The sequence below is a fragment of the Manis javanica genome, chromosome 1 (genome assembly GCF_040802235.1).
Source record: "Manis javanica isolate MJ-LG chromosome 1, MJ_LKY, whole genome shotgun sequence".
In the NCBI taxonomy this organism is placed as follows: domain Eukaryota; kingdom Metazoa; phylum Chordata; class Mammalia; order Pholidota; family Manidae; genus Manis; species Manis javanica.
Window position 1 is genome coordinate 88,534,399 of NC_133156.1, and position 243,517 is coordinate 88,777,915.

The following is a 243,517-nucleotide window of genomic DNA, read 5'->3' on the forward strand; positions in this document are numbered from 1 at the left end:
AACTGGAATCTATGAATAGGTTACCTTACACGGCAAAAGGAACTTTGCAGGTGTGATTAAACTAAGGATCTCCAGATGGGAGGTTATTCTGGGTTACCTTAGTGGGCCCAGTATAATCACAAAGGTCCTCACAAGAGTGAGGCAAGAGGGTCAGAGACCAAAGGAAGCAGAGGGAAAGAAAGACATGTGACAAAGGAAGCAGAGTTGAGAGAGAGAGAGAGAGAGCAATTGAAATTTGAAGATGGATTAGGAGGCCATCAGCCAAGGACTATAGGTGGCGTTTAGCAACTGGACTAAAGGCAAGGAAATCAATTACCCCCTAAGGCCCCCAGAAGGCACTTAGCCCTGCCAATGCTTTAATTTTAGTCATCACGTAAAACCCAATGTGGACATCTGACTTCCAGAACTGTAAGAAAATTAATTTGTGATGTTTTAAGCCACTATCCCTATAATCTATGAATATGTTACCTTAGATGGTAATAATATAATGATAATTTATTGCAAGAAACAATAGGACACTAATGAAACAGGGGTGAAATTAGATTATCTACTTTAAAAAATTGTTTGGCCATACCTACAGAAGCTGAACATATGTATATATGCATGTGTTTTCCCTAGGAGTGCACCCAATGGAAATGTGTTTATTTGTTCACTGAAGACATCTACTATAATGTTTCTAGCAGCACTATTTGTAATGTCCCAACCCTGAGAATTACCCACATGTTTGTCAGTAGCAAAATGAATAAATTGAGGTACATTCACATGGTGGAATACTATACAGCAAAAAGAATGACAAACTATGACCATAGGTAGCATGCATCTTTTAAACATAGTATCAAGTGATAGAGCCAAACAACAGAGTATATGCTGATTCAATTGCCATAATTGCAAATACAAGCAAAAGTAATCTATGCTGGTTGAAGCCACCACCCTGTACAACTCCCTAAAGGGAAGACATGAGGAAGTCCTCTGGAGAGCTGATAATGTTCTATCTCTTGATCTTAGGATGCTTCAGTTTGTGCAAAATCATTGAACTTGTGAAATGTGCACCTTTTAATATGTACTATACAGTAATAAAAACTTTTTTTTTTAAATGGGAGAACAGAGACTTGTGCCTTCCTGCAGATTTGCCCAGTTCCTCTCTGGGAACTTCCAATTTCTCCAAACAAATGGGTGCGGGCACAGGGTAACCCAGATCCAGGATTCTGGCTCACTAGAGCCCAACTCTGGGTTAAAATGCCTTGTGATCTTGCTTTACGTATATTTACTAAAGGGCCCATCTCAGTGGGTTATTCTCCTAAAAAGGAAGCCTTCCTGGAGGTAAGTCATCTTTCTCCCTTTGAGAACTCAAAACTACAAACTAGTTTTGATTGACTTATATGCACAGCAAAAAAGAAAAAGGTCATGGTCTTTTCTCCACCGAGATGATCCCTGATAAACGAAAAGTTAAAACCATTGCTTCTTAATTTTAATCTCTCCTTATCCTGCAGTGAAGTTTAACACATAAAATATATATCGTGATATTTGTTCAACTGTTAAAATTTAATAATAGGGTAATAGTTATAAATTCATAAAACAAAAACAAGAATGGTTGCTCCCACCAACACCCCAAATTAAAGTGGGGCTCTGGTTTTGTCTAAAGTGGGTACCGGGACAGGAAGGGGGAAGAAGGACCCGTGGGGACAAACACACGGACCAGCAGCGTGGATATGAACTGAGGGGAGGGATGCAGATAGGAACTGGGGGAACCAGAGGCCATGAATACAAGGGTGGCTGTCTCCCCACAGTGGGGAAGACACTGCCTTTCCTGCTCCTGATCAGGTCGCCCGGGTCAAAAGGGGGTGGCCGGGTCAGGGAGTGTGTGTGTGTGTTGGAATGGAGGGGCGGGGGGAGAACTTCCAACAGAAAGCGGAGCTTCGGAGACTAGACTTTGGCCCCCCAGGTCCGAAGACACTTTGACCCTGCTGCCCCCCACATGCAGCGCAGTCCGGAGCGGGCGCGTCACTCCCAGCGGAAACGCCGCGCCGCCAGGGCGTCTCGCTAGGTGCGCGTCTTCGGGCCCCCGCTCCAACCTTCGCGGCTAGGAGCTCGCCGCCCGCCTCTCTCCTCCGAGCAGGGGCGGGGACAGGGCGGCACCTACCGGGATCTGCGACTACAGTCGCAGAGGAGCAGCCGAATACCATAACCCAGCCGGGACGGCACCCTGGGGTCACCAGCGCGGAGGGTCCGAGTCGACCCAGGAAGGTGGGGGACGCTGCCGCCGCCTCGACAGCTCATCCCAGGTCAGTGTGCGGCACCATCTCTGCAGGCTGCACTTGGAGAAACTTTGGTTTTCCATGTTAGCTGCCTGGAGCAGGGCATCGAGGGCGCAGCCCAGGGCCCCACGGCCTCCGTGCGCCCCGCCAGGAGCGCTCAGGCCCTGGGAGCCCGCATCTCCCGTGCCCTGACACTGCAGTGCCCCGAGCGGGGACCGAGACCCGGCACCAACCGTGGGCCGGCGGGTGCAGGCACCTGTCCAGAGACCATGTCCCGTCATATCGGGGCGCGCTCTTCGCGAGACTACTCTCGCGCCTCCCGAAATTCTTGCCGGTTCTCGGTTCGGGATTTGCTGCAGTTCCAGCTTGGACCCTAGCGGGATGCGGCTTTCACCTCCTCCTTGGCCTTGCAGCGCCGGGGAATAAATGCGGGAAGCCCGCGGCGGCGGGATGTCGGGGAGGATTCGGGCAGCAGCTCAGGGGCACCGGTCGCCGCTGCTGCGGAAACGGCGCGCGCTCGGCCTCAGGAGCGCGCGGGTCGGAGGGTCCGAACTGGGCGCGTCTCTGCAGGTGCCTCCTGTCGCCAGTCGGCTGAGGTGCGGGATGGGCGAGGAGGGGCTGGACAAATGGGAGCCACGCAGGGGTAAGCAGCCCGGTCCTTGGGCGCCTCTTGGGCCCACACAGCCCTGGCGCCAGGACCCCGGACCCTTTACCGGAGACCCGAGTCCTGAGGTGCGCCTGCCCCAGGATGGGGGCAATGGCTGCTCCCCGCGGGAGCGCCATTTCCCAAGGGAGGGCCGCGTCATCCGGGCAGGCTGTGTGGGGACCGCTCTGCAGCGGCTCTGGGCAAAACCCCTTCTCCTAGGTGTCGATCGCTTCAGTTCATCAGCTGCCTGTCTCTGCTCAGAGACGAGGTGACGAAAAGCGCACTCCACCCCCCACAGTGCCCCGGCACTGTCGCCCCAGTCACCTTCCTTTGCCCTTCTCCGACAGCACCTCGGGCTCACTCCCTCCAGCTCTCAGGAAAAACTGAAGAAGCGAGCTCGGTTCCTGGAGCCAGCGGGGTACAGTGGAGGCGCTGCGAGAATCCTCTACAGCCTGGAAATCCCATCACCTTGCTTCTGAGAGACTTGGACGTATAGGTGCGTGTCTGTATGTGTGTGTGCTGGGAGGGGGGTGGGTCTGCTGAGAGAGGTGGAGGTGTAGCTGCTCCAGGGGCCTGGGGACAGCTGAAGTAACTAAAAGACACCAGCTCTTTGGGGGGCGGGGAGTGGGTGGGGTTGGGGAACACCACCAGCTTTTTCTCTCTTTGGGCAGTTTCTAAAAATCTTTTACAAGCCGGTGCCAGAGGAAAGACACTTTTCCTGGTAAGTCGTTACATTTTCTAGGACAATCTCAGATGCACCTTTTGTTCTGGGGCTGCCCCTTTCCTTTCTGTGTGGAGGAGACACATATTTTTCTTGTGACAGTCAAGCTTGTCTTGGTCCAAGTGCCACTGGCCCCTGCATCCAGGCCTTGGGCTGCCCGCTGCAACTCTGGAGGTTTTCAAACCTGTCTGGGAAGGGCAGGACAGCAGACCTCCAGTCCCTAGCCCATTCTAGCTCAAGGCTGTACTCTTCTCTAGACCTGTGGGCTCCCTTTACCCCTCTCTAGGCCATGTTCCTGTGTCCCTCCTCTAATGGCTCAGTGCTTCAGTTATCTCTGCAGCAGGAGAGCTGAGCATCAGACCCTTGGAGATGATGAGGGACACAGCTTAGTGGGAGCCTGAGGCAGGGGCTGATAGCAAACAGAAATGAGAGCTTATTGCAGTTTCTCCAAGTGTGCACAGCAAGCACTCCCTATTGAATATCTGGGAGTGCAGCCTGAACTCTTATTTTTAACAGTCTCTCCATGGAACTCTTTGCCCACAGAAGGTGGAGGACCCACTGGTATAGGCACCCTGGTTGCCCATTGTCAGACCCTACCCTCCAGGGGATTCACATCTAGTGATGTATGATGTACGTTTAGAAACCAACATTTGTTGAATTCCTAAGTGGCAGGTGTATTAGAATCTTTTGAAAACCTCACATTTATCATCTATAAAGTACATATCCCCACTTTAGGTTAAGAGGAAACTGAGGCTCAGAAGAATAGCTTCCCAAGGGTTGGTAATTTGGGAAGAGACACAGCCTGCTGCCTCCTCTGAGCACATTCTGGTCCCCTTGTGGGGAGCACTAGATAGGGCAACCTGGGGCAACGGTGAAGGGTTGAATTTTGAGCTTGAAAGCATTTGCTAATTTCCACCCTGCGGTGCTTCCCTCCTGAACTGACAACTAACTTCATGGCAAGTACGATCCTGTTTAGAGGTGGGCTAAGAGGCTCACAAAAAATTAACATTTCTCTGAATAAAAGGAATACTGGGGGTGGCTTGGGGAGATAAAGCCACAGGAAAGGCCAAGCCTCACACCTACAAGATGTCTCTTAAAGCAGCTCAGCCCACATGGCACTGCTGTGTTAGATATAACACAAATCAGGTACTCAAAACAGAACCCTATTCTGTGGGAAGGTGTTATCCAAGAAGCAGTAACCAGAAGAGAAGGGACAAAGGAACATCTAATTAAGTCCTGGTGAGCAGGTAAGAGGAGTGACTTTGGGAGAGTTCGCCCCCATTTCCTTCTTCAGCCTCCGTGTTTGCACAGAGTAGGGGCTGGCCCAGGTAGTGCCATGGTCCTTCCAACCTCAGCATCCTTGCAGGATAAGCTGAGCCCTGCAGGTGTGCATGCACGCATGCGCACGTGCACACACACACGCACACACACACACACACACACACACACACATGATTACCATGCAGAGGATCCACACCAGACTCTTTTATAGACTCATAATCAGTGAAATATGATTAACCGAACAAACATATAATGTCTTAGCATGGAATTAAAGAACTCGTCTTTAACAAGATGATAAAATGGCATATTAGAGAGATGTGTAGAACAAATTATTAGTATTTATGTAACTGAATAGCTTTGATTTCCTTCAGTAGGAACTGACAGCTGGCTGACAAAAAAACTCATCCAGGGAGAGAAAAGACATAAGTGAAGTATGAAATTTTGAAAAACATTTTCAGGTAACTTTCTATTTCCATTTAGAGTGGGTGTCTGGAGAGGTGAATGTAGTTATGGTTTGAATTGCTTCATTTATCGACAGATATTCTTCATAATGCTTTAATTCTAAGGTCCAGTGCTTTTTCTTTTCCGGGCTTCCAGTCTGCTGGTAGAAGAGCAGACAGCTGGAAATCCCACCATTCAGCCTATAGACTCTCACTTTATCCCCTGTTTCCAGCATACTGCCTCAAGTTTGGGGCCAAGTTTGGGGCCTATTCTCTTCAGAGGATAAATCTTTGTTTTCTCTCCTGTAAGAGTGGTTGTCTACTCAGTTGGGGGTAAAGTACCTGTGATCCAGTTGTTCTATCCACAGACTCTGAATCATCCTCTCCCTTTCAGCCCTTTGCCTCACTGCCACTTTCTGTGTCACGTGGTACCTCTAAATCCCAAACTTCATGGATTCTGTGGGTAAGCTAGCTCCCTTCTCATCGGGTGACACCTCCCCAGGTGCTATGCTAAGGCAGTTTACCACACCACCATCTCCCTCTTTTTCCAAAGCTTGTTCAAAATTGTTCATCTGATGATATCACTCACCCTGTTTTTTGTTCTTCAGAATATACATTTTTAATTTTAAAAAATAAACTGTAATTTTACTGGGGTCTTAAGAATAGGGTCTTAAGGCACTAAAAGAGTATTAGTAACCATGCCATTATGAATTGCTAGTAATGTTAAAGATATTCTAATTTAAAAATAAAAAGCAATTCATCAAGCTGTTTAATATCTTATAATAATGCTGAAACTATTGTATTTGGAAACTATAAGGAATATGCACTTAAAGGATATCTCAACTATAATAGTAGGCTATGGAATGGTCTTCATCACAGGTAACACTTACCTCTATGAAGAGTAAGTGGGGAAGTCACACTTCAGGATCAGCATTTTTGATGTGCAAATGGATGAGGCAAAATAAAAGATCTGGAAGAAGGTGAAGGCATGAAGACAAGGGCATTATTCCAATAAGGTAGTGATTACAAAATGAGATACCAGGAAGTCAAACATGTATACATGTGGAGAATAAAATATCTGACCTCTTTTTTTGTCTGAAAAAATTAATGTTTAAATAATTTCAAATTTTCTCTACTGAATGGGAATAATTTTAAAAGTGGGTGATCCAATGGGCTTTAGAAGTCTTTATAACCAAGGGCAAGCCTTTGTTGTTTTTGCCAGAGAGTCCTCTAGTACTCAGGGGAAGGGGTCTGCTTATGTCCACATGGCAGATAGATTCGCTAGTTACTACTTTCCGAGGCCTGGAGCCCACAGCACTCTCCCTCTCCACAGGACCACAGTGGGACCACTGCCCACCTCAGGCTCCCCACCTCTTCTTCCAGAACCTCATGACGCCAACCTTGGTGAGAGGAGTTATGACAAAAAGTGGTCAGGTTTAGTGTTGTGGAGGAAGGCCTTTGCATGAGAATAGATGAAAAGGTTTAAATCATTCCAAAAGATTCTTATAAGACTCTTTTTTAAAACAAGATTGACCCAAATATTGTAAACTATAGGAGGGTATAATATTGACTGGTATCTGGCAATTTGTTCTCATTTGAATATCTGTTTCTCAAATGCCACTTTTGGTCAAAGGTGTTTTTACATGATTGATGCTGTATCTCTTCCTGAATTGCACTTACTAAGTGGTTTCTATATTTGGTATTATGTTCCAGCTCATTTGTCTAAATCTCTTTGCTTTATTAAGCCTGTTTGTATATGAAAAATGCTAAAAGACAGTTTCTTTTGTGATGATTTTCTCAGATGAGCTCTTTCCAAATGTTTTGCATTCAGAATAGACTTCTGAGTTGGAATCCAAGCTGTCAATCAATCCTAAATTACTAACTTCTTGAGTTGCAGGTATGTCTAGCTCTGGAATAGCTTTTAAAGAATGTTGAACAAGAGGCAAAAATCACACCATTCACTTTCATGTATTTATGTATGTATATTCTGAGTAGGTTCTTTGTAACATCATGAATGATACTAAACTGAGTAAGTACATTCTTTTGAATACTGTCTTTCAGGAGCTTACTGGTTGAAACTCCTTGAAATTCTAGGCACAAATACTATTGATGATACTACAAAAACTAAATTATGTTGTAAAATGTAAGAATATGGCTCTTTTAAATTTTAATTATGAAACATTTCTTAGATAAATGCTTCCTTTTCTGTGTATATGCTCTATTTTACAATAAATAGATGAATACTATCCTGCAGAAGAGTATGTGAAATATGTACTGTTTTAAGAATAAAATGGACACCCATACACACACCACCCAGATTAAGATACAGAACGTAATCTGAACCTTAAAAATCTGTGTTCATCCCAGATAGCATTGTTCTCCCTACCGCCACCAAGAAGTAACTTTATTGTGACTTTTGTATTAATCACTCCCTTTGCTTATTTTTCTTTTCTCTTTTCAAGTTTCCCACTTGTGTATGACTCTTAAGTAAATTAATTACTTATTTTTGGAAAACTGGGTAGCAAGCACAAAATTAGATGAATAAAGGTCAAAATTACTACTATGTAATGAAAGCTCTCAGGAGAAGATATATTGAAGTTTCTGGATTTTACTTTGGCTCAGTATCCCTGAACACATACAAGGGCCCCATCTGTGCAAGGTCATGAGTGAGTCCTGGGAAATATGGGCCTCACCATTACAGGGTTTCTGGCAGGGCTGCAGGGCAGACGAGGTGTGGAATATCCACAGGGAATGGGTGTTCAGTCTTTCTCATCCTACACTCACCACAATTTAACCCTAGGACTCAGAACAAAGCAAGTAGAGACAAGAAGTAAGGGAAGGTTCACCTACGCATTAGGTCTCCAGTTAAACAAGAAGATAAAATGGCAGATCTCAGAGATAATGTTCTGTTCATACCCTTTATCCTGGTCCTTCACCATCTTCCTGGGGATTTTTTATGCCTCTCCCCTATGGTGATCTCCAACCTCTGGTATCTGGTTTCTTCTTTCTTGTTCTAGCATTTCATCTTAGTGAATTACATTCTCCAGTTGATTCTTGAGTGTGTTTCTCAATTCTTGACTGATGGTTTGGCTAGATGTGGAATTCTAAGCCAGGAATTGTTTTTCCTTCAGATTTTTAAAGACATTCCTCCATTCTTCACTGTTGTTGATCTATCTGAATCCATTGTAATTCTTGATCCTTTAGCATGTGACTATTTACACCATTGTTTACCCCCTGCCCCCAAGCTTGTGGGATCTTCTCTTAGTGTTCTGGAGTTTACAAGTGCTTGCCGGTTTTGTTAATTTCAAGGTATGTTTTCATTATGCTATATTCTAATTCAACTCTTTCAATTTTGGAATTCATGTCCCTCAAGTCTAGAAAATTTTCTTGATCTCATTCATCCTTTCCTCTCCTGTTCACCTTTCCTCCCACCTCCCACTATTTTCTCTTGCCAGAATGTCTAGTAGTTAGATGTTAGATTTCCTGGTCTAGTCCTCTAATTTTATTATTTATTTCTCTTCTGTTCTTTTTGCTTGACCGTGTTAGAGATTTTAGCGTTATCATCCAACCCTCTATTAAGTTTTGCAGTTTGTGTCATGTTTTTGCCTTTTGAGAGTTTTCTTTTTATGATCTCTGAATATTCCTTTTCTCATTGGCTTTTATTCTTCTCTTACGGTCACAACATCTTCTTAATCTTCTTATCCCTTTGAGGACAATGAGCTTTTGAGTAATTTTCCTGAGTAAGATCTGTTTTCTCCAAGTTGCTTTTTTCTATTTGTTCTGATCTCCGTCTTTAATGTAAGAGGTTTTCTGTTGGTTTTTGTTGTGTTTTGACTGCCTGCTCATGATTAAAGGGCTTGGATTAAGAAGCTGATGGGAAGCTTCGAACACATGGGTGAGACTTGTTACCTTTAAGCTTTACTGTGGGATGATCTGTTGGCATGTTGGGGATTCTCCGTGGTCAGTACTCAGGTAGTTTCTCCTAGGCAGGGCAAATTCCTGAGAGAAAAGAATAGCAATTTTCTTCTGAGGACAAGGGTATTTCTACCAGCTGTCTTGGAGCTGAGTTGGGGAAGGAGGCTGTGAGTCCCTTTGTTCTGTGGTCAGTAAACATGCAATCACTTATTCCTCCACATTCTTGTCCTTTACATGGAAAGTCTCTCCCAGTCTAGAGACCCTCTGTTCCACCATTTCTGGAGCACAAACCTCTGGCCATCTGCTCAAGAGAGAGGTACAGTCTCCTGTGTATGAGTGGCCTGGAGTGAAGGAATGACCTGAGGCAGTCCCTCTCACACTTTAATGTGGGGATCTACTTAAAATGTAGGCTGTGATTTAGGAGGTCTAGGGTGCAGTCTAGGCTGCATTCTAACAGGCTTCACTTCCCGCTTCTGCTGGTCCCAGGTAGGTTCACACTTCCCGCAGCAAGGACCTGGGGATCTAACTGCTTCTCCAGCAGCTTTTCACCTAGTCCTCGTTGCTTTAGCTGTACTCTCCACCCCCAAGAGCTAGAGCTGCCTGCTGCTGCCTCTCTCGAAGTCTATACTGTACATGGGCTTAGTTCTCAGCTCTCCCACCAGTGACTCAAGGCACAGCCTTTGCAGGTTGGCCAAGTCAGTTACCACTGGCCCAGATGCTTTCTGCCTTCCAAAATGTCACTGCCATCTTCTCTCCTTTTCCTGTTATCTTTGTGAACTTATGTCTTATTAAAAATTATTTAGTTTTAGGGGGTTTCAGGAAGGGGCAAAATTAGATATTTGTGTTCTGCCATGTTCACCATAACTATAACCATCTGCTAAAATATTTTCCTAAAGTTTGGTATATTGGCATAAATAAAGCCTGATTTATGACAAATAATTTTGCTATTTAACTTTCTAGGTTTTTGCACAAGGAATGTCCTCTCCTCTCTTCCTTCTTTGTCTGCCTACCAAACTCTTAGGCAGTCTTCAAGACCCAGCTCAAATGACTGGCGTCTGAAGGCCCCCCTTCAGTCCCATGCCATTAAGCCTGGAGGTTCTCATGACTTTAACTCATAACCAGCTGCTTATGTAGTATCTCTTCTAAACAACTATGCAAGCTCCTCAGGGCTAGGGCTTGTATCTTTGTAGCTCAGTGTCCGGCACATTTTAGTTTATAGCTGTTTAACAATTGAATCAATTTCTGTGTGTGTGTCTATCTTGCCCCTTTTTCTTCACTTTCTTTCTGCTATCTTCTTCTGTTAAGAGATCATTATATGTATTATGTATTCTGTTATCCAACTGAAATTCATGTCCCATAGCCTTCATTTTAAAAATAAATGAGTATAATGAATAATACTTCTTAGTTTCTAAAAGCCACCTAATTAAACAGATGTAAATATTATATAAACATCATTTGTTTTTCTCCCTAGAGCTAAGGACTATTAAAAGAAATATTTCCTCAGTTCTAGGTAAATAAATTCAAAATTCTTATCAACTAATAGAATTATTTGTTGAAGGAGTTTGAATCTAAATTTAAAAAATAAACATATATAATTTTCAGTTTTAATGATAAAAAAATGAAATGTTTATGAAGTCTCCATGTCTTCATTCACTTTTCTAGCCTAGAAAACTTCTTTTTCAGAGAAAATGTACTGCTGTCAAAATTTAACCCAACAGTATGTTGCTAACCCCATAATCTAGTCAGTTTATGATTTAAATGATGGGATCAAGAAAAATACATAATCACACATTACCATTCCTACCTCAGTGTGAATTCCAGACATCTTGTCAGTAACTTTAATGTCTTATAATCCAAATACTTTTCATCCTTTAAAAGAAACAGAAATTCCCTATAAAATTGAAAATCTAAGTATTAGTTGCATTATTTAACTAGAGCATGTTTAAATAATTTAATACAAGAAGTTTTTGTATTAAACTACTGTAAACATGTTATATTTTAATTGACTCAGTTGCTGTTACACAAAATTCTGGCTTTTTTGCTTAAATTTGCATTTTAGTGTTATTTTAAAAATATTTTTCACAAGTAAAATTAAGTGGATCACTGCTTAATTAATATGGGATTTAGGGAAGTACTAGGTTGATGTTATATCATAAATACTCAGTGAACATTTTGAAAGTAAATGTAGTTTATAATTCCCTAAAGGTTGTTACTATCCTAAAATTTCTTTTTTGCAATTCACTATTTGTTGTGTATTTATTAATAACATAATCTCATTTGTGTCCTTCTGTACACACACTTTAAAAATTGAATAAAAACATGAATATAAATCAAACCATTGATTCTGGCTAATCTTTTGTTCTTCGTCTTCTTTGATAACCAGGTATTGATTCTAACTTTTGAAGATGGATGAAGGTGTAGAGATTTCAAGTGATGGAAATTCCCTCATCAAAGCAGTCCATCAGAGCCGGCTTCGCCTCACAAGACTCCTGCTAGAAGGTGGTGCCTACATTAATGAAAGCAATGACCGTGGGGAAACACCTTTAATGATCGCTTGTAAGACCAAACATGTTGATCACCAGAGTGTCAGTAAAGCCAAAATGGTTAAATACCTGTTAGAAAATAATGCTGATCCCAACATACAGGACAAATCTGGGAAAACTGCTTTGATGCACGCTTGCCTAGAAAAAGCTGGTCCTGAAGTTGTTTCTTTGCTCCTAAACAGTGGAGCTGACCTCAGTTTGCAAGACCATTCTAGTTACTCAGCCCTTGTGTATGCTATAAATTCAGAAGACAGAGAGACCCTCAAAGTTCTGCTTAGTGCTTGCAAGGCAAAAGGGAAAGAGGTCATTATAATAACAACAGCAAAATCACCCTCTGGTAGGCACACTACCAAACAGTACTTAAATATGCCTCCTGCAGATACAGGTGGGGGTCACTTCCCAGCTGCCTGTGCTACTCCTTCAGAAATAGACATAAAAACAGTCTCACTGCCACTTTCACATTCTTCTGAAACTGAAATGACACTTTTTGGCTTTAAAGATCTGGAGCTCTCAGGAAACAGTGATGATACAGGGGACCCAGGCTCCCCGGGGAGAAAGCCTGCTATGGCCCCTAATGGGCCCAAGATCCCCCAGGCTCCACCCTGGATCAAGAGTCCTCCCTCATTCATGCATCAGAACCGAGTGGCCTCCTTGCAAGAGGAGCTCCAGGATATTACTCCAGAGGAAGAATTATCCTACAAAACCAATGGGCTGGCACTTTCCAAGAGATTCATCACTAGGCACCAAAGTATTGATGTAAAAGACACTGCTCATTTGCTAAGAGCCTTTGATCAGGCCAGCTCAAGAAAGATGTCTTATGATGAAATAAATTATCAATCCTTTTTTTCAGAGGGAAGTCAGCAATGCATTGAAATCCCTGCTGACCAGGATCCAGACTCTAACCAGACAATATTTGCTTCTACCTTAAGAAGTATAGTTCAAAAAAGAAACTCTGGGGCAAATCACTACAGCTCTGACTCCCAGCTCTCAGCTGGTCTAATCCCTACAACTTTAGAAGATGGCAAAGCACTTACAGGAAAGAAAAAGATCCTCTCACCATCTCCTTCCTTGTTGTCGGGATCCAAAGAACTGTTGGAAAATATCCCCCTAGGTCCCCTGAGTAGGAGAAATCATGCACTTTTAGAAAGGCGTGGCTCAGGAGCTTTCCCTTTAGATCACGGTATTACACAAACCAGACCAGGATTTCTGCCCCCCTTAAATGTGAATCCTCACCCTCTCATCTCAGATATGAATGCCAACAAGATTTCCAGCCTTCTTCCTTGTGGTCAAAAAGTGTTTATGCCAACAGTTCCTATTTTCCCTAAAGAATTCAAAAGTAAAAAAATGTTGTTCAGGAGACAATCTTTGCAAACAGAACAAATCAAGCAATTAGTAAATTTTTAAGAGATGGCTAGAAAACACATTTTGTTCAAATATCTATATCAGAAAAACAACTTGAGAAGAAATCTCAAATCTTCATCCCTTTAAACCTTGTAACTGATTAGCCCATAAAAGTTAAGGAAATCAAAATGTACTGTGTATCATACTAGGTATTGTGGACACACAAATAATATAGTTTCCGTGAAGGGAATTCTAACAAAGTTATTTAGTAAAGTGATTTTTCTCAAAACCTCCAATATTTAAGAACTTCCATGTAGTCCAAGTTTTTAATTTCAATAAAAATCAGCAAAGAAAGGTCACAGATGTTAGAGTTAACTTTTTTTTTAATTTCAGACTTTCCAAATATTTTAGTAGGCAACATTGCACTCAAGTCAATAATTTTTTTAAAAATTTCAAGTCAATAAATAAAACTGTAATTTTGCATAATGCCAAAAGCTTAAATGAAAACTGACAGCCATAAAACGCTCTCTGATCAATAAACCTAAGCTACAAGAAATAATTAACTAATTCCTAAAACACCTTGACTCTAGGTAAGTGAAATCTAATTAAAATTTTAAAAGGTCAACCACTATAGTAGACTGGGCAGCTAATATTCACTGTGTCAGCTTAATCAGTGTCAAAACAGCAAGTCAGAGTTTTACAAGCTAATCATAATCTTTGCCGAGTATTCATGTGCTGTTTTTTGCTTTATTTGCTTTTTAAATGTTATCATATGGCATTCTTTTTTCTCCATATCTCTTAATTGCTGTTATTATTTTTTGAAGCCTATCCATAGTTTTCCACTGAATGATAATAGTGAATGATAATAGAAAAGTTAAAAATTCCTCTTCACTTATATCAAATTATTCTTGTTTTTCTAAGAACAAACAGATTACAAAGTTTGGGATTTATCACAAATAGAAACTAAATGCTTGCTTCATTTTAAAAAAGAAAACTTGATAATTAGATTATCTTAGGTTAGCTAAAATTAAGAAAGCCAGTAGAAACTTAATTACAAAATGTGCTAAATATTCAATCAGTATTAATATCTTTATTTCTGATATATAATTATTAGACATTTACTTAGTAAGTAAAGTAAGGGTAATTTCCTTAGTGCAATGTTCCAATCATCTAATATTTAGTATCTGTGAGTAACTTCTAACAAGATTAATGAATACCATGCTACCATAAAATATTATACAATGACTATATTACCTATATGATTTCAAAATACAGTATTTATACAAAAAATCCTTATTTCAATCTAGCAGCTTTACAACAAAGAATAAATTAAAGTACACAAAACCTGAGTATAAATTTGATGATTGTCTTATCAATGTTATTTCATTGCCCTCTATCAGTAGAGGAGATCCTAACTGACATGATGCTTTTCTTGGTAATTTGATATAAGCAAGTTGTAGTGTACATAGTTATTTAATTCCTTGTGGGTTTTATTTGAAAAAAATAATGGAGGTTTTCCATTTAATGTTTTGAAGCACATTAATATTAATTACATTAAAAAGATTTTTTGATTCAGAACCTAGAGTTGTACCTGATGTTTATATAACAATGCTTTTTGCAAACTTTAATATTGAGAAAAGGGCTTGGCTCTAAGTTATAAGGCAACAGTTTGGAAGAATATGTAAAATATTATAAGCAAAATGGTATCAATAAAGATTTTAAATGTCATGTTGATTATCACTGATTTTTATTTATTTCAGATTCTAATGATACATATTTCAACAAATCTCAAGAGAAATTATACCTCATATCTTACTTTATTGAATAAATAGAAACTAAAGAAGAATAACTTTTGTTGCTATGCTCATCCCAACTTGAAAAATATATTAATAGGATTAAAACTCTGCTGGCCATATTTGGGAGAGTTTTTAGTTCTATCAGTCCCAAGAACATTTTAGGGGCTGAAGTAGTCTGAGCCTAGTTGTAAAGCCATCCCATGGGACTTTTCACTCTACTAAGCAGAATGTACCTCTGGGATCCTAATGGTAAGTCACAGATGTTTGCAACAGGAATCAGATACAGATATATCTGTTGTATTTTAACTTAACAGAAAAGTATGATTTAACTTTAACTTAAAGGTATGATGACACTTAATTCATTAGTTTTACAAATATTCTTAGTTTTATGGCTAAGATTTCCAAAGAGTACAGCTAATAATGATAGATGGTAAGGGTAATTTTGTGGAGAATATAAGGCAACCCCAGTTACAAAGACTAATGCTGACAGCACCCATCCACGCAGAGCCCAGGGAAGATAAGATGGCAAACACCTACTTGGCACAGTCTTTGTTGAAGATGCACCCATCAGGTATCCATGGAACTTTAAAAATCTCAATGATAAATTAACTTCCCTTATTCTGATTAAATATTTATTATGTAGCCTATTAATTTGATTCCCATATAGCTTGTTTAAAGGAAAGAAAGAACGTGTCAGAGTGATGACAATTGTATTGACCATGGTTTTTATTTTTTGTGTTTTCTGATGCTTTGATATCTTGAAGAGTGCTGACACTAGAGGGTCTGCTCCTACAGGATGAGCTAATTCCTGGAGATAGAAAGCAAACTGCTCTAGCAGTACATCTTTCAGATGCAAACCAACGGATTCAGAGCCCATTCTCCAAACCCCTTCCATCAGGCTCCCACAGGGCTCTCACACCCAAGGCCACTGGTCCACACCCTCATCAACCCAGGGTCAGGTACTGACAACTAGAAATAGCTTCTTCACCCCAGGGCCCACTGAAATTATTAAAACAGCTAATCCTAAACCTGCTTACCCTACTGCCTCACCCATTCCTTTCCACAGAAACCATATTAAAGGCTCTTGACCATGTTTTCCCCTCACTCCCTCTGCCTCCAGACAGACCCTGGTGCTTCCCCATGTGGCCCTGCGTGAAGTGGTATGTCTGCCTCCTCTTAGGAACTGTAACAAACTATCTTTTCAATGACAATTGTTTCCTCAACTGTTGGCCTCACCATACCTGAATAATAAAACTGACATTTTAAAACAAGAAGGCACAGTCCACTTGGAAATCATAATTCTTAACACATCAATATTTGAGTTTATATAGCCTTGTCTAGTGCCAATATTCCTTAGATCACATTTCTAAGTCTCCAGACTAGAGGGCAAGATCATGGACAAACATTTTTTAACAGATCAGGTCAGGCTCTTTCCCATTTAGAGGTCTCTTGCTCATGTTCCTGTCTGAAAGGTCCTCTCTCACTAAGTCCACCTGGTGAATCTTACTCATCATTCACGACACAACTTTATTGTTTTCTCTCAATTAGAACAAACTGCTGTCTCTTACCACTATCTGGTGTATAGTTCCAACACGACAGTTATAGTAAATATCCCTCTTACTGTTTACAGGTCCCCCTTCCTATTACACTGCAAGATCCTTGAGGAAGGAATCATTTGCACAGCCTCAGCCAGACATTGATGCCTGCCCCCTTCCCTCCCCTCAGCTTTTCTATTGAGCCCTGAAATCCTGTCACATGTCTTCTTCTTAAAAGACACACCTTATAGGACACTCAACTACTTTCCTTGCAGTGATTCATGAATTTATGACTATAAGCAGATAGTAGGCACCTACTAGGTAGATTTACATCTTAAATTTCCAGGTGAGAGATATGGCATTTTTCTATATATTCACTAGGTAAATTTTCTTTAATTACAAGGAAAAAGTCCAAGACCCTAGCTCCAACAAACAAATAAACAACCTGTTCTGAATAACTTTTAACAATTTTCCACCAGATAAATGAGTGTATATCTGGCAATTACAACTGCTAATGAGCAGTTACATCACTCTTACAGGGCCATAAGCCACTGTACTTTTAAAAGCTCTGATTTTTTTAACAGTGGACTCTCATACCAAAGTTATGATATGAAGTTCTCTTTTCCAGGGCTAGGACTGTTCTTCCAGGCTTGGGAGATAGCCCTTGGATGCTATGGGCTCTCAACATCAATACATTAGACCCAAGAACCTAGAGGGGAAAAACAGGTTATACTTATTTCAGTGTCTGTGAACTTCTTTCCAACTATTTTCCTATGTATATAAATGAACATAAAACTATAACTTCACATAAATAGTATACCATACATACTGTTTTACAGCCTGAAATATCCTATAACATCTTTCCATTTTAATAAGTGTAGATTCTCAGTGTCCACATAGTATTGTATTGTATTCTTGCACATTCTTGTCTTTAAAAATATTAATTTGGTTATTAATGTTATTTAATAACCAAATTGAGAAGTGTCTATTCAAGCCTTCTGCTCATTTTTAACTGGGTTGTTTAGCTTCTTTCTAAAAATCAGATTTAAAAATCAGATTCTGAGTATGATCCCTTAGTCATGTGTTAACAGTGTCTTCTGATAAGTCTTCAATTTTGATAAGGCCCATTATTCAACTTTTTTCTTTTATGGTTTGTGTTATCAGATATAATTGCCTTGATGGGTAGAGGAAATAGGGAGGACTTGGAATTATCTTATAATTTTGTATGTCAATTATATTATACCTCAATAAAGCTAAAATTAAAAGAAATTGCTGCCTACTCCAAAGTCATAAAAATAGCCTCCTTTTTTCTCTTTTAAATGCTTTATGATTCTAAATGTTTTTCACATTTAGGCCTAAGATCCAACTCACATTATTATCTGTGTTACAGTGTGAAGTAGGGATCAAGGTAATTCTTTTCCATATGGATATCCATTAAAAACTTATTTTCTAACTCAACACCCCAAAAATAAATACCCAATTAAAAATGAGCAGAGGAGATGAACAGACCTTTTTCCAAAGATGACATACAGATTGTCAACAGGCACATGAAAAGATGTTCAACATCATTAATCATCAGGGAAATACAAATCAAAACCACAATGATGTCACCTCATATCAGTCAGAATGGACAAATGAATTTTATTTCAACTTCATTAAAATGCAATTCATTTATAAATTCAACTCTATAAAAATAAAGCACAGTCACTTCAGACAATTTATAAATTAAGCATTAATTTTTACTATGATTTTAAAGCTATTCTTTGTTGCAATTGTTAAAATTTTTTAGTTATGAAATTTCACCTTTTGATTTTGGCAATCAACCATAGAAAATGAAGTTTTAGGTGTTATTTGACTAATAGCACTGAATTCATTTAGAGGTAAAATTTAAACTAGAAATATAATTGTTTTCTTTGAGAATTTACATGCCTAGTGTTTCACGTTGTATCTCTTACTGCTATCTATCTATCTATCTATCTATCTATCTATCTATCTATCTATCTATCTATCTATCTATCTCCAATGGTTATGATCAAGTAAGGCTAAAAGAAGGGAACTAATTTTACTTTCTGAGTACCTGCTATGTGATGAGCACTGAGCTCAATGGCTCCATTTATAAAAATCTTGCTTAATCTTTATAACAACTCTACAAGACAATCTTCATTTGTTCCCCATTTTAGAAACAAGGAAACCAAGACTCAATAAGTTTAAATATTTCCCAAAATCTATGGCCAGTCAGGCTGGTAATGGAAGTCCATCTGAATTCAAAACCCAAGCTCTTTTCTCTACACAGAACCACTTAATTCTTTGGAGAAAATGGTTGATAAACAAAAGGCAAATTCTGTAACTTCCGACATTCATTGGTAAATTACTTTTCAATAAATCAAAGAAGCAACATGTTTTTCTGAATACCTCGTTCAGGACTATACCAGGCATCAAAAAGGACAGTTAAGAATGCTCCCTTTGGTGCCTAACTGGTTTTCTTGGCTTCACTGGAGATGGCTGGTAATTATAGATCTGCTTTGGTTATGTCACCGTATTCCTATTATGTTAATATGTGTGCGCAAGTTAGTTAGTAGTTTAAAACCTATACATGCTTAAGGTACTCTACAAGAAGATATGTCAAAGAAATAATCAATCCTCCCATGTTTTCTTCCATATGCTACCTCTATAGCTTTTCTTCTTCCTTCCTAATTACAACGCTTAAATAGAATTCGTGCCTCATGTCGAATTTACCGAGCATCATAATTCCTCCAGGTGGTAAAGATACCTCGAGACAAGTGCTGGACATAGAAGCCACAGGGCATAAATCTGCAAAGAAGTAAAAAGCTAACCTTTTCAAACAATATGGCTTCTCTCTCACTTACCAACTTTACATTTCCCTGTATGGCCCCGGAAGATGACTGGTTAGCCAGAGACGGGTAAGATTTCTCAAGGGAGGAACAACCTAAGACAGGCACAGTCGCAGGGGGGCCATCAGGTGAGAAATCGGGGAACAACAGTGGTGAAGCTTAGAACCTCACACACACACACCCCCCCCCGTTTTGAGAGAAAGCTTCTGCATCCGTGGATGTTCTATTGCCCTTGTCTAGCTTGGATTAGCACATAGTCTACAGGCACACACATGATCATCTACAATTGCTCTCTTACAACACTAAACTATGTTTTCTACCTTTATCTTGCATCTACCTACCACTTCAGCATTTTATTAAAAATAAAAATAATAATAAAGGGAGAAATGTGGGATCCACATATAAATCAAGTATAAAAATCAAACGAATATTCATATTTGACCTGATTGTTTATAGTTCATAATGCGTGATCAAAACCGAAAGTTTCTGTGATGACTGCCCTTGTACTGTTCACCATGTAAGAACTTGTTCGTTATGCTTCAGAAGATTGGAGATTAATGAGAATTAGGCTTGAGATGGATTAATGATTGTGCATTGAGCACTGACCCCCCTATACAGAATTTATTGTTGTTAACAACCATTTGATCAATAAATATAAGAGATGCCCTCTCAAAAAAAAAAAAGAATGCTCCCTTTGGTTCTCTAACATCTTTCTATGTTGACAGATAGTAACTGCAGTAATTGAGGTAAGGATTTAATAATGTAACTGTTGAATCACTGTTTTCTATACTTGAAACCAATACAATATTGTATATCAACTATACTTCAATTTAAAAAAAAGAATTCTCCCTTAGCATGAAGGACATCATAATCTAGCTGAGGAGACATGAGTAACATGTGTAACATATTTAGTGAAATATATTAAATAGTTAAAAGTAAGTGTCAAAGTAAGATCTAGAGACAAATGATGTTGTGGGAATTTTTAGATGAAGGACTCTAAGTCAACTCAGTGTCCTACAACAATGAGTTGACTTTTAGAGTGGGGTGACAGTATGAAGGCTCTTGAAAGAGTAAAATTCAAGAAAGTTGAATTTAAGAAGCCCCTGCAAGTTCTTGATTAGCATAAAGAAGGGTGTGTTTAAAGGTTTTCTTTAGCAAAAATACTCAGGGTATCTATAAAGAGAGTATGAGCAATGAAGTCATGAAGAACTAGTCCTTGAAATTCTAGTAGTAGAACGAGGGCCTGAACGAAGGTGGTTCTGGAAGAAACTTGCAAATCAAATGATGCATTACTAGAACTAAAATTATGCTCGCCAATAGTTACTGTCAGGTAAGATATTATAAGACACTATGATCCAAATGAATACAAAAACAAAAAACAAAACAAAAATACATAGCTGTCAGCAGGCCCCAACAATATGGAAATTCTAGATCCATCTAATTTAATCTATACTATTATCAGTAAATGGATATGATTTTGTTATGAGAAAGTTCCCCACCCCTGTGAAAGTTAAAATATTAAAAAAGCCCTCTTATTCTTTTGTAGTCTCTGAAATAACCAGTTCTCCAAGAAAAAGGAAAGAAGATGCCATATTTTTGTGGAATCTCTGCAAAGCAATTGTGAACAAATGTGATCTATACCTATGTTATGACACATGAATTCTCTCAATTACTTTGTTCCCCATTTTAGAAACAAGGAAACCAAGACTCAGTAAGTTTAAATATTTCCCAAAATCTATGGCCAGTAAGGCTGGTCAAAATTCTTTTTTATGAAGGGTCTTCAAGTATCATTTTCCTAAATTATTACTACACTAGCCCTACTTAAGTCACTTCTTTCCAAATCTTTCAGGTAAGTACAATGTTTTAAGGACATATGCCTGATAGAGTAAGCACTCAGTATTTTTTGATGGGATGAATTGGAGCATAAATCAATCATTATAATTTATATGGTAATTAATTCAGACCAAAGCAGATAAGGATTATGAAATCACAATGTGAAATAACTTAGAAGAATCTTCTTTTTAGAGATCAACATTGATTCCAATGGCCTGTTTAAATTCATGGTTTTGTGGTTCCAAGATGTCATAGAAAACTTGTTTTTTGTCAAAATGGTCTCTTATACAAAGTAAATCTTCAATGGAATAGTTATCATTTTTTCCAGTCCAAATAGTCAGGCTGTACCTGCATTAAAATAAGACAGAATTATATAGTTAAAAGTGAAAGATAAGAACTAATGATGAGGAATTCCACTGAGCTTAAATATAGTTACTCTCATTTATCTCTAACCCAAGTTCACACAGCTGAAAAAAATTAATTAGCAATACTGGAATTATACTTTCTTGTTTCATTCCTTCATCAAAATCAAAGGCAGAGGAAAAGAAATTCACATTGCTGTTGTCTAAATTAGGTAACTGCTGTATCTGAATTACAGGAATGTTAAATGACTTTGGAAACCCAGACTGGTAGCACTGGAAATGGGCCAGATTCTGGATGAAAGAACGGAGGAGACTGTTACTGATCAAGGAAATCTGTCCTCTACACAAAAACCAGAGCTCTAACTTGGATTGTCTTCAGTAGCTTGGTTAGAGTAAAAAACATGACTGGAAGGGATTGTGAAGAGATACAAATGTCACTCACATCCCCAACATTCGTATTCACTTATAAGTAGTCCCACTATCTCTTTCTGGGGTTTTTTGCATGAGATACAAGAATGCCAAGAGATTTCACTAAGAATGCCAAACAGAATAAATTTAGATAGATTTTGGAGTTTAAAAATTATAATATATGCAAATTTATTATGGATGTAAGAATATGATCAGAATTTTAATGTTACTTATATTTTAATTTCTCCCAGTGACATTACTCCTATTGCATTAAAATCTAGGAAAATGCAAAGCTGGTAAGTAGCTTCATATTTATTTTCCCCATAAACATATCAGAATCCAGGGAAGAGTCTCCACAGCTCTCCACCTTCTAGGGAAGAATCTCCAAAGCTCCAAAAGTCTCATATCTTCTACTTTATGATTTGAAATCATAAACCAATATTCGTGCTATATTGATACATTCCTGTCCCTTAAGACAGTGACATCATTTTGGAAATGTAACAAAGGAAAGTACTTTGGATTTTGTGCTACATGTTATTACATGACAAACCAAAAAGAATTTTTAAACTTCAGCTGAGAATACAAAAAAGAAAAAATGATAATTACTTTAAAAAGCTATATTTTTGCAAATTACTAGGACTAATTGAAGGAGATTGAATCAGTAATAAAAATTTTCCCAAAGAAGGAAAACCCAAGCAAGACCAGGTAATTTTACCAAACATTTAAAGAAGAATTAACACCAATTCTTCTCAAATGCTTCCAAAAATTTGAAGAGGAGGGAACACTCTCAAACCCATTTATGAGACCAGCATTACCCTGACACCAAAAGAAACTTACAGGCCAATATCCCTGAATGATTGGATGCAAAAAACCTCAATAAAATGCTAGCAAACCAAATTCAGCAGCATATTAAAAGGATAATTATTCACCATGATCAAGTGGGATTTATCCCCTGGGATGCAAGGATGGTTCAATATACACATATTAATCAATGTGATACAGCACATTAATAGAATGAAAGAAAAGAATCATATCATCATCTAAACAGATGCAAAAAATGTACTTGACAAAATTCAACATCTATTCATGATAAAAACAACAAATTAGGCACAGAAGGAACATATCTTAACATAATAAAGGCCATGTATGACAAGCCTACAGCTATTACCATATTCAATGGTGAAAGTTGAAAGCTTTTCCTTCAAGATTAGGAATAACACAAGGGTACTCACTATCATCACTTTTATTCAACATAGTACTATAAGTCCTAGCTAGAGAAATCAGACAATAGAAAGAAAGAAAAGGTATCAGAATTGGGAAGGAAGAAGGAAAATTGTTTCTATTTGCAGATGACATGATTTTATATATAGAAAATCCTAAAGACTCAATCAAAAGACTTAGATCTAATCAATACAGTTAAGTTGTAGGATACAAAATTAACATACAGAAATCAGTAGTGTTTCCATAACACTCAATGAAATTTCTGGAAAATAAAGAAATTGATCCCATTTACAATAACATCAGAAACAATAAAATGCTTAGGAATAAATTTAACTAAGGAGGTAATGCTTAAACTATGCTGAAAACTACAAGGCACTGATATAAGAAATCAAAGAAGGCACATATAAATGGATAGATAGCCCACATTCATGGACTGGAAGAATTAATATTGTTAAAATGTCAATAGTACCAAAAGTCATCTGCAGATTTAATGCAATCCTGATCAAGATTCCAATAGCATTTTTTAGAGAAGTAGAACAAATACTCCTAAAATTTATATGAAGCCACAAAAGACCTAAATAGCCATATAAATCCTGGGGAAGAACAAAGGAGGAGGCATCACACTTCCTGATTTCAAGATATACCATAAAGCAATAAGCATGGCAACAGTATGTTACAGGCATAAAACAGACAAATGGAGCAATGGAACAGAACTGAGAGCCCAGAAATAAACCTAAGCATATAGAGTCAACTATTATTTGACAAGGGAGCCAACAACAGACAATGGAGAAGACAGTCTCTTCAAAAAATAGTGTTGGGATAATTGGATATTCATATGTAAAGAATGAAACTGGACCCATATCTTAAACCACTCACAAAAATTAACTCAAAGTGGATTAAAGACTTAAATTTAAGATCTGAAACCATAAATTCATAGAAGAAAACATAGGACTAAGCATCCTTGGCATGGGTCTCGACAATGATTTTTTGGATATGACACCTAAAGTACAAGCAACAAAATAAAAAATAAGTGGGACTACATCAGACTGAAAAGCTTCTGCACAGCAAAGGAAACCATCAACAAAATGAAAACCTATGCAATGGGAAAAAATATTTGCAAACAATTTATCTGATAAGGGATTAATATCCAAAATAAAGAATTCATACAACTCAATTGCAGAAAAACAAATAACCCAATTAAAAAATGGGCAAAGGACCTGAATACACATTTCTCTAAAAAAAAATATACAAAAGGCTTAACAAGGTAAGTGAAAAGATGCTCAAGATCTACAGTCATTAGGGAAATACAAATTAAAATCACAATGAGATATCATCTCTTGCCTGTCAGAATGGCCATCATCAAAAAGACAAGAGATGACAAATGCTGGCATTGATGCGGAGAAAAGGGAACCCCTGTACACTGTTGGTGGGACTGTAAATTAGTATAGCCACTATGGAAAACAGTAAGGAGGAACCTCAAAAAATTAAAAAATAGCACTACCATATAATCTAGCAACTTCACTTTTGGGAATATACCCAAAGAAAATGATAACTTGAAAAACTATCTGCATCCCCATGTTCACAGCAGCATTATTTACAATAACCAAGACATGGAAACAACCTAAGTGTCCACTGATGGATGAATGGATAAAGAAATTGTGGTAAATATAAAATGGAATATTATTCAGTCGTTAAAAAAGGAAATACTACCATTTGTGACAACTTAGATGGACCTTAAAAGCATTATGCTAAGTGAAATAAGTCAGAGAAACACAAATACTGTATGATCTCATTCATAAGTGGAATCTTAAAAAACAAAAAACAAATTAAAAATCCCCAAACTCACAGAAAAAGAGTCAGACTTATGGTTACCAGAAGTGGAGAGTGAGGGGAGGGAAAAATGGAGGAAAGTGGTCAAAAAGTATAAACTTCCAGTTATGAGATAAATTAGTAGAGATGTAATGTACTACATGATGACTATATCTGACACTGCTGTATGATATGTAGGAAAGTTGTTTAGAGAGTAAATCCTAAGAGTTCTCATCAGAAAATTTTTTTCTTCTTTTCTTTTTATTGTGTTTGTATGAGAAGATGGGTATCAGCCGAACCTATTGTGACAATCATCTCAAAATGATCATAAATGGTAATTATGGTGATCATGTAAGTGGTAAATCAAACCATCATGTTGTATGCCTTAAACAGCAATGCATGTCAACTATTTTTTAATAAAACTGGGGAAAAAAGGATACTAAAAAGAAAAACCTGTAGTTTTCCTACAATGGCATTTTTACTACTTTTGATTGCCATGGTGACAAACTTAATAATAAGACACAGATATAGATTTAGGTTAAAAGAAGTGCCTTCCAGTGTTGGTTTGCCTTTTTTAATCCTCCCTCTATTATATTTAAACTGAAATAGGAAAAATAAAGTTGCCTAAGGGTATCTTAAATTGTATTCATTCAAATGAATTCCCAGGTTTCATTTTTTTAAAGCTTTTCTTATTGTGTAATAACATACTTAGAAAAAATGTATAAAATATAAATGTGTATTTTAAGAAATTATTGTAAAATAAACTCCAGTGTAACCAAAATGCAAATTAAGAAATAAAAAATCACCAGCACCTTAAGAGGTGCCTGATGTCACTGCCTGATCACAACCTTCTCTGCCCTGGAGTCCTCATGACTCTGCTTTTGTGGTAGCCAACTTCTTGCTTTTTACTTAATTCCTATATATGCATTCCTAAACAACATAATTTAATTTTTGCCTGTTAATGACTTTTATATAAATGGAATCATAAGATATATAATTTCTTTTGGTCTTGCTTCTTTTGCTGAATATTGTTTGTGAAATTTATCCAAGTTGAAACGTAGTTGCAATTTATTCCTTTTCTTTGAAAAACAGTTTAGCATTATCTAAGAGTTGAAAATATGAATACCCCATGAGCTAGAAATTCTATTCCTAGAAATTCCCTTTCTATATAATCTTTGTAAATGCAGGCACATATGCACTTGTGTGTGTGTGTGTGTGTGTGTGTGTGTGTGTGTGTGTGTGTGTAAACATATGTATGTTCATAGCAACAGTCTTTGTAATAGCCAAAACCATGAAACAATCAAATGTCATTCAATAACAGAACAGATAAATTGTGACATACAAGTAATAGAATATATAGTTTTTTTAGAAATTCTGTATGAAAGCCCTTTTGAGTTACAAAAACCTTCCCCAACTCTGCCTAACCTGTTCACGTTCTTCATGGTATCTTTTGATGGAAAGAATTGCCGAATTTTAATATATTCAAGTTACTCAAACATATGTTTTATGGCTAGTAGTATTTTTGCTTCTTGTTTAAGGATTTCCTCCTATCCCCTATGGTATAAAGATATGTTCTAGTGATATATTCATTAAATATTTGTTATTTTAGCTTCCATATTTTAAGAAGACTCTGAAAGAGATGGATTTAAGAGAAACCCAAATTTAGGGATGGAGAAAAAGAAATCAATAAAAAGCAAACAAACAATAGAGAACAAAACAGAAGTAAAAGGACCCACTTTGAAATGCCATGGAGCCAAAAGACAAGGGAGTTTCAAACTGAAGGGGGTGACCTACAGTACTTATATGTTGCAGAGGTTAAGAATTTGGCTTAAACAAAGTGTGATCTTCAAAAGACAAATTTCAGGGGAGTAACTGACCCCATAAGAAGTGGAAGGTAAGGAAATTGAGGCAGTAGGTAATGAAAGAAATGGAATGATAGGAACTTCTTTCTTGGACATGGCAGCCTAAAGTCAGCACTGCTTCCTTTTCCTCTTAGGAATCACCCCAAAACAGCAAAAAGAACAAAAAAATGAAAATAGAAACACCACCTTCAATGAATTAAGAAAGAGCTGAAACTATAAATTACTAAACAGGTGAAAAGGTTTCCAACAGCAACAGGGAGTAAAGCCAGACAGGTATGTAAGGAGGTGGGAAGAAGTTACTCATGTCTGCAGATTACTGAAAAGCCTTTAAAGACCCTTCTAGATGACAGGTTTATTTCATCTAAATGCTTTGCAACAGTGAGAATCCCTAAGGTAAAAATGGGAGCTTTCTTAGATTAGGTCTTGACCCAAGAAGCAGAGGAGTCGAGGAAAGCATCAACATAGGACAGACTTTCTTTGGAAACCCAAAATTTAAAATTTAAGCCATAGATGAGAAATTTTAGTTGCAGATACTTCAACTGCCTACCTCCACTGACTGGAAGAAGTTTAAGGCTAAACAAACTCACATGTAAGATTCCCCGGGTCAGAAGGAACATAGTCTTGGTCCCTTTCCAATATGAACTTTGGGCAAGTAGCCTATCCTGAAAAAAATGACTTTCTTTACAGTAATCCAGATATAATTGGCAAAGGTTTTACATGAGTACAATATAAGAAAAAAATAGTGGATGGAGAAATAAAAACCTTTAAAAAACTAATTATCTTTAAAAAAGCTTTTTAAAGGTATCAGATAGCTGAAACAGATGTAAAACTGTGTATAAATGAATTTTAAAATCTGGATGAGTTAAATAATTTCTAGGAAAATATAATATATCAAAATTGGCTCCCAAAGAGATAGAAAAAGCAAAACAGACTCCTTACCATGTAAGAACTGAAAAGGTTATATGAGTTAAGCTTTCCCCAAAGCACCAAGTTTAGATGGTTTCAGTGTTAAGTTTACCAAAACTCAGGTACAGGCCATTTCAATGTTATTTTTAACATACCACAACACATCAAAAGAAGGAAAGGGCCCTAGTTTTTTTAATGAAATGCACATGACATTGATACCAAAAACTGAGAAAGAAAAAAAGCTACTGACCAATCTCACTTCCAAACACAGAAATCCTAACTGAAATATTTGGATAAAATTCAGCAGCATGTGAAAGGAATGATATATCATGGCAAGTGGGGTTTATTCTGGAAATGTAAGGATAGTTCAACATTTTGAAAATTGACATGATTCATTTCACTAATGGATTGAGGGAGAAAATATTATTTTTGTAAAAACTGAAAAAGCATTTAGTAAAAATTTAATATCTGCAGGAATAAGGATACTTTGAAGTACAAGTGTCTGCTTCCCTTATTCTCTACAATACTATAGTAAATTATCAAATTGAGTCTTTTTTTTTGGATGATTTGTAAAAATTCTTTACATCTGCCTGACATATGTATTGAGGATAGTTTTATGTATAATAATCATTCATTTGTGTGTATGAAAATATATCAAACATTCCTTTCACAACTTCTAGATTTTGTACTTTCCTAAGAAAGCCCTTCTCCATTTTGAAACTATATTTAAAAAATCACCATTTTTAAAAATGTATTTAATGTTTGATGTTCAAGTCTTTAATTCCTCTAGAATTTATTTTGGAGGAAGAATTAAGGAACTAGTTTTGCTTTTTCTACATAGTTGGCCTGCTGTCCCAACACCAGTTTCATCAGTTATTGAACTTTTGCTCCAATGATCTGAAATGCCAGATTTTTCTTATACTAAGTTCCATAGTATATTTGGGTTTATTTCTGGATTTTCCCTGTTGTTCTACTGACTAGTCTATTAAAAAGATAGTATCAAAATTGTTTCAATATCTGTACCTTTATTAATATATCTTAATACTTAATAGGTGGTTCAGCTAATTTTTATTACTTATTAAAATAATTTTTTTAATAGAAAGGACTTCTGATATTATGACAGAATTTAAAGAGAGATTATTTTATCCTCATAACTTTTTGTGAACCTATAACATAATAAAAAAAGATAAATGTTTACTGGGTATCTACTATGTGCAAAACCATTTGCTAAGAAATAGGGGTGAAAGACACAATGTTAAGTAAGTTAATGTTCATCAAGGAGCTTCATTCTATGGAGAGTCTGTGTGCTTACAGAACCAGTGTTCATTTCCTTCTGTCTCTCTCACACAGTTTTTACATAATCAGTTTTCAGCCTGTTTCTGCCTCTATACCTCACACGTATTCACATGCACACACTCTATTGTTAAACTTATACATACCTGTTTGATTTCTTTAACAGCCAAAGTAACTGAGAACAAGACTGCCTGACTAATGCTGCTCTGACAGGAAATGTTACTGGCTGACTTATTTCATTACATATATATTCCATTTCTTTCACCATTGCCCAACTGTATCCTGAAATGGAAAGAAAGAAATTTAACTTTCCTAATCAGAATCCTAAAATTTAATAAATTAAAAAACTAAATTACATATGAATAGGTAAAATCACAGGTAATTCATAAAATTTTCCACTTGGATTCAGAGTGAATTAAAATATCACTTAATGCCAGAAAATATTTTGAGTGGAAAATATATACAAAAAAATTAAATCTAAAGTAACTGCATTAGTGGAAGTGAGGATTTAATAATACAGGTAACTCGGGGGCTAAAGTAACTGCATTAGTGGAAGTGAGGATTTAATAATACAGGTAACTCCGGGGCGGAGCCAAGATGGCGGCATGAGTAGAGCAGCGGAAATCTCCCCCCAAAACCACATATATCTATGAAAATATAACAAAGACAACTCTTCCTAGAATAAAGACCAGAGGACACAGGATAACATCCAGACCACATCAACAACTGCGAGAACCCAGCGCCTCACAAAGGGGGTAAGATACAAACCCCGGCCCGGCGGGACCCGAGCACCCCTTCCCCCAGCTCCCGGTGGGAGGAGAGGAGTCAGCAGGGAGGGAGAGGGAGCCCAGGACTGCTGAACACCCAGCCCCAGCCATCCGGATCAGAGCACAGACACAGTGCATGCGCGGGGCCCTGGATACTAGGGAAACAGGGCAGCAAGAACGGTGAACAGGTACCGGAGGCCGGCGCCGGAGGACAAAAGAAAAGCAAGCGGCCATCTTTTTTGTTGTTGTTGTTGTTGTTGTTTTGTGGTGAGTGCTTCTTGGAAGTCTTAAAGGGACAGGGACCACAATACTAGGGAAACGGGGCAGCAAGACTGGCGAGCGGGTACCTGAGGCCGGCACCGGAGAACAAAAGAAAAGCAAGCGGCCAATTTTTTTTTGTTGTTGTTGTTGTTGTTCTTGCTGTTCTGTTTTGGCGAGAGCTTTTCAGAAGTCTTAAAGGAATACGGACCGCAATACTAGGGAAACAGGGCAGCAAAACTGGTGAGCAGGTGCCCGAGGCTGGCGCCGGAGAATAAAGAAAAATGAGCGGCCATTTTGTGTGTGTGTGTGTGTGTGTGTGTGGTCATTGTTTTGTTTTGGCGGGTGCTTTCTGGAAGTCTTAAAGGGGCAGGGCAGGACACTTAGTCCAGAGGCAGGGAATCCGGGGATCGCTGGGCACTCTAACCCCTTGGGCAGCAGAGAGCACAGAGGCCCCTTATGGAGATAAATAGCCTCCCAGCCGCTCCCCCTCCAATGCAACTCCACCAATTTGGAACAGCAGCCCGAGGCAGGCCACGCCCACAGCAACAGCAGAGATAAACTCCATAGCAGCCAGACAGGAAGCAGAAGCCCTGTCTGTACGCAGCTACCCAGCACAAGCCACTAAAGGTCGCTGTTCTCCCAGGAGAGGAAGGCCACAAACCAACAAAAAGGGAAGTTCTTCCAGCCGTCAGTAGTCCCAGCTCAGCAAACTATTCCTATCACCATGAAAAGACAAAATTACACACAAACCGAGATCACAGAGACACCAGAGGAGACAGACCTAACCAGTCTTCCTGACAAAGAATTCAAAATAAAAATCATAAACATGCAGACAGAGATGCAGAGAAATACACAAGAGATATGGGATGAAGTCCGGAGGGAGATCACAGATGCCAGAAAGGAGATTACAGAAATGAAACAAACTCTGGAAGGATTTATAAGTAGAATGGATAAGATGCAAGAGGCCATTGATGGAACTGAAACCAGAGAACAGGAACGCATAGAAGCTGACATAGCAAGAGATAAAAGGATCTCCAGGAATGAAACAATATTAAGAGAACTGCGTGACCAATCCAGAAGGAACAATATCCATATTATAGGGGTATCAGAAGAAGAAGAGAGAGGAAAAGGGAAGGAAAGTATCTTGGAAGAAATAATTGCTGAAAACTTCCCGAAACTTGGGGAGGAAATAATCGAACAGACCATGGAAATACACAGAACCCCCAACAGAAAGGATCCAAGGAGGACAACACCAAGACACATAATAATTAAAATGGCAAAGATCAAGGACAAGTAAAGAGTTTTAAAGGCAGCTAGAGAGAAAAAGGTCACCTATATAGGAAAACCCATCAGGCTAACATCAGAGTTCTCGACAGAAACCCTACAGGCCACAAGAGAATGGCATGATATATTTGATGCAATGAAAGAGAAGGGACTTGAACCAATGATACTGTATCCAGCATGACTATCATTTAAATATGATGGTGGGATTAAACAATTCCCAGACAAGAAAAGCTGAGGGAATACCCTTTCCACAAACGACCCCTACAGGGCATCTTACAGGGACTGCTCTAGATAGGAGCACTCCTAGAAAGAGCACAGAACAAAACACCCAACATATGAAAAATGGAGGAGGAGGAATAAGAAGGGAGAGAAGAAAAGAATCTCCAGACAGTGTATATAACAGCTCAATAAGTGAGCTAAGTTGGGCAATAAGATACTAAAGAGGCAAACCTTGAATCTTTGGTAACCATGAATTTAAAGCCTGCAATGGCAATAAGTACATATCTTTCAATAGTCACCCTAAATGTAAATGGACTGAATGTACCAATCAAAAGACACAGAGTAATAGAATGGATAAAAAGCAAGACCCATCTATATGCTGCTTACAAGAAACTCACCTCAAACCCAAAGACATGTACAGACTAAAAGTCATGAATTGGAAAAACATATTTCAGGCAAACAACAGCAAGAAGAAAGCAGGGGTTGCAGTACTAATATCAGACAAAATAGACTTCACAACAAAAAAAGTAACAAGAGATAAAGAAGGACACTATATAATGATAAAGGGCTCAGTCCAACAAGAGGATATAACCATTCTAAATATATATGCACCCAACACAGGAGCATCAGCATATGTGAAGCAAATACTAACAGAACTAAAGAGGGAAATAGACTGCAATGCATTCATTTTAGGAGACTTCAACACACCACTCACCCCAAAGGAGAGATCCACCAGGCAGAAATTAAGTAAGGACATGGAAGCACTGAACAACACAGTAGAGCAGATGGACCTAATAGACATCTATAGAACTCTACATCCAAAAGCAACAAGATATACATTCTTCTCAAGTGCACATGGAACATTCTCCAGAATAGACCACCTACAAGGCCACAAAAAGAGCCTCAGCAAAATCCAAAATATTGAAATTCTACCAACCAATTTTTCAGACCACAAAGGTATAAAACTTGAAATAAATTCTACAAAGAAAACAAAAATGCTCATAAACACATGGAAGCTTAACAACATGCTCCTAAATAATCGATGGATCAATGAACAAATTAAAATAGAGATCAAGGCATATATAGAAACAAATGACAACAAAACAAAGCCCCAACTTCTGTGGGACGCAGCGAAAGCAGTCCTAAGAGGAAAGTATATAGCGATTCAGGCACACTTGAAGAAGGAAGAACAATCCCAAATGAATAGTCTAACATCACAATTATCGAAACTGGAAAAAGAAGAACAAATGAGGCCTAAAGTCAGCACAAGGAGGGACATAATAAAGATCAGAAAAGAAATAAACAAAATTGAGAAGAATAAAACAATAGAAAAAATCAATGAAACCAAGAACTGGTTCTTTGAGAAAATAAACAAAATAGATAAGCCCATAGCCACACTTATTAAGAGAAAAAGAGAATCTACATAAATCAACAGAATCAGAAATGAGAACAGAAAAATCACAACAGACTCCACAGAAATACAAAGAATTATTAAAGACTACTATGAAAACCTATATGCCAACAAGCTGGAAAACCTAGAAGAAACGGACAACTTCCTAGAAAAATATAACCTTCCAAGACTGACCAAGGAAGAAACACAAAAGTTAAACCAACCAATTACGAGCAAAGAAATTGAAATGGAAATCAAAAAACTACCCAAGAACAAAGCACCCAGGCCGAAGAGATTTACCTCAGAATTTTATCAGACACACAGAGAAGACATAATACCCATTCTCCTTGAAGTTTTCCAAAAAATAGAAGAGGAGAGAATACTCCCAAACTCATTCTATGAAGCCAGCATCACCCTAATACCAAAACCAGGCGAAGACTCCACAAAAAAAGAAGATTACAGACCACTATCCCAGCTGAATGTAGATGCAAAAATACTTAATAAAATATTAGCGAACCGAATTCCAAAGTATATCAAAAGGATCATACACCATGACCAAGTGGGATTCATCTCAGGGATGCAAAGATGGTACAACATTCGAAAATCCATCAACATCATCCACCACATCAACAAAAAGAAAGACAAAAACCACATGATCATCTCCATACATGCTGAAAAAGCATTTGACAAAATTCAACATCTATTCATGATAAAAGCGCTCAGCAAAATAGGAACAGAGGGCAAGTACCTCAACATAATAAAGGCCATATATCATAAACCCACAGCCAACATTATACTGAACAGCAAGAAGCTCAAAGCTTTTCCTCTGAGATCGGGAACTAGACAGGGATGCCCACTCTCCCCACTGCTATTTAACATAGTACTGGAGGTCCTAGCCATGGCAATCAGACAAAACAAAGAAATACAAGGAATCAAGATTGGTAAAGAAGAAGTTAAACTGTCACTATTTGCAGATGACATGATATTATACATAAAAAACCCTAAAGACTCCACCCCAAACCTACTAGAACTGATATCGGAATACAGCAAAGTTGCAGGATACAAAATTAACACAGAAATCTGTAGCTTTCCTGTACACTAACAATGAACCAATAGAAAGAGAAATCAGGAAAACAATTCCATTCACAATTGCATCAAAAAAGAATAAAATACCTAGGAATAAATCTAACCAAAGAGGTGAATGACCTATACTCTGAAAACTACAAGTCACTCTTAAGAGAAATTAAAGGGGACACTAACAAATGGAAACTCATCCCATGCTCATGGCTAGGAAGAATCAATATCGTCAAAATGGCCATCCTGACCAAAGCAATATACAGATTTGATGCAATCCCTATCAAATTACCAGCAACATTCTTCAATGAACTGGAACAAATAATTCAAAAACTCATATGGAAACACCAAAGACCCCGAATAGCCAAAGCAATCCTGAGAAAGAAGAATAAAGTAGGGAGGATCTCACTCCCCAACTTCAAGCTCTACTATAAAGCCATAGTAATCAAGACAATTTGGTACTGGCACAAGAACAGAGCCACAGACCAATGGAACAGACTAGAGAATCCAGACATTAACCCAGACATATATGGTCTATTAATATTTGATAAAGGAGCCACAGACATACAATGGTGAAATAACAGTCTCTTCAACAGATGGTGCTGCCAAAACTGGACACCTACATGTAGGAGAATAAAACTGGACCATTGTCTAACCCCATATACAAAAGTAAATTCAAAATGGATCAAAGACCTGAATAAGTCATGAAACCATTAAACTCCTGGAAAAAAAACATAGGCAAAAATCTCATGGACATAAACATGAGTGACCTCTTCTTGGACATATCTCCCCGGGCAAGGAAAACAACAGCAAAAATGAACAAGTGGGACTATATTAAGCTGAAAAGCTTCTGTACAGCAAAAGACACCATCAATAGAACAAAAAGGAACCCTACAGTATGGGAGAATATGTTTGTAAATGACAGATCTGGTAAAGGCTTGACGTCCAAATATATAAAGAGCTCACACACCTCAACAAACAAAAATCAAATAATCCAATTAAAAAATGGACAGAGGAACTGAACAGACAGTTCTCCAAAAAAGAAATACACATGGCCAACAGACACATGAAAAAATGCTCCACATCACTAATTAGCAGAGAAATGCAAATTAAAACTACAATGCAAATTAAAACACACACCAGTAAGGATGGCTGCCATCCAAAAGACAAACAACAACAAATGTTGCTGAGGCTGTGGAGAAAGGGGAACCCTCCTCCACTGCTGGTGGGAATGTAAATTAGTTCAACCATTGTGGAAAGCAGTATGGAGGTTCATCAAAATGCTCAAAACAGACTTACCATTTGACCCAGAAATTCCACTCCTAGTAATTTACCCTAAGAATGCAGCAATCAAGTTATCAAGTTTGAGAAAGACAGATGCACCCCTATGTTTATCACAGCACTATTTACAATAGCCAAGAATTGGAAGCAACCTAAATGTCCATCAGTAGATGAATGGATAAAGAAGATGTGGTACATATACACAATGGAATACTACTCAGCTATAAGAAGAGGGCAAATCCTACCATTTGCAGCAACGTGGATGGACCTGGAGGGTATTATGCTCAGTGAAATAAGCCAAGTGGAGAAAGAGAAATACCAAATGATTTCACTCATCTATGGAGTATAAGAACAAAGGAAAAACTGAAAGAACAAAACAGCAGTGGAATCACAGAACCCAAGAATGGACTAACAGGTACCAAAGGGAAAGGGACTGGGGAGGATGGGTGTGTAGGGAGGGATAAGGAGGGGAGAAGAAGGGGGATATTAAGATTAGCATGCATGGGGAGGTGGGAGAAAGGGGAGGGCTGTACAAGACAGAGAAGACTAATAGTGATTCTACAACATTTTGCTATGCTGATGGACAGTGACTGGAAAGGGGTATTTACGGGGGACCTGGTATAGGGGAGAGCCTAGTAAACAAAATATTCGTCATGTAAGTGTAGATTAATGATAAAAAAAAAGCAGTTCCTCTGTGGTGACCTCCAATGAGTTCTACACAATGATATAAAGGGCATATAAAAGTGTAGGCATAGGGTCTGTTTGTGTTTATACAGAGGATCAAAGCCTAATTTGGCTACCCAGAAAATGAACTAAGATACGATATGAAGAAGAACTTCCAACATCAGCACTCTCTGGAAGAGTCATACCAGAAGATGATCATCAAAAAACCTCAACAAAGATCCAGGCGATGCTGCAGATGTAGCTGCATTCATTCCACCAGTTCCTGGACTTGCCATTGGAATGAAGAAGGAGATATCTAAGCTGGCCTGTGCATACAGTAAAACAACAAATTTGACTGGATCTATACTGTTGGAACTCAACAAAGAATTAGGAGAACTGCAAGTTGTAGCGCTCCAAAATCTTACAACTACAGACTATCTACTGTTAAAAGAACATATGAGATGTGAACAGTTCCCAGGAATGGGTTGTTTTAATTTGTCTGATTTCTCTCAGACTGTTTAAGTACAGTTGGACAATATCCATTATATCATAGACAAATTTTCACAAATGCCTAGGGTGCCTAACTGGTTTTCTTGGCTTCACTGGAGATGGCTGGTAATTATAGACCTGCTTTGGTTATGTAACTGTATTCCTATTATGTTAATGTGTATGCGCAATTTAATTAGTAGTTTAAAACCTATACATGCTTAAGTTACTCTACAAGAAGATATGTCAAAGAAATAATCAATCCTCCCATGTTTTCTTCTGTCTGCTACCTCTATAGCTTTTCTTCTTCCTTCCTAATTACAACCCTTAAATAGAATTCGTGCCTCATTTCGAATTCACCGAGTATCATAATTCCTCCAAGTGGTAAAGATACCTCAAGACAAATGCTGGGCATAGAAGCCACAGGGCATAAATCTGCAAAGAAGTAAAAAGCTAACCTTTTCAGACAATATGGCTTCTCTCTCACTTACCAACTTTACATTTCCCTGTATGGCCCCAGAAAATGACTGGTTAGCCAGAGACGGGTAAGATTCCTCAAGGGAGGAACAACCTAAGACAGGCACAGTCGCAGGGGGGCCATCAGGTGAGAAATTGGGGATCAACAGAGGTGAGGCTTAGAACCTCACCCCCCTGTTTTGAGAGAAGCCTTCTGCATCCATGGATGTTTTATTGCCCTTGTCTAGCTTGAATTAACACATAGTCTACAGGCACACACCTGATCATCTACATTTGCTCTCTTACAACACTAAACTATGTTTTCTTTTTTTTTTTTTTTAATGAAGTGTAGTTGACACACAGTATTACATTAGTTTCAGGTGTACAACACAGTGATTTAACATTTATATACATGATAATTCTAGGTACCAGCTATTACCATACCAAGTTGTTACAATATTTTGACTATATTCCTTATGCTATACATTACATCCCGGTTACTTTTTTATTTTACAATTGGAAGTGTGTACTTTTTTTTTTTAAGGGCATCTCTCATCTTTATTGATCAAATGGTTGTTAACCACAATAAAATTCTGTATAGGGGGGTCAATGCTCAATGCACAATCATTAATCCACCCCAAGTCTAATTTTCGTCAGTCTCCAATCTTCTGAAGCATAACGAACAAGTTCTTACATGGAGAACAAATTCTTACATAGTGAATAAGTTAATTGGTGAACATTACAAGGGCAGTCATCACAGAGGCTTTTGGTTTTGATCATGCATTATGAACTATAAATAGTCAGTTCAAATATGAATATTCATTTGATTTTTATACTTGATTTATATGTGGATACCACATTTCTCTCTTTATTATTATTATTTTTAATAAAATGCTGAAGTGGTAGGTAGATATTAGATAAAGGTAGAAAACATAGTTTAGTGTTGTAAGAGAGCAAATGTAGATGATCAGGTGTGTGCCTGTAGGCTATGTGTTAATCCAAGCTAGACAAGGGCGATAAAACATCCAGGTATGCAGAAGATTTCTCTCAGAACAGGTGGGGCGGAGATTCTAAGACTCACCTCTGTTAATCCCCATTTTCTCACCTGATAGCCCCCCTACGACTGTGCCTGTCTTAGGTTGTTCCTCCCTTGAGGAATCTTACCCGTCTCTGGCTAACCAGTCATCTTCTGGGGCCATACAGAGAAATGTTAAGTTGGTAAGTGAGAGAGAAGCCTTATTGTTTGAAAAGGTTAGCTTTTTACTTCTTTGCATATCTTATGCCCTGTGGCTTCTATGCCCAGCATTTGTCTTGAGGTATCTTTACCACTTGGAAGAATTATGATACTCGGTAAATTTGATATGAGGCACGAATTCTACTTAAGGGTTGTAATTAGGAAGGAAGAAGAAAAGCTATAGAAGTAGCAGGTGGAAGAAAACCTGGGAAGATTGATTATTTCTTTGACATGCCTTCTTGTAGAGTAACTTCAGCATGTATAGGTTTTAAACTACTAATTAAATTGCACACACACATTAACATAATAGGAGTACAGTTATGTAACCAAAGCATACCTGTAATTACCAGCCATCTCCAGTGAAACCAAGAAAACCAGTTAGGCACCTTAGGCATTTATGAAAACTTATCTATAATATGGTGAATATTGTCCAACTGAACTTGAACAGTCTGAGAGAAATCAGACAAATTAAAACAACCCATTCCTGGGGACTGTTCACATCCCATATGTTCTTTTAACAGTAAATAGTTTGTAGTTGTAAGATTTTGAGTGCTACAATTTGCACTTCTCCTAATTCTTGGTTGAGTTCCAACAGTTTAGATCCAGTCAAATTTGTTGTTTTGCTGTATGCACAGGCCAGTTTAGATATCTCCTTCTTCATTCCCATGGCAAGTCCAGGAACTGGTGGGATGAGTACATCTACACCTGTAGCAGTGCATGGACCTTTGTTGGGGTTTTTTGATGGTCATCTTCTGGCATGAGTCTTCCTGTGAGTGCTGATGTTGGAAGTTCTTTTTCATATCGTATCTTAGTTCATTTTCGGGGTAGCCAAATTAGGCTTTGATCCTCTGTATAAACACAAACAGACCCTATGCCTACACTTTTATATGCCCTTTATATCATTGTGTAGAACTCATTGGAGGTCACCACAGAGGAACTGCTTTTTTTTTTTATCATTAATCTACACTTACATGACGAATATTTTGTTTACTAGGCTCTCCCCTATACCAGGTCCCCCGTAAATACCCCTTTACAGTCACTGTCCATCAGCATAGCAAAATGTTGTAGAATCACTACTTGTCTTCTCTGTGTTGTACAGCCCTCCCCTTTCTCCCACCCCTCCATGCATACTAATCTTAATACCCCCCTTTTTCTCCCCCTCCCTACCCATCCTCCCCAGTCCCTTTCCCTTTGGTACCTGTTAGTCCATTTTTGGGTTCTGTAATTCTGCTCCTGTTTTGTTCCTTCAGTTTTTCCTTTGTTCTTATACTCCACAGATGAGTGAAATCATTTGGTATTTCTCTTTCTCTGCTTGGCTTATTTCACTGAGCATAATACCCTCCAGGTCCATCCATGTTGCTGCAAATGGTAGGATTTGCCCTCTTCTTATAGCTGAGTAGTATTCCATTGTGTATATGTACCACATCTTCTTTATCCATTCCTCTATCGATGGACATTTTGGTTGCTTCCAATTCTTGGCTATTGTAAATAGTGCTGCGATAAACATAGGGGTGCATTGGTCTTTCTCATACTTGATTGTTGCATTCTTAGGGTAAATTCCTAGGAGTGGTTATACCTGGGTCAAATGGTAAGTCTGTTTTGAGCATTTTGATGTACCTACATACTGCTTTCCACAATGGTTGAACTAATTTACATTCCCACCAGCAGTGTAGGAGGGTTCCCCTTTCTCCACAGCCTCGCCAACATTCATTGTTGTTTGTCTTTTGAATGGCAGCCATCCTTACTGGTGTGAGGTGATACCTCATTGTAGTTTTAATTTGCATTTCTCTGATAATTAGCAATGTGGGGCATCTTTTCATGTGACTGTTGGCCATCTGTATTTCTTTTTGGAGAACCGTCTGTTCAGTTCCTCTGCCCATTTTTTAATTGGGTTATTTGATTTTTGTTTGTTGAGGCATGTGAGCTCTTTATATATTCTGGACGTCAAGCCTTTATCGGATGTGTCATTTTCAAATATATTCTCCCATACTGTAGGGTTCCTTTTTGTTCTATTGATGGTGTCTTTTGCTGTACAGAAGCTTTTCAGCTTAATATAGTCCCACTTGTTCATTTTTGCTGTTGTTTTCCTTGCCCGGGGAGATATGTTCAAGAATAGGTCACTCATGTTTATGTCTAAGAGGTTTTTGCCTATGTTTTTTTCCAAGAGTTTAATGGTTTCATGACTTACATTCAGGTCTTTGATCCATTTTGAGTGTACTTTTGTATATGGGGTTAGACAATGGTCCAGTTTCATTCTCCTACACGTAGCTGTCCAGTTTTGCCAGCACCATCTGTTGAAGAGACTGTCATTTTGCCATTGTATGTCCATGGTCCTTTATCAAATATTAATTGACCATATATGTCTGGGTTAATGTCTGGATTCTCTAGTCTGTTCCATTGGTCTGTGGCTCTGTTCTTGTGCCAGTACCAAATTGTCTTGATTACTAAGGCTTTATAATACAGCTTGAAGTTGGGGAGTGAGATTCCCCCCTACTTTATTCTTCTTTCTCAGGATTGCTTTGGCTATTCGGGGTCTTTGGTGTTTCCATATGAATATTTGAATTATTTGTTCCAGTTCATTGAAGAATGTTGCTGGTAATTTGATAGGGATTGCGTCAAATCTGTATATTGCTTTGGGCAGGATGGCCATTTTGACGATATTGATTCTTCCTAGCCATGAGCATGGGATAAGTTTCCATTTGTTAGTGTCCCCTTTAATTTCTCTTAAGAGTGACTTGTAGTTTTCAGAGTATAGGTCATTCACCTCTTTGGTTAGATTTATTCCTAGGTATTTTATTCTTTTTGATGCAATTGTGAATGGAATTGTTTTCCTGATTTCTCTTTCTGTTGGTTCATTGTTAGTGTATAGGAAAGCCACAGATTTCTGTGTATTGATTTTGTATCCTGCAACTTTGCTGTATTCCGATATCAGTTCTAGTAGTTTTGGGGTGGAGTCTTTAGGGTTTTTTATGTATATTATCATGTCATCTGCAAATAGTGACAGTTTAACTTCTTCTTTACCAATCTGGATTCCTTGTATTTTTTTGTTTTGTCTGAATGCCATGGCTAGGACCTCCAGTACTATGTTAAATAACAGTGGGGAGAGTTGGGCCTCCCTGTCTAGTTCCCGATCTCAGAGGAAGAGCTTTCAGCTTCTCGCTGTTCAATAAAATGTTGGCTGTGGGTTTTTCATAGATGGCCTTTATTATGTTGAGGTACTTGCCCTCTATTCCCATTTTGCTGAGAGTTTTTATCATGAATGGATGTTTAATTTTGTCAAATTCTTTTTCAGCATCTATGGAGATGATCATGTGGTTTTTGTCTTTCTTTTTGTTGATGTGGTGGATGGTGTTGATGGACTTTCAAATGTTGTCCCATCCTTGCATCCCTGAGATGAATCCCACTTGGTCATAGTGTACAATCCTTTTGATGTATTTTTGAATTCGGTTTGCAAATATTTTGTTGAGTATTTTTGCATCTACGTTCATCAGGGATATTGGTCTGTAGTTTTCTTTTTTGATGGGGTCTTTGCCTGATTTTGGTTTTAGGGTGATGTTAGCTTCATAGAATGAGTTTGGGAGTATCCCCTCCTCTTCTATTTTTTGGAAAACTTTAAGGAGAATGTTTATTATGTCTTCCCTGTATGTCTGATAAAATTCTGAGGTAAATCCATCTGGCCCGGGGGTTTTGTTCTTTGGTAGTTTTTTGATTACCGCTTCCATTTCGTTGCTGGTAATTGATCTGTTTGGATTTTCTGTTTCTTTCTGGGTCAGTCTTGGAAGGTTGTATTTTTCTAGGAAGTTGTCCATTTCTCCTAGGTTTCCCAGCTTGTTAGCATATAGGTATTCTCTAATAATTCTTTGTATTTCTCTGGGGTCTGTCGTGATTTTTCCTTTCTCGTTTCTGATACTGTTGATTTGTGTTGACTCTCTTTTCCTCTTAATAAGTCTGGCTAGAGGCTTGTCTATTTTGTTTATTTTCTCAAAGAACCAGCTCTTGGTTTCATTGATTTTTACTATTGTTTTATTCTTCTCAATTTTATTTAATTCTTCTCTGATCTTTATTAAGTCCCTCCTTCTGCTGACCTTAGGCCTCATTTGTTCTTCTTTTTCCAATTTCGATAATTGTGACATTAGACCCTTTCATTTGGGATTGTTCTTCCTTTTTTAAATATGCTTGGATTGCTATATACTTTCCTCTTAAGACTGCTTTTGCTGTGTCCCACAGAAGTTGGGGCTTAGTGTTGTTGTTGTCGTTTGTTTCCATATGTTGCTGGATCTCCATTTTGATTTGGTCATTGATCCATTGATTATTTAAGAGCGTGTTGTTAAGCCTCTATGTGTTTGTGAGCCTTTTTGCTTTCTTTGTACAGTTTATTTCTAGTTTTATGCGTTTGTGGTCTGAAAAATTGGTTGGTAGGATTTCAATCTTTTGGAATTTACTAAAGCTCTTTTTGTGGCCTAGTATGTGGTCTATTCTGGAGAATGTTCCATGTGCACTTGAGAAGAATGTGTATCCTGTTGCTTTTTGATGTAGAGTTCTATAGATGTCTATTAGGTCCATCTGTTCTAGTGTGTTGTTCAGTGCCTCTGTGTCCTTACTTATTTTCTGTCTGGTGGATCTGTCCTTTGGAGTGAGTGGTGTGTTGAAGTCTCCTAGAATGAATGCATTGCATTCTATTTCCTCCTTTAGTTCTGTTAATATTTGTTTCAGGTATGTTGGTGCTCCTGTATTGTGTGCATATATATTTAGAATGGTTATATCCTCTTGTTGGACTGAGCCCTTTATCATTATGTAGTGTCCTTCTTTATCTCTTGTTACTTTCTTTGTTTTGAAGTCTATTTTGTCTGATATTAGTACTGCAACCCCTGCTTTCTTCTCACTGTTGTTTGCCTGAAATATGTTTTTCCATCCCTTGACTTTTAGTCTGTGCTTGTCTTTGGGTTTAAGGTGAGTTTCTTGTAAGCAGCATATAGATGGGTCTTGCTTTTTTATTCATTCTATTACTCTGTGTCTTTTGATTGGTGCATTTAGTCCATTTACATTTAGGGTGATTATTGAAAGGTATGTGAACTTATTGCCATTGCAGGCTTTAAGTCTGTGGTTACCAAAGGTTCAGGGTTCGCTTCTTTACTATCTTACTGTCTAACTTAACTCGCTTGTTGTGCTATTATATATGCGGTCTGATGATTCTTTACTTCTCTCCCTTCTTATTCCTCCTCCTCCCTTCTTCGTATGTTGGGTGTTTTGTTCTGTGCTCTTTTTAGGAGTGCTCCCATCTAGAGCAGTCCCTGTAAGATGCCCTGAAGAGGTGGTTTGTGGGAGGCAAATTCCCTCAACTTTTGCTTGTCTGGGAATTGTTTAATTCCTCCTTCAAATTTAAATGATATTCATGCTGGATACAGTAGTTTTGGTTCAAGGTCCTCTGTTTCATTGCATTAAGTATATCATACCATTCTCTTCTTGCCTGTAGGGTTTCTGTTGAGAAGTCTGATGATAGCCTGATGGGTTTTCCTTTGTAGGTAACCTTTTTTTTCTCTCTGGCTGCTTTTAATACTTTGTCCTTGTCTTTGACCTTTGCCATTTTAATTATTATGTGTCTTGGTGTTGCCCTCTTGGATCCCTTGTCATGGGAGTTCTGTGTACCTCTGTGGTCTGAGAGGCCATTTCTTCCCGTAGTTTGGGGAAGTTTTCGGCAATTATTTCTTGAAAGACACTTTCTATCCCTTTTTCTCTCTCTTCTTCTTCTGATATTCCTATAATGCGTATATGATTCCTTTTTGTTTGTTCACTCAGCTCTCTTAGAATTCTTTCATTCCTGGAGATCCTTTTATCTCTCTCTGCATCAGCTTCTCTGCATTCCTGTTCTCTGTTTTCTAGACCATTAATGGTCTCTTGCATTTCATCCATTCTGTTTTGAAGTCCTTCCAGAGCTTGTTTTATTTCTGTATTCTCCTTCCTTAGTTCTTGCATATTTCTCTGCAAGTCCATCAGCATGGTTATGACTTTTGTTTTGAATTCTTTTTCAGAAAGACTGGCTAAATCTATCTCCCCAGGTTCCTTCTCAGGGGAAGATGTAGCAGATGCCGAAGCTGTCTGGGTTAGTCTTGTCTGGATCATATTTTTTTGCCTTTTCATGTTGACAGGTGCTATTGACTGTCAACTGGGAGGGCCAAACTTTTCACTTGCTACTGGCCTTTCTTTACTGGGACAACTGCAACCCCTAGTGGCTTGTGTTGGGTAATTGCATGTAGGCTGGGTCTTTGTGTCTTGCCCGGCAGAAGTGTAGGAATTTTCCTTTCTGCCTTTCTGTGGGGGTGTTTTGCCTTAGGCTGTTTCTCTGTTTTCGCAGCGCCAGGAGGGGTAATGGACCTGGGGGAGGGGGGGCTGTTTGGCTGTTTACCTCTGTGAGGGGTCTCAGAGCTGTTGCCCAGGGGGTTAGTGCGCCCAGTTTTCCCTGTAATTTCCAGCCACTGGGCTGTGACCTGTGTTGTTTCCGTCTAGCTATTATATCCCTGTCCCTTTAAGACTTTCAAAGAGCAGTGGCTTTTCTTTGTCACAGGGGCAACAGCTTTGGCACCCGCTCAGAGGTCTTGCTGCCCTATTTCCCTAGTTTCCAGCCCTCCACACATGCACTGTGTCTGCGCTCTGGTGCGGGTGGCTGGGGCTGGGTGTTTAGCAGTCCTGAGCTCCCTCTCCCTTCCTCTGGGAGCTGGGGGGGTGTACTGGGGTCTCGCTGGCCGGGGCTTGTTTCTTACCCCTTTCACCAGGTGCTGGGCTCTCATACGTGTCGATGTAGTCAGGCTGTTGTCCTGTGTCTTCTGGTCTCTCTTTTAGGATTAGTTGTATTTGTTGTATTTTCAAAAATATGTATGTTTTTGGGAGGAGATTCCCACTGTCCTACTCACGCCGCCATGTTGGCTCCGCCTCCTAAACTATGTTTTCTACGTTTATCTTGCATCTACCTACCACTTCAGCATTTTATTAAAAAATAATAATAATAATAATAATAATAATAATAAAGGGAGAAATGTGGGATTCACATATAAATCAAGTATAAAAATCAAATGAATATTCATATTTGACCTGATTATTTATAGTTCATAATGAGTGATCAAAACCGAAAGTTTTTGTGATGACTGCCCTTGTACTGTTCACCATGTAAGAACTTATTCACTATGTAAGAATTTGTTCACCATGTAAGAACTTGTTCATTATGCTTCAGAAGATTGAAGGCTGACGAGAGTTAGGCTGGGGGTGGATTAATGATTGTTCATTGCATTGAGTCCCCTATACAGAATTTTATTGTTGTTAACAACCATTTGATCAATAAATATGAGAGATGCCCTCTCAAAAAAAAAAATAAATAAATAATAATAATACAGGTAACTGTTGAACCACTGTTACAAACTTTAACCAATATAAGATTGTATATCAATGATACTTTAACAAAAAAAAATTAAATTAAAAATCATGCCACAAGTAACTTAAAAAACAAATTTAACAAAAACTTAAAATATTAAGAAGATTTCACTAATCTTTCAAGACCAAAAAATGCAAATCTGACACTATATTTACTTCAAAGATTCTAAGGCTTTTCTCTTTTGAGGTATAACTGCTCTTATTAATATTTTCTATTTAGATTTTTCATTTGTGATAATTAAGTTTTCTTTTCTAAGAGAAAGATGGCTGTTAGGTATTTAATAGCTGTTTAAATAATAATTAACTTCAGTATTTTCTGGCGTTTTTTTCATGGTTTTTTTGGCTAGTCCAAATTATTAGTACATGTTTTCTGAAGAAGAAATAGTAGTAAAAATGACTTTTATATATGTGTCTTAACTCAACCTAAGACATTGTGGAAAACACACTGCCTCTTCATGAACAGCTTCAGAAAAAAAAAGATCCGTATTTCTAAAATAATGCAGAACTCTATCAAAAGCAGGTTGTAGAAAGCATTGATCAATAAAGCAATATTTTAGAGAAAGCCAATGTGAATAAGTTAGTTTAGCAGCTAAATTTCTCATGAAAGAAGGGAAACGTTCTGCTTTCCTTAAAATCTGGAAAATTATATCTTCTTAATCAGAAAAAGAGATTGTTAACACAAAAGCTATCCTTATATGACTATCAGTTTATAAACTCTCTTTTCTAAATTTGTGGCATTGCAAGTAAAGAATGATAAAGTGCATGTTGGTAATGACAAGAGGCCAGTGGAGCAAAAGCAGCCTGGAAACATTTAACACCATCATGACTGAAAGATCTAGATTACGGTCTAATTCAGTTCATGCCTGAGGTTAAAGCCACAGATACATTACACAATGACAAAGGAGTTTAGAAGCAATATAGAAGTTACTAGAGTGTTTCTAGTTTACCTTTTTGGATTATATGCTATAATCTTTAATGAAATGAATAAAGATTAAAATGATTAGAAAATTAGATTAGTTGAAACATATTATTTTTTGTCTCAATCACATCAATTGTTGGCCCAGGGGATTATAATCTAAATGTCCTTGCTTAGTAGGTAGCAGTTACTCTAATCTTATATTAGGTTTAAAAATTTAAGATCTAAAAACAAAATAGCATATAAGTAAAAAACTAATGCTCTGAACAAGTGATAAAGGCTAACATCTCCATAGGCTCTAAATAATGTCTTAGTTTATTTTTACCATGTGGCAGGTGTTCCAGGGCATCTGATTGCTTACTGACTGTTTACCCAGAAATCACTATCTAGGAATATATGAAGAAATAGAAATATGAATTCAAATACTGCAATTGGTTTGTTTCAACCAGAGAAAAAGTGGCTGAACATCAGGTTCGTCTTTAGGAATACATGAAGGGAAAAAAAGGACCCAGCCTAGAGGACAGTCTCCTGTCCAGCCAAAGAGAGCCTGAGGGCACTAATGTTCCAGCAGCCTATATTTGGAGACCCTTCCAATGTTTAGGGAGCAGAACTTGTGCTCTTCAACCACACTCCCCTACTTCTGGCCTCACATCACTTGAAAACTTTTATTATCACTTCTTTCTCCTTCATCTGACATAAGGAGTTTGTTTCAAGGTAAAAAGAAAAACAAAGATTAATGAATGTTTTATAAGTTCAAAGAGAAAAACTCAGGATTTGTTTAAAGCAAATAAAGAGGCAGCTTTGGTTATTCTATACCTTGCAAATAAATATTTCCTATGGAAGCCTGGTGACAGAATGTCACCAACAAATCTAATGTCTACCTGAAATAATAGAAAGTAGGGTCATACATATACCTTTAGGGCCAGACCTTGCCATTTGGCTCTTAGATTTTGTGGAATATGGTTTGGGTTTTGTATTTAAAGGAGTAATTTTATATTTGGAGTACATTTTAATTTGCCTAAGAAGAAACACATTTTAAAAATTATTACCTTCATTAACTTTCTCAGGATGCCATCCTGTTGTCCAACCCAAGGAAAATGTCACATCTGGAAAGAAAGATGTCACTATGTCTATAAAAGGTTTTGCATCCACTACTGTGCTATTTCCATTTGGACCAACAAGAATGTCAGCATTAATCCACACAGGACGCTGCAGATGCCTCTTCACATTTTCCAAGAGCCTCATGGATGGTTCCACAGCTGCCAAACTAAAAACAGTTTGTTGTCAGTAAGACATATTCCTAAAGTAAAAATAAAATAAAGTTCTTTTAGATAGTGGTTCTAATGTTCTCAAATTCAGAATAAAAGTATAATACAATAATGCTTGAATTAAATAAAACCAAAGATCACATATCACCAGAGGGGAAAGTTAATATAACGTCATATCTCAAAATGCTATCTTATACTTTTTATTCATGAAGGTACCTTAAAGGTTCTAGAATATATGGATAATGACAATACTTGTGGACAGAGAACTTCATTGGACTACAGTACTTATAATTCTGAATCTCTCCTGAACCTTTAATGACTGAGTTCTTTTCTAAGAAAATAAGCTTTTTATTTCCCTCCATCTCATAATATCCAGTCTTGGCCAGCATATTTTCCCCAAAGCTGAAATTCCACCAGCATATATTAGATGTCTATGACATACAAAGCTCTGTGCAGTTAGACATAAGGAGCTATGACACAGAACACAATAAAGTTAGAATTTAATACATGTATTCTGGTTTAAATGTAAATATTTTAATTACCACTATTATACACGATAGTGATGCTACTTTTTCTTACCAGAAACTTAAACAAGAAGATCATAAAACCTTACTAAGGAAAATCAAACTTTTTGTTGTAGTTTTTATTTTCTGGAACTTGAGAGTATAATTATAAAACTCTTCCAGAAGGGTGTATGTGGCGGGAAAGCCATAACATTTTTGGAAGAAAAAAAAAAAAAAGACAATGGGTGAACTCCTAGCCTGGAAGACTCAAGATTATAAATACTACAAAATGATGCATCCCTCCCAATTAATCCGTAAATTCCATGTAATTCTAATTTAAAATACCAGTGGCCAATATTCTCAATTCTTCCATGTATTACTATTAAATTGACATAAGGTTCACCAAGATCATCATTTGAAGACAGAAGTCCTGACTAATTTACCACCTAAAATTCCTCTTTCATAGTATTTACTTAAATTCCTAGGAAAGAATACAAACTTAGCTTTTATAGAATAGGTATTTTTTCATATAAAGTTACTTGTAAGTCAAATTTCTGAATATCATACCTATTGTTTTATTAACTTAGCTTAGAAATTGGGGGATGACAAAATAATAATCATACTTAAAATTACAATAAACCATGTAAAATTATATTCTAAGGGAAAACTCCAGATAAAATTTTCAAATTACTAAGCAAAATAACTTTGGGTCACAACAAAAATTGGTAAAATTTGATTAATACGTCATTCAGCTACTCTAACAAAGGTAGCACAGAATTCTGGTTCAGAGTGTGATCTCTCTAACCAGGCTGGCAGCTCTCCTACCAACTAATCAGATCACAAGCAGGCTACACTCCCCTTTCCACCTCTGTTTCCTCATCAAGAAAATGAGGATAATAGCAATAACCTACCCCTTAAGATTTTTATGATGTAATGAATTAACACTTTCAATGCTCTTAGAACAGTGTCTGACACACAATAAGAGTTCATATAACTGTTAGTTAAATTCATTTCACCTTCAAATATCTTATGAACTAAAAACCTGCAAAATCCTTAATGGCTCAGTCCTTTTGTGGTAGCTGCTACTAGCATTTATGAATGAATAAGTTGATCTATCTGGTGAGGATACAAAGAATATATTAAAAAGGACAATTCAATGGGCAACAGTAAACATAAAAACACTGAAAACATGAAAAGGCAAAACAATCTAATACGTTAAGTCACAAAGCATTAAGATCAAATGCTTTATGAGAACACATTAAGAGAACACTGAACTGGCCCCAGGGAACCTGGTATCTGGTCCTCCCTCAGCTCTCAAGCTTTGCTGTTGTCCTAAGGTAAATCACTTAACCTTTCTGGAACTGCCTTTGCCAATAGAATGAAATAGAACCATTCACCACTCTAAAAGTTTTAAGACCTTAAAATAGGTCTGCCATTCACCAATAGAATAATGAGGCTTACTGGTATATTTAGCCCCATAGTAAGTGATTATAGAGTTAGCTTAGTAAGCCCTTCATGGGGCTTATGGTGAGCTTTTGTGATGTTAAAGCATATTCTTCACTTTACCTGTAATTTTTATACTGCCAAAAGAGCTCAAAAGTGAAATTTCTAATGATAGCCATGGAAGGAAATGATACTTAATTTTATTCTTCATTATCAGTGCTTCCAAATATTATTTTTAAGGAACTCTTTGGTTATCAAAGAATTCTACATAACTTCCCATACACAAATAAATTGAATTATATTTATAATGCATTAAATACCCCAACTCCTTCTCTCTACTTTTTAATGAAAGTAGCATTTTAGATTTACCATTCTATTATCACAATAATTATGATAAATTCCTTTAGAAAATTAACTTAATTTTAACATCAAAGGGTTTTGAAGAAACCATTTTAGCAAACAATTCAGTGGGTCTTAGTGGGCCCATTCCTGAAACATACTAGTTTGCAATTCTATTTTCAGTCAGTATAAAGTTAGTCAGGTGCAGATATATGAAGCTGTTAATCTTTTTCCCATTGTTATTTTGTAACAACTAGAAGACCAAACATGTTTGTACTAATACCTCTTAAAATCTAGCTTGATGCCTTTATTGCTTTTCATAACTTCAGTCAGCCATTCCTGTAAAGTATTATCACTGGTTGTTTCAGGAGGATGGGCCATGATTGGCTGACTACATTCAGATCCATCACCTGGAAGAAGGACGTCGGCCTCTATCATGTGAGCAGTACCTGTCCAAACAAAAGAGCTTAAGTTAATACTAACAAACACATACTGCAGGGGATCCCATGTCCTTCCTGAGTAAGATAAAAAGAAGGAAAGAAAACTAATATTTACTGAATAACTATTAAGTACTATGCTAGGCTTTTACATGTTGTCCATACTTTTTACAGTTGAGCACAGAGGCGGTGAAGAGTTGAAGCCTTTCCCTAGGTCACACAGGTCTTTAGCTGTTGTCATATGTTTAATTTTTTTCCTGGTACATAGCAGAATGAGTATACAAAGGGAGGCTTACTAAGTATTTGTTGAAGTTTCTGAGAATAAAGACAGTATTTTTATCTTCTCAGTTCTCAAATTAGAAACAAAAGATATTTATCACATATGTTCGAAATCCTATGTTACAGATTCAGTTCTTTGACTTAAAGCTTAGCTACTGTTTAAAAGTACACATTCCTGAAACAGGTAGTAAGCTTCACCAGTTGTGTGGTGTGAATGTTGTTAGCAGGCTGTGGTCGACTGCCTGCAAAGATGGTTGACAATTCCTCCCATGCACACATACCTCTCTCCTCACCTCTTCCATCTCCCTTTGAGTCTGGGCTGGCTTTGTGGCTTGCTGTGACCAACAGAAGGTAGTGGAAGGAAAACTGTCAGTTCTAGGCCTGATCCTCAAAAGGTCTGGCAGCTTCTGCTTTCATCCTCTTGAAAGCCAGCTGTCATGTAAAGAAATTCAGGCAGGACTACTGAAGACCCAGAGACCTCAAGGACAGAGAGAAGCTGCAGAGGAGGAAAACTAAGACTTCCCACCTAACAGAGCGCATTAAGGCCTCTGACATGTGAGTGAGGCCATTTTTTAATTTCCAGGCCCAGCTGAGCTCCCAGCTGAATGCAGCAACATAAGTGTCCCCAGCCTGTACCACGTAGAACAGAATAACTGCCAGCTGACCCACAAAATTGTGAAAAATAATAAATCATTGTTATTTTAAGCCTAATATTTAAGCACTAAATTTTGAAGCTACTTAATTATACAGCAATAGAAAACAAACAGAAATAGTTACCTAGAAGTGGGACATTGCTGTAACAAAAACCTGAAACATGTGCCACGAATGTTGGGATCTGGTGGACTCTAGGAATTCAGGTAGTGCACAGTTAATGGAAGTTGGAAGAGCAGTGAGGAAATCCTTATTGGAAGCTTAAGAACAGACCACTTGTTTTATATAGGAGTGAAGCTTTAGGCAACACTGTCACTTGTAGAAATTGGTAGAAGATAGAGAGGGTGCCTAGTGAATTTGTGGATTTGGCTAATGAGGTTTCTAGGCAGAATGTTGAAAGTGCCAACTGGCTACTTTTAGCTGCCTATGATAAAACCTGGGAAGAAAGAGTTGAGTTAAATAATTAGCTATTTGGATTTTAATATGCAGAGGAAAATATTTCCAACTCATGACTTATGCTGAGTTAGAAAGTAAAACCCACCCTTTCCAGCTAGCAAGATTCTCAAAGTAAGAATCTTGGCCAAAAGTCAAATCCAGGATGCAGCTAGTAACTATGGCATCAGGGTCAAGATCAAATAAATGATTCTAGTGTGTGTGAATTATAGTGCAACTACAAGACCCTTTGTTAAGAACGCAGAAAGATGGCACATTGGGTACTCACACAGCTAGATAAAAGAAATTCTAGAATCTTAATGATATTGTCCCACAGCATCTTAACTAGCAGACCAAAGTAGAGAGAGGCCTACTTTCAAGAGATTTGGGAATGAGGTTTTGGAATAAAAGAATGTTTGTAATTTGATATATAGAAAGCTCACTTCATTTTCAATGGAGCTGTATCCACATGGATCCAAAGGCACAAAGATAGTTCAAAATTAAAAGAGGTCTATAGACTCAAATTTCTATTGGCAGGAAATAGACTGAAGAAGCAACTCAGCTACAAATATGGGCCATTTTCCAACAAATACACGAAGAGATGTTCAACATCATTAATCTTTAGGGAAATGCAAATCTAAGCCACAATGAGATATCAAGTCACACACACTAGGATGGTTACAATGAAAAAGAAGACAATAACAAGTGTTATCAAGGATGTGGTGAAATTGGAAACCTCCTTCATTCTGCCTGTGGGAATGTAAAGATGCAGCTGTTTTAGAAAGTTTGGCACTGCCTCAAAAAAGTTTAAAAGTTATCACGTGACCTAGCAATTCCACTTCTAGACAGATATACAAGAGAACTAAAAACATCTATTCACACAAAAACTTGTACACAAATGTTCATAACAGCATTATTTATAGCAGCCAAGACATGGAAACAACCCTAAATGTCTATCAATTAATGAATAAACAAAACATGGTATAACCATACAATAAAATATTTTTCAGCCACAAAAAGGAATGAAGTACTGATTTATGCTACAGTATAGATGAATCTTGAAAACCTACTAAGTGAAAGAAGTCTGTCATAAAAGGCCACATATGAAGGAAAAGTACAAGGTGCTACCCTGAATTTTGATTATGGGGTCAGGAAAAGCCTCCTTGAGGAAGTGGCAATTCAGCTGATACCAAAAGATGTGTAAGAGGTTAGCCAGCAAAGTGCGTACAAAAGAGCATTTTAGGAAAGCATATTTATGAAGCCTGAGAAGGAACAGAGATTAGCCATGTGAGGAAGTGTAAGGCCAGCAAAGTTGGACTGTAAGAACTGTGAGCAGTGAGATTGGAGAAATAGGCCAGTTTATGTAGGACTTTTCAGGTTATTGAGATGGTCTGTTGAGGGGTTTGAGTTTGTTATCTCTGGTTCTTGTCCCTGCTGCAACAAAAAACTGAAGGGCAGAGACACAATAGTGAAGCAGAATTAAAGTTTTATTCAAATACACTCCAAAGGAGGAGCAGGTGAGAGTAAAGGTAGAAAAAGGCAGGTTTATTTGATTACACTTCAAGGAAGGAGTGGGCTAGAACCAAGATAGACAAAGGTAGGTTTACTTGAATAAAGCAGAGAAGGAAAAACAGGGGGAGGAAAGGGAAGCTCATTGAACTGCTGCTTGTCATAGAGCACAATCCCTTACCAACTCCTAAAGCCAGTGTCACCTGGCATCCAGTGTCCACTTGATTCTGCAGAGCAGAAACTAAGTCCCTACTACCCCAGGAGTTGGGGGAACTGCAGAACACTGTATGGCATGAGATTATGTTCTGAGAACTTCCTAAAGGCAAAGAAAAGAAATTTTTCAGGCAGGCTACGAAGGAGCATAATCATATAGCTACAGTTCCACCTGGGTCACCCAGGTGATGAAAACTTGCAAACCCAAATAAGAGCTCTTAGTAGCCCCTCCCTACTTATCTGGAGGACAGAGAAAGTGACACACTCAAAGAATGCACGCGTGGGCAACCTCAGAAGAGGAGGCGTGGCCAAAAGCTGGGATTCTGTCTTTCAGTGAGTTTCAAGGATGGGATAAAGGTAAAAGGTAGGGGAGCATAGGCTTGTCAGGCAGTCTCATGATAGACTCCAGTGACAGGCAATATGTCATTGGCTATAGTTAGTCCTCAAGGTAATTTTGTGAGACAAACTTTTTGTTCCTCTCTGTCTTGCCAGTGAGTTTCAGCCCCTGGCAAGTTTGCTATGGATTCAGTGTGACCAAAGAAAATGACAGCAAAACGTTCTTGGGGTGAAAGGGTTATACCCAACTTTATTTCCAGGTGGCAGGTCAGTCACTAAAATCCCATTCACTCAGAGCAAGTCTGCATGCAGCAAGCCGCTCTCTGCCTCTGGGCCCCTCTGTCCACACAGCCATCCTCTGGGCCCCTCTGTCCGCACAGCCATTCTCTGGGTCCCTCTGTCCACACAACCATCCTGCAAAGCCGTCCTCTGGGCGTTTCTACACAGTCGTCCTGCACAGCCATTCTCTGGGCATCTCTGCACAGTCGTCCCGCACAGCCGTCCTCCAGGCCTCTCTGCACGGTCGTCCCACACAGCTGTCCTCTGGGACTCTGTCCTTTGCTCTGCTCTCCTGCAGTCTTGCAGCCCATGCCACTGTGTCATGCCCAGAGCCCAGAGTCAACAGGCATGTATTGCCCACAGGTGTGCAGTGAGCTAGTCAACCATGGCCAGGTGAGAATCCTGGCCACAGGAACTCTCATTTTATCCACACTCTCCAAGACAGGGGCCACTCCCAAGCACTGGGAACATCAGTTAACACTGCTTGCCCTGCCTTAGGCTAAGTCGTTGGCTGATTACGAAAGAATATGTTAGGAATCTAACCCCCGCAACTCTCTACGCTTAGCCTCAAGATAAGTCCTTCTGGTTCCCACTATGCTATTCACATCTCAGCATTTTTAGGAAAATTAATTATGATGCTTGTCTCATATCTCTGCCCTATCTCACCTACATTGGCTAGAGTAAGTCTCAAGGTCGGCCCAGATTCAGAGCATATGGAATGAGCTCACATTGCAAAGGGCATGCATCCTTTCTGGCTCTCTGGCTTAATCTTATTAACTCCCTGAGTTCTTAGTGGGATTCACCCTCTTTTAATTGGGCTCATATCTGCCTTTCTGCCTAACAGCTCCACCCAGTCAGAAAACACAAACCAAAAAACTCTCTTAACCTCTGTGAAAGCAATAAAGACTGAGTGAAGAGGCCAAGCGTTTAGACAAAAATATCTCTTCCTGGAAATCAGAGTGGTGGAACTAAATGACTTCCCATTCAACAGTTATATTTAAGGATTTTAAATGGAAAATAATTCGAGGGTTTTGACCAAAAGAAGCCTGATTTATGTTTTAAAATGTCACTTTGGATGCTGGGTGGAAAATGAACTTGACAAGAGCAACAGTGGAAGGAGGGGAAACATTTTGGAGTGACTCATATACCTACTGGATGCTTATGGCTTACAAGTTAAAAGACATTCAGATTCAAGCTAATGAATTTATTATCAAAATGTAAGTAGAGGTTTGGAGGTAGGTGGCCTCCAGGTGTGTTGTAATAAGCAGCATAATATTATCAGGGTTTTTATGTCTCTTTTCTTTACTGTCCTCTGTGTTGTCTTCATCTTAAGGCTAATTTCTATTATGATTGTAACACAGCTGCAAATACCACCTGGGCTACATGCTTTAATAGTCAAATATTTCAGTTTTATGATAGAAAGTGTGGGTAAAATTACAGTATTTCCAGAATCTCTCACCTGGCTTTAGTGCATCTCCATATCAATAGGTGTTTCCAAGGGATGGAGAGAAATAGTCCATATCCATATCAATAGGCAATTACAATGTAAGCCAGGGCATGTCTGGACAGGCGAGGTTGGGTGGGGGCCCTTTTTCTGCAGCCAGGTCACTAGAGACATGGGAGAGCAGAAGTGGATGACTGCTTGTGAGCAATAAATGGATTTCTCCCACTTTATTTCTCCCTTTGACTGATTTTGGCTTCAAAGGTATTTTGCCCCAGCATTTTCCCCCAGAGTTACATCTGGGGGTATTCAGCAGGACCTCTGAAACTGAAATCTGTATACATGGGTGTGACCCTTGGGTAGGCTGCCTCTAGAGATGGTGGGGAGATGCCCAGAACACCCACTGTGGATGGTGGGGGAGAACCTGGTGGCTGCAGTGGTAGAGGGTGCAGCTTCACTCGGGAGACCCTTATCTGTGAGGCTTCCAATTGCGGAGACCCTAGTGGGGAATTGGTCTAGGGTAAAGCACCTCTTAGAGGGGTGGGGCCTTCCCCAGAATTGGAGAAGTGTAGGGATACCGGAAGTTGTAGATAAGCCCTCCGTGAGACAGAAGACTGCTTAGACGTCCCAAGTGGCCATGTAGCAGCTGGGATTTTGGGATGCCTTCTCCTCAAGATAGTGGAGAGAGTTATGGAGGAGGGAGAGGGTTATCAAGGAGAGAAAGAGACTTTGGGAAGAGACACACTTCGGCATTGCTTGAAGGAGCTGGGCTATGACCTATGGGATTCCCTTAAGAAAGAGAGACAGTTACTGAGAAGACAGGTTGTGTTCCTGGAAGATACGTTAGCAGCAGCAAGTGGGGAGACATCAGGAGAATCCATATTGCAGGAGGCCGTGCAGGAGAGGGAGAAAAAAGCAGTGCCTTCAGCCCTGGAGATAGTAGAGGAGACATGGGGAGAGGATGGGGTGTGTGGCCAAGGGCCAATCTGTTGCTGAGGCCATGACCTGAGGCACCAGCCTCTACCAAATGAAAGGCCCACCCAATAGAAACACAACAACCGCGGGCTCCTGTGGGGGGAGCTGCCCCCTCCCAGGCTGTGGAGCACTCCATGCTCCATCCCTATACCCAGGATGAGCTGGCGGACATGGGCATTTGTTTTTGACAGAAGCTGTCAGAACCTCTGGACCTCTGCCTACATGGCTTTTGCATCTCTGGGATATGGGGGTGTAAAACATTGTTATGTCAGGTTCTGAAATGGGTAGACTGGCTTCCCAGACTACTCACCCTTCCCTCTGGCAGTGGTTCCAAAGTGCCCATCACCTCAGAATCGGCTGCTTCTGGAATGGCTGACAGCAGCCATCAGGGCAGTTTGGCCTAATCAGGGTGATTTATCTTACCCACCCACTTGGCCACATGGAAGAAACCACAAATGATGCAGCTGTATCACTACATTGATGATATTATGCTCACATCTGATTCACTAGCAGATTTAGAAGGGGTAGTTCCTAGACTGCTACATCTACAGGAGACAGGATGGGCTGTGAATAGCACCAAAGTTCACAGACATAGTTTATCAGTAAAGTTCTTGGGGTTGTCTGGTCGGGTAAAACTAAAGTTATTCCTGAAGCAGTCACAGGCAAGGTCCAGGTTTTCCCTACCCCTACCACTGTGGCAGTATTACAAGAGTTTTTAGGTCTCTTGGGCTACTGGAGAGTGTTTGTCCCACACTTGGCACAAATTCCGAAGTCCTTATACTGGTTGGTATGAAAGGACATCAGGTGGGACTGGGATGAAACATGTGCAGCTGCTTTTACTGCAGCTAAGCAAGCAGTCAAGGCTATGTAGGCCTTGATTGTAATGGACTCATCAAGGCCCTGTGACCTAGATGTTCATGTAACCAAAGATGCTTTATGGATGGGGTCTTTGGCAGCAGCTTGAATGGACACACCAACCTATTGGATTCTGTTCACAACTATGGAAAGGAGCAGAGGTCTGCTACACCTTGATAAAGAAGCAACTGGCTACTGTTTACCACGCCTTGCTGGCTATAGAGCCCATCACCGGAACAGCTCCAACCAAGGTAATAACCACCTACCCCTTCCCAGGGGGTGTGGGAGACTAGACCCAAAGGCCACAGAGTGGCATGGCACAGAACACCTACACTGGCAAAATGGGGCACATATTTACAGCAGCATAGTGCCCTCTCTACTAGTTCCTTAAGTGGAGAACTCCAATGCTTATTGGGGCCAGTGACCTAGACCACTAGAAAGCAGGAATAACTTGCTTCTGAGCCATTGGTAGCCAAGTGTCCTTATTAGGAGGGAAAAGCCCCTATACCTGAAGATGCTTGGTATACAGATGGATCAAGCTTCTAATTTTATAAGATCCAGCAAAAATGATTGAACAAGTAAAAGATCAAGCAAACAGTAAAACAGCTTTTAGCAAAATAGGCAGGCAATCCATTTCTCTATCAGTGCAGTCATAAAGGAGCACATAGGTCTTGGAATTACTTGCTTAAGAATACTAGTCTCCAATTATTAACTCCATTCATTTCCCATGAGTAGAAAAAAAAATCACTAAATGGCAGTTTCAAGGTCTCAGGACCATGTAATCTTCCTGGAGGTCTCTGTTAAGTCTATGAAGGGACGTTACAGAAGTAGAAGCAAGAGATCCTGGTGCTTGGACTAGGATGATGACAGCAGAGGAGGAAAGATGTGGGCTAATTCAAAATGTATTTGGAAATAGAATTATAATGTTTAGATAACAGATCAGATGCAAGAAAAAAAGAAAACAGAGAACAGATGACTCCTAGACTTCTGGCTTAAGCATCTAGGTGGATTACGAAGCCATTTACTGAGTTAGGAAGATAGTAGGAAGTACAGGTTAGTAGACATAATTAAAAATTTCATTTTGAATAAAATATTTGATATGTATGTAAGCTCTCTAAGTAAAAACACCAAATAAGCAGTTGGACAGAATAATACAAGAGAGAGGGAGGCCTGGCCTTGAAGACATAGAGCGGAGAGCTGGCCAGCCACTCTCTCTCATTCTCCCATGATTCACCCTTGAATAGAAAGCTTCTAGAGGTCTGCTTTGCTTCTACTTTGGGAGACTGCCTGGGCACCGCAGGGAGAACCAGAGGAGGAAGTCTGCATTTCCAGATATATGTTCCCCCAGGTGCAGGAGACCCAGCTTGTGACCACAGCCAGACAGTGCCTTGCTTCTGAGCAGAGCAAAACAACTTTCAGCATTCCCCAACCTGTGATATCAAAAGGACTTTTTCTCATTATTGATTTTCCCCCAAGAAAAAGAGCAAAAGAAACGGGATCTAACTACTATTGGTTCAGCTATAATATCAATCTACCCAAAGACTAAGCAAAACAGATTTACTATTTTTTCCCAAACACCTACAGAAGAAAATCCCATATAGTTGCTATTTACACTCCAAGTAAAACTCAAAGATGTATGCTATAGAAATGAAGTTAAACTTTCTATTTTGCCTATACTGTTTATATGCTTTAATGCAGCAATTTATTGTATTTTTATTAATGAATTTAGTTGATGACAATCACATTATTCTAAAGATGTGAACAAAGGCACTTTTTTTTTTACTGCACTGTCATTGATATACAATCATACATTGGTCTCAAATATACAACACAGTGGTTCAACAGTTACCCATATTATTAAATCTTCACCCATATTAGTGCAGTTACTATCTGTCAACATAGGAAGATGTCACAGAATTACTGGCTATATTCTCCATGCTATACTACCATCTCTGTAACCAATTTATATTGTGATTATGAATTTTTGTGGCCCTTTATCCCTCTTACCCTCCAGACCCACCCACCTAACCCCTCTCCCATGATAACCACCAGTCACTTCTCAGTGTCTTTGAGTCTACTGCTCTTTTGTTCATTTTGTTTTGCTTTGTTTTTAGATTCCACGAATAACTGAAATCATATGGTATTTGTCTTTCTCCACCTGGCATATTTCACTTAGCATAATACCCTCTAGATCCATCCATGTTATTGCAAATGGCAGGATTTCTTTTTTCTTATGACTGAATAATATCCCATTGCAAATCTGTATCACCTTTTCTTTATCCATTCAACTATTGTGGACACTTAGGTTGCTTCCATATCTTGGCTATTGTAAATCATGTGGTGATAAACACAGGGATGCACATATCTTTTCAAATCAGGGATTTTGTTTTCTTCCAGGTAAATTTCTAGAAGTAGAAATTTCTGAGCAAATTATTGGGTCTAATGGTATTTCTATTTTTAGTTTTTTGAGGAACCTCCATACTGCTTTCCACAGCAACTGCACCAAATGACATTCCCACCAACAGTGTAGGAGGGTTCCCATTTCTCCACATCCTCAATAATACTTGTTATTTCTTGTCCTGTGGATAGTGGCCATTCTAACTGGTATGAGGTGGTATCTCCTTATGGTTTGGATATTAGCATTATGGAGCATCTTTTCCTTGTTGGCCATCTGTATTTCTTCTTTGGGGAAATGTCTGTTCTAGTCCTCTAACCATTTTCTAATCAGTTTATTTGTTTTTTGGTGTGGAGGCATATGAGATTTTTATATATTTTGGATGTTAACCCCTTATTGGATAATCATTTCCAAATATATTCTCCCACACTGTAGGTTGACTTTTTGTTCTGCTGATGGTGTCCTTTGATGTACAGAAGCCTTTTAGGTTGATGTAGTCATTTTTTATTCTGTTTCCCTTGCCCAAGGAGATGTGTCCAGGAAAAAAAATGCTGATACTTACATTCAAGAGATTTGTTGCCTATGCTTTTTTCTAAGAGTTTTATGGTTTCATGTCTTACATTCAGGTCTTTATCCATTTCAAGTTTACTTTTTGTGTATGGAGTAAGATAGTAATCTAGTTTCATCTCTTGCATGTAGTTGTCCAGTTTTCCCAACACCAGTTGTTGAAAAGACTGTCTTTTCCCCATTGTATATTCACAGCTCCTTTATCATATATTAATTGACCGTATAAGCATGGGTTTATATCTGGGCTCTCTTTTCTGTTCCACTGATCTATGGGTCGGTTCTTGCACCAGTATCATACTATTTTGATTACCATAGCTTTGTAGTATAGCTTGAAGTCAGGGAGCATAATAACCCCAGCTTTGTTCTTTCTCAGGATTGCTCTGGCTATTCAGGGTCTTTTGTGGTTCCATATAAATATTACAATTATTTGCTCTAGTTCATTGAAATATGCCACTGGTATTTTGATAGGGATTGCATGGAATCTGTAAATTGCTTTGGGATAGATTTCCATTTATTTGTGTCTTTAATTTCTCTCATGAGTATCTTACAGTTTTCAGAGTACATGTCTTTCACCTCCTTGGTTAGGTTTATTCCTAGATATTTTATTCATTTTGATGCAATTGTAAATGGAATTGTTTTCCTGATTTCTCTTTCTGCTAGTTGTTAGTACATAGCAACACAACAGATTCCTGGGTATTAATTTTGTATCCTGCAACTTTGCTGAATCCAGTTATTAGTTCTAATATTTTTTGATGGAGTCTTTAGAGTTTTCTATGTATATTATCACATCATCTGCAAATAATGACAGTTTAACTTCTTCCTTACCAATCTGGATGCCTTTTATTTCTTTGTGTCATCTGACTGCCATGGCTACCAGTAATATGTCGAATAAAACTGGTGAGAGTGAACATCCTTGTCTTGTTCCTTATCTTAGAGGAAAAGCTTTCAGCTTTTCACCATTGCGTATGATATTAGCTATGTGTCTGTCATATATGGTTTTTATTATGTTGAGGTATGTACGCTCTATACCCATTTTGTTGAGAGCTTTTATCATGAATGGATGTTGAATTTTGTCAAATGCTTTCACAGCATCTACTGAAATGACCATGTGGTTTTTGTCCTTCTTTTTGTTAATGTATCAGGTTGATTGATTTACAAATATTATATCATCCTTGCATCCCTGGAATAAATCCTACTTGATCATGATGAATCATCCTTTTGATGTATTTTTGGATTTGGTTTGCTAATATTCTGTTGAGGATCTTTGTATCTATGTTTATCAGGGATATTGGTCTATAATTTTATTTTTTCATAGTGTCTTTGTCTGGTTTTAGTATTAGAGTGAAGCTGGCCTCATAGAACATGTCTGGAGGTATTCCCTCTTCTACTTGTGGAATACATTAAGAAGAATGCATATTAGCTCTTCTTTAAATATTTGGTAGAAGTCAGCTGTGAAGCCATCTGGACTTTTCTTTGTTGGAAGTTTTTTAATCACCATTTCGATTTCATTGCTGGTAATCTGTCTTTTCAGAGTTTCTGTTTCTTCCTGGGTCAATCTTGGAAGCCTGTATTTTTCTAGGAATTTGTCCATTCCTTTAGGTTGTCCAATATATTGGCATATAATTTTTCATAGAATTCTGTAATAATTCTTTGTATTTCTGTGGTATCTGTTGTGACTGTTTCTTTTCCATTTCTGATTTTATTTGTGTACTCTCTTTATTTCTTGGTAAATCTGGCTAGGACTGTCTATTTTGTTTATTTTCTCAAAGGACCAGCTCTTGGTTCCATTGATTTTTTTCTTTATACTTTTATTCTTCTCAATTTTATTTATTTCTGCTCTGATCTTTATTATGTCCCTCCTTCTACTGACTTTGGTCTTCATTTGTTCTTCTCTTTCTAGTTTCTTTAATTGTGAGTTTAGACTGTTTATTTGGGGTTTTTCTTGTTTCTAGAGGTAGGCCTGCATTGCTATGTACTTCCCTCTTAGAACAGCCTTAGCATCATCCCACAAATTTTGATTGTTGTATTTTTCATTTGTCTCTGTATTTTTGTTTTGATTTGGTCATTGATCCATTGATTATTTTAGAAGCATAGTGTTTAGCCTTAATGTGTTTGTATATTTTGTTCTCTTTGTGTATTTCTAGTTTTATACCATTGTGGTCTGAGAAGTTACTTGATATAATTTCAATCTTTTTAAATTTATTTAGGCTCTTTTTGTAGCCTATACTTGGATCTATTCTGCAGAGCATCCCATGTATACTTGAGAAAAATGTGTACCCTGCTGCTTTTGGGTGAAATGTTCTATAGATACCTGTTCAGTCCATCTGATCTAAATGTTGTTCAGTGCCTCTGTGTCCTTATTTATTTTCTATCTAGTTGATATATTGATGTGGACAGTGTATTAAAGTCTCCTAAAATGAATGAGTTGCAATCTATATCCCCCTTAATTCTGTTAGTATTTGTTATACATATTTAGGTGCTGCTTTATTGGGTACATGGACATTTACAATGGTTATATCCTCTTGCTGGACTGACCCCTTTAACATCATGTAATGTTCTTCTTTGTCTCTGTTACTTCCTTTGTTTTGAAGCCTATTTAGTCTAAGTACTGCTACTCCTATTTCCTGTTATTTGCATGAAATATCCTTTTCCATCCCTTCACTTTCAGTGTCTGCATGTCTTTGGGTCTGAAATGAGACTCATACAGGCAGCATATAGATGGGTCTTGTTTTTTTATCCATTCTGCTACCCTGTGTCCTTTAATTGGTGCATTAAGTCCAAGGTAATTACTGATAGGTATGTACTTATTGCCATTTTATTGTTTCCTGGTTGTTTTCATAGTTCCTCTCTGTTCCTTTCTTCCTCTCTTATACTTCGTTATTTGACGGATTTCTTTAGTGTTGTGATTGATTTCTCTTTTTAAATTTTTTGTGTATCTACTGTAAGATTTTGGTTTGTGGTTACCCTAAAGTTCATGGATAGTTTCCTAACTATATAACAGTCTATATTAAGTTGATGATTGCACTATTTCAAACACAATCTAAAAGTATTTTTTCTTCTTCTTCCTCCTCCACACTCCATATATTAGATGTCATAATCTGCATTTTTTATGTATCCCTTGACTGATTTTGTGTATAGTTGGTTTTACTACTTTTGTTTTAATTTCATACTTGCTTGGTAAGCAGTTGGTTTACTACCATTACTGTGGGTTTATTTCTACTAGTGAAAACTATTTAGCCTTAGGAACATTCCCATATATAGAAGTCCCTTTAGCATATCCTTTAATGCTGGTTTAGTGGTTATAAATTCCTTCAGGCTTCATTTATCTGTGAAATGTTTAATCTCTCTTTTATATCTGAATAATAATCTTTCTGGGTAGAGGATTCTTGGTTGAAGGTCTTTCTGTTTCAATACATTAAATATCTCATGCCACTCCCTTCTGGCCTTTAAAGTTTTTGCTGAGAAGTCTGCTGATAGCCTGATGGAGTTTCCCTTATAAGTAACCTTTTTTCTCTCTCTGGCTACTTTCAATACTCTCTCTTTATCCTTAATCTTTGTCATTTTAATTATTATGTCTTGGTGGTATTTTCCTGGGGTTCCTTTTATTAGGAGCTCTCTGTGCTTCCATGACTTAATGTCTTGTTCCCCAGACTGGGTAAGATTTCAATAGTTATTTCCTCAAGGAGATTTTCTATTGCTTTGTCTCTCTCTTCTCCTTCTGGTACCCCTATCATTTGAATATTGTTTTGTTTGGAGTTGTCACATAGCTCTCTTAGCATTCTTTAATTCCTAGAGATTCTTTTTTCTCTCTGTTCCTCCCTTTGGTTGTGTTCCTGTTCCCTAATTTCCACCTCATTGATTGTCTTCTCTACTTGCAGCAATCTACTATTCATTTCCTCCATTGTATACTTCACTTGTTACTATACTCTTCAGCTCTGAGTGGCTCTTTTTCAGCTCTTGTTTCTCTTTGTTGAAGTCCTTCCTGAAATTTTCAACAGTTTTCCACAAATCATAACAGTGAGCATATTTATGACTGTTCCTTTGAAATCTTTATCATGAAGACTGGGGATCTTCATTTCATTTAGCCCTGTTCTGGTTTCTTATCCTGTAGTCAATTTAGTCTGTATTCCTCTGCCTCCTTATTTTGTCAGGGTTTCTGTGTTTCTTCTTTGTAGTAGATGGATCTGCTATGCTTCCTTCCTGGTCTAGAGAGGAACAGCCTTATGAAAAAGGTGTCCTGTGGTGCCGAGAAACTCAAGACTTAACTCCCCAGTGCTTGGTTCTCCTTTGGGATGGAGGCCCAGTTGCTGTTGGTGGGCTATGGGTGGGGCCAGCTTCCTGCCTGTATACTGGAAGAGGTCTCTTAGTCTGCTGAAGATGGCAGTTTGCCTCATCTGGTCCTTTGTGAGCAAAGCAGCAGCGCTTCTGCTGGGATCTTCTGCTTATGGGAAGGGCCACCCTCTGCCCTCTCTACAGCAATGGCAGGTCTGGCTGGGTTCACGGGGTGGGCAGGGCAAGGGCACAGCAGCATGTTGAGCAGTTGCACAGTGGGGGTAAGTCACATGTAGGCACACACTGGTGGCAGTGAGGTGTACTGTACTGTACTGTACTGGGCTTGGCCACCAAGAGGAGAAAGGAGTGCTCAGAGCTGGCTCTTGCAGGCACCTCTCTTTTGGGCTGACGCAGGGCAGAGAAATCTGGGAAAGCCTCCCTCTTCCTAGGCTGCAAAGTCTGATGCTGCTGAGCTGAGTGGGCTGGCATGCTGGGGATGCACAGGGAAGTGCCTTGGGGCTGAGCCACTAAAGGGGAATGGAGCATCTGGAGCTCCCAAGAGTGCTTGGCCTGTTGGGCTGAGGGAGGGCTGGAGAGGCATGTCCACCTGCCCTTTCTCCTGCAGAGACAGATCCATCCAACCCTTGCCCCTCTGGCACCCCTCCTGCTGCTGGCAAACCTTTCAAACTGCCACCTCTGTTTTGGGTCTCAACAGGACCATCAGAGCATGCCTGTCCTCCATAAGCAGCTGGAGTCTCAGCCTTCCAGAGTGTTCCAACTCTCCCTGGTGTCCAGCTTGTTAATCACCAGAACCCAATGCAATGTGGACTTGTGTTTCCAGAACTCCAGGGCCAGTTCCTGAAAACACTGGGGAGTCTTAAAGATAAATGGGTGTTTTTTCATGTAAATGAGAGACTTCTGGATCACATCCAAGGGCAGGGACTAGAGGATGAATCAACCAATGACTAATAATTTAGTCAATCATGACTATGCAATGAAGCCCTCACAAAAAACCCTAAAAGCTTATCTTTCTCTTGGATCCTGCTCCTCTGTTAAAGAAAGCACTTCCAGAATGCCTCCACATGCCACCAGTCCAGGCCCTAAGCTCCAAGAGGATAGAAGCTCCTTTATTTGCCCTATGTATCTCTTCATCTGGCTATTAACTTGTATCCTTTACTAAAATGATCAATGTAAGTGTTTTCCTGAGTTCTATGAGCTGTTCTAGCAAATTAATCGAACCTAAGGCGGAGGTCATTGGAACCTCCAATCTGTAGCCAGTAGGTCAGAAGCACAGGTAACAGCCTAGGGCTTGCAACCTGCACCTGGAGTCGGGGGTGGAGGACAGTTTCTAGGACAGAGCCCTTAACCTGGGGAATCTGGTGCACTCTCCAGGAAGAGAGCATCAGAATTGAGTTGAGTTCTCAGACAACTTGCTGGTGTTCGAGAATCATTTGTTGTTATTTGTGGGATGACCTCCTCCCACACACTTATGCACAGTGGAAATGGGTACAGGAACTCCAGTGGAGTTATACTACTATTACTGCTATGTATAATACTATTATTGTTATTGTATATGAAAGAACACATAACAAAGATTAAAAGTATCCACATGTGATTATGTTATTTCTAGGCATGAAACTTTTGCATATACTATTACAAACTGAAATTTTTAGGATATTTTCCAACTTTTTAGTTACTGTTTCAGACAAATTAAATTTATTTTCTATTTTGACTTTGTATACTGAAATTTCCTAAATTTACCTATGACTACAATTACTTGCCTGTACAATCTTTTTGATTTTCTATACATACAACCATTTTGTCTGTAAATAAGTTTTGTTTCTTCCTTTTCCCTATTTTTAAAAATTGAGCTATAATTCACAAACTACAAAATTTTCCCTTTTGTAATGTATCGTTCAGTGCTTTTTAGGATATTCAGAAGGTTGTGCAGCCATCATCATTACCTAATTTCAGAAAAACTTCATCATCCCCCAAATGGATATACTATGCTGTACCCATTAGCATTCACTTATTCCCTACTCCCACCAGCTCCTGCAGTTGTTAATCAACTTTTTCTTAAAGCACTGCTTTTTCCTAGAATTCATTTTTAATCACTGTGTAGTTATTATGTACTAGGTACTATTTTAGGTATTAGGGATTCAATATGAAACAAGACAAAGTTCTCCCCTTTGAGGAGCAAAGAAAAGCAACTTAAAACAGTACCTTTACAATAAAATACTTATTCAGATATATTATCCAGATACATAATTGTGAGGGATGCAAATTTTTACAATAAAACATGGTACTTTGACAGAGAAGACAAGTAGTGACTCCAGCATCTTACTACACTGGTGGACAGTGACTTCAATGGGATATGGGGGGGACTTGATGATATAGGTGAATGCAGTAACATTGTTCTTCATGTGAAACCTTCATAAGAGTGTATATCAACGATACCTTAATAAAAAAAAAACATGATGCTTTGAAGAATTTTCCTTGTTGGACCACGTTATTTCAAGCTATGCTTCAGCACTCCGGTGACATGCTGTCCTACAAGTCACCCTTACTTACTGTTCAGTGCTTCATTCACTTGTGCCTTGTGGTTAGCTGCATGACACCAGATGATCTGGGCACCATCTTCTGTTGTGATCTGGCTATTTCTCAGAAAATATTCCAATATATTTTCACTCCAAGATCCTAAAATAACAGCATTTATATTTAGAAGAACTATTTTTTAAGGGTAAACATTTTTTAATACAAAATTTAAACTGAAAAAACAAGTCAACAAAGTTGTCTAATGGAACTACTTATGTTCATGTAAAAGATAACCTCCTATAGCCTCCTGGAGCAGAACTACCTGGCTTAAAACACTTCTAACTCTGCTGTCAAACAACAGAGGCACACAAATTAAGGGCTTGCAAAAGCTGTGTAATGAAAAGCTAAAATAAAAGCTGGCCCTTTGTCTGCATTTCCCACCCCCATCTAATTCCCAAAGAGGAATCAGACTGATCAAAACTACTTCCCATTTGATCCATTGAAATCATGGATCAGTTAAATGTCAACATTCCTTCATTTCAACCACGACCTCAAAGAGCAATATTCCTCCCCTGTCACTACTCCTTTCCAATATCATACTGGAAGTACTAGCTAATGCATTAAGACACAAAAAGATATTAGAAGTATATACAGATTGGGAAAAAAGAAATAAAACTGTCTGTGTTCATAGATGACATGTCTATGTAGAAAATTCTAAAAAATCAACACAAAAACTCCTGGAATTAATAATTATAGCAAGATTGAGGATATAAGATTAATATACCAAAGCTAATCAATTTCCTATTTACCAGCAATGAATAGCTGGAATTTGAAATGGAAAACACAATGCCATTTACATTAGCACCCAAAGAAACCAAAATACTTAGGTATAAACCTAACAAAATATGTATAACATCTATACAAGGAAAACTACAAAACTATGATTAATGAAATCAAAGAAGAACTTAAGTGGACAGGAAGACTCACTATTATCAAGACATCAGTTCTTCCCAAACAAACAACCTGATTAAAAAATGGTCAAAGACTGTCAGAGATACCTGACCAAAGAGGACAGATGGCAAGCATATGAAAAAGATGCTCTACATCATATGTCATCAGGAAAACACAAATTAAAACAACAGTGAGGTATACCACCTATTAAAATGGCCAAAATCCAGAACACTGATAACATCAAATACTGGGAGAATGTGCAGCAACAGGCACTCATTCACTGTTGATGGGAATGCGAATTGGTACAGCCACTTTAAAAGATAGTTTGGCATGTTCTTACAAAACTAAACATACCGTTAGCATATAATCCAGCAATCATGTTCTTTAATATTTAGCCAAAGCAGTTGAAAACTCATGTCCACACAAACACCTGCACACGGATGTTTACAGCAGCTTTATTTATAATTGCCCAAACTTGGAAGCCATCAAGATGTCCTTCAGTAGGCAAATGGATAAACTATGGTACAGCCAGACAAGGGAATATTATTCAGTGCTAAAACGAAATGAGCTATCAGGCCATGAAAAGACATCAAGGAAACTTAAATGCGTATTACTAAGTGAAAAGAAGCCAAATCTGAAAAGGCTACATACTGTGTGATTTCAAGTATATGACACTGGAAAAGGCAAAATTTTGGAGACCGTAAAATCAGTGGTTGTCAGGGATTGGAGTGGGGATGGGATATGAACTGGTGGAGCACAGAGGATTTCCCAGCAGTGAAATTACTCTGATGCCATAATGATGGACACATGTCATTAAGCATTTTTCCAAACTCACAGAACATACACCACCAAGAGTGAACCCTAAAATAAACTAGGGACTTTGGATTATGATGTGTCAGTGTAGGTTTATAATTTCAACAAGTGTACCTACCATTCTGGTGGGATAGGGGGTATATGGAGAATCTCTATCTTCTGCTCAATTTTCCTATGAACATAATACTGCTCTAAGAAATCCTTTTTTAAAAGGTGCAACATTCTTGCCATCCTTGGCCGCCCTAAACGCTTTTCTCTTAGCGCCCATGCCTGGAATCAAAGTTCTAGGTTGGTGCCCGCTGAGAATGCGAACCCAGAGGATCCCCAAAAGGGACAGGTGCTACCAGAGGAGTCTTTCAAAACGCCCGAAACTACCTGCACGAGGCCGAAGAAGTGCCCCACCACGAGCCAAACGTGCGGACAAGGTCCCCGAGCAGAGCCGGGGAAGGGCGCTTACCAGGGCCGCCAGCGGTCGCTGTCATGGTGACGGACGGCCGCAGCCCGCGCAGGCGCTGAGCGGTGGGCACCGCAGCTGATTCTTCACAGGTAGTGTAGAAACCCGGCTCAGAAGAAGACAGCAAGAGTGTAGACAAGTCTCGGGCCGCTGCGGGGCGGAGCTTCCGTCAAGCGGTGCGCACGCGCAGAGGCTGAGGCTCGGTTTCGCTCTTGCGCAGCGTCCGCCGGGCGCGTCTGCCCTCAGAACGTCGCGCGAATTGCTCTTCCGGGAATTAGTCAGAAAACTGGTAATTCTTGCGAAGAGCGCCGCGTCAGGGAAAACAGCAACGGATGAAACGCCAAGATTGAAAGCAGTTGCTGGTGTGGGGTACGGATTTTCCAAAATTGGATATATTTTCTTTTTAATTTAGTAACATTGTCAAATGACATGGAATCATTTCTGCACAGAAATGAGTGTTTCTGCATAACGATACTGAACTGATAACTTGGAAGTCTTCTGCCCACCTCTTTCTCTACCAGAGTTCATTCAGAAAATACTCCTGGCAGCTGAATTCTCCCACCCGTTGCTTTCTTTGCCCTCCTTAACTCCTTTCTGCAGCCAAGCTGGGGCTGGAAAGAAGCGCCAGTGGAGTCAGAATGATTTGAATGCGCAACATAGCACTACCTTTTTCGGCTTCTGTGACTCTAGTACGACTCAGACTGTCAATTGTAAAATTAGGATAACAGTACACCACTGGCACTTAATACAAATGGCAGCCTTTCTCGCCGGCCCCTTCAGACTTCAATATATTTGAGTCTTTACAGACTTGGGTTGTAGTTGTTTCAGCTTGTCTTCAGTCAGGCTTCCGTATTCTTCTGGCAGTTCTCTAGCTCAATCAAAAAGATTTGGAGACTTTCGGAAAACAAAATTTAATGACTGCCGTGGCCTTTAAAAAAGGTTTTTATTTGATTGACTTGCATTTGATTTCATTTCCTGAATGATAAAAAAAAGTTATACATTCCCTGTATTCATAGAGTTGTGCAACCAGCAGTACAATCAGCTTTGGAGTATTTTCATCACCCGAAAGCACTCACCATTTCCTTCCCAACCCTGCACAACCACCAACCTACTTGCTGTTTCTATAGATTTGCATATTCTCGACATTTCATCAAAATAAAATCATACAATATATAGTCTTTTATGACTATAGGCTTCTTATACTTGCATAGTGTTTTCAAGTACTTTATTTTTTATGGCGAAACAAAATTCCATTGTTTGCATATACATTTTATTTGTCCATTCATCAATTGATTGGTATTTGCATTGCATTTCTATTTACATTGTTCCCATTTTTTGAATAATGCTGCTATAAACATTCATGTAAAAATTCTGTGTGAAAGTATGTGGACTTATTTCTCATGGGTATACATGGGAGTGGAATTGCTGGTTCATATGGTAACTGTGTTTTAACAGTTTTAAAAAGCTGCTACGCCATTTTACATTCCCACCAGCATTGTATGAGGGTTCCAATTTCTGCACATCATCACCAACACGTTACCTGTTTATTTTTATTAAGCCATTTAAATGGGTATGAAGTAGTATCCCATTATGGCCTTGATTGCATTTCTCTAGAGACTAATCATATTGAGCAAATTTTCAAGTGCATATTGGTTATTTATATTTTTTCTTTGGTGAAATATCTATTCTAATAGTTTGCTTTTTTAATTGGATTATTTGTGGCTTTTTTGTGAGTTGTAAACATTTTTATGAAGTCTGACTACAAGTCACTTAACAGATTACATGATTTGAAATATTTTCTCCCATTTTGTAGGTTGTCTTCACTTTCTTGATGGTCTCATTTGCAGTTCAAAACTTTTTATGGCCTGCTGACTGGCAATGTCAGGTCAATATTTGCATATATTTTACAGTAATTGACTCAATTAAAATAACTCTTCACTATCTATTTTTTAGAGCTGCATACAAGTATATGTGGTATGAAATGATGACATCTGAGTGTGGGTAAAATTATAATATTTCCAGAATCTCCCACCTGGCTTTAGTGCAGTTCCATATCAACAGGTGTTTCCAAGGGGTGGAGAGAAGTAGTCCATCTCCATATCAGTGGGTAATTACGTGGGCAAGTGAGGGTTTATCTGGACCCAAGAGGTTGGGGCGAGTAAGCAATAAATGGGTTTTAAACTTTATTTCTCCCTTTGATTGATTTCAGCTTCAAAGGTATTTTGCCCTGGGATTTTCCCCCGTAGTTACAGAGATTTGCTTGAAAATAGTCCAGCAAAGAAATAAAGGGATACAGCAAAAGTGGAAAGTCTTAATTGTTGAATTTGAGGATTGTTGTAGGATGGACACATGGAGTTTCATCATACTATTCTACTTTTGTTTGGAAATTTTTATAGCAAGTATGTGTCTAATTTTTTTTTGACATGAAGGGTTTCTTATGTTAAGGATACATGGTGCATTGAGGAAAGAATAACATATACAGAGCCTTAAGAGATTAGAATGTGGAAAACTGGCATTGAACTGAAGAGTTTGGAGCTGCTTTGGATGGCATATATAAATAGGAATAAATAGTGTAATGTTAGTTCTGATTAATGCAATCTGGGTAGAGGTAGTGAGATTAGAAGAATGGAATAAAATGAGGCCACCTGGGAAGCATGACCTTTGATTCAGTATATGTAACTCATTTTTGAGTAATTGTATAGCCAGCCTTAGAATTATTTTTCACTTAAACATATATATATATATATAAACTCATTGTATATGTTAGTTTATATAATTAATGTATAGATATATATTTATAAATCATATTAAATATCTATCTTTTATCATTGTCTTGCCAATGGGTCTCAGCCCCGGGCAAGTTCAATGTGACCAAAGAAAATGACAGCAAAACATTCTTGGAATGAGGGTTATACCCAACTTTTTTTCCAGGTGGCAGGTTAGTCACTAAAATCTCGTTCACTCAGACCGAGTCTGTATTCAGCAAGCCAGTCTCTGCCTCTGGACCCCTCTGTCCGCACAGCTGTCCTCTGGGCCTCTGTCCTTGATGCTGCCACCACTCCAGCCTCTGCTCTGCTCTCCTGCAGCCTTGCAGCCCTGCCACCAGTCGTGCACAGAGCACTGGGCGGAGCTCTTTTATATAGAGTCAACAGCCATGTATTGCCCACACGTGTGCAGTGAGCTAGTCAACCAGGGCCAGGTGAGAATCCTGGCCACAGGAACTCTCATTTTATCCACAGTAATTTTCTGGTCTCTATTTTTTTGTTGACATATTTTCTACCAGACCAATCATTAATTTTCCTATCTATAAAACAGTCTGTTTTTGTAATCTGGTTGCCTCTAATTTCTTTTTAAATATGCCAACATTGATAACTTCTATATGTGTTGATACTTGTCTTGGGTTTATTCTGCATTTCAGCAGACATTTTCCTACCAAAAGATGCCTTGTTATTGTGAACACCTAGGGATCTCACTAATTATAAATTCCCTAAATTGTCATGAAAAAAATAATAATGTATTTCAATGAATTTTTAATGGCCTTCAAGGTTGAAGTTAGTCAACTTCATAGGGTTTTGAGAATTGCAATATTGTATTTCTTGGTTCCTATTAGCTGCTTAAAATTTTTTTGTCTTTAGCAAATCAGGCATTAATTATCACTACCCACCCGATTAGCTGTGTTTTCTTACAGTGTTGAGTGAATCAAAAAAAATCATAAAAATCCCAGATTCATGGGATTAAAAATGAACCTTAGACATGACCTAGCACATGAACATTGGGCATAAGTGAGAATGGCATCAATCAGAAGGTGACTAGCATTCTAGTTTTAGCTCTGTGATCCCCAGTTTAATAAGTAGTCACCCTGTCCTAGAATTAAGATTTCATTTTCATCATTAGCATAAGCAGGGACACTAGATGAGAAGATCTTTATACTTCCTTCTGGCTCTGAAATTACAAGCAGAGCCATCAAAATTCTGCATAAGTTAATACAGCTTACTTCTTTTTTTGGAGAGTTCTAAGTGCCAGAAAGGTTTTCCTTAAATTCTAATTCATTTAGTTTCACTATGTGTGGCATTAAACAAGTTACTCTTATTACCTAGTCTATCAAATTCACTAATAAGATGTGAGGAGGAGAAAGATGAAGGAATAGCCGATTAGTAGAGCAGTCAGAGCACACACACTTATCAGTTAAGTTTGCCATCTTGTATCAGTGCAGTTCGTGGCACCCTAAAACAATTACAATAGTAACTTCAAACATCACAGATCACAGATTACCATAACAAATAGAGTAATAATGAAAAGGTTTGAAATATTGTGAGAATTGCCAAAATGTGACACAGAGACATGAAGTGAGAAAATGCTATTGGAAAAATGGCACCAATAGACTTGTTCATCAGAGGGGTGCCACAAACCTGGAATTTGTAAAAAAAAAAAAAAAAAAAAAAAAACTCGGTATCTGTGTAGAACAATAAAATGGGGTATGCCTGTATCCAGATTTCAGACTGGCCACCATGTGGTGCATAATTGGAACAGACTAAAACAGTACTACAAAAGTGCTGAAAACTAAATCATCAATGGAACTAAGCCTGGATAACACATACCTGTTTACAACATAGTTTAGTGAATATTTTAAGCCCACTGTTGAGACCCTACTGCTTAGAAAAAAGATTCCTTTCACAATATTAGTACTCATGGAGAATGCATCTGGTCACCCACGAGCTCTGATGAAGATATACAATGGATTAATGTATTTATGCCTGCTAACACCACATCCATTTTGTAGTCCATGGATCAAGGAGTAATTTTGACTTAACTAATCAAGATTTAAATAGTCTTACTGTTTAAGAAATACATTTCCTAAGGCTTATAGCTGCCTTAGTGATTCCTCTGTTGGATCTGGGCAAAGTAAATTAAAAACCTTCTGGAAAGCATTCAGTGTTCTAAGTGCCATTGTGAACATTCACGATTCATGGGAAGAGGTCAATATATCAACATTATCAGGAGTTTGGAAGAAGTTGATTCCAACCCTCATGAAAGACTTTAAGAGGTTCAAGACTTAAGTCGAATAAATAACTGTAGATGTGGTCAAAATAGCAAGAGAACTGCAATGAGGAGTGGAGCCTGAAGATGTGACTGAATTGCAGCAATCTCATAAAACTTGAATGGATGAGGAGTTGCTCATGGATGAGCAAAAAAAGTTATTTCTTGAGATGGAATCTACTCCAGGTGAAGATGCTGCGAAGATTTTTGAAATTACAAAAAATTTAGATTATTCCATAAACTTGGTTAGTAAAGTAGCAACAGGGTTTGAGATGATTGACTCCAATTTTGGAAGAAGTTGTACTATGGGTAATATGGTACCAAACAACATCACATACTACTGAGCAATTATTCATGAAAGGAGAAGTCAATCATAGGAAACTTCATTATTATCTTATTTTAAGAAACTCCCACAGCCAACCTAACCTTCAGCAACTACTACCCTGACCAGTAAGAAGTCATTAACATTAAGGCAAGAGCCTCCATCAGCAGAAAAAAGTTGACTTGCTGAAAGCAGAGATGATGTTTAGCATTTTTTGTCAATAAAATATTTTAAATTAGGCTATGTCCTTTTTTTAGGCATAATGTTATTGCACACTTAATATACTAGTGTGTATTATAAACATAACTTTTACATGCACTGGGAGACCTAAAAATTCATTTGATTTACTTTAGGGTGATACTTGCTTTATCGTGGTGGTCTGGAACTAGACCCTCAGTATCTCCAAGGTATGCCTGTTGATGTGTCCTGCAGTTCAGTATCCGTTTTGCTGAGCTGCTTCTGGTCAGTTTCACACATACGCAGTTTGGGGGTGATCCCAGAATTTTATACATAAATTTGGAGGCTCCCTTTCTGCAGTTTCTCCCTACACTATTCCCCCACATTCTCTGATTCCAAGATCCCCCTTCTTGGTCTTCTGGCTATAAAGTTAGGGTGTTAGGCTTCCCACATCGTCAGTGTTCTACCCTGCAGTGTCTGCCACCATTGCACCAGTGGGGAGAGAGAGGGGTGCTGCCTTTTTGCTGTCTCTAGCTTGGCGTAGGGCAGGGAAAGTGCACAAGGCTCTGTCTCACAGGGGTCTACAACACATGGTGCGGAGGGACAAGTGGGGCTGCTTTTCTGCAGCCTCCCTTGAATAAGCAAGTACATTTAAAAGGGTTCTTTCTCACAGCCCCCAATGAGATTTCTGGTCCTCTGATGAGATAGCAAACTTTCCTTTGGACTCAGTGCCAGCTGGCAATTCGTGTTCCTGTTATGTGTCTATGGGTAGATTCCATTTACTTTATTCTGTTTGGGATTTGTCTGGCTTCTTTAATCTATGGAGTATGTCTTTCATCATTTTAGGAATGCTTACACTGTATCTATAAATATTTGCTGGATCTATTCTCCCTTTTCTCTAATTAAACATATATTAGGACATCTCACTATAATCCTCTGTATCTCGTTTTTTCCATCTTTTCGTCTCTCCATTCTGCACTCTGGATAATTATCCTGATTTATATTCCATTTTATAAATTCTCCCCATGGCTGTTCTGTTCTGCCATTTAAACCTATTTAATGAGTTTTAAGGTTTAGTTTTTATATATTCTTACGTTTGTATTGTTTTTGCCCAAATTAGCTCCATTACTTTTTAGTTTTCCATTCTCTAGTTACTCCCACCTATTTCTCTAAACACAGAAAATATAAATCTAATACCTAAGTCTACATGTTTGTTTCTGTACTTCTTGCCTCTGGAGTCTAGTTTCCTTATATGCCTTATTTCTTACTGTGTTAGTAAATGTGTATTTGAAAAGTTATTTGAGGCCCACAGTGAAGTTACTTTGCTACAGAAAATTTTGCATGTTAAATTGCTCTTAGCACCTGGAGGCATCACCAGTGTGGTACCACCTTAAAGCAAGTTAAATGCCCAAGATTCTCTTTGAGTAATATAGGCAAATCTAAACTTGGCTGCCATTTTATGTAATTTATATTTCTAATTCATCCAAAGACCAAAACGTATTGGTGGGTGGGGGTGGGCGGGATCTCAGCCTATAGCCTATTGTGGGGATGGTCTTGTGTTACCTTCATGATTCACCTTAGACTCAACTTGTGTGAGCCTTGAAATTTGATCTCTGTTGTCATCATCCCATAGGGCACCATACCCATGTAACTTCTCTTTTTCTCTTTACTTATAGTCTGGATATTCCTACTGTCTTAAAATATGCCTGATGTTTTAAGATGATATTTGTATTTAAATCCACTTTGGTTGCTTTCAGCAGGAGCATGGATCTAAATATCCTAGTATAGAATCTCCAAAAACAGGTTTCCCACACCCACAATTTCATCTTGTTCCTACATAACCAAATGCTACTCTTTCTCTTGGTATTCTCTGCACTTAGCACATACTACTTCTGTCATGGAATCCATAAATGTTGGTAAGAAAGATGCTTAATTATGTCAGAGCAATTAATCATTCTTTTAGTTTTTACTTACAGCTGCTTAAATATACAGGTATATTCTATTCGTTATCTAATAAAAGTTGCTGCATAACAAATCACCAGAAAACACAGAGCTTAAAAACGGTGTTTATTATCTGTTAAAACAGTTTCTGAGATTCAGAAATCTGAGAGTGGCTTAGTTTGGTGGTTCTCATGAGGTTGCTATCAAATTGTTGGCTGGGGCTGCAATTTGAAGGCTTCACTGGGCTTGGAAGAGCTACTTCCACTCATGTGGGTGTTGGCAGGAGGATTCAGTTCCCCAACAAATGGGCCTTGCCCCCATGGGCTGCCCACACCCAGCAGCTGACTTCCCCAAGAGAGAGTGATCTGATAGACAGACAGATAAAAAGGAGGGGTAAAGAAAGAGGGAAGAGAGGAAGAGAAAGAGTGGAGAGAAATGCAACAAAGATGGAAGCAACAGTCTTTCACAACATAGTCTTGGAAATAACACCCCATCCTTTCTGCTGCATTCTATTAGGAAGACCAAATATAGTACAATGTGGGAGGGGTCTACCCAAGGGTGTGAATATGAGGAGGTGTGGAGATCACTGTGGGCTGTATCTTGGAGGTTGGATAGTACAGTATTTTACTAAATGAAAAGAAAAAAAGGCCTTTGTTAAATTCAGAGGTTCATAATAAAGCACTTGAATTAGACCTACTTCTTAATTTGTAAAAAAGCATGCAAATATGGTTGTGAATTTATCAATGCAAATGCAGAGTGTAAGGTTGAAGGCACCAGAGGGAGGGGTGAGCATGTCGGACACTGATGAAGTGCCAAAGTCCCCAGCTGCTGCCCCCTCCCAACCTGAAAAATGTGCCATAAGCTAGCCAATCCTCGCGCCGCTGTAAATCTAAGCTCTGCCTCCCCCTACCTTCTTTAAAAACTCGCTGCCTGCCCTGCTGAGTGTGACTTCCCTGGCCTGTGATAGCCAGACCGGGAACATCACCCGGGAATTGCGCTCAAATAAACTGCCTGGCCCTTTGTTGCCTCTCGTCGCCTGCTTATTTCGGCTAGAATTTATCTTACACAGAGAATGTTTCCCCAAATGTGTTAAATTGTACATAATTACAAGCTAAATTCACAACACAAAATACAAAGAGAATATTTAAAACTACTAAAAATGTGATGTGAAAAAAAAAAAACCAATGTGTCAGTGGTAAAATATAAATTAGATGGCACAATTTAGTGTCTGGTAGGAAAAAAATTAAGATTTTAAATACAGGTTAAATAAAAAATAACCTTGCAAGTGTTTTGGTAATAAAAGTTTTGTTTGAAGAAAACTAGTTCTCCTACCATAACATATGGTCGTAATTCCAATAATGGATTTTGTTCTTGCCTTTCTGCAAGTAAGATACTTTTATCATTCATGAGTAAAAGCAATGAAACCTCTAAGATTCTAAATATGTATTTGTATTTGTTGCTACTGCACCTAAACCTGGGAAGACACACAAGAAACTAATAAAAATGATTATTTGTTGAGATTGGGGAATGAAAAAAACAAGGTAGATGCATACAAAGTGGAAAATAAAACATATTGATAAGTTTCTAATATTTTCTTCTGGTTTCTGAATGATGTATATGTATTACCTATATGAAACTTCTTAAATTATGAAAAAAAAAATTAAAACTTAGGATGATTTGAAGGTTTTTTGGTTCATTTTAAGACATTTCCATTTAAAATTTGAATCAAGTTATCTAAGTTACACTTGCTATTAATAAAAAGCTAAGTTTGGTTCTTATAAAACAGTATCTAAATTTAGGCTATACTTAGGCAACTACTTTCATGATTAAATGATAAGGTAAGATATTCACAAAGCACAGAAGACTAAAGTAAATTGCCTTAAACAGAGAGGTTGCTTTTTTTTTTTTTTTACATATTACATACTTTCCAGATTTTCAACTCTTGCCTAGACAAGTTTAATGTCTACTAGGACCCAGGAGGTTCACAGATTGCATTCTCATTTGGTATGGCTATCATCCTGGGTTGTTTTCCAACCACCTAGTCAAGATTCATTATCTATTATGAACAGTTACTTTTACTTTGTTATTTGCTACATGCATTCAGCTCCAAGAAAATAACTATTTTATATACCTTTCAACCAATGAAGCCTAATAAAGTGCTCTGCACATAGCAACAATATAGACACACAGTTTATTGTATGGCTGCATTAGACAAATCAAGTAGATTTTACTTCATATTTCAAAATTCAGAGAAAGAGGAGTACTAAAAGGCCTAAGACCAAACACTGACCATTGCACCCTGAGTATAAAGAATATTCTATTATTCAACTTAAAAAAAATTAAAATTTCAAATTAAGTACCAATGTGAAGAACATGACCAAGTAAGTAACAAATGCATTCAGAAACATACACATCTACAAAGAATACTTGAAAATGTGCCTCCAAAGGCACATAATTCCAACTTTTATTAACAAAGACTTTATGAAAACAAATCCAAAGCTATCCCATCATGGGAAGAGTCTTCCACCATTTGGTTATTTTAAAGTAAGTTCACAAAAATGAAAAAAAAAGTTCAGTATTCATACACTGTGAGCTACTTATATTACAAAATACATACTATATAAAGAAAACATAAGTTTGATATGCAGTTGTCTTTATCTTATACTATTTCAATAAATTTGACAGATTACATGTTGCCATTTTATTTGACATCTGCCAATTTTATGTTATTTATGAAGTAGCTACTTCCAGAAGACTGATATTCTCCTCCATACTGTGCCTTTGTCTAGTATTACTGGTGTAACTCAGTAGGACTATATGACCTAAATGACTAAAATTCTGAATCTCTCCTAGCCTGAGACCTCAGGTCCTGAGTTACAACCTAGCTTGGTCTTCAAGTTAATATGCCCCATAGTATTTTTCTTAAAATAGGGCTATTCAGTGTAGTTTCTTTTTCTGGAAATATACAGTGTTTCTTGATACAAAAACATATATAATCAACATAAGAATTTTTTAAATCATTAATTACATTTTATAAACTTAAATGCAGAACTAAAATATGCCCTTTTTTGTAACACAATGTACTTTTATTTTGCTGTTTGAAGAGGAATGTTCTGTAACAGTTTCAAATGCACAGAATTGAACTTACCTTAATAACCTGTTATAAAGAATAACTACCATATAAAGAATTTAAATATGCAAAAGTATTTAGTTCATTACAATTTATATTTAATACATTAGTGTCAATGAAAATATGCAGACATGCCAAGAAACTTCTAAGGTTTAAAGGAGAGGTAAAAAAAAAAAAACCTATGTCAGGCATCTTTTATTGCTACATAATGACTACTTCAAGGGTCATCTGGCCTGTTGTCAGTCACTCTTAGAAGTGGTAAATACAGTGGTATACTTCAGAAGGATAGGAGGAAAAATAATGCAGTGCAATACAAAAATATTACCTATTTATTAATTATTAAAGATTTATAAAACACATACCAAATCACATGTTCCTGCTATAAAAACAATATACTTATAGAAGCACAAATCCTGAAGCACCCACAATTATTTTAATAATAACTATTTAATCAAGAAAAAGATATATATATATATATATATATATATATATATATATAATAATTTGAGAAGAAAAAAGGCAAAATTCTTATTTTAATCCAAACAATGAGTTTATCTAATCATGGAGGTAGGTCTCCACTCCAATTATAGAAATAAGTTATCTGCCTTTTTCAAAGAATTATGTAGGTCTAAGATGTGGAAACTATACCACTGAAATACATTTTTTAACAGACTTATAAATCAATAATCTAACTGGCATATACACAAAACAGCTATTTCCCTCGTAAGGTTTCATCTGAAAAGGGCCTTCATTTAAATTGTTCTTGACATAAAGAGGTATCCCTAAGTGCAGATACTTTGGCATAGCATTTAAATAATATACAATAAATGCTACAAATTTCTTAAAGACAGAAGAAATCTTTGTCTTTTTAGTACTTGTATTAAGTGTAAAGCTTCAAAAACTGTAGATCTCTTAAATTTTTAGAGATTTAAATATTGTGCTAATGATTTAAAAAGATCATTCCTGCCTAAAAAGTAAAGCTTACATGTTTCAAGCATCAAACATATTTACTCTTAGTGTTTGTGGCATTTCACTTTTAGTGCTGGAGTTAGTTTTATCAAGTTAGTTTGCCAACATACAGTATGACTCACATCCTTTCACTACAAAAGATTTTCTATAATGAAAAATACTAATTCTATTTCAAATGGTAAACTAGTGGAGGTGGAGGTCCCACCATGGATCACAGGAATCAGAGCACTATCAAGATCATTTAGATAATGCTGAGGAAGAAGTTGGCCTTCAGATCCCGCCTGAAATTCAACCTGGAAATAAAAATCTTGGTAAGTCAACCCTAGAAAGTAAGCAGTCTTGTTTTTAGCTCAGCACATGAATATAAAATAAACTATTTAAAAATATAATTCACTTTAAGCATGTTAAGAAAATACTTGATATTTTATTCATAAAATGTTTTATATTCTATTTATTTTACTCATCTACTACATAAATTACACTTGTATCTCCCACAGATACAAAAACAAAAAAAACTGTCACTACTTAATACTTTAGGTTTCTCAGCAAACACACAAACACATTGGAAGACCAAGGTTTTGAATAATTGCCAACATGACTTAAAGTCATGACTTAAATATTATTGTTGCAATAATATTTAATATTTGAATTTAATGTCACTGGTGAAAATTACATTTTAATACATCTAACTAAAAAATTAACAGTACTTACTCAACAATTATCAGATGCTTCTCTGAAAAAGGAATTTTTAACAGTGAGATGAAAATACCAGTTCTTTCCAGTAAGAACTATGAGTAGAACACATCCTGGCTGAAGCAAACCTTCAGCATATGAACAAGTTCATGTTTAGATTAACCATTCTAAATCTGTTACATTGGATGCTGGAAATAAATATCCATTCGTCACCTATCAAACTGATGAAGTTCAAAAGTTTGATCACATACTGCTTTGGTAAGGATGTGGGGGAAAGAACTCACAAACTGTGATAGAAATATAAATTGGTATACCTCTATTTGAGATTGTATGGTAATATCTATTAAGCATATACTTATATCCTGGCAATTCTACCTCTAGGAAGGTTTCTTACATACTCATGTAAAAGCAAAATATTGTGGACAACCTAAATGTCAATCCATTTGCCAAACACAGATAAGAACTAGTTAAATAACTTATGATACATTCCTATAATCAATTACTAATGTAGCATATATACAACTAACACTTATGCAACTGTTAAAAATATGTAGTAATACAAAATATTTCTAAGATAATATGAAGTTAAAGAAGTAAGGTTTAAAAAACATAAAGGGGAGTCAAAAGGACACAGATACTTATTTGCTTGTACATGTAAAAAAAATCACAAATTGTGATTGCCTGACCAGGAAGGAAGGATGAGGGGGGGAGTATGCAGGTAGAGGTATGGAGATAAAGGTAAAGGTTTGGGAGTCAAGGGTAGGAAAAATAGGAAGATCTTTCTAGGGCTAGTACCTTACACAACTCTACTGGGAACCACTTACATTGTAGCCTGGAGTTAGTACCTCCAGGGACTACCAATCACACAGACTACAATATAAATGCTCCTCTCTGGAAATGTTCAGTGAAGTGGTCCTGTTACAGATGCACTTGTGAAATACAGAAAATATGTATCGGTCTCTTCCCCTGGTTTTTGGCACAGAACTCCTGAAACCCTTGAAATTTCCTAAGTAGTAAGAGTGCTAAGAATATCTCTTGTTCTACTCTTTGTCTCTGACCTGACCCAGGGCTCCTAAAACCCTTGTAAATTCCTATATGATAAGAGCACTAGGAACATCTTTTGTTCTACTGAGATGACTCTGGGTCAGCTCCTGGTTGGAGGCTAGTCACAAGGCCAAGCCATGATTAGAAGCTTCAAATTTTCAGCCCTGCTCGTTGTCCAGAGAGGGGAGAGGGGCTAGAAATGGTGTTAATAATTGGCCACGCCTATATGAGGAAGTCTCCATAAAATCCAATAGTAAAGGGCTCAGAGAGTTTTCAGGATGGTAAAAACATCCACACTGGGAGGCTGATTAACTCCAATTCCACAGGAGCAGAAGCTCCTGCATTCTGGAGTCCCTCAAACCTTGACTGATGTATCACTTCATCTGGTTGTCCATCTGTATATCCTTAATAAACTGATGAACATAAATAAGTGTTTAGCTAAGTTCTGAGAATCACTCTAGCAAATTATTCTAACCCATGGAGGGGGTAAATGGAAGTGCAGGAGATACCTAGGCATGCTATTGACATCTGAAATGGGAAGCAATCTTGTAGGACTGAACCCTTAACCTGTGGGATCTAATGTTATTTCTGGATAGACAGTGTCAGAATTGAGTTGAATTTTTGGATGCTCTGCTATTGTCTAAGAACTGCTTGTTGTTATGGGGGAAAACCTCCACACTATGGACACCAGGAAGTCAGAACTGAAGTGTTTTGTATGAGTAGTAAAGGAAACTCATAAGAAGAAAACAGGAAGAACAGGGATTTTCCCTACATAGGAAGGAAAAAAATGAAGCTTTTCCTTTTTTAACACTTTTAGAATTATGTAATTATAATCATGTGAATATAGAATCTAGTCAGAATAATACATTAAAAAACCTGCTTATCAAGCAGGATTGTTGTGGATCAGGAGTCAGCAAACTATGGCCTGTGGACCAATCTGGCCCACCAACTTTGTTTTTATAAACAAAGTTTCATTGTAACACAGCTGAGCCATAAGTGTACATACTGTCTGTCCATGGCTGCTTTTATGAAAGATATCATACAGCCCAGTTTCTAAAACATTTACTGTCTGGCCTTTTACCATAAAAAGTTTGCTGACCTCTGTCAAGGAAAGTAAAGGAGATAATGTACATGAAGTATGTAGCACACACTGATTTTCAACAAATTATGGTTCTCTTCATTCCTCCCAATATAAAAGGTTAAAGAAAAAACTTAGAATTATTTTAATATATGGTGCATTCATTAAAAAAATATAGCACAATAACATGCCTCACCATATCCGTGTCAATGGAAACCCTGAGGCCAATTTTATTCATCCCATTAGTCTTTAGAGTTTGCAGGTGAGGGCACAGTGCAGCACTACAAGCCATGGCTATTTCTTTTGCAAACTGATAACGAGTTGCTGAAATAGATAAATCCTGGTCCTTTAGAAAGTAGAACACCTGAAATGTAATTAGGAAACAAGTCATGATTAAGATAAGAAGTAGTTTTAAAAATGCAACAATACTAATTTCAACTAAACTTTCTAATAAAATTGCAATGTTAGTGCCAAGAAAATCACTAGTTAAGAGCAATGAGAATGACTTATTTTTGCCCAAAGTTAACCTGTAGCAAAAAAGCCTTGTTACAGAAAAAAAAAAGCCTCAGGTTACAGAAGGATACTCCTGAGTCCACCTTGTATGATCACCATTGTATATAGATATCTTAATGAAGTTAAGATGAAACACAAAAACAGTGTTCTTTAATTTTTACATCCTCTATAGTTTCTATTGTGTTCAATTCATATAATCACAAATAGATAAGACATGAATAACTGACTGCCTGAACCAGAAAGCAGAGGAGAGGGATATGGAGGTAGTTAAGGGGTTGGCAGTCTATAGTTTCATAATGTCTTATTTTTAAAAAGTTAGAACATACAAAAATAACTTTCATATGTGAATGCTGATTACAAACTGAAGTCTATGCAATTATTTTTTATAAAATTAGAAAAAATGAAAATAATATGGTTAAATAACACATTACTGTACAAAGATGGTGATAATGCCAAAACTTAACTGTGAGCTGTCAGGCAGCACCACTATACAGTAGCCTGATACAGTACTTTGGAAATCTAAATCAGGTGTATAAAGGCAATCTGGTGTGGAAATAATGTGTATGTGTGTCAAGGAATAATGTAAAAAATTTAATAAGATACACTGTGAAATCTCCAAGTTAAAAGAACAAAAAGCATATTCAGACAAAGCATGTAAAAGGAAGGAATCTTTTCTCAGTTACCTCAGTACACTTTACAATCTTCTCATCAGTTTCAAAATCTGCTTCCAGTTTCATTTTTTCACTTTGAATTCCTTGTAATGATATTCCATCCACTGAACTAGTAACACTATGGAAAAAAAAAATCACACAATAGAATTATTAGTAACAAAGTACTTTCTATGAAATGAATTATTAGATTTGAACAAATAGAATAAGGAAAAAAATTATGAGAGCTATAAATTTAAAGTAGCAGTAAGAAATCTCAATTACATACAAAATAATTAAAACTGTAGTTCATATTAATTTACCAAGATCTCTTGATTGTGTAGAAAATTGTATGTACTTTTTCATATGCCTAATTCACACCTGAGGTTTAAAGTATCTTAAATAGTCTCCTAACAGAAAAGCTATCTCATGAATTTCAAAAATTGAGGAATCCTCTATCATTAGCCTTCTTTTTCCTTCTTTACTACAGAACCCTTAGCTAATCTCAAAAAAAGTGAGAAAATGGATAATTGAATGTAAGGAATGGCAGTAACATTCTGTAAGGCCTCCAATGTACATATTATTTAATTCAGTTGTTGGTATTTAGAGGGAATCAAAATAATACAGAATGAACATCCAAAGGGAATCCTTTACTTACTTGACAAAAAGAGGTACCATAAAACAAAAAAATTACCTTGCCTTTCTCAGCCCAGGCATCAAGTCCACACAATGCACATTTTATCATTGGCCCCCTACCACACTGAAAATCTTTAATAGTTTACTGCATCCTGGCCAAGAAAACTACAAGAGGCTAGTCAGATTCACCTTTGAGGAAACAGACTACATTCATTAATTAGAGTATAAGCATTTAAATTAATGGTATAATTCAGTATTTATTCATAAAATGTTTAATTTTGTTAACAAAATGTCTTCAATCCTTCCTCCTCCATCAAATCAATTACATTTTAGAAACAAAAAATTCCTACCCTTGGTTTCCTTTTTCTTCAGAATCCACCCAGCAGATATCCACATATTCTCTTAGGTCTACAGCATCAACCTTTCCACATGTAATTTTAAAGTCTTTTTGTTCTCGTAGAGCTAGCCGCAAGCCATCCATAGTCTCTGGAGTTATTTGTACCATTAAGCCATCTAAAAATGAGAGTTATGTTTCACATTTCTTATACTAAGTATCAATTTATATGTCTAAGCCATAAAATCTGCTATCAAAACAGGTTCTGTACAAAGTAAGTTTTAAATCATCTGTTGAATCACCTTAATGGCTGTTGCCACTAGGAAATAAAAATATTTCACAAAGGATTTTTTTTCTAACTAATAAAGAAAGGGAAAATTTCTGCTTCTAGCTATGATGTAATAACTGATACCAAAATGCCCTTTCTGATGCCAACCAACCAACCATAAAACTAGACAAAATGTATGAGGCAACTGTTTTCAGGTACGGGACAACAAGAAGTGCAATACTGTGATCCCTAAAGGAAAACTCAGAAGGTGAGCCCACAATCGCCTAGGTTCTCTGCTTGGGGGACTTGTAAAACTCACAATGGATCTACTGGGCTCACAAGTCAAAGTTAAGAGTTTAGAAAAGTCTGGAATCTTTAAGACACTCAAGAAGGGGGCACCATAAAACTCTGTGTAAGGGTCCCTTTGAGTCCTTGTACTAGAACTGGGGACACACCACATTAATAGAATTGGACTTGATGAAGTCTAACAGAACAGTTGTCACAGGGTTGGGAACAGAACAGAGACAGTAGAAGTCGAGCAATGTTGGGGATATTGATAGTCTGGACCAACCAAAGTAGAGAGATCTTATTAGCACCTCATTAACTTGAACTGTAGCAAAGCCAAACAAAGCCCTTACAAAAACCTGTAGGCAAAACAGATTTGGAGAATGAACCCTGCAGTTTGTAAACACCTTTGGATTCCACAGACCTATCTGTTAACAAAGTGAAAAAGACTACATAAGCTCATTAGTCATGAAAATGCCTGCTTCTACATAAGTAAGCTTTCTTCTGCAAAAGCTAATAGATCTAAAGTTTCTACAGCATATCAACAATGACAAGTACATAATCAAAAATTACCAGGCAGAAACAGAAAAATGTGAGCTCCAATATAACTGAAACCACTCACAAGATGGCCAAGACACTGGATTAAACAAACACTTAAAAAAATATTCTAAAATATATTCGAAAACCTAAAGGAAAAAACATCTAAAGAATAAAAAGCAAATATGGGTTAAATGAATAAACAGATAAAAAGAATCTTAACAGAGAAATAGAAAATGGAAAGACCAAAAGGAAATTCTAGAACCAACAGGTGTAATCTAACTGAAAATTGAAACCTCAAAATCAATTACATTTTAGTAACAAAAATTCCTACCCTTGGTTTTCATTTTCTACTCAATCTACCCGGCAGATATAAGAATGTAAAAAGTAACTTTTTTAGAACTGTGGAAATGAGCTAAAAGCTTGCAGCAATCTGGGCAGTACTTATTCAAGAAAAATGGCTGGTCTTGATAGGAACATTAATAGTCGATTAAAGAGAGCAAAAGAAAGAATCAACATGAAGAAAAGTTAATAAAAATTATCCAGTTTGAAAACCAGAGGAAAAACCTGGGAAAAAAAAGAGCATCAAAGACCATAGGAGAGTATTAAACAGTCTATAAAAGATAAATAGCTATAGGTAGCTACCAGGAGAAAGACTGGCATGTCAAAAAAAAAAAAAAAGAGTGGTAAGAAATTCCCCAAATTTGATGAAAAATATTGATGCATAGCCAAGAAGCTCAATAAATGTCATCAGGATAAACACAAAGAAAACAATATTGAGGCACATTGCAGTAAAACTGGTAAAAATCAAAGATGAAGAGGGTATCTTGAAAACAGACTGAGGAAAAGGGTATGTTAAGTACAGGATAACAAAATTGTTACTGACTTTTCACTAGAAATAATGGAGACCAATGACAAATGAAATGATATCCTTAAAGAAAATAAGAATTTTCAAAGCAGAATGCTGTATCTAGCAAAAATATCCTTCAAATAAGAAAACAAAATAAAGACAGGTTTGGATAAATGAAAGCCAGCCAACTTGTATTACAAAAAATGCTAATGACTCCTGGTGTCTGCTCCAACATGTAAAGAGCATGTAAATTGTCACTCCCATCCTCAAAACAAGAAAGAAACTAAACTGAAAATGAATAACTCTTAGATCTATCAGAGAATTGAGATCACAGGGCAAACTGCTCCCCTGAAAAGTGGAGCAAAATCAAAACCTACCATAAAAGAAAACATTAAAAAACTTGAAGATACATGGTAAGAAATAAGAATAATTGAGTATCTCACATTCCATCATCAGAATAACAGATACACATAAGATTGAATTATAAAGCTCATTTATACTTAAAAGGTGTTACTGACAAACATCAGTCTAGACAAGAGCATTTACAAGCACTGCTTCCACTGGGAGTCCTCACCAATAAACAAGAAAAATAAATAAAAGGCATGATGACTATAAAGAAAGAAGCAAAATTACCATCCTTAGTGATAGTATACTTAGCTACATAGAAACTAAAAGAATCTATAGGTAAATTTTAAATAATAAGAGTTGGACCTGCTTAAAGATGACAATAAAGAAATCAATGGATTTCCATATGCCAGCAAAAAACAGATAAAAATTTTAATTAAGAATGATAGCGTTTACTTCGGAAATAAAATCTGTAAGGTACAGGAATAAATCAAGAAAAGAACACAAGACCTATACAAAAACTATAAAATTCTACTGAAAGACATTAAACATTACCCAAATAAATTTAAGGCAGCCCATTTACAATAAAACCTGACAAGCTGATTCTAAAATTAATACAGAAAATCAAAGGGCTTACACTGGCCAGGGCATATCTAGAGGTATAAGGCATATGTGTGGCAGCAGAGATAGAAGGATTTCCTATAAAGCTATGTAACTGAGATTAATACAGAGGATAACATTAGTGAAATGCAAAGAACCTCTGAAAATACTCTCCAGAAAAAGAACAAGGAAACTGATCAAAAATGTCAGAAGCAACTTTCTCACAACTCCAGAGATTAACCAAAGGCTTGCAGCAATCTACGAGCATTTATTCAAGAAAAATGGCTGGATCCTGAGAAGTACAGCAAGGTTTGTGTCATTTTAACCTCCCTATTCTCATACTCTCCTCTCCAGCTCAGTGGAGAGCCTTAAGAACCAACAGACTGCTATTATGGTAAAAACCAGCAACCTGGTAGCCACAGGAGAGGGTAAAAGGGGGCTAAGAGCTTCTTCAAAGCCTCATTACCAAGAATTGTCAGTTTTTGACTTGTCAGGTGGTTCCCCAGAAGAGACCACTTACAACGCTGTCTGTCTTTGAGTTGACTCTAAGCTTTCCCTTGTGCAGTCTTTTCTCAAGAGAGCACTTGTCAAAAACAATTAGCAGCCAGTGGTTAACACATCACAGCTGCCAATGCAGCAGTTAACAGTAGAAGCAAACAACAGACCAACCAAACACTTAAAAGAAAAGCTGGAGATGAGACGTCTACAGGGCTTTGAAAAGCTCCAACATATTTCTGGGAATTTAGAAGGCCATACATAAGTGCAATACATGTGTGAAGGAAAGACTTGAGAAAGCCCTAAACTGTCACCTCAGACTGACCTTTAGGCTCTGCACAAGCAGGAAGTGAAGGCTAATACCAAGCTGTCATGCTTGAGGTAGTCACAAATTTTGGTCATGTTCTAATTCTTACACTGGGTGATGATTTCACCTAAATTTGTGGTATTAAGCTTTGTAATTTACATGTTTTTTTTTTAAGTATCAGATATATTTTTAAAAGGAAATGGAAAATACCTTTATATTAACACAATCTTAAAGATGAAGTTCATACCTTCAACTATGCTGGATTTAGCAAGAAATCCTGAGGATGTTTTTAGAGCCCCATTAAATACCACAAAACTTGCACCAGTCACTGAATAAAAAAAGAAATAAAGTAAAATTGTTTATGTTGTAATCTTCCCTTTATGCTATATATTTGTTAAATGATAATGTGGAGTATAGCACATTTTTAAGTACTTGATAAATGCCATGCCTATACGACTTACCTTAGAAAGCTAACAAAAACAAACTAACCAAAATTAAGATAAAATACTGCATAAAGATTATTTAATGTTTGTATCTAATAACTGATGGCCATTGTACTATTTTACATGGTTTTGTCTATGTCAGTGAGGGTGTGGAAATCAAATTTCACTACTGATGAAAGTATAAATCAGAACAATCTCTTCATAGAGAAGAATAATTTCATTATTACCTATTAAAATTACATATACACTTATCCTTTGACACATCAATTCTATTTCTAGGAATAAATGGCACATACAAAAGTTATTCATAATACATTTTTATAAACAGCCAATGATTGGCAACAACTATGTTCATTAGTAAGAAACAGTTACATGATACACACATATAAAGTTGTAAGTTATGTGGAATGTGAGAGTTCACTCTATATTAACATAGAATAATCTCCAAGGTGTGTTAACAAAGAAAAAACAAGATGCAGAATGGAACAAATGCTATGACTTGTTTAAAAAAGTGGAAGGAAGATGTGTGTGTGTGTGGTTTGCTTTAATATACACATAAGCAAAAATGCTTCTCTTAGGATATATAAAAAACTGTTAACAGTGATTTGGTTGCCTGTTGGGAGGTGAAGAGAATAACTTAGGAGTCAAGGAGGGGAAGAGAGTAACTTAAGGGTCAGGAAGGAAAGGGGATTTACACTGTACATAATATTTATACCTTTTGAATTCTACAGCACATATATAACTAGGCCACAAATAAATATTAAATAGTTGCTAAATTTTAATAACAAAAAATGTCAATGACATTAAGTAAAAAAAGTACAATATAAAAATTATACAGCACAAAATCATCTATTTATCATATACTAATAAGAAAAAAATGTATTAAAATGACAACAATGGCCATTATCTTGACACTTTTATTCATTTCCTTTTTAAAACATATTTTTCAAACTTACTACAATGAGTTTAAACTATTTTTATAATTAGAGGAAATAATTTTATTAATAGCCAGCATGTCAGACTGTTTTAATTGTCATTATACTATTTTATAATAATGTATCAATTTTATGGATTACTTGCTTCCACTTAACTTACCTCTACTACAAGGATTTGGTAATCACAGCAGTCACTGAGGCCATTCAGCCAGAACTGAGAGAAATGTCACTCATATATGCTACCTACTCCACCATTTTCATCATTTCTATACCTCTAGCTATTTACAGTTTTACAAATCATTCTTTATCTTTATCCACCCTGTGCTCCCCAAACTAAGAGAAGTTGTAGCAGAGAGCAGAAAATGGTGAAAAACACCCCATTCCAAGGAAAAATTACTGAAAATAAGCCTCCTATCATATGGGATACAGCAACCCTGAAGATATCAAAACAAATATAGTATACCAAGTCTAAACCTACTGTAGCCCAAGAGAAAAACACAAATTGGAAGCAATTTTTTAATCTATTTGTCTAACTAAGATTTTAATGCATGCTGTTTTATTATAATCAATTCAGCTAGTAAATAAGTAAAATATACATATTTCCCCTTTGAAAGGAATTCTATTTATCGAGATACTTTTATGGGTCAACATTAGGAAACAATACTTACCTTTTCTAGGATGGCCCCTAGCACTGTTGGCTTGTGTTCGATAAACACCATCACTCTGTATACAGACTAAATGAGAATCTGCTTCTGTACTAAAACTAGCTCCAATACTAATAACATGCTCATTAGAAGAATTTATTACTTTCATTACCTGGAAAAAACCAAGATTTTTTAGAAACACTTTTAACATCATGCCTTTATTTGTTACAATAATTCAAACAGTTAAAATTCTGACCAAATAAAACAGTGAGAAAAAATGAACAAATAGAATTAAACAAATCCCTTGTTAGCAAACAAATCTAAAATATCAAAAGTAGTCTTTTTTGCCATTTTACGTTATAGTTCAATTCAAAACAAATTAAACACAAGCAAATCTAATGTTCAGTAATTATCTTCAAAATTCAAATAAGGTAATTTAACTTACATCACTGTATTTTTTCCGAGGTATTTTTATGCAGCTTTTCCCCATTTCCATATGAATCAGGAGCTGATCAATGTTATGCAAGGTATACTGGTAATTTCGAAGGTCCTACATAAAATAATGAGATCTCCATAAACTTTAAACCACTACCCAGAAGCATTTAACCATTCATTAAATCCTTTTTAAAGAGTATAACTATCAAAATGCCATCCAGAAAGCAGTACCAACTTAGTAAACGAACTAATACTTCCAACTAAAACTACTCCACAGTTTTAGTATCATTCTCAAGAAGAATTCTGTAGTATTTGGGGGTGATTTATTTCTAGTTACTGATCTTCCAAGACAGAATAGGTCTTTGAACTGAACATGTGCTAATAAAAGCAAGTCAGCTGAAATAATTTTTCTATGGTAAGAAGTAATCATAAAATTATAGAAATTAGAGGTGGAACGGAACCTAAGATGATCTAATCCAACCCTTCCTATTACAAATGAGGACCCTTAGGCCACAATTTGCTTAAAGTCACCAAACTGATATTACTAACACTTTTACTAGAGCTTCAACTGTGTAGACCTAACATTAACTAAATGTGTAAGCACTGCAGCAGAATGAATCAAAAGGCAATGAGAATCAGGTACACAAAATTAGATGTTTCTAAAAAGCAATTTATCCAATAAATCCCATTAATGCTAAATGAATTAGGATTTATTATAAATGAACTTTCATTATACCAACCAACTATGCCAAGTTAAAGCAAGAAAATATAATGTGTAAAAGATTTGCTAAATTTTTAAAGTAATAATAACACAATAAAATAGTTCAATTACTCACAACAAGTAAGTTCATAATAGTGTGTCCTATTTCTCCAAAAAGAGGTTTTCGGCCTCTTACACTTATTAGAGGAGCAGGATATGCTATAGATAAGAAAGGAAAACTGGTTACTGTCCACAAAAATTTAAAGAAGTCTTGAGTTTATTACCTTTATTTCTCCTTTTTCAAACATTATGGACAATACCACCTAAACAGTTCTTTGGGGAAAGTGAGGGACATCATTAATGCAGATTGTCTATCTACTAGATGCTACAATTATACTGGGAACTTTACATACATTATGTTAATTAAACCCTATAACAACCAAATAAGGCAAGTATATCTATCCCTACTTTACAAATGGGAAAGAAGAGACAAAGAGATCAATAACACACACCATACTTCCAAGTTCCTGTCTAAAGAGTCACAGGCACCAATTTGGTAAATTTGGTACCAGTATTTACCAAAGTTAGTAACTGGTAAAACAGATCTGAAACTAGCCTTGGCTGAGGCTGATTCCAAAGTATTTAATCTTTTCATTATACATGTTGTTTCCACAAAATTAAGATGTTTGGAAAATTATAATAATTGGCTAGACTATAAAGTTCTGAAAGTTTAAAGAGAAATGTGAAGAATTAATGATTTTAAGGCATTTATAGTTAATGTCCAATTGTGCTAATTTATAGATGAGAGTAATTTTTATAGTTCTTGGGTCAGCATGATAAAAGAAACATATAAAGTCAAAGAAGCCAATGCAGAGAAAGGACATGGAGTGTGTCACCAACTACTTTTGTCTTTCCTTTAGGGCACTATAAATGTTGCACACCAAAATGGAAAAGACACCTTGCTGGCAATACAGCAGGGCTTCTGGAAGGAGAGGAGGATGAAAAGAGGTAGGTAAGACTATTTCTATTATTATGGAAAGCAGATACATTTTTAACCTTCCGTTCTCAGCTTAGGTCATAAGGAAACAAACCTCTCTAATACATACCATACAAATAGATTTCCTTAAAATTCTAACAAGACAAACCTGACATCTATTTTAAAAACAAGTCAGAGTGACTCACATCTTTCCTATTACAAACATATTTTTTACCTTTAAAAAGAATAACTAAGTTATTTGGAGGACAGAGGGTGTAGACTGGAAACAAACATGAAACTGATAAATTATATGATCAAGGTAAATGCTAACTTTCTACTTCATTTTTATGAATGAGCGAGCATCTTCTGCAATTATAGAGGTAATTTGATTTAAAACTATTTTCAAAAGGTTAAAGCTTAAAATGTCAGAGTTACAAAGGGACCTCCTAAATCATCTAATCCAACATTTCATGATATTCTAAACAAAGGGTCTCAACAAATCAGCATAGATAATCTCCACTGAAAATTATTAATTTCAGACAGTTATTTTCAGTCTTTTTAATGGGCCTCTAAATTCTACCATTAACTTTTCCATGCATACATTATCACTATAACAAAATGAACACATATACACAAATACACACACCACACTTCCAAGTTCCTGTCTAAAGAGTCACATGCACCAATAATGTCAAGGCATCAGTCTATCTAAAATCCAGCAGAACATAACTCGGAAAACATCTGAGGCAAGTTAACTTCTATATACAGGTTTCCCCTGCTATCCAAAAGTTTGCTTCACATACACTTCATTTCTACAAAAGACCTACATTAGTACCTGTTTTTGGCAACCGAAAGAAATACAAACAGGACTTTTGCTTTTAAGAAATGGTAATTGTTTCTTTTCTTTATGCCATTTCAGCTTATAGAAGTTTTTTGGTTCACTCAATATAAAACCTGAAAGTTATGTTTTGTCACTTTTTACACAATTTAATAATAATGCATATTTAAATCTTAAATGGTAAGGACTTCCCCCAAGTCAGTTTGCTAAGTTTACGAGAGGGATTTAAATGTATATATCCTTCACACTGCATCTGTCCAGTTTGAAACAGTAACAGTAACTTTTATAACTTCCCTACATTTAATCTTCCCCTACAAAAATACCTATTCAATTATCTTAAATCAAATGCCCACAATTTCATTAGATGTTATATACTTCACATACAATACATAAATTATTTATTGAGAAAAGAGATAAAGGGTGAGGTTCAGAAGAGTTTCACACTAGAAATGATTTTGACTTAGAAATAACCATATAAATGAACCTAGACCATTATTTTAAAATCCCTTCTGTTCGGCTTTATGATGTACACAAACTGAGGGGGGAAATACCTTACTTTTACCTCTATCTTAATACAGAGGCAACATAACAAAATGAACTCCCTACAGTACATACTTTTAAGAAAACTTTTCAAGGTTTTCTATGTTTTGTTCTGAAATTTTTAAAAAAATGTTTTTAAGGTAAGCTAATAATTACGAACATCTAGAAACTTCATGACATACCAAGGTTGTCTAGACTAATTTGGTAGTAGAAGAGGGTTGTTTTTTAAGTCTAAAAGTACATGGAATTGAGGAGCAAAAGATGGTGGTGTGAGAAGTGAGGTAGAAACATCCTCCCAAAGCCACATATAACACAAAAATACAGCAAATATAAATAATCATGAAAGGGAGACCTAACGACTGCAGAACAGACTGCCTAAATCTGGGGGAAAGGGAAGACCTCACAAAAAAGGGTTAAGTAGCAAAGCTGTGAACCTCCAGGACCCAAGCCTTCTCCTCACCCCAGCTCACAGTAAGGAGGAAGATAAACAGAGCAGGGAGGCAGTAGAACACCAGACTGCTAAACACTCAGCCATGGAGATCTGCTCTGGGAGCACAAACCCACATTACATGTTGCTCTGGAGATTAGTGGGGTTGGAAAGCAAAGACAGGCAGAATACCCAAGAGACTGAGATACCAGCTGCTTGTGGAGAACAGGTACACACAACTGGCCTCTCTGAGAAAAAAGAAAGACAGGCCCTTTGAAAGACTTCCCAACAGTGAGAGAGGTGATAAAGGGGCAAGGATTATACAGAGCTTGCTGCTGAGGAGTAAGGAAAGGTGGACAAAGTAATCTGGGCACACTCAGCCCAGCAGGTTGGGAACTTTCAGGAGCTTAAGAAGCTCCATCCCCCTGGCTGGAACACAGCTCTGAGGCACCCCACCACTGTGATATGCAGCCTGTCACTCCTTCTTTCTGCCAGGCAGTAGTCTACACATCTCCTGCCCCCACCATTGAGCCAGACTAGTTGGAGGGTGGCCCCACCTATGGCAGCTACAGGGGCATAACACAGAGGCTACTTACTCCCTGAGTGCTCAACCCACTGGCGCTGCCAGTAGAGGCAGCCACTATAGTTAGGAAGCAGGAAACAGCTCCTGTTACCCCACCATGGCTCCAGGTGCTGGGAAGCTCCAGAGAACAGAGCTTCCAGGCACTAGAGGGTGTCACCCACACAAAGTTATTATTCCATATGAATCACTAGAAATATAAAATGGCAAAAAAATTTTGTACAAAAAATCACCAGACACCAGAAATAGGTCTAAGTGAAATTAAAATCACAAATCTTCTTGATAAAGATTTCAAAATAAAAATCATAAACATGCTAACAGAGCTACAGAAAAATATTCAAGATCTCAGCGAGGAGGTCAAGAAAGAGACAGAAACTTTGAAATATGCAGTACCTGCAATGAAATGTACAATGGAGGGAATTAAAAGTAGATTAGATGAGGTAAAGGAGACAGTAAATTAAATAGAAATTACAAAACAGGAAAACAAAGAAGCTGAGGCACAAAGAGAAAAAAAGATCTGTAGGAATGAAATAATAAGAGAACTGTGTAACCAATCCAAATGGAACAATATTCGCGGTTTTGGGGTACTAGAAGAAGAAGAGGCAAAGGGAAAGGAAGTCTCTTTGAGGAACTAAAGGCTGAAAATGTCCCCAATTTGGGGAAGGAAATAGTCCCTCAGGTCATGGAAGTGAAGAGATCTCCCAAAACAAAGGACCCTAGGAAGACAACACCAAGACATATAATAATTAAAATGGCAAAGATCAAGGATAAGAACAGACTATTAAAAGCAGCCAGAGAAAAAAGATCACATACAAAGGAAAGCCCACCAGGCTATCAACAGACTTCTCAGCAGAAACCTTACAAGCCAGAAGACAGTGGCATGATATATTTAACACAATGAAACAGAAGGGCCTCCAACCAAGAATACTCTACCTGGCAAGATTATCATTTAAATTTGAGGCAGGGATTTAAAAACTTCCATATAAGCAAAAGTGGAGGGAATTTATCTCCTACAAACCATCTCTACAGTGTATTTCAAAGGGACTGCTCTAAATGAAAGTGTTCCTAAGGCTAAATAGCTGTCACCAGAGGAAATAAAACCACACTAAAGGAAGTAGATCAATTAATTACTAAGTAAATGCAAAATTAAATCAACTACCCACAAAGTCAGTCAAGGGATAGACAAAGAGTACAGAATATGACACCTAATATATAAAGAGTGGAGGAGGAAGAAAAAGAAGTGAGAAAATAAAAACAAACCTTTAGACTGTGTTGGAAGTAGCATAATAAGTGACTTAATTTAGACTGTTAGATAGTAAAGAAGCTTCCCTTGAACATTTGGTAACCACAAATCTAAAGCATGCGATGGCAATAAGTACATATCTATAGATAATCACCCTAAATGTAAATGGACTGAATGCACCAATCAAAAGACAGTTACAGAATGGATAAAAAAAACAAGAATGATCTATATGCTGCCTACAAGAGACTCACTTCAAACCCAAACACATACACAGACTAAAAGTGAAGGGATGGAAAAAGATATTTCATGCAAATAATAGGGAGGAAAAAGCAGGAGTAGCAGTATGCATATCAGACAAAACAGATTTCAAAACAAAGAAAGTGACAAGAGACAAAGGACATTACATAATGATAAAGGGGGCAGTCCAACAAAAGGATATAACCATTATAAATATATATGCACCCAATATAGGAACACCTATGTAAAACAAATACTACAGAATTAATGGGGGAAATAGAATGCAATGCATTCATTTTAGGACACTTCAACAAACCACTCACTCCAAAAGACAGATAAAATAGACAGAAAATAAGCAAGGAGACAGAGACACTGAACAAGGCATTAGAACAGATGGACCTAACAGACATCTATAGAACACTCCACCCAAAAGCAGCAGAATGCATTCTTCTCAAGTGTATACGGAACGTTTTCCAGAATAGATTGCATACTAAGCCACAAAAAGAGCCTCAGTAAATACAAAAGGATTAAAATTGTACCAAACAGCTTCTCAGACCACAAAAGTATAAAACTAAATTATGCAAAGAAAAGAAAGCCCACAAACACAAGGAGGCTTAACAACATGCTCCTAAGTAATCACTGGATCAATGACCAAATAAAAGCAGAGATCAAGCAATATATGGAAACAAATGAAAACAATAACTGAACACCCCAAAAGCTGTGGGATGCAGTGAAGGCAGTTCTGAGAGAAAAGTATACTGCAATACAGCCTTACCTCAAGAAAGAACAATCCCAAATGAACAGTCTAAACTCACAATTAATGTAACTAGAAAAAGAACAAATGAGGCCAAAAGTCAGTAGAAGGAGGGACATTATAAAGAACAGAGCAGAAATAAATAAAGTCGAGAAGAATAAAACAATAGACTCAATGAAACCAGGAGCTGGTTCTTCAAGAAGACAAACTAAACAGATAAACCCCTAGCAAGACTTATCAAGAAAAAAGAGTGTACACACATAAACAGAATCAGAAATGAGAAAGAAAAAATCAGTACAGACATGATGGAAATACAAGGAATTATTAGAAAATTTTATGAAAAATTATATGCTAACAAATTGGATAACCTAGAAGAAATGGACAACTTTCTAGAAAAATACAATCTTCCAAGACCCACCCAGGGAAAAACAGAAAATCTGAAAAGATGAATTACCAGCAATGAAATTGAATTGGTAATCAGAAAACTACCTAACCATAAAATACCTGGACCAGATGGCTTCACTGCTGAATTTTACCAAACATTTAGTTTGGTACTGTACCAAACATACAGTAGGGAACCTCTACAACAACTGGTGTTGGCAAAACTGGACAGCTACATGCAAGAGAATGAAACTGGATTATTGTCTAACCCATATACAAAAGTAAACTGAAAATGGATCAAAGACCTGAATGTAAGTCATGAAACCATAAAACTCACAGAACACATAGGCAAAAATCTCTTGAATACAAACATGAACAACTTTTTCCTGAACACATTTCCTTGGGCAAAGGTAACAAAAGCAAAAATAACAAATGGGACTACATTAAACTAAAAAGCTTCTGTACAGCAATGGACACCAGCAGAAGAAAAAAAAGGCATCCTACAGTATGGGAGGATATATTCATAAATGACATAACCAATTAAGGGGTTAACATCTAAAATATATAAAGAGCTCACACATCTCAACACCCAAAAGACAACTAACCCAATTAAAAAAATGGGCAGAGGATTTGAACAGACAGTTCTCTAAAGAAGAAATTCAGAAGGCCAGTGGGCACATGAAAAGATGCTCCACATCGCTAATCATCAGGGAAATGCAAAGTAAAACCACAATGAGATATTACCTCACATCAGTTAGGACAGCCAACATCTGACAAGAAACAAGAGATGCTGGCTAGGATGCAGAGAAATGGGAACCCTCCTATACTGCTAGTGGTAATGTAAATTGGTTCAACCATTGTGGAAAGCAATATGGATGTTCCTCACAAAACTAAAAATAGAAATAGCATTTGACACAGGAATTTCACTCCTAGGAATTTACCCAAAGAAAACAAGATCCCAGATGCAAAAAGACATACGTACCCTTATGTTTATCACATCACTATTTACACAGCCAAGATATGGAAGCAACCTAAGTGTCCATCATCAGTAGATGAATGGATAAAAGATGTGGTACAAATACACAATGGGGTATTATTTGGCCGTAAAAAGAAAACAAATCCTACCATTTGCAACAACATGGATGGAGCTAGAGGGTATTATGCTCAGTGAAATAAGACAGGCAGAGAAAGACAAGTACCAAATGACTGTACTCATTTGTAGATTATAACAATAAAGCAAAACTAAAAAAACAAAACAGCAGCAGACTCACAGACTCCAAGAAGGGACTAGCAGTTACCAAAAGGAAGGGACTGGGGAGGATTAGTGGGGAGGGAGGGAGCGGGGATTAAGGGGCATTAGAATTAGCACACACAATCTAGGTAGGTCACGGGAAAGGCAGCACAGCTCGGAAAAGAGAAGTAATGACCCTGTAGCATCTTACAACACTGATGGACAGTGATTGCATTGGGGTCTGAGGTATTTGGTAATATGAGTGAATGTTGAAACCACAATGTTGCTCATGTGAAACCTTCGTAAGATTGTGTATTGATGATAACTTAATTTTTTTAAAAGTACATGCAATCAAAAGTAGTCCTATGAATCATTAAAAAAATTTTAGTAATATCCTTGAAATCCTTACTTTACATTCAGTATTATTTAAACCCATGTAATGTACCATTATTTTAAAACTTACCTTCATATTCTGCACCCAATCTCAACATTAAGCGCATAGGAAAAACCTTTGCCCAGGGAATCTCTAGTTTCTGGATAAGAATTCCACAAAGAAAAGGATTACTTGGTAATAGAAGATCATCAAGTTTTTGAAAAGTAGGTGTAATAAACAGAAATCCTCCATGATCCTTGCTATTGAGAAAACTCTCAGTAAAAGTAATATTGTCCAAGTTTTCGATGTATTTTCCTGGAAATAAAATCATTAACAGAAAGATTTTCAGTTATTTTGAAGAGACATTTTGAGTTTGAATGTCCCAGTATAAACTTTCTTAAATAAAGGCATTGTAGATTTTTTTTTTCTTATTTCCACTCTTGCAGAGGCTTTGAATACCTTGTATACACAAAGCTGAGTTATTCCTAGAAACTGGGCATTGAGAATAAAAATTTTTAGTATTTCTAGCCATTGGTGTTTTTAAATTTTTCTCCTTACTGTATGGTCATGTAAAAACTTATGCCCCCCCCAAAAGTACTGACATTAAGAAAAGTATATAGATATATAAAAAAATCAAGAAGGCAAATTCATTTCCACTTTTTTCAATAAAAAAAAATCTTTATAAAGATACCAATTACATAAAATGCTAGATTTAAGAAGACTGAAAATGATTAGATTATTTTAAGAAACTACCAATCTCTTCAGAAAATGAATCTTTGATACAGTTAGCATAGCCAAACACATAAATGTGTTTGAATTAACTTATTCATTCCCTCATCTGAACAGTTCAAAATAAAATGCTATACCTTTCAGAGCATCCTTATATATGGTGACAAATAGTCTGAAGATGTCCTTAGGAATACTATTTTCATTTGGCAAACATAACAACAGAATAATAATTTCTGCCTGTCCCAAGCCATGCAGTCCATTGGTTGAGAAGTACCAACATCTGTCTGAAGAATCTTAAGTGATAAAAGCATACAACTATGAATCTTCTATTAACCAAAAAATCTAAATATAAGTGTCCTTTGCTAGCACAATTTTTAAAATTGCTTATTTTCCCAACATTCTTCTCTCAAAAAATTCAAACTGAACTGTTTTCTTATTTTACATTAATAAGATTAAGGTAAAAAAAAAGAAAGGATGAAAGATTATCTTATAGAGTCAATTAATAAAACAAAAATAAAAGATGCACTAATATGCTTAAATGTAGTGGTTAAGAATCAAGTTAGTTTCAAAGAGATTGAAAAGCTATGAGATGCACTGTTAAGTATTAAGGATTATTTATTATTAAGGATTAATGCCCTCCTTTTAATTGGGTCATATGTCACTTAATTTTAAATTGTCTTGTTACTAAATCAGTGTTCTTGCTTACCCCAATTACCAAATCTAAAATATATTTCCTGTGTATCATGAGCATCAAAAACCAATTCATGGTGAGACCATGATCTCAATCTAGACTGATTGATGGTCTCTAGGAAACATCAATGCTTTTATTTCAAGTCCAACTAAATACTGAATTGCAAATTTTACTTATATTCCTATTTAGATAAAAAACCAATATCCAATGCTCTTTTTCAGTTGCCACTCAAAATTTAATGTGACAATGTTTATTAATTCAGAAATCCTACTTATTACCAACTAGGTAAGTAAAGAAAGATGAGTCACTACTTACAAAATACTAACTTGACATTTACAAGAAGATTAGCATTTAGGACAAATGTAACAGGACGAAAACCTTCATCTTCAAGAAGCAAAATGATCTGCTCATGAGATGGGTGTTCTTCTACTATAGGCACTAAGTCATGAAAACAACATATTAATTAGAATAAATATAACTTCCTGTTAAATATACTTGCCATGAAAAAAGAATTTATAAATCCAACAATGGCTTGATCAAATTCAAAAACAAAAGAAAGCACATATCATAAGCTCAATCAACAACCTGAACAATTGTTATATACTCATTTTTACTCTTATAGTTATGCAAAGATATTAAGACTGTAATACATATAAATCCTGAAACATATATAGTATATATGTAAATACGCTAATTAAACATGTTTATACAATTTTAGTACCTTTGATATTTTAAAACAAACACATAACATGGGTTCACTCAGCCAGCCACTTCAATTATAAATTCTGAAATTTGCAACCCTGTGACAGTAGTCTAGACCTAAGATATCCAAAAAAAAAAAAAAAAAAGACCTTGACAAACAATAGGAAAATATGCCTGGCATGCAAAGAACCAGGCTTAGGGTATTTCTGCTACTATAGCTAGGTTCATGAAATAGCTCCTACTAACAGAACAGATCCTAAACTTCATTCCCCTCTATTATTATGCACAGAACATAGTCATTTCATGTTGTTGGATGCAGCATAATGCCTGGGGTGACAAGGATGTTTCCTAGGGAACTACTCTGAAGTGGGAGTTAGCCACAGAATCTCCAACTTGGAAAGGACTTTAGCGATCATCTACATTCTTCTCTTTCATAAAGAAAATTGAGGCTCAAAGACATTAAATAACATGCCTCAAGTCATATATGTATTAAGGAGCAGAGGATGAATTAAAATTCCTAGTTTTGTCATCTAGTCCACTACTCTTTTCTCTAGGTACTATGTTCCTTTAAAAAACACAACATGCAGTCAAAACTCAAATATAATTGAAATATTTTCAGAACTAGAAGTCTATGAGCTTTCCTACTGTACTGGACTATTGCCTCATTCTGAATTAGGGACCCAGATGTAATAAATAAATCATATTCAATTCAACTCAGAACTTCAGATCTTTTTAGAATTTTTTTAGATAATAAGACTTTCTGTAAACTGAAGTTACCAGCCATATAGTACATATTTCAACCAAATTCCTAAGTTTAAAAAAAAACACATTTCCTACGTCACAGACAAAATTCATCAGTACATTCATTTAGAACAACCTTTTTTAAAATTTAAATAACTGCTACCCTACCTGATCCCTCTTCTCCAGATGCAACCAGAAGAGGGGGCAAACCATCTTCATCATTAGGTAGAAGACTCATCTTATTGCCAACTTTCTTTTCGATACCACACAGTAACCTACAATCTGAAGTATTAGCAACAGGTATATTGCTGTTAACTAAGGTATCAGTAGGAATAGATGGCTCTTCAATTTCTGCAAAAACATCATCTTCTAGGGTAAAAGAACCAGCAGTAGGAAACCTCTCAGTTCCTGTGTTTATAGGCAGTTTTTCCACAGATGGAACCTGAAAAATAGGACTCTGAATTATCTCACTTCTTACAGAATCTCCTATCTCATTGTTTGGTTTTTCCACTGTAGTAGAATGAACATGATCCACTGTATTTACCATCTGTAAAACATGGAATAAAAAAAAAACAAATCAGTGTATACTCTCTGTGAACTGGAAATACTGATCTCTATAGCCAAAAACATCTTTTTAATGAGAATAAATAAAACCAAAATGGGATCAGAAATTTTTCAGAAGCCACATTTCCCAGGAAATTTTACTTCCCAGGTAGCATTTTACTTCTTTAAATTTAGGAGCATGAGATTTAGCTGTACACAGGTAGGTAATGTGACCGTATCACAGTTTGCAAGCTTATTTCAACCCAATGCTCTCCTTCTCATGAGTCAAAAAAGCCTTGGGGGACAAGGGAAAGAGGGAAAGGTAGAGAGGGGAGTGGTTAGGAAGCAGAGTGGTAGATATATTCCACAATAGTAACCACTTGGCATAAACTACACCTCAAGTCAGCTTCAATAAGGCCCCTTTCTTTTAATACTGGCCAACCTGTGTCAGTAGTAAATGAGAACCATTTATGAACCCAAGTGGTACTTATTAGACTGTTTAGAACTTCCATTTTGTTAAATATTGATTTAGGGTAAGTGCTAGCTAAGAAACATACTTCTGGTAATCATGGCTATTTGTAAAATCTAGTTCATGAACTCTTCTTACTGATAAGTAGCATACATTTATATATGTGAACCTGAACAGAGCAGAATACATATTCATCTTGTCTGTACCCAGGATAAACCAGGTAATTGGTACAGAGTAGATGCTCAATAAGTATTTGCTTAATGAATAAAAATATTCCTACTTTATGTATTAATACTTGCTTCTATGAGTATTTCGCTACTTTAAAATGGGAGCTCTTAGTGGGCTGGGATTCTATATTATGTATCTTCTAACACCTAACATACTTTTGTAAAGGCAAACATAAATACCATCATCAGTTACTTTACTGAATGTTGAAAATCATGAAACAAATATTAGTCTCAGACTAATTAAATTACTAAATCTCAGTTCTATTACCCTACAATAAGTAGTTCTCAATATGTGATCTAGGTATCCCTGAGGTCCCCAAGACCCCTTCAGGGAGTCAGTGAGATCCTAAGATCTTTGTCATATCATTTAACCGAAACAATATATCACAACAGAATGAATGTAGAAGCAGGTGTGAAAATCTGTCTTCTATAAAGTCAGATATATAGAACTGAACAGTGAAAAAATTTGCAAATATGTAAAACAATGTTATTCCTCTGGCTGAACTTTTGATTTGAAAATTGTTTCATAAAAATATTACTATATATGTTAACATTTTAATTAGTTATATTTAATAATTATTTTTAATATTTAATAAACATAAAAATGATGTTTATTTTTAAACTGAGTTTTAAAAATTTTCTCCAATTTTTATACAGTAATATCAATAGGTATAATCTGCATAACCTAAAGCCCTTTGGAGTTCTCACCTTTAAGAGCATAAAGCAGTCCTGAGACCAAAAAGCCTGAGAATCATTGCCTTAAACTGACATTAGAAGGTAAAATTTTAAAGAAATTCACTACATCACATATTTCTCATTTTAGGAAGCTCACAGCATTAAAAAAAAAAAAGTATGCTAATAATCAATCACACAAGGCTTATCTACAAAATAAAATCTTATTAAATTAACAGGTCATTCTTTAGATTCCTTACCAATGACATATCAGGTAAGAGAGGACTAAAATCTTCAGAATGTCTTTTACTTGCTGATGTTAATTTTGTTGTATCTGCAACTTCACCATTGGGCAATATACCATCTGCAAACCATACTCTCTTATGTTCTTTGGAGCATAATCCTAGAATTCGTTTAAAAAGTAAAGCATTTTAATTTGGTAATAATGTAATGATTTAATAATAAACAGGCTGGGAAATGTTCTAAAAAACTTTTTGCCATCCACTGGCAAGCCCTTCATTCACAGGGCTGCAAAGGCCTTGAGAATTGGCCTTTTGGTGATTCATCTACCCCTTATTCTAATTCATAAAAAGGTAAGGTTGGCCTTGGGAATCACATACTCAGAAAAAGAGTGTACAGGGGAGGTTATACCCTAAAGGCACTGTGGGCAGATTTAAAGCCTATATTATGAAGGCTAAATTTGTGGATGTGGAGTGGGGACTGAATAAAATGTAGTCACCAAATCACAGAGGGGGTGGGAACTGGAGTAGAACGGAGCATGGTAGATAAGCATAGAAGAAAGCACATACAAAGAACAGAAAGAAGCATAAGGAGTCTAAAAAAGGAAACAGGATCACTGTGCATCAGAAGTCATTTCTTAATTTTAATTTACTTAAGAAATGCCTAACATTTTTTGATTTTATAATGTGGATATTGAACTTTATTAGTATTTTCCTCCCAAATGTAGAATAGCTAGATCAGCATAAATATTTGTTCTCTTTTGTTATAAAGCATCCATAGAGGCAGGTTATGAAAACTGCTGCTTGATGGTTTTAAAACAATATAAAAAACAAAAATGATCAACATCTACCTTCTTGAATGTAAATACAGACAACACTAAAAAAACTGGAATCACAAATATGTGCAATATGGGTGGACATACTAATAAGGTATTGTGTTCTTGTATTTGCAACACTTTTATAATTTAATTATTTAGGATATCGATATAAGAGAATATGTAAATATTTTAAAGCAAATTTATTTATCTTGAGAGCTATATTACATGCTGAATCTCCTTATTTAAGTTATGATAAACAGAAAATGGTTATTAAAGAGTAAGAGAGAAACTGAAATCCAAAATAATAGGAGTATCTGAATTTGCCTTTAACTGACAGAGTTATTTTTCAGCCTGTTACAGACTAATAGTTAATGTTTAAAAATGTATAGGCTTCACTCAAGATCCTAAACTGTAACACGTTGTAAAAAAGAACAGAAAGCACAAAAATTTTTAAATAGATTTTTAATACTTTTAAATAAAATTGTACTAAAATATATATTTAAAAACAAATTTTTAAGGAAAAGGAGGTATGCCAGTTTTTTTACCTATTGTCTCTCAACCCCAAGCCCACCCTACATGGTGCTCTTTGATGCCAGGCTAGAAGTGTGCAAAGTGTAACTCCCAGACCTCCTTGCTGGTTGGCTCTGGTCATGTTCTGCCCATCACAGGCACTGGTGGGAGGCTGGAAAGTAGGAAGAGAAGGATTCTTTCCATTTCTGGTTATTGCCAGGATTCTTGCAGCAGCAGCACCACAGACACAGCCGCATGTCCCTTGATTTTCAGGGATTAGATAGACCATCAACTCTAGCACACTTGGTCAACTGAACACCAGACCTATGAGGCCCCTTGCTGTTCCCCAGAAATCGCAGCATGCTCCAATCCCTGAATCCCAGATCTGAAAACTAAGCTCCTCCTGGTGCTCCTGCACTAAGTTCTAGTAACACTTCCAGTCCCTTTTCAACGCCCAACCCCGAGTGATGGTTGCTTTCTGCAGTTACTAATCTCTGTCACCTGAGCATACCCTTTTTTGCTCTTGCATCCTTCTAACATACATGTATAACGAGTTCCTTGCATTAAATTCCTTCTGCTATGTAGTCTGATTTCTCTTTCCTCACTAGACTCTGTCAACACTAGAAATTTTCTATTTTAAAAATTTATCTTAAGTCTAAAACACACAGTTTCTTCTAGTTACCTTCAACACTTGGTTGTTTAAGTGCTGAGATTGGTAAACTTGTAGGTGAAGGTATACTGGATGTGTGAATCTCCTGACGAGGCTGGATGGTGACACATTCATCAGAATGATCAGATTTAAGATTGGAAGCAGTTGGACTCATCATCCTTTCAAATGCCTGAGCTATAAAGGGGGTAAAAATAGATAAAAATCTCAGACATTTTTTAATTCAAAGTAAATTATAATTATTCTAGTTTCCAAGTTGTATAGAGAAAGAAATCAATGGCTAAGCAAGAAAAAGAAGTGGCACTTGGCAAAGATAATGTTGTTACTTTAGCTGGCAGCACTCCATTTCAGTGTGAGTTACCAACTAGTTATTTTAGCATTATATTTGGCATAGGTTTGATATCTACTAAAAAGTAACTGTTACTTAATGAGTCCCTGGTTTTGCCCTATAGAGTCTATTTCCAACAGTTAAGAGTGATTCTTTTAAGATATAAATAGTATCACATCATTCCTCTGCTTAAAATCCTTTAATGGTGGCCCAACTGCAGTGAGAATACACATTACAGAGGCTTTCAAGACCCTAACAGTCTGCATTCCTAACTCCTCTACCTTCCCAGTTAGCTGTCTGACCTCATCTCTCACTACAATTCCACTCATTCATTACGATCCAGCCAACCAGGCCTCCTTGTTCTTCAACAAGTCAAGCAAACACTCTCCTAGCTTAAAGTCCTTGTTCTTATTCTCTGCCTAGAATGTTATTCCCATAGGTATTGACATAGCTTTATTCTCTCACTCACATGTCATACTATCATAAAGCCTAACTCTGAGCATCATTAAAAATTATTGTATCTTGCCACCAATATGTTACTATCTATCCCTCTTAAACTTTTGTTTTTGTTTAGGATATTATCACTATCTGGTATTCTCTTTGCCTACTGTCCATCTCTCCCCACATTTATAAGCTCCATAAGACCATAAGCTCCACGAGAAGGGGAAATGTATTTTGTTCTCAGCTGGGGCTCCCAAATGCAGAATAGTGCCTGAATATTGCTAGATCATTTTTTTCCAAATATCCCTTCACTATTTCTCCAAACTGACTGCAGTAAATGTTGACACTGCTAAAATAATCTTCCTCAAGTGCCACTAAGTAATAGCACTCTCATGAAATAAATGCTTCCACTAACCAAATACAGTCCAGGCAACATATTTTGGGTTTCAAAGTAATTTCCAAAGTGCCACAAACCTACTTAATGGCAGTCACATGTATGCTTCCTTGAAAAATAACAGTCTCAACAAAACTTCCTTATTATCCACAATCAGTAATCAAACTATCTTTTCTTCTAATCCTTCATAGGATGATTGATAATCCTTGAGCCATCTTTCTCCTCTTATTTAAAACATTATTTTAAATGATCACTTCAACCATTTTCAATCTTAAAATTTATATTAAATAACTTCTCTTTTTTGTGGTATATAAATCAACAATGTATAGAACCAATAAATGGAATTTTGTTATGTTATATCATAACAGAAAAAAACAGATAACTAAATAAATCCATTCCAAACATTTTCTTTAATAAACCAAAGCTTGATCTCAATATCCTACTGAGTCTCTTTAATGGTTATATCTTCTCCTTTTCTGGATCCTTACAGTCAGAATATGTCTTAATGTTCACCTGAAAATCTGAGCTGTCAACTCAGTGTTTCAGATCTTCACAGCTATTTTTTTTTTAAGTGGAGAGAGATAATTACATGGGAGCTTGTCTGATATTTCTGTATTCTACCAGGTTGCTTGGCTAACAGCACCAGCAGTCATCTTCTACACTATTGAAACAGCACAACAAAAAACAAAACAACAATAAGCACTCAAACTGACCTCTTCATAATCAATGGTGATAATATAGAAATATAAAAAAAAATTACACTCTATTATCTTCCAGAGCAGAGATCAACAGCAGGGAGTAAAGCAGCTTACCTCAGGCTAACAGACTCACATCAGAGCTTTTTGGAGAACTGCTGAAAAAATTTATCTTCATTCAAAAGAGAAAAACAAATTATTATCAGGTATTCATTCTCCTGACTAACAGGAAGCAGTACCTGAGCTAGTGCACAGGTCTGGTCTTAAAAAGTCCCAAGCAATATTTGCTGGGAATTAAATTGTCAACAAATCTTTGAAAATGCCAAGAAGCACTCAAAAGAGGAAACATATATTTGAGGAAAAAAACGTAAAACACATACACACAACTGTGAGAACTCTTTGCAAAAAGACCACCAAGATTATTGCCAATAATGGTAGCTAGCTAGGGAGCCAGAGATACAATGGAAAACACATACAAACAGAATTCTAAAATTGAAAAGGGATGAAAATATGAGATAAAAATGTGCAAATCGTGTGACAGTCCTCTGAATATATCTATAAAATCATAAATATTACTACTTTAGTTTTTATTCCCACTTTAGGTTACAACCAAATTTTCTAAAGGGTAGGAACTATATAATCTTGCCTTGTGCTATTAATATTTAAGATTGAGTACTATTTATTGGCAGGTATTCTATAAATGTTTAGGTTAAGATGATGAGGATGACAATGATGACAACATAAACAAATAGGCAGATGAAATGCAGCATTTAGGGACTTGGTACCTGTTAAAAGTTAATGAACTGCCACTCCAGAAACTGAATGCTTCCTTTCCAGACTGGTAGTATTAATTGTGAGAGTGGAACAAAAAGAAGAGAAACCAAGCCTTGGGATGTCCCACCTAAGCCAGATAAGTCAACACTAGGTCCTCGCCTTAAGAAAATAAAGAAGTTTATCTTTGTCACAATCCAGTTGTTTTTAAGATATATTTAATTACTGGAAGGAAGTATGTCATGTTAATACTCACCTTTACTAATAGTCTCATAGCAGATTACACATATTCTTGCTTCCTTTTCTAAATACTTCAGTTTACACTTCCTATTACAGCAGACACCACAAAATACCTATAAGGAATTAAAATATCAAATTTGGTTTTGTCCCAAGCATGTTTATATCTACTGAAGGCCGCAGGAGGGGCAGCCCAAAATCTAACGAAAAACCATTTTTCTGATTACCTAAGTAATTTTACTAATCATCATAATAGGTAATTATTATTCTTTGTATTTTGTTTTACTTAAATGAAATTCTGCGATTTAAAATGGTATCTCTGACAAAGAGAATTCCTTTACATCAATTCTGTTAATTGGAAGGAAACAAAAACTTTCTTTAATGAATAAGTTGAATAAGTTTATTATTTAAAAAGCTTTCTATGGTCTCTATTTAAACTTTTAAAAGTAAAATATTATTTTTCTGAAAGAGAGTAGAGTTATTCTGGACAACATATTACTAAGAAATGCAGTGTTACTTCTATAAGCAATTCTTAGAGTTTACAGATGATTAAGACAGTCAGAATGCAAATAAGATCAGCTTCAGTGTTCTGAACTTTGTGCAAGTCTGTATGCTTCTTCAGTGTTTCCCCAGGTATCAACCATAACACTAGCTGCAGAGGGGCCTTGAAATTAAGTATTCAAGGACAACAGGGGATCTAACTAAATTTGGAACATCTGATGTATTAATGTTAGAGATAAAGACCCATATTCCTAGATTTCACAGAAGTTACTCATTTTCCAACATCTAATACCATGACAATGTGACATTTTACTCACCTTCAAGCAATCTATAACAGAGTATATATTTCTATGTACATGAAAAATGATTATTTTAAACTAACTGAATCTTTTAACCATCTATTAATCAGTTTTTGTCACATTAAATTTCATTTATAAGGTCTCTAAAGAATAAAGACAAAGATTTTTATAACTTACTTTCCCACATGCTCGGCAGTGATGTCGTCGCTTTGTAAAAGTAAATTTGATTTGGCAGTTCATACAGTTTGGAGCTTCTGAATCAGGAACCCAAGTAGGTTGTTTCTGGCCCAATACCAGACCTTCCTTGCAAGTGTTTACAGGTAGAGATCCTTCATTAGAAGTTACAAAACTGGATCCACCTTCAAAGTTACTTTCTATATCAATGTAATTAGAGTTGAAGTTAACCTGAGAATCAGCTGTAGAATCTGTAGTACAAGTGGTTGGAACAATGGTATTTGCCATGCTGGGTTCATTTTCAGGCAAATTTGGAACATCTGGCTTATCTGGTTCCTTTGAACTCCTTGGTCTTGATGTAACACTAAACAATTGCTTAGGTCTGGCCCCTCCAACATGAGCAGACTGACTGTTAACATCAGAGACTGATAACTCATTTGTAATATCAGACCTACTACTAGATAAGCCTTGTTCAATTGGAATTGTACTTTTTTCCTCTAAAGAAAGGCCATCATTTTCTGTTGCATTTTCTTTATCAACAGTTTCACAAATCATATTAACGCCAGAACTTTCCCCAGTAGCTCCTGCTTCAGCACTGAAGTATTTATTACTGGCATTTCTGTCATCTAGGCCTTCTGTATCTATCTGATTCACCTGAGATTTTGAGTCACTTACGTTTTCTTCAAATGACTTTACGTTACTGGTCTGAAGATACTGTTCAGTTAGAAAGGCATCAAGTTCAGCATCACTAACTAGTGCACCACTTTTCAGGCTCTCATCAATATTGAAGTAATCTAAGTCTGGCCCATTGCTATCATTGCTTGAAAAAGCAAGACCTTCGTAATGATCAGGAGACTCTGGCACATTAGCAACAAAAAGCTCCATTTGAGATTCTGCAGCTGTAGAAGAACCGGGGGTATCAGGGTAATCCAAAGATTCAACTCTGATTACCCTCTGGTCAGAATCTATCTTCCCATCTCCCATACTTTCAACTGATGGCTGATGAAGTATGTTTTTATATTTTTCCTGTTTCAAATCATCAGTCTCCTTCAATGGTTCTCCATCTAGAATAACACTCTTCTGTATTTCTTCACACACAGTCACTTCATCTTGTATATTATCTTTACATTCATTCTGACATAAACAATCACCATGAGCTTTACTTTCAACTAATGATCCACACAAAGAGCCAGGTGCTGGAAGACAGGACAATGAAGAATATATCTCTTCACTTGAAACACAAAAAGTTGAAGAGAAATCTTTGGTTACATCTTTATTGTCTTTAAGATCTAAACTTCTTGAGTCTTCATTCACAGATTGTTTTATAAATATAGCAGCACTATCTTCCTGAAAGGAAAAGTCAGGTAATTTGAGATTTTCATCTTTTGAATTTGAATCATTTAAGCACAAACTTTCATTTTTTGGAAGTGTGCAAGGTAAAGCACTTGTGCTGCCTTCTTCTTTTAAATATTCTGTGGTATCTATGACTGCCACATCTACTTCTTCTTTCACCAAACAGCCATCAGCTTTTACAAATTCACATGGCTGGTTCTTGTGTTGTAAGTTGTCTTTGGCATCAGATATTTGGGAACTTTGCTGAGTCAAAGTAGCTGACATGCTAAAATCAAGAACTGGTTCTAACTTATTAGAGACCTTTTTATCCTTCAGATTTTCTTTTCTGCTATAACTACATGAATCTGAAAGTGTTCTGTCTACTTCTATGCACAATTCTTTAGTTCCACTGATTTCTTTATTTTGTGTGTCAGAATTGACATAATTCTGTTCCTCTCTGACAGTATTATTGCCATGGTCTGTTGAAGAAACACAAAGAGTTTTGGAAACTGAAGATAAATCCAGTCCAATCAAAGAATCAACACTAGATTTCAAATCATCTGGCAATTTTTTCATATCTTCTTCACTATTAGTCACATGAACTAAGTTACCCATGTCACTTATCAGGTCACAGACAGGTTTACTACATCGTCCCATGTATAAAGGCTGGATTTCATCTGAAGTGCCACCATCCACAGAAGAAAGAAGATCAAGTCCAGTTACATTTTTTTCATTTTGTACAGAAGTTAGTTCCTCAAGTGTTTTTTTGTTCAGGGAAAATTGAGTTGCTTCATAGCATGTTTCTGATGTGGCACAGCAATTAATGCATTGTTGATTCTTTGGTAGCAGTGAAGTTAGCTGAGAGGAAGCCAACTCTGAAGAAACTGAACAGTGGTTAGAATCATATGCATTTTGTGCACCCTGGAGATAACCTTGTTCATCTAATTAAGAGAGATACAATGTTATTCAGGAAACTCAAATCAAAATTATTACAAAGAAGTTATATATTCTAAGACTTATAAACTTTTCTTTAGTCCAGAAATAGATTACTCTCCTGCAAAATGGTAACAACCTCCAAAATTATTTTTATTTGGATTTAAACTACTTGAGGTTTTTACTTTTGAATGTATAGGTCATAACATGATAGAAATTCTACTCAAAATTACTCAGTTGTACTATAAAAAAACAGACTAAGGAAGAGCTGAAAAACAGTGTAACTTTTTTGTTCTGTCCTCCACTTTCCTAGTCTTATTCTAAAATGAAGAAAATACCTTCTCTCAGTAGTGAAATACCAATTTACATAGAGCTTTCAAGTTGCCTTTAGCTGGCTCATATATTGGTTTTAAAGTTTTCTTTTAGCTAAATTTGTAACTGGAGAAACATCTAGTTTCCTTCCATTTCTGACTATTGGTTCTATTTAGTATAACAATAAACTAATGTTATGATGAAATAAAATAGCTTTTTATAGAAGATAACCATGTGACCAAAACTGAAACTAAATTTTGCTGAGTACACCTAAGATAACTGAAGTACAGGCATTTTTAAATTCTGTTAGTGGCAAAAAAATGAAAAACTAACAAACCTGGATTCTGTTCAAAATCATCAAGAAGTTTGTCCAAGTCACTGACTGCTGCTTTAAAATAACTGTCCATCCTATTTGTAGTCTAATTCAGAATTTAATTCTTCAATGCCTGTAAAATAAAAAGTATGACAGTTCACTTAATTCTGTAACATATATTATGGCATCTCCTGCATGTCAAGAAACACAGTCAGGGAATAGACACCCAAATAAAATTTAAGAGTACTGCTTTGAGGAATCTATGATTTAGTGTGGAAATTGCCACTGTATACACAAAAAAGATGTGAAACCAACTCTAATACAACATAACATGCATAAACTTATAAGTTTTAAAACTTTATCTAAATAACTCATGGTTCAAAGAATTCAAAACTGAAATCTAAAAATAATTATAAGTACCATGTATCAAATAATATAAAATATACCACACAGAAATAAAAATACTATATATAAAAACATGTGGAGTTCAGCAAAAAGTAGTACTTCAACAGATGCTTGGAGCACTGGATCCTTGTACTAGAAAAAAATAAAGATTGAAAACTAATAAAGGCAGAAATGAAAGAAATAGAAAACAAACATTTGAAAGATATACAAGAAAACTAAAGTTAGTTTTATGAATAAAGTAGATGAAACTATGTGGCAGGACCTCCACCAAATGAGCCTGAGACACTTTGAAGCAGTCTATTGTTAAATGGGACAACCAACATCAAGCGAATGAAGACTGCAAAGGACTGAACACAAATCAAATAGATAAAAAGACAAGAGATCATTATGATTCTAAAAACAAAAACAAAAACACCACTAGTTAGAGGGTTGCTAGGACATTAACCGATTACTCTGTAAATTGATACATTAAGGGAAAAGAGCCAATAATTTTTCCTATCCTTTATTTACAAAATATACTTTAGGATAATAAAATGTCTGCTGAGGGAAAGTTTTTTTTAGATAAGAATTCCAGTTAATAAATGCAGAAGGATATAAAATTTTTTTAAATCATCTCTTTGTAATTCCTAATGCAATAAATGGGCTAGACAATGACTATCAATGGATGTTAAAGCTGTTAGATGAAAGGTTGGAGGGGAACTTTGTAACAGTAGGATCAGGCCAATACATCTGACTTGTGATCATTTTCACGTCAATAAATGTGGAAGAACCAAACATATGTTCTACATGTGGAAGACACAGCATCATGTATAAAGTTAAAAAAAATTGAACTTGAATCCAATCAAGCTTTTGGAACTAACTACATGTTTACAAGGAAATTCAAGCATAAAGGGAAAAGCTAAACGTTATCAAAAGAAAAAAAAAGTGATCAGCTAAATCCAGAAGGTAAAACACTACAGCAATGTTCCAAAAAACCTCATATGTGAATGACCATTCTCTGTAAATTTCCAGTCTGTTGCAAACTATCACTTCTGTAAAACAGAATAAAACAAAATAAATTTTGCAATAATATATACAAAAAGATACACATTATTAAATATATTTGAATGGTTACCTGGAGTGAGGAATACAAGTAGGAAATGAGAGATAGACAACAAAAATTTCAAGACAGGAAATCTACAGACCAATATTGCTCACAAACACAGACATAAAAATCTTCAACAAAATATTAGGCAACTGAATTGATCAATATACAAAAGAGTTATACACAACAAGTAAGTATTTATCCAGGTATGCAAGGAAGATTTATTTATCCAGGTATGCAAGGAAAGGATGTCCTCTTTCACCACTCCTATTCAACATAGTACTGAAACCCTCACTAGTGCAGTAAGAAAAAGATATACCATTTGGAAAGGAAAAATAAAACTGTCTCTATTTACAGTGACATGATTTTCAATGTAGAAAATCCCCAAAAACTGACTCCCCAAAATGGAAAAGTAAGTATAGTAAGGATGAAGCATACAAGGTTAATATGCAACAGTCAAATGCATTCCTATATATGAGCAAAAACAACTGGAATTTGGAATTTTAAAAATACCATTTATAATGCCACCTCAAAAAATGAAATACTTAGGTATGAATCTAACAAAAAGTATATACTATCTCTATGTGGAAAATCACAATTCTGATGAAAAAAAATCAAAGATCTGTATAAATGGATATACAGTCCATGTTTATGGATAGTTAGACTAAATATTGTTAAAATGTCGATTCTTCCCACCCTGATCTCTAGATTCAATGTAATCACAATCAAAATACCAGCAAGCTATTTTGCAGGTTTTGGGAAACTGATTCTAAAGTGTATATTGAAAGGCAAAGGATCTAGAACAACCAACACAATACTGAAAAAGAACAAACTTGGAGGACTCACATTCTCTTATTTTAAGACTCACAGCAAGGCTATACGAATTAAGGCAATGTAATATTGGCAAAGAACAGACATATAGGTCAATGGAACTGAAAGAGAGGCCATAAATAGACCCACACAAATACAATCAACTAATCTTTAATAAATGAGCAAAGGCAATTGAAAGGAGAAAGGATAGTCTTTTCAACAAGTGGTACTGAGAAAACTGGACATCCCTATGCAAAAATACAAACCTAGATACAGAATTTATACCTTACATAAGAATCTATTTAAAATAGGTAATAGACCTAAATGTAAATGCAATTATAAAACTACTTGAAGAAAACAAAATCTATATAACCTTGGTTTTGATGATGAGTTTTAAATAAACACCAAAGGAATAATCCATGAAAGAAAAAAAGAAAGATAAATTGGGTCTTATTAAAATTAAAAACATCTGCTCTGAAAAAAGACATTGTTAAGAAAGAAGATGACAAGTCATAGGAGATAATATTTGCAAGACACAAATCTGATAAAGGACTTGTAACCAGAATCTACAAAGAAATCTTAAAATTCAATAATTAGAAAACAAACAATACAATTAAAAATGGGCAAAAGTTCTGGACACCTCACCAAAGAAGATACACAGTTAGCAAATAAGTATATGATAAAATGCTCTCAACATAATTTGTCTTTAGGGAACCAGAGATTAAAACAATGAGATACCACTTCACACCTCTTACAAATGGCTACATTAAAAAACTGACAATACCAAATCTGCAGAGATGCCAAAACAGTAGGAACTCTCACTTATTGCTGATGGGAATACAAAATGGTACAGTCAGTTTGGAAGAGAGTTTCTCACTGTCTTATAAAACTAAACATAGTCTTACCATATGATACAGCAATCATAATTATAGGTATTTACCCACTGATTTAAAGATTTATGTTCACACAAGAACTTAGATGTGAATATTTATAGCAGCTTTATTCATAATTGCCAAAAGCTGGAAGCATCCAAGATGTCCTTCAGTAAATGAATGGATAATTAAACTGTAGTACAGCCATACAATGGAATACTATCCCATGATATAAAGAGCTATCAAGCCACAAAATGACATGGATGAATATTAAATGAGTATTGCTAAGAGAAAGAAGCTAGTCTACAAATTCTACATACTGTACAATTCTAACTGTATGACATTCTGGAAAAGGTAGAACTACAGAGACAGTAAACACATCAGTGATTGCCAGGGATCTGTGGGTGGAGGAGGATTAAAGAGGTAAGGCCCGGTGAATTTTCAGGGTGGTGAAACTATTTTGTATGAAACTACAATGATGATGTAAGACACTAAGCATGTCAATACCCACAGAACTTTATAGCACAAAAAATAAACCTCAATGTATATAAATTTTCAAAAATTATTTAAAAGGTTAGGGGGAATACAGAATGTGACAAAAGAGTCTAATGTATTACAAATGTGTAAAATAACCTTACTGAAGGGGGTAAGGGAATGAAGTGCTACCTTTAGAAGTGAGTGGAGTCTGTAAGACTAAACCACAAAAGAACACAAGCATTATTCTCTAGTGATAAAGTTGTTTCCCATGGGGATATGGTTTAACAATTCTGAAACCATCATACATGTATACTGGAGTTGAAATGAAATAAATGGATGGCTAATGGTAGGAGCCAGGTTTCTTACTATTGGAGGGGAAAGTTATAGATAAATAAGGGGAGGAAGCTAAAATGATCCATGCATGTAATAATGGATCTGAGTTGGAGACATCTGTATAAACTCAAGGTTAGCCTAATATGGACAAAGATGGTTACACATCTATGCAAATTTTTTATTTGAAATATTTGTAGATATTAGTATAAACACTGTATCTCTTGCTGTCAGCTGAGAGGACTTTAGAAGCAAGACACCTCAGTGACAAAGCACTGAAACCTTGGCTTCTCCAACAAAAGGAACCAAGGCTCCTTGGAGAAATGGTTGATTCTGAGACTGGGGCAGAATATATACATGAGGAGCACAAAGCATCTTGTAATGCCAGAAAGTAAGAAAGTGCAGGTGCAGGTGAATGTGTGTGCGCATGCGTGTGCGTGCACACACATGCGCACACACACACACACACACACACACACACCACACACACACCCGCAAAAAAAGTGAAGAAGTATGTCAAAGGAACATAGGAGTCAATCAAAAGAGCTCCCAAAGGCCAAAGTTGAAAATTTTGAAAATAAAATAATCCTGGTTTATAACCCAATTCATAAAAAACAGAAACAACTCAGTTCATACTGAGATAAACGAACAATAAATAAATGAGGAGCAAGACACATCTCCAATGCAGAAAAGTTCCAAATGATTTTTGCAGAAATTTTGCTCTCAAGGAAGTAGAATGTAACTCCCCACTCCTTAAGTATGTGCTGCACATAATGACTTTCTTCTAAATACTGTATGGGAATGGAAAAAAAAGAAAATAACTTCACAATGGGGAAACCTGACAGACACTACCTCAAGCTAGAGGATCAAGGTTAACATCAGCATTGATAAATCATGTTGATAGAATGCACCCTATATATGATAGGGTTAGAATGGCACTTTAATCTGTTATCTTCCTCCCAAAACACATTATCTCAAACCAATCATGAGAAAGACCTCAGACAAATTCTGACATTCTATACCTGACTAGTAATTCTCAAAGCTGTCAAGAGTCAAAAACAAAGAATGTCTGAGAAATGGTCACAACCAAGAGGAGCCTAAAGAGACAAGACTGCTCGGTGGTAACAGAGATGGTAATCCAGATGGAATACTGGGAAAGAAAAAGCATATTAAGGAAAAACTGAGTGTGATATAATGAGTTATAAGAAATACATATTTGGAAGAGGGAGCCAAGATGGTGGTGTGAGTAGAGCAGCAGAAATCTCCTCCCAAAACCACATAGATTTATGAAAATATAACAAAGACAACTCTTCCTAAAATAGAGACCAGAGGACACAGGACAACATCCAGACCACATCCACACCTGCGAGAACTCAGCGTCTCACGAACGGGGTAAGATACAAGCCCTGGCCCAGCAGGACCCGAGCGCCCCTCCCCCCAGCTCCTGGCGGGAAGAGAGGAGTCAGAGTGGGAGGGAGAAGGAGCCCAGGACTGCTGAACACCCAGCCCCAGCCATGCGGACCAGACCACAGACACAGTGCATGCATGGGGTCCTGGATACTAGGGAAACAGGGCGGCAGGACCGGTGAGCGGATGCCTGAGGCCAATGCCGGAGAACAAAGAAACGGGAGCGGCCATTTTTTTTTTCCTCTTTTTTTTTTTTTTTTTTTTGCAAGTGCTTTTTGGAAGTCTTAAAGGGACAGGGACCCCAATACTAGGGAAACAGGGCAGCAAGATCGGTGAGCAGGTGCCTGAGACCGGCACCTGAAGACAAAGAAAATCGTGGGTTTTTCTTTTTTTTAATTATTGACTTAATTTTTAATTTTTTAATTTTGTATTTTTTTTTTTTGTTGCTGTTTTTGTTTTGGTTTGGAGAGTGCTTTTTGGAAGTCTTAAAGGGGCAGGGCAGGACACTTAGTCTGGGGGCAGGGAATCTGGGGATCTCTGGGCACTCTAACTCCCTGGACAGCAGAGAGCACGGAGGCCCCTTACGGAGATAAATAGCCTCCCGGCCACTCCCCCTCCAATGGGGCTCCACCATTTAGGAGCCCAAGCCAGGGCACACCCACCGCAACAGCGGAGATAAACTCCATAGCAGCCGGGCAGGAAGCAGAAGACCTGTCTGCACACAGCTGCCCAGCACAAGCCACTAGAGGTCGCTGTTCTCCCAGGAGAGGAAGGCCATAAACCAACAAGAAGGGAAGTTCTTCCAGCCGTCACTCGTGCCAGCTCTGCCAACTATCTCTATCGCCATGAAAAGGCAAAATTTCAGGCAGACCAAGATAACAGAGACAACACCAGAGAAGGAGACAGACCTAACCAGTCTTCCTGAAAAAGAATTCAAAATAAAAATCATGAACATGCTGACGGAGATGCAGAGAAAAATGCAAGAGCAATGGTATGAAGTCCAGAGGGAGATCACAGGTGTCAGGAAGGAGATCACAGAAGTGAAACAAACCCTGGAAGGATTTATAAGCAGAATGGCTAAGATGCAAGAGGCCATTGAAGGAATAGAAACCAGAGAACAGGAATGTATAGTAGCTGACATAGAGAGAGATAAAAGGATCTCCAGGAATGAAACAATACTAAAAGAACTATGTGACCAATCCAAAAGGAACAATATCCATGTTATAGGGGTACCAGAAGAAGAAGACAGAGGAAAAGGGACAGAAAGTGTCTTTAAAGAAATAATTGCTGAAAACTTCCCCAAACTGGGGGAGGAAATAATTGAACAGACCACGGAAATACACAGAACCCCCAACAGAAAGGATCCAAGGAGGACAACACCTAGACACATGATAATTAAAATGGCAAGGATCAAGGACAAGGAAAGAGTTTTAAAGGCAGCTAGAGAGAAAAAGGTCACCTATAAAGGAAAACCCATCAGGCTATCATCAGACTTCTCGACAGAAACCCTACAGGCCACAAGAGAATGGCATGATATATTTAATGCAATGAAACAGAAGGGCCTTGAACCAATGATACTGTATCCAGCACGACTATCATTTAAATATGATGGCGGGATTAAACAATTCCCAGACAAGCAAAAGCTGAGGGAATTTGCTTCCCACAAACCACCTCTACAGGGAATCTTACAGGGACTGCTCTAGATGGGAGCACTCATAAAAAGAGCACAGAACAAAACACCCAACATATGAAGAATGGAGGAGGAGGAATAAGAAGGGAGAGAAGAAAAGAATCTCCAGACAGTGTATATAACAGCTCAATAAGCGAGCTAAGTTAGGCAGTAAGATACTAAAGAGGCTAACCTTGAACCTTTGGTAACCACAAATTTAAAGCCTGCAATGGCAATAAGTACATATCTCTCAATAGTCACCCTAAATGTAAATGGACTTAATGCACCAATCAAAAGACACAGAGTAATAGAATGGATAAAAAAGCAAGACCCATCTATATGCTGCTTACAAGAAACTCACCTCAAACCCAAACACATGCACAGACTAAAAGTCAAGGGATGGAAAAACATATTTCAGACAAACAACAGCAAGAAAGCAGGGGTTGCAGTACTAATATCAGACAAAATAGACTTCAAAACAAAGAAAGTAACAAGAGTTAAAGAAGGACACTATATAATGATAAAGGGCTCAGTCCAACAAAAGGATATAACCATTCTAAATATATATGCACCCAACACAGGAGCATCAGCATATGTGAAACAAATACTAACAGAACTAAAGAGGGAAATAGACTGCAATGCAATCATTTTAAGAGACTTCAACACACCACTCACCCCAAAGGATAGATCCACCGGGCAGAAAATAAGTAAGGACACAGAGGCACTGAACAACACACTAGAACAGATGGACCTAATAGACATCTATAGAACTCTACATTTAAAAGCAACAGGATATACATTCTTCTCAAGTGCACATGGAACATTCTCCAGAACAGATCACATACTAGCCCACAAAAAGAGCCTCAGTAAATTCCAAAATACTGAAATTCTACCAACCAATTTTTCAGACCACAAAGGTATAAAACTTGAAATAAATTCTACAAAGAAAACAAAAACGCTCACAAACACATGAAGGCTTAACAACATGCTTCTAAATAATCAATGGATCAACGAACAAATCAAAATAGAGATCAAGGAATATATAGAAACAAACGACAACAACAACACAAAGCCCCAACTTCTGTGGGATGCAGCGAAAGCAGTCTTAAGAGGAAAGTATATAGCTATCCAGGGACACTTGAAGAAGGAAGAACAATCCCAAATGAATAGTCTAACATCACAATTATTGAAACTGGAAAAAGAAGAACAAATGAGGCCTAAAGTCAGCAGAAGGAGGGACATAATAAAGATCAGAGGAGAAATAAACAAAATTGAGAAGAATAAAACAATAGCAAAAATCAATGAAACCAAGAGCTGGTTCTTTGAGAAAATAAACAAAATAGATAAGCCTCTAGCCAAACTTATTAAAAGAAAAAGAGAATCAACACAAATCAACAGAATGAGAAATGAGAACGGAAAAATCACGACAGACTCCACAGAAATACAAAGAAAACCTATATGCCAACAAGCTGGAAAACCTAGAAGAAATGGACACCTTCCTAGAAAAATACAACCTTCCAAGACTGACCAAGGAAGAAACACAAAAGTTAAACAAACCAATTACAAGCAAAGACATTGAAACCGTAATCAAAAAACTACCCAAGAACAAAACCCCGGGGCCAGACGGATTTACGTTGGAATTTTATCAGACACACAGAGAAGAAATAATACCCATTCTCCTTAAAGTTTTCCAAGAAATAGAAGAGGAGGGAATACTCCCAAACTCATTATATGAAGCCAACATCACCCTAATACCAAAACCAGGCAAAGACGCCACCAAAAAAGAAAATTACAGACCAATATCCCTGATGAATGTAGATGCAAAAATACTCAACAAAATATTAGCAAACAGAATTCAACAGCATATCAAAAGGATCATACACCATGACCAAGTGGGATTCATCCCAGGGATGCAAGGACGGTACAACATTCAAAAATCTATCAACATCATCCACCACATCAACAAAAAGAAAGACAAAAACCACATGATCATCTCCACAGATGTTGAAAAAGCATTTGACAAAATTCAACATCCATTCATGATAAAAACTCTCAGCAAAATGGCTACAGAGGGCAAGTACCTCAACATAATAAAGGCCATATATGATAAACCCACAGCCAACATTATACTGAACAGTGAGAAGCTGAAAGCTTTTCCTCTGAGATTGGGAACAAGACAGGGATGCCCACTCTCCCCACTGTTATTTAACATAGTACTAGAGGTCCTAGCCACGGCAATCAGACAAAACAAAGAAATACAAGGAATCCAGATTGGTAAAGAAGAAGTTAAACTGTCACTATTTGCAGATGATATGATATTGTACATAAAAAACCCTAAAGACTCCACTCCAAAATTACTAGAACTGATATCGGAATACAGCAAAGTTGCAGGATACAAAATTAACACAGAAATCTGTAGCTTTCCTATACACTAACAATGAACCAATAGAAAGAGAAATCAGGAAAACAATTCCCTTCACCATTGCATCAAAAAGAATAAAATACCTAGGAATAAACCTAAGCAAAGAAGTGAAAGACCTATACCCTGAAAACTACAAGTCACTCTTAAGAGAAATTAAAGGGTACACTAACAAATGGAAACTCGTCCCATGCTCGTGGCTAGGAAGAATCAATATCGTCAAAATGGCCATCCTGCCAAAAGCAATATACAGATTTGACGCAATCCTTATCAAATTACCAGCAACATTCTTCAATGAACTGGAACAAATAATTCAAAAATTCATATGGAAACACCAAAGACCCCGAATAGCCAAAGCAATCCTGAGAAAGAAGAATAAAGCAGGGGGGATCTCACTCCCCAACTTCAAGCTCTACTATAAAGCCATAGTAATCAAGACAATGTGGTACTGGCAAAAGAACAGAGCCACAGACCAGTGGAACAGACTAGAGACTCCAGACATTAATCAAACCATATATGGTCAATTAATATTTGATAAAGGAGCCACGGACATACAATGGTGAAATGACAGTCTCTTCAACAGATGGTGCTGGCAAAACTGGACAGCTACATGTAGGAGAATGTAACTGGACCATTGTCTAACCCCATATACAAAAGTAAATTCAAAATGGATCAAAGACCTGAATGTAAGTCATGAAACCATTAAACTTGTGGAAAAAAACATAGGCAAAAATCTCATGGACATAAACATGAGTGACCTCTTCTTGAACATATCTCCCCGGGCAAGGAAACAACAGCAAAAATGAACAGGTGGGACTATATTAAGCTGAAAAGCTTCTGTACAGCAAAAGACACCATCAATAGAACAATAAGGAACCCTACAGTATAGGAGAATATATTTGTAAATGACAGATCCCATAAGGGCTTGACATCCAAAATAGATAAAGAGCTCACACGCCTCAACAAACAAAAATCAAATAATCCAATTAAAATATGGGCAGAGGAACTGAACAGACAGTTCTCCAAAAAAGAAATACAGATGGCCAACAGACACATGAAAAGATGCTCCACATCACTAATTATCAGAGAAATGTAAATTAAAACTACAATGAGGTATCACCTCACACCAGTAAGGATGGCTGCCATCCAAAAGACAAACAACAACAAATGTTGGCGAGGCTGTGGAGAAAGGAGAACCCTCCTACACTGCTGGTGGGAATGTAAATTAGTTCAGCCATTGTGGAAAACAGTATGGAGGTTCATCAAAATGCTCAAAACAGACTTACCATTTGACCCAGGTATAACCACTCCTAGGAATTTACCCTAAAAATGCAGCAATCAAGTTTGAGAAAGACAGATGCATCCCTATGTTTATCGCAGCACTATTTACAATAGCCAAGAATTGGAAGCAACCTAAATGTCCATTGGTAGATGAATGGATAAAGAAGATGTGGTACATATACACAATGGACTACTACTCAGCTATAAGAAGAGGGCAAATCCTACCATTTGCAGCAACATGGATGGACCTGGAGGGTATTATGCTCAGTGAAATAAGCCAAGCAGAGAAAGAGAAATACCAAATGATTTCAGTCATCTGTGGAGTATAAGAACAAAGGAAAAACTGAAGGAACAAAACAGGAGCAGAATTACAGAACCCAAAAATGGACTAACAGTTACCAAAGGGAAAGGGACTGGGGAGGATGGGTGGGTAGGGAGGGATAATGGGGGGAAGAAGAAAGGGGGTATTAAGATTAGCATGGATGGGGGAGGGAGAAAGGGGAGGGCTGTACAACACAGAGAAGACAAGTAGTGATTCTACAACATTTTGCTATGCTGATGGACAGTGACTATAAAGGGGTTTATGGGGGGACCTGGTATAGGGGAGAGCCTAGTAAACATAATATTCTTCATGTAAGTGTAGATTAAGGATAAATAAAAGAAAAGGGGTTTACTCCTTGATAGGATAAAACTAACTGTAAATCAACAATTAATGCATACTTTAAATATCCTTAATTTTGATCACTTAAAGGGTGTCAGATGATCGGCTATGGAGGTACACTTTTCTGATAATATTCCTTTCTCTTAAAAAAAAAAAGCAGTTCCTGTGTGGTGACCTCCAATGAGCTCTACACAATGGTATAAAGGGCATATCAAAGTGTGGGCAAAAAGGGTCTCTTTGTGTTTATACAGAGGATCATAGCCTAATTTGGCTACCCATTAAATGAACTTAGATACGATATGAAGAAGAACTTCCAACATCAGCACTCTCTGGAAGACTCATACCAGAAGATGATCATCAAAAAACCTCAACAAAGATCCAGGCGATACTGCAGTTGTAGCTGCATCCATCCCACCGGTTCCCTGGACTTGCCATTGGAATGAAGAAGGAGATATCTAAGCTGGCCTGTGCTTTCAGTAAAACAACAAATTTGACTGGATCTATACTGTTGGAACTCAACAAAGAATTAGGAGAAGTGCAAGTTGTAGCGCTCCAAAATCTTACAATTACAGACTATCTAGTGTTAAAAGAACATATGGGATGTGAACAGTTCCTAGGAACGGGTTGTTTTAATTTGTCTGTTTTCTATCAGACTGTTCAAGTACAGTTGGACAATATCCATCATATCATAGATAAATTTTCACAAATGCCTAGGGTGCCTAACTGGTTTTCTTGGCTTCACTGGAGATGGCTGGTAATTATAGATCTGCTTTGGTTATGTAACTGTATTCCTATTATGTTAATGTGTGTGTGCAACTTAATTAGTAGTTTAAAACCTATACATGCTTAAGTTACTCTACAAGAAGATATGTCAAAGAAATAATCTATCCTTCCATGTTTTCTTCCGTCTGCTACCTCTATAGCTTTTCTTCTTCCTTCCTAATTACAACCCTTAAATAGAATTCGTGCCTCATATCGAATTTACCGAGTATCATAATTCCTCCAAGTGGTAAAGATACCTCAAGACAAATGCTGGGCATAGAAACCACAGGGCATAAATCTGCAAAGAAGTAAAAAGCTAACCTTTTCAAACAATATGGCTTCTCTCTCACTTACCAACTTTACATCTCCCTGTATGGCCCCGGAAGATGACTGGTTAGCCAGAGACGGGTAAGATTCCTCAAGGGAGGAACAACCTAAGACAGGCACAGTTGCAGGGGGGCCATCAGGTGAGAAATTGGGGATCAACAGTGGTGAGGCTTAGAACCTCACACCCCCTGTTTTGAGAGAAATCTTCTGCATCCGTGGATATTTTAATGCCCCTGTCTAGCTTGGATAACACATAGTCTATAGGCTCACACCTGATCATCTACATTTGCTCTCTTACAACACTAAACTATGTTTTCTACCTTTATCTTGCATCCACCTACCACTTCAGCATTTTATTAAAAATAAAAATAATAATAATAATAAAGGGAGAAATGTGGGATCCACATATAAATTAAGTATAAAAATCAAACAAATATTCATATTTGACCTGATTGTTTATAGTTCATAATGCGTGATCAAAACCAAAAGTTTCTGTGATGACTGCCCTTGTACTGTTCACCATGGAAGAACTTATTCACTATGTAAGAATTCGTTCACCATGTAAGAACTTGTTCATTATGCTTCAGAAGGTTGGAGACTGATGAGAATTAGGCTTGAGATGGATTAATGATTGTGCATTGAGCATTGACTCCCCTATACAGAATTTTATTGTTGTTAACAACCATTTGATCAATTAATATGAGAGATGCCGTCTCAAAAAAAAAAAGAAAGAAAGAAATATTTGGTCAGTCAGATGGCCAAATATACACTTCCCAGGTATGTCTGGTCTTCATCCACAGTTCCTGAAAACACTGCAGAGTTTTAAAGATGAAATGGGTGTTTTGCCATGTTAATGACACTTTGGACCCCACCCAAGCATGGGGGCTGGAAGTTGAATCACCAAATGGCCAATAATTTAGTCAATCATGCCTATACACTGAAGCCCTCACAAAAACCCCTGAGAAGAATTTCTCTCTGCTCTGCTCTGCTCAGTTGGATGCTGCTTCTCAGTTGAGGAGAGCTTCTATGCTTGGGGAACCAGAATGCCTCCATGTGCCACTAAGCTAGGCCCCAAGCTCCACAAGGATAGAAGCTCTTTCATTGGGACCTTGCCCTATGAATCTCGTCATCTGGCTGTTAACTTGTATCGTTTAAGGTATCCTTTATTACACTGGTAAGTGTAAGTGTTTTCCTGAGTTCTGTGAGCTAGTCTAGCAAATTAATTGAACCTAAGGGGGTGGTCATTGAAACCTTCAAATCTGTAGCCGATAGGTCAGAAGCACAGGTAACTGCCTGGGGCTTATGACCGGTGTCTGGAGTGGGAGGTTGTAAATCCAGGGAGAGGAAATCCCGGGAAAAAATACCTCTAAAAACCGAAATCAGTCAAAGGAAGAAATAAAGTTTAAAACCCATTTATTGCTTACAGACTGCAGTCCAGGGCCGTCTCACTCCTCTGCTCCTAGAGAAGCAAACAAGCAAGCAAGCAAGCAAGCCCCTCCCTTTAAATTCTCAGGTTCAGACACACCCTCAGTTGCCCAGGTAATTTTCCCCAATGACATGGAGAAGAACTTCTCTCCACCCCTGAGGATATGCAAATGCACTAAAGCCAGGCGAGATACTCTGGAAATGTTACAATTTTACCCATGGAGGTGAAGGGTAGTCTTATAGGACCTAGCCCTTAAACTGGGGAATCTGGTGCTATCTCTGGGCAAATAGAATCAGAATTGAGTTCCTGGACATGCTGCTCGTGTTCAAGAATTGCCTGGTGTTACTATGTATGGGAAGACCCCATCCCTTGTACTTAAGAGACACTGGAATCTGGTCTGGGAACCCAAATGGAGTTATACCATTACTACTGTGCAAATATTGTTATTGTTATGTATATATGTAGGAAAAGACACCATCTCATTTGGTGTCAGAGGAGTGGGATTCGCACTGAGGAAATCTAAATGAGGTATGGTCTTTAGTTCTAAAAGAAAGAGATTATTTTAAAAAATGAAAAAGGATTGGAAAATGAAGTTGAGAAAATATCCTAGAAAGTAGAAAGAAGAAAGGGATGGAAAACAGGAGAAAAGAGAAAATGAGAGAATCAATTTAATGAGGTCCCAATATTCAAAAAACAAGAAATCTAGAAAGTGTAGGAAGAACAAAAAAAAAAAGTTGTCAAATAAAATGCCTAAGAACTGAAAGATATGGTCTCCAGGTGGCAAGGGTCCATTTATGGCCTGTGGGTAAAATTGTAGTATTTCCAGAATATCTCGCCTGGCTTTAGTATATCTACATATCAATAGACGTTCAGAGGTGGAAAGAAGTATGGCTTTAGTGCATTTGCATCTTTCTCAGGGGTGGAGAAGTGCATCTCCATATCAATGGGTGATTACCTGGGCAACAGAGGGCTTATCTGTACCTGAGAGGTGAGGGGGAGGGCTGGTGTGGTTGCTGCTTGAGCAGAGAAGATGGCCTGGGACTGCAGTTTGTGAGCAATAAACAGGTTTTAAACTTTATTTCTCCCTTTGACTGATTTTGGTTTTTAGAGGTATTTTGCCCCGGGAATTCCTCTCCCTGGACTTACAATTGGCGTAGTCAGCAGAATTCCTGTGAACCCGAAATCTGTCATAATAGGTGTGACCTTTTGGAGGGCTGCCCCTAGAAATGATGGGGAGAAGTGGTGCTCGCGCCGAGGGACATCTGTCTACACTCGTGTGGTCATGGAGGTGCCACCACCACTGCTGGCCACGCTGACCCCGGCCCGTGGCCCGAGCCTAAGGCTACTGCTTCTGCCACTGCTGCTGCTCTTGCTGCTGGCCGGAGCCTGGCCACAACTATGGAAAGGAGCAGAGGTCCGGGTCACCTTGATAGAGAAGCAACTGGCTGCTGTGTACGATGCCTTGCTGACTACGGAGCCCATCACTGGAACAGCTCTGACCAAGGTAATAACCTCCTATCCCATTGCAGGGTGGGTGTAAGACTGGACCCAAAGGCCACAGAGTGGCATGGCACAGACACCTCAAAAGACAATGTGGGCCCATCGGTGTGGCTTGTCTTTCACCTTTGAAGAAGTCAGCTGAGCCCAGAAGGAGTGCCCTGCACATTGTGCAGATCAGCAAACCACCAAGAGGGGCCTAGAGCATCTCTCTGCAGCCTATGGTCAGTCGCCGGTTACTGAGAGTGATTGAGGTACCCACTTTATTGGACATGTGTTGTATGGATGGATGCAGCAATTAGGAGTAATATGGACATGGCCCTGGACATTTGAACACATGGATCGGCGATGGCTGGCTCTTCTGGCACCTTGGGGAAAAGGCCTGGAAGCTGGCCTTCTGTATATTCCTGTAATAACAGCAAATTGGCCCCAGACAATCATGGTTATTTGCTTCTACAGTCTTTGTGACCTGGATGCGCCCCCTGGCTGCAGCTGCCACGTGATGGCTGGAATGGACAAGCTTTGGACTTAATCTGCATGGGACTTTGAACCTAGCTGAATCCTCTGGCTTGAGAATTATGATTGTGTTGCTGTTGTCAAGAAAATAATGTTTAAAGAGAGGCTTGACTTTGTCTAATGTTTGGTAAAAGTTTTGTGAGCAGTCTAGCATGACTGTTAGGAATGAGTAAACAAGTGTAGAAATATATTTTGTGCTTAGTGAGAGATTGTGCTGTAAAGTACATTTACTTAATCTGCATAGGCTGAATCCTCTGGCTTGAGGATTATCAAGATTTTATTGCTGTTGCTATTGCATGTTACTAGATTGGTCGGAAGAGAGAGATCGAGTAAATTGTAAGGCGAGATTTCTGGAGGGGTGGATTTTGGGTAAAATTGTAGTATTTCCAGAATATCTCGCCTGGCTTTAGTATATTTGCATATCAACAGGCGTTCAGAGGTAGAAAGAAGTATGGCTTTAGTGCATTTGCATCTTCCCTCAGGGATGGAGAAGTGCATCTCCATATCAATGGGTGATTATCTGGGCAACAGAGGGCTTATTTGTACCTGAGAGGTGAGGGAGGGGGGGCCGGTGTGGTTGCTGCTTGAGCAGAGAAGAAAGAAGGCCTGGAACTGCAGTTTGTGAGCAATAAACAGGTTATAAACTTTATTTCTCCCTTTGACCGATTTTGGTTTTTAGAGGTATTTTGCCCCAGGAATTCCTCTCCCCGGACTTACACAGCCCAATACAATGAATGAAAAACCCTTAAACCAAACCACATCATTATGAAATTTCAGAATACCAGGGGAGTTTAAGAGAAGATCACACCATTTCAAATTGTAATCTGCATTCTCCACCTCTCCTTTCCCCTACACTGTTGACCTTCCCATCCCACACTGCTCTCCTTTTTTTCCTTTCAAATGTACTTAGTTATGCTGCAATTTCTAACATTTTGTATGATATATTACATTTGTTGTTTACCATCTGGAACAATTCCTACCTCTGTGAATTTAACTCTATAAAGATAGAAAGCTTGTATTTTTATTCACCCATATATTCAATGTATCTTGACCAGTGTCTGCCACATAAAAGATGCTTACTACATACTTAGTGAAGAAATATAAAAGTTTCCGGAGAGAAATCCAACGCAAAATATAAGATATACTCCCTATCCTAAACAAGTTTATGTGTTCATATGATGACCTATTTTAGGTGATATTTTTACTTGGTCATTTATGTACTCTCATATTTACAACAAAATGCTACAATGTTTACAAAAAATGGTTCTTAAAAATGTCTTCATGATAAACAACAAAATTGGCAGCAACATGGGAGATTAACCAGAAAACCAACAAAACCAATAATGAGATTCCTAAAATGATTAAGGTGAGAGATGATGATGGCCTGAATTTAGACAGTGCAGAGTAGATGAAAGCATAGATGCAAAAGTGGATAAAGAATGGGGAAGTTCTGGAGAGTGAAAACAAGGGAGAAAGGTAGAATTACTGCCAGGTTTCCATCACTGGTGACTGGGTAGACAGGTACCACTGACTATAACAGGCAACATGAGGAGGAAGACTGAGGGAAAACATGAGCTCACATCTGGACTGTTCTTTGAAGTACACTGAGGACATCCTGGGGGAGATGTCCGATAGGCAGCTGAATATAAGGATCTGAAATGCAGGAGGGAAGTCTGAGATAGATAAAAAGATTTGGGAATTGGCAGCAAATAGCTGTTACTGGATGAGATCACCTAGGAAGAAAATTTCTTAAGACAGGAGCCTGACATCAAAGAACTAAAGATCACAATTGGTGTTCCTAAAGCCACTCCGGATAAAACTTTGCCCAGAGTCACATGTATGTACTTCCATAGAAAAACATCCAATATACAATGTTAAATGACAAAAAAAAAAAAAAAAAAGATTGCAAAACTTCATGCATAAAACAAACCCATTTTTACAAACAAGTCATTAAAATAGTGTTAGCAAAGGCATAGGAAAAATACAGAGGAGCAAACACCAAACTATTAATAATAGTATTTATCTGAGATTATGAGAGCCCTTCATATCTCCATTATGTGTCTCTATAGTATACTACTTTTTTTTACAAGTATATACTATTTTGCAAAAAGGAAAACAAAGATAATTTTGTTCCTTTCCTAAAAAAAAATATAGCTTATGTATCCATATAACAACTATAATAAAAATCTGTTAGAAAACACTTGGACACCAGACTATAAACTGTCAAATATGAACTAGTAAGATTAAGAAAAAATGTTCAGTGAACGATTTCCACTATCAAAGTAATGCAAACTAAAACACCATTTGTTTGCCTACTAACAGAATTTTTTTTAATAGTAGAAGTACTCAATGTTGGTAAGGGTGTGATAAAGAGTGCATCTCAGAGCTGCTTATAGTAAGTAAACTGGCACACACTCAGGGAAAAAACGTGACAAATATGTATCAACAGACTAAAAAGGATTCCCAACCTCTAACAATTACCTTTGGAAATTGAAGAAAATAATTCCAAACAACTGAAAAAAAGCAAGGATACTTCACCAAACCACTAACTGAAACAATCTAAACGCCAATATTAGAACACAACAAATTATGCAGACATCAAAAGTAATGTTTATGTCTATCAACACTTAAAAAAAAAGTATATACTCTATGACCTAGCAATCTACTTTTAGGAATACACTAGCACTTGTGCACGAGAACACATCACAAAGAACTTTTAATGCTACAACATTTATAACAGTGTAAAACTGCAGAAGAACCTAACAGCTCATCAATACAAAAATGGTTAAATCAGTTTTCTCAAACTGTGTGGCCTGAGAGCACCTGAAAGACCATAAGAGCTTTCTAGGGGGTCTTTTAAGTCCTTCCTTTTCCAAATACCTATCTATGTAAGGCTGGATTTTCTTAATATGCTTCAGCCTAAACCAAATAGCACACCAGATTGGAGGGAAAAGCAAATATAAGAATCCAACTGTCTTATAAAGCCAGACATTAAGTGACCTGCAAAAAAGTAAAACAATGCCACCCTTCTCACTAAATTTTTTGAACTATAGTTATTTTCTAAAAATATTTACAGTATATAATGGGTTTATTATTTTTAATGGAAAAAATAATTTAAAGATTCTAAGTTTAATTGAAATATACTGCATTTGAAAAAACTCTTAATCTTCAATAATTTTTAAGTGTGTAAAGAGATCCTGAGACCTACTGGTTTAAATAAATCGTGATAACACCATATTATGTAACATTATGATTGGAGATGATAATCTAGTAGGATTTTAACATTATCTGAAATATAACTTTCAAAAGCTTTTTTGTTCATGTATTACTTGTGTTACCAAAAATAAGTTGTTTATGAAGTTTTTTAAAAACATGAGGAAATGCTTAACATACAATTTTAATCAAGAAATGCAGGCATTCCAACCATATATGAAAATCTCATCATCTTAAGGAAATGCCATAGAAACAACGACTCAAAAGTAAAAAGAATAGTAACTGCGGTGGATTACTTTTAAATGGTAGTAATTATTTTTCCTTATTATTTATTATATTAAAACATTTTTTGATACTAAGCATGCAGTTTAATATCCAGGGGAGGAAAAAAAAAGAAATTGGGTTAAAAAAATCATAGAGTTCTACTGGATCAAACCATTAAACTTTGCCAATTCAAAAGACAAGCTTAAAATAATAAATCAAGGAACCTAATGTGACAAATTGCCTATTTGGTTAAATAAAAAATATTAACCTACCCAATTTATGGACTGACTTCCATACTAGTCAAACTAACAACACTTAGTCTGCCATATAACAATCTGCAATCACGGTAGTACAAATAAGTTAACAGATAAAAAGTTAGGTCATCTGAGAATTTTCCAAAGGTACCAAAAAAAAGGTAGTGTTAAGGTATACTACTACCACATCCTTCTGGTCTAAAACAATGAGAAAAGGCATCGGTACAAGAATGGGCTTTGAAGGAGCACTCGGCAGCGGTGACAAACTCGTCTGCGGGGACCGAGTCCTTGCAGCGCTGAGGCTACCCCTGCGCGGTAACGACAGTCGCCTCCCGAAAGCGAAGCTTCCCCAGGCAGGACAGGCGACCCTAGGGGTGCTTCTGCCCCCACTCGCTGCGGCCAGCGGGGGCGCTCCCCTGGCCGCGCCGAGCCCTGGGGGCGCGAGTGGGTGGGAGCCTGCAAACGGCCGCCGACACTGCCCTCCCTGCCAGGTCCGACCGTCCAGGCTCCACAGAGGGTAAGGAGGTTTGAGGGCCGTGATTCCCCTGCAGGCTCATGAGTCTCGGAAAGGGAACAAGAAAGGGGCCCTGGCTCGGCCCTTGAGGCAGAGGAGGACCAGACCCGGCGCCCAGATCGGCGTGTCCAGCGGCCAACCCGCCTTCTCCCTGAGTGCAGCAGGGGTGAGGAGAGGCCAAGATGCCTAGTACTAGGGGCTCTTACCTCCCCACACCCCTGCAGAGTGCTCAAGGGACTCGATGCGCTGCGGCACTGAGGACTGACGAGCCACACCCGCTGGGAGTCCCAGGAGAGCAGGACCTCCGCTCAAGGTTTGTTTTCCCCACCGACCGGGGAGGAGCAGAAAGCGCAGGCGCAGAGGAGGCTTTCCTGGGGCTCACACGCCCAGTCCCTCCGCGTCCGCAGCCTTCGCCAGTCCCCGGCGCCTGCGCGCTGCTCCGCGGGGTTTGAGCCCCGGGCGCTGGGCTTCTTACCGGAAGTGCTTGAGCAGGTTCTGAGGTGCCAGGAGCTCGAAGATCGGCCTTGGCTTCCCACTAGACACCCGGGATCCGGAATCCAGAGGCGATCCGCGTCAGTGTCAGGCTTCCTTTGCCCTTCTTTGACCTAGACGTAGCTTACTCCGCCCCCCAGCCTCCTGCATCCACCGAGCAGCCACCGTGCCTCGGCGTGACACAGCCGCCTGCCTCGGCGTGACACAGCCGCCTACCTCGGACACTTCCGCCTGCTCCGGACACTTCCGCTCGCTGAGCAGCTAACCCGGCCTGCTGCCCGCGCTGCTGTACTCTGGGAGAACCTCATTTTTTACTTCAGACTGGTTTCGCAACTCACCTGTCACCCCTATTGGTTTTGCAACTGTCTCTCACTCCCGGCCGCAACGAAAATGCTCCCAACCCATCACAGAGCTTCAGGTCCTCCCTGCTGACTGACCATTCCCAACGGCTCTGCCTTTCTCCCTAGTTGCCTTAGTTCTGCTTTTCTAAGAGTGAAGACAAGAACAGCTGCCTCCCTTGTTCAAAAACAAATCTAACTAATCTGGAGAAATAAATGCCACTCGTGATGCTTATTTGTGCTTGTTGAGTTTTACTCTTTTTACCACAAATTTACTATAAATGAGGGAAGAAGTGACATCTGTAAGATCAGGCTTTCATTACAGACGGGGAAATGTATTCATCAGTTACCAGAAAGTTTTAGCAGCTCAAGACTCATACTGGTCTTTCAAAAATTTGAAGAGTTGTATCTGAGGAATATTTCAATCAGAAGTAATTTGTAGTGAAAGATTTGAGAAACAGGGTTCAAATCCGAACTTGACAATATACAGCTACAGTTTGTGATCCTCCAAAGATATTTAATCTTCATTATCTTTCTCTGATCTTGGTTTTCCTAAACTCTAACAAGAAATTGTGTGGTGTTAGTTTAACAGTGAAACTTTTATTGACTGCTTAAAATAATTTATTGAGCATCAGCTATGTGACACTGTTGGATGCTTTGCATACAGTATCTTATTTAATCCTAAATAAGATTAATTTTACAAAGTGCAATATGCATTTCCTCTAGTTTAGGTGTTGTTCACAGATAATTAAAATAGGGTTACTGCCCTTATGGAACTTCAGTCTACATCACACACTCATCTATATACAAGTGCATGTTTGGGATTTAAGTATTTGTGTAGTGCAGTGTGAGGACAAAGAATAGGAATAGAGAACACCAAGACCTTAACTAGATAAATGAAAAATATATATATACATGAATGGTCAATTCACAAAATAGGAAATTTAAATGTCTACTACATACTTTATTAATGTTCCAGCTCATTAACAATGAAGGCAAAAAAGAGATAATTTCCCTGGATCTAATTAGTTTGCTTAAAATGTGAATAAAGTTCATTGGTGAGGGTAGAGTGAAATGATCACTCATAGCCTGTTTGGGATTAAAATTAAGACAAAGATTTTGGAAAGTCATTTATCAAATCAAATGTACACATAACTTAATTCAATAATTTCCCTTCTGGAAATTAAAAGGAAATATTCCAGAATACAAAGATATATATGGAATAACAATAAAGTAAACAAGGTATCAAAAACTCAAGCCATACCAATGCAATTGTACTTTGTATCACCTATTTATGTATGTTTCCTCTATGCAGTACATTATTCTAGGAGATGTAAGAATTATAAAGATAGATAATTGATGATTTTTGCCCTGAAGAAGTTCACAGTCCACTGTATCACTTTTTTTATTTACTAAGAAATACTTGAGAAGTTGCAGCAGACCTTTGTGCAGCTTCTTGGTCAATTAAATTTCCTGTGATTTCCTTTGCTGATTGAAATGAAAAAGAAATCTGCACATCAAATGTAGTGTCAAAATATTAATGAAAAAGAGTCCTTACAAATTTTGAGCAATAATTGCTGAAAATTTCCATGTGTCATCTGACTTCTAAAGATCCCAATCTATAACTAAATTGTTTCTGGACTTGAGAAAATCATCCCAATTGTAACATATTTGGCCAGTTTATTCCTTAGACTAACTAGTCATTGCTTGCATCATGAACAGTTTTTATTATTTTGAAAAGTAACCAGAATCATGATGATGTTAAGAGGCTTAAATTCCAAAGTAACATGAACTTCCAAAGCTGTTCCCTTTTCATAAGTAATCTGGGTGGAGAAAATAAGAAGCAAACGAAAATAACTATCGCTATGATTCATTTGTTTCACGACTGGTCTTACACTACCTGGTTTTTTAGAACAAGGGATTCATTGTTGCAAAACGCAGAATATGACCAGGAACTGTTAGTTAACCATTGGTATTTAAATACAATATAACCGTGTTAAAAACATCATGTTAGGACTCCATAGCATCTTACTATGCTGATAGATAGTAACTGCAATGGTGTGGGGGATGGGGAGTGACAACTTGATAATATGGGTGAATGTTGAAACCACAATGTTGCTGAAACCAAATTCATAAGATTGTATATCAATAATACTTTAATAAAAACACTCATGTTACATGGTAAATGGCTAAAACTCTTTTTTAAAAAAATTATTTACTGGTCCAGGGCCAATTAGGTCAGCTATTAGAGCAATGTCACTAATGAAGAAATTATTACAGTTTTAGTGACCATGAAAGCTAGTTTTAAAAAATGCATTGAAAAGGTTTGGAAGGAAATCCACTAAAATATGAACTGTGGTTATCTTTGGGAGGTGAAATTATGAGTGATTTCTTCCCCTCCTATTTTTCTGTATTTTCCAAGCTTTTTGTTTGTTTGTTTTTGTTTTGTACAACGAGAACATATTACTTTAACAATACAAAAAGAAAAGTGGGACATTTCCTTTTAAAAAGTATTGCTGAATTCATAATTGAATCAACTAATTACCTTACATTTATTATGAAATCTCTGCAAATAATTTATTACATGACTGTGAGTCCTGAAAGAGAAATAACCCCACAGGATGGATGAGCACTTGTATCTGGATATTGTTTTAGAGGTGACAACAAGGTACAGTCCCAAGGCTGAAGTATGATACAGCTTCAACACTATGACACAGATTCTCTTAGGAAGGAAGTCAGAATGCTTTGCCAAATATTTCCACTTCTGCTGTTTTCTGGGCATGATGTCAATGTACCTCCTGGCCTCCTCATAGCTGAATAGGCCATGTGACTGAATGAGCAAATGAACTGTAAGAAGTGACATGTGTCTTTCTAGAATGGAATTTTTACTCACCAGTATGAGATACTCCAAAGCCTACTTTCCCTCTGGTACTACCAGTAGGCAAGGCTTGGTAACCGTGGCTGTTCCATCAGTCTGAGTCCTTGAGAGATTCCAGTGAACAGAATATTTCTAGATAAGAAATAAACCTAGTTGTTATATGCCACTGAGATCTTAGGGGTGATGTGTTACTGCAGCACAGCTTAGCCTGTCATGGCAGATAAATTTTATTTTATGCCTGGAGTTTTGGGGTGGCTGTTCTGAATGATACACTTAGAAAAGACCTCAGTGAGGCTATCTGTGGCAGCATTGTTCCCTAATGTATTTTTCCTTCACAAGAAAAATTGCTCTATACTCATTATAATTTGCCAAATACATTTTGCTGTAAATGCATACTTAACTCTACTACTTCTCAAAGTATAATGAAATTTTTTTTACACTTTTAAGTTTTTTATTATGAAAAAATGTCAATCACAGATGAAAGTGAAAAGAATTCTGTGCAATAAACTCAGCTTCAACATCAACAACTCCTGGTCACAAATCTTATTTTACCTATAAACTCACCCACTCTACTCCTCATCCCAAAACTAGATTCTTCTGAGACTACCTTATTTATTTTATCTTTCCATCTCTAAATTTTTCTATACATATATTTAAAAGATAACACTTTGCCAAGTAGAATGATAATGCAGTGAACTCCCTTTTACCCAATATTATCATCTAGCTTCAATATAGACAAATTTGTTTCATTTATACCTTAACCCACCCATATTATTTTGAAGCAAATCCCCTATGTCATATCATTTCATCCATAAATAAGTCAAGATATATTTATAAAATGAAACAACTCTTTATAAAAACATAACAATACCATTACACACCTGAAAATTTAACAGTAATTCTTAAATAATACCAAATATTTAGACACTGGTATTCATATTAGCAATTGTTTAATAAATGTTATAATTTTTAAATAGTTTGTGTGAATCAAAATCCAAATATCAACATATTGAGATTGGTTGATGTCTAATAATATTTCTTCTTTTTTGTTCCTCGCAATTTATTTTTTGAAAAAGCCACGTCTTTTGGTCTGTAGAATTTTCAGTATCTGAATCTTTCTGCACTTCCCTCCCCATAGTATTTTTTTTTATTTATTACTTTTACTTTGGTATCAATAATCTACAATTACATGAGGGGCATTATGTTTACTAGACACGCCCAACACCAAGTCCCCCCACATACCCCATTACAGTCTCTGTCCATCATCGTAGTAAGATGCTATAGAGTCACTACTTGTCTTCCCTGTGTTGTACAGCCCTCCCCGTGCCCCCCTTTCATTATACATGCTAATCATAATACCCCCTTTTCCCCTCCCACCCCTCCGCTTATTCCCTCCCTTTCTACCCATCTTCCCCAGTCTCTTTCCCTTTGGTAACTGTTAGTCCATTCTTCGGTTCTGTGAGCCTGCTACTGTTTTGTTCCTTCAGTTTGTTCTTATACTCCACAGATGAGTGAAATCATTTGATACTTGTCTTTCTCTGCCTGGCTTATTTCACTGAGCATTATACTCTCTAGCTCCATCCATGTTGTTGCAAATGGTAGGATTTGTTTTCTTCTTATGGCTGAGTAATATTCCATTGTGTATATGTACCACATATTCTTTATCCATTCATCTACTGATGGACACTTAGGTTGCTTCCATTTCTTGGCTATTTTAAATAGTGCTGTGATAAACATAGGGGTGCATCTGTCTCTTTCAAACTGAGCTCCTGCGTTCTAGGGTAAATTCCTAGGAGTGGAATTCCTGGGTCAAATGGTATTTCTATTTTGAGCTTTTTGAGGAACCTCCACATTGCTTTCCACAATGGTTGAACTAATTTACATTCCCACCAGCAGTGTAGGAGGGTTCCCCTTTCTCCACAACCTCGCCAACATTTGTTGTTTTTTTTTTTTTTGGATGGTGGCCATCCTTACTGGTGTGAGGTGATATCTCATTGTGGTATTCATTTGCATTTCTCTGATGACTAGTGATGTGGAGCATCTTTTCATGTGTCTGTTAGCCATCTGAATTCTTCTTTGGAGAACTGTCTGTTCAGCTCCTCTGATCATTTTTTTATTAGATTATTTGCTTTTTGTTTGTCGAGGTGCGTGAGCACTTTATATATTTTGGATGTCAACCCTTTATCAGATCTGTCATTTATGAATATATTCTCCAATATTGTAGGATGGCTTTTTGTTCTATTGGTGGTGTCCTTTGCTGTACAGAAGCCTTTCAGCTTGATATAGTCCCACTTGTTCATTTTTGCTTTTGTTTCCCTTACCTGGGGAGATATGTTCATGAAGAAGTTGATCATGTTTATGTTCAAGAGATCTTTGCCTATGTTTTTTTCTAAGAGTTTTATGGTTTCATGACTTACATTCAGGTCTTTGATCTATTTTGAATTTACTTTTGTGTATGGGGTTAGACAATGATCCAGTTTCATTCTCTTACATGTAGCTGTCCCGTTTTTCCAATACCAGCGGTTAAAGAGGGTGTCATTTCCCCCATTGTATGTCCATGGCTCCTTTATCGTATATTAATTGACCATATATGTGTGGGTTAATATCTGGACTCTCTATCCTGTTCCACTGGACTGTGGGGTCTGTTCTTGTGCCAGTACCAAATTGTCTTGATTAATGTGGCTTGTAGTAGAGTTTGAAGTTGGGGAGCAAGATCCTCTCCCACTTTATTCTTCCTTCTCAGGATTGCTTTGGCTATTTGGGGTCTTTGGTGTTTCCATATGAATTTTTTAACTATTTGTTCCAGGTCATTGAAGAATGCTGTTGGTAATTTCATAGGGATTGCATCGAATCTGTAGATTGCTTTGGGCAGGATGGCCATTTTGACGATATTAATTCTTCCTAGCCAGGAGCATGGGATGGGTTTCCATTTGTTAGTGCCCTCTTTAATTTCTCTTAAGAGTGTCTTGTAGTTTTCATGGTATAGGTCTTTCACTTCCTTGGTTAGGTTTATTCCTAGGTATTTTATTCCTTTTGATGCCATTGTGAATGGAATTGTTCTCCTGATTTCTCTTTCTGCTAGTTCCTCGTTAGTATATAGGAAAGCAACAGATTTCTGTGTGTTAATTTTGTATCCTGCAACTTTGCTGAATTCAGATATTCTATTAGTTTTGGAGTGAAGTCTTTACGGTTTTTTATATACAATATCATGTCATCTGCAAATAGTGACAGTTTAACTTCTTCTTTACCAATCTGGATGCCTTGTATTTCTTTGTTCTGTCTTATTGCCATGGCTAGGAACTCCAGAACTATGTTGAGAAAGCAGTGGAGAGAGTGGGTATCCCTGTCTTGTTACTGATCTTAGAGGAAAGATTTTCAGCTACTCGCTATTAAGTATGATGTTGGCTGTGGGTTTGTCATATATGGCCTTTATTATGTTGAGGTACTTGCCCTCTATACCCATTTTGTTGAGAGTTTTTATCATGAATGGATGTTGAATTTTGTCAAATGCTTTTTCAGCATCTATGGAAATGATCATGTGGTTTTTGCCCTCCTTTTTGTTGATGTGGTGGATGATGTTGATGGATTTTCGAATGTTGTACCATCCTTGCATCCCTGAGATGAATACCACTTGATCATGATGCATGATCTTCTTTATGTATTTTTAAATTCAGTTTGCTAATATTTTGTTGAGTATTTTTGCATCTATGTTCATCGGGGATATTGGTCTGTAATTTTCTTTTTTGGTGGGGTCTTTACCTGGTTTTGGTATTAGAGTGATGCTGACTTCATATAATGAGTTTGGAAGTATTCCCTCCTCTTCTATTTTTTGGAAAACTTCAAGGAGAATGGGTATTATGTCTTCTCTATATGTCTGATAAAGTACAGCGGCAAATCCCTCTGGCCCAGGGGTTTTGTTCTTGGGTAGTTTTTTTGATTACTGATTCAATTTCTTTGCTGGTAATTGGTCTGTTTAGATTTTCTGTTTCTTCCTTGGTCAGTCTTGGAAGGTTGTATTTTTCTGGGAAGTTGTACATTTCTTCTAGGTTTTCCAGTTTGTTAGCATATAGATTCTCATAGTATTCTCTAATAATTCTTTGTATTTCTGTGGGGTCCATCGTGATGTTTCCTTTCTCATTTCTGATTCTGTTTATGTGTGTAGATTCTCTTTTTATCTTAATAAGTCTGCCTAGGTACTTATCTATTTTGTTCATTTTCTCAAAGAACCAGATCTTAGTTTCATTGATTTTTTTCTATTGTTCTTTTCTTCTCAATTTTATTTATTTCTTCTCTGATTTTTATTATGTCCCTCCTTCTGCTGACCTTGGGCCTCATTTGTTCTTCTTTTCCAATATCAATAATTGTGACTTTAGACTATTCATTTGGGATTGTCCTTCCTTCTTTAAATAGGCATGGATTGCCTTCACTGCATCCTACAGAAGTTGGGGCTTTGTGCTGTTGTCATTTGTCTCCATCCCATAGTATTTTTTAATATCTTTCTCTTGCCTCTATGTTTCCTGTAAACTTATAGCTAGATCTAGAGGCTTGGTTTGATACAGGTTGTTTTTTTGGCAAAGCTACTCCATAAGTGGTGTTTTTTACTCTCAACAAGAGACACATGATATCTTGTGGCTCCCTTTTAGTGATGTTAACAACCATTAATAACCACTAGTTAGGTCCATTCTTTGATCTGGGGTTTGCAAAATGGTGATATTCTAATCTATTATTTATTTTTTATTCTTTGGTTGGAATTCTAGAGATAAAATATCCCTCAACAACTATTTAGTTTTCCTGAAATAACCTTCATGCAAGAAAAGGAAGTTAAATATTTGGCCTTTTAGAATGAGTTGCTTCCCTTGTATTCTCTAAAGGAAACCAGTGGAGTATTAAATAAGTTAGTTAAATACATGTATGTGCATGTATGTATGTATGATACTAAACCAGTTCTCTGGATTTTTTTGTAAACCAATTAAAGCATTTTCACCATTATTCATACCAATGTTTAATGCTATAACAAACACATGTCATATCCATTTCTATAATCATAATACTAGAAATATTATTAAAATGGTCAAAGGAATCAATTAAATTTAGGTCAGACTTGACTAGGATTTACTTATAATTATATTAGTGTTCTTCTCTCTATCAAGTCATTAAACAGATCAATAAGGTTTTCAAAATTATTAGTTGTTTTTATATATCTAAGGGTAATAACCACTGACTTTGTCTACAAAAAAATTATAAGATATAGGTGTATCATATTAGTACACAGTTATACTAATTTTATAATTAGAAGCTGGCATAAGGAAATTCACCGAAGCTCAAATGTAGAATTAACAATATCAGGCAATTTGCAGAAGGAAGAAACAAATTTAGTGAATTCTAATTGTTTCCCCTGCTGGTTAACATGTAAACTGAACCCTAAAAGAGAACTGAAATACATATCAGATAAGTGAAATTAATTATCCTACTTGTTAGTCTCTTGAACAGTATTTTATGAGAAAACAAGCTCAAAACAAAGGTTAACATCCTTTCTGAGTTATGTAAGTTTAACATTGTTCATGATTAGGAGAAAAAGTGAACTGGGGTTATGATCGCCTTTCCTTATGTACATCCAAAAAGAGATCACACTACCAAACACTGGGAGAAAGAGTTTTCATTTTCTTCAGCTAGGAAGAAGACAAGGAAGCCACCCCTGGGTGGCAAAGTCCAAGCCCTGCATGTATGTGGTGACCCTCTCTGAACTTGGCAACAAAAGGCACAGTCTGAAATGGGTGAGAAGATCACCTGTGAGATGTGTCTCTGAGCCTGCCTGGTCTTCAGCACACACAAGGCAGGCTCCAGGGCTCCACAGCTACATCCTGCAGTCAACAGAGCAATGGCAAATGTGGAAACCATGAAGAGCAAAGGACAACCCAACCTCCTTTTGACATTCACAGGATTTTGACATTACAGGACCCAGATGGTTGCAGGCTGCCTCTGAGAAAGAGAAGAGAATCCCAAAAATGATTGGTCCAATTTTACCTCCAACCTCAGAACAGACAGCATTTGATTTAAAAAAATAAGGGACTGTGATATTTCTTGTGTCCTAGGACTGTAGAATAAAATTCATGCCCATTATCTGTAGTTTTCTAATAGCGGTCTCTCAATGAAAAGCATATAAATAGAATGTCAATCCTGCCCACTATTATGAGAGATGATGATCTTTTTATCAGGTTTTTTGGTGACAGATTTGTAGTCAGTTCAAAAATGAGTCTTCTTATATAAAATGTCTTTAAGTTACTCCTTTAAGTTGAAAAAAGAAGTAGTGATGACCAGAAGAATCTTTTCTGCACACCTTACAATTTGCCTTAATATTAGAAAAAAAATCACAATTGAATTATATGGAATCTGATACTTTAACAACTCAAATTTAAATATGTACATGTATTTATACATATATAATATAAGTATACATATACATAAACAGGTTAAAAACATATATGTATAGTTAAATAGGTTAAAATATGTATCAGTTAAACAGGTTAAAAGAATATGAAAACTGCACTAAATAGGAAAAGGGAATCATCATTTGCCTCATTTTTCCTCTTGATATAAGGCTTTGCAGGAGTGTCTGTCCTGACCAGTGATAAACAAGAAGACTGGATAACATGGGAGCACATTTCCTCTTGCAGCATTTTCTCCCTATTAGAATAATTTCCTTGCCCATTTCCTTCTTAACATCAAGTACACCTACACAGGATCCCTGGTCTTAAATTAACACTGCTGTTTTAACTAAATAGATTTTTTCAGTGGCTCCTAATCTGTTTTCATTTCAATGATGGCTTGTCATTTCTATTATAATCTGGGCTTTGCTTGCTGCCCTTCTGTAGAATAGTTAGGTTTAGGTTTGGCTATGCATATTAGTAGCCTCCAAGATATCAGAGGCTTAAACTAGATGCTGTTTTCCTTTTGCTTTAACATCCAGATACAGGGGGTCTAGGGTTGTGATGGACTCTGTGTTCTATAAGGTCAATACAGACTTTGGATTCTCCTAGTTTTTTACTCTATCTGTTCCATGTGTGGCCTCTATTCCCAAGGTTACCTCATGGTACAAGACAGCCCTTCAGCTCCAGTGATCCTCTCCATATTACAATCAGCAAGAAAAGTAAAAACACATAGTGAGCCAAAGGGTTTATGTAAGATGTTCCTTGAAGATGAGTGTCTAAAGCTACTACCAGATACTCTTGCTTATATACATTTTTTTAAGAATATATTCTCCTAGCCACATACAATTACAAAGGAGACTGGGAAATTGTCTTTATTTTGGGAAACCCTGTTCCCAGCTGGAAATTCTAATGAAAGAATGAGTAGTAGGAGGAAATAGCTTCTGCCACACTCTATTTGAACCATGGTGCCATTGGGACCATGCTTGTTGCAAGAATATGGTAATATTTCACTAAACATCATGGATCTGAGCAGGATTTGCATGATTATTGCAGCTTCTGAATAAAAAGTGATTTTTCAAGTGCTGGGCATAGAAGCCACAGGGCATAAATCTGCAAAGTAAAAAGCTAACCTTTTCAAACAATATGGCTTCTCTCTCACTTACCAACTTTACATCTCCCTGTATGGCCCCGGAGGATGACTGGTTAGCCAGAGACAGGTAAGATTCCTCAAAGAAGGAACAACCTAAGACAGGCACAGTCACAGGGGGGCCACCAGGTGAGAAATCGGGAAACAACAGTGGTGAAGCTTAGAACCTCACCCCTCCCTCCCCCCGTTTTGCTAGAAAGCTTCTGCATCCGTGGATGTTTTATTGCCCTTGTCTAGCTCGGATTAGCACATAGTCTACAGGCACACACATGATCATATACAACTGCTCTCTTACAACACTAAACTATGTTTTCTACCTTTATCTTGCATCCACCTACCACTTCAGCATTTTATTAAAAAAAATAATAATAATAATAACAAAGGGAGAAATGTGGGATCCACATATTAATCAAGTATAAAAATCAAACGAATATTCATATTTGACCTGATTGTTTATAGTTCATAATGTGTGATCAAAACCGAAAGTTTCTGTGATGAATGCCCTTGTACTGTTCACCATGTAAGAACTTATTCACTATGTAAGAATTCGTTCACCACGTAAGAACTTGTTCGTTATGCTTCAGAAGATTGGAGGCTGACGAGAATTAGGCTTGAGATGGATTAATGATTGTGCATTGAGCATTGACTCCCCTATACAGAATTTTATTGTTGTTAACAACCATTTGATCAATAAATATGAGAGATGCCCTCTCAAAAAAAAAAAGTGATTTTTCAGTCACACTGGAACAAACTATTAATGATTACATTGTCAGTGTATACACTTTCCCGGCAAAGTCAAATACAAATCTAAAAATCCTCCTTCTGCCCCTCACTCTCTTTCTTCTCATCATATTTTTAGGAGAAGTGTCTGCTCTCTCTAACTCACTTCCTTACTTACTTCTTTTATTTATCCTCAAACTTCTTCAGAACGGATTTGCCCTAGTACTTCACTATTCTTGCTACCCCAACGAAACTGAATTAATGAGATGTTTTTCTATCATTTTCTTAGGTTTCTCAGCATTGGGCAAAACTCACACTTCCTTCTTGAAACCCTCTCTTCCATTGGATTCCATGGCACAACACACTTCCAGAAACTTCTTGTAAGTTTCTCTTCTGTCAGAACACAAAATGATGGCTCTCTCCTAAGAGCTCAGTTCTAAGTCCTTCTTTTCACCACTACACATAGATGAATTCATCTACTGCAGGCTTTAATTATTACCATGTGCTGGGGATTCCCAAAACTACATCTATAATTTGATCTTTATTCTGTTTTGCAGTAACCTCTTTTTCTTTCAGTGTCTGAGCAACAAGTGACTTGTCTTTGATTAGCCAGAGCTGCTTTCTTATTATCCACCTGAATGCACAGCATTTTTTAAATATGTTAGTTTGTTAGTAAACCATAGGCTGTATAGCCTTATAAAAAGAAAAAATATTATTATAGCTTATCATAATGTGTAGTCTTTCATTCGTTAAAACTGTCAACTAGTATAAATACTTAGGTAAATGATATTTCTCAGACACTTTTCCTACATATTATTGAGGATTTCAGAAAAAACTAAAGATATCTCTTTTATTAAGAATTTTAAAATATAGTTGAATATATGAATTATATATACAAATTTACACATGTATGTGCAGCACATATATAATTATATGTGCATAAGTGGCAACTTTAAACCCCCTTCTAGTGATAAATATAAGTTGATATAATGAGTCTTTCTGTGCCTTAAGTTAGTCATTTATAAAATAAAGATAACAATACCTACCTCACAAGATTGTTGTACAAATTGAAAGACCAATGTACTGGAAGTGTCTCCAAAGCTTTAAGAAGAATTCAATGTACCATAGATACCTTAATAAAATTGATTTATTTTTGAGCTACATTTCTTGGAGTTTTCTTCTCCCTGGGACATTACTGAAGTTTATCTACTTTTGTTTTGAAATTTTTTTCAGCTGAAAATTACTATTGTGGGTGTTCTGGTGTGGAGTACTAAGATAGCAAGTGAGTAGCTATTCATGTGTTAGAGGAAATCCAAATCTACTTACTTGTTAAGGAAAATAAAATCTCTGAGTTTGCCTTCTGATACCTATTTGTATGACCTACTTACATGCATCCACGAGGGTCTTCTATTCTCCATGCCAATCAAAACCTGCCTGCTTTCCAAAGCTTGTGACTTTGCCTTCATCAGCTACATGGAACACCAGCATCCCTGAGTGGTCCTCAGAGTTTATATTTGAGTTTTCTGCTTTTGAACTCATATCAAAAGCTCATTTGAGAGAAGTAGTTCCTGAGGCGTCATCTATGGTAATGCTTTTTCCTTAGATTAAATTAGATTCTGAGAAGCATTCCTGAACTACATCACTTAGTCCCTTATAAAATCACAGTTGAGTTTTAAGGTTTTACTCCCAGCTTTCATCAAAGTTATTATAACAAAAATATATATATAAAATTTGACCTTGTTGTGTTATTATGCAAAGGTCATTTTATTGCTCAGTGACATTGTCTCATTGCCCAGTGGCCTTTTTGAGTCTGTTGTCAGAAATTGGTATCAGAATTTAAAGCCTGGAAGAATGATGTATGTCTTGAAGAATAGGTATGCTTCTTCCTTTCTGAAAGTTATAAAATCTGTCTTGGTTTGGTACTGCTTGCCAGGAAGTTAAAAGGGAAATCAAATGATCAACCACACTAAGTACAAACCCATTAAAATCACTCTTTACCTTCTTTTATGGTTGATTCTCTGTATAGTTTATTGTATATAAACATATAAATGATAAATACATATATAAATTAATATATATAGAGAGAGATCTTTAGAATAAGCCACATGTGATCTTTTAAGGAAAGAATTTTCTTCTAATGTGTTATGTATTATTATTTTTTTAATGTTAAAGGAAATCTATCATTGCAGAGTCATAAATACATAAGAAATATTGGAATTAGGATTAAAAGTTTAAGAAATTTAATATTTATTATCTTCAGAATTTTAATACTGCAATAACATTTCAATGTATTCTGAATTTTAATCTTTTTTGAAAATGATCAATAAATAGATTTAAATTGTGATTTGATTTGCATCACTAATTTACACATCATGAATTATATTGAATAAATTAGACTTGCATATTAAAGACTTACCAATACAATCTCCAAAGATCTCTTCAATTGTAATTTTTTTCTTCAATTGTAATTTTATCTTCCCATGCTATTTTACAATTTTTGTAGTAAATGCAAGGCAAAAAAGTTCAAATGGTCTTAAAATTTTGGTAGCCTTACAAAGCTAAAAGCACTTTAGAAAAGGTTATCTCATTAAAGTTTTTAAAAGTTAATTAGACTTCATATTTTAAAACAGTCTTAGATGTACAGAAAAATTGAGCAAAAAGTGTAGACCCTCTTACCCTACCCACAGTACTATTTCATTTTTTAATGAGAACAGTTTAAAAATATTTTAAGCCAAGATTATTTTCTCTCACCCTTAAATATTCCTTCCAGAATCATGTACATGCAGTGCTGGCTAGATAAATTAGATAAATTCACCTGTGGGTTTCATCAACATTGTCATATTAATTTTTTCTGGGGAGTTGTCTTTAAATCATCTACATCTTTTGTTACTTTTTTTTCCACTAAATCTGGTGTTGTTTACATGAGACAGTAGAGTATAAAGCAGTGATTCTGCTGTAATTTGAAAAGATGATTTCATATTTACAATAGGTTATTGGCAGCTGTCACCCCCTGTGAACTTTGTTATTCTGTTCACAGATGCTACATGGTTAAATGGATCACAACTGTAAGTGAAACAGTATAAGTATAGCATTGCTTAAACTGAGCATGGCTGAAATATACTTCAGTTTATTGATGAAAAATATAAAAATTATACTTTATTATTAGAATAATATTTAAACATCTCTTTTAAGGTGCCTCTAATTTATCTGTTCTGATTTTCTTTCTACACATTTTGTTTCTTTGTGCCAGTTGTAGTGCCTGGTTCTTTTTCTTCAATTGTTGCTCAAAGGCAATTTGGAGAACACCTGCCATTACAATAGCTTCTCTGTATTCTTATTTAGAAGTTCCAAGTGTTTTCATTTTCCCAACTGTTTTTTTTTACCATCTTAACCATTTTTAAATGTACAGTTCAGTGGTATTAAATACATTCAAATTGTTGTCCAACCATCCCACCACCCTACCCCAGTCCCTAGCAACCAAGATTATACTTTCCGTTTTTATCATTTTGCCTATCTAATTCCTCATTTAAATGGAATCATACAGTGTTTGTATTTTTGTGACTGACTTATTTTACTTAGCATAATGTCCTCAAGTTTCATTCACATTGTAGCATGTGTCAGTATTTCTTTCTTTTTAAGGCTAAATAATTTTCCATTGTATGTATGTACCACATTTTGCTTATCCATTCATTCATCAATGGATACTAGGTTGCTTCCATATTTTAGCTATTGTGAATAATGCTGCTGTGAACATGGGTGTACTCCAAGTGTTTTTGAAAGAATGTTTACCAGTTGTCAAAGGTAAACTCAGAATAATTCTTGCTTAAATTCGGAGGCTGATGAGCAGATGAGGTCTGCTGTCTGGCCTTCAGTCTCTACCGGGGTTAAGGTGATTTTACAATCTTTGCCTGTTCGTTCATGTATAACGTGTGGCATTAACAATATGGTGGACGTGAGCATGGTCAGAGTTTCAGGATTTAAGAGGAATTACTTTGGAGTGACTGTGGATTCAGACATTCCTGTGGAAAATCCCTTATTATTGGTATCTGCAGGGATTTTCTCCTGAGCTAGTCAATTCCCCAAAAATTAACATACCAGTTTCTTGGGGTTGAGGAAGGGTTGGGAGATAATCAGTGGGGTAAATCTTGGCTTCCAGCTTCCTCAAAATCAATGGAGAGGAGAAAGATAGGGTTTCGCCCTAAAATGTACAGATTTTCACTTAATATTTTAGTTGGTTGCTGTACTGAGCCTCCTGCATTATGTAAAAGCTATAAATAGATAGATATAGATAGATAGATGATTGATAGACAGATAGATAGATGATAGATGGATGGATAGATAGATAGATAGATAGATAGATAGATAGATAGATAGATAGATAGATAGACAGATAAAAGGGAAGTTTTAAAAAAGATTGTGAAAATAAAAAGTTCTCAAATTCAGTATCAAAAACCAAACTCTTGCTATCCTCCCCAAACCTCTTCTCACGGTTTGCTCATCCTGATAAATGATGGTTTTACTCTCCCGATTATTCAGAATAAACTTGGGCATTATCCTTCACTCCTCTTTTTTTTTTCTTCTTCACACTTAATTTATCAATCAGTAAGTCCTTTTGGCTCCACCCTGAAAATATATCCACTTCTCCCCATCTGTGCAAGCCACCATGATCTCTAGTCTATTGCACTTTGTTCCACTGACACTTATTTTTGATCTGTTGCCTACAAAGAATTTATTTTATCTGCTTGGATAAACCCTACTTGCCTTTTCTTTTTCCTGTGAGCTTTCTGCTCTGAACCTGACCACAGGTACTCCGACTTGTGCTATCTGTGAGCCCCCTTCTGGTCTAATCTCAGTTTTTGCTCTCACTACCTTAGCCCTGCCCTATACCAAATCCAGGGAAGGAGAGCACTAGTGGTGAGGAAAGGAAAAAAGCACAACAATCTGCCTCGCAATTCTGTCCCAGGCCATGAAAACAACTAATTCCTCAGAAAATAACGATCACTGTGCTGGCCATTTCTCTATTTGTCCTCAGATTTATTCCTTACTCTTTCCTTGTTCTGCTCTGCATTGTAGGAACCTGACCCCAGCAAACTGCATTTCCAGGCTCTTTGACAACTGGTTTCTAGTTAGAATGGACCACTGTCTCCTTTCTCTCTCTCTTTTGTGTACTCAGGCTCTGTCTCCACAGTGGTTCCATTTCTACCATGGTTCTCTCTCTCTCCAGGCTTCCTAAGCTCTGGTTCCATCACCTCCTCCCCTTTCCCTCCAGTTGTGGGAGCAATAGCAGTTCCCTGCCATTGGCAAACTCAGTGTTGCTTCACTGACTTGACTGCCTTCTCAGTTTTCCCATTACTTTTATGATTGCTTCCCCACATTAAATTTTCTTCTATTAAAATACTTTGGTTCTGTTTTCCTACCTGGACCCTAACTGATTCTGTCACCTTTCAAATTGCCACCTATTATAAACTATACTTCAATAATAAATAAAAAAACTTAAAAAAAAGAAAGTCCTACCATATGCTACTAATACTTACTCTAGTTTTATGCTTATAAGCAGAATTTCCCCCCTTAATACATTGCTAGTATTTATTTGCTTCATATCTACTCTGAAGTTTTGAAATAAAATTGCCCATCTTGTATAAAAGTGAAATATTTTAAAATCATAGTCTAGCTGTTAATTTCTCAAGACCAGAGTTAGCAGCTTTTGTTTTGGCAAATCCCTATCAGGTGTTGGATACTGATCTAGACAACTTGAAAGCTAGACAATATTTTCTCAAATCTTCACAAAAATCTGCAAGATGATTACTACTGCCTATTTACCACAGCAGAAAACTGAGGCTCTGAGAAGTAAAGCAACTTGAGCAACATAACATAGCTTGTAGGTGGTGAGGCTTGGCTCCACACATATCTGTCTGACATGTGGGCTTTCCACTAGCCCATTCTACTTTTCTAGCACACTTCATGCTTATCTTCACATTAAGCAGTGTCTGTTTGTCCTCATGATTTTAATAGCACAAACAAGATGTATTATATCCTTACATAATAACTTTAGGACCACTTGAAAGATATATGAATTTAGGAAATATTAAGTACACAGACAGGGAATCGGTTATGTCTTCATTAGGTCAACAATTGTACGTGGCTTCCAACGTCATTCCAAGTACTACTTGTACATTTGAGCCATGGAAACAAAATCTAGTTAATGGGCTAATTCTATTATGTAAAACCAATCATATGTTCCAATATCCATTGAGCTCCACAGTGAAGCTAATCTAGAATAGATACTTCCACTTATTCTATAAAAAATGGAGAAATGAAACCAAAGCAGTTGTTTTACCTAATTACTGAACTTGTGGGGTTTTTTTCATTTTCTAATTTTTATATCCCTCTTGACCTTAATTTTCTATAGGTTTTTTTTTTTGAGAGGGCATCTCTCATATTTATTGATCAAATGGTTGTTAACAACAATAAAATTCTGTATAGGGGAGTCAATGCTCAATGCACAATCATTAATCCACCCCAAGCCTAATTCTCATCAGTCTCCAATCTTCTGAAGCATAACGAACAAGTTCTTACATGGTGAACGAATTCTTACATAGTGAATAAGTTCTTACATGGTGAACAGTACAAGGGCAGTCATCACAGAAACTTTTGGTTTTGATCACGCATTATGAACTATAAACAATCAGGTCAAATATGAATATTCGCTTGATTTTTATACTTGATTTATATGTGGATCCCACATTTCTCCCTTTATTATTATTATTATTTTTATTTTTAATAAAATGCTGAAGTGGTAGGTGGATGCAAGATAAAGGTAGAAAACATAGTTTAGTGTTGTAAGAGAGCAAATGTAGATGATCAGGTGTATGCCTGTAGACTATGTGTTAATCCAAGCTAGAGAAGGGCATTAAAACATCCACGAATGCAGAAGATTTCTCTCAAAACAGGGGGTGTGAGGTTCTAAGCCTCACCACTATTGATCCCCAATTTCTCACCTGATGGCCCCCCTGCAACTGTGCCTGTCTTAGGTTGTTCCTCCCTTGAGGAATCTTACCTGTCTCTGGCTAACCAGTCATCTTCCGGGGCCATACAGGGAGATGTAAAGTTGGTAAGTGAGAGAGAAGCCATATTGTTTGAAAAGGTTAGCTTTTTACTTCTTTGCAGATTTATGCCCTGTGGTTTCTATGCCCAGCATTTGTCTTGAGGTATCTTTACCACTTGGAGGAATTATGATACTCGGTAAATTCGATATGAGGCACGAATTCTATTTAAGGGTTGTAATTAGGAAGGAAGAAGAAAAGCTATAGAGGTAGCAGACAGAAGAAAACATGGGAGGATTGATTATTTCTTTGACATATCTTCTTGTAGAGTAACTTAAGCATGTATAGGTTTTAAACTACTAATTAAATTGCACACACACATTAACATAATAGGAATACAGTTACATAACCAAAGCAGATCTATAATTACCGGCCATCTCCAGTGAAGCCAAGAAAACAGTTAGGCACCCTAGGCATTTGTGAAAATTTGTCTATGATATGATGGATATTGTCCAACTGTACTTGAACAGTCTGATAGAAATCAGACAAATTAAAACAACCCATTCCTGGGAACTGTTCACATCCCATATGTTCTTTTAACAGTAGATAGTCTGTAGTTGTAAGATTTTGGAGCGTACAACTTGCACTTCTCCTAATTCTTGGTTGAGTTCCAACAATATAGATCCAGTCAAATTTGTTGTTTTACTGAAAGCACAGGCCAGCTTAGATATCTCCTTCTTCATTCCAATGGCAAGTCCAGGAACCAGTGGGATGGATGCAGTTACATCTGCAGCATTGCCTGGATCTTTGTTGAGGTTTTTTGATGATCATCTTCTGGTATGAGTCTTCCAGAGAGTGCTGATGTTGGAAGTTCTTCTTCATATCGTATCTTAGTTCATTTTCTGGGTAGCCAAATTAGGCTTTGATCCTCTGTATAAACACAAACAGACCCTCTGCCCACACTTTGATATGCCCTTTATACCATTGTGTAGAATTCATTGGAGGTCACCACACAGGAACTGTTTTGGTTTTTTTTTTTAAGAGAAAGGAATATTATCAGAAAAGTGTACCTCCATAGCTGATCATCTGACACCCTTTAAGTGATCAAAATTAAGGATATTTAAAGCATGCATTAATCGTTGATTTACAGTTAGTTATATCCTATCAGGGAGTAATCCCCCTTCTCTTTCTTTTTTTTTGTTATCTTTAATCTACACTTACATGAAGAATATTATGTTTACTAGGCTCTCCCCTATACCAGGTCCCCCCTATAAACCACTTTCAGTCACTGTCCATCAGCATAGCAAAATGTTGTAGAATCACTACTTGTCTTCTCTGTGTTTACAGCCCTCCCCTTTCTCCCTCCCCCCTCATCCATGCTAATCTTAATACCCCCTTTCTTGAACTTGTGTTTTGAATGGAGGAAACTACTTGCTAAGAGAAGCTGAAACTTTTAGCAAAGAAACAGGAGCTATAATGAAGACAGTTCTCAAACACTGCAAGATTTAAATCCAAAAAGCATTCTAGTATCTTATTTACTTATGAACATGAGGGTGTGTGCACACAGGTTGTATATTATTTTTCAAGTACCCTGTCCAAAGAAACTAGAAAGTGTCAACCAAAGAAGTGCTGAGACCAAGATTTCAAGAGAGAATTAACAACAAAGGAGGAAAGAATAGATTTCACTTGAAATAGAAAGTGAAACATGATTCAGCCTTTCCCTTTTTGCTATCACATCCTTAACCCCTGGCAATTGCCTTCAATAATTACAAATCCTCAGAAGGAATCTGGCCTAATTTCACAGATATCATGGTATATCCACATGTAGCTTTGTATTTTGGGGAGTTTTCTGTGACAAGTTGACTTTCCATACTGGTTTCTCAGTGCTGCCTGGCATTCCACTGTTGCCAATTCCTTTCAGTATTGGTTGTTATGGGTTATGAAATGACAAATGAATCATAATATATAGTTGAGTAAAACACAAGAACCCTATTCCACTCTCCTGAAAAAAAAAATCTCACAATCTACAATTTCATATATTTTTAAGACAAAAAGAAAAGATTTCTTAGATGTTCTACTGTCCTAAAAATGCCTATGCCCTAATCTCTTATATTAATTAGCACAGATGATCAGAAATTGATTCTATGTCATTGTTTATCCCAATGTAAAGTCAAGATATATAGAGTTTAGTTCTGATTAATTTATCAAAAACATTATAGAAATAAAAATCCTACATTTGATGGTCATTTCAACACCTGATAATAAAATTTTACTTTCCAATAAAATCTGATTTCTACCACCTAATGGGGACATTCTGTTCACCATTTGAGGCCATGCCTTTAAAATTTCAAATGCTTTTAAGTGGAACTTAACGATAAAATTGTTTTCTAGACTTCGACTTGTTTTCTAGACTGTAAAATATATTCATTACAAAGCAGATGGGCTTATTTCATATCTTATTTTTAGAAACTCCTAGGGAAGACTTTTACATAAATTTTCATGATTGAGTTCTGCCTCTAAGAGAATAGCTAATCCTGTTTTATTCACCACAAGACCCTTTTTGCTAAGACTTACTTTCTTTTCAAAAACATCATAGTGCTAATGCATTTAGCATTTCAGGTGGGAGTAAACAATGCATCCTCTAAAGGTCTAGCACTTTGTCAGCAGTCAGTAGGTCTGGGTTTAAGACCTGTCTCTACCACCAACTAGTCCATGTCACCTTGGAAAACTGTGTTAGTTTCTTTGAACCTAAGTTTCAACATCCATGCAAAGGGATAACAATTACAGCTACATGTCATTTACAGGATCCATGTGAAATAATGAAATTTATATAAGCGTACTTGGGAATCTGCCCATTCTCTAAATCTTGAGAACTTCATGCATGGCTAACACGGTGCCAGCGAAACAGGAAACACTCACCTATGTTCTCAGTCCCAAATTTCTAAGGTTTTCTATATTCCAACAGTCTGGCCAAAGAGTCAAAAGAGGAAGAGCAGGAAAATAAAAAGATTTCCTTTTATTTAACTTTCAGATACTTACCTCTGCAAAGGCAATCTTCCAAAGAGTGTTTCCTGAACAATAATCTTTTTTTAAATTCGAACATTGAAAGAGACTCCAAATGCTTTTGATTCAAAATCAAGAAGTGAAAGATTAGAAATAATTAGTTAAGAAGTCCCGTTGTTAGTTAGCCTATTTGCTCCAACACAGAATAGTAGTTTCTAGTAGGCAATGCATATATTATCATCAACAAGATCAGGCACACTCAGAATTCTGTCTTGAAAGTTGTATCAAATGGAATAATACGAAATGCTGATAATATAATATTTTGTCTTACTGAGTGAAAATATTCTAATTACCCCACCTGTTATTTTTTTTCTTAATGACAATTTGGAGGATTTTAAAAGTAAAAGTGGTAATATTGGAAGACAAATAATCCAGGGAACTTTAGAATAGTGAAAACTAACAACTAAGAAATTTTACAGAAGTTCCTCAAAGCATTTAATCTTGAGGCAAATTGTTTTCTTTTTGGATAGCAAAAAAACAGACACAATCGCCCCCTGAAACACCTTTCATGGAGAGTAAGAAAGTAAAGAAAGGGAGAGAGGATTCATGCTCAAACCCTCTGAGATGCAGTACCAGGGACCAGATTTACTCTTCCATCCGAAAAAAAAATGAAAAAATCCAGCAAAAATACATGACAAGACAGTTTTCAAGACAATGGACATCAAGTGATGAAAGCCTATTATCCCTGAGAGATGGGAAATGACCAAGTGAGCCCTACGTTTTCCCAGCTACAACCTTGGAGTTTCAGGCCGCAGTGTAGAGATGGAGCACCAGTCAGAGCCTGCTGGACTTCCCAAGTTGAGGAGACAGAGCTGAGTCCAGGGAGCACAAGGCAGCCAGAGTATCAGAGAGACAAGAGCTGCACATACAGAGAACCCCACAGATTGGTGGAGGGTCTTCCTCAAAGATTCAACTGAGTACTGATCAGAGCATATAAGGATGACTGGCAGGTACTCAGGATTAGAAAAATTATTCAGCCATAAAATAAAATAAATCCTACCATTTGCAACAACATGGATGGAGCTACAGGGTATTAAGCTCAGTGAAATAAGCCAGGTAGAGAAAGACAAGTACCAAATGATTTCCCTCATTTGTGGAGTACAAGAAGAAAGCAAAACTGAAGGAACAAAACAGTAGCAGACAGACTCCAAGAAGGGACTAGCGGTTACCAAAGGGAGGGGTGGGGGAGGGTGGATGGGGGAGGATGGATGGGGAGGAGTGAGAAGGGGACCAAGGGGCATTATGACTAGCACAGACAATATAGGTAGGTCACGAGGAAGGCAGTACAGCACAGAGAAGACAAGCAGAGACTCTGTAGCATCTTACTGCACTGATGGACAGGGACTGCAGTGGGGTTGGGGAGACTTGATAATATGGGTGAATGTTGAAACCACAAGGTTGTTCGTGTGATGCCTACATACAATTGTACATCAATGATATTTTAATTTTTTAAAAAAGGAATTAGTGCATTGGGGAAAAAGGTTAAGATGATACGTTTTATGTTATTATAGGTACTTTACCACAATTTTTAAAAATCTGAACTCTCAGGTAAGTTATGTAGGACTGTCTTGAGGTTGTCCACAAATTTATACTTGCACTGTCAGATAATTCATTTTGTGTAGACTTCAGAATAAAGCATCTTGTGCTATTTGCTTAATTTAAGACTGTTTAAGCTTTCAGGTATTCAAGAAAGACAAGTTATTAAATACCTGTCAGAATGTGAGTGAATCAGATTGTTCTCCACACTTTATAGCCAAAATATATACAGATAAATTACATGCTAAGGCCATCAACAGATCCTGATTTCATATTCGGGCTGATTACAGCAGTCTCCTTGTTCTAGCTGACTGATTTGGTAAAAATATGTGCTATAACTTGACATTATTAACACACTGTCAAACAGCTCATCGAAGATTTTGTTTGGAAAAAAGAAACAGTCTGCAGTTATAAGAATATGGAAAGGCCTTCTCCTAGATGAACAGTAGATATATGTTTAGGATAGGGAAAAGGGGGAAACCATTCTATAGAGATTTTTGATTGAGAAGAAAAAGCATGAAATGAATACTGACAGGAAAATAACAGTTGATAAGGTGGAGAAAAATAAGATTTTAATAAAGCTTACAGTTAGATCAAGTAGGACAAATGTCTACAAGTCCAGCTGAATCTATATATATACACACATAAATATGTATATATATGTAGTACATAAATATAGCACAATATATTTATATGTGTGTATATAGTATATATTTTATTATAGATTTATTTATAAGATATATTATATATAAATGTATTAATATATATTTCATAGATCTACAAATAAAAATGTGGAATGATAAAATTCAAATCGGTTATATATGGGGTTTCAGACTCCTCTGTTCCTAATCTGATCAGTTCAAATTCTATTTCCCACTGAAAGATATTTATTTATTATAGGGAGAAAATATAGTCTCATAGAAAATAACTATTGATAAGCTAGTCCAATAGGTGTGACTAGCTAAGGAAGAAATTTAATTACCAGGCAGAAATGATTGGGAGCAAAAACAAAACTTACTAATACATATTATTCTGTCATGTTAGAGAAAAAATATGATGTATGCCTTGAAGCCTAAATAAAGACAGCTGTCAATGTATATAATTTAATATCAGGCTAAAATTTAAATTGGTAATAAATCTTGCAGAATTGAATCAAGAAAATACAACATGATATTCCCCTCCCTCACTCCTAAAGTAGCTTTTTTAAAGTTTGGACTAGGTGAATGATTCCCCCAGAGGTAGGAAAAATTTAAAGTTTAAGATTATTCTTTGCAAATTTGTGGTCATGGTGAAGTATTAACTGATTTAGAAGTAGGGACTGTTCTCAGGAGCTAGGCAAGCAGAAGGGACAGGGAAATGAGCCAGAATTCCTGGGCCATGAAGCCAAACAACTTTATGATGTGGTTTTAGCACACTAAGACCTGCCTATTTTATTTATCCTAAAAATAGAAATGGACTGCAGAGTCAGAACAGTAAAAGGAAGTATGCAGCATTAAAGATGAATTGTAGCTTTTTTTGCTTATCTACAAAGTGGGACCTTGAGATTGAGTTAGGCACCAAGCCTTATGGTCTGAAGTAAAACATCAAATACACAGCCATTAGAAAAAGAGTCAGCAGACCATAAATTTCTACCCTTAAATATAAAAATAATCATGTTCTTTGGGGAGAATTCTACAGTGGATTAGAAGCAAATCATAACACTATGAATGTCTGCATATACTTTCCATCACAAGTAACTAGATACATGTGATGAACCCAGAAGCCAAGGATCATACTAATTTGAAAAGTGCCTGGAAGAAAGCCATGCACAACAGGATATTAATTAATACTAAAAAGGAACTTTGAGAAGAAATAATATTTAAAGCTTAGTTGTATTAAACGAGATTAAATACAAAAATCTGCTTTAAAATCTTTATTCATAGAGTTATATATACTGCTATAGAAAGATATCTAGGATATATTGTCCATACAAGGGCATGATGCAAAATGGATTATTTATTTTTAGAAAATATATGAATACAATAATATTTAGCCCTCAAATAATGACTTTAATTAACTTCTGAAGATCCTGCCATTAAGTGAAAAGGTGTTTGTATTCCTTTTAATAGGGAGAAATAATAGTCTGTCTCATTTCAAGACACCAAAACATTTTTCACAAATAGAAAATTCTATCAATAGATGATATAAGCAATAAAATGTAAAAGCATATCAGCACAGTTTGCACATAATATGTAGTAAATGAAAGGGTATTGTTGTCATCAAAGGATAAAGATTCATATTTTGATGGAAGAGGGGTATGAGGGACTTTTTCTTTGAAAGGTGTTGGAAGGATAGATGACTGATTTTCAGACGGACAATTCTTTGATGGCTAACTGGTTATCTTACACTCGAAGTGCCTACAATCAACTGAAGAGTTGTTGTCATTATTGCTAAAAGTAATTTAAAACTTGGAGAAATGTATAATATACATAAAATTTAACCATAGTTATTGCCAGAGACTGGAGTATAAGCCACATTTACTTTCTATACTATGTATCTCATAATATTTAAAATTCACAGTAAACATGTATTTATACTCACAGAAAATAAAAGGTGAAGAAAAGCTGTTTAGTTTTCTTGAAAAAAACATGAAACTTTAAGCTGGAGGTTGATACCCTTTTCACATATAAAGTGAATACAAACTGACAGGATTAGTTACATGATTTCTGGAGCCCAGCGTAAATTGAAATTATGGTGCCTTTTATTCAAAATTATTAAGAAATTCAAGATGGTGACAGGACAGCATTACACCACGTGCAAGATCTTTCTTAGTAGGGCCCAGGATGACTGCACAGGTTACATATCCATGAAGCCTGCCTGCCCTGCAAAAACACTAAGGATCTACTATAAAATGGACAAAGGATATGAAAAGACAATTTTCAAAAGACAATGTACAAACACTGTAAGTAAATGAAATATTCAAACTCATTAACACAGAAACACAAATTAAAATAACATGCCATTTCTAATACTATTTGGCTATAAAAAGAAAAGAAATTCTCCCATTTGCAACAACATGGATGGATCTAGAGGGTGTTATGCTCAGTGAAATAAGCCACAAAGAGAAAGACAAATACCAGATGATTTCACTTATTTGTGGAGTATAAAAACAAAACGAACAGAAGGAACAAAATAGCAGTAGATTCATAGACACTGAGAAGGGACTAGTGGTTACCAAGGGGGAGAGGTTGGGGTGGGTGGGGATAGTGGGAAGAGGATAAAGGGGCACAATAATTTAGAATCACAGTACAGTTTGGTCATGGGGATGGCAGTACAGCATGGACAATACAGTCAATGATTCTGTAACATCTCACTATGTTGATAGATAATGACTGCACTAGAGGGGGTGAGGATTTAATAATATGGGTAGTTGTTGAACCACTGTGTTGTATATTTGAAACCAACATAAGACTGTGTATCAACTACACTTTAATTTAAAAACACATGCCATTTCTTTTACATGTATATATTTAAATGATGAATATAGGCTTTAAATATATACTTTTAAATGATAACACCATTTGTTCAATCAGATAGTAAAATTGGGTATCTCATACACTTTGAATGAGTAGTTCTCCTTTTAGAAATTTAATGAAATGACATAAAATAAACACAAAGTATATGGACAAAGATATTTTCACCAGAACATTCAAAGTCCAACATTGGAGCCATACAATAGATTTTAATTAGCATGAAAATGCCTATTTTTAACTAAATAATTTCATACCTTATAACCCAGAAACTCCATTTCTATGTATTTACCTCAAAAAACATATATCAAACATATATCAAAGAATGTCCTTATAACAATGTTTGAATAGGAAAATAGTGAACTAACTCAGAAAAAGGACTAAATAAACAGTAGTATTTTCATTTTCATATGGGGAAACTCCAGTTAGGAGTTTGTTCAGAATTAAATTAAAAAAACACTTTGAAAAATTTAAAGCCTCTGCTCCACAAAAGAATAAGAAGACAAGCCAAAGAATGGGAGACAATATTTGTAAAAGACACATCTGATTCAACGCATGCTTTAAACATCCTTAATGTTGATCACTTAAAGGGTGTCAGATGATCAGCTATGGAGGTACTTTTTTCTGATAATATTCCTTTCTCTTAATTAAAAAAAAAAAAAAAAAAAGCAGTTATTGTGTGCTGACCTCCAATGAGTTCTGCACAGTGGTATAGAGGGCATGTCAAAGTGTGGGCAAAGGGTCTGTTTGTTTCTATGCAGAAGATCAAGGCCTAGCTTGGATACCCAGAAAACGAACTAAGATACGATATGAGGAGGAGCTTCCAGCATCAGCACTCTCTGGGAGACTTGTGCCGGGGGATGATCATCAAAAAGCCTCCACAGGGATCCGGACGATGCTGCGGTTGTGGCTGCATCCAGCCCACCGTCTCCTGGACTTGCCATAGGAATGAGGAGGGAGATGTCTAGGCTGGCATGTGCATACAGTGAGACAACGAATTTGACCGGATCTGTACTGTTGGAACTCAACCAGGAGTTGGGAGGGGTGCAAGTTGTAGCACTCCAAAATCTCATGACTATAGACTATCTATGGTTAAAAGAACATATGGGATGTGAACAGATCCCAGAAATGGGCTGCTTTAATTTGTCTGATGGTTCAAGTACAGTTGGACAATATCCATCATATCATAGATAAATTTTCACAAATGCCTAGGGTGCCTAAATGGTTTTCTTGGCTTCACTGGAGATGGATGGTAATTATAGATTTGCTTTGTTTATGTCACCATATTCCTATTATGTTAATATGTGTGTGCAAGTTAGTTAGTATTTTAAAACCTATACATACTTAAGGTACTCTACAAGAAGATATGTCAAAGAAATAATCAATCCTCCCATGTTTCCTTCATATGCTACATCTATAGCTTTTCTTCTTCCTTCCTAATTACAACCCTTAAATAGAATTCATGCCTCATATCGAATTTACCGAGTATCATAATTCCTCCAGGTGGTAAAGATACCTCGAGACAAGTGCTGGGCATAGAAGCCACAGGGCATAAATCTGCAAAGAAGTAAAAAGCTAACCTTTGCAAACAATATGGCTTCTCTCTCACTTACCAACTTTACATTTCCCTGTATGGCCCCGGAAGATGACTGGTTAGCCAGAGACGGGTAAGATTCCTCAAGGGAGGAACAACCTAAGACAGGCACAGTCGCAGGGGGGCCATCAGGTGAGAATTTGGGGATCAACAGAGGTGAGGCTCAGAACCTCACCCCCCCTGCTTTGAGAGAAATCTTCTGCATCTGTGGATGTCTTGCTGCCCTTGTCTAGCCTGGATTAATACTTGGTCCATAGGCACACACCTGATCATCTGATCATCTACATTTGCCCTCTTACAGCACTAAACTATGTTTTCTACCTTTATCTTGCATCTACCTATCACTTCAGCATTTTATTTAGAATAAAAATAATAATAATAATAGGAGAAATGTGGGATCAACATATATATCAAGTACAAAACTCAAGCGAATATTCATATTTGACCTGATTGTTTATAGGTCATAACGCATGATCAAAACCGAAAGTTTCTGTGATGAATGCCCTTGTACTGTTCACCATGTAAGAATTTATTCACTGTGCAAGAATTCGTTCACCATGTAAGAACTTGTTTGTTATGCTTCAGAAGATTGGAGACTGACGAGAATTAGGCTTGAGATGGATTAATGATTGTACATTGAGCATTGACCCCCCTATACTGAATTTTATTGTTGTTAACAACCATTTGATGAATAAATATGAGAGATGCCCTCTCAAAAAAAAAAAAAAAAAAAAAACCTCTGGAGCCAGGATGAAGAAAGATGCAAGGGAATCTCCTTCCTATCACCCTAAAAAGCATGAGAATTTTAATAAACAATGTTAATAGAAAACTGAAAAAAAAAAAGACACATCTGATAAGCAGTGTTATCTAAAACATAAAAGAACTTTTAAAACTCAACAAGAGAAAAACAACACAATTAAAAAATGCGCCAAAGATCTGAACAATACCTCACCTAAGAAAATATACAGATGGCAAAGAACATATGAAAAGATGCCCCACATCATATGTCATCAGGGAATACTAATTAAAACAATGTTTAAACTTACAATTAAAGAAACAAGAAAAAGAAGAACAAATGAAACCCAAAGTTAGTAGAAGAAGGGACATAATAAAGATCAGAGCACAAATAAATAAAATAGAGAATAAAACAATAGAAAAAAATGAAACCAGGAGCTGGGTCTTTGAGAAAATAAACGAAATAGATAAACCCTTAGTGAGACTTATCAAGTAAATAAGAGCGGGTACACACATAAACACAATCAGAATTAAAGAAGGAATAGTCACAATGGATACCACAGAAAGACAAAGAATTATTAGAGAATACTATGAAAAATTACATGCCAATAAATTAGACAACCTAGAAGAAATGGACAACTTCCTAGAAAAATCAACTTTCCAAGATTGACCCAGGAAGAAACAGAAAATCTGAACAGACCAATTTCCAGCAATGAAATTGAATTGGTAATCAAAAAACTACCTAACTCTCGCAGTCAGTACCCCGAGGCCGCGTTGGCTCCCGAGCTGCCGCCACCTGGGCCCATCCCCGTGGCGCCCTCGGAGAACCTCCAGGCCAGAGATCAGCGTGAGCGGGCGGCTGGGGCTGCCTGGATGAGAGAGGCGGGTGTGGGCTTGAGGGGAGCGTGATGGGAGGCCTCCCACCCGGCCTCGCTCAGGTGCCCGGGGCTCCAAAAAAAAGAGAAAAAAAACTACCTAAGAACAAAACCCCTGGAGCAGATGGTTTCACTGCTGAATTTTATCAAACATTTAGTAAAGACCCAATACCCATCCTCCTTAAAGTTTTCCAAAAAGTAGAAGAAGAGGGAATACTCCCAAACTCATTCTATGAGGCCAAAATCACTCTAATACCAAAACCAGGCAAAGAAACCGCACACACAAAAAAATTACTGACCAATATCACTGATGAACATAGATGCAAAATACTCAATGAAATATTAGCAAATCAAATTTAAAAATACATCAAAAAGATCATCCATCATGATCAGGTCGGATTCATCCCAGGGATGCAAGGATGGTATAACATTCAAAAATCCATCATCATCATCCACCACTTAAACAAAAAGAGGGACAAAAACCACATGATCATCTCCATAGATGCTGAAAAAGCATTTGACAAAATTCAACATCCATTCATGATAAAGCTCTCAACAAAATGGGTATAGAGGCAAGTACCTCAACATAATAAAGGCCATACATGACAAACCCACAGCCAACATCATACTTAACAACAAGAAGCTGAGAGCTTTTCCTTTAAGACCAAGAACAAGACAAGAATGCCCACTCTCCCCACTTTTATTCACCTTAGTTCTGGAGGTCCTAGCCACGGCAATCAGATAACACAAAGAAATAAAAGGCATCCAGATTGGCAAAGAAGAAGTCAAACTGTCCCTATTTGCAGATGACATGATATTGTACATAAAAAACCCTAAAGAATCCATTCCAAAACTACAAGATCTAATATCTGAATTCAGTAAAGTTGCAGGATACAAAATTCATACACAGAAATCTGTTGCATTCCTATACATTAACGATGCACTAGCAGAAAGAGAAATCAGGAAAACAATTCCTTTCACAATTGCATCAAAAAGAATAAAATACCTAGGAATAAACCTAACCAAGGAAGGGAAAGACTTATACTCTGAAAACTACAAGACACTTATGAGAGAAATTAAGAAGAAACCAAAAAATGGAAACACATTCCATGCTCATAGATAGGAAGAATTAATATTGTCAAAATGGCCATCCTGCCTAAAGCAATCTACAGATTCAGTGCAATCCCTATCAAAATACCAACAGCATTCTTCAACAAAGTAGAGAGTAAATAGTTCTAAAATTCATATGGAACCAGAAAGACCCCGAATAGCCAAAGCAATCCTGAGGAGGAAGAATAAAGCAGGGGGAATTATGCTCCCTGACTTCAAGCTCTACTACGAAGCCACAGTAATCAAGACAATTTGGTACTGGCACAAGAACAGACCCATGGACCAATGGAACAGACTAGAGAGCCCAGATATAAACCCAAGCATATATGGTCAATTAATATACAATGAAGGATCCATGGATATACAATGGGGAAATGACAGCCTCTTCAACAGCTGGTGTTGGCAAAACTGGACAGCTACATGTAAGAGAATGAAACTGGATTATTGTCTAACCCCATACACAAAAGTAAACTGAAAATGGATCAAAGACCTGAATGTAAGTTATGAAACCACAAAACTCTTAGAAGAAAACATAGGCAAAAATAGCTTGAATATAAACATAAGCAATTTTTTCCTCAACACATCTTGGGCAAGGGAAACAAAAGCAAAAATGAAGAAATGGAACTATGGCAAACTAAAAAGCTTCTGTACAGCAAAGGGCACAATCAATAGAACAAAAAGGCATCCTACAATATGGGAGAATATATTCATAAATGACATATCCGATAAAGGGTTGACAATCCAAATTATATAAAGAGCTCATGCACGTCAACAAACAAAAAGCAAATAAGCCAATTAAAAATTGGGCAGAGGAGCTGAACAGATACTTCTCCAAAGAAGAAATTCAGATGGCCAACAGGCACATGAAAAGATGCTCCACATCACTAATCATCAGAGAAATGGAAATTAAAACTACAATGAGATATCACCTCACACTAGTTAGGATGGCCAACATCCAAAAGACAAACAACAGCTAATGTTGGTGAGGATGTGGAGAAAGGGGAACCCTCCTACATTGTTGGTAGGAATGTAAATTAGTTCAACTATTGTGGAAAGCAGTATGGAGGTTCCTCCAAAAACTAAAAATAGAAATACTATTTGACTCAGGAATTCCCCTCCTAGGAATTTACCCTAAGAATGCAGGAGCCCAGTTTGAAAAAGACATATGCACCTCTATGTTTATCACAGCACTATTTACAATAGCCAAGAAATGGAAGCAACCTAAGTGTCCATCAATAGATGAATGGATAAAGAAGATGTGGTACATATACACAATGGTATATTATTCAGCCATACAAAAAAAAAACTAATCCTACCATTTGCAACTACATGGATGGAGCTAGAGGATATTATGCTCAGTGAGATAAGCCAGGCTGAAAAAGACAAGTATCAAATGATTTCACTCATCTGTGGAGTATAAGAACAAAGAAAAAACTGAAGGAACAAAACAGCAGCAGATTCACAGAACCCAAGAAAGGAGTAACAGTTACCAAAGGGAAAGGGACTGGGAGGATGGGTGCGAAGGGAGGGATAAAGGGGAAAAAGGAGCATTATGATTAGCAGACATAATGTAGGGATGCAGGGCATGGGAAAGGAGGTACAACACAGAGAAGACAAGTAGTGATTCTATAGCATCCTAGTATGCTGATGGACAGTGACTGTAATGAGGTATGTGGTGGGGACTGGATAACGAATGGGGGGAGTCTAGTAATCATAACGTTGTCATGTAATTATAGATTAATGACACCAAAAAAAAGGGCTTTATTACTTAGAGCAGAGGCAGCATGAGTGTCATGTTTGCATTTGTTCCCTTGACCACCAAGATCTCCTGAGGGAGATAGAGAGAAGGGTCCAGATAAATGTTGCACACACGGTGGGTTTATATCCCAACTGAGGAACTCAGCTGTATTTAGGAAATCCCAATCTTTAAAAGTTGTTGATAGCAAACCTATTCAACCTTTGCCTTGGAGGCAAATACTGTCCCTTATCCTAGACAGCAAATACACCTGCTTTCTGCCCTGGAAGGAAACACAATTTCAATTTTTCAAGACTGTTGTTAGGCAAACATTCTTGGAAACATGACTCAGAAAAAGCTGCCACAAGACTACAAAAATCTGTGAGGAATTGTCTCTCAAAAGATCTCTTTCCCTGTTTCTTTAACATATATCTCACCTAAAGACTAGTACATAATAGGTTCTTAATAAAACAGTGTTGACTAAAATGCCTCCACATTTCTATTAAAAAGGGAGACATATAGAATCAATAGGTTTCCTTTCATTTACAGAATTATTCTGTTTTCAAATATATGCCCTTAGTAGTTTATGTATTGTGGATAACAATGAAGAAATAGAAATTCCAGATCTAAAAATTTACTCATTATATTCCCTTCCAAACCTGTTTCACCTCTTATCTCAGTGAGTGGAACCCAGTGCTGAAGTGGAGTCTTAGACCTTATCTTCAACTCTTCCTTTTTCCTTATTGCTCAGTCTTCCAGCTGTACACAGTCGCTTCACCAAGTCATGCTGAATATATGGCCCATGAGATACGGAATCTCAAATCCACCTCTTCTCTTGAGCCCACTATGTCTATTCTTTAGGCAATCTTTTTTGGGGAGTAGGGTGAAGTATCTGGACTACTGCACACCTGTGCACTAAGAAGGCATGAGAACTAACCCCAAGGGAAACCAGTGCTTAAGAAGCAGGGTCAAGGTGGCAAGCACCACCTAGAGATCAAATAATAAAATCATTGCAAAATGCCAATGGAGTCAACAGTAAGTCACATCTGCAATAATTCCAGTGTAGAGTAAGGAGATGACAATGGAAAGTAGTAGATGAGGAGTCTATGTAATGTTTTGGGGGAAAAGTATGAGAGCTGATGTTCTCACCTAACAAAGTCAAGACTATCATTATAACTAATGGAACAAAATAGAGATTCAAGTGTGTTGTTGATAACTGCAAAAGTTGACCAGAGAAGGAACTGAAAGCAGTGATATAACTATTTTGAAAGGAAATAAAATGGAGTTAAATCTTCATCTTTTGCATTGGGAAGTCAAAAATGAAAATGTTTGTATTTGTTCACTCATAAGTAACAGTATGGATATTAAAATGGAGGTAACCCAAGGAAGACCGAATAACAAAAACAGTTAAAATTAGTGGAATCTTACAAAACAGAAGAATTGATGTGAAAAATGTGGAATGGGGGAGAACTATAGCTTTTCTTCATAAACTCATCAGTATGTTGGTTTCCTTATCTGTAAAATGGAGACAATAATACCTGCTTTATAGATTGCTGTTGGGATTAACTGAGGTAATACATGTAAAAGGCTAAGACTAGCACTAGGCATATAGTAAGTGTTCAATTTATTCAATTGTTTATTTTCTGAGCCTTTGCATATATTGATTTGATGAAAAAATTAAAACTCTTAGGAATTAGAGATACTGAATATGATTTGCTTGTTGTAGACTCTAGCTTAAAGTGGGAGATGGATACAGGAGCTATAGTTCTAAGATTAGAGACCATTGAATTTGCTTACAGATGAAAGGATAGGAACTAATAGCAAAAAAAGAGGTTGAAGGTACAAGAGAAGAGAGGTTAACTGAAAAGGTCCCTGAGATTCTGGAAGGGCAAGCCTGAGACCTAAGGACAAAACTCACAGGGTACAAGATTATGAAATTAGAGACTATGATTTATTCAGCTTTATAACTTTAGGGCTTAGCATAATGGTAGGGGTGAGAAGAGCATTTCACCATACACTCTTCCTAAATCTTGGACTTTGTATAGATATATTAGTACCATCTGTAAAATAAAGAAAGAATAGGACTTAAATTAGCTAGAAAAGTACCATATACAAATGGACTTTGTTTAATATCCTCCAGTTTACAAAGAATTAGAAAAATTCTTATTCCCTTCTTTCTATCACTTGGGTTTTGATCCTATCTCTATTTTTTCCCAAACATCTATTTTGCATGGTTTTACAGATTTATGAAACTTTAAGAAATTTTCCTAGAATTCTGTCTTCAGTACAAGAAGACTTTGTAGCTTTCATACAAGGCTTATTCTTGTTATATTCTTGCACTCACAAGATCCTGCCATAAGATATTTTTATTGAATCATGCTAATAAAATTAGATAATATAATAATCTCAAATGAAATATTAAATAAAATTATGATTTAATATTTCCTAGCATTCCTTAAAAATTAGAAAAACATTTTGGAAAAAAAATGTCCTTTGATACTCAAAAAGATAAAAGCTTATCGATTGCTGTATAATAATCATATATTTATGATTTTGGTATTATAAGCAAATTTAAAGAGTCCCAAATCAATAAATTCCCATCTCAAAAAACTAGAAAAAGAAGATCAAGAATAAACCCAAAGCAAACAGAACAAAGGAAATAATGAAGAGCAGAAATCAATGAAATCGCAAAGTAAAAAAAAAATCTCTAAAACTGAAGCCAGTTCCTTGAAAAGATCAATAAAATTGACAAACCTTTAGCAAGACCCACCAGGAAAAAAACCAGAGACGACATAGTTTTCAATATCAGGAATGAAATAAGGGCTATCACCACAAACACTGCAGAAAACAAAAGGATAATCAAGGGGATAATACAAACCACTCTGCACATTTAAATTTGACAATTTAGATGAAGTGGATCAGTTCCTCAAAAAACACGAACTGCTACACTTCCCCCAATATGAAGTAGATCATTTGAATAGCCTTATAACTATTAAGGAAATTGAAATAATAATTTAAAATCTCCTGGAAAAAGGAAATAAAAATTAGGACAGAAAAATAAAACCTGCACTTACTGCCCAATCGTCCATCTTACTAGATGTGAACCCTTAATATGAGGAAACAGACATGGCAAAGTGAGAGGAGTGCATCAGAAGCATTCAAGCACATGCCTTGGTCTGGGGCTCTTCTCAACTAGTCCTGGAAGGCATGGAATTTAAATCTTCATATACAGTAGTGTAGTTGAAGATGATAAAGTTAGAGCAGATATGCAGGAGGAGCGGATCACTGCTTTTGAGAACTATGTGCAGTGCTTGAACATGGCTGCTTTCAGCAAGATCTAAAATCCATTGTGGATCACTGCCCATAAATAAAAGCCTGAAAGAAAAAAATAATAAAATAAAATCTCCCCCTCAAAAAAATCTCCAGGCCTGAATTATTTTGCTGGGGAATTCTACCAGATGTTCAAAGCAGAATTTACATCAATTATACACGATCTCTTCCAGAAATTCAAAGAGAAAGGAACACTTTCCAACTCTTTTTATGAAGCTAGCATTATATTTGTTTTGAAAGCAGATGAAGACAGTGCAGAAAAGACAACTGTAGACCAATATCCCTTATGAATATAAACATGAACATTCTCATCAAGATACTAACAAGTATAACTCAGCAATATAAAAAATAATAATACCATGACTTAGTTTATTTCAAGGACGCAAAGCTGGTTCAATATTCAAATATCAGTCCACATTAACAGGCTAATTTTTAAAAATCACATTGTCATATCAATTGATGCAGATAAAGCATTCGGCAAAATTCAGTATTTATTTCTGTAAAACCTCTCAGAAACCTGGGAATTGAGGGAAATCTCCCTACTTGATAAAGAATATCTATGGAAATCTAGAGCTAACCTCATATTCAGTGGTGAAAGACTGAATGCTTTCCTACTAAGTTTGTGTCTTCCAAAGCTCAGCTCTCCAGTGGAAACCTTTAAGGAGAAGCCAAACCCAGCTTGGCAACAAAATAAAGGAATAAAAAATGCCTTGTAGCAGGATAAAACTCCTATAATGATAATAAATGCATGAACTAAGAACATTTCAAGAACTAAAATAGAATTAATGACTGGAGGTCAGTGCATAGGATTTTACTGTTACTAGTTGCTTTTCATTGTACTAGGTAAACAAACAGAAGATGCCATGATAGCTATAATGCTTCCCTTGAAAACACCCAGACCCAAATTAAAGAAAGTTATAGGCACATTTCTGTGTGTGCCTGTTAGAGGTGCTAATGTACACTTTTAAAAATAATTTTCACCAATAAACTTGGTGTTCAGAAAACACTACTGGAAAATCTAAATATAGCTATACATGATATCAACATACTGGGAATACAGTTACTGGTTATAGTTGCCAATGTCTTTTCTTCCTTGGAGGGTTGTCACTTTAAAACAATTGACTTAAAAATATGTTAGAACATTGGATAGTATTTTACTGTTGAAGGAAATATGTAATAAGAAAAACAATGAAAAATGATAAATGATAATATTATAAAATGATTGTGTACCATATTCATTTAAGATATGTAGGTGGTTAGTGTTATTCAAGTTCTTTAAGTTCTTAGATTAATAAGAAAATGTTTTTTTGATTAGATGTCATAATTGACATCAGCCCAAAGTTCTGACTAAAGATGTCAAAAATACCTCTCCATGCTGATACATGTAAATTCAGTTCATTTTAATTTCTACATTATTACTTTTCATAAATATAGCTCATTTTAACCATTCTTTATTGATAGACATTAGAGTTTGTTACCCACAATATTGCAGTGTTGCAAAGAATATTATTATGTATGTCGACTTTTGCTCAGGAGCAAGAGTTTCTGTAGAGTTTATAAGTAGAAGTAAAATTGTTCAGCTATATTTTTTTCTCTCAAAATTTTTTTCCTATGAAAAATACCAAACATCAGAGGATATCATAGGATAACCATGTATAATTTAAAGAATAATACTTATAGTTGTACCAATGTGTCTACTACCCTGCTTAATAATGTCATAAGGGAAATCATAAAAAGTATTTTTTTAAATTTAAAATTAATAGTAATGAAACATTCAACTCAAGAGGTTGAAAAAACACAACAAAAGAATTAAAAAATAAAAAAATAAAAATTAGAACAGAAATCATTGATTTGGAATAATAAAAATAATAAAGAAGATTAACAAACTCAACTCCAGTTTTTGGAAAAGATTAATGTGGTAAATCAAGAAAAAGGGTAAAGACACAAATAAACAAAATAGGTATTTCTCCAGAAATGTCTGAAGACTACTAAACAATACTTTTCTCTGTTATTTAAAAAAATCCTTAAAATCAGAACAGAATGCAAGTATCTACCAGCAACTAGATTCTCATAAAATGAAGCTTCATAACAGACGAATGCCAACTAAAATGATATGTTTCCCTGTGAGAGAATTTAATTAAATATGGATTAGTGTTAGTGGTTTCCTCTGTAAAACTCATTGTTAGAAAAGAAAAGCACTCAACTGACTGTGACACCCCAATGATGAATATTTGCCTGAGGCCTTTACTTATGGTAAGAAATATTTTAAAAATTATTTTCTACATCAATCAGGCTTGTGGAAGAACATAATAATAATGATAATAATGATATTGATGATGATGATGTGAGGATGATGATAATAAATCCACTCCTGTACTTCACTTTGACATAGTATACCTTTCTCCTTCATGTAATCTTTCTTTTACCTTGAAAAATATCAATGACCTCAACTTCCAGACATCTTGTGTGCCTGGATTATTTGCTATTATTGTTCCCTTTCTTTCTTGTCCATGCTTGCTTCTGATTAGTTTCGCATTCTTTTAACTAATCTGTTCCTGTTCTAAAGAAAGCAGGAAGACCTTAGCTGAGAGAAGGCCAGGGAATGCTTGACCATTGATCTTTGGCCCAAAAGAAAGTCACTATCTTCCTCTTATAAAAGAAAAACAATTAGGGCCCAGGCAAATAAGGGCACAGAATCATCTCCCTCTTTGGGCATGCTTCTTCCATCACACCATCTTAATTTTTTTATATATAAACTTTCTTGTATTTTTCTTTTTAGAAGGGTTAAAAAGTGCTAAAGAAGCATAGACACTTAAAAATCACAAAAAAACAGCCATAATTGCAGAACCCTTGGACAACCAACCTAAATACCCGGATGAATCTCTCTATCTGGATCTATTTCAGAGAGATTAAAGAAATAAATGTGAAAGACAAGAACTTAAAATGACTCTAGAAGGTTTTTATGTATGATATGGGTAAGGGTTTCTTAAACAAACATAACTATAATTAAAAGGAAAAGGTCAATAAACTTGGCGACATTGAAATTAAGAACTTCTGTTCATCACAGAAGGACACTACAAAGAAAATAAGAAGGACAAGCCATGGAGTGGAAGACAATGTTTGCACATCATAACTGTCACAGATGTAATGTTCAGAATATATAAAGAACTCCTAAAAATTAATAATTTGAAGAAAAAATGGGCACTTCATGAAAAATGAAAATCAAATAGCCAACAGAGAAAAAGTTGACTAACCTTGGTAATCAAGGAAATGCAAATTAAAACTACCATGTGATACTATTACAAAAGCATACAATTAAAAAGTTCAACAATACACAATTCTAGTGAGAATGGAGGGCAGTAGAAATACTCCTACAGTGATATATGGCTCTAAACTAGTATAATCATTCTAATAAATAGTTTGACATGATCCAAGGGGAGATTAAATGGGCTTTTAATCTTTAATTATGTGTAAAATTGGACTGATAAATGTTTTGCATTTTTCTGTTTGTTATATTTCATAATTTTTTAAAGTTAAAAAGTAGTAAATAAACCCTTACTTTGACCTAAATGGAAACCTTTACTTTGACCTAAATTTTTAAAAATAATTTTTGGCTCATGGACTATATTTTAAGTGGGAAACAAGGTCATTATTCTTACTAAAATATGAGAACCATTTTTTTAAAAACTGTCAAACTGTTACCACTTGATGGAAAAACTTTCATAAATATCCAAGTACCTTGAAATCAAGAATAATCTCTAGTCATTACTACAAAGAATTTATTGGGAAAAAATTATTTGAAAAGAGAAGTTTGTATGGATTTTTTCTTCCTCCTAGAAGGATTATCCAAAAATGTATCTTAACATTAGTATTGCTTCAGGACAGAAGTATACTGATTGATGATGAGCACGACCATCTAATACTTCCAAAAACATACTTTGATGTATGTTGGAGTTTGACTCTCAGGCATAAGAAAATATTGGATTAAAGAGCTCTGGCCTAGGTCAATACTGATTCTTGTTCCAGATTTTCACTGACTCATACCTTGACTTTTCCTGCCAACAAGTGATGCCATAAAGTTCTTTCCACATACAAAGTGCCAGGACACTTCTCCAAATAAATTTGACATTAATCAAATGAGTATAATAGATTATTATCTACTAGAACCCACATAAAACATTGTTTCAAATGCCTTGCTTTTAGAAATTTTCATTTACACATTTTAGAACTGTATAAAAATATATATATGGATTAATCTAGTCATCAGAGAGAAGATTAAAGATGGCGGCATAAGAGTAGAGACAGAGGCTTCCTCCTAAAACTGGATACAATTAGAAAATATAGTTGGCACAACTAATCCTGAGAGACCAACAGGAAAGAGGACTGCGCCAGACTGCACACACCTGAAGAAAAGAGCAGACCTCACCAAACGGGGTAACGTACCAGAGCTGTGGCTCCGCGGGACCCGAGCCCCTCCCCCACCCCAGCTCACCAGCGGGAGGAAGAGAAACAGAGCAGGGAGGGAGTGGAAGGCTTGGAACTGCTGAACACCTAGCTCCAGAGATATGCCCTGGGAGCACAAACCTACATTTCATGGTGCTTTCATCATACTCTTCTGATTACAGGGTTAGAAAGCTGGGACAGGCAGAGTTCCTGGGGAGACTGGGATTCCAGCCACTTGTGGAAAGCAGGGATCCATATCTGGATGCTCTGGGGCAAAAGCTTATATCTGTGTGCTTGGCCCACTGGTTCAGACAGTGGAGACAGGCACAGCAGCCAGGAAGCGGGAAACAGCTCTTTCCTCCCCCCAGACACCAATACCACTCCCCTGTGACACCCGACATTGCTTCAGAGGCTGTATAGCTCCAGAATAGAGCTTCTGGACATTAGAGGGCACCATATACAAATATGAAACGCCAAAGAAACCTGGTCCAGAGTAAAATTATTAATACAACTACTGAGAAAGATTTCAATGATATGGACCTCGTGACTCTTCCTGAAAGGGAGTTCAAAATAAAAATCATCAACATGCTAGTGGAGGTACAGAAAGACATCCAAGAACTCAAGAATGAATTCAGGTTGGAGATCCAATCATTGAAGAGCACAATGGAGGGTATTAAAAGCAGGTTGGATATGGTGGAGGAGATGATAAATGAAATAGAATCTAGAGAAGAGGAATACAAAGAAGCTGAGGCACAGAGAGAAAAAAGGATCTCTAAGAATGAAAGAATATTGAGAGAACTGTGTGACCAATCCAAATGGAACAATATTCGCATTATAGGGATATCAGAAGAAGAAGAGAGAAAGGGATAGAAAGTGTCTTTGAGGAGGTAGTTGCTGAAAACTTCCCCAATCTGAGGAAGGAGATAGTCTCTCAGGCCACAGAGATCCACAGATCTCCCAACACAAGGGACCCAAGGAAGGCAACACCAAGACACATAGTATTCAAAATGGAAAAGATCAAGGATAAGGACAGACTGTTAAAAACAGCCAGATAGAGAAATAAGATCACATACAAAGGAAAGCCCATCAAGCTATCATCAGACTTCTCAGAAGAAACCTTACAGGCCAGAAGGGAGTGGCATGATGTATTTAATGCCATGAAGCAGAAGGGCCTGGAACCAAGATTACTTTATCCGGCAAGATTATCATTTAAATTTGAAGAAGGGATTAAACAATTTCCAGATTAACAAAAGCTGAGAGAATTTACCTCCCACAAACCATCTCTACAGTCTATTTTGGAGGGACTGCTATAGATGGAAGTGTTCCTAAGGTTGAATAGCTGTCACCAGAGGTAATAAAACCACAGTAAAGAAAGTAGTACAGCTAATTACTAAGCAAATGCAAAATTAAATTAACTATCCCCAAAGTCAATCAAGGGATAGACAAAAAGTACAGAATATGATACCTAATATATAAAGAATGGAGAAGGAAGAAAAAGGAGGACAAATAGAAAAGAACCTTTAGATTGTGTTTGTAAGAGCATACTAAGTGAGTTAAGTTAGACTCTTAGATAGTAAGCAAATTAACCTTGAACCTTTGGAAACCACGAATCTAAAGCCTGCAATGGCAATAAGTACATACCTATCGATAATCACCCTAAATGTAAATGGACTGAATGCACCAATCAAAAGACACAGAGTCACTGAATGGATAAAAAAACAAGAGCCATCTATATGCTGCTTACAAGAGACTCACCTCAAACTCAAAGACATGCACAGACTAAAAGTCAAGGGATGGAAAAAGATATTTCATGCAAACAATGGAGAAAAAAGCAGGTGGTACAGTTGTTACAGTACTAGTATCAGAAAAAATAGACTTCAAAACAAAGAAAGTAACAAGAGGTAAAGAAGGACATTACATAATAATAAAGGGCTCAGTCCAACAAGAGGATATAACCATTCTAAATATATATGCACCCAACACAGGAGCACCAGCATGTGTGAAACAAACACTAACAGAATTAAAAGAGGAAATAGAATGCAATGCATTCATTTTAGGAGACTTCAACACGCCACTCACTCCAAAGGATAGATCCACCAAACAGAAAATAAGGAAGGACACAGAGGCACTGAACAACACACTAGAAAAGATGGACCTAATAGACATCTATAGAACTCTACATCCAAAAGCAACAGGAGACACATTCTTCTCAAGTGCACATGGAATATTCTCCAGAATAGACCACATACTAGGGAACAAAAAGAATCTCAGTAAATTCCAAAAGATTGAAATTCTACCTACCAACTTTTCAGACCACAAAGGTATAAAACTAGAATTAAATTGTAAAAGAAAGCAAAAAGGCCCACAAACACATAGAGGCTTAACACCATGCTCCTAAATAATCAAAGAATCAATGACCAAATTAAAATAGAGATCAAGCAATATATGGAAACAAATAACAACAACAACAAAAAGCCCCAACTTCTGTGGGATGCAGTGAAAGCACTCTTAAGAGGAAAGTATATAGCAATCCAGCATATTTAAAGAAGAAAGAACAAACCCAAATGAATAGTCTAATGTCACAATTATTCAAATTGGAAAAAGAAGAACAAATGAGGCCTAAAGTCAGCAGAAGGAGGGACATAATAAAGATCAGAGAAATAAATAAAATTGAGAAGAATAAAACAATAGAAAAAATCAATGAAACCAAGAGCTGGTTCTTTGAGAAAATAAACAAAATAGATAAGCCTCTAGCCAGATTTACTAAGAGAAAAAGAGAATCAACACACATCAACAGAATCAGAAACATTACAACGGACCCCACAGAAATACAAGGAATTATTAGAGACTACTATGAAAACCTATATGCTAACAAGCTGGAAAACCTAGGAGAACTGGACAACTTCCTAGAAAAATACAACCTTCTAAGACTGACCCAGAAAGAAACAGAAAATCTAAGCAGACCAATTACCAGCAACGAAATTGAAGCAGTAATCAAAAAACTACCCAAGAACAAAACCCACAGGCCAGATGGATTTACCTCAGAATTTTATCAGACATACAGAGAAGATTTAATACCCATTCTCCTTAAAGTTTTCCAAAAAATAGAAGAGGAGGGGATACTCCCAAACTCATTCTATGAAGCCAACATCACCCTAATACCAAAACCAGGCAAAGACCCCACCAAAAAAGAAAATTACAGACCAATATCCCTGATGAGTGTAAATGCAAAAATACTCAACAAAATATTAGCAAACCGAATTAAAAAATACAACAAAAGGATCATTCACCATGACCAAGTGGGATTCATCCCAGGGAAGCAAGGATGGTACAACATTCGAAAATCCATGATCATCATCCACCATATCAACAAAAAGAAGGACAAAAACCACATGATCATCTCCATAGATGCTGAAAAAGCATTTGACAAAATTCAACATCCATTCATGATAAAAACTCTCAACAAAATGGGTATAGAGGGCAAGTACCTCAACATAATAAAGGTCATATGTGATAAACCCACAGCTAACATTATACTGAACAGCGAGAAGCTGAAAGCTTTTCCTCTGAGATCGGGAACAAGACAGGGATGCCCACCCTCCCCACTGTTATTCAACATAGTACTGGAGGTCCTAGCCATGGCTATTAGACAAAACAAAGAAATACAAGGAACCCAGATTGGTAAAGAAGAAGTTAAACTCACTATTTGCAGATGACATGATATTGTACATAAAAAACCCTGAAGACTCCACTCCAAAACTACTAAAACTAATATCAGAATTCAGCAAAGTTGCAGGATACAAAATTAACACACAGAAATCTGTGGCTTTTCTATACACTAACAATGAACTAATAGAAAGAGAAATCAGGAAAACAATTCCACTCACAATTGCATCAAAAAGAATAAAATACCTAGGAATAAACCTAACCAAGAAAGTGAAAGACCTATACTCTGAGAACTACAAGACACTCTTAAGAGAAATTAAAGAGGGCACTAACAAATGGAAATCCATCCCATGCTACTGGCTAGGAAGAATTAATATCGTCAAAATGGCCATCCTGCCCAAAGCAATATATAGATTCGATGCAATCCCTATCAAATTACCAACAGCATTCTTCAATGAACTGGAACAAATAGGTAAAAAATTCATATGGAAACACCAAAGACCCCAAATAGCCAAAGCAATCCTGAGGAGGAAGAATAAAGTGGGGGAGGATCTTGCTCCCCAACTTCAAGCTCTACTACAAAGCCACAGAAATCTAGACAGTTTGGTACTGGCACAAGAACAGAGCCACAGACCAGTGGAACAGAATAGAGACTCCAGAATTAATCCAAACATATATGGTCAATTAATATATGATAAAGGAGCCATGGACATAAAATGGGGAAATGACAGTCTCTTCAACAGATGGTGCTGGCAAAACTGGACAGCTACATGTAAGAGAATGAAACTGGACCCCTATCAAATCCCATACACAAAAGTAAATTCGAAATGGATCAAAGACCTGAATGTAAGTCATGAAACCATAAAACTCTTAGAAAAAAACATAGGCAAAAATCTCTTAGACATAAACATGAGTGACTTCTTCATGAACATATCTCCCCGGGCAAGGGAAACAAAAGCAAAAATGAACAGGTGGGAGTATATCAAGCTGAAAAGCTTCTATACAGCAAAGGACACCATCAATAGAACAAAAAGGTATCCTACAGTATGAGAGAATATATTCACAAATGACAGATCCGATAAAGGGTTGACATCCAAAATATATAAAGAGCTCACACACCTCAAAAAAAAAAAAGCAAATAATCCAATTAAAAAATGGGCAGAGGAACTGAACAGACAGTTCTCCAAAGAAGAAATTCAGATAGCCAACAGCCAGATGAAAAGATGCTCCACATCACTATTCATCAGAGAAATGCAAATTAAAACCACAATGAGATATCACCTCACACCAGTAAGGACCGCCACCATCCAAAAGACAAACAACAACAAATGTTGGCGAGTGTGTGGAGAAAGGAGAACCCTCCTACACTGCTGGTGGGAATGTAAACTAGTTCAGCCACTGTGGAAAGCAGTATGGAGGTTCCTCAAAAACCTCAAAATAGAAATACCATTTGATCCAGGAATTCCACTTCTAGGAATTTACCCTAAGAACACAGCAGCCGAATTTGAAAGAGACAGATGCATCCCTATGTTTATTGCAGCACTGTTTACAATAGCCAAGAAATGGAAGCAACCTAAGTGTCCATCAGTAGATGAATGGATAAAGAAGATGTGGTACATATACACAATGGAATATTATTCAGCCATAAGAAGAAAGCAAATCCTACCATTTGCAACAACATGGGTGGAGCTAGAGGGTATTATGCTCAGTGAAATAAGCAAGGCGGAGAAAGACAAGTACCAAATGATTTCACTTATGTGTGGAGTATAAGAACAAAGAAAAACTGAAGGAACAAAACAGCAGCAGAATCACAGAACCCACGAATGGAATAACAGTTAGCAAAGGGAAAGGGACTGGGGAGGATGGGTGGGAAGGGAGGGATAAGGGTGGGGAAAAAGAAAGGGGCCTTATGATTAGCATGTATAATGTGGGGGGGTGCATAGGGAGGGATGTGCAACACAGAGAAGACAAATAGTGGTTCTACAACATCTCTTACTACGCTGATGGACAGTGACTGTAATGGGGCTTGTGGGTGGGACTTGGTGAAGGGGGGAGTCTAGTAAACATAATGTTCTTCATGTAATTATAGATTAATGACAACAAAATGAATATATATATATATATATAAAATCTAGTCATCAGAGAGCAACAACAACAAAAAAAACCAACTACCCTCATATATGTTACATTCTATTGGCAGAAAGAGGGAAACAATAATTAAAATAAGTGATATCTGATTTTTAAAAAAACGTATATATACATATATGACTCTGTGGTAGGAGAATAATTTTATTACACATGTAAAAATATTAAGGTCAATGCCAAATCTAGAGGGTCTGATATAGCAGAGGTTGCCTGCTGTATTTGAAGTTTAATTAAAAGGCTATAATTTATTTTGGCAAGTTTCTTTCTTGATAATATGAAACATATAACTGGAAAGAAATGTGATTCTTTTAGTACCTCCCAATAGTGCTTAACTGGAAATCTTTGAATGGGGAGTGTTAAGTCTGGGGAGAGGAAATCCAGTGGCAAAATATCTCTAAAAATCATTATCAGTCAAAGAGAGAAATAAAGTTTAAAACATGTTTACTGCTCACAAGGTGCAGTCTTGGGCCATCTCTCTTTCCTGCTCCAGCAGAAGCAAAACTGGCCCTCTCCTCACCTCTCAAGCACAGATAAGCCCTCCTTGCCCAGGTAATTACCCATTGATACGGAAATGAACTTCTCTCCACCCCTGAGGAATGATGCAAATGCACTAAAGCTATACTTCTTTCCACCTCTGAACACCTATTGATATGCAGATGTACTAAAGCCAGGCGAGATATTCTGGAAATGTTACAATTTTACCCTCAGGAAGCAATATTTCAAAGTGCGTTTTCAGTACTGCCAAAACTTCTTATGTCCTATGCTTCATTCATAATAGAATATGTGATGAAGATTGGGATGGTCTGGTGGGTTTTTAATATTGATCTTTATTTTGTCCTGAAAATACACATGAGGTTTTTGGATCAGAGACAGATTATTACTTACATAATAATAATTGTGCTGGCTCCCCTTGCTCCAATTCCTGCCCCTGGAGAGATGCAATGAAAACCAGATGTCACCCTACACTCAATGGAGTCTGTGCTGTGAGGAACTTTGGGAAAATGAATCTAAGCATTTATGTAGGAAAGAAAAGCTCCCCTTCTCCTCTTTTAAAAGGGGAGGGGGAATCTCTGCTCCATGAAGACAAAGTGTGAAAGATCCTTGATTCTCACTCTAACACATTTTAATGTAAGTAAATCTCTCCAGAGGCCAGAGGAAGCTAGTGTTTCTAGCTCTACCACTTAGTTTCCAAAGTCCCAGGCCTCATACCAACTTGAAATATAAACACACATCTCCTAATTAAGTAAATCTTTTGAGTTCTCATTATTTATACAGTTGCAAATTATATTCTAGAGCATGCTTTTAGTCCAGGATCCCAAGTTTCCATAAAATTTGCTCAGAAAGCCCTAATTACACAGAAACAAAAAAAATTCTCTCAGCACCTCAGTGTTTCAAAATTAATTCTTCCTTCTACTTGGTCACCATGGTTACTCAGCTAAAACCCTCATTTCCTACTTGCTTTTGGATAGATGTGGCCTTGTGACTGAGTTCTCACTAATGGAAATTTCACTTCTGGGTAGGCTGCAGTGTGCAATCTAATGTTGAAACTATGACTACCTTGGGTTTGTGCTGTGTGCAACATATGTTGCATATTGCTGTGCTTCTCTCAACAACTTAAGAATCCTGCTGTTCCCTTGTAAGTGTGTTGTGGTTCCAGGGGTGTCTCAGTACACTGTTTAGGAACTGTAGAGTTAGCCACTTAATTGACAGATAAGTGACACTGGCAGAATTTGTTCAGGTATATGAACAAACTAAAATGCGAGAAGTGATCGTTTGGTTTGACAATGTTGTAGTTTCTCATTTCACACATTCATTTAACACGTCCTGTCTGAAATTCCTACTTGAAAATGGAATAAGAAAAGCCTGAGGCTGAAGAGATTACTAATTTTCTTGAATGTGAAAAAAATTAGGATAACTAATTTAATCAAATGGGCTCACTGATAATGACAAATTCAGTTATCCTCTCTCTGAGAATGTATTGGTTTCATCTTCATTCCTAAAGGACATTTTCACTGGGTATATAATTTGGGGTTGACATTTCTTTCAGTTCTTGAAAAATGTTCACTTCCTTCTGTTCTCCATGGTTTCTGATGAGAAATTCACTGCCATTTGGATAATTCCCTACATCTAATGAATTTTTGTCTGTAACTGCTTTCAGTATATTTACTTTGTCTTTAGGTTTCAGAAATTTGATTATGAGTGCCTTCAGCTTCTTTGAGTTTATACTATTTGGATTTGACTCAATTTCTTGAACTTGTAGGTTTATGCATTCCACTAAATTTAGAGGATTTTCAGCCATTTTGTTGTTGTTGTTGAATACGTTCTCAGCCCAGACTCTACTCTTTTTTTTTTAGAGGGGAGATGGCTGACAACAATGTTTTCAGATCTTTTGTTACTGTTCCATGGGTTTTGAGACTTTTTTTTAGCCTATTGATTCAGAATAGGTAATTTCTATTGTTCTACCTTCAAGTTCATGGAATCTTTCCTCTGACATCAACATTCAACTATTGAGCCATCCAGTGAGTTTATTTTACAATATTTCCATTTTTTCTTCTTTATATTTTTCTATATCTTTGCTGAGACTTTGTTTGTTTCAAGTGTGTTTGTAATTGCTCAATGAAGCTTTCTACAGTGACTGCTTTAAAATCCTTGTCAGATAATTCCAAATCTGTGTCATTTCATTGTTGGCATCTATTAATTGTCTTTTTTTCATTCAAGCTGAGATTTTCCTGATTCTTGGTATAATCATTGATTTGTCTGTATCCTGAACATTTGAACATTATGTTATGAGACCCTGGATCTTATTTAAATCTTCTCTTTTAGCAGTTCTCCTCTGATGCTGTGCCATCAGGGGAAGAGTGTAGAAATTTAGGCCATGTGACCTCCATTGATGTTCCACTCCACTGGGGGAAGGGGTCTGGAAGGAACAAATGGTTACCATCAGTGGGGTGGAACTGCAAGGTCTCCACTCTGCCTCGTCTGTACTACACCAAAAGAAATGGGAAGTACTGTCTCATTACCACCAGGCAAGGGTGGAAGTCAGGCTCCCTGTTCACTGTTTGCTGATGGGGGTGAGGGTGGAGCCATGGCATTTTCCATGCAGTTTGGCTACAGTAGGTCAGTTTTTGCCAAAAGGTTTCTATTTTGCCAGACTGTCCCTTTCTTCAGTCTTTGGCAGGAGAAAGCAGGTTTTGGTGGTGGGGGTGGGGTGGGGTTGCCTTCTATGTTTAAATGCATTGGCATTTCTTGATTGTGGGCTCCTCTGTCACTCAACCCAGGATATATCAGACAAAAAGAAAACCCAGAGAACTCAGTATCATGCTGTTCCTTAGGCTTCAGGGTTCCTGACCAGACCATCTCCTTCTCTCCATCTTTCAGAGTCTTCTCTGTTCATTTTATGGTTTTTAGTTTACTTAATTGAAGGAATAGGGAGAAGTACATATGCTCTATCCTTTCTGGAACCAAAAGTCCACCTTCCTTAATGGAGGATACCACTTTCCCCCCCTGGGTATCTCTATAGCCCCCACTGGGAAGAATGGAAGAAATTTTTCCAGCACAGAACAAAATCTACATATACATCTGTTCTTCTAAACAAGCCAAAGTATCCTTCCCTGAGGGCCTCTGCTGCTGGTATGCCCACTGTTCACCAGTTAGAACAAGGGAGGAATATTAGGAAAAGTAGAACCAGGGAATGGGAAGATTTATGAGAAGACAAAAAAACTGTGTAGCAACTTTTTTTTAAAATCCACTACTTCCCATACATCAATGAATAGTAGGAAAAAGAAACGTGCATTCAGAAAGTGAGCTTTAAAGGTTCACAATTAAAAAGTTACATTCTTCTTTTCCGTAGAACTTCCCCTCTATGTAGTGATTAAATAAAGAGAAAAAAAAACCTTTCCTTTGTTTGTTCTGGCTTTTATTTAGATTTTTTGGACCTGTAACTCCAAACTCTTGGTTAAAGTGTTGTCTAATAAATACAAAAAACAAGCAGACTGTATGACAAGTTATGAACTTGATGTTGACCCTAATGGTCATTAAAGACCAAACCTACGTAACTATGGAGGAAATGAATAATGGAGTGATCTTCCTGTGCTATTGGTCTTTCTTGGTTGAACCAACAGACCTATCCTAGGTTTGATGATTGATTATGCCTGGAGTTGGATGTATTATAGTTTTTGAAGAAGTGCCTTCTACTTTTGATATTTTCTATCTTAGGCTGCTAGCTGACTTCTTTTTTCCCCAAGAGTTCTTCTTGCAACCTGACTATTGAAACAGTTATTATGAGCTTTCTTACTATGACAAACATCCAGGCTTCTGTAGAATTTGTCTGTTTTCTTAACTGTACCCACTGTTTCTTCCATTTTATGCTTACACATTTCCACCCTCTCTGCTTCTGATAGGTTCTCATCTTGTTCATAGTTTATCCGAATTGGTTTCTCTTGCACAGCTCCCTCTTTCTGATGATGGAGTTCCTTGAAAAGCTCTGTTCCCCGCTGTACTATCTGGCATTCGTTCTCCAGCAAAGCTGCAATCAAATGCAATTAATACGTGTCATGTTTCAGTCTCACTTGTTCCTCCAGTTCATGCTCAGCTAGAACGTCATTATTCGGCTGAGTTTGGAAAATGACTCCATTATTTTTAACAGCTTCTCTTAAGTCTTTCTGAGATTTCTGATATGATTTTATTAGCTCACTAAGCTCAAAATGTTGTACACTCCAGTGTTCTGCTTCCTGTAGTAACTGCTCCATGTTGTTCCTAAGTTTAATATTTTCTTCTTGAACGTGAGGCAATCTCTTTTGTGCTTTGTCCTTCTTAGTTGAGTTTCATTAAGGGCTCTTTTTCCTATTGAACAATTCGCCAAATCCCTTGCAAAACCTTGTACTGTGTCCTTGCAGTTCTGGTCTTCTAATATCATCTCCTGTTTCTTTGCATTCTGTTCTCTCTCTAGGTCTAAAGTACCAAGCTGGTTTTTCAATTGCACTTTATTTTATCAAGTCCTCTGATTTTTTCTTTAAATTCTGACACATCATCAGACATATTGGTTTCCTCAAACGATTCTTTTGCTTCAGTAATCTCTTCATAACTCATCACGTCTTTAATAGTATGTTTCATTTCTTTTAAGAGATTTTCAAACTTCTGTGCTGTCTGTTGTTCAGTTGCCTGATGGTGGCTGTTCTTTAGGGAAGGGAGGGAGCCCCAGGAGACAGGGGAATGTGCTCCAGTTTCGATAAAGGTGATTATGATCTGAGGGTCCAAAGACTCCTGATTGAGATCAGGACTCGGCTTAAGAGTTTCAGAGAGGGTGGACACTTCCATCTTGGCAGTTAGTAGGGCTGGTGATCTGGGCACAAGGAAAGCAGAAAGCCTTAGAGATTCCAGAAAGGGAAAGTGGTAGTCCTCCGTGCAATGGGTAGAGAATGTGGAGCCAAGCAGAAGTCAGAGACAAGAGTCAAGATCTAAAACCAGGAAGATGATATTTAGATGGAAGGTGACATCTCAGGCAACCTAGGAGGGAGGGAGGGTGGGAAAGGGGACCAGGAGCAAGGGCTCCATCTCTCCTTCTCCAGGCTTCTAGTGTTATTCCCTAACCCTAACAACCAGGTCTTTATTCTGTCACTGCACACTGTGGCCTATCACCAGCTTCTGTTTCCTGTATCATAATAGAAGCCCTTAAACCCCTGCCCAGTGAGTCATGCATCAAAATCAACCTTGAGCCCTCTCCCAGAGATCTCCATGACAGTCCTTCCCCTCCTTATTTTTCCAGGTTTTTACTCATCTCATTCTAACTGTATTCAGCGACTTTCTTACCACATCCCCACCACCCAGAACCCCAGCTACAAAGGCAGTGTGGCTTTCAACCACCTAAGGGCATGGCTGAGAGAAATCCTCCCTGGTGAGGTTCCCCATTCTTTCATGGCACCTGCAACCTTATTGTAGGAGAGAAGCTACAGTTATCCTTATGAAATAGAACCCAAAATGTGCTGCATCTTTTTTGTGGTTTTAAGAAAATAATGTCAGGAACCAATCTATTCAAAAGTTTTCTACTGCAGTAAGAAGAAAATACCTGAATGGCTCCTGAACAATGCAAGTACAAATTGGGACTTTCTTGGCTTTGAATACAGGCATCCTTTAAGACAGGCCTAGTGAGCTTCCTCCTGAATCATTTACATCAGGTGAACTGTAACCATTACTTTTCACAAGAACCTGTTAAATATGACTTGATTATCTAAAGCATTTGAAACAGTTAAATACTATAGTGGGTTATAGGAAAGTACTGAAATTTACTAAACCTATTGCGCTCTTGTCTTTTTGCCCTTAGAAGCCAGGACCTTGAGAATACTAAGCTTAATCAAAGAAAACTAACAAATACTAAGTTCAGTCAAAGAAAAAGGAGACTGTTTCTTGACCTTCAAATTCTTGCTAGCATGCACTATATAACTTCAAGTTTGTTTCCAATCTTAAGGGAAAACTCATACTCTAGTAGTTTTTTCCTTAGAGAAGAGAAATGTGGGGGGTTTTTTTCTCTCTCACAGCTACAAATTCACTTCGACTTTAATTTCCTGGAGCCTCATGCTCGTTCTCCAGCCAGCTGGGTGCAGAGCCATCACCTCATGACTGTCCACAGATACGACACTGTGGGTCTTGTTTTAACCTCAGAAGGAGCACCTTTTTGTAACTCACACAATGATATCACAGAGGCTAGCAACTGCCCTTCTGCTTTAATTCCATCTTAAAAGGTCCGGCCTTGGTTGGTATTTCCCCTTTGACTCAAGCCATCATTTAAGATAATTTTTTAATCTGAAGGATAAGGAACATCTTTTTTTTCTGATTGGTTAATTCATTTCCAGTCTTACTGCATTATATCAGAAAATATATAATATTTCTACCTTTTGAAATTGATATTTTCTCTCTGGCTTAATTGTCAATGGTCGTGTGTTTCATGGATACCTGGAAAGAAACTGTACCCTCTAGTTGTTTCTTGTGCTTGCAGCTTTTTGATGCTTTGGAACATAAGTCTGATATTACCCTTGTGTTTGATTTTTATGAAAACTGGCTTAGTCAAGATGCCAAGAGAATTTCTTTTCCTTTTACTGAAGAGGGATTTAAATGTTTCCTTCCTCCTTACAAATATCATGAATTTCAAATAACATAATTTCTGTTAATTTTATTGAAATTTAAGTTACCATCGAGGCTGAAAGATATCCAGAGTGGTCCTCTTTTCTTTATGGATCCATATTCCCAGTGGATAACTACAGAAGTCAAACATATTGGGATTGTTCTGCAATTGCTATCTACGAAGTGTCTCATAGCTTCATGACTTTAGAAAAAGAAATGTAAAAAGAGCAAAAAGCTCTCTCAAATTATCAGAGAGAAAACTTACATATAATTTCTTCTCTCTTTAAAACCAGTTTGCCTTAATGAAAATATAAATCACATCTAAGGGTACACACTGTCAATCTGTCTTATTTCTCCTGATGTTAACCTTGGCCACTTCATTAAGTGATGTCTACTGGGTTTATTCACTATAAAGTTACTATCTTTCCCTTGGTAAATGACAAACATCTTGGGGGAGATATTTTGAGGCTTTGGAAGGATCCTGCTTCTCTTAAAACTTTTGCCTACACCATATAATTTTAATATAAGAGGGGTGTTGCTGTAACAATTTTTATAGTGCTGATTTTATCTAATGGTGATTTTCTTTTTCTCTCATCCTTTCATATTTGTTACTTGGAATTATTTTTAAAAGAAGATCTGTCTCTTTTCCTTCATTTACTTATTTACTCATTTATTCATTCAATGACGTGTTTATGTAAGTATGGCCTCACAAATATTTATTTTATTTTTGGGGTTATAAATGGATTACCATTTCTTGCTCAAATATATATGAATAATTTTAATATAATGGAAATATTTACGGCATAATTAAGTATATTTACTTTGTGTAATCGTCCTAATTGTTCAATAGACTTTTTTAAACCAAAACATAATAGCTGATTAATGATGACTATTTAGGAGTCTATAATCACAAGGGATTCTACGCAGGGTGTGATTTTAAACATAATAATCTGTACGATTGCTTTTATATGTAGTAGTGCACTTGTGTGTAGCCAGTTTAGAGGAGAAATTGTGTAAATGTGAAATTTTTATTCAAACGAGCAAAATACACATGTAGCTGGACACATCTATTAACCCTTTTCCTCAACGTGTTCTCTTCTCTTTGACCACCAGGTGGTGCTGTGAGCTTTAAAATGGCTGTATAAACGGTCTTTTTTTTTTTTAAACATCAAATTTTAGAATGAAGGGAACAATGGAGATATTCTCATCCATACTCTTAATTTTTTCAGAGCTTGAGAATGGAGATTCTAAGTGAATTGCGCAAAGTTCCAGCTAGTCACAATGCGAGCTGGTATTAGAGTCCAAGCCTCCTGCCTCAACTTGTTAACTTTAGGGGAGGCAGGTTCTGCAGATCCGGGGCTGTAGAAGAATTTAAAAAGCTCTAATAATGTTATCTAGGAAAAGGGTTATGTGGAACAGCTGGCTTTCAAAACTGATGAAACTGGCTTGTTTTTACAAGAAGTTGGCGAACAAACTTATATGACACAAATGACATTAGGCTGATGAAGATGTGAACAGAGGCTTGTAAGAATCTAATTTTGTGTTTCCCTTAGAAGCAATAGTTCAGTATTGGCTAATTCAGTGTGGGCAGCAACTTTATAGAACATTACTGCAAATAAATGTAGCTGTGCATCTTAGTAAATATAACAAAAAGTGCAAAATTTACATTCTGAAAACTACAGTATTGTTGAAAGAAATAAAAGATCTAACAAATGGAAAAGCATCTCATGTTCATTGATTTAAAGACTCGATATTGTGAAGAGAGCAATATTCCCTAAATTGATCTACAGATTCAGCATAATCTCTATCAAAATCCTAGTTGGTTCTTTTGCAGAAGTTGACAAGCTGATCCTAAAATTCTATGGAAATTCAAGGGATCCAGAATGCCAAAACAATCTTGAAAAAGAAAACTAAAGTAGGAAAACTCACATGACTAATTTCAAGACTTACTCTAAAAATACAGCAATCAAGACAGTATGGTATAAGTGAAAAAACAGACACATAGGTCAAAGGAATAAAACGGAGAGCTCAGAAATTGACCTACACAATTAGCCAACTGATTTTTACCAAAGATACAAAGGCAATGGGACAAATGATGCAGAAAAATTGGACATCCATGTGCTGAAAACAATAAACCCTGGCACATACCTCAGACCTGAGCAAAAAACTTTCTTTAAATGGATCATGTACTTAAATGTAAAATACAAAAAAAAATTTATAGAATAAAACTTAGGAGAAAATCTGTGTGACCCTGGATTTTGTGATGAGTTATTAGATACACCACCAAAAGTATAGTCTATGAAAGAAACAATTGGAATTCTCAAAAATTCGAACCTTTCATTCATTGAAAGACACTGTGAGGTGAATGGAATGACAAATCGCAGACTGAGAGAAAATATTTGTAAATCATGTTTGTGATGGAGGACTGGTATCTAGAATATATAAAAAACTCTAAGAGCTAAGCAGTAAGAAGACAAACTAATTTAAAACCTGGACAAAATATCTGAACAGAACACTTCACCAAAGAAAATACATGGATGGCAAATAAACCATCAAAATAAAAAGATGCCTGACATCATTTGTCATTAAGGAAGGCAGATTGCAAAATAAGGAGATGCCATGATATACTATCACAATATACATATTTTTTTAACTGGCAATAACAAATGCTGTCAAAAATTTTGAATAAGAGGTACTATCTTTCATTGCTAGTGGGAATGCAAAAATGATCCAGGCACCTTGGAAGATGATTTCCCAGTTTCATGTAACGTTAAACATAGACTTAACCATATGACATAACAATCATGCTCCAAGGGATTTACTCGACTGGTTTTAAAATGTATGTCTACACAAACCCACATGTGAGTGTTTATAGCAACCTTACTCATAGTAACCCAAAACTGGAAGCAACCAAGATGTTCTTCAATAAGTGAATGGAAACAAACTGTGGCATACATGATGGAAAACTATTCAGCTAGAAAAAAGGAACATGTTTAATGGTTCTGTAACATCTTACTCCATTGATGAACAGTGACTGCACTGGAGGGGGTGAGTTCTTGATAATATGGGTAAATGTTGAACCACTGTGCTGTGTATTTGAAACCAACATAAGATTGTATATCAATGATACTTTAACTAAAAAAAAAGAAAGAAAAAAGGAACATGTTTTTTATTCATACAATAACATAGCTGAATTTTAAATGCATTTTGTTAAGTGAAAAAAAAAATACTAAACAGGGAAGGCCACATACTGAATGGTTCCATTCATAAGACATTCTGGAGAAGGTAATTCCATAGGGCTGGAAACAGAGCAGTGGTTCCAGGGATTAGGAGAAGGTGTTTGCTCAGGAAAGCATAGAATATTCCTTAGGGTGATGGAATCAACCTGTATGGTACTAGAGTGATAGATAAATGACTCTCTGCATTTGTCAAAACCCGTAGTACCTGCAGCACAAAGTGTAAACCTTAATGTGTGAAAAAATGTTAAAAATCTACAAGGAGATCAGAGGACACAAGGGATGGAATGCAGACTGTGACAGTGCTTACTGACTTCCTCCAGAGAGTAGAGGATGTAAAGGGAGAATGACACTAATTTTACAGTGGAGAAACCTGACAAACAGGATCTGGGCCTGTTAACATCATCAGTGTCGAGTCACGTGAGTACCCCTGATGTGATGAGAACGGGACTTCCTCTCTGTGTGTTCCTCCCCCAAACCATTACCCCCTAGTCTCACCAAAAGAAAAACATTAGACAAACACATTGAGACACATCCTACACAATACTTGACCAGTACTCTCAAAACTTTCCCAGTTATCGAAAACTAGGAAAGACGGAGAAACTCTCAAGAGACCATAAGAAACGAAGGAGACATGACAACTAATGTGATGTGGCACCCTGGCTATGATCCTGGAACAGAAGGGCATTGGAGAGAAACTGGTGCCATCTGAATGAAATGGGGAGCTTGATTGATGGTAATGTACCACTGTTGGTGTCTCAAGTGTGACAAACATACCACAGTAGTGCAAGATGTTAACAATAGGAGAAACTGGGTGAAAGGTATATAGGAACTCTCTGAGGTATCTTTGCAACTTTTCTCTACATCTAAAATTTTGTTCTAGAATAAAAAGATTATTTTAAAAAGTTAGATTCCTTATTTGGCAACACTGCAGTATATGACAGGGTGTGATTTCAATTAATTATAAAAGTGAAATTTTTGTGTTACCTAAGAAACTTGTGTCTTCATTTCAGCTCTGTGTAATTGAAAAGTACGGAGTCGATGTCAAATGGGATACAGAGCTAGCTAGAGGGAGGTCCGCTGTCAGATAAGGGATGTTGATCATTAAAATAAACCATGGCATTAAAGATATCACCAATAGAATAAAAATAAGAATCCATGAGTCCATACTAATATAGATAAATATATGATAGATTAGTGATATAAATAGATAAATACAGTAGGAAAAAAACTCTCCCTTACAATAGAATGCCAATTAATAAATACAAAAGTAATAATGGGATTAGAAAAATCACTATTTAGCAATCACCATAGTAGTAGTTGTTTTAATCAAGGATCATCAATGTATGTTAAAACTAGTGGGTAAAAATTTGGTGAGATAGAAGTTATTTATATAATCTCAAAACATCTTTCCAAAGATACTTATCAAAAGCAACAGGAAAAACAGCAACTTTACAGTGGAGAAACCAGCCAGCTACCACCTTAGCCAAGTGATCAAAGTTAGTATCACTTTTAATGGGGCAAATAAAATTTCCTGGGCCTCCCAGATGGACCGAGAAAGACGCGGCATCACTTCTGTAGCATTCGTGACCAAAATGCATAATCTGATTCTAAACATGAGAAAACGCCAGAAGAGCAAAGATTGAGAGACATTCAATAAAACAACTGGACTATAATCTTCAAAAGTCTCAAGCTCATGAAAGCAAAGAAAGACTGAGGACCTCTTTAGAGGGGATTCAAAGAGGCATATCAACTAAATGCAATGTGTGATCCTGAACTGGATAAAAATTACCTTTAAAAGGTACTAGGACTATTAAATTTGAATAGTCTATAGATTGCAACCCAGGCATCAATATTTTCTAAAGCTCCCAGTAGATTTCCATGTGCAGCCAAGTTTGAGTTGGCAGGGTCCCTTCCTGTTCATTTTTGTTTTTAAAGAATAGATTTATTTTTCATCTACTTATATATATATGTATTTTACATACTTAGGTGCACCATGTGATTTGATATACATACACACAGTGAAATGGGCCAGTGCAGTGGAGATAGTTATCATACAGTCTCCTCACGTAGTTAGCATTTTGTATGTATGATAATGGTAACCTGAAATCCACACTCTTAGCATGTTTTGAATGCTCAGTACAGTGTTATTAAGTATAGCCATCGTGCCTGTACATCTCTAGACTTACTCACCCTGGTGTTTAGTGAGAACCCAATGCTTGTCCTAACTGGGCAATCACCAAATCCTACATGCAGTGCCCTAGAATCGCTAGGGTCCTGAAGACAGACTGTCCACACGATGCTGCTATCAACTTACCTTGGCATGCTCTTACGGTAATTAATAAGGCTAATGATGATGTAATTACATTAAAAGAATTGCAGAGGACTTGAATAATTAATCTTCCTTCACTATGATGCTTCTTGGTCATCAGTTCTGCCTTGTTTCTTTTAAAGACGACAGGCTTCTGTCTCTAAAGAAAAAGGATGAACAATGAAATCAACCTGAAAATAAAGTCAAGAGGAACTCAAGTAGCCTGTCCCTAGGTTTCAGATTTCAGTTCTCCTGCCTGTTGGGATTAGGCTCCCTTTCTTCCTTATCTCTTCTGGGCCCAAGGCTCCAGGCCTTTTCACCTCCTGAAAGATCAGGCTTTTTGCTGGCTACATTGCCCTATTTACATATACTGAAATCTCTGAAACACTAAAAAGACACTGCATCCTCACCCATCCTCCAGCTAACGCCCCACCTCTGCTTTCCTTGCAAGCAAATGGCTGAGCACTCTTTCCCTTTCCTCACTTCTGCTCTTCAAACCATTAGCATCTGCTTGCTTGCTCTTGCACTTCAAGAAGTTTCTATAAGACTTCCTTGCTGAGAAATCCAAATAACAAATTTACATCTTTTTTGACAAGTCTCCGCAGTAGCATTTTACACTCTTGGCCGTTCCAGACATCCAGAACCCAGAACAAACTGAAGTCAGACAGCACGAGTCAAATCCCAGCTGGGCCACTTACTAGCCCTGCCACGTTGGCCAGTTACCTACTCTCATAGAGCCTCAGTTTCCTCAACTGTTACGTGGGGTTTGTGATTATATGCACCCATGAGACAGGATATTTTAAGCACTGAACACAGCATCTGGCACTCAATAAGCATTCAATCCCTTGGGACTCTTTTCTTCCATGGCACCAACTTCCTGGATTTTCTGTCCTACTCTATTTTTTTCTTCTAGCATTTTTTTTTTCTTTTTGCAGTATAGTTGACATACAATATTGTATTGGTTTCAAGTGCACGATGAAGTGATTCGACAGTTATCTACATTATTAAATGCTTACCCCAACTAGTATAATGACTATCTGTCAACATAGAAAGATGTCTCTATGCTGTATTTCATCCCTGTGACTAATTTATATTATGACTGAGATTTTGTGCCTCTTTATTCCCTTCATCTATTTCACCCACCTACCTTCCCCTGATAATAACCACCAATCACTTCTCAGTGTCTATGAGTCTACTGCTGTTTTGTTCATTTTGCCTTGTTTTTATATTCCACAAATAAGTGAAATCATATGGTATTTGTCTTTCTCCTGGCTTACTTCGCTGAGCAGAATACCCTCTAGGTCCATCTATGTTGTTGCAAATGGCAGGATTTCTTTTTGTTGATGGCTGAATAATATTGCATTATGTATATGTATCACATCTTCTTTATCCATTCACCTTTTGAAGGACACTTGGGTTGCTTCCATATTTTGGCTATTGTAAATAATGTGGCAATAAACATAGCAGTTCATATGTCTTTTCAAATCAGAGATTTTGTTTTCTTCATGTTAATTTCTAGAAGTGGAAGAAATTATGGCCATACTGGGCCATATGGCATTTCTATTTTTAGTTTTTTGAGGAACCTCCAAACTGCTTTCCACAGTGGCTGCACCAATTTACATTCCCATGGATAGTGTAGGAGGGTTTCCTTTTCTCCACATCCTCACCAACACTTGTTATTTCTTGTCTTTTGGATAGTGGCCATTCTGACTGGTGTGAGGAAATAGCTTATTGTAGTTTTGATGTGCATTTCCTTGATGACTAGTGATGTGCCTGTAGGCCATCTGTATGTCTTCTTTAGAAAAATATCTATCCAGTCCTCTGCCCATTTTTTAATGGGGTTATTTGTTTTTTTTGGTGTCAAGTTGCATGAGTTCTTTATATATTTTGGATGTTAGTCCCTTATTGGATATATCATTCACAAATATATTCTCCCATACCAGATGTTGCCTTTTCATTTTGTTGATCATTTCCTTTGCTATACAGAAGCTTTTTAGTTTGATGTAGTCCCACTTGTTTATTTTTGCTTTTGTTTTAGGAGATGTAGCCAGAAAAATTACTCATGCCTAAGTTCTAGAATTTCTGCCCATGCTTCTTCTAAGAGTTTTATGGTTTCAGGTCTTATATTTAGGTTTTTAATCCATTTAGAGTTTACTTTTCTGTATAGTGTTAGACAGTAATCCAGTTTCATCCTCTTGTATGTAGTTAGTTGTTCAGTTTTCCCAACACCAGTTATTGAAGAGACTGTGCTTTCCCCATTGTTTATTCTTGCCTCCTTTGTCATATATTAATTGACTACATATGCATGGTTTTGTTCTGGGCTCTCTATTCTGTTCTATTGATCTGTGTGTCTACTTTTTGCTGGCACCATACTGTTTTGATCACTGTAGCTTTGTAGCATAGCTTGAAATCAGGTACCATATTTCCTCCTGCCTTGTTTTTCTTTTTCCTGTTTTGGCTATTTGGGGTCTTTTGTGGTTCCAAATAAATTTTAGGATTATTTGCTCAGGTCCATTGAAAATGCCACTGGTGTTTTGACAAGGATTGCTTTGGGCAGGATTGCCTCACTGTTGTCGCTCACTCAATCCTTCCTATGTTCATGGCTTTCTAGACTCCCAGGAATATGCCTTGGCTTTTCAAAGTCCCTTTGAATTTCTCAGTCCCCAGCATTTCCATTTTAAGTTTTTTTGATCAACCTCTCATTAGCCTGGATTGGCATAGCCACCTCAGGCAGCTGCAGAGTTAAACAACTGCTGCTAATAAGTATGGTAAGTGCCATGGGGGTAGTGCTGTTCTCACACTGTGAACTCTTAAGTTAAATAGAGACAAGTCTTGAGAATGGGGCTTTTCAGGGTGCTTCCAGGTAGGTCAAAGAGTGACAATTCTCTGGGCTGGGGCTTTTGGGGAGGCTCCAAACCTATTCTGCCCACTGTGGTGGCTTCTAGGTTGCTGGTTTTTATAGCTTCTCAAGCTGTGAGGCTACTGCAGAGCTGGAGAGAAGAGGATGAGGGTGGGGCAGGGTAAAACACCACAAAGTTCCCTGAACTGTTCTTACTGATATTCAGTTGTTTTTCTTGAATAGATGCTTCTTGGATTCCTGTAAGGTTTTGGTTCATTTTAAGGATTCTAAAAACTTGATTTTGACTTTTTTTGCCAGTAATCTTGTTGCTTACATGGAGGAGTGGATTTCCAGAGGTCCTTATTCTGTTACCCTTAATCCAAAACCATCATCTTCCCCCAAGCCCCAAACTGCCCTTCCCGCTTGGTTTCTTGTCTCCTTAAATGGTACCCACAGAATTTCATAAACCAGAAATCTGGAAATCCTATTCGACTCCTCTCTCTCTCTCTCTCTCTCTCTCCCTTCCTCCTTCCCTCCCTCCCTCCTTGGATCCAATCAAATACCCAATCCCGACCATTCTACTTCCTAAACTTCTCTCAAAGCCCATCTCTTTCTTCTCAATCCCATTCTCATTACCAAGGTCCTATTACCATCATCTCTCCCCTTAACCACTGCCTGCAGTGGATTTCCTTCCCCTTCACATCCTCCACCACACTGCAGTCACAAGGCTCATTCAAAATGCAGAGTCGTCTCTCACTTACCAACTTTACATTTCCCTGTATGGCCCCGGAAGATGACTGGGTAGCCAGAGACGGGTAAGATTCCTCAAGGGAGGAACAACCTAAGACAGGCACAGTCGCAGGGGGGCCATCAGGTGAGAATTTGGGGATCAACAGAGGTGAGGCTCAGAACCTCACCCCCCCTGCTTTGAGAGAAATCTTCTGTATCCGTGGATGTCTTGCTGCCCTTGTCTAGCCTGGATTAATACTTAGTCCATAGGCACACACCTGATCATCTGATCATCTACATTTGCCCTCTTACAGCACTAAACTATGTTTTCTACCTTTATCTTGCATCTACCTACCACTTCAGCATTTTATTAAAAATAAAAATAATAATAATAGAGGGAGAAATGTGGGATCAACATATAAATCAAGTACAAAAATCAAATGAATATTCATATTTGACCTGATTGTTTATAGGTCATAATGCGTGATCAAAACCAAAAGTTTCTGGGATGAATGCCCTTGTACTGTTCACCATGTAAGAATTCGTTCACCATGTAAGAACTTGTTCGTTATGCTTCAGAAGATTGGAGACTGACGAGAATTAGGCTTGAGATGGATTAATGATTGTACATTGAGCATTGACCCCCCTATACTGAATTTTATTGTTGTTAACAACCATTTGATCAATAAATATGAGAGATGCCCTCTCAAAAAAAAAAAGAAGATACTAGTAACAACTGACACCTTCCTGCTCCTTTACGTACTAAGTGTGTACTTATACCCTCAACTTTTCTAAATGCCTTATGTGCAATAGGATTGCCTGTATGATGTGAATGGAGGTTCTTAAAAGTTCCACCCCACCCATTCCTCACCATCACAAATAAAATATATGAAATGCTAAAAAAAAAAAAAAATGCAGAGTCGTGGAGGATAAGAGCTCAGGCTTGGGACTCAAGTAGACATGGGATCCTATGCCAGTTTGCTATTTACCAGCTGTGGGCCCTTGAGAAATTTACTTAACCCCTCTGTGACTCAATTTCCTCATCTGTAAAATTCAAAGAACATTAGTTCTTAACTTACTAGATATTCCTGAGGCTCAAGTGAGAAAATCCTAGCAAAGGATTTATAACATTTCCAGATACATAGTAAGGACTCAACATATGATAGTAATATATAATATTAGACTAAAGTTCCAACTCTTTACATCATTTATATGTACAGTTGCATCTGGTGGGGGTTTACCCTTCCAATTCCTTCTCTCACCACTCCCCCATCTACCCTATCTTAGAGCCATTAGACATTTCATTTCCTTGTATATATGAGAAGATAGGATGTTCTTTCTCAGTTCTCACCTCTCAGTGTTCAAACTTTCTTTCTACCTGAACACCTGCTGTTTGTCCAATACCAAACAGGCTTCTGGCTCAGGGAGTTTGCACTGGTTAGTCCATCTGCTGGGAGGATCTTTCCTAGACCTTCAAATGGCCCATTCCCTCTCTCTGCTCATGTCTCTGCCCAAATGTTATTTCTTTAGTGCAGCCTTCCATGATCACCATACCAAAAACACCAAACTGGTTTTCCTGTAATTCCCCCTTCACACTGGTTAGTTGTCCTATATGGCCCTTATCCCTGCATGGCATTATATCACCAATTTCTTTATTACTTACTTGTTATCTCTGTTACAACATAAGCTTTTCAAAGCAAGAATTTTGTCTTCTTTCTTGTTGTATTTCTAACACTTATAATGTCCCTAACTCATGAAAGACATTTAATAAATGTTTTTGGAATGAATGAATAAATGTGAGATCTTGGTGCTTCCCTCATAAGATTTACTGATGAAGCTATACCAAGATGCAGATAAGAAACAGATATTATTTTAGAGACCTCAGATGACCTCCTAGAATCACATACACTACCACTGACACACAGTTCACTTTATCACATCTGTTCCATTAAGGTGAGAGTAAGAGATTCCAGATGGATACAATATCAGTAACAGCAGAGGCTTTCACTAGTTTCAAAGATTGGACCAAAAGACTGATCTTGGATTAGTAAATCTCTCTGAAAGTTTCTATTGTTAGTCTTCCTGGGGTTGGTAGGCATTCCCTGGCTTTTGAAAAATTATTAATCTTTGGTATACACATATTAATATCTGTCTTGGGCTGGAGGCTTGCACCTATCCCTAGAGCTCATTCTGAAGTACGGCAGTCAGCCAGCTGTCCTGACCTTATCAGGAAGAGAAATCTGGGTTTCATAAAATCTTTGTCTTTTGTACTTCATTCTCCACTTCTTGAATTTTCTGCTTGTAGAATTTTACCTACTCTATAGCTGATATTTCTGCTCTTTCTTTTCCCATTCTTGCTCTTCCTTTAACACCACCTTTAGAAGAATGCTGCCTTTCTGCCAAGAGTTTAATGAGGATATCAACCTTCTGATGCAAAGTTTTATGTTCATTTTCAAGGAGAGCTTTAACTTGGTGCAGTGAACAAGATTTGTGTTCCAATTTCTGTTTTCCAGCTCTTGCCAAACTAGCAACTCAGCACTGTTTGGATTGGAAATGGCCTTTGTCTTTTCCAACTATTGTTAACAAAGGTTCCTTTTGTGAGCCATCTATCATCTGTTTTCTAACCTCTCAGTCTGGTCACCTGCCAGCTATTTCAGCTGCACAATGCCATTACTCAAAACTTGAATTTTGTTTTCCTTGTGAGCAAAAGCACTTACTATGTCTTCTGTAAATTTTTGAAAGTTTGATTAGATCACTGAGCTCATTTCAGTCTTCTGCTTCCAGTTGTAAGTGTCCACATGTATTAAGTCCAGTGTACTCTTTCTTAATCTTTTGGAAATTTTTGTCCCTTTACTTAACTTCATTGAAGGCTTTTTGTACCTCTGAAAGTTTGCAAAAGCCCTTGCAAGAACTGGTGATGTTTCCAAGGACCTCTCATGTTCTAATATTTTATCCAGGTTCTTTACATTCCTCTTCTTGGGGCCTACAATTACTGGCATTTGATTTGTTCCTTCAAGCTCTTTGATTGCATCTTTAAACCCACTTCCTCAAAGAGATTCTTATTTTTATTTGTATCTTGGGTTCCTTGAAAAGCTTCCTTGCTGCCTTGATCTGTTGACAATCTGAGAACTTTCTAACAATTTTTACCCACTCTCTGCACCCCACCCAGGAGTCTTAAATTTCTGCACAGTGAGTTGTCAGTCACTTCAGTTTTTTGTTTCTGAAAATGCCAAAATAATTACTTCCTAGTAAGGCAGTTATACTTACAGAGTCTCAAGGCACTTATTGAAAATAAGCCTATGGAGACTGCAGTGGAGGACAGCTACGTGGCAGAAAAGAGAAGGGTGAGGCCAGCAGGCACAGGAGATAGGAGCCTGGGCCCACGAACAGGCAATGTGTGCACCACATGGACTGATTCTTGCCAGAGGTGGCTGAGAAGGAAAAGTGCAGGAGAAGGAAGAGCTCAGGATCTGTGGGGTCCCCAGGACTTCCTGCTGTACAGCGTCTTGCCCTGGCACCCTGATCTTAATTCCAGAATCAGGCAGCCCTGGTCCATCACCAGAGCTTATTCCAGCCCTGCTACCATGAGACCCTTTCCTACACAGTTCAGGTAGCCCAGTGGCACCTCTGTAGGAACTAAAGCATAAACTCTTTCCAAGATGATTTCCTTACATCTGTACCAAGATGGTTGTAATAGAAGCACAAATCTATAATGAGTATGATGACTTTCGGGTCCCCCTTAAAGTCATGCTATCCACACCTGCATAATCAGGCACAGTGGCCTGTCCCTCCTGCCCCAGAACCCCCTTTTGCTTCTAACTCCCTACCCTAGAATGACCTTAAAAACAGGCATTGCCTTCCTTCTGGGAAGGTCTCCAGGTCATCTAATTCCACCTACCTTCCAATTTCCTCCAGCCTCTCCCACTATTGTTGCCCAAGATAGAAGGTAAACCCTAAGGTCATGAGTATCCATAGAAGCCCAACATTTAAAGTTGATTGTTAAGCTGCATAGGTAATTGAGAAGAATTTGGTTTCCTTCATGAGAGGGAAGTATAAAGAGCTTGGGACTGGGCCTCAGGAGGCCTTTTACTCGCTGGCCTTTTACTTTGGGCACTTTACTCTGGACTTCAAAGAGGCCACTGTAAGATAAGTGGATTAAGCCAGATGATCATGAGGGCTGCTTCTATATTTGGTATTTTGTGACTCCAGTGGTCAAGGATTAGCAGCCAGACAGAATAGTGAGAAACCTGGAAATAGGTTCACTGCTCTCTGGGATAACATGACTTGGAGAAATTGCTCACTTGGGAGGAATTAATCAGGTTATACTACCTAGACCTGGACAAGCAGCCTGACACTGTCCTGATGTTTCTTTCACATCAAAGTCAGGGCCACTGTGCAGACATGACCACAGTATGAATGAGTGTTGAAGTCTTTACATGCAGAGTCCATTTTTCAGTGAAGGAAGTTTCCTTCTATTTCTAGTCTGTCATGAATGAATGTTGACTTTCATCAAATATGTTTTCTGCATTAATTGAAATGACTGTGTGCCTTTCTTCTTAAATCTGTTAATCTGGTGATATACATTGATATATTTTATAATATTAAACCATCCTTGAATTATTTTGGAATCCTGTTTTGTTTTTCTTCTTAAATATACTATTGAATTTGATTTGCTTCTATTTTATTTAGGACTTTTCCATCTATGTTTATACAACAATGTTTGAAGCACAAAATTCATTGGCTCTTTTGATAAAAAATTCCAGTGGTATTTCCACCTAAATCTATAAGTGGAGGTGATTTTTAACTTTCTTTTTTTTTGTCTGGTTTGTCTGGTTTGGGTATCAGAGTTAAACAAATCTGGAAAATATGGTGTAACTTTCCTTTTCTATTCTCTGAAATAATTTATATAAGATGAAGATTAGGTGTCCTTTGAAATTGTATTAAGAAACCTCTAAAAATATCAGAATGAACTTCTACTTGGGCAGGGTGGTGTCTATATGCTCTTGATGAATGTCCCCACAAAACAAGTATGCATGCTGGAGTAAACATTTAAAAAATTATGTAACTGTATAGCTAAGGAGAAAAAAAAAATTAAAGAGGAAGGAAAGTAGGAATTCAAAGGATGCAAGAGACCAGATTCTACCCTCATGGCATCTCCACATCCTGGGAAACTTGAATTTCAGTTCTGGCAGTTAAGCCTAATACAGGAGCATAGGTGACCAAACTCATTTCAGAATAGATGACTTATCTGTAAACTGGGTCTACAAGATGGTAAGATCTTTGTGTAAGGGTAAACCAGAAATAAATGCACATCACAGAAGGGGACAGCATGAAAAACCTGTTTATCTTGACCTCTTTGGTGAATGAAGGGAAGGAGTAATGACTTCCTTGAGAATTTAAAACCAATTTTAATTTGAGCATAAGGCTGCCTAGAGTAAAAATTCTATCTCCCAGTCTTCTCTGCAGCCAGCTGTGGTTGTGTAACTATGCCCTGGCCAATGGAATGTAAGTGGGAATGATGCTTGTATTTCATTACAGATTTTTCCATGTATGTTGTAAATGAGATTGAATTTTGGTGTTCTTTTCTTGCCCTGCTGACCTTGTCTGGTTAGAGAGTTCTTAGAAAGGGAAGTTTGGGGGTAGATGCCTCACAGTCTCTGCTGCCCTGGTAGAAGAGGTGAATGAGACATAGAAAGGGGTGTCATAGAGACAGAAGGTTGACATGAGCAAGAAGGATTCTTATTTTTCAAAAAATATCCCGTCTCTGGGGTCTTCTAATTTTCAGCCAAGATAACTGCCTTGGAAAAGAAGCCATAATTAATGATGGAATCTGGATGGAAATGAAGTAAATTATTTTTGTCTTTATTTCAAAGTAATCTGGGACATTCTGTGGGGTGGAAGTCAGGGAGCTTGGGAGGAATTACTCAAGAGGAAAATACTGTGAGTGCATTTGTGTGTGTGTTTATGAAGAGGCCCAATACAGTTTAAGTATTTTTGAATGATCCCTTTTCTTGGATGTGCTTGTCAGAGCTCTTGTTTCACACAGGGCTGAATTCAACCTCAATCCAGCCTTCTGCATTCCTAGATTCCACTTCTCATCTGTCCCAACCTGCTTCTCAATGCTCCTTAAAGGAGTCTCATATTACCTGCGACTCAGTTTCTTGCCCTTGAGCATGCCTGCCTCCCCTACTCACACTCACGAGCCTGGGCTCAAAACCCACTGCTGGTCTGAGCAGGACCAGACCTGCTCCTCTCTGGTCTCCATTCCAAGCAAAAAGTAAAAGAGTATACTCAGGAAGCCCTTCCAACACCACTGAATTCCACAGCTCCAGATATATGCCCCTTTGTCCTACCACAGGGTTGAACCCTGTGAATGTCTACATGTTTGTCAATGTTCTCAATTAGCAGTCTTCAAATAGTTTGCTAGTATACTGCACATAAAATTTTTTCAAAGAGTATACACTCCCTCATACATTTCTATTTTGACAACTATAATTTCTCATCAAATTTCATTTATGTACATAGGATATAATTCCTGCATATTAAAATTTTGACATAAATCTAACTATTACATCATTCTTTTAAATGTATGCAATGGAATCTAAATACTATAGTAATATTGCTATGCACCACCACCCACTTAAAAAAATACACAAACAAGCTCCTCTTTAACAATGGGATATTTTATGTCATTCCTTCTCCTTGAGCTTGTTTTTCCAATGTCTTCCACAGGAATTTTATCCCAATGTAATATGTATTTGTGCTTCCTGAAAGTTTTTTATATCACTTATAATTCCTTGCAACAAAAATATGTATATAAATAGAAATTTTCATTTGAATTTCCTATGACCATAAGGCTCTAAGTCTTGCAAATTACAATTGAAAATTAAGACTGAAATGTTATATACTATTGGAAGATTTTTTTTTTAACCTAGTAAAATAAGTAAATTAAGGTTTTTTGCACCGTCTTCACAGCAGGGTGGTTCAGAGTCAATGTCCTTTTGCTTCATACGACGTTGTCTGAGGGCCATCTAGAGTATTGGTAAAGTAATGTTTCCTGAAAACCCACTCCCTTCTGGCCTCCGGGTTTCTTCTAAGTTGCTGGTAACTATTCAGGTTTTGATGCACTTCCTTACTTTGACCAAAAGGTGTCAGGCAAAGACAACTACGGGACGACTGCCGCTTGGATACAGATGGTAACACGCTTTGGATTTCAGACATACTAAAGTGGAGAGGGGAAAACGAGCCTCTTGGAATCAGAGAGTACAGTATTGTGAAGGGGAAGGTAGGAAAGGGGAACTGAAGCTAAGACAGTACAGATGGACGTTAGGGATCTGTTCATAGACTTTAAAAATATCTGTACTTTCTTTCTCCTAGGACAGTGCACCCAGTCTGAACACCATGATCTATCTAGAGGATCAGTTCGCACACTTTCTGGTTTCAGGACCCTTCTGCAATCTTAAAGATCACCAAGGGCATGAAATAAGCACTTGTTTACTGAGTTATATTAACTTACTATATCAATAACTAAAACAAAATTTTTAAATGTTTCTGCAATTATCTTTTAAAATAAACTATTGCATATTAGCAAAAATAGCATATTTTATGTGAAATAACCATATTCTACAAAAAACAATTACTATTTTAACTTTTTAAAAACTTTTAAAATGTTTGCTTAATAGAAAACAGATTTTCATATCTGCTTCTGTTTCAGTATGCTGTGATATACTGCTTTGTTTGAAGGATATGAAGAAAATTCAGACTCGGAAATATATGTATTTGGAAAAGCAAGGACCTCCGAGAAGCCATGAAGAGGTCTTCAGGGACTCCCAGGGGTCCTTAGATCACATTTAAGAATGGTTGACCTAGAAAAATAGTTGTATATGTGCACCAGAAAATATATACAAAATTATGAGCATGGGTTTTTATACCAGCATTGTTTATAATAACCAAAAGCTGGAAGCAAGACATACCCAATAAGAGTATGATCAACTTATGTGATCAATAAGAATATATCAACAAGTTGTAGTATATTTATTCATACAGTAGAATATACATTGATGAAAACAGCTAGATGGATTAAAATGGATGAATCTCCCATAATGACAATGCCTGGGAGATGTCTATAATAACACATACAATATGATAATGCCAGTTGCACAAGGTTCAAAAATAGACAAAACTAAGTAAGTTGCACATGTACACATTGGTAGTAAAACTATAAAGAAAAGCAAGGAATATGATTACCTTCAGGACGGAGAAAGAGGATGTGATTGAAGTGGGGCAGAGGGGAGGCTTTTCTAGGACAGGCAAGGTTGTATTTCTTCATCTAGATGGAGGGTACATGAGTGATGGCTTTACAATTATTCTTTAAACTGTACATATGTTTATATACTCACTGTAGCTAAGTGTATTTTATAATGGCATGACACTTATCCCGTGTCCCTGCTCTACTTCAGGATGGCCCAGAAATTCTACTTCTGGGTATATATCCTGGAAGGAAACAAAATCACTATCTAGAAGAGAAACCTGCACCCCATGTCCAGTGCACCACTTACAACAGCCAAAATATGGAAAAACATAAGTGTCTATCAACAGTTGAACGGATAAAGATGTATAGTGTATGTGTATTATTCACTCATAAATAAAAAGGAAATCCTGCCATTTGCAACAACATGCATAGAAGTGAGGTCAATATGCTAAGTGCAAAGTCAGAGAAAGAAAACTACTGTATGGCCTTATGTACATATGAAATCTAATAAAACTGAACTCACAGGAAAAAACGTTTAGATATTGAGAAAGGAAATAAATGTACTCTGCCTGCCATTTTGAACCAAAAACCCATTCCCCTTAAATTATTTTACCAGAACAGAAATAGAAGGCAAGCCTTGCTGTATGAGCTGTCCTTATCCTGAGGTGTCCCTGTGAACTCTTGTCTTACCTTGGGATTAGAGCTGAAATAAGGCACTATATGTAAATTTGGAAATTTGTGGGACCTAATGTAGTCCCTTGTTCCAGCATCTGGTCATGTAAGAGGTGGTAGTTCTTGGCTCGGGTTCTTCCCTGAAATCCAGCAGCCTCAATAATATCAACTATGATAAAATAGAAGTCACAGGGTTTCACATCCTAACACTTTGATCCCATATGAACTAACAGATGCTCTAAGATCTGTTTCCCTCCAAACACTCCCGAGTGAATGATTCCCAGAGTTAGAGAACTCCAATCAGATTAAGGTATTGTCTCTTCTAGGGGATTCCCACTGAGCACAGATGGAGGGAAGATGGAGGCAAACATTACCTATTGAACAGATTACCAAGTCCCAGGCTGATTTCTATCCACATCTGGCTGCAGTAGGCTGATTTTGCATTTATTTAGCATTTTGCACAGAGGCAGCATTTTGCATTTATTTAGCTTGTGAACCAAAGCTATTATTTAACATAACCTTTAATATGTTATTCTTTTCTTCTCATGATTTCCTTCTTCCATCCTTAAGACATAAAAGCTAAGGAGGCTTTACATCTACTGGTTTTTCTTCCTCTCAAGCACTGAACCTTACATTTATTCTTAGGGTAGAGGCTAAGATATTCTATTTTGTTTCCTGCTTTTCCAAGTGAAGGACCCCCACCAGTTAGATGGCAAACTTCCGGCTTCTCTTGGAGGGGGGGGTCCTCGGTTCACGCCGGCGCCACCTGAAGCCCAATCACCTCTCGCCCCCCTCCCAATCCCAGCACCTAGCCAACAGCCACCAGCCCCGTAGAAGTAACACCACAATCACCCCATGCCCCTTCCTATATAACCCAGCACCTTTCCCTAATAAAGCGGAATTCTCCAGTGAATTGCTGCTGTGTGTCGCTCCTTTCCTTTCACCAAGAGCCTCTGTGTTTCAAAGGAATTTAAAAATAACAGCACCAAAAAATCTTACACTCCTAAAAGAGAAACTGTCAAAGTTCTCTCCTTGATGAAGGGTGTGCAGTCATCGCCATCAGCCTTTCAGGAGTGAGGAGGTCTCTCCGAAGGTTAACAGAAGCACAGCCTTTCGCAAATTCCTGTCTACAGTTTTCCTAGGGAAAGATTTCAGTTGAGCCTTTTCTCTGCTAAAAGGCCAGTTGTTGCTTTCGTCCTCCTTTCCTTGTTTCTATCCCTCCCCCCTCAAGTCTATATATACCATTGCTTTAATTCTGCATTTTCTACTAATGAGTATCATGTCCCAGCAAAAAATTTGGTGTCTGTTCCCAACCTTAGTTCACTGCTCAAGTCTCATACCCCCATTTTGGATATCATCCCTTTAGTGGTAGCTCAGAAACCAAAGGGCCTAAGGCTCATGTGCTTCTGCAGAAAATGTAGTCTAGTTACAGACCAGAAGCTCACCACTTTTGAGTAAAGCTGAGGAACAGGGTGTTTAATCTTGCTTTCAACTTGTGGAATGGGCATGGGAAAAAAACCAGAAAGAAAATACCTGAAATGACGGATTGATTGATGTCAGTTCAATACTTACTTACTTAAAAAAAAACCCCAACTATTTCTAAACTTCTCATTTGAGTTTCAGAGTCATTAACTTTCCTCATTGGGTGCTTTCCTCTTTTGCATTAAAGAGGGAAACAAAAATGAAATGGTGCTTCAGCATTTTCTTACCATCTTTTCTCAGCCATTTAAAATTCTCCTACTGTTGAATCTAAAATGTTTTCCTGAAACCTAGATCTGATTATGAATAAATAAAATGGATTGTCTTTCTGGGAAATCTCAGGAAGCTCCTTCTACTTTTCCAACCTTCACAGAAGAAAGTAAACATCTTTCAAGTTGAAACCCTCAATAAAAGCCTTTTATTGATTTTCATGAAAATAGATGGTTTCAAGTACAGTTAACTGGCTGTGGTTCTTTTTAAAACATCACATCCAAAGGGCACTTACTTCAAAGGATGCATCATATAATGTGGATTTAAAGGAAACCAACAGGAGTACTCTCTTTAAATACACATTAAAAAGATAAGGTAACACAAAGGGCTGCTCTTATTTGAAGAAAGAAATGGAGTCATCTCTTGTACTTCGCCTCAGGAAATTAATTAGAATGGATTAACCAGGAAAACTGAACAGGTGCCTGCTCTCTCTCTCCTCATTCCTGCCGTCCCCCACACCCACCCTCCCACCCACCCCAAGCCTTTCTGAATGTGTTTACTTGAAATCAGGACTTGCAAAGTCTTTTGGATTGAGTTTTAAAACCGAAGAAGTCAGAATAATTATCCTTCGTATGCAGAAGAAACGAAATAAACTGTTTTCAGAAATGTTTTTTAAAGTTCATATTGAAGTTGAAGACTGACTGTAATCATTTTTTGCCTGATGTATCCAAATTTATTTCTAAGAGAAGAAAATGGAGACTTTCAAACATCTACTTAAAGACTATTACATAATATAATAAAGTTTGAAAGGCAAAGCCTCTCAAAACATTCCCACTGAGTTTGCTTAATAGATAGGTTAACTCAAGAATCTGAGCCCTACACACTGCAATTCAGATAGGGGAGTGGAAGGATATATATATATATGTGTGTGTACACACACACACACACATATTTAAAATTTCCACTACTATTAAGACTAAGCCCCTAATCCATGAGAATTTTTTAAAAATTAATTTCTTCCCAGAAGAGCTGAGCAATGTTGAAAAATGTGTTGAGCAATAATCCTCTATCCTCTTCATTAATTGGAATTTGGGTTCCTTGGGGCATTATAAAGTTTTTCCTTCCTATTATCTATACTCAAAGGACTTGCCAAGCAAATTAATAATGTGAAATAGGTTGAAGAGAAAAATCTTTAAAATATTGAGGCAAAACTCTTAAAACACCATCTGAGTGTTGAAGAATTGTTAGCTTTCCCTGTTAGGGTCCGGGCTTCCGAGGCTTCTCCAGAGAACAAACTACACAGGCATAGAGATGTAAATTCAAGTAAAGTCTTTATTCAGCCATCTAGCTAGAGTCCAAGTGTCAGCCCGACACAGAGGGTCTCAACAAGGACCCCGAGCACTCAGAGCCAAGGGTTTATATAGCATTTTCAAAGCACTTAACTCATAGTAATTTTCCACAACTATACATTATTCTTGCAAGACATACATCCTGGAATTAAGTAAGGGCTGGATAAGACTACTCCCTCAATGGTTAGGGAGGTTCTGCACGATAAGCTTGGTATGTAAGATTAACTGACCAAGGTTAGCTGACCAAGGGTCACAGCTGCCCACCACCCGGTGCTCATGATTAACTTGTTTTTCAGTGCCTTACCCAGGCCCAGGTTTTTTTTTTTTTTTTCTTAAAATGGTTTCTAGGTTTCTAAGATGGCTATGCTTATGCTAATTTACTAATCTTAGATTCTACATTTCCCCACTTTCTTTTGACCAATCCAATCATGGAATGTTTGTTTCTTCCTGCTGTGTGAGTGAATGATACTGCGGTCTCAACATTAGCACCTGAACAGCACTCATTCTTTCCCTAACAAAGGCTATTAGCCGGTTTAAGATACAGGGACCTAAAGTGAGAAGCAGTATGAAAATAAGCAAGGGCCCTGCCAGGGTGGATATCAGGGTTGTAAACCATGGGGATTTAGTAAACCAGGATTCAAATAGCCCTTGACTGGCCTCTCGCTCTCTCTTCCTTTGATCTAGCCTCTCTCTAAGTTTAGACATTGAATCTCTTACTATTCCGGAATGGTCTGCTGTTAGGGTTTAGCTAAGTTTTATTAGTTCTTTTTCCTGACTCTTGATGCTCTCTGCACTCCTTTACATTCCCCATCTGTTCCCCTAAAGCATCTACCCTAAAAATTGTGGCCAGGCAATGTATTGTTAGCTTATTTGCTTGTCATTATTTGAATTTGTAAAAATAAGAATATTTTTCTCTAAAAATTCCTCTCAGTAGGAATTAATGGAGCTACATTTAATGCTTTTTCTGCCTTTGCATAAAGACATAAAGAGAAAATTATTTTAAGGAGTTATTCCTCCTGCCCACAGCAAGGAGGCTGAGGAGGAGCAGCCCTGAGAACCAGGGGCCTCAGAAGCAGCAGCTGCAGGAAGGGCAGGAACAGAAGCCAGGGAGGGGTCAGGAAGACAGAGCACTGTAACTCCAGGGAAAGGAAATCCCGGGGCAAAATACCCCTAAAACTGAAATCAGTCAAAGGGAGAAATAAAGTTTAAAACCCGTTTCTTGCTTACAAACTGTGGTCCGGGGGGCGTCTCTTTCCTGCTTCTGCAGAAGCAAGTGAAGCCTCACCACAACCTCTCAGGTTCTGATAAGCCCTAGGTCGCCCAGGTAATCACCCATTGATGTGGAGATGCTACCTCTCTCCACCCCTTAGGAACGCCTCTTGATATGGAGATGCACTAAAGCCAGGCTAGAGATTCTGGAAATTCTGCAATTTTACCCAGAAGCACCAACCTTTGCTGTCTAGTTTTAAAAAAATTGACATATAGTTGACATACAATATTATATTGATCTGACAATTATATACATCACTAAATGCTCTCCATGGTAAGGGTAGTTGTGAATACACAAAGATATTACAATATTAATGCTTATATATCCTATGCAGGACTTTTAGAACCATGACGTATTTATTTTATAATTGGATTTTATAATTTATCCCCTTCACCTATTTCACCCATTTCCCTACCCTCCCACCTTTAGAAGTTTTAAGACAAAGATGGAAAGGGTGAGTATTTATCTCAAGCTGAGTCAGAAAAAAAGGTTTCATTTGTTGTTTATTTTAGGAGAAATCTGACCATGTTTGCAGCTTGAGAATAATTCCATAGAAAGGAAGGGTTAAAAAATGCTTGGAAGACAGCACAGTCAAGGAGATGACAGGAGTAATGGAATTCAAGGTGGGGTAAGGGTGAGACAAAAGGATTAGTATTTGGAAGGTAGATGAGTAATTGTTATTTTAAGTTGGGCTGCTCTGGAAAGGGCAATATAAGATTAAAGGCATGGATCTGGAGTCCTGAAGCTGTGGAAGTGCTCACCAAAACGAGGGAGCTGCCCAAGAGGGAGGGCTCCAGAAGGCCAGAGATCTAACAGAAGAGAGTGGCGAGGGGGAGGATTAGAGGGGCAGGCTTGCAGCAGCAGCCTGGAGGGATCCAGAAGGCTGTAGTTTGGAAAGTTTTGGGAGAAAGAGAGCTCTTGGGAAAAGTGGAATTGATAGATTATTGACATGGTTGATTATCTGGGAAAAAAAGAATTAAGGCAGATCTGATGGACAAGTGGAGAAAAGTCAAGATTAGGTACCTAGAAAAACACATATGTAAGTAAAACATAACACTAAATATTCAATACATGCTAGGTGCTGTTCTAAATGGTTTCATGAGTACACATTTATTAATCCTTCTTGTTCTATGGAGAGGAGGGCAACAGACGTATAGAGAAAGTTAGTTTCTCAAAATCACAGACTTGGTAAGCGGCAGAGCAAGGATGCATGCGGTTCCTGGGTCTAGCTCCAAAGTTTCTACCCCTAACATTCAGAATGTACTGCCTCTGCGGGAAAAGGGGATGGGATTGAAAAACCAAAAGTTGACAAGAAAGAAACGCCATCATTATAACCTATGTGGCTATGCAATGAGTAATTTTTACTAGCCATAATTACATTTATGTTGATTGTTAGTTTTATGAAAAATATGGTATAATTAGTTGGCAAGAGCAAACAGAGGTGTTCAGTAATACGCTTTCAGCCCACAAGGAACATAAAAGACAATATATAATACATCTGTTGGGGGAGCATTGTGTATTTTCCTTGGTTCTTGTCCCTGCAGCAACAAAGAATTGAAGGGCAGAGACACAGCAGTGAGGCAGAGTAGAAGTTTTATTTAAAGCTACTTAGAGAGAAAAGTGCAGCAAGCAACCTCAGAGAGGAGAGGTGCCTTGAAAGGTTTAAGTTTTACTGAAAGAGAGAAAGTCTACGCACTTACAAAGTACGGGCGACCTCAGAGAGAGGAGAGCCTTGAAAGGTTTAGGGTCTGGGGTTTTACAGGCGGTTGAGGATTTTCAGGAAAGTGACAAAGGGCCAGGTACAGATGGGCCAAACTGTCCCAGAATGTTCATCTTTGATAAGACATTAAGTTTCTTTTTTTTTTAACTCAACACAAGAAATATACTACTTTGATTCCTTTCCAGGAAATCAGCTTTTGCCTGGAAGCATATTAATCAAGACTGCCTGCTTTGCCTCCAGTGTGGACTGAGCCACTGACCGTTTGATTAAAATGCTATCTTAGCTTTAAGAGAGAATTCTTCCTGAATGAGCTGGGCCTTTGAGCAGGTGCTAAACTAAATCTTACAATGGTTCTAACTGACACAGTGAAAACACAGGCTATGTTGAGACACTTTTCCTTATCTGGGGAGTATTCAAACCTCTAGGCCAAGTTGCTCCTGGCCTTCAAGCTTTTTATTTTTAACTGGTTAATTCTTTGAGTCCCTTCTAGTGGATTTACTGGCCTTATTCTCTTTCCATCCTGCTCATATCTATTTTCCTGCCTAACAAATCTAGTTAACAAATCAGAAAATAATAACAAAAGAACATTATTTGAAGATGTTGAGATCATAGGGGAAAACTGCTAAAATAATGGAAGGTGGTTGCCTCTGGGGAGGGGACTGAAAGGTGGAGTGGGGGTGGGGAAGAGATGCCATTTTTCATTTTATGTTTTGTAGTATTTGGGACATTTAAAAAATATTGTTCATATATTAATGCAATAGACATAAAGGAGACTGTAATTACCAGAAAAGGGGTGGGGGCACTACAGGGCTCCATTATTTTTTACCTGGGGACCCAAATGTATAGTTTAGTTTCTAAATGAATACTTTGCTGTTTACTGGTAACTGAAATTAAAAAAACTTCTACTACTAGATTGAGATCACTAGAGACTTTATAATTAAAGATTAGAGGGACTTCTTTTAGATTAAAAAACCAACAGCATACATCACTTGGGTTTTTTTTTTTAAGCTGAGAAAGTTTGAGGGAGTAAGAATAATTTTATTTGCTTTTAAACCATTATTGAACTGGAAATAAAATTTGTGCTCATCCCAAACAGGGCAGAAAGCCAGACATTCAAGGAAGGGAAAGCAGCAGGGTGGCAGCTGAAGTTGTCTGAATTCATTGAAGGTAAAAAAAGTGGGTCTCCCTGATCATGTTTTCTTCTTTAATAACATGTGCATACCAACCACTATTTTCAGTTCAGTGAGTAGTGTTTTAAAATTCAACATTGACTTCTCCTTCCTAAAAAGGAAAAAACAAAACAAAACAAAACACAAATTCTGGAGGGGAAAAAAAAGCACATTTAAGCTGTTTTTTAATAATATGTCATAAAAGGAGCTAATTCAATTAATTTGAGGAAATTTTTGTGGGGGAAATATTTTACATGGTCTGCCAAGATCTACAGTGTCATTGAAACAGATCTATCACTGCATGTTCCTGAAAAGTCCACATCAAAAGAGATGGTCTGTAAAACTACTTACATGTTACAAACACTGCGTACAATCATCTTCCTTTAAAAAGTCTGTATTTTAAATTAAGGTACCACTGTTTAAGGTATGTCTACTGACATTACCTCCATCCTTGTTAATTAACCTCAGATGCAAAAGAGGCTACCAACCAGACTTTAAATACTAACGGTGCAGCCCTCAGAGCCAGAAAGGTGGTAAACCTCCCACAGGCCATATTCCTTTGAGATCTTCCAACAGGGAGGGGGGAGTCAGCTTGCATAGCTTATTTTTAACATCTTTTCAACTTCTTTATTAATATCAGCCAGGGTTACAATTTAGTCAGTGCTTACGGCCAGGCTCTGTACCACATGATCTGTACTGGTGAGTTTATCTTATCTTTGGAGAATGTACTATTAGCCCTATTTTGCAGATGATAAAACTGAGATTCAGAGGTCACACTTGGTTGAGTTAAAATTTGCAACTTCCTAGCTCCTGAAGTTCAGGCTTCCACTAGTGCCTTTCTGTAACTTGGAGTACAATCTACAAATCCTTGGGTTATTAACACTTATGTTCTCTCTCTCTGCCAGGCTGACATTGATATAGTCACAAAACCATTGCACACTGGCATGGATTTGGCAAAAAGAGCACAGTATTCAGGGCCAGGGGCCTGATCCTACTACCAGCTCTGCCTCTAACCCAGGAGGCCTGATCCTACGACCAGCTCTGTGGTCCCTGATGAGGGTTTTTGCCTTCCCACCCTGTTTCCCTAAGAGGTTGGAGGCCTCTTACCCCAGGCAGCTCAAACATAAGTAAATGCCACACATTCCCTGGAAGTTTCGGGTTCTTCCCAGCCAGGAGTAAACTCTGGGTGCCCAACTAGTCTCCCCAGGGGAGAAGTGGGCCCAACCTGACTGCAGCAGCTAGTAAGGAAGTTCACTGGAAAGTCTCTTTGGGATCCTCTGCTTCTGATGAGTCGGGCCACCACAGAGCAGGCGGCTGCCTTACTCTCATACTGTTAGGGCTGTTTTTTTTTTTTTAATTGGTTACAATCAACTCTCATTATTTTCCACGGCTGAGTAGGGCCTGCTCCATTATTTCTCTTCTAAACGCCAGCATCTGAGAGTCTAGCAGATCCTGTGCAGTTTATAACCTGAGGACTGATTCCCAAGCGACTTTCCTGAGCATTCAGCTCCTGAACTGCCCAACAAACACTCCTTTGCCAAAGGCGATTTCTGGGAGTCCAGTTGATGCCAGGGTTCTTGTTCACGGGGCCGAAGAATGAACTTTGCAAACACTCAAAGTAGGAGAGCAAGTAAAAAGTTTTTATTTTAGATATATAAAGTAAGAGGAAAGAGCTCCTGGCTCACACTGGGAGAGGACAAGAATGTCTGGGGTGGTACGTTGTCTAGGGGACTTATAGGTGGTTGAGAGACAAATGTCCAGGGATGCAGACCTGTCAGATGGTCCCAAAATGTTTATTTTTGAAGAGACATTAAGTTCATATCAGTGGATAATTCTGCGAAGTTAGCATAACACAGGAAATTTACTGCTCTGATTCCTTCCCAGGATAGCAGTTTTTGGATCTGGGAGCAAATTAAGACTGCCTGCCTTGTTTCCAAGATGGGATGAGTTATTGTTTGTTTGTTAAAGAGTATGTTAGGAGACTTACTTTAACTAACTGGGTCTTAAAATGCAATCTTATCCTTAAGATGGAATTCTTCCTGTTTTTACTACATTTATGTAGCTTGCTTGCTAAATCAATTGCCCAGGTTGCAAATCACTTGATTAGGGAAAAGCAGCCCCTGGGTAAAGTCAAAAAAATTAGCTGGGCCTTTTAGCATGCTAAAGTAAATCTTACAATAGCATGATTTATCTGACACAATAAAGGCATGGGCTATACTGAGGTATTTTCTTATTTGGGGGATATTTAAAACATTCCAGGCCAAGTTACTCCTGGCTTCTTAGTTTTACTTTGCTTAACTGTTTAATGCAGAGTTTTGGTAGGACTTTCTCTGTACATTGTTACATTGTTCTGACTGTGATTAACCTGCTTTGCAATTTTCGGGAGGCCCTCTACTCTATCTAAACCCACCGTCCCTGTCTCAGTTACAACAGGCAAGCGTTTCATCAAGCTGAGAGGATCAAACACGTGGATTCCAGTCCCAGTTTGGCTTCTTCAGCTTTGATGTCAAGCTTTGGGCAAGTTATTTAACCTGTCTGGGTTTCAGTTGCCTCATTTCTAAAATGGGTACAGTAATGCTTATTTTAAAGAGTAAAAGGGCTTGGTGCAAAGTTCGCGAGCACTAACCAATTTCTCATCTTGGGGAAGTGTCTTTGAGGAGAGCTGATTTGCGTAGAAAGAAAAACCAGAGGCACACACTGTCTTCTGCATGGAACAAGTAATTATTGGGGACCCCTTTTTAAAGTGTGAGGTCGGGTGAGAGGAAGCAAACTAAGCCTCTGTGCTCTCAAGCAAGTGGTGGGGGAGTGGGGAGGAAGAGAGGCTGGGAAATAGATCGCTATCGGGGAAGTGGGGAAGGGGCTCTCACCGGATCCCCCAAAGTGCCCCTAAAGGTAACATGAGGGCAGAACAGCCAAGTGCCCAGGGATTCGAGGAAGGTTGGGCAGAGGCGACTTACCCCAAAGTTGAGGATTTTTCTTGGCAGATGAAGGAGGTAAAGGGTTTTCAGGAATAGATTCCGTGTATACACCAGCTGGTGCAAGGCAGAGCGCGTGCCAGCACCCTGCGTCCTCGCTGCGCTGGTTTAGGGCAGGACACTCGGCAATCGCCCATTAAAGACTAAGCTTTACTGGGGTCGGCAACCAGCTTTTTCACCGGAGCCGAGGATCAGAGAGGCGCGGCAACCTCCTCGGCGAGGGCCCAGCACCGCAGGCCGGCTCCGGAGGCCGGGAGCGCAGGGCCTCACAGTCCCGGCGCGGACTTCGGAACCCAGCACCGCACGGGAACTAATCACCGCCGCGCCGCCACCTGACGCCAGCGGAAGTGCGAGCCCCGGGCTATCCTGCTCCCCCGCGGAGTCCCCGGGAAGGGGCGGGCACGCCTCCAGGGGGCGGGGCTGCGGCTGCTGGGCGGGGCTTGGCGGGGGTTGTTTTTACCCTGGCCGCGGTGCCTGGCGTTCTGCAGGAGCTGCTTCGCGTGGAGACGTGAGGTGGTGTGGACAGGGTCTCTTGCGGCGCAAGGGAACCAGGACGACCGGAGGGGAGCAGGGAGCGGGCGAGCGAGCCCATAGCCGTCAGCCCCCGTGATGTCAGCGCAATGCTGTGCAGGCCAGGTGAGCCGGGCGGGCGCCGCTCTAGGGATCGGCCGGTCGCGCGACGGGGCTGGGAGTCCAGGTACCGCGGGTTTCGCCGGGAGAGCGCCCAGCTCCGCGGCCGAAATTGGGCCGGGGGATCGGTCTCCTGGGGTTGACCCCGCGCCGCCTGAGTAAGTGCCTCGGGCCCAAGCGCGGCGCTCAGCCATTGGGGAAAGCTTGTGCCGCGGGAGGGCTGCAGGGGACACGGGGAAGCCCCAGAGGCGATCCCGAGATCTTCCTTCCAGGCTTAGGGCGGGGCTGGCGGGGAATTCTCGAGCGAAGAAACCCGGCTGCTGCTGGAGCGTGTTGCCTCCTTTCCAGAGCAAGAGTGTGTGTGTGTGTTGCTGAGCTCCGTAGCTACCCGGTGAACCCAGGAAAAGACATGGGCCAACGTGTCCTTTCCCAAGCCCTGGACGAAACTCGGGTCATATGGCCCAGGTCTGTTGCGCATGGCATCTCACAAGGCTAGAACATTAGTTCTGTACCTTCCGGAGCGTCTCAAAGCCTGGTTCCCAAACTACTGTGCTCAGCTATGGGCGCAGGGAAAACTCAGTCTTGCTTCCTGAGTTTCCTGAGACGACCTCTGGCTGGACGCAAAACCCGGCTGCCTGGGTCGAGCGCAAGCCTTCCCATCACTTTTTTCTGATCTTGCCCGAACCTGTTTTGTAACTCTCTCGCTTGTTAAACTCAGGATATCTTAAAACATGCATGTCCTCTTGGGATAGGCGACTCTTTCTGCTTAGCAGCATATCGGGGCAGAATTAGTAGGTTTTAACCCTTCAATGCTAATTCCACTCTTCCTGCAGAGTAAGAAAAGGCGGAGTATGTAAAGCCTTCCAGACGGCGAGCTCCCTCCTCCCTATCAAAATTGATTATCAGCATTTCTTTACAGGGTTTTAATGGTGTGTGTTTTCAAATAAATGTGACTTCGGGGAGCATTCAGGGATGTTCTTGCTTCCAAATGCGTTCAGCCTTCCGACAATCGAGGCAGCCCCTAAGGGATGCTGGAGTTACCTGTGGGTTTCTGTAACTGGCTAATTATACTGTCAGATAATCCATTCTCTTCCAGTAGCCATGTGAAGATATCGCTTGGTCTTTGAGGTCTCTCTCATACTGTACTTGGCATGCATTCAAGTTGTGCTTTTCAGAAATTAGGAAATAGAGGATTTTGACCTAAGGAGTAGTGATTTGCCTTGAGTCAGGCAAGGAGAGAGAGAGACGCCTTACCAGGCAGGGCTTTTGAGACCAAGGTAGGACCAGAAAAGGCTATTTTCTGAATGTCCTGAATATCAAGAAAGCTTTGCAAATCTTTCATTGTTACTGTTTTAAGATACTTTCCAATTTGATGCAACACTTAATGACATATTTAGGGGTATCTGTCCTCCTCTAGGTCTGAGGCTTTCTGTAACACCAAGTGGTTAATTTAGGGCTCTGAAAATGATTGCCAGTAGTCAAGTGGGTCTTGTAAAAGAATTATTGGTATGGTTGATACTTTGGCAGTATTTTGGGAAGAACCAAATCTTGGCCATTCATCATAGGAAAGTTAACTTCTGCTTTCTCAGGATTGCCTGAGGCCTTGGTGGTGGGTCGCAGTGCAATTTGAGGGGGTGCTGACTCTGATTTCTTATGGGTGGGGTGGTTAAGAATTTTACATGAAAGAAAACACCATCAGAGGCTAAGTCTATATACATTTTTTTTGAGTACCTAAGAACTCCTTTTACTCACAGCACTTATGACATCAAATGTATGTGGGTTTTTTTTTTCCCACACCAACCAATTCCCCAACAATCTGGATGCCAACAGGACGTACAACAATTAAATTCAGTTCTGACACCAGCTACCTGGAGGTAGTATCCCACAGGGGTAAAGGCTGAGTCCCACAGGGTATCCGCTTGAGAGGAGTCTGTCTCATCTAGTAGTAGGTGTGAGAGCGCCCCCAGCTGGCCTTCCAACTCCACCTTAGTGAGGTTTCTCTTGATTTTCATATTACATTTGAGATGCCGATTACAAATTAAATGGAGCTGGCAAGTCACCAGTTGGATATTTTAAGCTGGGAGAGGTTTGAGGTTGTAGCTAGAAATTTTGGTTACTTTAAGCAAGAACAGTGTGTTACCCAGAGAAGAGCCTAGGCTTTGGACTTAGGTCTGGGTTTGCATTGGGAAATCAGGACAAGGAGGGCTGGTGTGATTGTGCACATGTTAGTTACCCTCTGTTAACCTCAGTTTTCCTCAACTGTAACATGGGTGTGACAATTCTTCCTAAGGTTTTTATGAGGATCACATGTGATAACAGATGTAAAGTCTCTAGGACAGGGTTTGGCCTACAGTAAGGAACCCCTGAAACTTTAGTCTCCGGGCCATCTTATTTAATTTTTGCATTGATTCAGGTACATGCTTAGATTTTGCTTAGGCTGTTGGCCTAATGGTTGGCCAGAATGGGTGCTGCTGGAAGCAGAGATTACAGGGGAGGTCACTCAGACGCCTTCTGGTTACTCAGCATTGTCGCGAGCCCTCAGGGTGATAAACAAAAGAGCTTCCTTGCTCTCTTGGAAATTTTTTAAAAAAATTTTTATTAAGGTATGATCAATACACACTCTTATGAAGGTTTCACATGAAAAGACAAAGTGGTTACTACATTCACCCATATTATCAAGTCTCCACCCATACCCCAATGCAGTCACTGTTCATCAGTGCAGGAGGTTGCCAGAGATCCACCCTGTCCCTTCTCGGTGATACACTGTTCTCCCCGTGATCCCCCACGCCATGTGTACTAAACATAATACCCCTCAGTCCCCTTCTCCCTCCCTACCCACCCTCCCACACCCCCTCCCCTTTAGTAACCTCTAGTTCATTCTTGGAGTCTCTGAGTCAGCTGTCATTTTGTTCCTTCAGTTTTGCCTCATTGTTATACTCCCACAAATGAGGGAAATCATTTGGCATTTGTCTTTCTCCGCCTGGCTTATTTCACTGAGCATAATGTCCTCCAGCTCCATCCATGTTGTTGCAATTGGTAGGATTTGTTTCTTTCTTATGGCTGAATAGTATTCCATTGTATATATGTACCACATCTTTATCCATTCATCTACTGATGGACACTTAGGTTGCTTCCATTTCTTGGCTATTGTAAAAAGTGCTGCGATGAACATAGGGGTGCATATGTCTTTTTGAATCTGAGAAGTTGTGTTCTTTGGGTACATTCCAAGGAGTGGGATTCTGGGGTCAAATGATATTTCTATTTTTAGTTTTTTGAGGAACCTCCATATTGCTTTCCACAATGGTTGAACTAGCTTACATTTCCAGGAGCAGTGTAGGAGGGTTCCCTTTGCTCCGCATCCTCACCAACATTTGTTGTTCTTAGTGTTTTTGATGCTGGCCATCCTTACTGGTGTGAGGTGATATCTTATTGTGGTTTTAATTTTAATTTCCCTGATGATTAGTTATATGGAGCATCTTTTCATGTGTCTGTTGGCCATCTGAATTTCTTCTTTGGAGAACTGTCTCTTCATATCCTCTGCCCATTTGTTAATCGGGTTATTTGCTTTTTGGGTGCTGAGGTGTGTAAGTTCTTTATATATTTTGGATGTTAACCCTTTGTCGGATATGTCATTTACAAATATATTCTCCCATACTGTAGGATGCCTTTTTGTTTTGTTGATGATCTCCCTTGCCGTACAAAAACTTTTTAGTTTGATGTAGTCCCATGAGTTCATTTTTGCTTTAGTTTCCCTTTCTCGAGGAGATGGGTTCAGGAAGAAGTTGCTCATGCTTATATTCAGGAGATATTTGCCTATGTTGTCTTCTAAGAGTTTTATGGTTTCATGACGTACATTCAAGTCTTTAATCCATTTCAAGTTTACTTTTGTGTATGGGGTTAAACAAGAATCCAGTTTCATTCTCTTGCAGCTCTCTTGGAATTTAAGGGCTAGTTGAGGGTGGAATTGTGCGGAAAGCTTGCTACAGAAAGTGACCGTACACACTGTCAGAAGTGAAATGAGATGTGTAATTGAAAAAAAGACAAGCCTTTAAGGCAGCTTGAGAGTAAGGGTTGGCAAAGCTTATTCCGTGCAAGTATAAACATTAATGATAGCAAGATTTTTTCATGTCTACAGTGTGCTGTTTTTACCTACATTATATCATTCATTCGTCACAACCACCTTGTGGGATGGGTAATGTTCTAATTGGCCTCCTTTTGCAGGTGAGGTGACTGAAGTACAGAGAAATAAATTAATGTGAATGATGTTACATGGTAGTGGAGCCAGGCCTTGCATACTTCCACCTGACTCATTTGGAGCTCCTTAACTGCAAGACTTACTGTTCCTTATTATTCTTATAATACTTGGAATGGGTCTTCCTCATCATGCATCTGATCACCTAAATTGTGGCTTAAAACAGCACAACATCCATGAAAACCTCTTTAAAAAGTAAATTATACACCACATAAGAGTTGTGATTTCTCTGAAATGTCCTTCATTCTTATAAATCTAAATCTCAACTTTTAAGGCCAAGCCCAGGAAGCCTTTCCGTAGTAATGATCTTCCCCCTTGTTTGGGGAGTTCTCTCAGAACTTGTACTTAGACCCGTCCACACATACTTGGTCATCAGATGCACAGGAATTGTTTCCTGGCTACTGCGTGTATGTGTTTCCTTTCCTCTACAGAGCACATACTGTGACCTAGCTGAACCCCCTGTGGAGCTTTGGTTACAAAACTCTTTTCCCCCACAGCTCTTTGTTTACAGTGACTGAAAATGTTAGGTCCTAGTTAGAAAGTGTTACTTCAACTGTTGGAAGAGATCCAGGCACAAAAGTTCATTCTATCCATGACTGATGCCTTTTTGAACAGTTTGAGGGTATTTGTGAAACATGGGAAAAACATCACACACATCCCCCAGAGTATTTTGATACTTTTATAATGAAGACACTCATTTAATATGTATGATTTTTACTTTGTAAAATGGAGATTTATGTTAAAGGATCAGTTCATCTTACTCTTTGTGCTGAGTAATGGGGTGACCAAGGAAGTTTTTAACATGCACCTGCCACTTCTTTGCAGCATTAATGTTCTCTGGGCTTACATTCAGATGTAGGTAGTCTTCCACCTTCAAACATGCCAATTTCTCCAGAGGTGTTGAAGTCAAATGAGTGGAAGTCAGTTAATAGGCTTATGTGTTAATAGGTTTGTGTGTGTTTCTATTCCCAAAAGACCAAAAATAATGAAGAAAACGCATAATTACATTGCCTTTAGATGCCATCACCTACAATATATTTCAGTCATTTTCAACATCTTTGTAAGAGTATTTTTTTTAACAGTTCCTTTAACTTTGATCTTTCTCTCTTTGTAGTTGCTTATATAGATACCATCTGTTTAGGTGGTATTTAGGTCACCAGTTTTGCTGCTGTGTGAAGATGCCCATCTCTGTTTCAGTTACATTAAGTTTGAATACTGTGCTGCTTATCACTGTAAAGAAGTTTTTATAAAATGCAGGCAAAAAGCAGTCATAGGCCTGCTCTCCCACACTGACAGAGTGGTGATTTGGCTGTTGGCTAACACAGCTCACTGGTGAGCTGATACAGAAAGAATGATTTGGAGATGGCTTCGTTTAGATAGCTAATAGGTTCAGGTTTTTGGAAAGGTAAGTCTCTCACTTGCCTTGAGCAGCAGTAAAAGGAGTGAAGGTTGCTGGTTCAGATTTGTTTTCATGGGCTGCTTTATCGCTGACCTGGGCAGGCTGACAAATAGTTTAGGGCTGCGGCTGGGCTGAGTGGGATGACTTGGCTGGGAAGGCTGAAAGGGGGAGGACCTGTAAGGAGTTAAAGGCAGCCTCTGACTCACATCTCTGCTAATGAGATAAAAGACATTGCCCTCTCCCACATTTCTTGCTTCAGCCCAGTTTTCTGTATGAATACCACCTGTAGATTCCCCACAGATAACGGATATCTGGGATTGAGTCAATGAGATTGGAAGCTTACATTTCAGTTTCCTGGTGAGACAGGGACCATGGGTTTAGGTAAAGTAGGGTGAGGGCCTCTGGAAAAAAGGAAACACAAGATAATTACAGACAAAACAATGTAACAATGTGCAAAGAAGTCCCTATGGAAACTGTATTAAGCATTATGCAGAATCAGAGGCACAATTCTCTAGGGTAAAGATACCAGACTAGGAATATAGACATCCTTCAGTGAGATCAGTTAAAGCTCAAAAGGCAGGAGCATCTTGGCCTAGAATGTTTAAATGTTCCCCAGATAAGGACAGGTGTCCCAGTATAACCTGTGACTTTATTGTATCAATTAGATCATGACACTGTAAAATTTACCTTAGCCTTCTAAAAGGCCCAGCTTATTTCATTTTTTTTTTTTTTGAGAGGGCATCTCTCATATTTATTGATCAAATGGTTGTTAACAACAATAAAATTCTGTATAGGGGGGTCAATGCTCAATGCACAATCATTAATCCATCTCAAGCCTAGTTCTCTTCAGTCTCCAATCTTCTGAAGCATAACGAACAAGTTCTTACATGGTAAACAAATTCTTACATAGTGAATAAGTTCTTACATGGTGAACAGTACAAGGGCAGTCATCACAGAAACTTTCAGTTTTGATCACGCATTATGAACTATAAACAATCAGGTCAAATATGAATATTCGTTTGATTTTTATACTTGATTTATATGTGGATCCCACATTTCTCCCTTTATTATTATTATTTTTATTTTTATTTTTAATAAACTGCTGAAGTGGTAGGTAGATGCAAGATAAAGGTAGAAAACATAGTTTAGTGTTGTAAGAGAGCAATTGTAGATGATCAGGTGTGTGCCTGTAGACTATGTGCTAATCCGAGTTAGACAAGGGCAATAAAACATCCATGGATGCAGAAGCTTTCTCTCAACACAGGGTGGGGGTGGGGGGAGTGGAGACGTTCTAAGCTTCACCACTGTTGTTCCCCAATTTCTCACCTGATGGCCCCCCTGCGACTGTGCCTGTCTTAGGTTGTTCCTCCCTTGAGGAATCTTACCCGTCTCTGGCTAACCAGTCATCTTCCGGGGCCATACAGGGAAATGTAAAGTTGGTAAGTGAGAGAGAAGCCATATTGTTTGAAAAGGTTAGCTTTTTACTTCTTTGCAGATTTATGCCCTGTGGCTTCTATGCCCAGCACTTGTCTCAAGGTATCTTTACCACCTGGAGGAATTATGATACTCGGTAAATTCGATATGAGGCACCAATTCTATTTAAGGGTTGTAATTAGGAAGGAAGAAGAAAAGCTATAGAGGTAGCATATGGAAGAAAACATGGGAGGATTGATTATTTCTTTGACATATCTTCTTGAAGGCCCAGCTTATTTTTAACTGTACCTATATGCTGTGTTTCCTTCTCTGATCATAATCAAGTAATCTTCAACCTGAGCAAAAGATTAATTTAGTAAGCAAGCCCAGCTATAAACAGCCCAAAAAGTTAAGAAGTAAGATTCTTAACAAACTCTTTAGCAAACAGGCAACAACCCAGCTCATCTTGGGGGCAGGGCAGGCAGTCTTAATTGATATGCTCCCGGAGGGAAGCTGCTATCCTGAGAAGGAATCAGAGTAGCAAATTTCTTCTATTACTCATCAAAAATGAGCATTCTGAAACCACTCAACAAGTCTGCACCCCTAGCCCTTTACCCCCCATTCCTGAAAATCCTCAACTGACTATAAATCCCCTAGACAACGCACCACCATGGGATCTCTTGCCCCCTCCTGGCATGAGCCGGAAGCTCTGTCCTTTCACTTTATCTCTAAATAAAAGCCTCTACCTTGCTCTCCTACCTTCAGGGTTTGCGAAGTTCATTCTTCTGCTGCGTGAACAAGAACTCCAGTATCACCAGTTTGAATGTAAATTGCCATTTAGAAGCCTCAGAAAGGGTAGAGCAATAGTGACAGCATTGTCTGCTGTATTTCTGAGCAGTACTGTGACCAGTTCATGTATGATAATTTGACATTAAAAAGGAAGTCCTCGTGTAAGATGGTATGACTGCAATTCCATTTTTACCTTTGATTAAGCTCTTTTCAGTACCTTTAATTATAGTGAATATTCATTATACGTTGCTGTTGTCAGTTGAATTTAAGGTTAAGATTGGATGTTGAGAACAATATTAATCACTTATTAATGTAAACCACTGCGGTTGTCCCTAACAATCAGGACTCCAAGTAGTCCGAAGTGATCCTTTGCAACCCCAGTTAAAATGTATTTTAAAACATTTACAGTGGGGATACCCTCTTACCTCCTAACTTGTGTATTAATGGTATTTTAAAAGATTTTGAAAATAATCTGGGAGTCAGTGTAGTGTGTATTTAGGATATTCAAATGGTGGGTTGGTTTGATTACATAAAACATATGTTTGAATTTTGAAATACAATTTTACTTTTGGCTTTTCTTCTGTAGTTTACCTTCTGAGATTAAAATTGGGCTGATGTTTAAGGAAAGCAGCTGTTATGGAAAAACTTAGAGTGGGTTTTTATCACAGAATAAATTTTGAGACAACTTGTGGGTTTAAAGTAAGGTTACAGTATATAGTGATTAGACATCACTTTCCCACCTCATGAAAACTGTCTAGTCAAAAGTAGGAGAAACACATAGTACACACAACCCCTTAAATCTTATTTGTGCAGATTTAGCTAGGAGAAATGGAAAAATCAGACTTCTATTTGTTTAAGTATCATTTTATAAACTGGCCAACTGTGCTTTGAAACAAAGCCCATGAGGTCTTTATGGGACTTACTTTCCAGTTTTTTGTTCTCGCATTAGACCTCAGTAATGTAATGGAGCTGAGCCTGCCAATGCTCTGATCCTTAGCGTGTGTGGTTCACCAAAACTGGGGAAGAAGTCAGTCTTTTGTTCTGGACTCCATGCTCATTGAACTCCTCCACTGCTGGTCTCAGAAACAATGGCAGTATTTTATAACCACAGTATGAAAGTGTGCTCTGTAATAGAATTCTCTATTAATATGAATTTTCTTAGGCTTTGTGGAATTATTTCTAAGGCTCCTAGAACATCACTGACTTATTTCATTTGCTGTTTAAAAACAAAAAGCTAACAACCCCTAAAGCATATGTCAGATGATAAATATTCACTGGATACCTAGCGTAATGTAATTCAGAGGCAGTAGCTAAACCTGCTTTCATGCTTGGGAGCAACTAGTGAATTGATGATAGATTTCCTTAGCATAAGATTTCTCCTGGGAGTTGCCTTAGTATAAGATTTCTCCTGGGGCAAAACTTCTCCCACAGACCTGGATTGAGGCTTGTGTATCTCAGTTTTGGACCTTCATGCCTGGGAAAGGGGAAGAAGCAGGGTGTCCTTTAGCGGGGGACACTTCCCTGGGAGTAATAGAGCCTGGAAGCATGTGGAGAGCTGGGTCCCCAGGGATGGGCTATAAGGATTGCGTGCAACCCTGTAGTTACACACACTGTGTGTCTGTGTGTAATTTGAACAGTTTTCATAAAAGAGGGTCTTTACTATTTCTCAGTTGTCAAAAGAATCTTATGACCTCAATCAAAGATGTAAATTGAGACTGGAAAGAACAATGGAGACATCACCATTTAAAAGGCAGATATCCCCTGTAGCAAACATGGAAAGAAAGAAAATAAGTGAGGTACAGACTGCCTGTGGGGAGAAGAGCCTGAGGGGTAGGGGGTGTGAGATGAGCTTTGTCAGCTGACACCCGGAAATTAGTAAGGGGGATCTGGCAGGTTTTGGCAGCCTTGGTTTTCAGGGAGCAGAAGCTAGGACGCTGTGGGTTGGGAGTACTGTGGGGCTGAGGAACTAAAGCCAAGGAAGGGTCCGCTGTTATCCAGGAAAAGTAGGTTATATCTTTTAAGACCTGTGGCATTGGATACGGAGACTCGTGGCGGGTGGGAGATGTGGGGTTTTAGTGAAGTGTGTTTTGAGTTGATTTATGGAGGGATCTGAATAGGTTACCAAGGTGAAGGAGCAGCAAGTTACAGCCTGAGCATCTTGGTGCTGGTCCTCCATGGATGCTGAAGAGGCTTGGACACTTCTTGTCTCCAAATTGCTGGGTGCTGAAGTTCCTTTACTCTTAAATTCTCCAGTAACCTGCCCAGATTTAGTCTGTAGCTGGAGGTAGCCTCCATCCCCTTGATTTAAACATTTTTTCTTCTTTCAACCTGCTACCCTGTTATTTCTACTGAATATGATCTACTAGGATTTTATTATTGGAAAATTCTGGAGAGGCAAGTCTAGTTCTGGAGAGATCCAGGTTTTGTTATTTGTGTGATGATTTTTGAGGCAGATTGTGAAATTAGAGAAACTTTAAAAGGTAACCTTTTTAATTAACCATCTGAGGTTTAGTTTTATTTTGTAAATTAAGGTCTCATCGATACACAATCTTATGAAGGTCTCACGTCAGCAACATTGTGGTTACTACATTCACCCATATTATCTAGTTGCCCCTACACTCTGCTGAAGTCACGGTTCATCAGTGTAATAAGGTGCCGCAGAATAACTACTTGTCTTCTCTGTGCTACGCTGTCTTACCCGTGAACCCCCCACATACTATGTGTGCCAATCATAGTACCCTTCAATCCCCTTCTCCCTCCCTCTCCACCCTCCCCACCCCACTCCCTTTGGTAACCGCCAGTCCCTTCTGTGAGTCTCTTGCTGTTTTCTTCCTTCAGTTTTGCTTTGTTGTTACACTCCACAAATGAGTAAATCATTTGGTACTTGTCTTTCTCTACCTAGTGTATTTCACTGAACATAATACCCTCTAGCTCCATCCATATTGTGGCAAATGGTAGGATTTGTTTTCTTCTTACAGCTAAATAATATTCCATTGTGTATTTGTACCACGTCTTCTTTTTATCCATTCATCTACTGATGGACACTTAGGTTGCTTCCATATCTTGGCTTTTGTAAATAGTGCTGTGATAAACATAGGGGTGCATATGTCTTTTTGAATCCGGGATCTTGTTTTCTTTGGGTAAATTCCTAGGAGTGAAATTCCTGGGTCAGATGGTATTGCTGTTTTTAGTGTTTTGAGGAACCTCCATTTTGCTTTCCACAATGGTTGAACTAGCTTACATTCCCACTAGTAGTGTAGGAGGGTTCCCCTTTCTCCGCATCCTCGCCAGCATTTGTTGTTCCTAGTTTTTTGATGTTGGCCATCCTAACTGGTATGAGGTAATATCTCATTGTGGTTTTTATTTTCATTTCCCTGATGATTAGTTCTGTGGAGCATCTTTTTGTGTACATGTTGGCCATCTGAATTGCTTTGGAGAAGTGTCTGCTCATATCTGTTGCCCATTTTTTAATTGGGTTATTTGCTTTTTCGGTGTTGAGTCATGTGAGTTCTTTATATATTTTGGATGTTAACCCCTTGTCGGATATGTCGTTTACGAATATATTCTCCTATACTGTAGGGTGCCTTTTTGTTCTACTGATGGTGTCCTTTGCTGAACAGAAGCTTTTTAGTTTGATGTCCCATTTGTTCATTTTTTATTTTGTTCCCCTTGCCTGAGGAGATGTGTTCAGGAAAAAGTTGCTCATGTTTATATTTAAGAGATTTTTGCCTGTATGTTCTTCATTTAGTTTTATGGTTTCATGACTTACATTCAGGTCTTTGAACCATTTCTAGTTTATTTTTGTGTATGGAGTTAGACAATAATCCAGTTTCATTCATTCTCTTACACGTAGGTGTCCAGTTCTGCCAACACCAGTTGTTGAAGAGGCTGTCATTTATCCACTGTATGTCTGTATGTCCATGGCTCCTTTTTTTTTTTTTTTTTTTTTTGGTTTTGTTTTTCTTTTCTGTTGGATTTGTTTTTCTTTTTCATTTTTTATTAAGGCATTATGGATATACATTCTTATGAATATTTCACATGAAAAAACAATGTGGTTATTACATTTACTCATATTATCAAATCCCCACCCATACCCCAGTGCAGTCACTGTCCATCAGTGTAGTAAGATGCCACAGGTTCACTATTTGCCTTCTCTGTGCTACACTGCTTTCCCTGTGATCCTCCACACCATGTGTACTAAACATAATACCTCTCAATCCCGTTCTCCCTCCCTCCCTCCCCACCCACTCTCCCACACCCCTCCCCTTAGGTAACCACTAGTCCCTTCTCGGAGTCTGTGAGTCTGCTGCTGTTTTCTTCAGTTTTACTCTGTTGTTATACTCCACAAATCAGGAAAATCATTTGGCACTTGTCTTTCTCTGCTTGGCTTATTTCACTGAGCATAATGTCTTCTACCTTCACCCATGTGGTTGCAAATGGTAGGATTTGTTTCTTTCTTATGGCTGAATAGTATTCCATTGTGTATATACCACATCTTCTTTATCCGTTCATCTACTGATGGACACTTAGGTTGCTTCCATATCTTGGCTATTGTAAAAAGTGCTGCAATAAACATAGGAGTGCATATGTCTTTTTGAATCTGAGAAGTTGTATTCTTTGGGTAAATTCAAAGCAGTGGGATTCCGGGGTCAAATGGTATTTCTGTTTTTAGTTTTTTGAGGATCCTCCATATTGCTTTCCACAATGGTGTAGGAGGGTTCCCCTTTCTCCACATCCTCGACAGCATTTGTTGTTCTTAGTCTTTTTGATGCTGGCCATCCTAACTGGTGTGAGTAAAACCTCATTGTGGTTTTAATTTGCATTTCCCTGATGATTAGTGATGTGGAGCATCTTTTCATGTGTCTGTTGGCCATCTGAATTTCTTCTTTGGAGAACTGTCTCTTCATATCCTCTGCCCATTTGTTAATCAGGTTATTTGCTTTTTGGGTGTTGAGGCATATAAGTTCTCTATGTATTTTGGATGTTAACCCCTTGTCAGATATGTCATTTACAAATATATTCTCCCATACTGTAGGATACCTTTTTGTTCTATTGATGGTGTCCTTTGCCGTACAGAAACTTTTTAATTTGATGTAGTCCCATGAGTTTATTTTTGCTCCTGTTTTTCCTGCTTGAGGAGATGTGTTCAGGAAGAAGGAGATATTTGCCTACATTTTTTTCTAAGAGGTTTATGGTTTCATGACTTATATTCAGGTCTTTGATCCATTTAGTTTACTTTTGTGTATGGGGTGAAACACTAATCCAGTTTTCATTCTCTTGCATGTAGCTGTCCAGTTTTGCCAACACCAGCTGTTGAAGAGTCTGTCATTTCCCCATTGTATGTCCATGACTCCTTTATCATATATTATTTGAGCATATATGCTTGGGTTTATATCTGGGTGCTCTATTCTGTTCTATTGATCTATGGGTCTGTTCTTGTGCCAGTACCAAATAGTCTTGATTACTGTGGCTTTGTAGTAGAGTTTGAAGTTGGGGAGTGTAATCCCCCCCGGTTTATTCTTCCTTCTCAGGATTGCTTTGGCTATTTGGGGTCTTTTGTGGTTCCATATGAATTTTAGAACTATTTTTTCTAGTTCATTGAAGAATACTGTTGGTATTTTGATAGGAATTGCATTGAATCTGTAGATTGCTTTAGGCAGAATGGCCATTTTGACAATATTAATTCTTCCTATCCAAGGGCATGCGATGTATTTCCATTTATTGTTGTCTTTAATTTCTCTCATGAGTGTCTTGTAGTTTTCAGAGTATCGGTCCTTCACTTCCTTGGTTACGTTTATTCCTAGGTATTTTATTATTTTTGATGCAACTGTGAATGGAATTGTTTTCCTGATTTCTCTTTCTGCTAGTTCATCATTAGTATATAGGAATGTAACAGATATCTGTGTATTGATTTTGTATCCTGCAACTTAGCTGAATTCAGTTATTAGTTCTAGTAGTTTTGGAGTGGATTCTTTAGGGTTTTTTTAATGTATAATATCATGTCATCTTCAAACTGTGACAGTTTCACTTCTTCCTTACCAATCTAGTTACCTTTTATTTCTTTGTGTTGTCTGATTGCCATGGCAGGACTTCTAGTACTATGTCGAAAAGAAGTGGAGAGAGTGGGTGTCCTTGTCTTGTTCCCAATCGTAAAGGAAAAGTTTTTAAGCTTCTCACTGTTAAGTATGATGTTGGCTGTGGGTTTGTTGTATATGGCCTTTATTATGTTGAGGTACTTGCTTTGGTTTTGTTGAGAGTTTTTATCATGAATGGATGTTGAATTTTGTCAAATGCTTTTTCAGCATTTATGGAGATGATGCTGTGATTTTTGTCCTCCTTTTTGTTGATGTGGTGGATGATGTTGATGGATTTTCAAATATTGTACCATCCTTGCATCCCTAGAATAAATCCTACTTGATCATGATGGATGATCTTTTTCAAGTCGATTTGCTAATATCTTGTTGGGGATTTTTGCGTTTATATTCATCAGGGTCATTGGTCTGTTATTTTCTTTTGTGGTGTCTGTCTGGTTTTGGTATTAGAGTGATGCTGGCCTCATAGAATGAGTTTGGAAGTATTCCCTCCTCTTCTCCTTTTTGGAAAACTTTAAGGAGGATTGGTATTAGATCTTCACCAAATGTTTGATAATATTCAGCAGTGAAGCCATCTGGTCCAGGACTTTTGTTCTTGGGTAGTTTTTTATTACCAGTTCAATTTCATTGCTGGTAATTGGTCTGTCCAGATTTTCTGTTTCTTCCTGGGTCAGCCTTGGAAAGTTGTATTTTCCTAGAAAGTTGTCCATTTCTTCTAGGTTATCCAGTTTGTTAGCATGTAATTTTTTATAGTATTCTCTAATAATTTTTTCTATTTCTGTGGTATCCATAGTGATTTTTCCTTTCTCATTTCTGATTTTGTTTATGTGTAGGCTCTCCTTTTTTCTTGGTAAGTCTGGGTATGGGTTTATCTATTTTGTTTTTTTTCTCAAAGAACCAGCTTAGATGTGTTTTTAATGCCCCTCCTAAGTTTACATCTCATGTGTTTGAACCTCCAGTGTTGGGAGCTCACTACTGTTCCCAATTCTTTAGATGTCTGAGTATTGTTTTCTTTGTTCTTTCAATGGGGGACATTTGTGTCTTGCCTCCTTTATATTATTGTGGAAAGGGACCAAACCAAGACTTTACTGAGACTGTTATATGTGAAGTGATGATGCAGGTGTGTCAGGATTCAATGCAGGAAACTAAGACCACTCTAAATATTTTAAGTAGAAGGGGATTGAATGTAGGGAATTAGCTGTTTGAGAAATGAAAGAACCAGAGAAAGAGTCAGGGGGACCACCCTTTGAACTTTTGGATTTCAGAACGCTCCAGCAGTAATCCAAGCACGGAAGTCAGAGCTGCTGCTACCACCATGGCTGCCTCTTGATACCCACATAGCTGGTGGCTTAATATGGGAGCCTCAGTTCTGGCTGTTGCAACCTCATGTCTACCATAGGCCCTTGTTTGGCAGCAGACACAACAGCAGGAGGGTGGCTTTGTTTTTACCTTCCAAATATTGTGAGTGTTGCTAACTGTCGGGAAGTCCTTTGTAGAAATCTGTTACTTATATCAAGATAACATTTTCTAAGTAACAATATGCTTATTAATACATGTCCTGTCAATCATTCCTGATAAAAGTAATTTATGTTCTTTTTTCATTTTATATTGACTGTAGCCAGGAATTTATCAGTTTTATAGAAACAATATTTTTCATTGTCAGTTTCCTATTATATTGATTTCTGCTCCTTATTATTTCCCTTTTTTACTTTAATCTGCCCTTCTACTGATTTTTTTTTAAAGGCAGAGCTTAAACCATTATTTTAAGTCTTTTTTCTCTAAGTAAAACTGTATTTTGTGCCCTACACATTTTGATATGCTGTGTTTTCATTATTCAGTTCAAAATATCTTGAGTTTTCCCTTGTGATGTCTAACCTGTGGGTTACTTAGAAGTGTGTTGGTATTTTCCAAGTATTTGAGGATTTTCCAGGAGTATTTTTCTTTCAAATACTAATTTACTTTTGTGGTGATCAAAGAATGTGTTCTGTATGTATTTATTCCTTTTTCACCTATTGTTTCATGGCCCAGAATATTGTATGTCTTGGTGAATGTTCTGTGTGCCCCTGCAAAACACTTATGTTCTATAGTTTTTAAGTACCAGGTTCAAGTTGGTTACAGGTATTGATTGTTGAAATCTTCTCCATCTTTACAGATTTCATTTTCAGGTGGGAGTCTAATTTTATCAGTTACTGGGAGAAGGGTGTTAATTTTCTTTAATAGAGTTGTGTTTTTGTCTCTCTCTCATTAGTTCTGTCAATTTTTATGTAATATATTTTGAAGCTCTATTAGGTATTGAAGACACATTTAGGATTATTGTGTCTACATAATAAATTATTTTATGAAATCCTTTTTGTCTCTGGTAATGCTTTGTCTTCACATCTCTTATGGGCATATCAACCTTGTGGCTTTCAACCCACCTGCATCTCATATTTAAAAGTGTATAGTCTTGTAAATAACATACCATTGGGGCTTGATTTTGATCCAATGTGACAGCCTCTGCCTTTTGTAAGTTTAGATTATTTACATTTAATGTAAATTTACATTAAATGAGAATTCATGTTTGAACTTAAGGCAAGTATTGTTGGTTATTTTCATTTCCCTTTGTTCTTATCTTTTTTTGGGGAGGCATTAATGGAATATTTTTCAGTATTTTATATCCATATTGCCTTTTTGTTTCTTAAACTGTTGAAAGGGTGACACTATGTAGCACCTTGAAGAAGGGATAAGATTATTTCACCATTAGTGATGGAAACCTTTATAGGTGCGTCCGTTTACTAATACTGATTGAATCTTTATACTAAATGTTGAATTAAGTAACTATATGAAAACTAATTTTAAAACAGTATTCTCTGCTTTATAGAAATAATGTTTAGTTCTCACAGAAAAACTGAGAAATACAGAAAAGCATAAAGATGAAGTAAATATTATTTGTAATATGGAGAGAACAAACCCTGTTAATATTTTATTTCATTCTAGTATTAAAATAAGTTAGACCGTACTCTGTGTACTGTTTATATCCTAGCTTATTTTTATGTAACTGAACATTTCCATGTATCATAAGAATTCTTAAAAGCAAATTCTTCAATGGCTATATCATATTTAATTAATCATGATAACATTAGTTTACTATTTTCCTTTTATTAAGCATTTAGTGTAGTTCTTTTTTTAATAAAGCTGCTTTAAATAATCCTATGTAATCGTTCTCTATGCCCATGCCTCTTACTTTAGGCAAGAGCTTTGGAAATAGTTCTGCTATAACACAACATGGATATGCATTCCTAAAAATAATGCTGTGCAAAATCTCACAGTAAAAACCACAGGCCTTATGCAAAACATGGCTTAGGGGCCCAGCATTCAAAAACATTGTCAGTGACACATTTAAAAAAAGGAACCTAGTAAAAATAGTATTATAGTTTTACAAATGTTTACATGGTTAAGAAATATATAAGTAATACAAAAAATTTGGTTCTTGACCTTGAAAAAGACCTGAAATTTGCTTGTGGAAGTGGGTGTGGGAAAACTTGGACCTGTGAGTTGTTGTGAAGTGGTAGAAGGGGGGTTATCTGAAACTTTATGGAAGGTTGTAACACCAGATGTGCTTCGGAGTGACTCAGAATGCCCTGGTTGAACTGAGGTGTGTGCATCTCATGTATTCCTGTGCAGCTCAGTTCAGCTGGGTGCTGTTTCTGCCTTTAGTTAGTGTTTCTCATGAGCAAAATTATATGTCCTGGTATGCTTAAATTCTTCTCTAGCATGGTAAGCAAGGACAGTTTTCTTTGACTCCCTTAGGATCTCTCACTAGGTCTGAAAATTAAACTGACAAAGACAGATGAACAGGAAAAAAGCATGCACATTTATTTAATGTTAAGTTTTATGTGACTAGAGAGTTTCTTAAGGAAATGAGCACCCAAAGAAATGGTGAATTATTTGCTTTTGTATTAGGTTGAACAAAGAGAGGCAATTGTGAAAAAGTTACTAAAATTCATGAGGAGGCTAAAGGAAGATAAGAATTGTTTTAACAAGGTCTGTGTGCACAGAATTCTCTCAATCTCAGCTTCCCATCCTTGATAAGAATGTCTTCCTTCTTCCTGGCACAGGGAGGTACCGTTCCTGTACAAGTTATATCTCCTGTTTTGGGGAGGAAGAAGGAAAGTCAGAGTGCCTTTCTTGAACCTTCTCTTTCTTTAGTGCCTTTAACTCAAAATACTCAATATACCAAAGCAGTATATTTTCACAAGCCCTGAACTCCTTCAGTATCAATCCTATGGAAACAAATCTGTGTTTTCAAAGCAAGTATGTAGCGGAAAAGAGCATAAGATGAATAGCTTAGAAGCCCTAGATGTTGGTGACCTTTCTTTAAGAAGGCTGACTAATTCACATTCCTGTTAGCTGCATGAGGGAGAAACTGGTTCTCCTGCCTCCCTTTGGACCTGTTCCCAGAAAGTTGGCGCTAGAAGTGGCTGGAAGGATATTCTCCTCCTACTCAATTGTGCTCAAATTTCTTGTACTGTAATAAGCAAACAACTCCAGAGACAGGAACTTCCTATCCTCAGAAGCATCTATCTCTACTTCATTTTAGGGGGCTCTGGCTTAATTCTTCTTCCTATGGACACCCCCAAGGCTGAAATGACTTAGCTGCCTGGACCTTGGGGAGGGATGGTAGTAGTTTTGAGTAGTAGTTAGAAGAGGTGGGCATGGGCTATGGCTCCTGGGCCATAGAGGGCCACAGTTGGGCTGATGCTCTTGGTTATGGGAATCCCCAGCATCTAAGCAAACCAAAAACTGAAAATTGAAACATAGTATAAAGGGGGGTTGTGCTGCTGGCTATGAGCTATTTCAGTTGGAAGCCAGTATATGGGAACTTTTAATGCAAAGAGTGTTTAGCGGTAATGGTCAGGCAGTTTGAGATTAGAACCATTTTGGGAAGTCTTTGATTGGCACCAGGCCACAGAGAGTCTCATTGCTGACCGTGAAGTTTCCAAGGAGGTGATGCCTGTCACTGCTAGTCATGGGTCACTGTTCTCAGATGGCTCATGGACTGAGAATCTGGGAAATTACACAGTTGTCTTCTGGAGCTAGAAGGATTCTCGAGGGAGTGGCTTGTCCATCCTCTTACATTACTGAGGAGGAGACAAGCCCCCAGAGTTCAGTGCTTTTTCTGGGGGCCATACCATGAGTTAACATGCAGCATGGGCTGCCACCCTTCTCCCCTGACCTTTGCTCTGCTCCAGTGCCCAATATGCAGGGGATGATTGGGAAAAGACAAGAGAATGAGTGGGTGGGTATTGGCTTTTTCTGAAGACATCTGCTGTCTTTGCAGAGCAATTCAACAAAGAACTCATGGCTACAGATTTTAAACCTAAATTTGTGGTTGAAATTTCACATTGGGTTTCAGATACTATTTTACTATAATAAAAAACTCAAACCTTTGTCTCCTCGACTAATCTTAAATTTCCAAGCAGTTGTTAAATTTTTTTCCCCAGAAAGTTCTGGTCTTAATAGAATTTTGCAGAAAGCAGTTTTTAAGAATGTGCTTTCATACCAAGTGATGTAGTTGTGAAAGGTGCAGGTTGCTGAGTAAGGGGTATTGGGCCATTTAGAAAGAGTTGGTTAACCAATGAGCTTCTCTGTGTGAATTGTTATGCCCTGCAGCAGCTTCTGGCTGCAGGCCTTGAAAAGCATGAAGCAGTAAATTATTTCCGTATGAAGGGAGTGGGAAGGCATAGGGCTGTCAAAGGGTTGCATTTTCTTGGAAGCAAGATGTCTAGCAAAGCTGAGTCTCTGACATTTTTTTCCTGCTCTGGTGTGGCAGAATGAAAGCAGGGCTTGGAGTGCTGGAGAAGAAGGCTGATGCTCATTCATTTGCCCCTCATCATGGAAGTCTGAAGGTATTTCCAGTTTATTAGGGAGATGCCCACTCCTCTCTTCCACTCAGCATTGTTCTTGCATTCCCCCTTAATGTTTGTAAGATTTTTAAGAATAATAAAAATTAGGTACTGTAAACAAAGTCTGGAGTTCCTGATCAAAAATAGAATAGATACTATATATTCTGTAAGACTGTTATTAGAAGAGAGAAAGAAAAAATGGTGAAGGTATTAAGTGAGCTGTAGCATTTGGGAGGAATGATTTCAGTTAGTGTGTCCCAGGGGCAGTACTGTTCGTATTTTATCTTGGGGGAGTCCTATGCAGACCTGATACTTAGCATGCTTCATAACCCTCAATGTCAGTTGCATTCTTTGTAAAAGACTCAACTTTATGACCCACAAAGCCCCAGAGGCATGGAACTGTGCTGTCCAGATAAGAACCAGTGAGTGGTTTGGGTTTGTTAAATATAGCTTAGAACTCCTACATAACGGAACAAGTCCTACTTTCAGTAATGCACAGCTTTAGAGATGAAAAAGGACACAAATAAGCAAGGTAGATGATTCTCCCACAGCTCCACCTTGACTTGTATAAGACACTCAAAACTTGGCATGAAGATGGCAGGTTGTAGTTTGGATGTACAGCTGACCTTGAACAACATGGAGGTTAGGTATGCTGATCTATGCAGTCAAAAATCTGAGTATAATTTTTCACTCCCCCAAAACTGCCTACTGATAGCCTACTGTTGACAAAAGCCTAACCGATAACATAAACAATTTAAGTATTTTGTATGTTATATGTATTAGGTACTGTATTGTTGCAATAAGTAAGCTAGAGAAAATGTTTTTTCAAATTGTTGCAAATCTCCAGAAATTTTTCCAATGTATTTGTTGAAAAAAATTCACATATAAGGATTTCACAGATCAAACCCTTGTTGTTCAAGAGTAAACTGGTTTACTTTAAATGTTGCTCAGCAGTATCATATTAAGGTTTAGTGCTTAAGCTCAAAATAAAGTTATGTGTTTGATTGGAAAAGGAAAAGCCAGAGAATTCATTAGCTATACTTATTAACCATATTAAAATGAGTTTAAAGTGGGTGCATAAAAGAAGGTATTATTAAGAGAAAAGATGAGTGAACTTTTTAATAATCTTGGAATGTTCAGAATTTCTAATTGTGACAGAACTACATAAACTAAGTTGGTGAATTTGGCTATCTAAAAGGTAGAAACTTGTCCCGAGCAAAATATAAACAAAGTCAAAACACAGTGATTCATAGGACAGAGGTCTGTTTTCCCTAATTTACAAAATGTGTCCATATAAAGCAACAGAAAGGAACAATAGAAAAATGGACAAAGGTCAGGGATATATAGTTTAGGGAAGAATGCCAATAAACATGAGAAGATGCATAAGTCTTGTTCATAATTAAAAAATACAATGCAAAATGAAGGTACTTTTTACTGATCAGGCTGGCAAAGTTAAAAAGTGTAATACCCAGAGTTGGCAAGTGATAGAAACCTACCTTTGTGGGTTCATGTCCATTCATGTAAATATTTACATGTCCATTATGTAAATATTTAAATAAGCATAATTTTTGAATCATAATTAAGTATGTTTGTGTTCTTAGATCTAACAATTCTATTATTTTTTGTATTAGAAATAAACTGAATATTAATTGATCATTGATGGTAGAGACTAATTTGAAATAGAAAGTTTGTGGCATTGAGGCTTGCGCAGGTCCCAGCCTGTCTGTGGTTTGGGTTTGCTATCCGCCTCATAAAGCAAAGTAGAGGGTTTGTCTCTTGGGAAGACAGAGTCGTCTTCTCCTCTGAAAAAGCCTCCTACATAGTTGGCTATGGCATATCTTCCAGGAAAAGGAGGGCAGGGAGTGAGAACTCATGCGTCTGGGTTTTCCGTGGAGGTACAGAGAGAAGACAGTGTGTGGTTAGAACCAGAAAGTTCCTGAGTTGGGTGTAGGGTACCTCTGGAACCACTGTTAACCCAGCCTGGGCTTCATGACAGTCCTAGAGGTGTATTCTTTAATAATAACTACAACTTTCAAAAAAAAAAATGTTAGTAGAGGTCCATACAATAGAATATAATGTTGCCATTAAAAAGAATGTGTGCAGAGAGGGAGAGATGCCCAAAATAATTGTGTTAAGTAGGGATTAAAGAACAGTGTGTATAAGGTGAACCCATGTATACAGTTTTAAAAAGGAATAGGCGCTTATGTGTTTACATATGTAGCTGCTTGAATATGCATAAAGAGTTCTGAGAATTTTTCAGATGTACTGGAAACTCAATAGTGATTATTGCAGTGGAGTACGGCAGGAAGTTGGTGGAGGGGGGATGGTGTGGGGGCCTTTGATTTTCATTGGACATCTTGCTGTGCCTTTTGAGTTTGTCATGAGTATGTGTTGGTTACTTTAAAAAATTTCAGACTTGTTTTAGCAAGTTTGGGTTTTAGCAAAGCTGAGTTTGTGAAATTCAGCAGGTTGTATAATTGCATTTTCTGGGAGTTTTCATTTCGATACTACCCCTGCTCCTCGAGGAGGCTGTAGTGGTGGTGTATAACAGTTGCGGAAGTGGGTTTAGAGGTAACAGATTTTTGCATTAAGACAGGAAACCGAGGTGATCAGTTTGGTTGCACAACTGGTAATGGACACGTGATGTGATTTATTTTTATCTGCATTATCCACAGTTTACATCTGTAAATGTAGATTCTTAACTAAAATGTACTAAGGTGAGTAGAACTGGGAAAAAAGCCTGCTGCCTACGATTATAGTGGAACTGTCAAGTCTGTCTTTGTCAGTGTGCTCCCGCAGGCTGTGAGTTATTAGGAGGTACTGAAAGGGCTGCTTTGGTACAAGACAAGAAAGTTATTAGAGAAAAGGGAGCTCCATTATTAACATTCAGCTATTTCCAATGTGTAGTCTCTTAAGAACACTAAACATTGAAAGATCCGTGAAGAACTTTATGTAAACTTTACAGAAGCATTTTATAGCTGACCAGCAAGTTAAGAAACATGAACAATTTTGGTTTCTAAGTGCTGAGACTTTGCCCTTGGGACACTTTATTCCTGTTTAAATTAGCAGGTGTTCAAAAAAAGCTCAGTTTTATTTTTTTTAAAGTGGAATTGGAGAAATGCCCAACCTTTTACTTCTTGGTTGAGCAGAAATATTTAATGTTTCAAAATTATTTGAGGTTTTTTCTTTTTTTCTGACACTTCCCTATTTGTATGAAAAGGACTATGTTAGGTGATTTTTTTAAAGAAGTCATTTACAAAAATATTAAAAGTGATTTTACTGAAATATAGTTGACATACCATACAGCTTACTTCTTTAAGGTGTACAGTTTAATGGTTTTTAGTATATTCACAAAGTTGTGCAACCGTAACTACAATCTAATTTTAGAGGATTTTTGTTATCTCCCTGGCCAATGACAATCATTCCCAGTTTCCCACCAAACCTCCTGAAAGCCTGGGCAGCCACTCATCTACTTGCTGACTCTGAATTGCTTATTCTGGACATGGCATGTGAATGAATCCATACAATATGTGGTCCTTTATGACTGGCTTCTTTCACCTAGCATGTTCTCAAGGGTCATCCATGTTGTAGCACGTGTTAGTACCTCATTCCTCTCTATGGGAATGTATATACCGCCTTTTAGTCATCCACTTATTATGGCTGTTTGGGTTGTTTGCACTTTATGGCTGTTTTAAGTAATGCTGGTATCAACATTTGTGTAGAAGTTTTTGAGTGGATGTGTTTTCATTTCTCTTGGGTATATATCTAGGAGTGTAATAGCTGGACCATATAGTAAACTATGTTTAACTTTTTGAGGAACTGCCAAATCATTTTCCAAAGAGGTGGCTGCACCTTACACTCCCACCAGCAGTGTCTGAAGGTTCTAATTTCTCCACATCCTTACCAAAACTTACTGTCTGTCTGTTATTTTTTTTTTTAATTATTATAGCCATCCTAGTGGGCTCAGAGGCTGGCCATCTTTTCACTTTCTTAATGGTATCATTTCCAGCATGTTTTTAATTTTGATATAGTCCAATTTCTTTCTTTCTTTTGTTTCTTGTACTTGTGGTCTTGTATCTAAGAAAGCTTTGCCTAACCCAAAGTCATGAAGATTTAGTCCTGTGTTTTCTTCTAAGAGTTTCATAGTTTCAGCTTATACATGTGGGTCTTTGATTTGTTTGAGTTAATTTTTGTGCTTGGTATATGAAAGGGGTCCAGCTTCATTCCTTTGCATGTGAATATCCAGTTCCAGCACCATTTTTTTTAAATACCACTCTTTCTCCAATGAATTATTTTGGCCTGCTTGTCAAAAATTAATTGACCATAAATGTTCATTTATTTCTGGGCTCTCAATCCTGTTAAATTTTTAAAATATGCTATATATTAGAGGAATTATTAATCTGGAATTTAGACACAATGGGACTGTCAGTTAGTGGGCTGGAGATTGCAGTTTGATGACTTGTGACCAGTCATTATGAGATAGTTGATTCATCTCTGTGGGATCATGAGATTAAATATTTACAGAGGTTTAATTGTAACTTACACAGGGCTGTAGTTGGTGTTGTTCCAAGGCATGAGAGATGATTTTGTTCATACAAACCACAAAATATAAACACTATGGCAGTAGGAACTGGATTATATATCACAGTTATATATATCACAGTTATACTGTGCCTCTGAGTATTGGAGTTGTCAGGACTAAAATATACTACCTTGCCATAGGAGCAGTGGCTAGTTATTTAATATTTTCATTTATTAAGCAGCAACTTAATTGGAAAATGAATTTTTACTTGAATTTTTGTAACAATTACTGTGTTTAAGAAACAGTCTTCTGCTCCTTTTCCTGTTTTTACTACACTCATTGTGGTGAGGTGGTTAAGAATGCTGCTTTTCAAATTACACTTCGGTGTGGGTCTTGTCCTCTTCCCTAAGGGTCTGTGTGACGCAGGCAACTTACTTCCTTGAGCCCAAGTTTCTCATTGTTACAGTGGGGATAGTAATAAAAATAACTTCCAGAGGAGGGGGAGAAAAGGTGGTGCAGCAAGAAGGCAAGGTGGAAACCTCCTTCTACACGCACACCAAGGAAGCAACCACAGCAAATACAACTAACCCTGAAAATGAACTGAGGACTGCAGAACAGACCACCTACATCTGGAGAAGAAGAAAAGACCACACAGAAATGAGTAAAGAGGCAGAGCCTCTACAGAGCATGACTCAACCCCAGTCCCAGTTGATAGAGGAAAAGAGGAATGGAGAGGGGAGGGGATATTCTCCCAAGAACTGTGCACACCTGGCTCTGGAGATGTGCTGTGGGAACAAGTCTTCACTGCATGGGCTTTGGGAATTAGTGGGACTGGACACCAGGGCCAGTTGGAACACTCTGGGAGGCTGAGACACCAGCCACCTGTGGAGGACAGGCATGCTCTTCTGGTTCTGCTGAGACCTAACACAGCGGCAGCAGTTTGAAACACTTGCCAGCAGTGGGAAGGGAGCCAGAGGGGAGAGGGTTGGACAGAGCTCTCTTCCAACCCTCCAAGGGCAGGTGGATGATACTTCTTGAGGCCTCCTTTGGCCCAGTAGGTCGGGCAGTCTTGGGAGCCCCAGATGCTCCGTCTCCCTCACTGGTGGCTCAGCCCCAAGGCACTTCCCTGCACACTGCCAGATCTCCATCCTGCTTGGCCCAGCAGCATCAGATGTTGCTGCTTGGCAGCCAGAAGGAGACTTTGCTGCCTGGCAGGCAGAGGGAAACTCTCCTAGCTTTCTTGGCCCTGTCCCAGCCCAACTGGGGAGATGTCTGTAGGAGCCAGCTCCCAGTGCTCCTACCTTCTTATGTGCAGCCCAGTGTGCAGTCCAGCCTGGTGTTGTGTACCCCACTGCAGACCTGCCCACACTATTAGCCCCTAAGTACCACCATTGCTGCAGGGCAGGCAGAAAGTAGCTCTGTCCACAATTCCAGCAAAAGCACCACTGTTACGTTCATAAAGGACCTGCTGAGGTAAACTGCCATATGCAGTGGACTGAGATAGACCACTGCTTGCAGACAGAAAAATGGCCCCATACACAGTAGACCAACAGTAACTGGGGCTCCATTGCCAAGGAGAACCAGGCACTGGAGAGGAAAGACTGTTGAGCTTTTGGGCACCACAGGACACCTTCACAAAGCCATTATTCTCTAGACCAGATCCATCTAATGCAAAGGAAGAAACACAGAAACCTGGACAAAATAAGGGGGCAGAGGAATATGTTCCAAACAAAACTACAGGATAAGACAACAGAATGAGGGCTAAATGAAACAGAGATTGCCAAAGGTACTGATAGAAATTTCCAAGTAATAGCCATATATATGCTTACTGCTCTGTGGGAAACTATTGAAGATCTCAGGGAGGATGTCAACAAAGAGATACAAGAGCTGAAAAAGAGCCACTCAGACCTGAAGAACACAGTAACTGAAATGAAGTACACAATTGGAGGAATGAATAATGGATTTCTACAAGTAGAGGAGACAATAAGATAGAAATTATAGAATAGGAACACAACAAAGCTGAGGAATAGAGTAAAAAAAGAATCTCTAGGAATGAAAGAATTGTAAGAGAGCTGTGTGACCAATCCAAATGAAACAATTCTCACATAATAGGGATATCAGAAGGAAAAGAG

At 37.6% G+C, this 243,517-nt stretch overlaps 5 protein-coding genes and 1 long non-coding RNA gene across 13 annotated transcripts in view; 3 read left to right on the top strand and 3 right to left on the bottom strand.

Moving 5' to 3' along the window:
* The first annotated feature begins 3,359 nt into the window (after positions 1-3,359).
* On the top strand, positions 3,360-13,678 carry ANKRD34B (ankyrin repeat domain 34B). The gene is made up of 3 exons (XM_036999890.2): positions 3,360-3,397; positions 5,278-5,361; positions 11,642-13,678. The coding sequence occupies exon 3, from the start codon at positions 11,664-11,666 to the stop codon at positions 13,203-13,205; it is 1,542 nt and encodes a 513-aa protein (XP_036855785.1). The 5' UTR covers positions 3,360-3,397; positions 5,278-5,361; positions 11,642-11,663; the 3' UTR covers positions 13,206-13,678.
* Positions 13,035-69,596, bottom strand: FAM151B (family with sequence similarity 151 member B). 4 transcript variants are annotated; one of them, XR_012130359.1, is made up of 7 exons: positions 69,423-69,596; positions 67,238-67,363; positions 50,309-50,474; positions 47,522-47,739; positions 29,166-29,301; positions 17,071-17,182; positions 13,035-13,122 (listed from the first exon to the last, which is right to left on the bottom strand). XR_012130359.1 is itself a non-coding variant. In XM_073234615.1 (6 exons), exons 1-6 carry the CDS (start codon positions 69,445-69,447, stop codon positions 17,161-17,163), a joined length of 693 nt encoding a protein of 230 aa, XP_073090716.1. In that variant the 5' UTR covers positions 69,448-69,596; the 3' UTR covers positions 14,372-17,160. The 4 variants fall into 4 exon arrangements, 3 of the variants coding, with proteins under 3 accessions (XP_073090716.1, XP_036855800.1, XP_073090720.1); XM_073234615.1 differs by lacking the exon at positions 13,035-13,122 and having other exon boundaries at positions 14,372-17,182; XM_036999905.2 differs by lacking the exons at positions 13,035-13,122; positions 17,071-17,182 and adding an exon at positions 18,095-21,506.
* A 9,472-nt stretch (positions 69,597-79,068) lies between these two features.
* ZFYVE16 (zinc finger FYVE-type containing 16) lies at positions 79,069-134,951 on the bottom strand. 4 transcript variants are annotated; one of them, XM_073234607.1, is made up of 18 exons: positions 134,766-134,951; positions 114,127-114,235; positions 111,216-113,428; positions 110,258-110,354; positions 107,388-107,549; positions 105,399-105,541; positions 103,396-103,774; positions 102,100-102,222; positions 101,231-101,386; positions 100,455-100,679; positions 92,921-93,003; positions 92,095-92,199; positions 91,674-91,821; positions 89,875-89,955; positions 85,957-86,119; positions 85,007-85,112; positions 84,007-84,174; positions 79,069-81,288 (listed from the first exon to the last, which is right to left on the bottom strand). In XM_073234607.1, the coding sequence occupies exons 2-18, from the start codon at positions 114,194-114,196 to the stop codon at positions 81,127-81,129; spliced, it is 4,584 nt and encodes a 1,527-aa protein (XP_073090708.1). In that variant the 5' UTR covers positions 114,197-114,235; positions 134,766-134,951; the 3' UTR covers positions 79,069-81,126. The 4 variants fall into 4 exon arrangements, with proteins under 4 accessions (XP_073090708.1, XP_073090702.1, XP_073090703.1 ...); XM_073234601.1 differs by having other exon boundaries at positions 111,216-113,485; XM_073234602.1 differs by lacking the exon at positions 134,766-134,951 and adding an exon at positions 134,497-134,633.
* Positions 131,499-135,355, top strand: LOC118968631 (uncharacterized). Its single transcript, XR_005056399.2, has 2 exons — positions 131,499-134,293; positions 134,515-135,355. It is a non-coding gene; the product is annotated as an uncharacterized lncRNA (long non-coding RNA).
* Positions 135,356-184,997: 49,642 nt separating this feature from the next.
* Positions 184,998-186,570, bottom strand: SPZ1 (spermatogenic leucine zipper 1). Its single transcript, XM_036999663.2, is given in 4 exon segments — positions 184,998-185,318; positions 185,321-185,893; positions 185,896-186,057; positions 186,060-186,570. Coding segments are annotated over 4 exon segments (1,104 nt in total). The 5' UTR covers positions 186,394-186,570; the 3' UTR covers positions 184,998-185,283.
* Positions 186,571-216,840: 30,270 nt separating this feature from the next.
* SERINC5 (serine incorporator 5) overlaps positions 216,841-243,517 on the top strand; it is a 118,729-nt gene continuing 92,052 nt past the window's right edge. The window contains exon 1 of one of the 2 annotated variants that reach the window (XM_073234629.1): positions 216,841-217,039. In XM_073234629.1, the coding sequence (XP_073090730.1) occupies positions 217,013-217,039 (27 nt within the window). In that variant the 5' untranslated portion in view covers positions 216,841-217,012. The remainder of the gene's footprint in view (positions 217,040-243,517) is intronic. The other variant, XM_073234624.1, reaches the window with a different exon arrangement.

What these genes read in the sequence shown, in the direction of transcription:
- ANKRD34B (XM_036999890.2), top strand. Translation starts at nt 11,664, where the DNA reads ATGGATGAAGGTGTAGAGATTTCAAGTGATGGAAATTCCCTCATCAAA.
- FAM151B (XM_036999905.2), bottom strand. Translation starts at nt 69,447, where the DNA reads ATGACAGCGACCGCTGGCGGCCCTG. An exon ending in ATCAAGCTAGATTTTAAGAG is followed by an intron (nt 47,740 to 50,308) that starts GTATTAGTACAA and finishes AACTGTTTTTAG; the next exon opens with TTTGGCAGCTGTGGAACCAT. An exon ending in CTGTTAAAGAAATCAAACAG is followed by an intron (nt 21,507 to 29,165) that starts GTATGTATAAGT and finishes ATTTTAATGCAG; the next exon opens with GTACAGCCTGACTATTTGGA.
- ZFYVE16 (XM_073234601.1), bottom strand. Translation starts at nt 114,196, where the DNA reads ATGGACAGTTATTTTAAAGCAGCAGTCAGTGACTTGGACAAACTTCTT. An exon ending in CTATGAGACTATTAGTAAAG is followed by an intron (nt 107,550 to 110,257) that starts GTGAGTATTAAC and finishes CCCCCTTTATAG; the next exon opens with CTCAGGCATTTGAAAGGATG. An exon ending in AGATTGTAAAGTGTACTGAG is followed by an intron (nt 84,175 to 85,006) that starts GTAACTGAGAAA and finishes ATTACATTTCAG; the next exon opens with GTGTTCTACTTTCTAAAGGA.